Genomic DNA, 288,358 nt, shown 5'->3' with positions numbered 1-288,358 from the left:
GGAGAGAAAGATGGCTTCCACGGGAGTGTTCATGGAAGAAGACCCAAACATGGAGTCCAAAAAGTAACTTTTTAAAATTATTTTTTCCATAGGTTATTGGGGGTACAAGTGGTATTTGGTTACATGAGTAAGTTCTTTACTGGTGACTTGTGAGATTTCATTGCACCCATCACCCGAGCAGTATACACTGCACGTCATTTGTAGTCTTTTATCCCTCACCTCCTCCCACCCCTCCCCACAAATCTTCAAAGTCCATTGTACAATTCTTATGCCTTTGTGTCCTCACACCTTAGCTCGCAAATATCAGTGAGAACATATGATGTTTGGTTTTCAATTCCTGAGTTACTTCACTTAGAATAATAGTCTCCAATCTCATCTAGGTCCCTACAAGTACCATTAATTCATTTGAAAAAGTAAAGTCTTAATAGTGTTTTATGTGATGTCTTATTTATATGTTCTATTTCTTTCTGAAGAGTTTACTATAACACAGTTCTTTTTTAGAATGGCAGAGCTGAAGAGAACTTTAGAAATCATGTGGGCCACTTTCTTCCTTTTATAGGTGAGGAACATGAGGCTCAGAGTAGAGAAATAGCTTTCTCAGGGTCTTAGTTACACTAATGATAGGACAATAACTAAAATATATTGAGTCCTTTCTTATTCTAACACATACCCTTTAAACTGTAACATGCTGAGTAGACAGACATTACTTTTGGTTGAACAAAAGATCAACAAGACTACTGAAACTTCTTCTCTAATCCGACTAAAATGTCTACCACAGAGTGACTATATCCTTATCCTCCTAACACATTTTTAAAACACATCTATTTGTATGTAATGGAAATCTATCTTTTTTCCCTTCTAGTTTAGAAACCTATTAGAGCTGAATAACTGATGAGTTTTTGGTAGGTTATATCATTAAACAACATAAAAATTGCGATGTGGAGTATAAAATGGATAAAAATAACTGTTTCCCCAATGTAAGAATGAGAACTTTTTGATCCACCACCCTCCACTGGTAATAATAATTAATATGTAACTCATTTCTACCGGATAATTACTGAAATGAAAGAACGGTCAGTACATGTGATTAGTAGAAAGTACACTGTTGTTTTTTTTTTTTGTCAGAGATCTGGATTTGAAACCCAAATACACCACAAGCTGCATAAATTTAGACAAGTCATTAAGATGTCCTAAACCTCAGTGTCTTAATATGCAGAAGAAACTTCCAATAATACCAACTTCTTTTTTTTTTTTTTTTTGACAGAGTCTTGCTCTGTCGCCAGGCACCAGGCTGGAGTGCAGTGACGCAATCTCGGCTCACTGCAACCTCCGCCTCCCGGGTTCAAGCAATTCTCCTGCCTCAGCCTCCTGAGTAGCTGGGCCTTAGCCTCCCAAAGTGCTGGGATTACAGGCGTGACCCACTGCGCCTGGCTAGTAATACCAACTTATAAGGGTTGTTGTAGGAATTAAAGTGAGATAATGCCTGCAGAACCCTTAGTACAATGCATGGCTAACAAATGTTTATTTCTAATTGAAAGAAAAGCAATGCCAAGAATTAGTAAATTTCATATTAATTTCTAAAAAAAAAAAAAAAAAGAAGATTTCTTGAGTATGAAGTTCCCTTCAGAAAAAGTGATTGGTACTTGTATGTTTGGAGGGGGGGCAGTGGGGGAAGGTCCTCAGACCTCTGTTAAAATGCAAATGTAGAGGTCCTATTTTGAATATGGGAATCAAGGTAATTGAGGTTGTTTTTAACATACGACTGCATACCATGAATCTCAGAATAGGTTGCTGTGGTTCTCAATCAGGGTGATTTTCTTTCCAGAGGATATTTGGCAATTTTTTGAGACATTTTTGGTTGTCCAACTTAGGTAGGGGTGTGGTACAGACATCTACTGGGAAGCGATCAGAAACGCTGCTAAACATGCTACAGTGTACAAGATAGACCCCACCCAACATACACACACATGCATTAAATTATTTACCCTAAAATGTCAACAGTGACAAGGTTGAGGAACCCCAGATTAATGTATGAAAGTTACAGTTTATCAGAAGCTAATAATAAATATGTGTTTGATAAATATTTAAAGTATTTGCTATGATAGGCACTTGAAAAAAAATAAATGTTTTCATCCATAGTCTTAAAAACCAGAATATATTATGTTCCATTTACTAGAAAATGGGTCTACACCACCTAGCGATATTTGTAAAGAATTTTATTGGCCTAAGACTTTCAACTGCCCATCTTGAATTTTTTTCATTTCTAGTTAATCTAAATAGAAACAGATTTATTATAAAACTTTAGATCACAGCCCCAGGCTTCAAGAAGCTTACAATATAGCTGAAAAGGTAAGACATTCATTCAGGAAAGTGTGCTATATTATTAAGTTCCATTAGTGCCAGAGTCCAGTCTGTCTCATTCACCTTTATATCTCTTGTGCTCAGCACAGCAGCTTGGAATACAAAATACTCAATAAATAGTCTTAAAAGGGAAATAAAACAACTAGGGAACAAGGTCCAAGAGTATAGGACCAAGTGAAACATTAATAAATAATGTTATAGAATTGAGAGAAGGGAAAAATCTGTATAACTTCAGTAGAAAAAATGGGCCAAGAAAGTTTCCTTTAAAGAGGTAGATGTTAAATAAAATTAAAATTGTAGACAATATAAAATATAAAAGTAGGAAATTTAAAGTTCTAACTTCTGCTTGCTTAACTTTAGTTACTCTCCCCTTAAACTCTATGGTCTGGCTAATTTATCTGAAATTATATGCGTGGAACTAATTGAAGTTCTTCCCTAAACATCATGTTCTCTGTAACACTTACGCTTTTATACACACCGTTTCCTCTGTTGAACTGACTTTTCAACCTTATCCACCTCTTCAATCTTCCTTCACTGATTAACTCCTACTCATCATTCAGGTCTCTGCTAGATATCACAGTCTCTGGAAAATCCTCTATGACCTCCACCAAGATTAGATTAGGAGTTTTTGTGTGAGAGAGAGAGAGAGAGAGTGTGTGTGTGTGTGTGTGAGTGTGTGTCTGTGTGTGAGAGTGTGTGTGTGCGTTTTAATATACATTTTATTGCACTTTAGGTTTTGCGGTACATGTGAAGAACATGCAAGATTGTTGCATAGGTACATACATGGCAATATGGTTTGCTGCCTCCATCCCCATCACCTATATCTGGCATTTCTCCCCTTGTTACCCCTCCCCAACTCCCCACTCCCCACAGTCCCCCGCAACAGACCACAGCGTGTGATGCTCCTCTCCCTGTGTCCATGTGTTCCCATTGTTCAACACCTGCCTATGAGCGAGAACATGTGGTGTTTGATTTTCTGTTCTCATGTCAGTTTGCCGAGAATGATGGTTTCCAGGTTCATCCAAGTCCCTACAAAAGACAGGAACTCATCATTTTTTATGGCTGCATAGTATTCCATGGTGTATATGTGCCACATTTTCCCTGTTCAGTCTATCATCAATGGGCATTTGGGTGGATTCCAGGTCTTGCTATTGTAAACAGTGCCACAATGAACATAAAAGTGCATGTGTCTTTATAATAGAACGATTTATAATCCTTTGGATATATACCCAGTAATGGCATTGCTGGGTCAAATGGAATTTCTATTTCTAGGTCCTTGAGGCATCACCACACTGTCTTCCACAATGGTTGAACTAATTTACACTCCCACCAACAGTGTAAAAGTGTTCCTATTTCTCCACATCCTCTCCAGCATCTGTTGTCTCCAGATTTTTTAATGATCACCATTCTAACTGGTGTGAGATGGTATCTCAATGTGGTTTTGATTTGAATTTTTCTAATGACCAGTGATGATGAGCATTTTTTCCACAGTCACATATTTATTTCAAAACATGAGGTTCACTTCCTTTTAATAAATATTTTAACACTGAGGGTAGAAAAACTTGTGCATATTCTATAAAGACAATTTATTAAAAAATCAGAGAAAAAGACAGTTCTTTACCTCTAGGCCATTGATTAAAAAAAATTGGGGAGTAGGAACAGCCTCAGGAATGCTACAGAGGAATTGAGGGAGGGCAAGAGAGGAGTTGATAAAACCAGGAAAAATGTCTACTCTTCGTTCCTTGCTGAGGCCTTAAAATAAAAACTCTGGAATGGAAAAATATATTTACACATACATATCTGCTTCAATGGTTGCTGTCTTTGTCAATTTTGGAAAAGAATCACTAGTTAGTGGTCAGGGTCAAAAATTGCAAACAAGTTCCCAATTTCAGTCTAGGTTAGCTCGCTCTGGTTACTCATAGGGTCATGACACCCTCAGAACTCAAGCAGAAGCTGCTACTGCTTGTGCTTAAAGCTCAGGCACAAACGCAATATCATTAACTGGAGAACTGAAGGTGCTGCGCGATGTTAACAACTCCTCTTAGAAGTTCTGTGCGGCTCTGAGTCCTTTCAGTACAGTTGTGATATTAACCCCTTCCAGCAAGTGGAAGGACTGGTAGTTTAGCGCCTCCACTTCCTGCAGCTGTGGGGAGATACACTCACCAGACAGTTGCCCAGGACCCTCACCCATGGTGGGGAACCCATCTGGCCACTTTTTTTTCTGTAAACCTCAAATGAAACAGAATCTCACAGATGTGGGGTTTCCCTCCTAATTGTAATAAATGTTAGAGAAATGCTCCAGAAAGGAACAAAAGGAGACCCTCTCAGATCATCCTCAAACCAGAGTGGAATAGGGCCCCTCTGGGTGGCTTTAGGGCACAGAAAGGACTCTCAGCTACTCCTGGCCTACCCGGGTCTCTTTCCCAGAAGACACAACTTTCCAGGCCGTGAAAAGTAATAGAAGGTAAAACCCTCAAAGCCGCCACTGCTTTCGGGACATTTTTGAGTAGGACGAAGAAGACAGAGAGAGCTCTCCTTCATTTGGTTACAGGATGTCAAGGCCAAGAGCAAGTAAAAGGTGAATAAAGAGAACAATAGAGGTTTCTTCCTGGTACTATACTACAGATCAGCAACCGTTTCAAACAAGGGAAACATTGGCTCAGGTTCTGGTACATCTGAAGACAGCTGAAAGCCAAGACTTAGCCATAGAAGGACACCAACAGAACAGCTAGATACACTTTCCTTTCTGCATGTGTTAAAATCACAAGGAAGATTTTTTTGTTGTTGTTAATTTTACTTTAGGTTCTGGGGTACATGTGCAGGTCATGCAGGGTTGTTGCATAGGTGCATACATAACCAGGCGGTTTGCTGCCTCTATTCCCCCTTTGACTATATCCAGCATTTCTCCAGATGTTATCCCTCCCCACCCCCTACTGTCCCTCGCCTAACCCTCCCCACAACTGTGCCCAGTGTGTGATACTCCTTTCCCTGAGTCCACGTGTCCTCATTGTTCAACACCTACCTACAGGTGAGAACATGCAGTGTTTGTTTTTCTGTTCTTGTGTTAGTTTACTGAGAATGATGGTTTCCAGATTCATCCAAGTCCCAAAAAAGGACACGAACACATTGTATTTTGTGGCTGCATAGTGTTCCATGGTGTATATGTGCCACATTTTTTTGTCCAGTCTATCATTGACGGGCATTTGGGTTGGTTCCAAGTCTTTGCTATTGTACACAGGGCCATAATGAACATATGTGTTCATGTGTCTTTATAGTACAACATTTTACAGTTATTTGGGTATATACCCAGTAATAGGATTGCTTGGTCAAATGCAATTTTTATTTCTAGATTGTTGAGAAATCATCACACTGTCTTCCACAATAGTTGAACTAATTTACACTCCCATCGACTGTGTAAGATTGTTCCTATTTCTCCACATCCTCTCCAGCATGTTGTCTCCAGATGTCTTTAATGCTTGCCATTCTAACTGGCAAAATACTCTAATTTCAATGTTTTGCCATTCTAATTACAAAAACTTTTTTTCCATGGTATCTCAATGTGGTTTTGATTTGCATTTCTCTAATGACCAGTGATGATGAGCATTTTTTCATATGTTTGTTGATCTCATATATGTCTTCTTTTGAAAAGTGTCTGTTCATACACTTTGCCCACCTTTGAATGGGGTTGTTTTTTTCTTATAAATCTGTTTTAGTTCTTTGTAGATTCTGGATATTAGCCCTTTGTCAGATGGGTAGACTGCAAAAAATTTTTCCCATTCTGTTGGTTGCCAGTTTGCTCTAATGATGGTTTCTTTTGCTGTACAAAGGCTCTGAACTTTAATTAGATCCCATTTGTCTATCTTGGTTTTTGTTGCTGTTGCTTTTGGTGTTTTAGTCATGAAGTCCCTGCCTATGGCTATGTCCTGAAAGGTTTTGCCTATGTTTTCTTCTAGTGTTTTTATGGTGTTAGGTATTATGTTTAAATCTTTCATCCATCTGTAGTTAATTTTAGAGTAAGGTGACAGGAAGGGGTCCAGTTTCTGCTTTCTGCACATTGCTAGCCAGTTTTTGAAACAGCATTTATTAAACATTTTTTCATATGTTTGCTGGCCTCATATATGTCTTCTTTTGAAAAGTGTCTGTTTATATCCTTTGCCCACTTTTGAATGGGTTTATTTTTTTTCTTGTAAATCTGTTTTAGTTCTTTGTAGATTCTGGATATTAGCCCTTTGTCAGATGGGTAGACTGCAAAAATTTCTTCCCATTCTGTTGGTTGCTAGTTTGCTCTAATGATTGTTTCTTTTGCTGTACAGAAGCTCTGGAGTTTAATTAGATCATGTTTGTCTATTTTGGATTTTGTTGCCAATGCTTTTGGTGTTTAGTCATGGAGTCCTTGCCTATTCCTATGTCCCAAATAGTTTTGCCTAGGTTTTCTTCTAGGGTTTTTATGGTGTTAGCTCTTATGTTTAAGTCTTTAATCCATATGGAGTTAATTTTAGTGAAAGGTGTCAGGAAGGGGTCCAGTTTCTGGTTTCTGCACATGGCTAGTCAGTTTTCCCAACACCATTTATTAAACAGGGAATCTTTCTCCATGGCTTGTTTTTTTCAGGTTTGTCAAAGATAAGATGGTTGTAGATGTGTGGTATTGCCTCTGAGAACTCTGTTCTGTTCCATTGGTCTATATCTCTGTTTTGGTACCCACACCATGCTGTTTTGATTATTGTAGTCTTGTAATATAGTTTGAAGTCAAGTAGTGTGATGCCTCCAGCTTTGTTCTTTTTGCTGAGAACTGACTTGGCTATGCAGGCTCTCTTTTGGTTCCATATGAAGTTGAAGGTGGTTTTTTCCAGTTCTGTGAAGAGGATCAAATGTAGCTTGATGGTGATAGTGTTGAATCTATAAATTACTTTGGGCAGTATGGCCATTTTCACAATATTGATTCTTCCTAACCATGAGCATGGAATATTTTTCCATCTGTTTGTGTCCTCTTTTATTTCCTTGAGCATTGGTTTGTATTTCTCCTTGAAGAGGTCCTTTACATCCTTTGTTAGTTATATTCCTAGGTATTTTTTTCTCTTTGTAGCAATTGTGAATGGGAGTTTGCTCATGATTTGGCTTACTGTTAGTCTGTTATTGGTGTATAGGAATGCTGCCTCAGTAATGGCAGATTGCCTTGGTAATGGTGGACTGCCTCAGTAGTGGCGGACTGCCTCAGTAGTGGTGGACTGCCTCGGTTATGTTGGACGCCCTTCCCCCGATAGAGCTGGACTGTCCTGGGTCCAACTGTGCTTGCTGTGAAACTCTCAATCCTGAAAGTTTCAGATTGTTGGTCTTCGTGGGGGGTGGGATCCACTGAGCCAGATCACCTGGATCCCTGTTTTAGCACCCTTGTTTTCAGTTGATTGGGCGACTCTGTCTCCCAGGCATTCCAGGCACCAGTTGAAACGGCTGCCCAGATTTGTGTCAGTTTTTGTGCAGAGACCCACTGCGCCGGCTGAAACAGCCAAGCTGGAGACTTGTGATGCTTTTCTGCTTGGGAATCTCCTCGTCTGTGGGCAGTAAAAATTCATTTGGAAATGTAGTGATCATTCACCCTCTGCGTTCTTGCTGGGAATTGCCCTCCAGAGCTCTTCCTATTCGGCCATCTTGGATCCTCTCCCTAGGAGTTTTTTTAATGGTCCAATAATACTTTCTACTTCAACTGCAGCTCTTGCCACACTGTATGATAATATTTTGTTTACATGTCAGTGTTTACCATTGGTCAGTAAGCTTGCCATGTGCAGGAAATGTGCCTTGTTCACCTTTGTATTTCAAGTATCTACCACATTGCCTAGCACATAGTAAGCATTCATGAAATATGTGTTGAATAAAAAAAATGAATAATATAAAACTAAGATTAGGAGAGATGATAGGACTATAAACATAAGTTTAAGTCATTAAATCAGAGATGGTAGCTAATGCCAAGAGACTATGAATTATCTAGAGAAGAGAGAAAACAGAAATTAGCCAAGGACTAAATATTCACACATTGATAATAATAACTAAGAAATATGAAAAGAAATTAGAGTAAATAAAGAAAACAGAAGGGACAGTTGAAGATTCAGGAAGACAACTGAATAGTATAATATCATAGCCTAAGTTGGAGTTTCAAGAAAATTTTGTCCCAAGCAGCAAAACTACAGGATAGAGAAAGGTGGTTAGATTTCACATTTTTTCTCCAATGGCAAGAGGAGTAGAAACCTGATTAAAGGGATTAAGGAGTAAATTAAGTTAAAAAGACTTAGAGACTTCTGTATGGGTCTTAGTCTAACTAGGAGAGAGAGAGAGAGAGAGAGAGAGAGAAGAGAGACTGAGAGAGAGAGAGAGAGAGAGAAAGAGAGAGAGACCACATAGTAATGTGAATAGAGGAAAGTTTAAGATAAAGAATGTTATATATAACAGCAAATGGGAATAATGAAGAATGGCTAGTAAAAAGTAAGATGACCTTTAAAGAATGTAGGAATAGCAAAAATAAGGAGCAACTACTACCTCCAGGGCTGAAATAGAGCACCCAAGGAAGAGCATTCCCACCCTACTCCAGCCCAGGGCTGAGACCCAGATCTTATTGGCGTGGATACTACAGTGAAAGATAAGTCACTGTGGCATTATGCTGGTGGAACTTGTTAGAAATTAATCCTCCAGGGCTTACTGGAAAATCACCCTCTAAGGAGCCTAGCAAAGCTAATCATGCCAATGTGTCTCATTTGGAAGCTGTCTGCTAGAATAATGGCTGACAGGCAAGGAGTGTCAATGGAAACTCTGGGAGATGAGCACTGAAGAAGCTGCATGCTGCAGAAGCTGGGCAATGGGGAAGCTACCATATGCTTTACGTGTCTGCAGGTAAAATCTCCAGTGAGGAAACGATAGATAAACTGATGTCTCCATATGAGAGCCAGATCTTGTTGGGGTGATAAACACGTTTTAGGATAAAGTGAAATTTGCCTATAGAAAATCAGGGGTTTACAAAGCACCTTACTAAGAAGCAAAAGAGAAAATGTAGGAAAATTGAGAGTAAACTGGAGTCAGGATGTGTTGAATAAGTATTTGTATCTTGAAGGAGGTAACAAAAATAAGAGACTTGCGTCTTCATTGAATGGATATCAAAATTTTAAATGCAAGAACAATAGGATGGAACTAAAAATTACATTCATAGAATTTTACAGCCAGGAGTACACTCATTGTGTAGATTTTTTTAAAAGCTTTCAGAAATTATGTGATTGTTCCACAGTTGTATAATTAATAAAGGAGCCCGGATTAGAAAAAAAAGTTTTCTGACCCTCACAATATTACTCTTTCTACTACATCATGGTGGAAAGAGTTATTTTGAGAGAAGTAAACTACTAATCAGCTTATCAAAATTTCAAAGAACACACATAAAATGCACTTCGATGTTAGCTCAGGTGGGAAGCAAGGTTACTCAAGCTAAGAAATTCACATCAAACACATTTGCAGAAAGATTTTAGTATTGTAATGCACTTTGAAGAAAGAGTAGATACTTGAAGACTAGTAATTTAACTTTAGTTATACCATTTAAAATAGAAAACAATAGGCTGGGCATGGTGACTCACACGTTTGATCCCAACACTTCCAGAGGCCAAAGCAGGAGGATTGCTTGATCCCAGAAGTTCAAGACCAGCCTGAGCAACATAGTGAGACACTGTCTCTACAAAAAAATTTAAAAATCAATGAGGCCTGATAGTGCACACTTATAGTCCCAGCTACTAGTGATGCTGAGGTTGGAGAATAGCTTGAACTTGGGAGATCAAGGCTGCAGTGGACCATGATCACATTGTGCCCTGCCTGAGCATCTCTTAAAGATGAAAAACTGGTGCTGTGGCCAAACTCTCTGCCTGAATGTAGAGAAGCCATCCCAAGATGAATGGGGTTGCCAAGGAGGCTGTCATGGTCCTGAAAAAGAACCTAAAACAGCAGACCTGCTAAGTCTAGGTTTTTGAGCAGCACAGATCCCCATTGGTGTGAGTTCCTGGAATATCATTCCCTAATAGGAGGTGAAACTTGTTAAGAAGATGGATGACCACCTGACCAACCTCTACAGGCTGGCAGGCCCCAGACCTCACTGGTCAAAACTTCTTGTTGACAATTGGGATTCTCCCAAGCCCAGTGACCTATGACACCCAAAACCCTTCCCATGATCTTTCTGAACTGGAGCTTGTGCCAAAGCCGCTTTCTCCAGCATAAGACTGCTTTTTAACCACCCTAGAACTTTCTCCTAGTCAGTACACCAAATGAAAACAATAAAACCTCTTTTTTCTACCATAAATAATTACAGACAGAGAAGCAGATAGGTGACTGAATGAAAGACAGATATTTTAAATAGTTTCCTTAGCACCCAGCAATAACCAATTAAAACAATATAAACTGGTGAGAGAGGAAGGCCTCTTTCAGAAGTCTTAACAGATCCCTGATATTTACCAGCACTGTGGCTTTGAGCAAGTCATTAAATCTCCTGGAGTCTTAATTTCCTTATCTCTAAAATGAGCATAATAAATGCCTACTACACAGAATTCTTGTGAGAACTATAAATAATAAATGCAAATGTGTAGCCCAGTGCTTAGCATATAACGGGTACAAAACAACATCCATCTATCTGAATTCCAGAAGAATTAACATTATGGAGTGAATTACAATTTTAACAAAGAATATGTAGAATCTTTATAAAGAAAATTTCACTGTAACATATAAATGTGTAATTAAGTCAATCAAGAAACGGCAGTAACCACTTAGTGGGATAAATGTTAATAAATAAATAAAGCAAATGAAAAACAGAAAAAAAACAGGAGCTGCAATTCCAGTTTCAGACAAAACAGAGTTTAAACCAACAAAAATCCAAAAAGACAAAGAACTGCATTACCAAATGGCAAAGGGTCCCATTCAACAAGAAGATCCAAGTATCCTAAATCTCTATGCACCCAACACAGGAGCACAGAGATTCATAGAATAAGATTTTAGAGATTTACAAAGAAACTTAGATTCACACAAAATAATAGTGGAAGACTTTAATGCCCCCGCTTACAGTATTAAACAGATCAAGGCAGAAAATTAACAAATATATTCCGAACTGGAACTCAACACTGTATCAAATGAGTCTGATAGAAACCTAAAGAAGTCTCCACCCAAAAAAGCAGAATAAGCATTCTTCTCATCGCCACATGGCACATACTCATAAATTGATCAGATGATTGGATATAAACCACTGAATGACTTTTGAATAAATAATAAAATTAAGTCAGCAATGAAGTTGTTTTTTTTTTTTTTTTTTTTTGAGTTGGAGTTTTGCTCTTATTGCTCAGGCTGGAGTGCAATGGCACAATCTCAGCTCACTGCAACCTCCACCTGCCGAGTTCAAGTGGTTCTTCTGCCTCAGCCTCCCAAATAGCTGAAATTACAGGAATGTGCCACCATGCCTGGCTAATTTTAGGATTTTTAGTTAGAGACAGGGTTTCTCCATGTTGGTCAGGTTGGTCTTGAACACCCGATCTCAGGTGATCAGCCCACCTCGGCCTCTCAAAATGCTGGGATTACATGCATGAGCCACTGCACCCAGCCAAGAAGTTCTTAAGTCATTAATGACACTCTTCGTAGTACTAGAAAAAAAAATTAATTCATATGGAACCAAAAAAGAGCCCAAATAGCCAAGGCAATTCTAACCAAAAAGAACAAAGTGGGAGGCATCATGTTACCAAACTTTATACCACAGGGTTATAGTAATCAAAACAGTATGATACTGGTACAAGAACAGACACATAGATAAATGGAACAGAATAGAGAGCCAGGAAGTAATGACACACACCTACAACCATCTGATCTTTGACAAAGCTAAGAGGAACAGGAAAAACTGAGATAGAACTTCCTATTCAATAAATGATGCCGGGATAACTGGCTAGTCATACGTAGATGATTGAAACTGGACATCTTCCTTGACTTAAATATAAAACCCAAAACTATGAAAACCCCAGAAAACAACCTAGCCAATGCCATGCTGGACATAGGAAAGGACAAAGATTTGGTGATGGTGCCAAAAGCAATTGCAACAAAAGCAAAAATTGACAAATGGGATCTAATTAAACTAAAGAGCTCTGCACAGCAAAAGAAACTGTCAACAGAATAGACAACCTACAGAATAAAAGAAAGTTTTTGCAAATATGCGTCCAATAAAGGTCTAATACCCAGCGTCTACAAGGAACTTAAACAAAATTACAAGAAAAAAAAAAGCACTGAAAACTGAACAAAGGACAAGAATAGGCACTTTTCAAAAGAATACATACATGTGGCCAAAAGGCAAATGAAAAAAGTTCAGGATCACTGATCATTAGAGAAATGCAATCAAAACCACAATACGATACCATCTTACACCAGGCAGAATGGCTATTATTGAAAAATAACTTGTGTGAGAGGGGTTTCAGAGAAAAGTCGATGTTTATACACTGTTGGTGGGAATAAAAATTAGTTCAGCCATTGTGGAAAGCAGTGTGACAATTCCTGAAAGACCTAAATACAGAAATAATATTTCACCCAACAACCCCCTTACTGCAAATATACTGAAAAGAATGTAAATTGTTCTAACATAAAGACACATATACATGTATGTTTATTGAAGCACTAGTCACAATAGCAAAGGCATTGAATCAACCTAAATGCTCATCAGTACTAGACTGGATAAAGAAAATGTGGTACATATATACCATGGAATACTATGCAGCCATAAAAAAAGAACAAGATCATGTCCATTGCAGCAACATGGATGAAACTGGAAGCCATTAACCTTAAGAAACCAATGCAGGAAGAGAAAACCAAATACCACATGTTCTCACTTATAAGTTGGAATTAAATGATGAGAACACATGGACATACAGAGGGAACAACAAACACTAGGGCCTATTGGAGGGTAGAAGATGGGAAGAAGAAGAGGCTCAGAAAAAAAAAAAAAACTAATAGATACTGGGCTTAATACCTGGGTGATAAAATAATCTGTACAATAAACCGCTATGACACAAGTTTACCTATATAACACACCTGCACAGGTACTCCTGAACTTAAAATAAAACGTTTCTTTTAAAAAAGAAACATGACAGTGGTTACTAAGTAGTAGAAAAGTTAAATAAATAAATAAATAAATAAATAGAAACATGGTAGGCTGAGTGCAGTGGCTTATACCTGTAATCTTGGCACTTTGAGAGGCTCAGGTGGGAGGATCACCTGAGGCCAGGAGTTTGAGATCAGCCTGGGCAACATAGCAAGACCCCATCTGTTAAAAAAAAAAAAAAAAAAGAGTAAAAAAGAAACATAACATACATAGTACAACAATTACAGTCAATACCCTCAATGTAAAATGTGAGAGTGGAGAATAAAAACATGACAAAATTTTTCTGAATTTCTTCTGAAACAGCAAATAGAAGATAATGGCTTTAAAATGAAAAAGAAAAACATCTGTGTGTGAAAGCTAGCTTTGTCAGATATTAAAATTTAATGTAACCTATAATGATTAAATCAAAATAATATTGGCACCAGATCAATGGAACAGAACAGACAGTGAAGAAACAGACCTTAGTATAACACTTTAATAGATGGCAAAGAGAGAAAATGCAACAATTGTGAAAAGATATTAAATAATAATGCTGGAACAACTGATTGGCTATTTCATGAATGATCCTCTTACATCATATAAAATAAATTCCAGCTGGATAAAAAGTAAATTTTTAATGCAAAAAAATCAAATTATAAAAATTTAAAATAGTGAAAAGAAAGGTTGATTATACAATAAATTTCAGGATGAGGAGTCTCTAAGTTTAGGAACAATGGTAAATAAACCATAAAATAAAACAATAGATAAGATTGAATTTTATAAACTCTTCATCATTAAAAACAGCATAAATTAAATTTTTAAAAGAACAAAATTGGAAAAATTACTTGCGAGGTGGTTAGAGTCTTAATATAGAAATAGTTCATACAAATTAATAAGAAAAATACAGTAACTCCAGTATATAAATGGATAAAGGACATAAGTGATTCAGATGATTCACAGGAGATAAAATATAAATGGTTAATGAACAAGTAACATGTTAAACTTCACTAAACAAAACAATTTCAACTAAAAATAGTAATGATTTTATCTAATCTATTAGAAACATATGTACCGTGGTTTTTTGATAAAGCACTTTCATACACTGCTGGAAGAAATAATAAAATTAATGGACCCAGTAGCATATCTTGTAGTCCCAGCTACTTGGGCAGGAGGATTACTTGATCCCAGGAGTTCAGGACTGCAGTATGCTATGATCTTGTCTGTGAATAGCCACTTCCCTTCAGCCTGGGCAACATAGTGAGAACTCGTTCCTGACAAAAATTAGTAGGAGTATAAATTAGTATATTTCTGTAAAGTAATTTTTTTGTTTTGTTTTGTTTTTTTTTTTTTTGAGACGGAGTTTCGCCCTTGTTACCCAGGCTGGAGTGCAATGGCGCGATCTCAGCTCACCGCAACCTCCGCCTCCTGGGTTCAGGCAATTCTCCTGCCTCAGCCTCCTGAGTAACTGGGATTACAGGCACGTGCCACCATGCCCAGCTAATTTTTTGCACTTTTAGTAGAGACGGGGTTCACCATGTTGACCAGGATGGTCTCGATCTCTCGACCTCGTGATCCACCCGCCTCGGCCTCCCAAAGTGCTGGGATTACAGGCTTGAGCCACCGCGCCCGGCCTCTGTAAAGTAATTTGATATTATTTTTGGAGAGCTTTTTAAAGTGTTCATATTAGGCCAGGAGGCACTGTGGCTCACACCTGTAATCCCAGCACTTTGGAAGGCCAAGGTGGGTGAATCACTTGAGGTCAGGAGTTCAAGACCAGTGTGCCCAAAATGAAGAAACGCCATCTCTACTAAAAAAAATACAAAAACTAGCTAGGCATGGTGGTGCACCTGTAGTCTCAACTATTTGGGAGGCTGAGGCATGAGAATCACTTGAACCTGGGAGGCAGTGAGCTGAGATCACACCACTGCACTCCAGCCTGGGCAACAGAGCAAGACTCCATCTCAAGAAAAAAAAAACAAAAACAAAAAACTTCATATTATTTAACCCAATAATTTCAGTTTTATGAATCAATCCTAAGACTCTAATCCCAGATACAGACAAATTAATGCATGATTATGTTTAATAACACTTTAGCTATGATAATAAAGGAAAATAAACCAACATCGAATATTAGACTAAAGTAATTATAGTATGGCTTGAGCCACCGCGCCCGGCTAATGAATAGTTTTTAATGACATAAGAAAGCATTTATGCCATACTGTGAAATGGAACAAGAGCAGAAATCAGACATTTTTAAAAACAAATAAGGCATAATGTCAAGTTGGAAAGAAATGTGACAAAATACTAAGAGTGGTTCTTCCTGATTGGTGACATTTTTCTGTTTTGTGATAGTGTCGAAGTACTTATTCTTATATTGAAAGGGCAAACATGCTTACTATTAAAAATGTATTTAAAAGTTTAGAGTATTAAAATTGAAAAGTTAAATTTTCTTTCCTCATCCCTACGATATCTCAAATATTCTTACTCTATAGCTACCTGTGTATGCATTCAAGCATTTAAAATATATTCACAAAAATGTATTATTTTATAATAATAAAAATTTTACAAAACACAGTTCTTATGCAAATGTTTCCCTAAAATGGCTGATAAAATATTACTTTACCAAAAATAATATAATATATTTGAGAAAAACTTGTAACCACCATACGGTCTCCATGAAATATTATTGTGCACCTTTGAGCTATTCTACATGCTTAAAATATTACTATACAGAACAGGTTAGTATTGGTCATAGCTGTTCAGAAGTTTGTAATCTATATTTCTATTGCTTCAGAGTATAGTATCTAATTTTTTTAGAGCAAGACCTATAAAATTGGTAATTACTGACAAAAGTAAAAATGTATTTATTGAATTAACTTTGCACAGCCAAGACACCTAGTTTGTCTAGGTTTTGCCACTGTTAATAATTACATGTGTGATTTTGAGCACTTCACTTAAGAATTTTGACCTCATCTTCATCTGTAAAATGTGAGGAGTTTGGATTAGATCGTTTATTTTTTTATTTGTTCGTTGTTTGTTTTTTTGTCTGTTATCAAGGCAGGAGTGCAGTGGTGCAATCTAGACTGACTGCAACCTCCAACTCCTGGGTTCAAGTGAGTCTCCTGCCTCAGCCTCCTGAGTAGCTGGGACTACAGGCATGTGCTACCATGCTGGGATAGTTTTTGTACGTCTAATAGAGATGGGGATTCACCATGTTGTCCAGGTTGGTCTCAAACTCCTGACTTCAAGTAGTCCACCCATCTTGGCCTCCCAAAAGGTCTAAGATTACAGGTGTGAGCCATTGCTACCCTCCAATTAGATCATTTCTAACATCACATCTAGCTTTACGTTTTCTACTTTTTATGAGTCACACAGCTGAATTATACCAGAGATACAAAGAATAGCTGGTACCATTTCTACTGAAACTATTTCCAAAAATTGAAAAGGAGGGACTTCTCCCTAATTCATTCTATGATGCCAGCAGCATCCTGATACCAAAATCTGGCAGAAATACAACAAAAAAAGAAAACTTCAGGCCAATATCCTTGATAAACATTTATGCAAAAAAAATGTCAATAAAATACTGGCAAATCAAATCCAGCAGTGCATCAAAAAGCTTATAAACCACAATCAAGTTGACTTCATTCCTGGGAAGCAAGGTTGGTACAACATATGCAAATCAATAAATGTGATTCATCACAAAAACAGAACTAAAGACAAAAACCACATAATTATCTCAATAGATGCAGAAAAGGTCTTCGATAAAATTCAACAACCCTTCACGTTAAAACCTTTCAATCAACTACATATTGAAAAAACATACTTAAAAATAATAAGGGCTATATACAGCAAACCTACAGCCAATATCATACTGAATAGGTAAAAACTAGAAGTATTAGCCTTAAAAACTGGCACAAGACAAGAATGTCCTCTCTCATCACTCCTATTCAACATAGGATTGGAAGTTCTGGCCAGGGCAATCAGGCAAGAGAAATAAATAAAGGGTATTCAAATAGTAAAAGAGGAAGTCAAATTATCTTTGTTTGCAGATGACATGATTCTATATCTAGAAAACCTGATTGTCTCAGCCCAAAAGCTTCTTAAGCTAATAAGCAACTTCAGCAGAGTCTCAGGTTACAAAATCAATGTTCAAAATTCACCAGCATTCCTATATACCAACAACAGGAAAGCAGAGAGAGCCAAATCATGAATGAACGTCCATTCCCAATTGCTGCAAAAAAAAATAAAATAAAATATCTAGAAATAAAGAAAGTAAAAGATATCTTCAAGGAGAAACAAAAACTACTGCTCAAAAAAATCAGAGAGGACACAAACAAATGGAAACAAATTTCATGTTCGTGGATAGGATGACTCAATATCATGAAAATGGTAAGACTGCCCAAAGCAATTTATAGATTCAATTCTATTAATTGAATAGTCCCATTAAACTACCATTGACAATCTTCACAAAATTAGGGGGAAAAAACTACTTTAAAATTAATATGGAGGGCTGGGCGCAGTGGCTCAAGCCTGTAATCCCAGCACTTTGGGAGGCCGAGGCAGGTGGATCACGAGGTCAAGAGATCGAGACCATCCTGGTCAACATGGTGAAACCCCGTCTCTACTAAAAATAATTAAGCTTTTTAAAAACAATGTTAGGGTCAGTAATTTACATTTTTTATCTACTTTTTCAGAATTCAAGATTTTTTAGAAATCTAATAAGACGGAAGTATTGGACGTGCTGGAAATATGAACAGACTGGAGTGATTCGAGTGATTCTTAGAATAATAGTGTTTGAAAATGTAGAATTAAGTGTTTTATACTTTCTTTAATAAAAGTAGAAGTATTAAACTTGAAAAAAAAAATTAGCTGGGTATGGTGGCGCGTGCCTGTAATCCCAGCTACTCAGGAGGCTGAGGCAGGAGAATTGCCTGAACCCAGGAGACGGAGGTTGTGGTGAGCTGAGATTGCGCCATTGCACTCCAGCCTAGGCAACAAGAGCGAAACTCCGTCTCAAAATAATAATAATAATAATAATAATAATAATATGGAACCAAAAATAGCCCAAATAGCCAAGACAATCCTAAGAAAAAAAAAAAAGCTTGAGTAATCACACTACCTGACTTCAAACTGTACTACAAGGCTACAGTAATCCAAACAGCATGGTACTGGTACAAAAACACACACATAGTCCAATAGTACAGAATAGAGAACTCAGAAATAATACCACACACCTACAACCATCTGATCTTTGACAAACCTGATATAAACAAGCAATAGGAAAAATAATCTTTATTTAATAAATAGTGCTGGAAGAACTGGCTAGCCATATGCAGAAAACTGAAACTGGACCCCTTTCTTACACCTTATACAAAAATTAACTCAATATAGATTAAAGACTTAAATGTAAAACCTAAAACTATAAAAACCCTAGAAGAAAACCTAGGCAATGCCATTCAGGACCTAGGCACAAATGAAGATATTATAACAAAAATGCCGTAAGCAATAGCAACAATAGCAAAAATTGACAAATGGGATCTAATTAAACTAAATATATTGCACAGTAAAATAAACTATCATTAGAATGAACAGATAATCTACAGAATGGGAGAAAATTTTTGCAACTATCCATCTGTCAAAGGTCTACAAAGAACATAAACAAATTTACAAGAAAAAAACAAATGATCCCATTAAAAAGTGGGAAATGAAATGAACAGACACTTCCCAAAAGCAGTCATTCATGTGACCAACAGGCATATGATAAAAAACTTAACATCAGTGATCGTTAGAGAAATGCAAATCAAAACCACAATGAGATACCATCTATGTCAGTTGGAAGACAGTGTGACAATTCCTCAAAGACCCAGAGGCAGAAATATCATTTGACCCAGCAATCTCATTATTGAGTATATACCCAAAGGAATATAAATAATTATCTTATAAGTATACATGGACATGTATGTTCATTGCAGCACTATTCACAATAGCAAAGACATGGAATCAACTTAAATGCCCATCAATGATAGACTGGATAAAGAAAATGTGGTACATACATACTGTGAAATACTTCTATAAAAAGAAACGAGATCATGTCCTTTGCAGCAACATGGATGCAGTTGGAAGCCATTATCCTCAACAAACTAACAGGGGAACAGAAAACCAAACACCACATGACAACACTGTAACTGTGGTGTGTAAATTGCTCTTACCCTAATTAAAAAGACTAAACAATAAACCAATAGAAAATAATAACTACAGTTTTGAAACCATAGACAGTATAAGATATAAATAGAAATAACAAAAATATTGAAGGGGGGGACAAAGTTAAAGATTCTTTTTATTAATTTTGTTTTTGCTTGTTTGTTTATGTAAATGGTGTCAAGTTGTTATCAGGTTAAAATAATGGGTAACAAGATAGTATTTGCAAACTTCATCACAAGTTCAAACCAAGATACACACAAAAAATACACAAAAAAATTAAAAGCAAGAAACTAAATCATTTCGCCAGAGAGAATCACCTTTACTAAATGAAGATAAGAAGAAAAAAAAATAAGAGACTAGAAAACAGCCAGAGAACAAATAAAATGGCAGGACTAAGTTCTTACTTATTAATAATAACATTGGATGTAAACAAACTAAACTCAAGAATCAAAAGACTCAGACTGGCTGAAGGGATAAAAAAACAAAACTCACTTATCTGTTTCCTGCAAGTAACACACTTTACCTAAAAACATGCACGTAGACTTAAAATAAAGGGATGGAAAAAGATATTATATGTGAAGGGAAACCAAAAAAAAAAAAAGCAGTAGTATCTATACTTGTATCAGACAAAACAGATTTCCAGACAAAAACTATAAGAAGAGAAAAAGGCAGTCACCATATAATGATAAAGGGGTCAATTCATCAAGAGCATAAGACAATTTTAAATATATATGCACCCAACACTGGATCTGCCAGATAAATAAAGCAAATATTAATTTTATTACAGCTAAAAAGAGAGATAGGCCCCAATACAATAAAAGCAGCAGACATCAACACCCCGCTTTCAGCACTGGACAAATCTTCCAAAAAATAAACAAGGAAACATCGGCCCAATCTGCAATATAGACCAAGTGCATCTAACAGATATTTACAGAACATTTCATTCAATTACTACAGAATACACAATTTTTTTTTTTTAGCACATGGCTCATTCTCAAGGATAGGCCATATGTTAAGTCACGAACCAAGTTTAAAACATTCAAAAATGGAAATAATATCACACATCTCTTATCACAATGGAATAAAGCTAGAAATTAATAACAAGAAAAAATTTGGAAACTATCGAAATATATTGAAGTTAAACAACATGCTTCTCAATGACCAGTGGGTCAATGAAAAATTACTGAAGAAAATTAAAAAATTTTTGAAACTACTAATAATGGAAACAGAACAAATCCAAATTTATGGGATACAGCAAAAGCAATACTCAGAAGGATGTTAATAGCTGAAAGTGCCTACATTTAAAAAACACTTCAAATAAACTATGCCACAATTCTCTTTAAAGAGATAGAAAACTAGGAAAAAAAATCCAAATTAGTAAAAGAAAAGGAATAATAAAGGTCATAGCAGAAATAAATAAAGTTGAAATGGAAAAACAATACAGAAGATAAATAAAACACAAGGCTGGTTTTTTGAAAAGTTAAAAGTGACAAATCTTTAGCCAGAGTAAGAACAGAAGATTCACATAAATAAAATCAGAAATGAAAAGGGGGACATTACAACTGACACTGCAGCTATTTAAAAGATCATTAGTGACTACTATGAGCAACTATATTTCAATAAATTGGAAAATCTAGAAGACATAGACAAATTTCTAGACAAATTCCAAGATTTAAACAGGGAGAAATCCAAGATATGGAAAGACCAGTAACAGTTAACAAGATTGAAGCCATAATAACAAGTCTCTCACTAAAGAAAATCTCAGGAGCCAATGGCTTTGTTGCTAAATTCTGCCAAACTTCTAAAGAACTAATGCCAATTCTACTTAAACTATTTTTTAAAAAATAGAATATAAGGGAATACTTTCAAACTCATTCTACAAGGCCAGAGGTACCCTGATACCAAAACCAGACAAAGACACGTCATAAAAAGAAAACTGCAGGCTAATATTTCTGATGAATATTCATGCAAAAATTCTTAACAAAATACTAACAAACTGAATTCAACAATAAATTAGAAAAATAATCTGCAGGCTAATATTTCTGATGAATATTCATGCAAAAATTCTTAACAAAATACTAACAAACTGAATTCAACAATAAATTAGAAAAATAATTGATCATAACCAGTATGATTTATTCCTGGGATGCACGGAGAGTTTAGTACATGCAAATCAATCAGTGTGATACATCATATCAATAGAATGAAGGATAAAAACAATCCAATCGGGGGCTCAAGCCTGTAATCCCAGCACTTTGGGAGGCCGAGGCGGGTGGATCACGAGGTCGAGAGATCGAGACCATCCTGGTCAACAAGGTGAAACCCCGTCTCTACTAAAAATACAAAAAAAGTTAGCTGGGCATGGTGGTGCGTGCCTGTAATCCCAGCTACTTAGGAGGCTGAGGCAGGAGAATTGCCTGAGCCCACGAGGCGGAGGTTGCGGTGAGCCGAGATCGCGCCATTGCACTCCAGCCTGGGTAACAAGAGCGAAACTCCGTCTCAAAAAAAAAAAAAAAAAAAAAAAAAAAAAAAAAAAAATCCAATCGGATCATTTTAATTGATGCTGAAAAATATTTAATAAAATTCAACATCCCTTTATGATAAAAACCCTCAAAAAGTTAGAATAGAAGAAACAAATGTCAACATAATAAAAGCTATATATGACAGACCCATAGCTAGTATCTTCCTGAATAGAGAAAAACCAAAAGGCTTTCCTCTAAGATCTAAACATGACAAAAATGCCTATATTCACCACAATATAGTACTTGAAGTCCTAGTAAGAGCAATCAAACAAGAGAACGATACCAAAACATCTAAATCAGAAAGGAAGAAGATGGATTACTTGAGCTCAGGAGTTTGAGACCAGCCTTGGCAACACAGCAAGACCCCGTCTCAACAAAAAATACAAAAATTAGCCAGGCAGGGTGGCATGCACCTGTACTCCCAGCTACTCAGGAGGCTGAGGTGGGTGGATTACGAGGTCAGGAATTCAAGACTAGCCTGACCAAGATGGTGAAACCCTGTCTCTACTAAAAATACAAAAAGAAAAATTAGCCAGGCACAGTGGCAGGTGCCTGTAATCCCGGCTACTCAGGAGGCTGAGGCAGGAGAATCACTTGAACCTGGGCAGCAGAGGTTTCAGTGAGCTGAGATTCTGAGGTCGCACCACTGCACTCCAGCCTGGGTAACAGTGTGAGACTCCATCTCACAAAAAAAAAAAAAAAGAAAATGTGCTCAATATCATGTACATTTTGGAATGTAAATGTGCAACCACTATGAAGAAGAGTTTGGCGATTCCTCAATAAACTAAAACTTGAGGTACCATATGATCCAACATGCCAACTGCTGGATATATACCCTCCAAAAATGAAATATATACATTGAGGCTGGGCGCGGTGGCTCAAGCCTGTAATCCCAGCACTTTGGGAGGCCGAGGTGGGTGGATCACGAGGTCGAGAGATCGAGACCATCCTGGTCAACATGGTGAAACCCCGTCTCTACTAAAAATACAAAAAATTAGCTGGGCATGGTGGCACATGCCTGTAATCCCAGCTACTGAGGAGGCTGAGGCACGAGAATTGCCTGAACCCGGAGGCAGAGGTTGCGGTGAGCCGAGATCACGCCATTGCACTCCAGCCTGGGTAACAAGAGCGAAACTCCGTCTCAAAAAAAAAAAAAAAAAGAAAAAGAAATATATACATTGAAGAGACATCTGCACTCTTATGTTTGTTGCACTTTATGAAATAGGTAAGATTTGGAAGAAACCTAAGTGTCCATTAGTAGATGAATGGATAAAGAAAATGTGATACATATACACAATGGAGTACTATGTGACCACAAAAAAAATGAGATCCTGTCCTTTGCAACAGCATGGATGAAACTGAACATTATTATGTTAAGTGAAATAAGCCAGGCACATAAAGACAAACATCACATGTTCTTACTTATTTGTGGGGTCTAAAAGTTAAAGAAATGATCTCATGGACATAGAGAGTAGAATAATGGTTACTAGAGGCTGGAAAGTGTAGTGTGGGGCTAGCAGGGTGGTGAGAATTGTTAGTGAGTACCAAAAAATAAAAATAAAATTAATGATCTTTCTGCCCAGGTAGGTCCAGCAGTGTTGGCCACACACATCCCACTAGTGGTTGGGGCCACTGGCATTGGTTCAGTATCACCCCCAGCTTTGGCCATGGCCATGGGTGAGATTTGGCACCCAGAGCCTCCAGGGGCCTCAACTCACTGTGCACTGCCCCATGTGCAACAGTGAAACCCAGGCCCTGATGGACACTGTGGCCTCCACCCCAGTGTGACCACTCACATGATCTAGCCCTTGGGTCTAGCCTCTCACCCCTAACCATTTCTTCTCTCTGCAGAAATCTGGTCCTTCCACAACTGAGCCCGACACTGTCAGGTCTGTGGGAAGGGGGATACCCAGCTGGCTCTGTTTTTCAAATAAAACTGTTTGTCTAAAAAAAAAAAAAAAAATTAGATAAAACTGACTATTTGATAACACAACAGGGTGACTATAGTCAATAACAAGTTAATCGTATGTTTAAAATAACTTAATGAATATAATTGGATTGTTTATATCTCAAAAGGGAAGTGCTTGAGAAAATGAATGCCCCATTCTTCATGCTGTGCTTATTTTACATTTAATGCTTGTGTGAAAACATCTAATGTACCTCATAGATATATATGTATTCCTACTATGTCCCCACACAAATTAAAAAATAAAACAAGAAGCATAAACCAGAAAAATTATAAGCCCTCCAACAATCTAAACAGACCCCTCTTCTTGGTTGAAGGCATTCCAAAGTTAACCTGATAAACTAGTTTTAGTCGTAATGGGAAGTGAGGGAGGTGTGTAAGACATGCCTTACAGCTGACCAGCATTCACATCAACATAGAGACCTTAAGACTGATAGAACAGACTCTTTAAGTCTAATAAAAACCATTTAAAATCTATTGTCTCTGAAGTACGCTGCCTGGAGGCTTCACCTACATGATAAAGCCTTGTTCTCTATAACTCCTTATTGTAATGCAGACATTTCTTTCTGTTAATTCCAGGTCTTTAGATAATAACTCTTTCAACCAATTGCCAATCAGACAATCTTTTAATCCACCTATCACCTGAAAGCCCAGAACTCCAGTTGTCTTACCTTTCCAGACAAAACCAATGTACATTTTACATGTATTGATTAATGTTTTATGTCTCCCTAAAATGTATAAAACCAGTTGTAGCCCAACCACCTTGGGTACATGTCATCAGGACCTCCTGAGGCTGTGTCATGGGCATGTTCTTAACTTTGGCAAAATAAACTTCTAAATCGATGGAGTCTTCTCTCAGATACTCTTTGTTTTACAAATTGGTAAACATGAAGGAACTCTGAGTAGAGGTTCTCCTGATCTTTGTCAAATCTAACCATGCTCGGTAACAGTTTGAGATGTTGTTATTGCTCAAACCAATAGAACAATTTACTGGCCTTGGAGGCCCCTTAAAGAGAATCTCTGATCTCCCAAAAGTTTAGTAAAATCTGAGGTTTATAGTGTTGTATGACTCCTTTTCTGGAGTTGTACTTGTTTCCAACAAAGAAGGTGAATTTTCCTGATTCTGTAACAATGGAAAGCAGGCAAATCCCTCTGGAGTTTCAGCTCACCTCCAAGAGGGAAGACGAGTCTGAGTTTTTTTCTGCTTCTAAAATAGTAGAGAGCAGTCTTGTGCATGGGCCCCATTCCTAGATAAGTAGTTTAGGGTTTCTTGTTGTTGTTGTTGGTGGTGGTTTTTTGTTTTTGTCTTGAAAGTTCTCTTAATGATTAAAAGTTAAAACTGACATCCAGCTGGTTTTAACTTCTTACCATTAGAGTACTCAGTTATCACATTGTTTCTTTTGGTTATTCTCTCATTGAATATGACCAACTCTACCCAACTTGGTCAAATCAGAACGAGAATTCCAAATTGTGGGTAGCAAGCCTTCTGAATTGGGTAAAATTTCTCACAGCTGTAGGAAAAAAAACCAAAATCAAAAAACATGTACTTGGTTTCTCTGTTCACTTCCTTTCTTGAAAAGATAAAATGTTATTTCAATTACTTTTCTTTCGCCCTATTCCCCTTCCAATTTTTCCATCTTCTGTACAAACTCAAAAATCTAGAGTGGGCTTCTAATGACTCAGACACCTTAAAGAACTAAGAATAAAGGTGCCATTTATGCCACTTTTGTGGTGTTTAGCTTTCTTTGTGGAATTGCAAAAGTCATGAGCACATTTTTAAGGCTTAAGCTCTGCTTTGTTGTATTGCATTAACTGATCTCTTTGGGTTTTGGGGATACCAGAAATTATCTTGTTCTGAAAGAGAATTTGACTTTGGCATGTGTAATGGCAGGTGAGAGCTACAAATTTAGGGGATGAGTGAGGATAGTTTTCAGGAAGCATTCTGGGCCGAGTTTTTTTCTCCTGGGAAGTTGTTTAGCATTCTATTTCTAGTTTAAAGGTGCATTCTAAAGGATTTTCTCCATTGGCTTTTTCTAAAGACAAAGAGAGTCATCCCCGCTTTTGGTTTCTAGTTCAGAGGTGCATTTCAAAGGATCTTCTCCATTGTTTTTTCCTCCCGAAATTAAGGTCAGTTGCTTTGTCCGCACATTTGCATGAGGAACTGAACTGTAATGTGCATAGACAAATGAGAGGCTGAGCTTTTTGGCTCCAAAGAGAAAGGGCATTTAGCTCCTCCCAGCCAAATGGCACTCCTGGGTGACTGGGGGCTTAGTGGGAGTATCTGAGAGTTGACCCACCTGATGACATGAAGTGGCCCTACAAGGAACCAACAAAATTGGTTTAAAAAGGCCTTGTCCAGCATACAAGAGCTGATGACTAGCCATTTTTAGCCCTCTTGGAGGTGGTAGACCTCTGGTGAGAGAAACTGAGACATGTAAGAGGGCAGAAATGACTCAGTGGTGAAACACTATGTAGCCCCATTCACAATCAGCACACATTAATACACACACACACACACACACACAAAAAAAAAAAAAAAAAAAAAAAACTCTAGACCACAGCTGAGGTCCTCCTTTTGAGAAAAAGAGGCGAAAAGCAATCTAAGAATGAAGAAAGAGGCTGGGCGTGGTGGCTCACACTTGTAATACCAGCACTTTAGGAGGCTGAGGCAGGAAGATCACTTGAGGTCAGGAGTTCAAGACTTGCCTCGCCAACATAGTGAAACCACATCTCTACTAAATATACAAAAATCAGCCAGGTGTGGTGGTGCATGCCTGTAGTCCCAGCAACTTGGGAGGCTGAGGCAGGAGAACCACTTGAACACAAGAGCCGGAGGTTGCAGTGAGCCAAAATCATGCCACTGCACTCCAGCCTGGGTGACAGAGCAAGACTCCATCTCAAAATAAATGCATAAATACATAAAAATAAAGAAAGAGAAGGAGAATGATCCTCTTTTTGTAACTTATTGGTTTTATGGTGCCTCTACTTGCAAATATGTGGGTAAAATGGAAAAGTTTGAGGGCATTCCAGGTTTTCTAGCACTCCAGCTGGTTACATATTATGGTCTGCTATACACATTTTAAACTGATGAGCAAATTACATCCAGGAAAAATTCAGAGCCTAAAGGTCAACCTGCAGCTATACAGTTACTAAGTTGTCTATTCCTCTATTTTTTTTTCTGCCTGCATTAAATCTGCTGTTACTTTTCTACTGAGGTAAAAACCACTGTTTGGATCCAACTGTTTTCTTTTTGTTTATTTTTAGTTTTTTGTAAACCAATGAGTTTGCATAATATATGGTTGCTAGAGTCCTGAAGTAAAAACTATGAGATCTTTGTATGAGTGTGTATGTGTGTGTTTATATATACATGCACGTATTTTGTTAGGTGTTGCGGCCACAAAGTACCAAATTAAAGTTAAGGAGTATTCCTAAATTAACTAAGCAGTAATTCCAAATGTTTTTCAAGTTCATGTGACTTAAGTAAAATCATCTATAAATAAGCCAAATATAATATTATTGGTAAAGTAATATTAGAAATGTCTTAAGAACTGTCAACATTTTTGTTTGCATTTATTGATCAAGCAGTTTCATACTTATAATGGCAAAATACTATAAAGTATCAAAATTTGGCATAAGAGTTATAAAACCATAAGCATAGCCACTAAGAGAATGATCTTTGCTTGTGTAATTTTTGATAAGTAAGACAATTAATACTGTTGGTCTAATGAAAAGAGCTAACTTCTGAATTATTGGTAAAATACCCATATATTCAACCTCAAGTTTCTTGCATAGGCAAAAACCTACAATGTATAGGCTATAAAAATATGTAACAGAGAAATAACTTTAAATAATGACTATTAGTGTTTTAATAAATAATCCAGGTAAACCATTAAAAATAAATAAATTTGTCAAGGATATGTAATGGAATAAATGCTCATAAATAAACTTGTAATATAATTTATGTTAAATAATAGATATTTACTAAATGTCTGAATAATTTCCAAATTATAAATTTATAGAAAAACATTTTTTAAAAGAATGTGTTCCTGTTAAAAGGTAAATAATCTTTGTCTAATTCAAAAATTATTTAATGGTTATATACAAAACACAGTGAAAAGAACCAGGAAGTAAGAGAGGTTTAAAGAAGGTTATAGGCCAGGTGTGGTAGCTGCCACCTGTAATCTCGGCACTTTGGGAGGTCAAAGCAGGCAGATCGTGAAGTCAGGAGTTTGAGACCAGTATGGCAACCTAGTGAAACCCTGTCTTTACTAAAGATACAAAAAATAAAATAAAATATTAGCTGGGTGTGGTGGTGTGCACCTGTAATCCCAGCTACTCAGGAGACTGAGGCAGGAGAATCAAGTGAACCTGGTAGACGGAGGTTGCAGTGAGCTGAGATCGTGCCATGGCACTCCAGCCTGGGGGGGCAACAGTGACTCTATCTCAAAAAAAAAAAAAAAATCCCTGGTGGTCTAGTGGTTAAGGTTCAACATTCTCACTGCCACGGCACGGGTTCGATTCCTGGTCAGGGAAAAAAAAGAAAAATGTAATTAAAAAAATAATAAAATTTAAAAAAAAAAAAAAAGATACAGACAGTCGGGTGTGGGTGTGCTGGCTCACGCCTGTAATCCTAGCACTTCGTGAGGCCAAGGTGGGTGGATCACCTGAGGTCAGAAGTTCAAGACCAGCCTGGCCAACATGGCAAAACTCCAATTCTACTAAAAATACAAAAATTAGTTGGGCATGGTGGCATGCATCTGTAATCTCAGCTACTTACAAGGCTGAGGTAAGAGAATCACTTGAACCCAGGAGGTAGAGGTTGCAGTGAGCCAAAATTGCACCACTGCACTCCAGCCTGAGAGACAGAGCAAGACTCTAACACAAAAAAATAAATAAATAAAATTTTATATATATATATATATATATGTATATATATATACACACATATACACAAAACTAAATGGATAAAGAGAAAATTAAAAGGTAGGAATTTAGAAATTTTGACTCCTCAGTTATTGTTATCTGTTCAAGATAAAATGAAATTGAAGTATAATGTTGAGGCTGAGCATGATGGTTTGCTCCTGTAATCCCAGCACTTTGAGAGACAGAGGTGAGTGGATCACCTGAGGTAGAGAATTCAAGACCAGCCTGACCAACATGGAGAAACCCCATCTCTAATAAAAATACAAAATTAGCTGTGTGTGGTGGCACATGACTGTAATCCCAGCTACTTGGGAGGCTGAGGTGGGAGAATCACTTGAATCCAGGAGGCTGAGGTTGTGGTGAGTCGAGATCACACCATTGCACTACAGCCTGAGCAACAAGAGCGAAACTCAATCTCAAAAGAAAAAAAAAAAAAAAAAAGAAGAAGAAGAATGCTGAATTGGACCTTGATGCTAGACAGAGGTCAGATTTAAGTCAGTCTGAGCTTATGCCACCAGCCTGAAAGCTGCACCCCAAGCGCACAATTATCCAGGGGCAACAGAAACTACTCAAGGCCCCGTGGTTACCAAGAAGATAGTTAATGTGGGGGAAGAGCAAAACCAAGGAACTGTTAAAACCATAGAGTATAATGTAAAGAAACTGTGCCATTTTGTAGATTGATGTCATCAGCTTCCTGAGAAACCTTTACTATAATAGAATGTAAAAATAACTACTTTAAGGGAAGTATCTTTAATTTTAAATGTTACAGAATGAAAGAGCATGTTTGAGTTGATACAGAACCCATAGCTCACTATTAGACAGTCAATGATGATTATAAGTGATCCAGATGCAGAGCAGGTTATTTGTGAGAGAACAACCAACTCAGTGGACTGGATGAATGCCACTTTATGTCTGTTTGCCCTGAGAAGTGGATTTCCCAACTGTATCTACAAAATACCAAGTGGAGCATCCCAGATGAAGCAGCTGATATTCCTTATATGAAAGCCATGTAGGACTGGCTTTATGATAACCAAGATATGTTTCCACTGAATATGCCTATTACCAAGATCATGGCAAAAGCTGTGGTTAAGGGGCGCCCTTCTATATGGGCACGCTGGATGACATTACTCCTGCAGAATGAACCAACTGTTTGAGAAGCCTTATCAAATTTGCTGTCCTTCATGGGTCTTACAAATGTCAATAGAACATTACGGTCATTAACTACAACAACAAAAAAAAGGGAAAGGCAAAAGGGAGTCAAAAGACTCATCCCAGATTTGTGGAAAGTTTTAGATGGTTATTATGTAATGAAATGAAATGAAAATCGGTGGAGTTACAGCAAAGGTCTTTACAACACTATCAAAGGTTGGCTGAAACAAAGGGAGTCCCTGCTGGTCCCTCTACATTAAAAGGTTTCACATCAGGTTTCTACACTGACCCCAGGTTGGAGGAATTTCAGAAAAAACAAAAGGGAAAAATTATAATGAGGAAGCTAACATTACCGGGGGCAATGTTGAGGTGAGTTAAAGATTGACAAAAGGGCTTGAGTCTTTTGGCTCAACTCCATGCTGAGGACTCAAATCCTTTTTTTTTTTTTTTTTTTTTAATGGTAGGAATGGCCATTATTGGCTGCAGAGGAATGTGGAAGAGGGGATACAGCGTCCGCAGACCAGCTCTCTGCCCTCCAAAAAAAAAAAAAAAAAAAAAAAAAAAAAAAAAAAAGAACGGATTCAAATCCTTTTACACCAGAAACAGTAAAATGATTTGCTGGTAGAGAAGAAAAGTTCCTGGAACCAGAACATAAAAATGTAAAGATTGATAAGATTATGAAATTTGAGATGTTTAAACAGGCTTTCTGTAAGGTAGTTGTGACTCCTTTATCTAAATTTTCTGTGAAAATGGGTATTGTATCTCACTAAGGGATGTTTTCCCTATCTAGTACTATAAAACTGAAGATGTGTAAATCTGCCCTTTGAGAAATGTTCACTGGACACACTAAATGGGAACTAGAAAGATTGCCTGAGCCTACAGAATATAGGGTGGAAGCTAGCGTGCTGGTCAGGACAAATCCTTCATTTGATAGCTCTTTGTGGAATGTTTACCGGGGCTTATGGTGAATGCCTGTGAGCACTTTTCCAGTGACAACTACTGGAAGTTTGGCCTAGAGAATTTCCACTTAAGGGACACTTATTGCCTTTCTATGGAATGCTAACTACAGCTACCCCATGCTAATGAAAACAATAGTGCCCCAAAGAGTTCCATGATAAAATGAATGTGGTTTTTATAGGATCATGCTATCTGGGAATGCAAAGAGAAGATATTCATTAGCAGGGAGCCTCTTTTTCTCCTAGGACTGACTCTAACAATGTGAAGAGCTGCTAGATTTTTCAGTGCCAGATAAACAGCTCTCAGCTGACAAGAGCTGCTTGGCTTGTGAATGGCAGTTTCAAGGTGAACAAACAACACTTTGTTTGAAAGCCTGTTGATTTGGTTAATGAAGGTCATGGAAATCTTTTTATTTATTTATTTGTTAGTTATAGTCTAGAGCAATTGGGCAAAGTATGTTTTTGTTAGCAAATTTACTTTTCTCTCTGAGTTCTCCAAAATTTGGAAATTGTTAATGCATATTCTGATGTTATAACAATAGAGTTATTTGCATAAGTTTACTACTAGTCTTTTTTTAAATAATAATGATAATAATAAGACAATTGGAGACAGTGGTTATTTTTCCAATGCTTTTACTTGAATAACATATTTTTAGGTAAAATTCAGCAAAGCCAACTTGAAAAGAGCCTATAGGGTCAAACAATTCTTGCTGCACTTTATGTAAACAATCAGGCCAAGTATAATAAGCTTAAAACTTATTTCTCACACAAATTGGTCTCACTGTAATTTCTCCTTAGTAGAAAAGGAGGACCAGAGAGAGAGGAATTGTTTCAAAGGAAAACTATAACAGCTTTTACTGGACTATGGCCTTGACTTTTTTTTTTTTGTTTTTTTAATTGCATTTTAGGTTTTGGGATACACGTGAAGAACATGCAAGATTGTTGCATAGGTACACACATGGCAGTGTGATGTGCTGCCTTCCTCCCCACCACCTATATCTGGCATTTCTCCCCATGCTATCTCTCCCCAACTCCCCACCCCTGCTGTCTCTCCCCTATTTCCCCCCCGACAGATCCCAGTGTGTGATGCTCCCCTCCCTGTGCCCATGTATTCTCATTGTTCAACACCCACCTATGAGTGAGAACATGCAGTGTTTGATTTTCTGTTCTTGTGTCAGTTCACTGAGAATGATGGTTTCCAGGTTCATCCATGTCCCTACAAAGGACACAAACTCATTGTTTTTTATGGCTGCATAGTATTCCATGGTGTATATGTGCCATATTTTCCCTGTCCAGTCTATCATCGATGGGCATTTGGGTTGGTTCCAGGTCTTTGCTATTGTAAACAGTGCTGCAATGAACATTTGTGTGCATGTGCCCTTATAGTAGAACGATTGATAATCTTTTGGATATATACCCAGTAATGGGATTGCTGGGTCAAACGGAATTTCTATTTCTAGGTCCGACTTTTGTTTTTGAGTGAAAGTTGAATCATCAATTATTTCTGGGCTACAATAATATTCTAAAGAGCATCAGGTTATAATTTTCTTTATGTTTTTAGTTGGCACGCTAATGGAATAGTTTCTTTTTTCCGTTCTGCAGGCACATTCTCTTTAGATCGTCAAACTATAGTTATTTATCTCTCGTAGCTCTACTTCTTCTGAGAAAATCAGAATCATATATTCTGAAGACTAGAGATGATTTGAAAAAGCCTGCAAATCTTTGTCAATTTGAATCCCACTGGGTCCAGTCAGTTTTTCACTGCAAAGGCGCTGCTGCTATATCTGTACAAGCAACTTCCCTCTAAGCCCGGGGACTATCATAGAAAAGGTGGTCGTGTGAGATTATAAGGGCAAGTTTTGAGGAACAGAATTAGTTCAGACCCCGTAAATCAAGGATGGGAACATGGATTACCTAAACAGCTGGCAAAATAAGGGACTTTGCCTTCTGGATAATTAATTACATGCATGACACCATTTCATCCATCACAACCATAAAGAATTTTCTACTTTATGTAGAATTAAAAGAAAATTATTACTGAGAGGATATAAAGATACCTGTGATGAAGCCTCCTGGGTGTAATAGTCCCAGTTATGAGATTTATGCAGATAGATATATACTTAAAAAAAATTATCAGCCACCTTAGGATAAATTGCTAAAGAGTGCAAAAAGCACGGTGGTACAACAAGTCTCTAAAGTCCTTAGCTAAAAAGGTTTTAACAAGGCTTATGTTTTGTATAGCTAATTGCTATAAGTCTGTAACTAAAACCAAGATTACAGTAGCTCACCATATAGAAGTTAAATGTAGATAAGTCAATTTTGTAAACTCATCTTTGATTTTTTGTTTGGTGGCTTTTATATTACATACAAAATTTTAAGGGTTAATAAATGCCTGGCCATGTCCATTCCTGTTTGGCATAGAACATTGAAATTGGCTCTAAATCTTTTGGATCTAAGTCCCATGGCCCTAGGGGTCCCACTGACGGAGAGAATGGACCTGGGCCAGGCAGCCATGCCACTTAAGTAATGCTATGGAGCAAAATAGAAGTTTGGTGGCCATCAATGTCGCTTCTGGGAAATATTGGCCAAAGGGGGAAAATATCAACCAAAAATAAAATTCTAAGCCCCTCAGCCATCTGAGCAGACCTGCTTCTTGGTTGAAGACATCCCAAAGTTAGCCTGAAAAACTAGTTTTAGCCATAATAAAAAGTGAGAGAGAAGTGTCAGACATCCCTCATAGCTGACTAGCATTCACATAAACACAGAGACCTTAAAACTGATGGGACAAGGCCAGGTTCAGTGACTCATCCCTGTAATCCCAGCACTTTGGAAGGCTAAGGTGGGTGGATCACATGAGGTCAGGAGTTTGAGACCAGCCTGGCCAATATGTTGAAACCCTGTCACTACTAAAAATACAAAAATTAGCTGGGCATGGTGGAGCATTCCAGTAGTCTCAGCTACTTAGGAGGCTGACGCAAGAGAATTACTTGAACCAGGGATGCAGAGCTTGTAGTGAGCCGAGACCATGCCATTGCACTCCAGCCTGGGCAACAAGAGCAAAACTCCATCTAAAAACAAACGAACAAACAAACAAACAAACAAAAAAACCACCTGATAGAACAGACTCTTTAAGACTAATAAGAAATATTTGCTGTCTATTTTCTCTGAAGCCCGCTACCTGGGGGCTTAATCTACATGATAAAAACATTGGTCATCACAATCCTTTATTATAACCAAGACATTCCTTTCTATTGATTTTAGGTCTTTAGATAGTAACTCTTTCAACCAATTGGCAGTCAGAAAATCTTTGAATCTGTGATGACCTGGAAGCCCCTACTTTTAGTTGTCTTGCCTTTTCAGAATGAACCAGTGCACATGTTACATGTATTGACTGATGTTTTATGTCTCCCTAAAATGTATAAAATGAGTCGTAGCTCAACTACGTCGTGCCCATGTTGTCAGGACCTCCTGAGGCTGTATCACGGGCATGTCCTTAATTTTGGCTAAATAACTTCTAAAATGATTGAGACTTGTCTCAGACACTCTTTTGTTTACAAAGAGAATACTTATTTTTAGGCTTTGTACCATAACTTATGTTATTACTGAAGATAAAAAATTATGTTTCCTCAGTGCCCACAAAGATAAACTAAGTCAGCTAACAAATAAAATATTGGCTTTTGCCGGGCACGGTGGCTCAAGCCTGTAATCCCAGCACTTTGAGAGGCCGATGCGGGTGGATCACGAGGTCAAGAGATCGAGACCATCCTGGTCAACACGGTGAAACCTCGTCTCTACTAAAAATACAAAAATTAGCTGGGCGTGGTGGCGCATGCCTGTAGTCCCAGCTACTCGGGAAGCTGAGGCAGAAGAATTGCCTGAACCCAGGAGACGGAGGTTGCGGCCAGCCGAGATCGCACCATTGCACTCCAGCCTGGGTAACAAGAGCGAAATTCCATCTCAAAAAAAAAAAAAATTGGCTTTTATTTAGATTATTTCCTTTTACATCATTCCCTAACAATCCATTACATTTTTCTTGTTAATGTGTTGAATTTCTGTAATTTGTACTGAATCCTCTCAAATGTACTTGAAATATTCAGAAATCCATGGCAAATACTTCTTTTTTTTTTTTTTTTTTTTTTTTGAGACGGAGTTTCGCTCTTGTTACCCAGGCTGGAGTGCAATGGCGCGATCTCGGCTCACCGCAACCTCCGCCTCCTGGGTTCAGGCAATTCTCCTGCCTCAGCCTCCTGAGTAGCTGGGATTACAGGCACACGCCACTATGCCCAGCTAATCTTTTGTATTTTTAGTAGAGACGGGGTTTCACCATGTTGACCATGGTTGGTCTCGATCTCTCGACCTCGTGATCCACCCGTTTTTTTTTTTTTTTTTTTTTTGAGAATGAGTTTCGCTCTTGTTACCCAGGCTGGAGTGCAATGGCGCGATCTCGGCTCACCGCAACCTCCGCCTCCTGGGTTCAGGCAATTCTCCTGCCTCAGCCTCCTGAGTAGCTGGGATTACAGGCACGTGCCACCACGCCCAGCTAATTTTTTGTATTTTTAGTAGAGACAGGGCTTCACCATGTTGACCAGGATGGTCTCGATCTCTTGACCTCGTGATCCACCCGCCTCGGCCTCCCAAAGTGCTGGGATTAATATCTTCTTAAGTTTATGAAGAAAGCAGGACTGGGAGCCGCAGTGGCTCAGGACAGTTGTCCTGGTGCTTCAGGAGGTGAGGCACCTCCTCATGAGAACATTTAGAGGCCAGCCTGGGCAACCTAAGAAATGCTCATTCATTAAAAAAAAAAAAAAAGAAAAAGAAAGTAAAAGAAAAAAGAAGAAGAAGAAGAAGAAAGAAAAAAAGAAACCAGGACTGAGGAACAAACACAAATTCCATACAAACTGATAAAATCTTGGGCTTTTAAGTTAGAGATTAATGTTCTCACAACAGTCACTGCAGACAGGGTTAGTTATAAAGACTGTTAATCACTATTTCGCACAAGCAAATATTGAAGAGAGAACTATAATAATTTTTCCCTTGAGAAGGCTCTGGTATATGACTAGGATTATAAAATACTGCAATGACTACTTTACTCGAGACTTACAATTTTACAGAATTAAGATAGTCGATATTAAGATAGAAAAAGCAAAAAAGAAAAGATAAGAAAAAGCAATGTGCTGGTAAATTTATCATTTTTAATAAGAAAATAAATATTCAGTCATACAATGCAGAGTCTGAAAAGAGGTGCAAAAATTAAAACGTAGAAATTTGATTTGTAAAAGAACATCAGAATCAGATACATCCCCTCCCCATAGAGAGCTCTGCAGTGAGGCCACAGGTAGGGCAACACTATCCTGGCATAAACAACTTACTGGCAGCATCTCTCAAGACTGATGTCTGGCCTCTCCCAGGGCACAGGGAGAGATGAATCGCACTGAAAAAAGAGGGCTCAGCTTCCCAGAATCAGCGTTGCCTCAGGGTGGGCGGTGGTGAAGGCATATATCAGACGGAAGTTTTTCAGGGATAGCAGGATGCAAACTGCAGCCTGGAGCAGCTGGAGGTCCTCAACCATGCAGAGAAACAGACACGTTTACCATTTTAAGCGATTTCCCCTTACTTAAAACACTTTCATCTAGTTCTCAGGAAAACATAAAGAAGGGCTTATAAATTGCTCTTGCTTGATACATAAGACTCAATGTTCTGGGGAGTTAAAAGGAATGTGGTTAACACTGTCCAATGCCTTGACAAGATACATAACAAATAGGGGAAATGAGGCACAGATAAATGCAACTGATTCTTAAATAACAGACTACTTTTACAAAGTAAAATAGCAACTGAGAAATGTTCAGACGATGAAGGCATCTTCAGGTGGCTTCCTTTGTCATTCTCTGTTTTGGTTTGCACTTATATTTCCTTTTAGTAGTTTTCACATTTTTTGTTTTTGTCTTCACAATCATGAAGATATCTGAAGCCTCCAGTAAACAGAGGACTCTCAGCTATTTAGGCTTTTGTGTGTCTGTTTTTCACCTCAGCAGTCTTCACTCTACTTGATTGCTATCCTTAACAAAAAGCAACAGGTAATTATTAAACATTTCCAGGACCTAGCAAGTATTAGTAATAGCTGAGAGGCCACTAGATACCAGGTACTTAGAGAAGTATGTAGAATTCAGTCAAAAAATCCAGTCTCTTCATCAAGGAACTGAGACTTCAGAGTATAATGCTCCTATAGAAAAATGACATTGCCGGGCGCGGTGGCTGAAGCCTGTAATCCCAGCACTTTGGGAGGCTGAGGCGGGTGGATCATGAGGTTAAGAGATCAAGACCATCCTGGTCAACATGGTGAAACCCTGTCTCTACTAAAAATACAAAAAATTAGCTGGGCATGGTGGCACATGCCTGTAATCCCAGCTACTCAGGAGGCTGAGGCAGGAGAATTGCTTGAACCCAGGAGGCGGAGGTTGTGGTGAGCCGAGATCGAGCCATTGCACTCCAGCCTGGGTAACAAGAGTGAAACTTCGTCTCAAAAAAAAAAAAAAAAAAAGAAAAAGAAAGAAAAAATGACGTCAAAAATCAAGTTTTAAATTATGTATATGTCATTACCTTTCGAAGTAGCAATGAAAGACATGTAACAGAGCATAAAGAAGAGTGTGGGCCCATGTAAAAAAAAACCAGAATACTGAATATTCTTCCAACCCCAATATCTTTTTTTTTTTTTTTTGAGACGGAGTTTCACTCTTGTTACCCAGACTGGAGTGCAATGGCGCGATCTCGGCTCACCACAACCTCCACCTCCTGGGTTCAGGCAATTCTCCTGCCTCAGCCTCCTGAGTAGCTGGGATTACAGGCACGCACCACCATGCCCAGCTAATTTTTTGTATTTTTAGTAGAGATGGGGTTTCACCGTGTTGAGCAGGATGGTCTCGATCTCCTGACCTCGTGATCCACCCGCCTCAGCCTCCCAAAGTGCTGGGATTACAGGCTTGAGCCACCGCACCCGGCTCAACCCCAATATCTTATGGATGAAGACAACTGGCATAAATAGCATTACTTTAATCTATTTATGTAAAACTTTCATGTTTAGAGAAGGTAAACATGACAGCATACCTCACTGAGTATTCTAACTTTGAAACTGACTAGTTTTTATCATTGTGAAGTTAATTAGGTAGACATAATCTCTTAGTACACTAGTCTTCTGGTGTACAAAAGAAATTAAGTAAAAGGTAAACATGGCAAAGTCATCTGGGTACAGAACACTCTCTGAGTGAAATTAACCTAGAGTATATCACCGAAGGGTGATCCGTTGGAAGATTTTGTTTAAGAAAATCACTATGTCTTACTTCTTACTTCTGCCAGAGGGAGCAGGGAAAGGAAAGGTCCACTTCATATTTAGGTTTGCTCCAGTTACCTGAAGGATCCTGATGGAACTGAAGCCTCTATCTTACTCATTGAATAAACATGAGAACATAAACATAAATAAAAGGGGGGGGGTCCCATAATCTCAAAAGCATAAGTGTTTGAAATGGCAAAAACAAAAAGAGAATGAGTTTGTGAACTAAACCATAAAGCATACAAATTTCCGTAGACTTTTGCCATGATTGCAGCCTTGCTCCATGTGTTGTACTATGCCAGTAGAAATGCCCTGGAGGCTTTGGGTGGAATCAGAGCCATTTCAGGAACATAACCTAGTTATGAATAATCTCTCTACTCGGGTGCTACTCTGTGCCCATCTGGCATTTGAGTGTCCTCAATCTTTTAATTTGTTAGAGTAGCAGTAATGTCAATGTCTACAAAGCAGTTTACTGATTTTAAAAGATTCTGCTTTATTTATTCTTAGGTTTAATAAATATAACCACAGGTAGTAAATGCCAGAGGGTAACTAAATATGGTGAATCTAAAGAAGGATTATACTACAAAAAGTAGTTAAAATGTTATTTTAAAAAAGGCTTCAGGCTGGGCACAGTGGCTCATGCGTGTAATCCCAGCACTTTGGGAGGCTGAGGCACGTGGATCACCTGAGGTCAGGAGTTCAAGACCAGCCTTGCCAACATGGTGAAACTCTGTCTCTACTAAAAAATATAAAATTAGCTGAGCATGGTGGCTGGCACCTGTAATCCCAGCTATTCAGGAGGCTGAGGCAGGAGAATCATTTGAACCCAGGAGGTGGAGGTTGCAGTGATCTGAGATCACGTCACTGCACTCCTGCCTAGGTGACCGAGCCAGACTCCATCTTAAAAACAACAACAACAAAGCCTTCAACTTAGTACACATTGTTATAAGTCACTACAGCAATAAAAGATTGAAGTAGGGGAGAGAGATCCAAGATGGCCGACTACTTCACTTATTTAAAATACACAACTCGGCCGGGCGCGGTGGCTCAAGCTTGTAATCCCAGTACTTTGGGAGGCCAAGGCGGGTGGATCATGAGGTCGAGAGATCGAGACCATCCTGGTCAACGTGGTGAAACCCCGTCTCTACTAAAAATACAAAACATTAGCTGGGCATGGTGGCTCGTGCCTGTAATCCCAGCTACTCAGGAGGCTGAGGCAGGAGAATTGCCTGAACCCAGGAGGCAGAGGTTGCGGTGAACCGAGATCACTCCATTGCACTCCAGCCTGGGCAACAAGAGCGAAACTCTGTCTCAAAAAAATAAAATAAAATAAAATAAATAAAATAAAATAAAATACACAACTCAATGGTTTTTAGTATATTCACAGAGTTATGGAATCATAACCACAATATATTTTAATGTTTCATTATATATTTAATTGACATAAAATTATATACATTTATTATTTATGACATATTTTAAAGTCTATATACATCTATTATCTCACATAGCATTTTTGTGGTGAAAACACTTACTCACTCTCTTTGCATTTTTCAAGAACACAGTACACCTTATTAACTATAGCAACCATGCTATAAATAGATCTCTTAAGCTTATTCCTCCTAATTGTTATTATGTATTCTTTGACCAACATCCTTCCATTACCTCTCCCCCTTAATTACTCCAGCCTCTGGGAACCACCATTCTACTTACCACACATGAGTGAAAGCATGTGGTATCTGTCTTCCTGTGCCTGGCTTATTTCACTTAACATAATATCCTCCAGGTTCATCTATGTTGTTGCAAATGGCAGGATTTCCTTCTTTTTAATGAATGAATAGTATTCCACTGTGTATATACCGCATTATCTTTGTTTATTTATCAGTTGATGGACACTTGGGTTGATTCCATATCTTGGCTATTGTAAATAATGCTACAATAAACATGGGAGTAGAGATAGCCTTTTGTACATACTGATTTCATTTTGTTTTGATATATAACCAGTAGTAACATCATATAGTAGCTCTATTTTTAACTTTTTTAGGAATCTCTATAAAATTTTCCATAATGGCTGTACTAATTTATATTTCCACTAACAGTGTGCAAGAGTTCCTTTTTCCTTACATGATTGCCAACACTTGTTATCTTTTGTCTTTTTTGTAATAACTTGTCTTCATTTGTTTGATGTTGCTATAACTAAATACATGAGACAGGGTAATTTATAAAAAATAAAGATTTGTTCAGCTCATGATTCTGGCGGCTGGGAAGTCCAAGATTGATGGGCTGCATCTGGTCAGAACATTCTTGCCAGTGGGGACTCTGCAGAGTCCCTGGTGGTTCAGGAAATTACATGACAAGAGGGCTAACCATGCTAGCTCAAGTATCACTTTCTCATCTTATAAAAACACCAAGGCTGTACCCAAACACCATAGTCAGATTTTCCATCCTCTTAATACTGTTAAAATGAGCATTAAGGGCCAAGTGTGGTGGATCACACCTGTAATCCAAGCACTTTGGAGGCCAAGGTGGGTGGATCACCTGAGGTTGGGAGTTCAAGACCAGCCTGACCAACATGGTGAGACCCTGTCTTTAAATAAATAAATAAATATTTTAAAAAATAAAAATAAAATGAGTGTTAAGTTTCAATTTGAGTTTCAGAAAGGACAAACCACCAAATATAGCATAGCCATTCTAACAGGGATAAGGTGACATCTCATTGTGGGTTTGATTTACATTTTACTGATGATTAGTTTCTTGGGTATTTTTTCTTGGCTATTTGTAGGTCTTCTTTTGAGAAATGTCTATTCAATCATTTTACTTTTTTAGTAAGGTTGTTTTCTTGCTACTAAGTTGTTTGAGTTCCTTATATATTTTAAATATTAATCTTTTATCATATGTGTATATTGCAAATATTTTCTCCTATTCTGTAGGTTGTCTCTTTATTCTGTTGATTGTTTCCTTTGCTGTGCTGGAGCTTTTTAGTTTGATGTAATTTCATTTGCCTATTTTTCTTTTTGCTATCTGTGCTTTTGAGATTTTATGTAAAAAAGTCATTCTCCATACCAAGTCATGGAGCTTTTACTCAATGTTAAATTCTAGAAGTTTCATGATTCAGTTAATAGTTTTGGGTCTTACATTTTAGTATTTAATCCATCTTGGATACTTTCTGTATATGGTGAAAGATAAGAATCTAATTGTATTCTCTTGCAGGTGGATATCTGATTTTTACATCACCACACATTAAAAAGTACCCTTTCCCCATTTTGTCTTTCTGGTACCTTTGTGAAAAATTAGTTTGCTCTAAATGCAAAAATATATATTTGTAAAGAAGGTCATAATAGAAATTGCATTGAGTCTAGATATTACCTTATGTAGTATGGACATTTTAACAGTATTACTTCTTCTAGTTCATGAACACAAAATAGCTTTCCACTTATTTGTGTCTTCTCTGATTAATTTTTAAAATTTATTATTATTATTTCACTAATTTTGAGGAAGAGTTGGCATTTATTTACATGGATATGTTCTTTAGGTGAGATTTCTGAGATTTTGGTGCACCCATCACCTGATCAGTGTACACTGCACCCAATGTGTAGTATTTTATTTCTCACTGCCTTCAACTCTTCCCCCCAAGTCTCCACAGTCCATTATGTCATTTGTATGCCTTTGCGTCCTCACAACTTAGCTCCCACATACAAATGAGAACATACGATGTTTGTTTTTCCATTCATAAGTTACTTCACTTAGAATAAGTATCTCGAACTCCATTCAGGTTGTTGTGAATGCCATTATTTCATTTCTTTTTATGGCTGAGTAGTATTCCATGGTATAACACATTTAAGCCAAGTGCAGTAGCTCATGCTTGCAATTCAGCACTTTGGGAGGCCAAGACAGGTGGATTGCTTAAGGTCAGGGGTCAGAGACCAGCTTGGCCAACATGGGGAAACTGTCTCTACTGAAAAATACAAAAATTAGTTGGGCATAGTGGCATGCACCTGTAATCTCAGGTACTCGAACGGCTGAGGCATGAGAATCACTTGAAGTAAGTGGTTTGGATTTGCATTTTCCTGATAATTAGTAATATTGAGCATATTTTATACTTTTGGTGGCCACTTGTATGTATTCTTCAGATAATTGTCTATTCATGTCCTTACCCAACTTTTTGATGGAATTAATTAGGTTTTTATTCTTTCCTGATTTGTTTGAGTTCTTTGTAGATTCTGGGTATTAGCCCTCTGTCAGATGCATAGTTTGTGAATATTTTCTCCAAATCTGTGGGTTATCTATTTACTCTGCTGATTATTTATTTTGCTGTTCAGAAGCTCTTTAGTTTAATTAACTCCCATTGATTTACTTTTGTTTTTGTTGCATTTGCTTTTGGGTTTTTTGTCATGAACTCTGCCTTGGCCAGTAACTAGAAGAATATTTCCAATGTCATCTTCTGGAATTTTTACAGTTTCAGGTCTTGGATTTAAGTCTTTGATCCAACTTGAGTTGATTTTTGTATAAGGTGAGAGATGAGCATATGGTTTCATTCTTCTACATGTGTCTAGCCAATTATCCTAACACCATATGTTGAATAGGATATCCTTCCCCCACTTTATGTTTTTGTTTGCTTTGTCAAAGATCAGTTGACTGTAAATATTTGGCTTTATTTTTTGATTCACTGTTCCATTGGTCTGCATGCCTGTTTTTATACCACTACCACGCTATTTTGGAAACTATAGCCCTGTAATGGAGTTGAAAGTGGGGTAATGTGATTTCTTCAGATTTGTTCTTTTTGCTTCGTCTTCCTTCAGTATTCTTTTGTAGTTTTTCCTTATAGAGATCTTTCACTTCTTTTGTACATACGTTCCCAAGTTTTAACTTTTTTGACAGCTGTTGTAAAAAGGGTTGAGTTCTCGATTTGATACTCAGCTTGGTCAATATTAGTGTATAGCAGTGCTACTGAATTGTGTACATTGATTTTGTATCCTGAAACTTTACTGAATTCATTTATCAGATCTAAGATCTTTTTGGATGAGTCTTCAGGGTTTTCTATGTATAGAATCATACTGGCAAACAGCAACAGGTTGACATCCTCATTACCAATTTGAATGCCTTTTATTTATTTATCCTGTCTGATTGCTCTGGCTAGAAATTCTAGCACTACGTTAAACAGAAGTGATGAAAGTGGGCATCCTTGTCTTAATCCAGTTCTCAGGGAAAATGTTTTGACATTTTATCTGTTCGATATAGTATTGGTGGCACGGTTTTCCATAGATTGCTTTTATTACCTTAAGATATGTCCCATCTATGCCAATTTTGCTGAGAGTTATAATCATAAATGAATGCTGGATTTTGCTAAATGCTTTCTTCTGCATTTATTAAAGTGATCATGATTTTTGTTTTTAAATCTGTTTATATGCTGTATCATATTTATTGACTTGCATATGTTACACTAACCCTACATTCCTGGTATAAAACCCACTTGATCATGGTGTATTATCTCTTTTATATGCATTGAATTTGGTTAGCTAATATTTAGTTGAGAATTTTTGCATCTATGTTCATCATGGATATTGGTCTGTAGTTTTCTTTTTTATTATGTCCTTTCCTAGTTTTTTGTATTATGGTAATCACTGGCTTCATAGAATGATTTAAGTAGGATTTCCTCTTTCTCTATCTTTTGAAATAGTTTCTGTAGGATTGTTACCAATTCTTATTTCAATGTCTGATAGAATTCAGCTGTGAATCCATCTGGTCCTGGACTTTTTTTGTTGTCAATTTTCATTACTGTTTCAATGCTGTGAATTATTATTGGTTGTTCAGAGTTTCTATTTCTTCCTGGTTTTTTTAGGAGGGTTGTATATTTTCAAGAATGTGTCCATCTCCTCTAGGTTTTCTAGTATGTGCATATAAAGGTATTCATAGTAGCTTTGAATAATCTTTTGTATTTCTGTATTATCAGTTGTAATATCTCCCATTAATTTCTAATTGAGGTTATTTAGATCTACTCTCTTCTTTTCTTGGCTGACCTCACTAATTGTCTATCAATTTTGTTTATCATTTCAAAAAACCAGGTTTTTGTCTTATTTATCCTTTTCATAATTATGTTTCAATTTCATTTAGTTCTGCTCTTATCTTTATTATTATTATTTTTCTTCTGCTAAGTTTGGGTTTGGTCTGTTCTTATTTCTCTAGTTCTTTGTGGTGTTAGCTTAGATTGTCTGTTTGTACCTTTTCAGACTTTTTTATGTGGACACTTCATGTTATGAACTTCTCTCTTAGCACAGCTTTTGCTGTATCCCAGAGGGTTTTAACAGGTTTTGTCACTATTATCATTCAGTTCAGAGAATTTTTTAATTCCCATTTTGATTTTTAATTCCCATTCCCAAATTTTATGGGAATTTTAATTCCCATTTTAATTCACATTTTGAATAATCCTTTGACCAAAGGATTATTCAGGAACAGATAATTTAATTTCCACGTATTTGTATAGTTTTGAGGATTCCTTTTGGAGTTAATTTCCAATTTTATTCCACTGTGGTCTGAGAGGATACTTGATATAATTTCAGTTTTCTAGCAGAGCATGGTGGCTCACAGCTGTAATCTCAGCACTTTGGGAGGTCGAGGCAGGTGGATCACTTGAGTTAAGGAATTTGAGAGCAGCCTGGCCAAAGTGGTGAATTTGCATCTCTACTAAAAGTACAAAAATTAGCTGGGTGTGGTGGCATGCACCTGTAATCCCAGCTACACAGGAGGTTGAGGCAGGAAAATTGCTTGAACCCAGGAGGTGGAGGTTGTGGTGAGCTGAGATTGTGCCACTGCACTCCAGCCTGGGCAACATAGAGAGACTTTGTCTCAATAAAAAGAAATAAAACACAATAAAATAAATAATTTTGATTTTCTTAAATGTACTGTCTTTTTTAGTGGCCTACCATATGGTCTATCTTGGAGAAAGTTTCATGTGCTGTTGAAAAGAGTGTATACTTTTCAGTTGTTCGGTAGAATGTTTTGTAAATATTTGTTAATTGGTTTAGGGTATTGTTTAAGTTCATTGTTTCTTTGTCCACTTTCTGTCTTGACCTGTCTAGTACTTTCAGTGGAAAATTAAAGTCCTCCACTATTTTTGTGTTGCTGTTTATCTCATTTCTTTTGTCTACTAGTAATTGTTATACAAATTTGGGAGCTCCCATGTTAGGTGCATAATTCAGGATTGTGATATTTTCCAGTTGTATGGATCCTTTTATCATTATATGGTGACCCTCATTGTCGTTGTTGCTTTAAACTCTGTTTTTTCTAATATAAGAATAGTTACTCCTTTATGATTTTTTTTTCATTTGCGTGGAATGTCTTTTTTCACCCCTTTACCTGAAGTTTATGTGAGTCCTTATGTGTCAGGTAAGTCTCTTAAAGATAGAAGATACTTGGCCGGGCGCGGTGGCTCAAGCCTGTAATCCCAGCACTTTGGGAGGCCGAGGCGGGTGGATCACGAGGTCGAGAGATCGAGACCATACATGGTGAAACCCCGTCTCTACTAAAAATACAAAAAATTAGCTGGGCATGGTGGCACATGCCTGTAATCCCAGCTACTCAGGAGGCTGAGGCAGGAGAATTGCTTGAATCCAGGAGGCGGAGGTTGCGGTGAGCCGAGATCGCGCCATTGCACTCCAGCCTGGGTAACAAGAGCGAAACTCCGTCTCAAAAAAAAAAAAAAAAAAAAAAAAGATAGAAGATACTTGGTGGTGAATTTTGGTTCATTCTGCCGTTCTGTATCTTTTAAGTGGAGCATTTAGGTAATTTATATTCAACATTAGTATTGAGTTATAAGATACTGTTTAATTCATCATGCTAGTTGTTGCCTGAATGTCTTGTGTTTTTTTTTTTCACCATGTTATGGTTTTATACATCTTGTGAGATTTATGCCTTAAGGAGGTTCTATTTTGGTGGAGTTTGAGGTTTTGCTTCAAGATTTAGGACTCCTTTTAGCATTTCTTGTAGTCCTGGCCAATTTTCTCAGCATTTGTTAGTCTGAAAAAGACTTTATCTCACCTTTACTTATAAAGCTTAGTTTTGCTGGATACAAAACTCAAGGCTGATTATTATTTTAAGGAGGTTAAAGATAGGACCCCAATCTTTTCTGGTTTACAGTTTCTGCTGAGAAAATCTCCTCCTAATCTGATAGGTTTTCCTTCATAAGTTACCTGATGCTATTGCATCACAGCTCTTAAGATTTTTTCCTTCATCTTGACTTTAGATAACCTGTTCACTATGTGCATAGGTGATGATCTTTTGCAATGAATTTCCCGGGTGTTCTTTGCGCTTCTTGCATTTGGATGTCTAGATCTCTAGCAACACTAAAGAAGTTTTCCTCAATTATTTTCTCAAACATGTCTTCCTAACTTTTAGATTTATCTTCTTCTTCAGGAACACCAATTATTCTTATGTTTGATTATTTAACATAATATCAAATGTTTTGGAGGCTTTGCTTATTTTTTTAATCTTTTTTGTTTTGGTTTGGTTTGGTTTGGTTTTTTTTTGGATTGGGTTAATTCAAGAGCCTCATCTTTGAGCTCTGAAGTTTTTTTTTTTTCTACTTCTTTGATTCTGTTGTTGACATTTTCCGATGTATTTTGCATTTTTCTGAGTGTGTCTTTCATTTCCTGAGATTGTGATTGGTTTTTTTTTTTTTAATGATATCTATTTCTCTGGAGACTTTTTCATCTATATCCTGTGTAATTTTAAAAATTTCTTTAAATTGGTTTTCATCCTTCTCTGGTGCCTCCTTGGGTAGCTTGATAATCTTCTGGCCGGGCGCGGTGGCTCAAGCCTGTAATCCCAGCACTTTGGGAGGCCGAGGCGGGTGGATCACGAGGTCGAGAGATCGAGACCATCCTGGTCAACATGGTGAAACCCCGTCTCTACTAAAAGTGCAAAAAATTAGCTGGGCATGGTGGCACGTGCCTGTAATCCCAGCTACTCAGGAGGCTGAGGCAGGAGAATTGCCTGACCCCAGGAGGCGGAGGTTGCGGTGAGCCGAGATCGCGCCATTGCACTCCAGCCTGGGTAACAAGGGCGAAACTCCGTCTCAAAAAAAATAAATAAATAAAATAAAATAAAATAAAATAGATAATCTTCTGAATTCTTTATCTGGCAATTCAGAGATTTCTTCTTGATTTGAATCCATTGCAGGAGAGCTAATGTGATTTCGGGGGGGATTTTACAGAAACTTGTTTGGTCATATTACCAGAATTACTTTTCTGGTTCCTTCTCATTTGGGTAGGCTGTTTTGGTGGAAATATTTGGAACTCAAGGGCTGCTGGTCAGATTAGTTTGTACCATGAGGTGATCCCTGGACATAATACTCCCCCCATTCCTTAATGGATAGGGCTTCCTGAGGGCCAGACTGCAGTGATTGTTATTGCTCTTCTGGGTCTAGCCATCTAGTTGGGCTACCAGTCTCCAGACTCTTGTTGGGGAATGTTTGCAAAGAGACCTGTGATGTGATCTATCTTCAGGTCTTCTTGTCACGGATACCAGCACCTGTTCCAGTGAAGGATGCAGTAGAGTGAAGTCAATTCTGTGGGAGTCCTGGGTTGTAGTTTTGTTTAATGTGCTGGTTTTCTCAAATGCTGGTTATGCTAGCAGTGAAGCTGTCATGTGCAACACTCTGTTTGCCCAGGGTGTTGCAGGTGGTGGAATTAGCTGTTGTCTTATTCTTCTTTAGAGCAGGTGTGATCTTTTATGAGTTGCTGTAATGGCTTGAGTTGGTTGCCCGTTAACCAGGAGGTGGTGCTTTCAAGGGAGTACTAGCTACAGAAGTAGAGAGAGATATGATCATGTCCTATGTCGACCTGGATAAATACTTGGGTTTCAGGTGATGAGCAGGGATATAGAGCTCCAAATAGAGCATATCTTTTGTCTTCGGGGTTTTTTTCTGTCTTGCAACATTTTCAGTGGCAAGCCACTTTTTTTTAAAGGGTCTATTAAGTTTTTTGGTTTCCCTGTTACACTCCTGAAGTTGTTCTTAGAGCTAAAGTTCACAATGTGAGTCTCCAGATGCTGTTCTGTCCATCTAAGCAGCAGCTGAAAGTTAGCTCTGTCTCCTATCCACCATTGTTTTCTCTTCTCTTCAATTGCTTATATCAGTGTGTTATAGTTTTCAGCATACAGATATTTTACTCCTTGGTTAAATTTATTCCTAAAGATTTATATATATATATATATATATATATATATATATATATATATATATATCAGCCTCCTGAGTAGCTGGGATTAAAGGTGTGCACAATCACACCCAGCTAATTTTTGTATTTTTAGTGGAGACTGGGTTTCACCATTTTGGCCAAGCTGGTCTCAAACTTCTGACCTCAAGTGAGGTCAGTGAAAATGCTGGGATTACAGGTGTAAGCCACCATGCTTGGCCAAGATACATATTTTCTATACCTAATTAGTTGAGAGTTTTTCTCATGAAAAGATGTTGAATTTTTTTCAAATGCTTTTCCCCCTCTTAGGATCTGTATTTGTTGCATGTATTTATTAATTTATTTATTCTTATTATTATACTTTAAGTTCTGGGGTACATATGCAGAACATGCAGGTTTGTTACATAGTTATACACATGCCATGGTGGTTTGCTGCATCCATCTCCCCATCACCTACATTAGCTATTTCTCCTAATGCTACCCCTCCTTTAGCCCTCCACATCCTGACCTCCCTGTGTCCATGTGTTCTTGGCCGGGCGCGGTGGCTCACGCCTGTAATCCCAGCACTTTGGGAGGCCGGGGTAGGTGGATCACAAGGTCAAGACATCGAGATCATCCTGGTTAACATGGTGAAACCCCATCTCTACTAAAAATACAAAAATATTAGCTGGGCATGGTGGCAAGTGCCTGTAGTCCCAGCTACTCAAGAGGCTGAGGCAGGAGAATTGCTTGAACCCAGGAGGCAGAGATTGCGGTGAGCCGAGATTGCGCCATTGCACTCCAGCCTGGGTAACAAGAGCAAAACTCCATCTCAAAAAAAAAAAAGAAAAAAAAAAAAAAAGGCTGGGTGCGGTGGCTCAAGCCTGTAATCCCAGCACTTTGGGAGGCCGAGACGGGTGGATCACAAGGTCAAGAGATCAAGACCATCCTGGTCAACAGGGTGAAACCCCGTCTCTACTAAAAATACAAAAAATTAGCTGGGCATGGTGGTGCGTGCCTGTAATCCCAGCTACTCAGGAGGCTGAGACAGGAGAATTGCCTGAACCCAGGAGGCGGAGGTTGCAGTGAGCTGAGATCGTGCCATTGCACTCCAGCCTGGGTGACAAGAGCAAAACTCCGTCTCAAAAAAAAAAAAAAAAAATGTTGAATATTGGCCCCCACTCTCTTCTGGCTTCTACAGAGAGATCCACTGTTATTCTGATGGGCCCCTTCCCAACCGAGTTTGATTGTCCCAAGTGGAGCTCACACTGATGTGCTGGCTGCTATAATTTCAAGCCATTCAACTTAGTTCGCTGTTCTTAGTTGGGGTGGAACCCATTAAGCCAGATCACTTGGCTCCCTGGCTTCAGCCCACTTTCCAGGGGAGTGAACAGTTCTGTCTCACAGGCATTCCAGGTGCCACTGAGGTATGACAAAAAACAACAACAACAACAACCTGCTGCGGCTAGCTCACTGTCTTCCCAAAGGCCACCCAATTTTGTGCTGGAAACCTAGGGCTGTGATGTTGTAGGCATCAGAGGGAATCTCCTGGTCTGTGGGTTGTGAAGACCATGGGAAAAGCACAGTATCTGGGCTGGAGTGAAGGGGACAGTCCCTAATGGCTTTCCTTGGCTAGAGAGGGAATTCCCCAGCTTCTTGCACTTCCTGGGTGAGGCAACCCTGCACCCGGCTTTGGCTCACCCTTTTTAGGCTGCACCCACTGCCCAGTCAGTCCTAATGAGATGAACCAGGTATCTCAGTTGGAAGTGTGGAAATCACCTGCCTTCTGCATCAGTCTCTCTGGGAGCTGCACGCTGGAGCTGTTCTTATTTGGCCGTCTTGCCAGCAATCTCAAATGCTTTTTTTTTTTTTTTTTTGCATGTATTGAGATGATCATATACTTTTTATACTTTATTCTGTTACAATGATATAATATGTATATTGATTTGCATATGTTGACCCCACCTTGCATCCCTGGGATGAAATCTTACTTGATCATGATGAATGATCTTTGTAATATGTTATTGAATTCAGTTTGCTCATGTTTTTTTGAGAATATCTGTATCTACATTCACCAATGATATTGGCCTACAGTTTTCTTTTTTGTCGTGTTTTGATATTACAGCAATGCTGACTTCATAGAATGAGTTTGGAAGTATTTCCTCCTCTTTAATGATTTTTGGAAGAGCTTGAGAAGAATTGGTATTAGTTCTTTAAATTTTTGGTAGAAATCAACAATGAAGCAATCAGCCCTGTGTTTTTCCTTAATGGGAGACTTTTCATTACTGACTCAATCTTCTTACTTATTATTAGTCTGTTTAGGTTTCCTATTTTTCTTTTTTTTTTTTTTTTTTTTTTTTTTGAGACGGAGTTTCGCTCTTGTTACCCAGGCTGGAGTGCAATGGCGCGATCTCGGCTCACCGCAACCTCCGCCTCCTGGGTTCAGGCAATTCTCCTGCCTCAGCCTCCTGAGTAGCTGAGATTACAGGCACGCACCACCATGCCCAGCTAATTTTTTGTATTTTTAGTAGAGACGGGGTTTCACCATGTTGACCAGGATGGTCTCGATCTCTTGACCTCGTGATCCACCCGCCTCGGCCTCCCAAAGTGCTGGGATTACAGGCTTGAGCCACCGCGCCCGGCCTAGGTTTCTTATTTTTCATAAATCAACATTGGTAGGGTATGTGCCCAAGAAATTATTCATTTATTGTAGGTTAACCAACTTGTTGACATGTAATTATGCATAATAGTCTCTTATGATCCTTTGTATTTCTGTGATATCAGCTCTAATCTCTCTTTGTTCACCTCTTATTTTATCAATCTGCACCTCCTCTCTTTTTTCTTAGTCTAAAGATTTGTTGATTTTGTCTATCTTTTCAAAAAAACCAACTCTTCGTTTTATTGATCTGTCATACTGTTTTTACAGATTCTATTTTATTTATATCTGCTGCAATCTTTATTAATTTTTCTACTAATTTTAAGTTGAATTTGCTCTTGTTTTTCTTTTTCTCTGTGATGTGAAATTAGGTTGTTTATTTGAGATTCTTCTTCTTCTTTAATATAGATGTTTTCTGCTATTAACTTCCCTCTTAGAATTGCTTTTGTTATATCTCATGGGTTTTAGTACCTTGTGCTTCCATTTTCATGGAATAATGACCTTAAGGGGTAATGCAGGTAATATCTGAAAAATAATTTTTATTTCCTTTTAACTTCTTTATTGACCCATTGGTTATTAAGAGCATGTTGTTTAATATAGATGTATATATGTATTTTCTGCAGTTCCTTCTGTTATTGAATCTAGTTTTATACTACTTTGATCAAAAACTATATTTGAAACCAGGCATTGTAACTCATCCCTGTAATGCCAGCGCTTTGGGAAGCTGAGGGAAGCTTTAGCTCAGGAGGTCAAGATCAGCCTGGGACAACATAGTGAGATCTTGTCTACACACACACACACACACACACACAAATTAAAAAGTTAGGCAGGCATGGTGGCATACACCTCTAGTTCCTGCAGAGGTGAGAGTATCACTTGAGCCTAAGAAGTGGAGTGCGCTGTAAGACATAATCACAACACTCCACCCTTGGCAACAGAGTGAACCCTGTCTCTAAAAAATAAAATAAATACATGATATGGTTTCAATTTTCTTAAATTTTGTTAAGACTTGTTTTGCAGACTAAAATACATTTTTTTCCCCAGAGTTTTTCATGTGCAGTTGAGAAGAATGTGTCTTCTACAGTTGTTGGATGCAATATTCTATGAATGTCTGTTAGGTACATTTATTCTAGAGTGCAGTTTAAATATGATGTTTCTTTGTTGATTTTCTGTCTGAATGATCTGTCAACTGTTGAAAGTGAAGAGTTGCAGTCCCATAATATTATTATATTGCAGTCTATCTCTCCCTTCAGATCAATAAATATTTGCACATGTATGTAGGTGGTTCAATGTTGAGTGCATATATATTTACAATAGTTATATCGTCTTGCTAAACTGATTATTTTATCATTATATAATACTTTTTTGTCTCTTTTTACAGTTGCAGTTGATCATAAGTGATGCAGGTTAAACACTGAGTTCTTTTTTCAGGGGCTAATTGTTTCCTGCTGGCATCAAGGCAAGTCGAACGGACCAGTCTGGAGTCAGGTACCATGGGGTGTGCCCAGTGCTGGGTTCTACTGTGGAAGGCCCAGTACTGGATTCAAGGCAAAGTTTCTCTCTTTTCCCCAAGAGGATGTTATGTATCTCCATTCTGTGTTGCAAGAGGTTGTGGGAGGGTAATGTAGGTAATTTAACACTGTTCTTGCTACCCTCTTCAATGTGTCTTTTTTATTATGCTATAACCAGGTACTGTGATCCCTCATCTGGTTCCCTTAGATTTTGTGAAAGTATTTTCATGTGCGGACAGTTGTTAAAATTGTTGCTTCTGGCCAGGCGCGGTGGCTCACACCTGTAATACTAGCACTCTGGGAGGCCGAGGCCAGCGGTTCACCTGAGGTGGGGAGTTCAAGACCAACCTGACCAACATGGTGAAACCCCATCTTTAAAAATAAATAAATTGCCGGGCGCGGTGGCTCAAGCCTGTAATCCCAGCACTTTGGGAGGCCGAGGCGGGTGGATCACGAGGTCGAGAGATCGAGACCATTCTGGTCAACATGATGAAACCTCGTCTCTACTAAAAATACAAAATCTAGCTGGGCATGGTGACGCGTGCCTGTAATCCCAGCTACTTAGGAGGCTGAGGCAGGAGAATTGCCTGAGCCCAGGAGGCGGAGGTTGCGGTGAGCCGAGATCGCGCCATTGCACTCCAGCCTGGGCAACAAGAGCGAAACTCCGTCTCAAAAAAAAATAAATAAAATAAAAAAATAAAAAAATAAAAATAAATAAATAAATAATAATTTAAAAAAAGAAATTATTGTTTCTGCAGGAAGATGATTGCTGCAAAGTGCTATCTCACTGTCTTGCTCCAGTTTCTCTGTCTTACCACAATCAATTTTACATTTCCTTTCTTCCCCAAAAAAATCCACATCCATTGGCAGTCACCCCCATTTTCCCCAAGTCTTTCAGTTACAGGCAACCAATAATCTGCTTTTTATCTTAACAATTACTCTAATCTGAACATGTCATATGTGGTGTTTTGTGATGAATTCTTTTACTTAGTATCATGTTTTCATCTTCGTACCGTGTATCAGTACTTCTTCTCTTTAAATTCTGAAACAATATTTTATTGTGTGAATATGCTATATTTTGTTTATCTATTCATCAGTCAATGGACATTTAAGTTGCTTCCACGTTTTTGCTATTATAAAAATTCATCTACAATTTTTTTTTTTTTTTTTTTTTTTTTTTTTTTTGAGACAGAGTTTCGCTCTTGTTACCCAGGCTGGAGTGCAATGGCGCGATCTCGGCTCACCGCAACCTCCGCCTCCTGGGTTCAGGCAATTCTCCTGCCTCAGCCTCCCGAGTAGCTGGGATTACAGGCACGTGCCACCATGCCCAGCTAATTTTTTGTATTTTTAGTAGAGACGGGGTTTCACTATGTTGACCGGGATGGTCTCGATCTCTCGACCTCGTGATCCACCCGCCTCGGCCTCCCAAAGTGCTGGGATTACAGGCTTGAGCCACCGCACCCGGCCCATCTACAATTTTTGAGAGGGACATATGCTTTCAATTCTCTTATGTATCCGGAAGTGGAATTGTTGGGTAATTCTGTTTAGATAACAGAGGAACTGCCAAACGGTTTTCCAAAGAAGCATGTAAAGTTTCCAAATTACATTCATATTAGCAGCATATGAAGGTTTCGATTTTGCCACATCCTTGCCAACACTCATTATCTATTTGATAACAGCAATTATACTGGATATGATATATGGTGCAAAGTAGAGCTCCAAATTCACCTTTTTCATGTGGATATCCAGTTGTGTTAGCACCATTTATTGAAAAGACTATACCTTATTCCTTCCCCCATTAAATTCTTCTGACATTCATCATGCTACTCAGAATAATAAAAAAAAAAATTCTTTTGACATTCTTGTCAAAAGTCAATTTACTGGAAATGTGAGGGTGTACTTCTACACCCTCAATTCTTTTCTATTGATCTATGTCTATCCTTACGTCAGTACTTCATTGTCTTAAATACTAAAATTTTATAGTAAGTTTTGATATCAAAAAGTGAATTCCCCAATTTTGTTCTTTTTCAAGTCTGTTTCGACTATTCTAGTACTTTTTATTTCCAAAATAGTTTTACGATCAGTTTGCCAGTTTCCGGGGGAAAAAATTCACGTGGGATTTTTTCCAAGCATTTTATCATTAATACATCTGTAAATTAATGCAATGCCTATAAAAGTATTGCAGTATTAACAATAGTGAGCCTTCTGATACATAAACATAGGCTCTCTTTCCATTTGTTTAGGTCTTCTTTAATTGCTTTTAGCAATGTTTTTGTGGTTTTTAGTATAGAAGCCTTAAATGGCCTTGGTTAAATTTATTCTCAACTATTTGATTCTGTTTTGCTTTCTTAATTTTAGTTTCAGATTGTTCATTGAAAGCATATAAAAATACAACTGATTTTTGTACGTTGATTTTTTTAATCCTGCAGATTTACATAACTCATTTATTTGTTATAATAGATTTTCTTTTCTTTCTTTTTTTTTTTTTTTTTTTTTTGAGACGGAGTTTCGCTCTTGTTACCCAGGCTGGAGTGCAATGGCGCGATCTCGGCTCACCGCAACCTCCGCCTCCCGGGTTCAGGCAATTCTCCTGCCTCAGCCTCCTGAGTAGCTGGGATTGCAGGCACGCGCCACCACGCCCAGCTAATTTTTTGTATTCTTAGTAGAGACAGGGTTTCACCATGTTGACCAGGATGGTCTCGATCTCTTGACCTCGTGATCCACCCACCTCAGCCTCCCAAAGTGCTGGGATTACAGGTTTGAGCCACCGCGCCCGGCTGTTATAATAGATTTTAATGGTATCATTTAGGATGTTCTTCATAAAAAATCATGGCATCTATAAGTAGAGTTTTTATTTTCCCTTTCTAAACAGGATATCTTTTATTTCATTTTCTTGCCTAATTGCCCTAGCTAGAACCTGTCATAAAACGTTGAACAGAAGTGATGATAAAAGATATTATTTTTGGTATTAATCCCTAAGATCAGTTCAGAATAAGTGCAGTCTTTACCCCATGAAGTATTTTTAGCTGTGAGGTATTTTATAGATACCTTTTGTCAAGTTGAAGCAGTTCCATTTTATTCCTAGTTTATTCAGTGTTCTTTGTTTGTTGTGTGTTTGTGTTTGTGTGTGTGTGTGTGTGTGTGTGTGTGTGTGTAATCATGAAGGAGTGTTGGGTTTTGTCAGATGCTTTCTCTGCAACTATTAAGATGGTTGCTCTACTGGCAGGACTTGATGGTGTAATATCTCACAGAAGGTTCTCTGCTCCCAGACATGGGTCCCTCAGCTTCTTGCCTTGGAAGCACAACAGCAGGCATTGTGGGAAGGTGAAGTGCTCCCCTAAAGATGACCCCTCCAAGCAGGTCCAATTCATAGCCTTCCTGTAATGCAAGGCTGGCATGACCCATATCGTGCAGGAAGTCGACAGGCCAGGATACAGGGTGAAAAAGAAGGAAGTGGCAGAGAGTGTGACCACTGTGGAGACACCACCCATGGTAGTTGTAGGCATTGTGGGCTATGTGGAAACCCCTTGAAGCCTCCGGACCTTCAAGATCATCTTCAATGAGCACATCAGCGATGAGTGCAAGAGGGGGTTCTATAAGAACTGGCATGAATCTAAGAACAAGTACTGCAAGAAACGGCAGGATAAGAATGGCAAGAAGCAGCTGGAGAAGGACTTCAGCAGCATGAAGAAGTACTGCCAAGTCATCCGTGTCATTGCCCACGGCCAGATGCACCTGCTTCCTCTGAGCCAGACCTGATGGAGACTCAGGTGAATGGAGGAACCATGGCCCAGAAGCTGGACTGGGTCCATGAGAGGCTAGAGGAGCAGGTACCTGTGAACCAAGTGTTTGAACAGGATGAGATGATTGATGTCATAGGGGTGAACAAAGGCAAAGGCTACAAAGAGGTCACCAGTCATTGGCACACCAAGAAGCTGCCCTGCAAGACCCACCAGGGCCTGCACAAGGTGGCCTGTATTGGGGCATGGCATCCTGCCCATATGACCTTCTCTGCGGCATGTGCTGGGCAGAAAGGCTACCATCACTGCACTGAGATCAACAAGAAGATCTATAAGATTGGCCAGAGCTACCTTATCAAGGATGGCAAACTGATCAAAAACAATGCCTCCACTGACTATGACTTGTCTGACAAGAGCAACAACCTTCCGGGTGGCTTTGTCCACTATGGTAAAGTAACCAATGACTTTGTGATGCTGAAAGGCTGTGGGGTAGGAACCAAGAAGCGAGTACTCAACCTCCGCAAGTCCTTGCTGGTGCAGACCCAACAGCGAGCTTTGGAGAAGATTGACCTTAAGTTCATTGATACCACCTCCAAGTTTGGCCATGGCCATTTCCAGACGATGGAGGAAAAGAAAGCATTCATGTGACCACCCAAGAAAGACCAAATTGCAAAGGAAGAAGGAGCTTAATGCCAGGAAAAAAAAATTACAGTTGGTGGGGCCTCAATAAAAGTTATTTTCCATTGGACAATAACATACTGCCAAGATCATACTGGATGGGGAAAAACTGGAAGCATTCCCTTTGAAATCTGGCACTACCTGCCTGGTGCTGGCCTGAGTTCCCAGGAGCTATCTGGTGGCCCTGGTGATGGCCCCTGAGGCTACAACCCCCATTGCCAGCCCAGCTTGGCTCTCTCCTCTGTCCTGTCACCCCATCCCCACTCCCCTGGTGGCCTGACTCCCACTCCTTGGTGGCCCCATCCCCTGGTTCCTCACGATATGGTTTTTACTTCTGTGGATTTAATAAAAACTTCACCAGTTAAAAAAAAAGAAAGAAAGAAAGAAAGAAATCTAGCACTAGACAAGGATGCCCTGGCTCACCACTCCTATTCAACATAGTATTGGAGGTTCTGGCCAGGGCATTCAGGCAAGAAAAAGAAATAAAGGGTATCCGGTCTTGAAAAGAGGAAGTCAAATTGTATCTATTTGCAGAAGACATGATTGTATATTTAGAAGACCCCATGTCTCAGCCCAAAATCTCCTGAAACTGACCAGCAACTTCAGCAAAGTCTCAGGATACAAAATCAACATGCAAAAATCACAAGCATTTCTATACACCAATAACAGACAAACAGAGAGCCAAATCAAGAGTGAACTCTCATTCACAATTGCTACAAAGAGAATAAAATACCTAGGAATACAACTAACAAGGTATGTGAAGGACCTCTTCAAGGAGAACCACAAACGACTGCTCAAGGAAATAAGAGAGGACACAAACAGATGGAAAAACTTTCCATGCTCATGATTAGGAAGAATTAATATTGTGAAAATGGTCATACTGCCCAAAATAATTTAAAGATTCAATGCTAACCCCATCAAGCTACCAATGACTTTCTTCACAGAATTGGGAAAAAAAACACCTTAAACTTCATATGGAACCAAAAAAGAACCGACATAGCCAAGACAATCCTAAGGAATAAAAAACAAACAAACAAAAAAAAAAACAAAAAACAGAGGGAGGAATCATGCTATCTGACTTCAAATGGTACTACAAGGGTACAGTAATCAAAACAGCATGGTGTTGCCAAAACAGAGATATAGACCAATGAAACAGAACAGAGCCCTCAGAAATAATGCCACACAACTATAACCATCTGATCTTTAACAAACCTGACAAAAATAAGCAATGGGGAAAGGATTCCCTATTTAATAAATGGTGTTGGGAAAACTGGCTAGCCATATGCAGAAAGCTGAAACTGGATTCCTTATATCTTATACAAAAATTAACTCTAGGTGGATGAAAGATTGAAACATGAGGCCTAACACCATAAAAACTCTAGAAGAAAACCTAGGCAATACCATTCAGGACATAGGCATGGGCAAGGATTTCATGACGAAAATACCAAAAGCAAAAACAACAAATCCCAAAATAGACAAATGGGATATAATTAAACTTAAGAGCTTTTGCACAGCAAAAGAATTTATAAATAGAGTGAACCAGCAACCAACAGAATGGGAAAAAATTTTTGCAATCTACCCATCTGACAAAGGGCTAATATCCAGAATCTATGGAGAACTTAAACAAATTTACAAGAAAAAAAAAAAAAAACCAAAACATCAAAAAGTGGGCAAAGGATATGAACAGACATTTTTCAAAAGAAGACATTTATGCAGCCAACAAACATATTTTAAAAAGCTCATCATCACTGGTCATTAGAGAAATGCAAATCAAAACCACATTGACATACCACCTCATGCCAGTTAGAATGGCAATCATTAAAAAATCAGTAGACAGCTGGGCACGGTGGCTCAAGCCTGTAACCCCAGCACTTTTGGAGGCCGAGGCGGGTGGATCACGAGGTCGAGAGATCGAGACCATCCTGGTCAACATGGTGAAACCCCGTCTCTACTAAAAATACAAAAAATTAGCTGGGCATGGTGGCACATGCCTGTAATCCCAGCTACTCAGGAGGCTGAGGCAGGAGAATTGCCTGAACCCAGGAAGCGGAGGTTGCAGTGAGCCGAGATCGCGCCATTGCACTCCAGCCTGGGTAACAAGAGCGAAACTCCGTCTCAAAAAAAAAAAAAAAAAAAAAAAAAAAAAAAATCAGTAGACAACAGATACTGGAGAGGATGTGGAGAAATAGGAATGCTTTTACACTATCGGTGGGAGTGTAAATTAATTCAACCATTGTGGAAGACAGTGTGGTGATTCTTTAAGGATCTAGAAATGGAAATACCATTTGACCCAGCAATCCCATTATTGGGTATGTACCCAAAAGATTATAAATCACTCTATTATAAAGATACATGTGGGGTAGGGGTTGGGATTTTTAAAAAATAGAAAAATATTTAATTTTAAAAAAAGAGAGAAAAGAAGTTTTTTAATTAAAAAAAAAAAGACACATGCCCACATATGTTTATTGCACCACTATTCACAATAGCAAAGACTTGGAACCAACCCAAATGCCCACCAATGATAGACTGGATAAAGAAAATGTGGCACATATACATCTTAGAATATTGTGCAGCCATAAAAAAGAACAAGTTCATGTCCTTTGCAGTGATATGGATGAACCTGGAAACCATCATTCTCAGCAAACTGACACAAGAACAATAAACCAATGTTCTCACTCATAAGTGGGTATTGAACAATCAGAATACATGAACACAGGGAGGGGAACATCATATACCAGGGCCTAGTGGGTGGGAGGCTAGGGGAGGAAGAGCAGTGGGTAGGGGGATTGGGGAGGGATAACATTAGGAGAAATACCTAAGGTAGATGATGCAGCAAACCACCACCATGGCTCATGTATACCTATGTAACAACCCTGCATGATCTACACATGTACCCCAGAACTTAAAGTATAATAAATAAAAGATAAAAATAAAAAAGATGGTCAAGGGGCCAAGATGGTCATATAGGAAGTGCTCCAGTCTGCAGCTCCCAGCGAGACCAACAGAGAAGGTGGGTGATTTCGGCATTTCTAAGTGAGGTACCCACTTCATCTCATTGGGACTGGTTAAGCAGTGGGTCCAACTCACAGAGGGCAAGCAGAAGCAGGATGGGACATCACTTTACCTGAGAAGTGCAAGGAGCCAGGGAACTCCCTCCCCTAACCTGAGGGAAGCCATCAGGATCTGTGCTATCCAGCTGGATTATTATGCTTTTCCCACAGTTTTTGTAATCAGCAATCAAGAGATTCCATCATGGGCCTGTACCACCAGGTCCCTGGTATTCAAGCAAAAAACTGGGCAGCTATTTGGATGGACACTGAGCTAGCTGCCAGAGTTTGTTCTTTGTTGTTGTTGTTGTTGTTGTTGTTGTTTTGTACACCAGTGGCACCTGGAGCCCCAGCGACACAGAACCGGTGACTCCCCTGGAAATGGGGTTGAAGCCAGGGAGCCAAGTGTTCTTACTCAGTGGGTCCTACTCCCACAGAGTCCAGCACAATAAGAACCACTGGCTTGAAATTCTCGCTGCCAGCACAACAGTCCAAAGTTGACCTGAGACGATCGAGCTTGGTGGGGGGAGATGTGTCCATCATTACTGATCCTTTTGTAGGTGGTTTTGCCCTGACAGTGCTAAAGAGGCTGGGAGGTCTGGGCTGGGTGCAGAAAGTGGCTGTGGCCAGACCACTTCTCTAGATTCCTCCCCACTGGACAGGGCATCTTTGAAGGAAAGGTAACAGCCTCAGTCAGGGGCTTACAAACAAAATCCCCGTCTCCCTGGGAGAGAGCACCTGTGAGAAGGGGTGGCTGTGGGTGCAGCTTCAGCAGATTTAATTGTTCCTGCCTGCTGGCTCTGAAGAGAGCAGTTGATCCTGACAAGATCCTTCCAGCACAGCACACCTACTCTGCTAAGGGACATATTGCCTTCTCAAGCGGGGCCCTGACCCCCCAGCCTTCTGATTGGGTGAAACTTCCCAATAGGGGTTGACAGACACTTCATGCAGGAGACCTCTGGCTGGCATCAAGCCAGTACCTCTCTGGGACAAAGCTTCCAGAGGAAGGAGCAAGCAGCAATCTTTGCTGTTCTGCAGCCTCCACTGGTATTAACCAGGTGAACAGAGTCTGCAGTGGACCATCAGCAAACACCTGCAGACCTGCAGAAGAGGGGACTGACTGTGAGAAGGTAAACTAACAAACAGAAAGCAACAACATCAACATAAAGGACACCCCCCCTCCAATAAAAACCCCATCTAAAGGTCATCAGCCTTAAAGAACAAAGGTAGGTAAATCCACAAAAATGAAGAAAAAACAGCACAAAAATGATGAAAATTCCAAAAACTGGAATGGCTCTTATCCAGATTATCCTACTCCTCTCCATCAAGAGGACAAAGTGGATGGAGAATGAGATTGATGAATTGACAGAGGTAAGCTTCAGAAGATGAGTAATAACAAACTCCTCTGAGCTAAAGAAGCACGTTTTAACTCAATGCGAGGAAGCTAAGAACCTTGATAAAAGGTTACAGGAACTGCTAATTACAATAATCACTTTAGAGAGGAACACAAATGACCTGATACAGCTGAAAAACACAGCATGAGAACTTCATGAAGCATACACAAGAATCGATAGCTGAATCGATCAAGTGGAAGAAAAAATATCAGAAATTGAAGATCACCTTAGTGAAATATGGTGTGAAGACAAGATTAAAGACAAAGGAGCCAGGCGTGGTGGCTCACGCCTGTAATCCCAGCACTTCAGGAGGCCGAAGTGGGTGGATCATGAGGTCAGGAGTTCAAGACCAGCCTAACCAACATGGTGAAAATCCGTCTTTTTTAAAAAAAAGAGGCCGGGCTCGGTGGCTCAAGCCTGTAATCCCAGCACTTTGGGAGGCCGAGGTGGGTGGATCACGAGGTCGAGAGATCGAGACCATCCTGGTCAACATGGGGAAACCCCGTCTCTACTAAAAATACAAAAAATTAGCTGGGCATGGTGGCGCTTGCCTGTAATCCCAGCTACTCAGGAGGCTGAGGCAGGAGAATTGCTTGAACCCAGGAGGCGGAGGTTGCGGTGAGCCGAGATCGCGCCATTGCACTCCAGCCTGGGTAACAAAGAGCGAAACTCCGTCTCAAAAAAAAAAGAAAAGAAATAATAAGAAACAAACAAAGCCTCCAAGAAATAGAGAACTATGTGAAAAGACCAAACCTACGATTTATTGGGGTCACTGAAAGCGACAGGGAGAATGGAACCAAGTTGGAACACACACTTCAGAATACTATCCAGGAGAACTTCGCCAACCTAGCAAGACAAGCCAGCATTCAAATTCAGAAAATACAGAGAACATCACTAAGATACTCCCCAAGAAGAGCAACCCCGACATATAATTGTCAGATTCTCCAAGATTAAAATGAAGGAAAAAATGTTAAGAGCAGCCAGAGAGAAAGGTCAGGTTTACCTACAAAGGGAAGCCCATCAGACTAAAAGCAGATCTCTCTGCAGAAAACCTACAAGCTATAAGGGAGTGGGGGCCAATATTCAACATTCTCAAAGAGAAGAATTTTCAACCCAGAATTTCATATCCAGACAAATTAGGCTTCATAAGTGAAGGAGAAATAAAATCCTTTACAGACAAGCAAATGCTGAGGGATTTTGTCATCACCAGGCATGCCTTACCAAGAGCTCCTGAAGGAAGCACTAAATATGGAAAGGAAAAACCAGTACCAGCCACAGAAGAAACACACAGACATATGAAGAAACCACATCAACTAATATGCAAAATAACCAGCTAGCATCATGATGACAGCATCAAATTTACACATAACAATATTAACCTTAAATGTAAATGGCTAAATGCCCAAATTAAAAGACACAGACAGGCAAATTGCATAGACTCAAGACCCATCAGTGTGCTGTATTCAGGAGACCCATATCACATGAAAAGACACACACAGGCTCAAAATAAATGGATGGAGGAAGATTTATCAAGCAGATGGATAGCAAAAAAAAGCATGGGTTGCAATCCTAGTCTCTGATACAACAGACTTCAAAAAAGATCAAGAAAGACAAAGAAGGGCATTATAATAGTAAAAGAATCAATGCAACAAGAAGAGCTAACCATCCTAAATATATATGCACACAATACAAGAGCACCCAGATTCATAAAGCAAGTTCTTAGAGACCTACAAATAGACTTAGACACTCACACAATAACAATGGGAGATTTTAACACTCCACTGTCATTATTAGACAGATAAACAAGACAGAAAATTAATAGGGATATTAAGGACTTGAACTCAGCTCTAGACCAAGTGGACCTAATAGACATCTACAGAACTCTCAACCCCAAATCAACAGAAAATACATTTTTCTCAGTGCCACATAGCATTTATTCTAAAACTGACCACATAATTAAATGTATAACACTCCTCAGCACATGCAAAAGAACAGAAATCATAACAAACATTCTCTCAGACCACAGTGCAATCAAATTAGACTCAGGATTAAGAAACTTACTCAAAATCACACAACTATACAGAAGTTGAACATCCTAATCCTGAGTGATTACTGAGTAAATAACAAAATTAACACAGAAATAAGAAAGTTCTTGGAAACCAATTAGAACAAAGAGATCACGTACCAGAATCTCTGGGACACAGCTAAAGCAGTGTTAAGAGGGAAATTTATAGCACTGGATGTCCACAATGGAAAGCTAGAAAGATCTAAAATTGACACCCTAACAGCACAATTTAAAAAACTAGAGAAGCAAGAGCAAACAAATTCAAAAGCTAGCAGAAGACAAGAAATAACTATGATTAGATTAGAAATAACTAAGATTAGAGCAGAACTGAAGGAGATAGAGACAAAAAAAGCCCTTCAAATAATCAATGAATCCAGGAGGTGGTTTTTCGAAAAGATTAACAAAATAGATGGACCACTAGCTAGACAAATAAGAAAGGAAAGAGAGAAGAATCAAATAAACACAATAATCAGGCAAGAGAATGAAATAAAGGTATTTAAATAGGAAGAGAGGAAGTCAAATTGTCTCTGTTTGCAGATGAGATGACTGCATACTTAGAAAAGCCCATCATCTCAGCCCACAAACTCCTTAAGCTGATTAGCTACTTCAGCACTACAGTCTCAGGATATAAAATAAATGTGCAAAAATCACAAGCATATCTATACACCAACAATAGACAAGCAGAGAGCCAAATCATAAGTGAACTCCCATTCACAATTGCTACAAAGAAAATAAAATATCTAGGAATACAATTTACAAGGGATGTGAAGGACCTTTTCAAGGAAAACTATAAACCACTGCTCAAAGAAATAAGAGAGGATAGAAACAAATGAAAAAACATTCCATACTCGTGGATAGGAAGAATCAATATCATGAAAATTACCATTCTGCCCAAAGCAATTTATAGATTCAATGCTATCCCCATCAAGTTACCACTGACTTTCTTTTTTTTTTTTTTTTTTTTTAGACGGAGTTTCGCTCTTGTTACCCAGGCTGGAGTGCAATGGCGCGATCTCGGCTCACCGCAACCTCTGCCTCCTGGGTTCAGGCAATTCTCCTGTCTCAGCCTCCTGAGTAGCTGGGATTACAGGCACACGCCACCATGCCCAGCTATTTTTTTGTATTTTTTTTAGTAGAGATGGGGTTTCACCTTGTTGACCAGGATGATCTCGATCTCTTGACCTCGTGATCCACCCGCCTCGGCCTCCCAAAGTGCTGGGATTACAAGCTTGAGCCACCGCGCCCGGCCTACCATTGACTTTCTTCACAGAAGTAGAAACAAGTACTTTAAATTTCATATGGACCCAAAACAGAGCTCATAATGCCAAGACAATCCTAAGCAAAAAGAACAATGCTGGAGGCATTCATGCTAACTGACTTCAAACTATACTACAAATCTACAGTAACCAAAACAGCATGGTACTGGTAACAAAACAGACATATAGACCAATGTAACAGAACAGAGGCCTCAGAAATAAGAGCACACATCTACAACCATCTGATCTTTGCCAAACCTGTTAAAAACAAGCAATGGGGAAAGGACTCCTTATTCAGTAAGTAGTGCTGAGAAAACTGGCTAGCCATATGCAGAAAACTGAATCTGGACCCCTTTCTTTTGTTTTATGCAAACATTAACTCAAGATGGATTAATAATTAAATGTAAAACTCAAAACCATAAAAACCCTAGAAGAAAACCTAGGTAATATCATTCAGAACATAGGCATGGGCAAAGACTTCATGACTAAAATACCAAAAGCAATTGCAACAAAAGCCTAAATTGACAAATGTGATTTAACCAAACTAAAGAGCTTCTGCGCATCAAAATAAACTCTCATCAGAGTGAACAGACAACCTACAGAACGGGAGAAAATTTTTGCAAGCTACCCATCTGACAATGGGCTAAAATGCAGAATCTATAAGGAACACAAACAAATTTATGAGAAAAAAACAACCCCATCAAAAAGTGGGTGAAGGATATGAACAGAACCTTCTCAAAAGAAGATAACATTTAGGTAGCTGACAAACATGAAAAAAGCTCATCATCACTGGCCATTAAAGAAATGCAAATCAAAACCACAATAAGATACCATCTCACACCAGTTACAATGGTGATTATTAAAATGTCAGGAAACAACAGATGCTGGTGAGGCTGTGGAGAAATAGGAAGGCAACCATTGTGGAAGACAGTGTGGTGATTTCTCAAGGATCTAAGAATAGAAATTCTATTTGATCCAGCAATCCCGTTACCGGGTATATACCCAAAGGACTATAAATTATTCTACTATAGCTGGGCACGGTGGCTCAAGCCTGTAATCCCAGCACTTTGGGAGGCTGAGGTGGGTGGATCACGAGGTCGAGAGATCGAGACCATACTGGTCAACATGGTGAAACCCCGTCTCTACTAAAAATACAAAAAATTAGCTGGGCGTGGTGGCGCGTGCCTGTAATCCCAGCTACTCAGGAGGCTGAGGCAGGAGAATTGCCCGAACCCGGGAGGCGGAGGTTGCGGTGAGCCGAGATTGCGCCATTGCACTCCAGCCTGGGTAACAAGAGGGAAACTCCATCTCAAAAAAAAAAAAAAAAAAATTATTCTACTATAAAGAATACACATGTATGTTTATTACAGTACTATTTACAATAGCAAAAACCTGGAACCAACCCAAATGCCCATCAATAATAGACCGAATAATGTAAATATGGCACATATTCATTATGGAATACTATGCAGCCATTAAAAAGAGTGAGTTTATATCCTTTCCAGGGATATGGATGAAGCTGGAAGCCATCATTTGCAGCTAAAATAGAAACAAAAAACCAAACACTGCATCTTCTCATTCATAAGTGGGAGTTAAACAGTGAGAACACATGGGCATAGGGAGGGGAACATCACACACTGGGGCCTGTCAGGGGGTGGAGGGCAAGGGGAGAGAGAGCATTAAGACAAATACTTAATGCATATAGGTCTTAAAACCTAGATAATGGGTTGATAGGTGCAGCAAACCACCATGGCACCTGTATACCTATGTAACAATCCTGCATGTTCTGCACATGTATCCCAGAACTTAAAGTAAAATTAGAAAAAAAAAAAAAAAAATGGTCATGTGGGTTTTGTCTTGTATTCTATCAATATTGTGTATTACATTAATTGTTTTCCACATGTTGTACTTACCTTGCATTCCTTAGATAAATCCCATTGATTATAGTTTATAATCCTTTCTATATGTTTGAATGCAGACTACTGGTATTTTGTCAGATTTTTACATCTATATTTATAAGAGATACAATCTACAGGGTTTTTCTTTATTTTACGATTTTTTTTTTTCTGCTTTCAATATCAGGGTAATACTGGCCTTATAAAATGAGTTGGAAAATGTCCCATCCTCTTTCATGTTCTTGAAGAATTTGTAAAGAATTGCCATTAATTCTTATTTATTTATTTATTTATTTATTTATTTATTTATTTATTTCAAGACAGAATCTCACTTTGTCACCCAGGCTGGAGTGCAGTGGTGTGATAATGGCTCACTGCAGCCTTGATCTCTTGAGCTCCAGGGCTCCTCACACCTCAGCCTCCCTAGTAGCTGGGACTGCAGGCATGCACCACCACACCTAGCTAATTTATATACATATACACATTTTGTGTGTGTGTGTGTGTGTGAAGATGAGGTTTAACTATGTTGCCCAGGCTGGTCTCGAACTCCTGGGATAAAGCAATATTCCCGTGTTGGCCTCTCAAAGTGCTGGGATTACAGGCGAGAGCCACTATGCCCAGCCTATTAATTATCCATTAAATGTTTAATTCATCAGTGAAGCCATATACATCTAAACTTTATTTGTTGAAAGGTTTTTTTAATTATTAGTTCAATCTTTTTATTATAAATTTATTTAGAATTTCTATTTTTTTCTTGAGTCCATTTTGATAGATTACGTATTTCCAGAAATTTGTCCATTTAATTTATCTAATTGGTTGACATATAGTTCTTCTCAATATTATGTTATAACCCTTTCTCGTTTCTATGAGTTTAGTAGTATCATCTCTTTTATTCCTGATTTCAGTAATTTGGGCCTTCTTTTTTCTCCTTGGTCAGCCTTTATCGTCTTCATCTCAAAGTAATTTTCTTATTTCTCTTTTGATTTCTTTTTGACTCATTACTTGGGAATGTGCTATTTAATTTTCATACATTTGTGAGTTTGCTTTCTGTTATTTGTTTTTAATTTCTTTCCATTATACACAGAGAACATATTTTGGATTTTTTTTTTTTTTTTTTTTTTTTTTTTTTTTTTTTTTTTGAGACGGAGTTTCGCTCTTGTTACCCAGGCTGGAGTGCAACGGCGCGATCTCGGCTCACCGCAACCTCCGCCTCCTGGGTTCAAGCAATTCCCTGCCTCAGCCTCCAGAGTAGCTGGGATTACAGGCACGTGCCACCATGCCCAGCCAATTTTTTGTATTTTTTTTTTTTTAGTAGAGACGGGGTTTCACCATATTGACCAGGATGGTCTCGATCTCTTGATCTCGTGATCCACCCGCCTCGGCCTCCCAAAGTGCTGGGATTACAGGCTTGAGCCACCGCGCCCGGCTTTTTTTTTTTTTTTTTTTTTTTTTGAGACAGAGTGTCGCTCTGCCGCCAGGTGGAGTGCAGTGGCGCGATCTCAGCTAACTGCAACCTCCGCCTCCGGGGTTCTTGCAATTCTCCTGCCTCAGCTTTCCAACTAGCTGGAAGTACAGGTGCGCATCACCACGCCCAGCTAAGTTTTGTATATTTAGCAGAGATGGGGTTTCACCATGTTGGCCAGGATGGCCTAACTAAGTGCAGTGGCAAGATCATAGCTCACTCAAGCTCAAACTTCTGAGCGTGAGCGATTTTTCAGCCTCACAAGTAGCTAGAATTTAAGGCATGCACCACCACAAACAAGTTGTATTATTTCTTTCTTTATTTCTTTTCATTTATTTATTTATTTATTTATTTATTTAAATACTGTTGCTGCTGGGCGCTGTGGCTCACGCCTGTAATCGTAGCACTTTGGGAGGCCGAGGTGAGTGGATCACCTGAAGTCAAGATTTCAAGACAAGGCCAGGTGCGGTGGCTCACACTTGTAGTCTCAGCACTTTGGGAGGCTGAGGTGGACGGATCACCTGAGGTCAGGAGTTCAAGACCAGCCTAGCCAACATGATGAAACCCCGTCTTTAAAAAATAAATAAGTAAATAAATAAGAGCTCAAGACCAGTCTGGCTATCATGATGAAACCCCATCTTAAAAAAAAAAAAAAAGTAAATACTGTTTTGTTTCACTAGAGATGAAATCTTGCTATGTTGTCAATTGCCCAGGCTGGTCTTGACCTCCTGGACTCAAGTGATTCTCCCACTTCAGCCTCTAAGGTTTGTTTCATGGCCCAGCATATGGTATATCCTACACAATGTTCCATATGCACTTGAGAAAAATATATACTCTGTTCTCATTGGGTGGAGTGTCTCTTGATGTCTATGAGGTTCAGTTGGCTTATAGTATGTTCAGGTATTCTATTTCCTTGTTGATGCTTTGCCTAATTGTTCCATTTATTATTGAAAATAAAGTATTAAAGTCCTCAAATATTACTGCTGATTTGTCTTTTATATCTTCCTTTCTGTCAGTTTTTGGTTTATGTATTTTGGTACTGTGCTGTTAGGTACATGTATGTTTATAATCATTATATTGTCCTGGTAGATTGATCCTTCTATCATAATAAAATGTCCCTCTTTATTTTAAGTAACTTACTTTAAATTTTATTTTTTCTGATACCAGTATAGCCACTCCAGCTTTCATCTGCTTCTTGTTTGCATGGTATTCATTTTTCCATCATTTTAATTTTAACCTATGTGTATCTTTGAATAAAGTGTTTCTTTAGGGCCAGGCATGGTGGCTTATACCTGTAATCCTGGCAATTTGGGAGGCCAAGATGGGAGGATCACTTGAGACCAGGAGTTTGAGACCTGCCTGGTCAACACAGCAAGAGCCCATCTCTATTAAAAAATACAGTGTGAGGCCGGGCGTGGTGGCTCAAGCCTGTAATCCCAGCACTTTGGGAGGCCGAGGTGGGTGGATCACGAGGTCAAGAGACCAAGACCATCCCGGTCAACAAGGTGAAACCCCGTCTCTACTAAAAATACAAAAAATTAGCTGGGCATGGTGGCGCGTGCCTATAATCCCAGCTACTCAGGAGGCTGAGGCAGGAGAATTGCCTGAATCCAGGAGGCGGAGGTTGCGGTGAGCCGAGATCGCGCCATTGCACTCCAGCATGGGTAACAAGAGCGAAACTCCGTCTCAAAAAAAAAAAAAAAAAAATACAGTGTGTTTTCTGTAGGTTGCATATAGTTGAATTATGTTTTTCTTAACCCAGACTGACAATCTGCTTTTGATTGGATTGTGTAATTAATTCTTTTTTTTTTTTTTTTTTTTTTTTTTTTTTTGAGACGGAGTCTCGCTCTTGTTACCCAGGCTGGAGTGCAATGGCGCGATCCCGGCTCACCGCAACCTCCGCCTCCTGGGTTCAGGCAATTCTCCTGCCTCAGCCTCCTGAGTAGCTGGGATTATAGGCATGCACCACCATGCCCAGCTAATTTTTTGTATTTTTAGTAGAGACGGGGTTTCACCATGTTGACCAGGTTGGTCTCGATCTCTCGACCTTGTGATCCACCCGCCTCGGCCTCCCAAAGTGCTGGGATTACAGGCTTGAGCCACCGCGCCCGGCCCATTTTTTTTTTTTTTTTCTAGAAACAGAGTTTCACTCTGTTGCCTAGGTTGGAATGGAGTGTGGCACACTATGATAGCGCATTGTAACCTCAAATTCCTAGGCTCAAGCTATTCTCCCAGTGTAGCCTCCCTAAGTGTTGGGATTACAGGCATGAACCACCACACCCAACATAATTCATTGATGCTGAATGATATTATTAATATATTTGAATTTATATCTGCCATGTCACTTTTTGTTTTCTATATGTGTGATACTTTTTGTTTCTCTGTTCCTTCTTTACCACCTTCTTTTGCATTAAGTGAATCTTTTCTAATGCAACATTTTAATTTCTTTAATGATTTTTCACAATATATTTTTTAGTTATCTCCTTAGCTATTGCTCTAGGACTTACCATATACATCAGAATCAACTTCCAATTTGTACTAATGTAATTCTGTTGGGAGACAAAAATGTTATTTCTGTATTGCTTTACTCCATTTCCTTTTTGCTTTGTTATTATTATACAGGTTACATCTATAAATGTTACAAACCAAACAATATATTGTTATACTCATTTATGTGTGTGTGTGTGTGTGTGTGTGTACTTTTAAAGAAGCTAAGAAAAGCTAGTATATGTCTACAGTGTTTGTTATATTATTCATTTTTTTTTTTTTTAGACAGAGTCTTGCTCTGTTGCCCAGGCTGGAGTACAGTGGCACAATCATGGCTCACTTCAACCTCGGCCTTCTGGGTTCAAGCAATTCTCCTGCATCAGCCTCCCAAGTAGCTGGGACTACAAGCATATGCCACCATGACTGGCAAATTATTTTTTTTTTAATTTTTAGTAGAGATGGGGTTTCACCATGTTGGCCAGGCTGTTCTCAAACTCTTGACCTCAGATGATCCACCCACCTTGGCCTCCCAAAGTGCTGGGATTATAGGTGTGAGCCACAGCACCCAGCCTTGTTACATTAATTTTATTCATTATTTCTGGTTATCTGCATCTGTTCCTGTGGATTTAAGGTGCCATCTGGAATTACTTTCATATCCTAATATGGCTTTGTTCCAATCCATCTTCTTTTTGCTGCTGTTGGCAGGTATATTTCTATATTTTATAGGGTGAACCACACATTACATACACATTGTTTCTTTTTTTTTTTTTTTTTTTTTTTTGAGACGGAGTTTCGCTCTTGTTACCCAGGCTGGAGTGCAATGGCGCAATCTCGGCTCACCACAACCTCCGCCTTCTGGGTTCAGGCAATTCTCCTGCCTCAGCCTCCCGAGTAGCTGGGATTGCAGGCACGCGCCACCATGCCCAGCTAATTTTTTGTATTTTTAGTAGAGACGGGGTTTCATCATGTTGACCAGGACTGTCTCGATCTCTCGACCTCGTGATCCACCGGCCTCGGCCTCCCAAAGTGCTGGGATTACAGGCTTGAGCCACCGCGCCCGGCAAGAAGTCAGCTTTTAATCTTCCTTTGTAAATTTGTAAGTGATGAGTCATTTTTCTCTTGATGCTTTCGAGATTTTCTTTTTATCTTCTAGCACTTTTATTAAGTCAGCTTGTGGATCTCTGCATTTTTCTTACTTGCAGTTCATTGAGATTTCTGTTTCTGTTAATTAATGTTTTTCAATAAATTGGGAGGTTTTAGCCATTATTTCTTTATTTTTTAAATGTTTTTAAATTGTATTTTAAGTTCTGGGGTACATGCACAGATCATGCAGGATTGTTCATAGGTACATACATGGCAAGGTGGTTTGCTGCCTCCATCCCCCTGTCACCTATATCTGGCATTTCTCCCCTATTCCTTTATTTTTTTTCTGCTTCCTTCTCGTTCTTTCTTTCTAATATTCCCCTTACACATATATTGGTGTATATAATGTTGTCTCATAATTTTCTGAGGCCCTCTTTCATTTTAATCGGTTGTCAAGTTTGTTAATTTTTTATTCTCCCAGTTCAAATGGACTCTTGTTCCCTCTAGTGTGTTTTTCATTTCAATTGTTCTTTTGAACCCCAGAATCAATTTTGTTTTTAAAAATACTTTCTCTCTTTTTATTTATATTCTGTTTGATTTGATATTGACATCATACCTCCTCTCATTTCTTTAATAATAGTTTCCTTTAGTTCTTCAAGTATATTTATCATGGTTACTTTGAAGACTGTCTACTAAATTTGACATCTGGTAATTTTCACAGGCAGTTTCTATTGCCCACTCTTTTGGCACTGTACATTTATACTTTCCTATTTATTTGCATGCCTCATAATTTTTGTTAGAAACTAGGTATTTCAGATAATATATTGTACCAACCCTGGGTACTTGTTCTTCCCACTCCATGTCTTGTGTGTGTGTGTATGTGTGCTTATTTACTTCATTGTGTGAAACTCCTGGCCGGGCGTGGTGGCTTACGCCTGTAATCCAAGCACTCTGGAGGTCAAGGTGGGCAGATCACCTGAGGTCGGGAGTTCAAGATCAGCCTGACCAACATGGGGAAACCCCATCTTAAAAAAAAAAAAAAAAGGAAACTCCTGATGTTGTTCCTCAGGGGCTACAGCCTTGAGCAGGCACAGAATCACCCTGGGATAACACTGATTTTGGCCGGACTCTCTTTAACTGCCTCTTTCCCTGAGCACATTCAACTCTTATATCTGCTAATTACCTGCTGATTGCTCTTTTGTTTTCGACAACACCCTATGGCATAAATTGCTTCACAGGCAGATCCAATCAAATTTGGGAACTTAATAAGAATATTTTCTTAGGTTAGTGTTTAAGACTTGCTCTGGCTGGGCGAGGTGGCTCAAGCCTGTAATCCCAGTACTTTGGGAGGCCGAGGTGGGCGGATCACCAGGTCAAGAGATCGAGACCATCCTGGCCAACATGGTGAAACCCCGTCTCTACTAAAAATACAAAAATTAGCTAGGTGTGGTGGCGTGCGCCTTTAGTCCAAGCTACTTGGGAGGCTGAGGCAGGAGAATTGCTTCAACTCGGGAGGAGGAGGTTGCAGTGAGCCGAGATTGTGCCACTACACTCCAGCCTGGCGCCTGGCAACAGAGCGAGACTCTGTCTCAAAAAAATAAAAAAATAAAAAAAAAATAAAAATAAAGACTTGCTCTGACTCTTGGTGGGCTCTTTTTTTGAGACGGAGTTTCGCTCTTGTTACCCAGGCTGGAGTGCAATGGCGAATGGCGCGATCTCGGCTCACCGCAACCTCCGCCTCCTGGGTTCAAGCAATTCTCCTGCCTCAGCCTCCTGAGTAACTGGGATTACAGGCACGCGCCACCATGCCCAGCTAATTTTTTGTATTTTTAGTAGAGACGGGGGTTTCACCATGTTGAGCAGGATGGTCTCGATCTTTCGACCTCGTGATCCACCCGCCTCGGCCTCCCAAAGTTCTGGGATTACAGGCTTGAGCCACCGCGCCCGGCACCTTCTTTGTTCTTGAGAGCACTCTTAGGTTTGAATTTCTCCACGCTCAGTTGCAAATAAAGTCAGTTCTTTTAGGGAGAAATTCAGAGCTCTTTCTTCTGAAGCTTACCTTTCCCTTAGGGCAGAATCTCTGAGCCACAATTCTGGTGCTGGAGACTGGAACAATGGAGCAATTCTCTCTGCTATCTCTGCTTGAGAACATGAGTGCTTGGTGGAGGAAGGGGAAAATAGCCCTAGGTCTCTTTAGCTTGCCTCTCTTAGAATGCATTTACTGCTCCTCAATCCAGGGCCAGGGTGATAGATGTCTCAATATATACACCATGCCCAAGATCTACCTTTGTTTTATGGTTAGGGGCTGGGTGGAAAAAAAGGCCACCACCTCTCGGCCACACTAAACCAGAACTTAGCCTCAGCAACAGGTAATTGGAAGAATCATGAGAAATGGTGAGGTGTTGCTCCTCTTAGGAAGATAGCCCTCTAACTGAAATCTAGGAGGAAGAAGGAGTCTTGTATTTTTGGATATTTCAGTCTAGAATAGAGCTCCCCACTTCACTGGGCTGGGAGGCAGGGTTGGAAGAGTGGGTTTTGGTTCATTTACTACAAACTTACACTGTTCTTAGAATTTTAGTAGCTTTTCTTGAATAAATGATTTTTCATTTGTTTTATGTCATTAGAAACATTTCTAGGGACATTAGATGGTTGTATTTTACAATTTCACTAGCTTCACAGCTGGTTCACAAAAGTTCTTCATGCTATCATGACGGAAGTGGCATGTATTCATTTACATGTGATATTATTATTGATGTAGGTGGAATTATATCTATTTTAATTTGGTTTTGATATCTCATGTCTTTTTTGTTCTATTCCTCCTTTCCTGCTTTCTTTTGTACTAAGTAAATATTTCCTAGTAAAATTTTTGAAATTTTTTTCACTATTTTTTTGAATTTTCTTAGTGGTTGCTCTATGGTTTACCATATACTTCTTAGCTTATCAGAGTATACTTCATTTTTTTTTTAAAAAAAATTCTTTATAGAGACAAGGTCTTGCTCTTTTTCCCAAAGTTGGAGTGCAGTGATGCAATCACAGCTCACTGCAACCTCAAACTCCTGAGCTCAAGTGATCTTCCCAACTTAGCCTCCTGAGTAGCTGGGCCTATAGGCATGTGCCACCACACATGACTACTTTTTTTTTTCTTTGAGTCACCACCATATCAAATTTAATATTCCAATGGCACTAGTACAAGCTGGAGGTGCTCATGGTGATGCCGCACAGGACTTCCTGCCTGCTAGAAATTATCTATCCACTTGTTCCTTTCCCCTTTCTGGGGCAAAAGCCACAACAGGCCAATTATCCAAATAAACCTCTTAATGCGTTTGTTAAATTTGTTTGGACATCTGAGTTTCCCTCTGAAGAAATGGAAAGTGTTGGGTGTCCCATCCCACCTTTCCCTCCCCCACAGGCCCAGTCCCTGCAAAGAGGGTGTGTCTGCTGCCTCTGGGCTCTGGAAATAAATATCGAAAGAAAAGGCATCAAGTGCTGACCTGGAGCGGGTGCGCAGCGGGCCCCAGAAACCTCTCTGGGGAGCATCGCTGTGTCGGGACAGTCTCCAGGTGTCGTCTGAGAATGTGAGGACGTGGTGCTGCAGATGGTGTGAGTCCCCGGGGCGGCAGATGCTGCAGGAAGTGCCACCTACAATTTGTCCAGGAAGTTGTCCAGGGCCGGGATGCCTGCCTTCAGGTCCTTGGGGGTCTCCGCCACCACCTGGCTGGGGCGGCTGGTGTTGTCGAAGGGGTCTCCGGGCAGGATCTGCCAGTGGTCAAACACGCACTGGGGGAAAGCCTGACCGCCCATGTTAGACCTCAGGTCGGCAGTGAAGCCGAAGGACTCATTGACCGGCAGGTATGCCTTCAAGACAAACATGGGGGTACCGGCCACCTGAGACTCCTCGGACACGTGGCCCCGCTTCCCATTCAACACCCCATAGATGCCACCAACCACCTGCTCTGGGCACTGGATCTCCATCAAGTAGATGGGCTCCATAAGGCACGGCTGGGTGGTCAGCACACTGGCATAGAGGCAGAGCCGCACTGTGGGGTGGTCTCTGACCACCCCTGTGGTGGATGGCCTCGGAATGCAGGGTCACGTCATGGATGTCGAAGCGCACATCCCACATGTTCTCCTCACACAGCACGCCCTCCTTGGTGTCCCACTGGAAGCCGGCCACCACACTGTCCTTGATCTCATTGAGGTACTGCACGCCCTTGGTGATGTCGGTGAGGATGTTGGGACCGGTGCCGTCGGGTCCAAAGCACCAGATTTTACGGGCCTTGGCCACATTCCACTAGTACTTCTCGGCCAGGCAGTGCACCTGCTGCTTGAGCTCCTGGCGGGCAGACACCTCGCCTTTGTCGATGTCCTTGGCCAGGCCATTGGGGAAGGGCTGCGCCTTCATGTACAGCCGGTTGTGCTTGTTGGGGGACTTGGAGAGGCAGAGTACATTGGACTCTTCACTGACTGTCTCACGGTACGAGACGACAGGATCAGATTTCTTGATGGGAATGCAGGCATGGTCCTCTCCCAGGTCCTTGAGGCGGATCTCCAGGTGCAGCCCGCCGGCACCCGTGATGATGTGCTTTCCTGACTCCTCAGTGATGCACTGCACCATGGGGTTGGACTTGGCCAGCCTCTTCAGACCCTGCACCAGCTTGGGCAGGTTGGCCGGGTTCTTGGCCTCCACGGCCACCCTGACGACAGGGCTGATGCTGAACTTCATCACACGCATATTGTGGGCATGCTTGAAGGTGGTGATGGTACCCGTCTTCACCAGGAACTGGTCCACACCCACCAGGCCCACAATGTTCCTACAAGGCACATCCTCGAAGGGCTCCACGTAGCGGCCCATCATCAGGATTGTTCTCTGGATTGGCTTTAGATAGAGGTCCTCCTTCTTCCTGGGGGTGTAGTTCGGCCCCATGATCCTGACCTTCAGGCCGGTGGAGACTAGCCCTGAGAAGACCCGTTCAAAGGCATAGAACCGACCTTTGTCAGAGGTTGGCACCATTTTGGAAATATACATCATAAGGGGGCCTTTGGGGTCACAGCTTTTAATGCCCATGGCAGCCTCGTTGTCCAGCGGCCCCTAGTACAGGAGCTCACAACGTACTTCTGGGCTGTCACAGGGGAGGGCAGGGGTATGGTGATCATCTGCAATAAGGCGTCTCCAGCGGGCAGCCAGGGGCGCATCAGAGCCTTCAGCAGAGGTTTGCCTTCCTTGTCCTTGTCCTCACTATCCAGTTTGATTTCCAGATTCTCTATCAGTTTTGCTGTCTCCTCCTTCTTGAAATTCATGATCGCGTCAAACACCTTGCAGACGGGGTCCAGGATCAGCTGGCAGAAAGTGCCAGGCAGCTTCTTCCCATCGGGGCTGCTGGCGGACTTGCTGAACTTGCCGGTGGCGGGGTCAAAGTACCTGTCACCCCACAGCTTCTTCATCATGTCCTCGACTTTCTTGGCCCGCTCAGCAGGCCCCAGCTGGCCCTCCCCCTTGGCAGCAAACTTGGTACATCTCGGCAAACTGCTTCAGGGTGAACGCCCACCCGTGGAGGCCAGACCCGAAGCCTACAGTACCAAGGACAGAATCCATCATGATGTTGCCCATGGAGCCACTCTCGCCCTCACCATAGGTGGAGATGATGATATTCACGTTCTCCACAATGTGCTGGAAGGTCTGGTAGAGCTCCTCAGGCTCCAGCTGTAGCTCTAGCAGGGCGCGATCCATCTTGTTCATCATCAGCACCGGCTTGATACGCTCAGCAATGGCCTGCCGCAGCACGGTCTCAGTCTGCACGCACACACCTGACACACCGTCCACCACCACCCAGGTGCCGTCGGTGACTCGGAGGGCAGCAGACACCTCCGAGGAGAAGTCCACGTGTCTGGGGGAGTCGATGAGGTTGATGAGGAAGCCAGCACCATCCTTGGTCTGCTTGATGAAGTTCAAGTCATTTTCCGAGAGCTCATAGAAGAGGGAGATGGCAGTTGACTTGATGGTGATACAACGCTCCTGCTCGTCCTTCCGGGTGTCAGCGAAGCATGTCTCCCCAGCTTGGACAGAGGCGATGATGCCAGCTTTGCACACCAGTGAGTCTGTCGCGTGGACTTGCTGTAGTCCACGTGGGCGATGACAGACATGTTGCGGATGTTGGCCTTCTTGTCCATGATGCCGCGGATCTGGTCTACCGTGAAGTTCACCATGGTGGCGGATGGATTCTTCCAGGTAGATTCGAATGAAGCGAGCCGTGCCAATATGGCGGCGACGACGGCAGAAGAGCACATGACTACTTTTTAAAAATTTTTCTTGGGCCGGGCGCGGTGGCTCACGCCTATAATCCCAGCACTTTGGGAGGCCTAGGCGGTTGGATCACGAGGTCAAGAGATCGAGACCATCTTGGTCAGCAAGGTGAAACCCCGTCTCTACTAAAAATACAAAAATTAGCCGGGCATGGTGGTGCATGCCTGTACTCCCAGCTACTCGGGAGACTGAGGCAGGAGAATTGCTTGAACCCAGGAGGCGGAGGTTGCGGTGAGCCGAGATTGTGCCATTGCACTCCAGCCTGGGTAACAACAGTGAAACTCCGTCTCAAAAAAAAAAAAAAAAATTTTTTTCTTTGCCGGGCGTGGTGGCTCAAGCCTGTAATCCCAGCACTTTGGGAGGCTGAGGCGGGTGGATCACGAGGTCGAGAGATCGAGACCATCCTGGTCAACATGGTGAAACCCCGTCTCTACTAAAAATACAAAACATTAGCTGGGCATGGTGGCACGTACCTGTAATCCCAGCTACTCAGGAGGCTGAGGCAGGAGAATTGCCTGAACCCAGGAGGCGGAGGTTGCGGTGAGCCGAGATCGCGCCATTGCACTCCAGCCTGGGTAACAAGTGCAAAAACTCCGTCTCAATAATAATAAAAAAAAAAAAAAAAAAAAAAAAATTTATTTGCAGAGACAGGTTTCTCACTATGTTGCTTAGGCTGCTCACACTCTTAGCCTCAAGCGATCCTCCCACCTTGGCCTCCCAAAGCACTGGGACTACAGGTATGAGCCACCATGCCCAGCTATATACTTCATGTTTATATTAATTTATCTCTTTTGAGGTATACAAATGCTACTCTTTCATAGCTCTATTCCTGCTTGTCTCTTTTTTCCCATTATTATTTATATTACATTCATGCAATATGTTAAAATATGTTAATATATTATGGTGTATGTAACGTATTAAACACAAGAATACATTATTTTAATTATTACTCTATATAATGTTTTAAAGAAGCTGAAAGAATAAAAGAAAGCAACTATTTACTTACAGTTTGTTATGTTAATCTTATTGATTTAATACTTCTGTTCTTCCATCTCAGTATTTCCTACCATTTTTCTTTTCTTCTGCCTTCCTAGGGAGAACCATTAAGTTTTTCACTTTTTTTTTTTGAGACTTAGTTTTGCTCTTATTGCCCAGGCTGGAGTGCAATGGTGCGATTTTGGCTCACCGCAACCTCTGCCTCCTGTGTTTAAGCGATTCTCCTGCTTCAGCCTCCTGAGTAGCTGGAATTACAGGCATACGCCACCACACTCAGCTAATTTTGTATTTTTAGTAGAGATGGGGTTTCTCCATGTTGGTCAGGCTGGTCTCGAACTCCCAACCTCAGGTGATCTGCCCACCTCGGACTCCCAAAGTGCTGGGATTATAGGAGTGAGTCACTGCACCCAGCCAAGCTTTTAACATTTATATTCCATTAGAATGTGATTTTTAAAAAAATTTGAGACAGAGTCTTACTTAGTCGCCTAGGCTGGAGTGTAGTGGCGTGACCTTGGCTCACTGCAATCTCTACGTCCTGGGTTTAGGCAATTCTTGATTTTCATACCTCAGCCTCCTGAGTAGCTGGGATTACAGGGGTCCACTACCACATCTGGCTAATTTTTGTATTTTTAGTAAAGATGAGTTTTTGCTATGTTGACCTGGCTGGTCGCGAACCCTGGCTTCAAATGATTTGCTCGTCTTGGCTTCCCAATGTGCTGGGATTATAGGCATGAGCCACTGCACCAGGCCCAAAATCTGATTTTTAAAGAACAGAGTAAAATAAAGAATGTGTTGGTGTACTGAATTGTGTCATCCCAAAAGATGTTCATGTCCTAATCCCAGTACTTGTAAACATGATCTTACTTAGAAACAGGGTCTTCGTGGATGTAATTAAGTTAGGGTTCTAGAGATGAGATCATCCTGGATTTAAGATGGGCCTGAAATCCAGTGACTGGTGTCCTTAGAAGAAAAAGGAGGCCAGGAACGGTGGCTCACGGCTGTAATCTCAGCACTTTGGGAGGCCGAGGCGGGCGGTTCATGAGGTCAGGAGTTTGAGACCAGCCTGGCCAACATGCAGAAACCCTGTCTCTACTAAAAATACAAAAAATTGGCCAGGCATGGTGGCACACTCCTATAATCCCAGCTACTTGAGAGGCTGAGGCAGGAGAATCGCTTGAACCCAGGAGTGGAAGTTGCAGTGAGCTGAGATCACACCACTGCATTCCAGCCTGGGTGACAGAGCAAGACTCTGTCTTGAGGAAAAAAAAAAAGAAAAAGGAGAGTAAGATTTGACATGTCATAAGAAAGGCCACATGAAGGTGGAGGCAGACATTACAATTAGGCTCTCACAAACCAAGGAATGCCAGGAGCCACCAGAAGCTGGAAAAAACAAAGAAGGATTCTCCCTTAGAGCATGGCCTTGGCAAACACCTTGATTTTGAACTTCTGGCCTCCAGAATTGTGAGAGAACAAATTTCTGTTGTTTTAAGTTACCCAGTTTGTAATAACTTGTTATGGCAGTCCTAGGAATCTAGGATACCTACCAAAAAACATTCCAGATTTATTTTCTATGTAAATCAATTTTTGCTTCAGTTTATAAAAATTTTCCTTCCTGGGCCGGGCGCGGTGGCTCAAGCCTGTAATCCCAGCACTTTGGGAGGCCGAGGCGGGTGGATCACGAGGTCAAGAGATCGAGACCATCCTGGTCAACATGGTGAAACCCCGTCTCTACTAAAAATACGAAAAATTAGCTGGGCATGGTGGCGCGTGCCTGTAATCCCAGTTACTCAGGAGGCTGAGGCAGGAGAATTGCCGGAACCCAGGAGGCGGAGGTTGCGGTGAGCCGAGATCGCGCCATTGCACTCCAGCCTGGGTAACAAGAGCGAAACTCCGTCTTAAAAAAAAAAAAAAAAATTTCCTTCCTGTCCAATTAATACTTTGGCTACAGGGTTAAGAATGGTGATTCTAATTGTTACAAAATACTTCAAAGCATTAGTCTTCATTTATTAATATTGATCTTGAACAACAAACAGACACATTTCATGGGAACATACACATTTCAGTAACTTTTCTATTCCCTATCTAGGCATTACAATCAAGAAAGCAGCAGGGAAGTTGTGCCAGTTCATCAATTTGTTGCTTATTATCTCCAAATTCACCATTGTTGACTGCTCTGTGAAAATGGATCTGAGCCATTTAAGTACTTTTCCTTTTGTCCGCTGGCACTGAAGCTTTTCCAGAAGAGGGCATTGGAAAGACGGTACAGAAAGTGAAGGTTTTGCTCCCTGCTTCTGGCCGGCTTACTGGGTTGGGTGTTCCTGCAGCCTGAGCGGCTCTCTCCAGCAGCTGGCTTCTGTGTTGCAATTTCAGTAGCATCAGGCAACTTCCCCTGGCACTTTCCCTCTTGTGGTTTTTGTGGTAAAGTTCCTCTGCTGAAACATTTCCCTATGAACATCCTTCTCAGGCACCCTAGCAGGCCAATTCCAGAGGGTGGGTTTCCAGCAAGTCCTAGAATACAGAGTTCCAGTAATTTCCAGAGGTTGGAGTTTCAGCAAGTTTTGCCTCTAAGGCACTATAGCATCTTTCTTGCCATAGAGTGAGTCTCAACTTGCCGCCTTCTCTCCAAGAAGGTCTGTATCTCAGCTAAGGGTAGAGAGTAAGGGGGTAGTGCCTATCATATCTACTATTATATACCTGCTTTATCTATAGTATTTAGAGTTCTCTTTACTCCTTGCTAGCTAAGCCCTCATTATTCAATCTCTTGTTATCATTAATAATTATTTATCCTAAACTTCCCTTATTTATCCTAAACTTCCCTTATTCAAATGATCATGTGCTTTTTCCCTTCTGTTTGAACTCAGACTGATACAGAGGTGATCACAGAATAACTGCCACATAAATTTTGAAAGAATACCCAAATAAATTTTCTTTCTTTTTTTATTTTTATTTTTATTTTTTGAGATGGAGTTCCGCTCTTGTTACCCAGGCTGGGGTGCAATGGCACGATCTCGGCTCACCGCAACCACAACCTCCGCCTCCTGGGTTCAGGCAATTCTCCTGCCTCAGCCTCCTGAGTAGCTGGGATTACAGGCACGTGCCACCATGCCCAGCTAATGTTTTGTATTTTTAGTAGAGACGGGGTTTCACCATGTTGACCAGGATGGTCTCGATTTCTCGACTTCGTGATCCACCCGCCTCGGCCTCCCAAAGTGCTGGGATTACAGGCTTGAGCCACCGCGCCCGGCCCACAAATACATTTTCACATGACTTTTATTATAATTATTTGAAATAGACTTGGCAAGTACTATTTATTACTTACATTTTACAGGTGAGGAATGAGGTAAAGAATCGAACTTTCCATGCCCAGAGCTGTTTGTATTTAAAAAAAAAAAAAAAAAAAAAAGCTGGGTGCGGTGGCTCAAGTCTGTAATCCCAGCACTTTGGGAGGCCAAGGCGGGTAGATCACGAGGTCAAGAGATCGAGACCATACTGGTCTACATGGTGAAACCCCGTCTCTACTAAAAATACAAAAAAAATTAGCTGGGCATGGTGGCGCGTGCCTGTAATCCCAGCTACTCAGGAGGCTGAGGCAGGAGAATTGCCTGAACCCAGGAGGCGGAGGTTGTGGTGAGCCCAGATAGCGCCATTGCACTCCAGCCTGGGTAACAAGAGTCAAACTCCGTCTGGGGGGAGGGGGGAAACAAAAAACAAAAAAAAATCAAACTTACTGCCTAGGGTCATTGTAAAGATTAAATGAGGTAAGCATGTAAAAGTGCTGAGTACACAATAATGGCTTTTTAAGTGTTAACTGTTATATATAGGTCAAATGTCCCTAATCCAAAATTCAAAATGCTACACAACTCAAATTTTTTGAGTGCCAACATGATGCCACAAATGGAAAATTCCATGTCTGACCTCAAGTGGAGGGCCACAGTCAAAATGCAGTCGAGACTTTGTTTCATGCAGTTATTGAAAATATTATATAAAATTATCTTCAGCCTATTTGTATAAGGTATAAATGAAATGAATGAAATTCACATTTAGACTTGGGTCCAATAGCTGAAATATCTCATTATTTATACACAAATATTCCAAAATCTGAAAAAGTCCAAAATCCAAAACATTTCTGGTCCCAAGCACTTTGGATAAGGAATACTCAACTTGTACATTATACTTTATAAAAATTATTCAGTCTGATATTTTGCTCAACTACTTACAATGAGTTGTCTAGGTCTCATGTATCTTTTCTTTTCTTTTTTTTTAAATATGGAACGCTTCACGAATTTGCATGTCATCCTTGCACAGGGGCCATGCTAATCTTTGTATCATTCCAATTTTAGTATATGTGCTGCCAAAGCGAGCACTCTCATGTATCTTTTCATAGCATTTTATCAATTATTCGTATGTGTTTTGTCAAGTTCCAAAGCAGTAACAACCAAAGATAAGCCTATCACTTCACAGTTACCTCCTGTGGTTATTGCTTTCTGAGGGGAAAAAAAAAAATCACAAGAGATAGCTAATCAACCTAGGCTAAATTTATGTCAGCTTAGAAATTCAAGGCCCACTGTGGTCAATGGCAGAGCTCTGAGTGAGGAAACCCAATGCTCAAGAATATAGTCCTAAATTTAGATGAATCTTCAAATTTAAATATTACAATGTAAATAATACATGCAACTTAAACAGCATTTCTAGTCTCACCAGGTTTAGGTAAGGGAGTGGGGTGGGGACAGGATGTTAAGGGAAAGTAGGGAAGAAAAGGACACGGTTTACTAATCTGTGCTAATTATCATACCAACCCTTTGATCACTGAAGACTGAAGGTCGGTACAGTCCCAAGGGTTGGGGTTATATATTAAACAGTGTAGTTCCAAACCTGTAGAAAACTATTAATACCTTGCATAGAGATATGCAATAACAAAGATTATTCAAAACTCTTGTCTAAAGTACTTTAGTAGTATTTGAAAACACAATAGAAAATTACCCTGTAGGAATGGGATAGCTACGGCACGTGTTAAAACTTTCAGAAGGGGAAACATGCTTCACAGCTGATTGCAGATTTCTCACGCAGTCTATTTGTCAGAAGCCGGGAGCATTTTAAGTAGTTTTCTAACAATATAAGCCCCGCACTTTGGACTGGTAAATACAGCATTTTCATTTGGTAAATAATAATAATAATAATAATAATAATAATAATTTGAAACAGAAAGAAGGCACGACCAAATAGGAACTCTTATCGTCCCTCAGGCATAAAACTGTATAGCTAGCTAGCAGGCTTTCCGTGGGGTAGAATATAAACAAACAAACAAAACCGTTTTGGTGCCCAGAGGAATAAGAGGAAAGCAGCTGGGTCAAAACACCCTCTCTCAAGTTCTTCAAGATCAGCTCAGGGGGACTGGTCCTCCACCGGAAAGGGCCGGATTGCCTTCACAGGAAGGGCAAGTCACTCCGGAGCTCGCAGACGCGAATGCCACCACAGAGTTCCAAGGCGGCTGCCAGAGCGTCGGCCGTCGGTTAGCACCTCCCCCTCCTTGCCGAGCTGTAGCTAGGCAACCACCGGGTTCTGGGAGAGTCTAAGCTCCGCTGTTGCCTTAGTGCCTCTAGCGGCGAACTTCGAGCGCTGCAGAACCCTACCACCACTTCAACCCTCCCCTCTCTCCACCCCCTTTTCGCCCGCCCACTTCTTCGCCACTTCAGCTCCTCCCTCTGCTTCTCTCTCCGTCTATTTCTCTCTCTCTCCGCCCCCCTAACCCCCCGCGTCTCTCTCTCTCTCTCTCTCTCTCTCTCTCTCTCTCTCTCTCTCTCTCTCTCTCTCCTCTCTCTCTCTCTCTGTCTCTCTCACACTCACTCACTCTCTGTCTCTGTCTCTGTCTCTCTCTCTCTCTCTCTCTCTCTCCCCCCCCCACACACACACACTCCTCTCCTTCCTCCTCCGCCTCCTCAGCTCTTGGGCTAGAATATCTATGGGTCGAAACGTGATGCGATGAATTCGAGAGAGAGCGAAACTAGGACGAGGAGTGCGGCGGAAGCGGCGGGACTCCCGGGCATGGGGGCTTCACCACAATAGAGGCAGCGCCCCCACCCGCCCCCGCCAGCCCCTCCAGAGCGAAGCCCCAAACCCCCTCGGGAAAAGGATGGCGGCGGCACCTACCCAGATCGAAGCCGGTGGGTAGCTGTGTCCGGGGGGCGGAGGGGGGGGTGCTAAGGGAATGGGGGCTTAGCGTGAAGGCTGTCAGTTTCTTTTGAAAAAGCTTCTATTTCTCTTCTTTACCTCCCTCTCAACCTCTTTTCCCCCCGTCTTCCCCAGAGCTGTATTACCTGATCGCTAGGTTCTTGCAGTCTGGACCCTGCAACAAATCCGCTCAGGTAAGGGGAAGAAAGAGACCTGGGAGTCGTGGTGAATGGTCCCAGCAGGGAAATTGAGGCAGCGGGACGAGCAGTTCCGCTCAGGGTGACGGAAAGGCCGGCCTTGACTATTCAAACAGCGGCTGGGCTTAAGTGTGGTGGGAGGAATGGGTTGATGGACCGAGCTGCTTCTCATATCTGTGTTTCCCTTTTGCTCAGGTGCTAGTGCAGGAGCTCGAGGAGCATCAGGTACGGAGCCCCTTCGGGAAGGGTGGGGAGGGTTGAGGTGAGACTGGAGGAAGAGGAGGGCAAGTCACGGGCGGAAGACGGGCTAGGATAGAGGCTTCGATCTGGGTACTCGTAGCTGTTGTCACCGGGATGAATTGGCTTCTTTACTCAAAAGGGGCAGACAACGCTGGGGTCTTAACTCGTCTCCGCTTTATGCTTGTGGGAGGCGGTTTTTCAGGATTTCCTTCTCCGCGGCCCTCCTTCCCCCATACACTCGTGTAGCTCTGAGCCAATAGCTATCAGGCCGAGAGAAATAAAGACGCTAAAGGGTCGTGGGCTGGGACACAGGTTGGGTCCAGTTGATGGGGAGCGGAGGCTTTTCCTTCATCATTTGCCACCCCTTCCCCCTTTCTTTTCGTCCGGCACCCAGCTGATTCCGCGCCGCTTAGATTGGGAGGGGAAAGAGCACCGAAGAAGCTTTGAGGATCTGGTGAGTAAAGTTTTCATTTCAACTTAACCTAACTCTTTCTCCACTCCCTCCCCACCTTGTACCCCCAACCCGCCCCCCCCCACCTCTTAGCCGACGAGGTTCTAGAGCTCGGTGCGGAGCCAAAGAACGACTGCCCCTTCCCCCATCCCTGGTAGTCGGAAAAAGGGTACCTTGCCCTCCCCTTGGCCTTGCTTTTTTCCACCTGAAAACTCTGAAGAATGTGAGTTGATTATCAGAGGTGCCGTGTTGTGGATTATGAATATGGTACAAACATTGGGGAAGGCCCATTGTAGGAGGAAAAGGGAGAGAAACCAAGGGGTTATCTTGGGGCACGTACTAAGGTCTGACGCTGGCCAATGACAGCGTTGGTAACAGCCCGGAGTTCCGGATTAGTGGAAGAAAACTGGTTTCTGGTTGGTCCTGGCCTGAAATACGGGAACTAAGGCCAGGCTTGGTGTTTTTTTTGGGGGGGGGGGCGGGGAGGAGGGAGGCGTGGGAGGAAGGGGCTCAGGAGGGGAATTGACGGACCCGGCATTGGGGAAAACGACATAATTAAAAATAATAGGGAGCATCAGGCCAGTTTCAAATTTTGCCGGTTAGGTAATGGTCTACTGAGTAAAAGCATAATCGTTATGTATCTCGGATGTTATACGCTCATTCAATCATCTGTTAAGTCGTATTTGCATAGATCCGTTTTCATGAAATACAAACTGAGTTATGACTTTTTTGAGGATTGGTGAAACATGATTTTGGTTTTACAAGGAGACAACAATGGGCATATTTAAAAATGGAATATAGTTTAGTAAAGGACCAAAGGCATTGGATTGTCTGTGTTGTTTCTCCTGCAAATATAATTCATAGTATAAATGTACCTTCTGTTCAGCATTGACACACAAAAACAGGTGATCCTTATTTTGTGAGGGGGTTCCCTTGTGTTAGCTGCTGCCGCAGTGCATTGGAGGGTAATGAAAGGAGAAAGGAATGATGTTACTAAAATCTAAATTCAGCTATCTTTCCTTCAAATAAGATCCAAGTGGAGGAAAATCAGACAAAGTTAAAGAAAGTTGGAGGTGTATGTTGGACTCTAAATATAAATGATTTAAAATGTGCTTGCAATAAGATATTTAAATTGCTTTAGCGTTCATTTTGTTATTTTTGTTTGTATTATATTACAGCAGTGATGCCACATTATTATTACCAAGTCTACTGACTGTATTGTTTTCTTATATTTTGCAAGTCACAGAAAACAGTATAATTGTGATAAGGGTAAACTTGACCATCTGTACTATTAATAGTAACAATTTCTCAGATGGAGAAAATTATTTTTGAAAAACTTCATGTACGTATTGCCAGGTTAATTTGTAGTCAGTCTTTTTGTTGGATTTAAGTCTTTCTCTCCCCCTAAAAGAGTTAAAAACAGCAGTGCCTATTAATATGCTTTAACACTTAATGACTGATATGAGTTTTTATATGTAGTTTTAATACTGAGGTGTATTGAAAATGCTTTCCTTTACATTTGTCCCTTTCACAGCCTATATGTGTTTTTTTTAAGCAAGTAGCAAAGTAGATTGAAAGGAAAAAGCTTTTATGAATTTTTTTTTTTTTTAAAGACGGGATTTCATGATGTTGGTCAGGTTGGTCTTGAACTCCTGACCTCAGGTGATCCACCAGCCTTGGCCTCCAAAGTGCTTGGATTACAGGCGTGAGCCACTGCACCCAGCCAGCTTTTATGAAATTAACTTTACAGTGATAAAAAGGAAATGAAAATAAAAATAATTAAAAAAAGAGTCACCACACCAAAAAAAAAAACAAACCCAACAACCCAGTTTACCAGACTTTTTCTCATATTGTAAAGGCATATTTTTACATAATTGAGATCAGTGTCCATTTTATGCTTCATTTATTTTAACATTTAAAAATGTACTTGTGTATTTGAATAGTCATTATTTTAATGGTAAAAAAAGAGATTCAGTTGTATTTAAGGTGCTATGTTATTTGAACCAAGCTTCCAGTTGAGCATTTGAGTTACTTCCAGATATTTACTAATATCTTTGCATATTTAGGTGATCTTTTTCTGCTTTTTACTTTCTCCCCTATCCCTTCTGCCCCCAGTTACTTTCCTGGACTTTATTCCCTAAGTTGGAGTTATCAGGTCAAAGGGTCTCTTGAATTTTTTTTTTTTTTTTTTTTTTTTTGAGACGGAGTTTCGCTCTTGTTACCCAGGCTGGAGTGCAATGGTGTGATCTCGGCTCACCGCAACCTCCGCCTCCTGGGTTCAGGCAATTCTGCCTCAGCCTCCTGAGTAGCTGGGATTACAGGCACGTGCCACCATGCCCAGCTAATTTTTTGTATTTTTAGTAGAGACAGGGCTTCACCGTGTTGACCAGGAAGGTCTGTTGACCAGGAAGGTCTCGATCTCTTGAGCTCGTGATCCGCCCGCCTCAACCTCCCAAAGTGCTGGGATTACAGGCTTGAGCCACCGCGCCCAGCTGGGTCTCATGAATTTTATAGCTCTTGTCATATACTGTTTGCCCTCCAGAAGATTGTACTGATTTATAATGTCATTATCTAGGTATTTAGAGTGAGTTTTCTTTATAATTTTAAATCATTTGGTTTATTGAATAGTTAATAGATGTCAATAGCTCCTGGTTGACTTAAGTAGCTCTTTTTTTTTTTTTTTTTTTTTTTTGAGACAGAGTCTCACTGTCACCAGGTGCCAGGCTGAAGTGCAGTGGCACAATCTTGGCTCACTGCAATCTCTGCCTCCTGGGTTCAAGCAGTTCTCCTGCCTCAGCCTCGCGAGTAGCTGGGACTACAGGCACGCGCCACCACACCCAGCTAATTTTTGTATTTTTTAGTAGAGACAGGGTTTCACCATGTTGGTCAGGCTGGTCTCGATCTCTTGAGCTCGTGATCTGCCCGTCTCAGCCTCCCAAAGTGCTGGGATTACAGGCGTGAGCCACTGCGCCCAGCCACTAGTGAGGCTTAACCTTTAAGGAATTTAAAAAAACAAAAGAAAAGTGTTAATCCTTACATATGCTCAATTTTAACCTATCTTTTAAATTTACTTTTATATTTTATTTTTCTTATGTACACAGAGTTTCTTCTGTTGTTTGAACATTATCTAGAGATACTATGGTTTTCTTTTAAATGTCTGTTCTCGGTACCTATGGGCTTCTTTGTAAGAGAAGATGGGGCAGGGTTGAGTGAGAATTTGAACAGAAGTGTAGTGGCTGAGAACTGAACGTGCAGTGTTGGTTTGATTGCTATATTTGTCAGTGATATTGTTGATTAAAACTATTTCACATATGACGTGATTTTGAGTGGCTTCATTGTAGAAGAGATGGTATACTTTTCCTTGGCATTTTTTTTGAGATGGAGTCTTGCTCTGTCACCAGGCTGGAGTACTGTGGCAGGATCTCGGCTCACTGCAACTGCTGCCTCGCAGGTTCAAGGAATTCTCCTGTCTCAGCCTCCCGAGTAGCTGGGACTACAGGTGCACACCACCTCACCGAGCTAATTTTTGTATTTCTTTTTATTTTTTATTTTTTTTAAGACGGGGTTTCACCATGTTGGTCAGGCTGGTCTTGAACTCCTGACCTCAGGTGATCCGCCCGCCTTGGCCTCCAAAGTGCTTGGATTACAGGCGTGAGCCACTGCGCCCAGCCCAATTTTTGTATTTCTTAGTAGAGATGAAATTTCATTCTGTTGGCCATGATGGTCTTGATCTCTTGACCTTGTTATTCACCTGCCTCGGCCTCCCAAAGTGCTGGGATTACTGCCATGAACTACTGCGCCCAGCCTGGGGTAGATATTTTTTTAAAGTGCCATTAGAATGATGGATTGATAAAGTGTGGTCCTTGATTTAGCTGCATGTTTTGGATTGAAATTTAGGTCAAAGTATTAATAAATAGTATCATCTTGATTTACCTGGAATATTACATTTTATAGCAGTACTACAAACTTAAGGTATATTGGAGTATACAAAGGAAATTAACTAGGATATCAACATAGTAGATGGGGGTTGCATGGCCATGTATACTGCATATTTGAAACAAAAATCCTGCCTTTTATTCATATGTATACTTTCATTTGAACAATTGTCACTAATGCTTAATGTTCAGAATAATATTAAGGTAATGATAAATTGGGTTTCTTCAACATTTCATTACTACCGTTAGTAGTGGTAATGAAATCCTTAACTTCTGTTTTCTGAAACAATCATCTGATTCGGTGTTTACACCAGATTACATATTCTAGAAATCCTTGCCTTCTGTTTTCTGAAATGGTCATTTGATCTAGTGTTTAGTGTTTTACTTGTAATTTCGAACACAAGGGAAGGTGCTTTTTTCCTAAAGCTACTGGCAGTTAAATATTGACGAATCTGGCTCTGAAATGTCATTAAAAAAAAGAGGAATCTGTACATGAAGCTTCTTGCTCAGTTTATGTTGAATTGTAAGGTTTTTGAATATGGAATTTAAAATATAGCTCTCAATTTTTCAGGATTTTAAGTAATGATAGAGGAAACATTTTGAAGTTGTGATTGTTTCTGAAGTTTGATCTGGGCACTTTATTTTCTGCTTCCTAGTTGGATGTTACCACATAATAGAATTAGATTTGCTTTTTGCAATTCATCTTAGGGTAGATAATTTAAGTAATACAGACATCCTTTCATTTGTGGTGACCCTATTGAATTGTTGGCTAATTTATTGCTTCCTCCTTGGAGCTTTATTGGAGACAACAGAGTCTATGTTGTGTGTGTTTAAATGTTGTTAATTTATAAGTTTTTTTTTTTTTTTGAGACGGAGTTTCGCTCTTGTTACCCAGGCTGGAGTGCAATGGCGCAGTCTCGGCTCACCGCAACCTCCGCCTCCTGGGTTCAGGCAATTCTCCTGCCTCAGCCTCCTGAGTAGCTGGGATTATAGGCACGCGCCACCATGCCCAGCTAATTTTTTGTATTTTTAGTAGAGACGGGGTTTCACCATGTTGACCAGGTTGGTCTCGATCTCTCGACCTTGTGATCCACCCGCCTCGGCCTCCCAAAGTGCTGGGATTACAGGCTTGAGCCACCGCGCGCCTGGCCAATTTTTAAGTTTTATGTATTGAAATGGTGATTTGGAAACTTTTTAAAAAGCCACATTTTGCCGGGCGCGGTGGCTCAAGCCTGTAATCCCAGCACTTTGGGAGGCCGAGGCGGGTGGATCACGAGGTCGAGAGATCGAGACCATCCTGGTCAACATGGTGAAACCCCGTCTCTACTAAAAATACAAAAAACTAGCTGGGCGTGGTGGCGCGTGCCTGTAATCTCAGCTACTCAGGAGGCTGAGGCAGGAGAATTGCCTGAACCACGGAGGCGGAGGTTGCGGTGAGCCGAGATCGCGCCATTGCACTCCAGCCTGGGTAACAAGAGCGAAACTCTGTCTCAAAAAAAAAAAAAAAAAAAAAAAGCCACATTTTAAGATTTTTAAATCATTTTAAGGAGACTCCTATCGTAAGACTGAACCAGGGCCTGGTGTGGTGTCTTATTGCCTGTAATCCCAGCACTTTGGGAGGCTGAGGAAGGCGGATCACTTGAGGTCAAGAGGTCAAGACCAGCCTAGCCAACATGGTGAAACCAGATTTCTACTAAAAATACAAACATTAGCTGCGTGTGGTAGCTGATACCTACAATTCCAGCTACTCAGGAGGCTGAGGCATGAGAATTGCTTGAGTCCTGGAAATAGAGGTTGCAATCAGCTGGAATCGCACTGCTGCACTCCAGCCTGAGTGACTGAGACTCTGTCTCAAAAAAGACTGAACCAAAGATATAAATATGTTTAGGTGTGGTATATATGGTTTTTACATTTATTTCGCATTTTTTTCTTTCTTTCTTTTTTTTTTTTTTGTAGAGACGGAGTTTCACCATGTTGGCTAGGATAGTCTTGATCTCTTGACCTTGTGATCCGCCTGCCTCGGTCTCTCAAAGTGCTGGGATTACAGGCGTGAGCCGCCGCGCCTGGCCCACATTTTCATCTATAAAACTGAAAGCACCAGTTAGTGCTTATATTTGGAATGGCGTAGATTGTATTACCCTCATTTTGTATGCAAAATACTAGAAGTAATTTTATGCTTTTTATGAAAAACATTTATAGGCCGGGCGCGGTGGCTCAAGCCTGTAATCCCAGCACTTTGGGAGGCCGAGGCGGGTGGATCACGAGGTCGAGAGATCGAGACCATCCTGGTCAACATGGTGAAACCCCGTCTCTACTAAAGGTGCAAAAAATTACCTGGGCATGGTGGCGTGTGCCTGTAATCCCAGCTACTTAGGAGGCTGAGGCAGGAGAATTGCCTGAGCCCAGGAGGCGGAGGTTGCGGTGAGCCGAGATCGCGCCATTGCACTCCAGCCTGGGTAACAAGAGCGAAACTCCGTCTCAAAAAAAAAAAAAAAAAACATTTATAAAGATTATGTTTGTTACTGTCCTTAAAAAAAGCATACATCCATGATTATATGTTGTTAGAAGAACTTGAATCTGCATATAACACATTCAAGTGTTTTCACATTATCTCATTTGATCCTCCCCAACTACTCTAAAACACTGTATTTAAATTCCAGACATACCTGTATTATTTTCTTAACCAGCTGTTCTCCAACTACTAATAATAGCTTAAATTGTCAATTGGAACAGCAGAATGATCTTTTGAGTGTTGGTAGCATAGTTATTGCATCTCTAAGTGTGGAAGCAGTTTAAGCCTGTATGATTTATTAACTGCTATGTGGACACAGCCATAGTTAAGAAGAACAGGATGCATCATGGGATATCAAAAAGCATGATCTGGGCCAGGCGCGGTGGCTCATGCCTGTAATCCTAGCACTCTGGGAGGCCAAGGTAGGTGGATCACCTGGGGTCAGGAGTTCAAGACCAGCCTGGCCATCAGGGTGAAACCCCATCTTTTTTTTTTTTTTTTTTTTTTTTTTATGAGACGGAGTTTTGCTCTTGTTACCCAGGCTGGAGTGCAATGGCACGATCTCGGCTCACCGCAACCTCCGCCTCCTGGGTTCAGGCAATTCTCCAGCCTCAGCCCTCCTGAGTACCTGGGATTACAGGCACGTGCCACCGTGCCCAGCTAATTTTTTGTATTTTTAGTAGAGACGGGGTTTCACCATGTTGACCAGGATGGTCTCGATCTCTCGACCTCGTGATCCACCCGCCTCGGCCTCCCAAAATGCTGGGATTACAGGCTTAAGCCACCGCACTCGGCGAAACCCCATCTTAAAAAAAAAAAAAAAAAAAAAAAAAAGCATGATCTGCTCAACCCCAGTGCAGTGTATTGTGCTTATTATGCTAACTGATAGGTATTATGACAGAGGTAAATATCTGGAAATTAGTATTCCTGACTACTACTGACTACTGACTTGCTTGAGACACCATGTGCTCTCTGAATATGTTGGCTTTAGCTATTTGTCTAGATTGATCCTTAGCACCTTTTTTTCCCCACATGTGGGCTCTAAGGAATGTACTTTCAAGGATTTAAAATCCTTATGGAGATTTATCATTAATCTTAGGGAAACTGGTATCTCAGTACAAATGAGATATTGTAAAAGTGAAGAGAGCTGGTGTTAGGGACTAATAATTTGGATTCAGTGAATTTGCTTTAAAATTTTGTCCTGAGCATCTTTGTCACATTTGAATATTAGTTTTAGTTCCTGTGTTTTGGTTTTTGTTTTACTACTGATGTTGATTACTGATTGATTAATAAACACTTTCCTTTTGGTAGGCTGCAAAATAGTATTCTAAAAAGGCAGTTTACGGTGGCTGACGCCTGTAATCCCAGCACTTTGGGAGGCTGAGGCTGGCGGATCATGAGGTCAAGAGATTGAGACCATCCTGGCCAACATGGTGAAACCCCGTCTCTACTAAAAATACAAAAATTAGCTGGGTGTGGTGGTGTATGCCTGTAGTCCCAGCTACCCGGGAGGCTGAGGCAGGAGAATTGCTTGAACACAGGAGGAGGAGGTTGCAGTGAGCCGAGATCTAGCCACTGCGCTCCAGCCTGGCGCCTGGCGACCAAGTGAGACTCTGTCTCAAAAAAAGAAAACAGACAGTTTAGTGTTTGTCTCTCATAATTTAGAGATGCCCTTCCTTGCTTGACATTATTTACATGGGATTTTGTTGTTAGTAGAAAAGACCCTAATATTTAGTATGGACCATAGCCTTTACTTGAGTGACACGAGCCAAATTATTTAAGCCCTCAGAGATTGAATTTCTTTAATTATAAAATGAAAATTTTCCATTTCAATTAACAAAATACATTCTTTCACATTTAACTCGGTGTTTCACCACAACAAATGGAAAATTTTCATTTTATAATTAAAGAAATTCAATCTCTGAGGGCTTAAATAATTTGGCTCGTGTCACTCAAGTAAAGGCTGGAGTGCAGTGGCATGATCTTGGCTCACTGCAGCCTCTGCCTCCTAGGTTCAAGCAATTCTGCTGCCTCAGCCTCCTGAGTAGCTGGGACTACAGGCGCCCGCAACCACGCCTGGCTAATATTTGTATTTTCAGTAGAGACCAAGTTTCACCATGTTGGCCAAGGCTGGTCTTGAACTCCTGACCTCCAGTGATCCGCTCCCCTTGACCTCCTAAAGTGCTGGGATTGCAGGCGTGAGGCACGTGCCTGGCCCTTAATATTTTTTAACATAAGGGGCATATAATAGAGTACTATGAAAAAAGAATATTTAAAATGTCAGTGTCAGAATTAAACCCAGAATGAGTGAGCTGCGTCTGTTAATTAACACAAAAATTAATGTATGTCAAAAGATATTTAGTGTGATTTGCATTTTTTATGAATGCCAGTATTAATATTGGTGTAGTATTCACTTTTAAACAAATGGGAGGTTTATTGTGAGTCTTTCAGATATCTTATTGCAAGGATTCTCAACGCTTGTGATTGAGCGTATCCTGAATTTATTTTCTCTATATTATCTAGATTTATATATTTAGTTTTTTGAGACAGAGTTTTGCTCTGTGGCCCAGGCTGCAGTGTAGTGGCCCTCACTGCAAACTCCACTTCCTGGGCTCAAGCCATTGTCCTGCCCTAGCCTCCAGAGTAGCTGGGATTACAGGTGTGCACCACCACACCCATATAATTTTTTTTATTTTTAGTAGGCACGGGGTTTCACCATGTTGGCCAAGCTGGTCTTGAACTCCTTACCTCAAGTTATCAACCCGCCTTGGCCTCCCAAAGTGCTGGGATTACATGCATGAGCCACCATGCCTGGCCTGTTTTTTGTATTTTAAGTTACCCTGTTTAAGATGTTTTCTCATGCACTTTAGTATCTGCCATTGTGCCTTATAGTTAGCTTGTTCTTAATGATTTGTTCAGTTTTCTTAACTTTTGTTAGAAGCATGATATCGCTGGGCGCGGTGGCTCAAGCCTGTAATCCCAGCACTTTGGGAAGCTGAGGCGGGTGGATCACGAGGTCGAGAAATGGAGACCATCCTGGTCAACATGGTGAAACCCCATCTCTACTAAAAATACAAAACATTAGCTGGGCATGGTGGCTCGTGGAGGCTGAGGCAGGAGAATTGCCTGAACCCAGGAGGCGGAGGTTGCAGTGAGCCGAGATCGCGCCCATTGCACTCCAGCCTGGGTAACAAGAGCGAAACTCCGCCTCAAAAAAAAAAAAAAAAAAAAAAAGAAGCATGATATCTATATTTTTGGTTTATTTTATCTGCTAGTTGGTACTGAGTTCTTTTGCTGGACATTTTCTCTACAGAGCACCTTCTAGAATGTGGGTGGGTCCCCTGTCCTTGTCTTAATTTCATCTGCCCTCAGGTTATAGTGCTTTTTGTGCTTGCTTTAGGCAATATCAGTCAAGGAATACTTGACCCTAGGAGGGTCACTTCTGGCTGTCTCTTTCTTGAGGAAATCCTAAAACTAGTAAAAAGAAAAAGAAATGCTATGCATAATGATTAGCATTTTCAAAGGAGAGTGATAGAAAGTTTTAACATTTTGTAGGTGCAAGTTGAGAAAGGCCTGCCTGCTGTCTTTTTTTATTCCCTGCCCGGTTTTTCACTTCTCTTTTTTTTTTTTTTTTTTTTTTTTTTTTTTTTTTTTTTGAGATGGAGTTTTGCTCTTGTTATCCAGGCTGGAGTGCAATGGCGTGATCCTGGCTCACCACAATGTCCGCCTCCTGGGTTCAGGCAATTCTCCTGCCTCAGCCTCCTGAGTAGCTGGGATTACAGGCACGCGCCACCATGCCCAGCTAATGTTTTGTATTTTTAGTAGAGACGGGGTTTCACCATGTTGACCAGGATGGTCTCGATCTCTTGACCTCGTGATCCACCCGCCTCAGCCTCCCAAAGTGCTGGGATTACAGGCTTGAGCCACCGCGCCCGGAAGCACTTCTCTTTCAAATACAACCTCCGCCTCCTGGGTTCAGGCAATTCTCCTGCCTCAGCCTCCTGAGTAGCTGGGATTACAGGCACGCGCCACCATGCCCAGCTAATTTTTTGCACCTTTAGTAGAGACGGGGTTTCACCATGTTGACCAGGATGGTCTCGATCTCTTGACCTCGTGATCCACCCGCTTCGGCCTCCCAAAGTGCTGGGATTACAGGCTTGAGCCACCGCGCCCGGCCTTTTTTTTTTTTTTTTTTTTTTTTGAGGCAGAGTCTTGCTTTGTCACTCAGGCTGGAGTGCAGTGGCACGATCTTGGCTCACTGCAACCTCTGTCTACTGGGTTCAAGCGATTCTTCTGCCTTAGCTCCCTGAGTAGCTGGGACTACAGGTGCTCGCCACCACACCCAGCTAATTTTTTTTTTTTTTTTTTTTTTGAGACGGAGTTTTCGCTCCTTACCCAGGCTGGAGTGCAATGGCGCAATCTCAACTCACCACAACCTCCGCCTCCTGGGTTCAGGCAATTCTCCTGCCTCAGCCTCCTGAGTAGCTGGGATTACAGGCACGTGCCACCATGCCCAGCTAATTTTTTGTATTTTTAGTAGAGACGGGGTTTCACCATGTTGACCAGGATGGTCTCGATCTCTCGACCTCATGATCCGCCCGCCTCGGCCTCCCAAAGTGCTGGGATTACAGGCTTGAGCCACCGCGCCCGGCTAATTTTTGTATTTTTAGCAGAGACAGGGTTTCACCATGTTGACCATGCTGGTCTAGAACTCTTGACCTTGTGATTCGCCCACCTTGGCCTCCCAAAGTGCTGGGATTATAGGCTTGAGCCACCGCCGAGTCTTTTTTTTTTTTTTTTTTGTACACGTATTTGTATTTCTTTTATTTGTTTTTTGAGACAGGGTTTCTGTCACCCAGGCTGGAATGCAGTGGCTCCATCATGGCTCACTGCAGCCTTGACCCCCTGGGCTCAATTGATCCTCCCACCTCAGCCTCTGAGTAGCTGGGACTACAGGCATGCACCATCATGCCTCCCTATTCATTTTATTTTTTGTAGAGACCAGAGTCTCACTTTTTTGCCCAGGCTGGTCTTGATCTCTTGGGTTGAGTCGATCCTCCTGGGATTACAGACCTCATCCACTGTACCCTTGGGGTGTTTCATAAAAAAAAAAAAAAGTTTTTTTTTTTTTTTTTTTTTTTTTTTTTTTTTTTAAAGGTGGGTTTTCACCATGATGGCCAGGCTGGTCTTGAACTCCTGACCTCAGGTGATCCACTCATCTGGGCCTCCCAAAGTGTTAGGATTACAGGCGTGAGCCACCCCGCCCAGCAAAAAAAAATAAAATAAAATAATAAAAATCCCTTCTTAATGAGGAGATATTATGCGCTAGTCACCATGCAAAGTGTTTTATTTCGTTGGGGTGCCTTTCTCTTTACTTGGAATGCCCTCCTTTCCCTTTCAGTCTTGTGAACTTTTGATATATGTTTCAAGGGTAAAAATGGACAGGAACTCTTAAACCTCTAGGCAAAATTAGGTGTACTGTACTTCTTTGCTTCCTTAGTTCTCTGTACTGACCTCTGGGCACTTGCAGCTTTAATTCGTTTCTATTTACTATTTTGTTTGCTCCTCTGAGACTATGAGTTCCCTTAGGGTAGCAATTTAATCCTTCCCTTGCTTCCCTATATGTTAAACGGCTGAATGGATGCCAAGTGTGAATGATTGTCTTTGTCCTAAATGAATCTTGGGAGATAGTTATCCTTACTCTTTTACAGATGAGGAAGTTCAGGCTCAAAGAGACTAAGTAACTTTGCCTAATATCACATAAGTAGTAACTGGGGATGCTACAAAATTCAAATCAATCTCTCTACTGGATCATACTACCAAAAAAGAGTAACAGCAAGTACATTTTAGAGCCTGAATAATCCCAGCTCTCATACTTCAAAGTACCCTGCTTATCTTTATCTCTGTAGTACATTTAAATTTATATAAGCCTTTGCTGTGTTTTTCAAAATCCATTTTGTTTTCTGGCCCTAAAGAGCAAAAGATTACATGACTAACTTTTGTATCTGCCTATTCCATCCTCTGCTCAAAAAAAAAAAAAAAAAAAGCCCAGGCAAAATATTACATTTTACTTTTTGAGTATGTAATCCCAGTTTGCTGCTTCATTTAACTTCTGTAGCCATGGTCTTGCAAAATAAGTAGAGTATTCTTTGTGTATTTGTTTTTTAGAGTTACTTGTCTGATACTCTTATTTTTAAAAGCCAGGGTAAACAAATGTTTTTGGAGTCTGAAAATTAGTATTTCGAGTGTAGCTCCTGGTGCAGTCCTGGCCTCCTGAGATTTGCTGTCTTTTACATTTTATTCTGTGCCCAGCTGGATTTCTTTTAACTAAGTACGATGAATAGTATCATCTCAGCGAGTTCTCTGGTCTTCTCTGTTGTCATAATGATTCTGAAATGTGATAATTCAGTTATGAAATTTGCTTTTTAGGTCAGCCAATCTAACTGTCAAGAAGGTTTATAATTTAGGGTTAATTTGATGTCTTTCAGTTTATTCAGATTTACAGTTTTCATTGCTTTGTAGCTTCGTGTTAATGATCTCTATCCTTAAAATGTTTCAACCGCCTTAAGAGGACAGTAGTAGAAAGAGCAGTGGGCAGAAAAATCCAGACTCCTGTTTCATTTTAGCACTTCTGAATCTGTTTTCCCTTCTTTAAGGTGTGAGGTTAGGTTGATTATACATAGGGATCTTTTCATTTCAGACACTCTATAATTTAACTTTTAAAGCTGTTTTATAGAATAATACAGAAGTTTGAATTATACCCTTAAAAAAAAAAACTTTTTGGTAGAGATGGAGGTCTCACTATGTTGCCTAGGCTGGTCTCAAACTCCTGGCCTTAAGCGATCCTCCCACCTCTGTCTCCCAAGTGCTGAGATAATAGGCATGAGCCACCAAACCGGCCTCGAATTACACTCTTTTTTTTTTGTATTATATACTTAAACTTTGTTTATAAATAATGCTTTTCTTCTGCATATCTCAGAGTACTTAACTGTTAGAGTTGGCCATTACATTCCAGAGAGATAAATGAAATTAGAATGTTTGAGCTTTAAACAAAAAGAGTGGTTTATAATATAATACATGAATTTTGTAGACTGTTATATAACAATATAGATTTATTTTAAAATGTAAAAAAAAAATATTCTGGGTAGGCAAGAATTCTTATGTCTGAAAAGATCACCTTTAAAAAGTTCCAGCTTCAATCAAAAGCAAATAGATTAAAGTAAGCAGTTAACTACCCTTGTAAGACTTGAAGTTTGATTTAGAAGAAACTGTTTTTTTTTTTTTTGAGTTCAATGGTGTGATCTCTGCTCACTGCAACCTCCACCTCCCAGGTTTAAGTGATTCTCCTGCCTCTCAGCCTCCCAAGTAGCTGGGATTATAGGCATGCACCACCAGGCCCGGATAATTTTGAATTTTTAGTAGAGATGGGGTTTTTCCATGTTGGTCAGGCTGGACCTCAAAGTGCTGGGATTACGGGTGTGAGTCACCACGCCCGGCCAGAAACTTTAAGAACTACACAGATACAGTTTGGAAGCTTGATAATGTTGTTTGAAGGAGAAGCTAGCATGTTGACACTCAAGATTGTTATTGCCATTATTTTGATAGACTCTGTTTCTCTAGTACTGTTATAATCAAATTTGTATTGATTTTATGAAAAAAGAACTTTTTCAATGTGACTGCTTAGAAATCGAGCAATTTTCTATTATATAGAGTGAAAATCAAACTTGTTTATTGTACAAGTCTTTAAAAGGGGGATGTTAGGAGTAAATTGTATTTGCTGAATATATAGTCCTCATTTATAACCCTAAATGATTCTGTATTTTTGAATTATTACTAACTGATAAAACAATGAGCTGAAAAGCAGACATTATTGTTTCTATAAAATGAAATAGCCGGGGAGCTTAAGATGTCAGTTTAAGATGTAACTCCCAAAAAATTTTCTTTCTATAGGAGGGTAACTCTAAGAATTCTAACTATTGAACCCCCATTTTCTGGATTGTATATGCTAAATATGTTGTATTTCTAGGGTAGTTATTAAAGTTTTTATGTAACAACTGAATAAATCTTGAGTTGGTCCAGAGGATGAAGAAAAGAATTACCAGTAAAGATGTAAACTGCTGGCCGGGAGCTACGGCTCACTGCTGGCCGGGAGCTACAGCTCACTCCTGTAATCCCAGCACTTTGGGAGGCCCAGGCGGGCAGATCACGAGGTCAAGAGATCGAGACCATCCTGGCCAATATGGTGAAACCCCGTCTCTGCTAAAAGTACAAAAATTAGCTGGGCGTGGTGGCATGCGCCTGTAGTCACAGCTACTCGGGAGGCTGAGGCAGGAGTATTGCTTGAACCCGGGAGGCGGAGGTTGCAGTGAGCCGAGATATAGCCACTGCACTCCAGCCTGGCGCCTGGTGACAGAGTGACACTCTGTCTCAAAAAAAAAAAAAAAAAAAAAGATGTAAAACTGCTACTCCGTGTAAATCCCCTCTTACAACATTTACTTGATAAAAAAAATAATGGCTGATAACAGAAACCCAGTTTATCCAAGACAGTTTTGGGAAAGAAGACGTAAGCTGTACCTTAAGACTTTTAAAAAAAAATTAATTTAATTTAATTTTTTTTTTTTTTAAGATGGGGTTTCACCATGATGGCCAGGCTAGTCTTGAACTCCTGACCTCAGGTGATCCACCCACCTAGGCCTTCCAAAGTGCGAGGATTACAGGTGTGAGCCACCGTGCCCTGCCTAATTTTATTATTTATTTATTTATTTGAGACAGAGTCTCGCTCTTTCGCCAGGCGCCAGGCTGGAGTGCAGTGGCGCCGTCTCGGCTTACTGCAACCTCTGCCTCCTGGCTTCAAGCAATTCTCCCGCCTCAGCCTCCCAAGTAGCTGGGACTACAGCCATGTGCCACCACTCACAGCTAATTTTTGTATTTTAGTAGAGAAGTGGTTTCACTATGTTGGCCAGGATAGTCTTCATCTCTTGACCTTGTGATCCGCCCGCCTCGGCCTTCCAAAGTGCTGGGATTTACAGGCGTGAGCCACCGCGCCTGATCTCTTAAGACTTTTTTTTTCTAGATACATATATATATATATATATATATATATATATATATATATATTTATTTATTTTTTTTTTGAGATGGAGTCTCACTCTGTTGCCCAGGCTGGAGTGCAGTGGCACGATTTTGGCTCACTGCAACCTCTGCCTCCTGTGTTCAAGCAGTTCTCTGCCTCCGTCTTCCGAGCAGCTGGGATTACAGGCGCCTGCCACCAGGCCCGGCTGATTTTTTTTTTTTTTTTTTTTTTTTTGAGGCGGAGTTTCACCCTTGTTACCCAGGCTGGAGTGCAATGGCGCGATCTTGGCTCCTCGGCTCACCGCAACCTCCGCCTCCTGGGCTCAGGCAATTCTCCTGCCTCAGCCTCCTGAGTAGCTGGGATTACAGGCACGCGCCACCACGCCCAGCTAGTTTTTTAGTATTTTTAGTAGAGACGGGGTTTCACCATGTTGACCAGGATGGTCTCGATCTCTCGACCTTGTGATCCACCTGCCTCGGCCTCCCAAAGTGCTGGGATTACAGGCTTGAGCCACTGCGCCCGGCCTTGATTTTTGTATTTTTAGTAGAGACGGGGTTTCACCATCTTGGCCAGGCTGGTCTTGAACTACTGACCTCGTGATCCACCCGCCTCTGCCTCCCAAAGTGCTGGGATTACAGGCATGAGCCACCTTGCCTGGCCTCCTAGATACATATTTTTAAGGCTACTAATTATATTTGCATGTAGTCATATTTAGGAAATGCCTAAATGTGAGGAATATGAATTATAAACTAGAATTTTAGGATATCACTCTGTAGATGATAGGAAATGATTTATTCCTATTTTTATTTTTATTTCGTAGAGATGAGGGTCCTGCTGTGTTTACCACGCTGGTCTTGAACTCCTAGCCTTAAGCAATCCTCCTTCCTTGGCCTTCCAAAGTGCTGAGATTACAGGCATGAGCCACCGTGCCCAGCCACAAAGTATTTTTTTAGATTGAATCAGCAGTTGCTTTGACTTTAATATTACCTCCATATTTTACTGAAACATAGCTCTGTATAGTTATTTGCTTGGAAGAAAAACTAAAGATGTGAGAAATAATGGAAAGAATTTACTTAATCCTCTGTCCTGATCAGTAAACTAAACCCTGGAGATGCAAATCTGAAATAATCTGATTACCGTTCTTCTGAGCATCATGACAGTTGAGCAGGCTTCTGTTATTTTATTTCAGTTAGATTCAAATTGTTTTCTGAAGGAACATACCAAAGATATATAGCAGGATATAATTTAAAACAAAAATTAGTCACAGGTGATTTCACTCATATTCCCAGAATTCTGAATACATGTTGAACTGTGGTTCTTTGACCTGTGTTTCCTAGGAAAACAAAAAGGCACCCTGATATGAGAATTTGAGATTTTTCCTCCAAGAATTCTTCCAATAACATTGATTATAGTTAGACTTTACTTTGGTTTTTATTCACTTAATCAACAAATATTTATTTATTCCTGCTTTATGCCCAGCACTTTCTCAGGTGATAAGAATACAGCAGTGAAGAAATCACAGAATATATCTTCTCTCATGATGATCACTGGAGATGATTTACAGAATTATTCTTTTGTGTTTTATTGTTGTTCTTTTATTTTTTTTGAGATAGGGTCACCCAGGGGCTGGAGTGTAGTGACAGCAACACAGCTCACCGCAGCCTTGACCTTTTGGGCTCGAGCAGTCCTCCCACCGCAGCCTCCTGAGTAGCTGGGACTACAGACACATGCGCCACAATGCCCGGCTCATTTTTTATTTTTTGTTCTTTTTTTTTTTTTCACTTGTTTTTATTCAGAGCTGTGTTTTTAAATTTTTTTGTAGGGATGAGATCTCACTATGTTGCCCAGGCTGATCTCAAACTGCAGGGCTCAAGTGATCCTCCTACCTTTGCCCTCCAAAGTGCTGGGATTATAGGCATGAGTCACCTTGCTGAGCCTGTTGTTGTTCTTGATTGACCTGCTGGTAATACTATTGATGTGTGTCCTATTTAATGGCATATATATATTTGTGGCACTTATAAAACTTGACGTTGTAGCCAGAAGAAGATTTTCGGACCTATTTCCAGATGAGGATGTAGATGTTCACTTCATCCAAAGATTTTTAATATTCTGGTTTTCTGTTTATTGTTTTAATAATTGGGTATTTATGAAACACCTCAGAGATGTGTACATTGGCTTATATTAAAAATGCAACACAATTTTTCTTTTATGATTTCATTCTTATATACGGTGTCTAATGTACAGAATTTTGTTTTTTTAAAAACAAGTTTTGTTTCGAGGAATTTTGGCTACATAGCTGACTTATTTAAAGCATAGTATTTATAAAATTGTTAATTTTATACCTTTTTATAAACAAGTTAACTTTTGTAGGAAAGAAACAGTTTTGCTTTACTGGTTGTAGGTTTAGTGCAAGTAATACCTTTCATTTGTGTTCTTATCCTTTGTGTAGAATCTAGGTCTTCTGATTTTGGATCAGTTCATCATCACTACTGAATGAATCAAGTAAAAGAGAGTTTACTCATCACCTGTGTGCTTTTTTGATTTTGGCATGTTTAGTTTAACAGCTAAGCAAATGACTTGATCAAGATATTTAAATATACATTAGTGTTCTATGCCACGTAAATGTTGTTATATCATTTAAATGTGCTTATTTTCTGACTGTCTCTTAAATTTGGTCAAGTATTAAATATTTAAAATTTTCTTTTTCTGATCACACACACACACACATACACACACACACACACACACATATTTATTTTTTGAGTCAAGGTCTCTGTCGCCCAGGCTGGAGTATGGTGGTGCTGTCTTGGCTCACTGCTACATCTGCTTCTTGGGCTCAAGTGATCCTCTTACCTCAGTCTCCCGAATAGCTGGGACTACAGGCAAAGCCACCACATCCAGCTACTATTTGTGCTTTTTGTAGAGACGGGGTTTCGTTGTGTTATCCAGGCTAGTCTCAAACTCCTGGGCTCAAGCCATCTGCCTGCCTCGGCCTCTAAAAGTGCTGAAATTATCTGCTTGAGCTACTGTACCTGGTCCTGATCCCATATTTTATATATTTTTATTTTTATTTTATTTCTTTTTTTGACTCAGTGTCTCGCCCTGTGGCCCAGACGAGAGTGCAATGGCACAGTCTTGGCTCACTACAGCCTCCATCTCCCGGGTTCAAGTGATTCTCCTGCCTCAGTCTCCCAAGTAACTGGTATTACAGGAGCGCAGCACCACGCCTGGTGAATTTTTTATTTTTAGTAGAGACAGCTTTTCACCATGGTGGCCAGCCTGGTCTTGACCTTCTGACCTCAAGTGATCCACCTATCTTGGCCTCCCAAAGTGCTGGGATTACAGGTGTGAGCCACCGCGCCTGGCCCTGATTCCATATTTTAAAACTCTATAATGGAACAGTTTAGTAGTGGAATAGATTGATATTTTTAAACCAAATAAATGTGTTTTTTCCTGTGTTTTATTTATACTTTTTTAGGTGGCAGCCAATGCACACATTCCTCCAGACTACCTCCTTAAAATTTGTGAGAGGATTGGTCCTTTACTAGATAAAGAGATCCCTCAGAGTGTTCCTGGGGTACAGACATTATTAGGTGTCGGTCGGCAGTCTCTGCTACGGGATGCCAAAGGTGAGATTTTCAGAATTTAGAACTGTGATACCAGAGGAAGGAGTGGAGAGTAGCTTATTTTTAGGTTGAGCAAATGTTCCCATGCTTTTCTAAATACTCGTCTTCTGGTTTCTCTTATCTTGCCGATGTTTTTGTTTTTTTAGTGTACACGTAAATTTTTAGAGACCTGAAAAGGAGACCTTTTGTGTAAAAGTGAATATATAGAGGTAACGGATATAAAATACCTTTGTAATCATGGAATAGAGATATCAAAGATTGCTGCTTTGATTAGTACAGTATAAATACTTAAAATACTCTTTCATTATAATGTTCTTACTCTTTATTAGTTTTGATAATATCATCCTAATGATATTGTGCATTTTGTAACACATAAATGAAATATGTACAGTTTTTTTCTTCTCTCTTTTCTGTTTTTTTTTTTTCTTTTTAGTTTTGTGGTTTTATATATGTACAGTTTTTATATTTGAACATATTTAAACAAAAATATCAACCCATCAGTAATTGTTAATTAAGTTTTTCTACTGTGCTGATTTTCAGTGTTTTACAGATTTTTCTCAAGTTTTACATGGAACCTCAATATGTCAAACATATAAAGTGGTATTTGATAAACATAAAAATGTAAAATTAGGCATTAAATTTGTAAAATTAGGCATTAAAGATGCTTCTTGGAGTAATAAATAGTTAATATCTAGCAGCCCATTTATTTCTATGTTTTGTTTTTTTAGCATACTATTTTAAAATATCCTAATTCGGCCAGGTGTGATGGCTCACTCCTGTAATCCCAGCACCTTGGGAGGCCAAGACAGGCAGATCATGAGGTCAGGAGTTTGAAACCAGCCTGGTCAACATGGTGAAACCCCGTCTCTACTAAAAATACAAGAATTAGACGGGCATGGTGGCGCACACCTTTAGTTCCTGCTACTGAGGCTGAGGCATAAGAAACGCTTGAACCCAGGAGGGAGAGGTTATAGTGAGCTGAGATCACACCACTGCACTCCAGCCTGGGCCACAGAGTGAGACTCCATCTCAAAAATAAATACATAAATAAACACATAAATATAAATAACTAACCTAATTCTCCAAGATAAATAGTTGTGTAATGATACCAGATTTTAAGCATCTCATTTTATACCTTATTAATTGAGTTTATTTGGAAGCTTTGAGGAGAGCTTTTGGCTTTTTGTTTTAAAGCCAAGTTATTAGTAGTATTTAATATGTCTTTACATTTTTTGCCTTATGAAAGTCAGAGAAAAAGACACAACTATTTATGATCAGTTACCATCTGATATGCAGTGCTGTTGTCTGTTATGACACAGCTGGCAAGTATTTCATAATATGAGCATGTACCCAATATGCCTGAATTTTCCCTGGTATACTTGGGCTATAGTTATATCCTGGCTTATGCAATTTTATATGAGTAGATGTGTAAGCCTAAAAATCAAGAAAAACTGATGTAAACTTAAAAGCTTATTAATCTGTGACATATTTACGTAAAATTCAAATATGTGCTTAATAAAAGCTTTAGTTCAAGACTAGCTTAGAAATAAAATATCCAGATGATATGTTAAGGTGTTGGTGTTTACCAGTTATAAATTTCATTTGTAACATGTTCAAATATATGCCTATTATTTTCATTTTGGTTTAACAGTTAAAAATGTATTCCAACAAATGAAATTAAAATCAGACATTTACTTCTGAGACATGGTTAACAAAAAAAGCTGCTCTATTTGTTAGCTAACATTTGGTCTTTTTATATAGACTGTAAGAGTACACTATGGAATGGGTCTGCTTTTGCGGCTCTACATAGAGGCAGACCTCCAGAACTACCTGTAAATTATGTGAAACCTCCAAATGTGGGTGAGTAATAGATGTATGTTATAAACAGATTGTTTATTATATTTTTATTATACTTTTAAGTTCTGGGGTACATGTGTAGAATGTGCAGGTTTGTTACATAGGTATACACGTTCCATGGTGGTTTGCTGCACCCATCAACCTGTTATCTACATTAGGTATTTCTCCTAATGCTATCCCTTCCATATCCCCCCCACCCACCGACAGGCCCCTGTGTGTGATGTTCCCCTCCCTGTGCCCATGTGTTTTCATTGTTCATTTAATAAATGGTGTTGGAAACTGACTAGCCATATGCAGAAAACTGAAAGTGGACTCCTTCCTTATATAAAAATTAACTCTAGATGGATTAAAGACTTAAACATAAGACCAAAAACTATAAAAAACCCTAGAAGAAAACCTAGGCAATACCATTCAGGACATAGGCATGGGCAAATAATTCATGACTAGTCCAGATTTTTTAAACATTTTTACTTAAAGCAAATATAATGTTTTATAAAAGGTGATCTTTGTGTTCTTTATTTCATTTCACTTCTTTCTTAGCAGAAACATTTTTTTTTTTTTTGAGATGGAGTTTCACTCTTGTTACCCAGGCTGGAGTGCAATGGCGTGATCTCGGCTCACCGCAACCTCCGCCTCCTGGGTTCAGGCAATTCTCCTGCCTCAGCCTCCTGAGTAGCTGGGATTACAGACACACGCCACCATGCCCAGCTAATTTTCTGTATTTTTAGTAGAGACGGGGTTTCACCTTGTTGACCAGGATGGTCTCGATCTCTTGACCTCGTGATCCACCCGCCTCGGCCTCCCAAAGTGCTGGGATTACAGGCTTGAGCCACCGCGCCCGGCCCAGCAGAAATATTTTTTAATGTAGTACAGATGTTTTTAGCCATATGGTTGTCTATTTACATGTCTATGTGCTGAGTTTCCCAAACAAAAGTACATTCTGCTTATATGTGTTGTTTTCCAAAATTATAATGATGATATACATTTTTATATGTCTGTATTAATATAAAAAGTCACCTTTCTTGGTTCCAGTTTAATGAAATTCACATCTCATTCAAATTATTCTTGGGACATGTCTGGCCAGACCATTAAGAAGAAATACTAGTAGTGGTTCTCAAAGAGATCTAGTTACGAAACTATTTATATTAAAGTTAGCTCTCACAAAGTATGTGCAAAACCAAGGTGCTGCTGGGTGAGTAATTGCTCCTCTGCTCCCTTACTTTCTCACTCTTCTAAAATATATATATATATATATATATATATATATATATATATATATATATTTTTTTTTTTTTTTTTTTTTTTTTTTTTTTTGAGACGGAGTTTTGCTCTTGTTACCCAGGCTGGAGTGCAATGGCGCGATCTCGGCTCACTGCAACCTCCGCCTCCAGGGTTCAAGCAATTCTCCTGCCTCAGCCTCCTGAGTAGCTGGGATTACAGGCACGCGCCACCACGCCCAGCTAATTTTTTGTATTTTTAGTAGAGACGAGGTTTCACCATGTTGACCAGGATGGTCTCGATCTCTTGACCTCGTGATCCACCCGCCTCGGCCTCCCAAAGTGCTGGGATTACAGGCTTGAGCCACCGTGCCCGGCCCTTAAAATATTTTATATACTATATAGTGCCTACAGAATGTGCCTAAAATTTGAAAGGGATGAATTTCAGATAGAAAAATATGAAAATGGCCGGGCGTGGTGGCTCACGCCTATAATCCCAGCACTTTGGAAGGCCAAGACAGGTGGATCACCTGATGTCAGAAGTTCCAGACCAGCGTGGCCAACATGGTGAAACACTGTCTCTATTAAAAAAAAAAAAAAAAAAAAATTTTTAAAAGAATACTTTTTTAAAAGAAATACCTTTTTTTTCTTTTTTTTTTTTGAGACGAGTTTCGCTCTTGTTGCTTGGGCTGGAATGCAATGGCGCGATCTCGGCTCACCACAACCTCCGCCTCCTGGGTTCAAGCAATTCTCCTGCCTCAGCCTCCTGAGTAGCTGGGATTACAGGCATGCGCCACCATGCCCAGCTAATTTTTTCAGTCTCTACTAATTTTTGATAGAGACGGGGTTTCACCATGTTGACCAGGATGGTCTTGATCTCTTGACCTCGTGATCCACCCGCCTCAGCCTCCCAAAGTGCTGGGATTACAGGCTTGAGCCACCGCTCCCGGCAAGGAATACTTTTTATGCAATAAGCTTATATAGTTCATTTACCTTCAGAGGTTACGTAAATTGAAGCTAGAAACAATTCTTAAAATGTATTTAGACAAAATAACTGATTAGACATTCATAGGACTTATTAAGGGAAATTGGATACTCTGAAGTATATTGCTAAAAGTACTCTTCGATAGCCTGGATGTTACTTGGGAAAGTTGAATCTCACTGAACACGGTATTGCTAACTTTTTTTTTACTTTCAAGCGTAGTTTGTTTATCCACCGGAATTTTCCAGTGTTCACTTTCCCTTAAGCTTTAGTCATAATTAATATTTTGAATTGAGATAACTTTTGTTATTCATGCATTTATTTATTTTCAAAGATACAATATTTTTAGCTATGCTGTCAACATTATTTTGTAGTCTTTATACTTCCGTGGTCACATGTGAAATGCTGAAGAGCAACCATTAGAGTATTAGGTTTATAGGCCTTCTTTATCCCTTCTTCTCTTCTCACTTTTTTTTCTTTTAACTAAGCATATGCTTTCAAACTTCTGCTTGTGTTGTAAAATAAACTCTCTACACTGATTTGAATCAGTTTGTTATTCTTTTAGTAATTGCTTAGGAATCATCATGTCCCTGGCATTTATGCTTTTAAATTCATTTTAAATCTGCCATGTAATTTGGGAGGAGCTTTTAGAATAGAGGCAATTCAATCATGATATGTTTTCACGTAATACCTGATACTCAAGATGCTTATTAAGTTTAAGTTATTTAGAATTCAAAGCCTGATAAAAACTCAGTAAGATGGATATGAAATCCAGTTTGTGATTTGAGGTAGTTTTCTCTTCCTGGGTCATAGTTTTCCATAGCTACTTTGAAACCAATCAGTTTTGTATTTTGCCAATCTAAGCAAAAGTTAATCATGAAGGTATATCTTTTTTTTTTTTTTTTGAGACGGAGTTTCGCTATTGTTGCCCAGGCTGGAGTGCAATGGCGTGATCTCGGCTCACCGCAACCTCCACCTCCTGGGTTCAGGCAATTCTCCTGCCTCAGCCTCCTGAGTAGCTGGGATTACAGGCACGTGCCACCATGCCCAGCTAATTTTTTGTATTTTTAGTAGAGACGGGGTTTCACCATGTTGACCAGGATGGTCTTGATCTCTTGACCTCGTGATCCACCCGCCTTGGCCTCCCAAAGTGCTGGGATTACAGGCTTGAGCCACCGCGCCCGGCATGAAGGTATATCTTTATTTATTTATTTATTTATTTTGAGACGGAGCCTCACTCCGTTGGCAAGTTTGGAGCCTCTGCCTCCTAGGTTCAAGCAATTCTCCTACCTCATCCTCCTGAGTAGCTGAGATTACAGGTGTGTGCCACCACACCTAGCTAATTTTTTTTTTTTTTTTTTTTTTTTAATTTTTAGTAGAGACGGGGTTTTACCATGTTGGTCAGGCTGGTCTCAAACTCCTGAACTTGTGATCTGCCAGCCTCTGCCTCCCAAAGTGCTGGGATTACAGGCATGAGCCACTGCACCCACCTTTTTCTTTTCTTTTATTTTTTTGAGATAGAGTCTCACTTTTGTCTTTTGTCATTCAGGCTGGAGTGCGATGGCACAATCTCGGCTCACTGCAACCTCCCCCTCCTGGGTTCAAGTGATTCTTCTGCCTCAGCCTCCTGAGTAGCTGGGATTACAGGCATGCACCACCATACCTGACTAATTTTTGTATTTTGTATTTTTAGTTGAGATGGGGCTTCATCATGATGGCCAGGCTGCTCTTGGACTCCTGGCCTCAAATGATCCACCCGCCTTGGTCTCCCAAAGTGCTGGGATTAGCCTGAGCCACTGCCCCTGTCTGGTTCTGTTGACTCTTAGAACTATAAAAAACTTACACTGTTTTTTGGAAAAAAAAATAGACTATTGGGCCGGGCGCGGTGGCTCAAGCCTGTAATCCCAGCACTTTGGGAGGCCGAGGCAGGTGGATCACAAGGTCGAGAGATCGAGACCATCCTGGTCAACATGGTGAAACCCCGTCTCTACTAAAAATACAAAAAATTAGCTGGGCACGGTGGTGCGTGCCTGTAATCCCAGCTACTCGGGAGGCTGAGGCAGGAGAATTGCCTGAACCCAGGAGGCGGAGGTTGCGGTGAGCCGAGATCGCGCCATTGCACTCCAGCCTGGGTAACAAGAGCGAAACTCCGTCTCAAAAAAAAAAAAAAAAAAGAAAAAAAATAGACTATTTATCTTATCATATTCATGGTCAGATGTGACCATATTTTCTTGGTATGACAGATTTATACTTAGAAAGCTCCAAAATAGAGTATTAGCCATGGTACTTTTTTTTAAAGTCAACTATTTTAGGATATTATTGACATAAAAGGCTGTCTTTTTAAGTTTGCAGTTCAGTAAGTTTTGACAAATTGTATACATTTTTGTGTAACCACCACGACAATAAAAAATATGGAACATTTCTGTCAGCCTCAGTATCACTTGTTCAACCCCTGGAAACCACTAATCTTTCTGTGACTGACCATACTTTACATTGTTTAAAATGTCATCTAAGCCGCGTGCAGTGGTTCACACCTGTAGTCCCAGCACTTAAGGAGGCTGAGGCAGGTAGATCGCCTGAGGTCAGGAGTTTGAGACCAGCCTGGCCAACATAGTGAAATCCTGTCTCTACTAAAAACACAAAAAATTAGCTGGGCATGGTGGCAGGTGCCTGTAATCCCAGCTACTAGGGAGGCCGAAACAGGAGAATCACTAGAACCTGGGAGGCAGAGGTTGCAGTAGACCAAGATCATGCCATTGTACTCCAGCTTGGGCAACAAAAGTGAAACTCTGTCTCAAAAAAAAAAAAAAAAAAAAAAGTCATCTAAATTAAATCATGTAGTAGATAGCCTTCATATCATTTCATGTGTCAGAAGTTTATTTCTTTTTATTACCAAGTAGTATTCCATTCTATGAATTTACCATAATCTGTTAAATCATTTTGCCTGTTATAGATAAAGCTATTATAAATATTTGTGTAAAAGTCTTTGCATTAACATCTTTCTTCATTTCTTTTGGGTAAATAAATACCTAGGTAGTGCAGTTTGGATCATGTGTTAAGTACAGGTTTAACTTTATAAGAAACTGCCAAACTGTTGTGAAAGTAGCTATTATATTTTGTACTCCCACCAGCAATATATGAGATTTCTAGTTGTCCCACATTCTCAACCAGCTTCTGATACCGTCAGTTTTCATGTGCATATTTGCCAGTCTGTAGATCTTTAGTGAAGTATACACCCATTTTTTAAATTGAGTTGTTTGGATTTTTTTTAATTATTGAGTTTTGAGAGAGTTCTTTATATATTTTGGGTAGAAATCCTTCATATTTTGCAAATATACAAAGTGAATATTTTGCATATACTCCCCTTGCCCCTCTTCCCTCCCCCCTCCCCTCCCCTCCTCTCCCCTCCTCTCTACCCTCCCTCCCCTCCCCCTCCTCTTCACTCCTCTCCTCCTCTCCCCTCCCCTTCCCTTCCCCTTCCCTTTCCCTTCCCCTCCCCCCTCCCCTTCCCTCCCTTCCCCTCCCTTCCCCTCTCTTTTTAATTGAGTTGGGGGTCTAGCTTTGTTGCCTAGGTTGATCTGGATCTCCTGAGCTGAAGCAATCCACCCTCTTCGGCCTCCCAAAGTGCTGAGATTACAGGCATGAGCCACTGTCCCTGGCTCTATTTTATTAACAGTGTCTTTCAAAGAACAGAAATTTTTGCTGAAGTCTAATTTATTAGTTTTGTCTTTAAAATTGTTTTTTTTGTGTTCTAAGAAATCTTTGCCTAACTCATGTTCACAAAGATTTTCTCTCATATTCTAGAAGTTTTATAATTTTGTTGTATATTTCGATTTTTGATCATTTTGAGTTAATTTTTATATCAGCTGTGTGGTTTAGATTGAATTCTTTTTTTTTTTTTTTTTTTTTTTGCATATGGATGTCTAATTTTAGTATCATTGGTTGAAAAGGCCATCTTTTGCACTACTGGATTATTGTGGCACATTTGACGAAAATCATTTGACCGTATATGTATAAGTCTTTGTAGACTCTCTGCTATCTGAGTCTTCCAACTTTGCTCTCATTTTCAAAAAATTGTTTTGGCTTTTCTGTTCCTTAGCATTTCCACATAAAATTTAAAATCAGCTTCTCAATTTCTCCAAAAAGAAGATACCGGGTTTTTGTTTGGGATTGCACTGAATCTATAGGTACATTTTAGAAGAACTGACATCTTGACAACATTGAACCTTCTAATCCAGGAACGTAGTATATCTCTCTATTTATTTAGATATTTAATTTCTCATAGCAGCATTTTGTAGTTTTCAGTGTTCAGGTTTTAACACATGTATTGTGAATATTTTCCCTAAGGATTTTATGGTTTTTATACTGTTTTAAATTGTATTTTTTGATTTCCAGTTGTTTGTTGCTAGTAGATGGAGATGGGATTTTTTCCTTTGTTTTTGTTTTGTTTTGTTTTTCTGTATATTGACCCCAGTAAATTTACTTACCAGATTTAATGACTTTTTTTCCTTGAGATTTTTTGGGATTCTTTATATAGATAATCCTGTTGTCTTCAAATAAAGACAGGTTTATTATTTCCTTTCTGATTTTGTGTGCCTTCTATTTCTTTTTCTTACATTATTGAACTCCTAGTGCCTCTACTACAATGGTAAGTTAGGCCAGGCATGGTGGCTTACACCTGTAATTCCAACACTTTGGGAGGCCAAGACAGGCAGATCTTTTGAGGTCAGGAGTTCAAGACCAGGTTTGTAGGGGTGAAGTCCCCACAGGGTCGTGGGGTGTCCCTTATGCTGTGCTGAGACGCAGGATCCGAGAAATAAAGAGACAGGACACAGAAGTACAAGGAAAACGCAGCTGGGCTTAAGGGGCCACGCCACCTATGAGTGGAGTCAGGGGAGGCCCCGAATGTCCAGAAGCATGAGTATTTATTGTGTATAGGTTAGAGGACAGGGCAGTGAGTGAAATCATCTTTAAGGATAGTGATAGGGTCGCAGCAATAAAACAAGGGGTCCAACCCCGTTAGGTCACCTAGGCTAGGAGGTAGACAGTGTGCAATAAAACAAGGGGTCCATTCCTATTAGGTCATTGAGGCAAGGGCCATGTGCAGTAAGGGGCCCACCCCCATTAGGTCACCGAGGCTTGAAGGTGGGTCGTGCACAGTGAAGAGGGTGCAATGTGCAATACCTTCTTTCTATGAGCAAACTGCTTCTAAGAAGATTTATGGGGGGATGCTTTAAGTCACACAGTAGTGACAGAGCTGTCAGGGTTACTGCCACCTATTGGCAGCTTCCAATGAGTTCTGTGGGAAGATGCTTTTCGAGCAGCACAGTAACAAGAGCTGATAAAATTCAGTCACCAAGGTGCAATTGCCGGTCTGAGGGCAGCCTTCCACAAGAACTGGAGCAAGGTCCTACAACTCCTTTATCAGAAGGAGTGGCTCTTGCCCCAAGCCTGCCATACAGTGGGTATCTTTATGATACTGAACGCTGCCGCCTGGGCCATCGATTCTTGTCCTGGTATAACTGTTTTCCCTTAAAGCATGCTCTGCACTGTGTTTACTCTAGGCATTCCTCCGATTATAAGCTGCTTATTTCTTTTTTTTTTTTTTTTTTTTTTTGAGACGGAGTTTCGCTCTTGTTACCCAGGTTGGAGTGCAATGGTGCGATCTCGGCTCACCGCAACCTCCGTCTCCTGGGTTCAGGCAATTCTCCTGTCACAGCCTCCTGAGTAGCTGGGATTACAGGCACGCGCCACCACACCCAGCTAGTTTTTTTTATTTTTAGTAGAGACGGGGTTTCACCATGTTGACCGGGATGGTCTCGATCTCTTGACCTCGTGATCCACCCGCCTCGGCCTCCCAAAGTGCTGGGATTACAGGCTTGAGCCACCGCGCCCGGCCCAGCTGCTTATTTCTTAATTCATGCTCTGTATTGTGTCTACTCTAGGCATTCCTCCGATTATGAACTAAGATATATATATATGTAGGGAAATATTCTTTAGGCACTCATACTATGAACTATTATATGATTATATAGAGAGGATTATATAAAGGGAAATAACTGAGTAGTGACACTATAAACTGAGATATTCTTCAGGCCTTAATTGTGCTAGGGTTCTGCTTAGCTCTCCTTCCTTTTTGCCTATGTAGGGGGTTACCCACACTTTGGGAGGCCAAGAGAGGCAGATCTTTTGAGGTCAGGAATTCAAGACCAGGTTGGTTAACATAGTGAAACCCCATCTCTACTAAAAATATAAAAATTGGCCGGGCGTGGTGGCTCACATCTGTAATCCCAGCACTTTGGGAGGCTGAGGCGGTCGGATCACTAGGTCAGGAGTTAGAGACTGACCTGACCCACCTGGTGAAATCCCATCTCTACTAAAACTACAAAAATTAGTTGGGGCATGGTGGCGCATGACTGTAATTCCAGCTACTCAGGAGGCTTTGGCAGGAGAATTGCTTGAACCCAGGAGGCGGATGTTGCAGTGAGGAGAGATCAGGCCACTGTACTCCAGCCTGGGCTACAGAGCAAGACACCTGTCTCAAAAAAAAAAAAAAAAAAAAAAATTAGCCAGGCTTGTTGGTGCATGCTTGTAATCCTAGCTACTTGGGAGGCTGAGGCAGGAGAATTGCTTGAACCTGAGAACTGGAGGTTGCAGTGAGTCAAAATTGTGTGACTGCACTCCAGCCTGGGTAATGGAGCAAGACATGCACACACACACACACACACACACTCTCTCTCTCTCTCTCTCTCTCAATATATACACACATACATATATGGCAAATTTAAGTGGTGAGAGTGTATAGGCTTGCCTTGTTCTTGATCATAGGGTAGAAGCAGATAATCTTTCACCATTAGGTATGATAATAGATGCCTTCTCTCAGTTTGAGGATGTTCCCTTCTCTTCCTATTATGCATAGAATTTGTGTCATAAATGGACATGTCCCTCTTTATTCTGCCCATTATATTTGGAATTGCATCAGTAATTTTGGGGGGCATATTTTAACTGGCATTTTATGTAAAACAGTGCTACCCAATAGAACCTTCTGTGACATTTGATATTATTGCAACTAAGGAATGACAAACTTAATTTTATTTAATTTTAAGTAGTTTTTACATTTAGCAACCACATGTGTCTAGTGGCTACTATATTGGGTAGTGCAGATCTGGAATAATACGAGAATGGGAAAGCTACTTTGGATAGGTATAATTTTTGGGCATAATTTGATAATATTCTTATTTTACAAATTTGATTTTCTTTTTTTTTTTGAGACAGAGTCTTGCTCTATTGCTCAGGTTGGAGTGCAGTGGGGCCATCTTGGCTCACTGCAGCCCCCAGTTCCGGGGCAGGGAGTGATTAAAGTGATTCTCCTGTCTCAGCCTCCCAAGTAACTGGGATTACAGGCACCCGCCACCATGCCTGGCTAACTTTTTTGTATTTTTAGTAGAGACGGGGTTCTGCCATGTTGGCCAGGCTGGTCTCCAGACCTCAGGTAATCTGCCTGCCTTGACCTCCCAAAAGTGCTGGGATTATAGGTGTGAACCACTGTGCCCAGCCTGATTTTTAAGTTTCGTATTTTTATCCTGAGAAACTACTTTTATCTGTTCATATTTTGATTTTAGTGACTCACTTTAAAGATTGAATTGAGCCAGTTCTTTTCTATGAAAGTTTTACAACAGACTTTGACCAAAACCAATAAAATTCTGACCTTATCTGGACTTCCCACTATGTTGGAGTATTTATTCAAATGTTCTCGTCATTTGTATAGTTAATCAACAAAGTTATTTAGTAATTTAATGAAATGAAGGTAAGGGAGCGTAAGGAAGGAATTTGAGACTTAATTCTCAGATTCTATTCTCTAGACTAACTGCCATAACAATTTAAAATACAGGTGTACTTACATTTACCAAGGGTGAATTTCTTTTTTTTTTTTTTTTTGAGACGGAGTTTCGCTCTTGTTACCCAGGCTGGAGTGCAATGGCGCGATCTCGGCTCACCACAACCTCCGCCTCATGGGTTCAGACGATTCTCCTGCCTCAGCCTCCTGAGTAGCTGGGATTACAGGCACGTGCCACCATGCCCAGCTAATTTTTTGTATTTTTAGTAGAGACAGTATTTCACCATGTTAACCAGGATGGTCTCGATCTCTTACAAAGGGTGAATTTCTAAATCTCTCTATGGCAAGAGCAAAAATATCTTTGATATTTACATTATTATAGGTCTAAAGTGCCAGTCATGCCATTTCATTAGCTGTGTGCCTGACTAATCAAATTGGTTTTGTATTGTACCAAAATTAAATCAGAAGAAGAAAATTGGGCTAAAATCCCAGCACTTTGGGAGGCCGAGGTGGGGAGATTGCCTGAAGTCAGGAGTTCAAGACTAGCCTGACCAACATGGTGAAACCCTGTCTCTATTAAAAAATAAATAAATAAATAAATAAATAAATAAAAGAAAACAAAGGAAAATAGAGCTAAGTTTAAAGTAGTATTAATACTTAATAACACTCAAGGAAATTCTGAGGTGTATGCAATAACACTATTTTAAAACTTTTTTCTTTTTTTTATTTTTAGTACAATTGGCATATAGGAATATCCTGTAATTTACATAATAAGGCTGTAATTTACACTGCATACAGGTCAGGACCCTTGCATTAATTCTAAAGCCAAATTGATATTTACAATTTGCTCTAAGCTTTCATTTAGCATTGATTGACTCTTGACTTAATGGCCATTGTATGGTTATACGTCACACTTTATGTCAGAATTCGCTTGGAGGTGAATCTATCTCTTGTTAATATGTAAATGTAAATGGAAAGAAAGTAGTCTAATTTAAACTTTATCTGGCTGAGGTGACTGGGTTTCTGCCAGGAATATTTGTCACCCTCTCTAATTTTATGTAGTTTCTGTATCTTGCCTATGTATCATACTTTTGCTAGGTTTTGCTTTTTGTGGTCTGCCTCCTGCTACTTACCACCTTCCTCCTCTTTGTACTCTTATAATTGTACACAAAATGAGTTGCTTCTGAAGCCATTAGTTTTTTTATGTACCTGGAGAAGAGCTAGAGATACTTTCATGCCTGCAAGTAATTAAACTGGAATATAAACTCAGTCTTTTGTATTTTCCACATTGTAAATGCTCACTAAATATTAAATAGATGGAAGTCCTATGATTGTTGCCACATGGACACTGAGGTATCCTTTTAAGATGTGTTTATGGTTTTATATAGCTCGTACGTGTTTCTAGCCCCGTATAACCATTTCTGAAATCAGTATTGTAACATTAGGATTAATAATTTTAGTATCTTTATTTAAAACATGTTATTATATGAGGGCTTATATTATTATATAAAATATAATGAAAAAAGTATTTTCTCTGTTTAATCCTAGTATGAACATGTTTTTTCTTTCCTCATTATTATTACTTCTTTAGATTTTTCTTTCAATATATACCAAAGTATTCCAAAATAATCTTTTGATATTTGTTCTACTCAGTACTTTATAGAAATAGAACTTTATGCTTCACAAAGAGAAGCAGTAAAACAGTGTCAGGTTTGTTTAGTTGGCGGAAAAGGCAGTCTAAAACTTCTGTGTATATTAACCAAATCAAGGTAAAAAGTTTAGAAGAGGATTTAAAAAAAATAAACATTTGAGGTGTTTATTATTCCAAATTATGTAAATGAACCTTGCAGAAAGTCTGAAAGGAATTGGAAATAATGTTTCTTTGCCATATTTCACCTAATAATACCCTAGCAAAAAGATATTCAATGGCCATGAATATCAGTAGCCTGTAGAACTTATTAGTGTTATTTAAGTTGTACTGTGGATTGGCGTTATGAGATGTGATTGGCATCAATTTTGAAGACTGTATACTTTTACTATTGTTAGTTAAGGTTTTAGAGACATTATTTGATCTGTAGCATCAAATTCATGAAAGAAGTAGTTCTATACTTTTGTAATTTTACTAGAATTATCACATTTTATTCATATTCATTATTGTATCTTTTGTGGCTTCTTTCAAGATTTTAGTCTGTATTAATCTGTTTCGTTGTTGGAGCTTTTTTGGGAAACCCGCAACGAAGCTTTACAGAAAACTAGCTGGGACTACAGGCATGCACCGCCATGCCTCGCTAAATTTTTGTATTTTTTGTTGTGACGGGGTTTTGCCACGTTCCCCAGACTGCTCTCAAGCTTCTGGCCTCAAGAGATCTGCCTGCCTTTGCTTCCCAAAGTGCTGAGATTACAGGCATGAACCATTGCACCTGGCCACTTTCCAGTGTTTTTGACAGTGTTTTCTTAGTCTGTTATTGTCCTCTCTACTTAATAGAAACTAATATGCTTACTACATTTTGACCAATCAGAGGGGTTGCATACATTCCGTTTTTTTTTTTTTTTCTTTTTTTTTAAAAAAAAGAGTTTTGCTCTTGTTACCCAGGCTGGAGTGTAGTGGTGCCATCTTGGCTCACTGCAACCTCTGCCTTGCAGGTTCAAGCGATTCTTCTGCCTCAGCCTCCTGAGTAGCTGGGATTACAGGCACCCTTGACCATGTCTGGCTAATTTTTTTTTTTTGTATTTTTAGTAGAGATGGGATTTCACCATGTTGGTCAGGCTAGGCTTGAACTCCTGACCTCAAGCAATCCACCCACCTCAGCCTCCCAAAGTGCTGGGATTATAGACATGAGCCACCGTGCCCAACCATTCTATTTTCTAATTAATTTTTTGTTTGTTTGTTTTTGAGGCAGAGTCTTGCTCTGTTGCCCAGGCTGGAGTGCAATGGCACCATCTTGGCTCACTGCAAACTCTACTTCCCAGATTCAAGAAATTCTCATGCCTCAGCCTCCCAAATAGCTGGGATTACAGATGTGCACCAACAAGCCCGGCTAATTTTTGTATATTTAGTAGAGATGGGGTTTCACCATGTTAGTCAGGCTGGTCTCAAACTCCTAACCTCAAATGATCCACCCGCCTTGGCCTCCCAAAGTGCTGGAATTATGGGTGTGAGCCACCGTACCTGGCCAAATTTTTAAAGAGTAAAACAAATGTTGACCAGGTTATTTATTTCTAAAAGAGAAAATGCAAATCCAAGGTTATTTTAGCTCTACTTAATTATGTACAGCTTGTTTTCTGAAAAACTCTTTGTATTTGAAGATGAAGATATTGATCATGGTAGGTATGGTACAAGAAGCCTGATTCATGAACAGTAGTCCTTTCTGCCCGTCTATACAGCTTTAAGACTCTATTTGGGCCGGGCGCGGTGGCTCAAGCCTGTAATCCCAGCACTTTGGGAGGCCGAGGCGGGTGGATCACGAGGTCGAGAGATCGAGACCATCCTGGTCAACATGGTGAAACCCCGTCTCTACTAAAAGTGCACAAAATTAGCTGGGCATGGTGGCGCGTGCCTGTAATCCCAGCTACTCAGGAGGCTGAGGCAGGAGAATTGCCTGAACCCAGGAGGCGGAGGTTGCGGTGAGCCGAGATCGCGCCATTGCACTCCAGCCTGGGTAACAAGGGCGAAACTCCGTCTCAAAAAAAAAAAAAAAGACTCTATTTGGTCAGGAGTTATTGGCTGATTCTTGTACTATTTTTGATTCAGTCTTAAGCTTTTGCTGAAAGCCCTCCTCTCCTTGCTTTATCCCCAACTGTGCCTCTGTATTCCTGACTTAAAATTGAGGTAGATGGTGCAGCTGCTGTTTCTTAGAAGTTTAAAACTTTGTTTTGAAGTTGGTTTACAGGATTTTCTTAATCCTGAAAGCATCATATTTGAACATTATTTTGGTATTAATGTTTTTGTTCTATCCTCCATCAGCCTGGCCTAGTAAATTTGGATTGAGATTATTGTTCTTTCAAATAGCTAGATTTTCTGTTTTCCAATGACTTATTGGTAACAAGACACTTTTTGTTTTTTAAAGCTTAAAACACAATAGAATCTTATTTTTTACCTTGAATAAATGAAATATGGCTTCTGTTTGTGAAGTTAGCTTGACCTATGGCCAAAATAATTTGGTTTTGCTTTCAATTCCATTTATTGAAAAATTGGAAACAATCTATTTTCATATAATTTACATTAAAACTTAAAAATTAGGCTGATGATTCAGCCTAATTTTTAAGTTTTAATGTCTTCTAGCACTTTGGGAGCCCTAGGATGGAGGGTTAATTTAGCCCAGGAATTTAAGACCAGCCTGGGCAACAGAGAGATCCCACCTCTAACCAAAAAATAAACAATTAAAAAGTTAGAAAATTACATAAGAATTTCATATATACCGTGTATAACTTTAATGATTGCAGGTGGCAGATAAAATTGCCCAAGAATTATGTGATTCATTTGTATTAAAAAAAAATCAGAGGCTGGGCATGGTGGCTTGTTCCTGTAATCCCAACAGTTTGAGAGGCCAATGCTGGAGGATCACTTGAGTTTAGGAGTTTGAGACTAGCTTGGGCAGCATGGTGAGACCCCAACCCCATCTCTACAAAAATTAAAAAATAAAAAATTAGCCAGGTGTGGTGGTATGTGCCTATAGTCCCAGCTACTCAGGAATCTGAGGCAGCAGGATCACTTGAGCCCAGGAGGTTGAAGCTGCAGTGAGCCGTGTTCATGCCACTGCCCTATAGTCAAGGTAACAGAGCGAGACCCTGTCTCAAAAAAAAAGATCAGATAATATCACCAATTTATACCCTTCTGGTTTTATCTGGAGCTCGGTGCCAATTTGATGATGAACTCTCTGTCCCAGCAGATGTGGTAGTTACCTGGCTTTGGTTAAGTCCTATATCTTTTAGCATTATTGACCAGAATATTTGCTGTTATAATAAACAGAATTCAGTGAGTTACTCATCTTTCTTGGCAGTAAAAGTCTATTATGGTTAGTGATTTTTTTGGTTTAGGCTCTGGAGTTTTTTTAGCAGGGGGGTCTTAAGAGGGCTTTTGTTGTTAAGAAACTGCTGAATCTGTAGGATAATTCAAAATACATTTTCTTGTTTAACCATAATCAAACCAAGGACAACTAAGAATTAGCCTGTAGTCTCAGAAAATCAGATGTATTGATGTATAGTGAGGGAGTAAACTCCCAAAGACAGGCCTCTGGATAAGAGGGATGAGGCGAGTATTTTGTGAAGTTTGGTTTACATTAAAGGATCCTGAGGAGGGTCTGATGGAAGCCAGGATCAGTTCTAGATTGGTGACTGTTACTGAGGCAAATTGGAACAAGTGGGGATTAACTAGGGATCAGGTACTGTCATGAAGCAAGGACAGTTTAGGAACTGGATATCTCCCTCTGGTAAAAAGTGAAAATAGCAAAGTGGGTCTGGGGACATTGTTGGTAAGAAAGCAGTAATCACTCCAGAGGGAGTTTTCATGATATTTTACAACTGCTGCATGACCTTGGGAAAAACTGTTTCCTGTTAATTTTGCTGGTGGTTTTATCTATGTCTGTCCTCCCAAGCCTGATTAATTGCAGGGTTGTTTTTTTTTCTTTTTTCAGCCCTAGCTGATATTTACTCTTTCAGTCCCAGATAGAATTTGACTGTTTTAACATATAGTCTTATAAATATTTTTAAAGCAGTGGTCAACATATAACAAATTGTTACTAATTTTATTTAAGGACTTTCCTGAATGATCTTAGTCTGTTGACTTGAAAATCCTTTACTTTAGCCTAGAATTAGTTTTCTGACACCAGTTTGAAGTTTCATGCCTGTGTTAAATAGTTGTAGTACAAACAGATTTTTTTTTTCTAATGTAAATAATGACTGGACTAGCTAGTGGTCTAACAACTCTGATGTGATCGTCTTGGAATACTCTTTGGATCTTGATGAGCTTTTCAGTGGAACCCAATTTAGTAGAAGCCAGAGCCTTTGCTGATGGTCGTGTCTTGCAACTGGAGGTAAGATAAAGGGATATTATGTAGAATTTTTGCTGGTAAAGTTATTTGCTATTGCAGGCTCACAGCAGATTACACTTTGTAAAATGTAATTAAATAGACAACAGTAAAAAGTGGGAAGACTGTTAAACTAGAATCAGAAGAACTAGATTGAGCCTTTGCTATTTTTTTACTCTGTGATGGTAGGCAATACACTTAGTTTCTTTGGGCCTTAATTTCCTTATTTACAAAGTGAAGAAACTTGCCTTCAAATCTCACAAGATTACGTGAACTCAAATGAGATGTCTGTGAATACTTTATAAGCTTTAAAATGTTACGAAAATACGATTTGTAATTATGCTATTGGATTACAGATGCTGATAATATTGGTAATGATAATGACTCAGATTAAAAACTCAATGTTTGTTATCTTGATGAAAAGACTATGTAATTCATATGCAACTATACTGGGACTCTAATATCCAAACTTAAGTATTAGACCTAAGTGCTTTGACTTCAAATCTAGTGCTCTTTGCACAAAAGTACCTTGGTGAAGTAAATAATAAGTGTTTTTTAGTTGCCATGATAGAACCTCTTGTCAGCTATTTTAAGTGCTCTGCAATTTTTATAATACACATATTTGCTGTCACTTTCCCAAGTAGTTTCCAGTCTCTGATTTCTGTTTAGAATCATAGATTTGTATGTGTTTTAAATAAGACATGAGATAATATGGTAGGAATTGGTAAAAAGCCATCATTTTATTCAGTATACTCTGGGTCCCAATTGTATCAAGTAAAGCCCTTTGAAAAATAAGTGGTGGTTTTATTAAGAATAGAATGGCCTTTTTGACATAGTAAAGGTCAAGAGTTTGTGATGGGAGTTGAGACTGGAAAGGGAGGTAGGGGCCCAATTATTCTACATCCTCCATGCCAGGAGTCTGCAAACTTTTTGTGTAAAGGGCCAGATGATAAATGTTTTTGGCCTTCTGGAACATTTGGTCTCTGTTGCAACTACTCAATTCTGTTCCTGTGAAAATAGCTATAGATAACACGTATATGTATATGAACGAGCATGGCTGTTTTGTTTTCCAATAAAATTGCATGTACAAAAATGTGGTGGGTTACATTTGGTCCATGGACCTTAGTTTGCCAACCCCTGCTCTACACAAATAATGAGTTTAGATTTTATCCTATAGGTATTGCGGGATCATTGGATGTTTTTGAATAGGAAAATCATATGCTCAGAATTTTATTTTGAAAAGGTAACACTGGAAATAGAGTATAGGATAAACTGGAGAAGAGAAAAACTGGAGGAGGCAGGTAGGGAAGCCAGAGAAGAGATTGTTACTATAGATATAGACAGAAAATGAATGTGGAGACGGTAGTGATAGAAATGGGAGATAATTGGATTGATTCAAGCAAGATTTTGGAGATGGGATTAATCATACAGTTCGGTTGGATACAGGACATAAAAGTGGAAGAGTAAAAAGTTGAGGAAAGGGAGATTATAGAAAACTTGTAATTGAAGGTTAATGAACTTTATTTGGGAAATTTTGATTTATGATACATCCAGGTAAGACAGGATGGTTGTCCATTAGGTAGTTGAAAATGTAGGCCTGGAGCTAACGTGAAAGGTAAAGGTTAAAGATAAAGATTTGGCAGTAATTAGTATGTGAGTAGGTAAGATCACTGAGGGACTGTGTGAGGATGGAGAAGAGAGACCCGATAGAATCTGAAGGAACCTGAATCGGGCATGGTGGCTCACATCTGTAATCCCAGTACTTTGAGTGGCCAACGTGGGAGGATCGCTTGAGCTTAGGAGTTCAAGAGCAGCCTGGGTAACATAGGGAGACACCATCTCTACACAAAAATAAGAAAATTAGCTGGGCGTGGTGGCACACAACTGTAGTCCCAGCTAGAGGCTGAGGTGAGATCTCTTGAGCCCAATATGTTGAGGCTGCAGTGAGCCGACATCGTGCCATTGCACTGCAGCCTGGGTGACAAAGCAAGGCCCTGTCTCAAAAATAAAATAAATTCTGAAGGAAACATCAGCATTTCAATAAAGGTTGGACAGAATAGAAAAAATATATATATGAGAAACTAAGAAGGCGAGATATAGAGAGGCAGCAGGAATCAGAAATGGTATCTTGTAAGTCTGAAGAGAATTGTAGAGTTGATTAACATTCCCTATAAAACTTATTCTATGAAATTTATATTTATCAATGGTGTTAGAAGGTTGAATGATAATCAATATTACTTAACTTTCTGGAAATAAGTTTTATTTGATTCAGCAAATACATGAACACCAAATATATGTAAAGCATTTTCCAAAGTGTTTAGGGCAGTTGTTGGTGTCAAGGAATTTACTTTTAGGAAAAGATTAGGCAGATGCCAGAAAGTGATTGTAGTACAGAACTTAGACTAAGTGATTTAAGGGAAGTACAAAGTGTAATGGGCATTACTAGAAAGAGAGATGAAAGTGGATTAAGAAAAACATGGGAAGACTTCAAGGAATAAATGACCTTTGAGATAACTTTGAAAGATTTATTGTAACTTGGGAAATGGAACATTCCAGGTGAAAGATACCTGCATAGGACAGAGGAGGAGACTTAATCTGATTTCAAGTGGAGAATTTATGCCCTGGAGGAGTAGGAATTATGGTTGGATATTTTGGGAAGGGTGGGACCAGATTAATTAAAATACCTGAGTGCCTTTACAAGGGACTGAGCTAGCTTAGTGCTGATAGGTTACACATTAATCCTTATTCTTAAATGCTTAAAATCTTAAGTCAGAAATATATGACTAGTATAAGATATACCATAGTAAGGGCCAGAATGGAAGCAGGAGAGTTCACATTTAGCTGATGTGATTAAGAAAGATTTCATGAAAAAAGATGCAATTTTAGTCTGCCTCCAAGAATAAGAAGGATATTGACAGGTTGAAATGACAGAGGTGGGCATAAGGCTGAAGGAATAGCAGCAACAAAGGTACTGGGATGGTATACTGGGAGATGTTTGGTTTAAGACTCAGGAAATTGCCTATGGTCATGTCAGATGTCCTCAGTTTTACTTGTACTCATTTATGTATGTATCTATGTTGCATGCTAAGTTCTGTACGGTTTTAGTACTTGTGTATCTACTACCATAGTCAAGATAAAGAAATTTTATATCCACAAGGATTCATCATGTTGTCTTTTAAAAACCACATGTGCTTCCCTCCTGCCTTACCTCCCCACCCCATCATGTCACTCACTTATCTGTATTACGTTTCTATAGTTCCATCATTTCAAGAACGTTCTATCAATGGAATCATATGCTATGTAACTTTCTTTTGTCCAGCATAATTTCTTGGCCATTCATCCTATTGGTTGCATGTGTCAATATTCATTTATTTTTATTGTTGAGAGTGATATTCCATGATATGGATATCCCACAATTTGGCCATTCACCAATTGAAGGACATCTGGGATGATTCCAGCTTTTAGCTATTACAAATAAAACTGCTGTGAACATTTATGTAAGGGATATTTATGAATACAAACTTTCATTTTTCTGAGATAAATGCCCAAGTTCGTAATTGGGGATCATATGGTAATCAAATATTTTGTGTTTTAAGAGTTGCTGTAGCATTTGATGTTCCCACTAGCAGTGCATGAATGATCTAGTTTCTCTACATCCTTGTCAGCATTTGGTGTTGTCAAAGTTTTTTATTTTAGCTTTTCTTGTGCCTATGTAAGGAAATACCTCATTATAGTTTTGATTTGTATTTCTTTGCTGGCTCCTATATAGTCAGGGTTCTTCAGAGAAACAGAATCAGTAGGATTGATAGATACATTTATTATAAGGAATTAGTTTATGCCATTATGGAGGCTGAGAAGTCCCGTAATCTTCCATCTGCAAGATGAAGACCCAGGAGGGCTGGTGGTATAAGATCCTGTCCAAATCCGAAAGCCTGAGAACCAGGAAAGCTGATGATGTAAGTTCCAGTCCAAGTACAGAAGAGACAGATGTCTCAGCTTGAAAATAGAGAGAGAGAATCCTCCCTTAACCTGCCTTTTTGTTCCATTCAGACCTCTAAGGCATTGAATGAAGGCCACCTCATTCATTGGAGAGGGCAATCTGCTTTATTCAGTATACCAATTCAAATGATAATCACATCCAAACACCCAGAATAATGTTTAAAAGCCAAATGTCTGGGTGTCCTGTGACCCAGTCTAGTTTACACATAAAACGATAACAAATTCATCCTTTGTCAACTTGGCAACCATTCACATTACTTTTTTTAAAAAAACATTATTATTATTATTTTAATTTCCCTGCCCCTCCCTCACATTTCCATAAATCATACTTAATCCTCCAAATAAAGACAATAACAAGGTCATAATTTCACTTACCATGTTATACCTGTTTGCATACAACTGAAATACATTAGACCTCTTCCCCAGGAAAGGAAAGAAAGTCCTTGAGTGGTGTTTACATTTCTCTATAGCTTGTAACGTATATATGATGATTTGGGAAGAGATAGTAAGGGGGTGTGGGGGACTAGGGGAGACATAGCATTAGGAGAAATACCTAATGTAGATGACAGGGTAATGGATGCAGCAAACCACCATGGCACATGTATACCTATGTAACAAACCTGCGCATTCTGCACATGTACCCCAGAACTTAAAGCATAGTAATAATAACTTTTAAAAAAGTTTGCACACTAAAAATGTAAATATGAGGTAAAATTAACATCAGTTCATATTGTTATATAATATTTTATTAACATTAAATATGTTAGTACATCTTATATTGCATGATAGAGGAAAGCAAAGAAATTTTTATATACACACAGACACATCATTACAAAATAAGGAGGAATGTTCATAACAATTATAGTACTCAGTTCTATAACTGGTCATGTGGTTGTAGTTGGTATTTATAACTACCCTCATTTACTACTCAGAATAGTAAAGTTGGGTAAAGTGACCAAAACCTTCATTCCTGAAATGTCTGGGCCATTAGTAGTTCTGCCTAGATTGGATTTTCCATTGACCTTAATCACAGGGCATGGTAATACTAAGAGGTGCTATAAAGGATCTCTTGTGTTTCAAACATTCTCTTTCTTATCTCTATTGTGGAGTGACAGTCCCATTTCCTCTCAGTAGTTAGTGTCAATCAATATGGTAACTGCCTTCTTTGCCTGTTGACTCAGAGACATTGGATACTTGCTTAAAGCGGTTGTCTGGGCAGTAGTCTTAACTTCCAGTTTAATAGAATTACTGTTGCATCTCCTGGTGGAAGCATTCCTTCTTTGGGAACTAAGATCTCTAGGCCAGCAGAGCAGAAGGTTATGGGAAAAGGACACGAAAATTTTGCTAGTGGATCAACTAAATAATAGTGGGTGGTGACACTCCTGTTTTTACTGCTTAATTCCTAGACCCATAAATCCTGGCTATAGGAAAAATAGCACCATATATTGTATGCTGATGGCCTAATCAAATTGATATGTAAAATTTGTTATTACAGCTACTAATGTTGAACATCTTTTTGTATGCTTATTTACCATATTATATCCTTTTTGATGAAGTCCGTGTGTCTTTTTCCCATTTTCTAATTAGCTTAATTTTATTGTTGAACTTTTAAGAGTTTTTCATGTATTCTACATACCATTCAGTTTTTTTGTAAGATAAATTCTCTGCAAATATTTTCTCTTAGTATGTCTTTTTATTCTTTTCACATAGGCTTTCAAAGTCTAAAATTAAAAAAAAAAAAATTGATGACTTTTTTTTTTTTTAAAGATGGGATTTCACCATGTTGGTCAGGCTGGTCTTGAACTCCCGACCTCAGGTGATCCGCTCGCCTTGGCCTCCAAGGTGCTTGGATTACAGGTGTGAGCCACCACACCTGGCCGACATCCAATTTACCTATTTTCCCTTTTATGGGTCTTGCTTTTGTTGTCATGTATAAGAATTCCTTGCCTAGCCCCATATTCTGAAGATTTTCTCCTGTGTCTTTTTTCTAAATGTTTGATAGTTTAATGCCTTAATTTAATTCTGTGATTAATTTTGAGTTTAATTCTGTAAGGTGTGAGGTTTAGGTCAGGGTTCATTGTTTTTTTAAAATTCTGGATGTCAGATTGCCTCAGCACCATTTGTTGAAGAGGCTATTCTTCATTGAATTTGAACTGCACCTTTGTTAAAAATCGGTTAAGAAAATGTATGAATATATTTTACATAAAATATATTCACCCTTTATTCTGTTTCATTGATTTGTGTTTATCTCCTCACCAATAGCACACTGTTTTGATACTGTATCTATGTAGTAGGCCTTAACATTGGGAAGAAGAATTCCTCTCACTTTATTTTTATAAAGATTGTTTTCTATATTCTAGGGCCTTTCCCTGTGAATTTTAGAATAAGCTCCTTGATGTCTACAGAAGCCTTTTGATAGGAATTGTGTGTTAAACCTATAAATCATTTGGGGAGAATTGACATGTTACTCTGTCAAACCTTCCAATTCATGAACATAGTATAATATGTCTCTCCATTTCTTGAGGTCTTTTATTTATTTATTTTTTTCACTGTTTTGTAATTTCTAGGATACAGATACTCTGCATATTCTGTTAAATGTATATTTATCATTTTATTTTGTGTGATTGTAAATGGTATTTTGTTTTTAATTTTGATTTCTAAATGTTCCTTTTAGTGTATACAAATGCGATTGAGTTTTGTGTGTTGCTGTTGTTTCTTGTGACCTTGCTGGAACTAATCTCTTATTTCTAGTAGTTTTTAAATGCCTTTTTAGGGCCTATTCTATCCTACTTTTGTTGCTTTGGCAGATTTATGTTCTAGGTAGGTTTGAGCTAGAATTTAAGATATGGGGTAAAATCTGTTATAGTCGTTGGACCATAGTTAGGTACTGGGGTATATGATGGTTTTTTAAAAAATTTTCTCTCATTTTAAGAAAAGCAGCTATAAAAACAGCCATAGCAAAGAGATCAGCCTTTGAAGCCAGATTGACTGGGTTTGAATCTTGACTACTACTTAATAGCTAGGGATTTTGGTAAAGTGAGTTAACTCTTCTATGCCTCAATTTCCACATATTTAAAAAGAAGATAATAATAGTACTCACCTCATGGTGTTAAATAAGTTAAACATGTAAAGTGCTTTGAATAGTGCCTGGCAGCCGGGCGTGGTGGCTCAAGCCTGTAATCCCAGCACTTGGGGAGGCCGAGGCGGGTGGATCACGAGGTCGAGAGATCGAGACCATCCTGGTCAACATGGTGAAACCCCGTCTCTACTAAAAATACAAAAAATTAGCTGGGCATGGTGGCACGTGCCTGTAATCCCAGCTACTGAGGAGGCTGAGGCAGGAGAATTGCTTGAACCCAGGAGGTGGAGGTTGCGGTGAGCCGAGATCGCGCCATTGCACTCCAGCCTGGGTAACAAGAGCGAAACTCCGTCTCAAAAAAAAAGAATAGTGCCTGGCATATAAAAATCATTTAATGTTAACTTCTATAATTTAAAAGGAGATTTTAAAAATATATCATATACTCTGGTCAGCAAAATATAGGTAAAATTTTTGCATATATTTTATTTTCTTTATAGTAGTGATCACTAATCATTAGCGTCACCAGGCTAAAACCAAACTTTTGCCTGATATTCTTCCTACCCTACGCCATTCCGAAATGTGAGACTACTGAGACCCCAGAGAAGAAACGGAAGGGGAAAGGAAGTAAGCTTTAGTGAATAAATGTCTACTGTGCTAGACATTCTACAAAATTCACCTCGTTTAATTCTTAGATAGGGAATATAACCTATTTTTTAGATTTTATGGATAAGGAAGAAACTTAGGCCACTTGTTCTTTTTTCAATACTATATGGCCTTTTTAGTACATCATTCTTCCAAGGTAGTGAGAATTATTAAAGCCAAAGGCAATTCTGCCAGCACTTAATTGAGCTCTTCATCTGGCCTTTTGATTTTCCCACAGGATTGCTATGTATTATGGCCTTTATCCCTCTCCTCCCCTCACTCCGTAACACACATCCGTTTGCTTTATCTCCTGCTATTGAGTAGGCACTTGGCACCCAGAAAAATGAGGAGGAGTTCACTGCTTTAGATCCATTAATACCTTTTATTTCATGGGAGATAAACATTGCTGATGTATTTAAACATGAAGCATTTAGTAGCAGCTGTGGTATATGAAAAAGAGCATTTGACCCAAGTTCATGGCCCTTCTCTATCACTTATCACTTTTAGGACTTAGGAAAACTTCCTTCATCAACATGGTCCTTAGTTTTGTTATATGTAAAATGAGAGATTGCATTAAGAATTTATCTTTCAAGTACCTTCAAGCTTTAGCACAATTCTGTAAGAGATTCTAGTTCAAAGAGAGAAAGGCAAAACATGTTTGCTTGTAAACTACTTCCTAGAGCCTTAGAAATGATGGTTAACCCCTCAATCTTTACTAGAGTTGGTTTGTATCTTTGAGGTTTGCATCTTTTTATTGCCAAAGTCAGCTGTATTTTTCTGTCTCTTGCATTTTTTTAATCTCTAGAATTAAAGAACACAAAGCCCAGTTACATTTTAAATGTAAATCCCAATGAAAGTTTCATAAGGACATAGAAAATGAGTAGAAATATTGTGTCTAATTTTACCTTTGGGAAAAATGTTTCTTCATGTGGTTGAGTCAAATACTTATTTGAACCTATGATTTCTACAAAAATGGGCCTTTCTAATGTACTTTAAATTTGGATTCTGCTATTGGTATCTCTGTCCCAATAAGAAATTATGTGATATGCAATATACATTTTGTAAAACATACTAATTTTATCTCTAGGATGGAACCATTTTCAGATAGACTGACAAATAGACAAGAAAAACTCTTAAATACCTAAGAAATCTAATTCAAATGTATTCTTATTAAATATGTAAAATATTGAACCTTAAGTTTAGTATAAAATGATAATTGCTTTACACCCGATTACCATTTTTGACTTTTCTCAGTACTTAACAATTTTTGACCTCTTTGCCTGTTGTATAATTGCTTCACTGTGTTTCAGCATAGGCTTCCTGAGGTTTTTTGTTGTTGTTGTTGGTTTTTTTTTTTTTTTTTTTTTTGTTTAATAATATTCTATCTTTCATGCATGAAGATAATAGAAGTAAATGTACTTTGAGGGGTTTTATGCAGAAGTTATGCATTTCCAGTGATCTTTTTATTTCTTTATATTACTGACCTAGATGACTTGATATGATTGACTGGATTTAGGAGAACAAACTGGTCTTGAACTGTTACAGGAAGGAATAGGTTGATGTACTGATAAATTGTTAGTATAACAACTCTGTAATAATTTCTTAAATGTGATTAATTGTTATTAAGCATCTTTGTTATTGAGTATTTTTTTCTTTGATTTATCACCAGTTAATTGAGGGTCTAATACTAAGCTAACCAATAGGTTTTAAGAGACCGGGTCTCACTCTGTCACCCAAGCTGGAGTGCAGCGGCAAGATCATAGTTCACTGCAACCTTCAACTGCTGGCCTCAAGGGATCCTCCCACTGCAGCCTCCCTAGTAGCTGGGATTGTAGGTGGGAATTACCACACTCTGGTACTAAGCTTTTAAGTCAGGATAGTAAATTAGTACATCTTGTACCACACTGACCAGAACACTTTTTTCCTAACACTAATATTTTAACAGATTATTGGTAATTTTGTTTATTTTAAAGTAATAGGTTGGATTGCTAATGGGTAGGACAATGAAGAAAGAAATAAAGTAAGAAAAGAATCAGATCCTTATAATAGATTCAAGATGTCACAGAGTAAGGAACGCAAATCCATTATTGAAGACTGTATGAACACCACAGTTTGGTTTGTACTTTGTTAATTTGGGTTACAATATTTCATATTATAATTCTGAAACAAAGCAATTTGAATATGTGAAATGTGTTAATATCCAGTGTACATTAGTCTTTTATACACTTCAAGTGGCATTTTTCTGTGCCTTTTCTCAAAGCCCATTCAGTGTTCTTAATTTCTAAAGGTCGTTCATTAGCATTTAAAGATATTAGTAAAAAAAGAAAAAATTGACCAATTTCAGGAGAAGTTTTATTTGAATCGTATTCAGACCGAGAGTGATGGCTCACGCCTGTAATCCCAGCACTTTGGGAGGCGGAGGTGGGTGGATCACGAGGTCAAGAGATCGAGACCATCCTGGTCAACATGGTGAAACCCCGTCTCTAATAAAAATAATAAAATATTAGCTAGGCATGGTGGCGTGTGCCTGTAATCCCAGCTACTCAGGAGGCTGAGGCAGGAGAATTGCCTGAACCCAGGAGGCGGAGGTTGCGGTGAGCCGACATCGCTCCATTGCACTCCAGCCTAGGTAACAAGAGCGAAAACTCCGTCTCAAAAAAAAAGAAAAAAAAAAGAATCGTATTTTGTTTTAATTAATTCTTTAATATGTTCTTGATATAATTGGAGGCTTTTATGGAATAACTTTATCCCTGTTACTGTTCATTAGCACTTATAATTGATGTTGAGAAAACATAGAAATTTAAGCCTCGATAAGTTTATTTTGCTGTTTGTTAGGGTCAGTGGTAAAAATAGCCAGTTTTTAAAAAATACAATGGATAGCAGGTGTAATAGGAAAGAAATCTACAAAGGAGGAGGTGATCAGTAATTCATAAGAGAAAACATTAAGGGTTAGGCAGAGTAATTACAAATATTAGATATAAAGTAACAAAGTAAACTAGAAGCTTTAATATGAAGAGTTACAGAAACTTGACATGGGATTAGTGTTTTACAGTAAGGGTGGCTATTCTTGGTCTTAAATAGACTTAATTGGAAGATAAGGAGTAGCAGTGTATGTTAAGTGTATTCAGGAATCTGTAGATTAAAGTATTGGTGTACTGTGAAAAACACTGGACAGAGATAAAAGGAGTGAGAAATCTATATGGGATTATACTACAGACTAGACAGTATGGATGATGATTTCCTAATAGGTAAAAAAGCAGGATACCGAGATCAAACTAATGGTGAAACGCCATCTTTACTAAAAATACAAAAAAAAAAAAAAGGCCAGGCGTGCCTGTAATTCCAGCTACTCAAGAGCCTAAGGTGGGAGAATCGCTTGAACCCACGAGGAAGAGGTTGCACTGAGCCGAGATCATGTTACTGCACTAGCACTCCAGCCTGGACAACAGAGGGAGACTCCATCTAAAAAAAAAGAAAAAAAGAAAAACAGAAATCACTGCTTTTATATGTAGAAAATAATTATTAGCCATTTCATATTGTTTTAGCCATGTAGAAATACCCGAAAGGACCTTTAAAGTTCTAATTAGCATATGGGGAGGGAACTCATAGATGTTATAACAATCATAGCTAAGAGCTGGAGAGAATAATATTTTGATTTAATTTTCTCTATCAAAGATTACTGATCTATAAACTGCAGAAGGTAGAGCAAGCATAGTTAGAGGAAAGAAAATGCAAGATAGATTAGTACCTACCTGCTTCAAGAGGCTCAAATTAATTAAAGCCTGCTATGCTGAAATAATTTTAACTGGAAGATATTATTTGTGAAATCAAAGTAGACAGGAAAAATGGAAATGGCCCAGTGGGCAAGTATGCAAAAAAGAACAGAGAAGAGATTCTAGGAACTATAGATGGTGAATTCAGCTTTAACCCCAGACAAAATTTTAGACAGATTTATTCAACAGGTGTTTGTGTACTTTCAGAAGACAGTCAAACTAACTTTGTTTTCTCTTTCATCTGAGCACTAGATAATGTAAGGCAGCATTTTAAGAAACCTAATGTAGTCTTTGCAATTTTTTTTTTTTTTTTTTTTTAATAAAGATGGGATTTCTCCATGTTGGTCTGGCTGGTCTCACACTCCCGACCTCAGGTGGTTTTCCCGCGTCGGCCTCCCAGAGTGTTGAGATTACAGGCATGAGCCGCCACACCCAGCCTAGTCTTTGCAATCTTAAGCTTCATTCATGGAAGTATAGTTTCCTGATGAAGAAAAATAATATGTTGTACTCTATGCTAATAAGACCACTGGAACATTGTGCTTTTACTGTTTTAAAAGGCTCAGACATTGATAAACTAGAGACCTCCCAGAAGAAAGTAATCACAATAATATTTATGATGAAGGAGTGTTTTTCTTGAGGGAATGTTAGGAAAGAGAAATATCTGTAAATTACATCTGTGTGTAATATAGAGGGGACTTAACATGTTGAAAGAAAACTTAAGGTACAAATGATAGCTATCTTTATTTCATAGATTACCATGTAACAAAGGAAATTGACTTTTTTCTTTTTAGTTTGTGTTTTAAAGATGAGATCTCTCTCTATTCCCCAGGCTGGAGTGCAGTAGCTGTTCCCACACAGATCATAGGATATCCTTCTGCCTCAACCTCTGAGTAGCTGAGACTACAGGCACCACCATATTCTTTTCTTTTTTAATGTAGCTCCCAAGGGTAGAACCTGGACAACTCTCTGGAAATTACAGGGAGAGAGATTAAGTTTAATTAAAGGTAGAGTCTCCCCAAAATTAGAGCAGCTCCACATATGAATTGGCCATTCTTGGAAAAGAGTAACATTCTCTTTAGTAGTGTTTAGGTATAGGTTGAATGGCCATCTGGCATTTAGGGTATAGAAGGAATAATTTTGTGAGGAGGTAGTTTCAACTAGAATTGATGATTTCCAAACTTGGCAGAGTATCAACATCACTGCAGAGCTTGTTGAAAAGCATTTTAAGAATTGTATATACTTTTGTAGATCACTTTTTCTCCAACAAAGTATCTTACTCATTCCTGAAACTGGCTAAGTGATACAAGCTTTGCAGAGTAGAATGTAAATTCCATGAAGACAGAGACCTTGTTTGACTTGTCTATTTATTTTTCATTACCTTTTATTTTCTTGAGAAAAAGTTTCACTCTTACTGCCCAGGCTGGAGTGCAATGGCACGATCTTGGCTCTCCGCAATCTCTGCTTCCCGGGTTCAAGCAATTCTCCTGCCTCAGCCTCCCGAGTAGCTGGAATTATAGGCACGCATCACCACGCCCAGCTAATTTTGTATTTATAGTAGAGATGGGGTTTCTCCATGTTGGTCAGGCTGGTCTCAAACTCCCCACCTCAGGTGAACTGCCTGCCTTGGCCTCCCAAAGTGCTGGCATTACAGGCATGAGCCACCGCCCCTGTTTGACTTGTTTATAAGCAATATCTCCAGGAGCTTTCACAGTGCTTTGGCTACTACTAAGATGTAAACCAATGTTATATCTTAAAGAAAGCAGCTAAATCCAGCTAAATCCATTGATGGCTGTTTATTGATCTTATGATTTTATAAATTTGTAAAATATATACAGTAATTCTGTTATCCTATCGTTATTTAAATATTTTTAAAGTATGGTCTATCATTGAGTTAGTTCATTTTGTATTTTGTTAGAGAACAATTTAGGAGCTTATAGTATAAAATTTTAAATACAAATAATTACATAATGGATTCTGAATAGAATATTTTATATTTAAATACATTGTATTCAAATCTGTGTTTGACTAATTTATCTACTAGTGTATTGTTCAACATTGCTAAATTAAGTAAAAAATGATTTTTTTTACTTAATTTAGCAATTTTTTTCCTCAAAAGGAAAGTTCTTCAAATATTTTAATAAAAAATTTACATGTTTACATTACCATTAAAAAAAAAACTCTATAGTTAGTTGATGGATGGAAACTCACTGTAACCATCTCAGCTTTCCAGATATAAAGGAGTCATAAATACTGTGTATTGTTTCTTTATACGTTGCAAGTTCTTAACAGCAGTGGGTGAAGAAGCACACATTATTTTCCTGCCTAAAATTAGGTTGATTGATTGCCCTGTTTTCATGAGTTTTTAGAACTGTATTGCCCTTTTACTTTCGTGACATAATGGAGTTAAGTTTTTTAGTAAGTAAAGCCTGGGATAACATTACTTAACTTTTAAGGTGCTTTTGAAATAATTAAGGTACTAATCAAAGTAACTAATTGTATATGCTAAAACTTACTACATAACCTTGAAGTACTATAGATTTTAAAGGTTTAACAGTGGGAATGTGATGATGCCATTATAGTGAATACATCAGGCTAGGATTATGGGTTTTTTCGGTCATTTATTTGTAGTTGTTTCTTACATTTAATACTTCATTCTACTTATGGTGGAAGTTAAATTGTTCACCTTCAAACTTGCATTATGCTTATAATAAAACTAAAAAGAAATAATTCACTTAATAGCATTTGACAGAGATATTTAGGTAGAACATAGTGATAGCTTTGTGCATGTATGTGTGTGTATGTATGCAAGTGTGTATCTGTCTTCATTTTTTAAATTATTACTTTAGAGAAAAGGAAAAATGGTTTGGAGCATTCTCCTCCCCCAAAGAAAGTGTGTGATATTCATGCTAGAAGAATGAGATCCAGTTCTTCCTAGTAAAATACTCAAGAATTGGTCAAAAGCGAATGCTTTCAATTGTATTTGTAAGGTCAAAAGTGAATGCTTTTCAATTGTATTTGTATAGTCAATTGTCAACCATTAACATTTGGGGAGCATGTTCCTAATAAAGAGTTCTGTAGCTATGTAAGTAAAGCAAGAATCAGTACTGAAAAGAATACATGCATTATTTCTTAATATATAGAGGCTAAGTCCTGTTTATATTACCAATGACTGAATGAGGAATACATACATTATTTCTTAATGTATAGAGACTAAGGCCTGTTTATATTACCAATGACTGAGAAAAATATGTAGATATCATTTCCAGTGCCAGATTAGTACATTTAAAAAACTGCTGAGCTGGGAGAAGGAATATTTAATGACATACATCATACCTTAGGTTAGATTTTTCTTACATAGCTGTTCTTTTTTTTTTTCTTTTCTTTTTCTTTTTTTTAAAGATGGAGTTTCACCATGATGGCCAGGCTGGTCTTGAACTCCTGACCTCAGGTGATCCACCCACCTCAGCCTCCTAAAGTGCTAGGATTACAGGCGTGAGCCACAGCGCCCGGCCATAGCTGTTACTGTTGGGAAGAACCTAACAGAAAGTGTATGTTTAAGATAAAAACGTATTTTTAAGAGTATTAAATGAAATTTTAAAAATTTCTCATTCTTTTTTTTTGAGACGGAGTTTTGCTCTTGTTACCCAGGCTGGAGTGCAATGGCGCGATCTCGGCTCACCGCAACCTCCGCCTCCTGGGTTCAGGCAATTCTCCTGCCTCAGCCTCCTGAGTAGCTGGGATTACAGGCACACGCCACCACGCCCACCTAATTTTTAGTATTTTTAGTAGAGACGGGGTTTCACCATGTTGACCAGGATGGTCTCAATCTCTTGACCTCGTGATCCACCTGCCTCGGCCTCCCAAAGTGCTGGGATTACAGGCTTGAGCCACTGCGCCTGGCCAATTTCTCATTCTTTTAACGCCAAGCAGTTGATTTCATTTCTCTTGTGTCTTTGTAGTCTTTATTCATAAATTTGTGCATATATTTACATAATTTATAGTATACACATAATTTTGTTTTATATTTTTGCTGTGTAATCCCTAATTTTTTTTAACATTGCTTTTTATATTTTAACTATTGATTCCTATGTAATAGTCTATCAAATATTCTATAATTTTATAATTAACCATTCCCTTGATACTGGACTCGTAGGTTGTTTTTAATTCCTTGGCATTATAAATAGTACTACTTTAAATATTTTATATATGTAACTGTTTTTTGCTAATCAATTATGTCCCCAGAATAGATGCCCAGAGGTGCAGTGATGGATGTGCATGTTTTCATGACTCTTTTGAAATATATTGCCAAATTATCTTTCAAAGGGATAATATCACTGTATGGTGCTTTCAGAAATGGAGGTGTACGTTAGTTTTAAGTAGTAATTGGTGGTATTAGGCTTTTAAATTTTTTTAAATGCTAATTTATTAGGTATAAAATTTTGCCTCATTTTCATTTAAATTTCTTTGATAACTGGCAAAATAGTTGTATCTTTTCTGTGATTCAGCATATTATTTCTGTTTCCTATATTGTATCTTATCTGTTAATTTTCTTTACCAAATCATCTTTTGGGTGTTGATGGTGTTCTTATAGCTGACTACTTTTATAATCCACCTGATAAGGGACTAATAACCAAAATATACAAGGAACACAAACAACTCAACAACAACAAAACTCAGAAATAATGTCATTAACAAGTGGCTAAAGACAGCAGTAGATATTTTTGAAAAGAAGACATGCAAATAGCCAAGAGGTATATGAAAAAATGCTTGGCCAGGCACGGTGGCTCATGCCTTTAATCCCAGCACTTTGGGAAGCTGAGGCCAGTAGATCATCTGAGGTCAGGAGTTCAAGACCAACCTGGCCAATATGACGAAACCCCATCTCTACTAAAAGTACAAAAATTAGCTGGGCATGGTGGCAGGCACCTGTAATCCCAGCTACTCAAGAGGCTGAGACAGATAATTGCTTGAACCTGGCGGGCAGAGGTTGCAGTGAGCTGAGATTGTGCCATTGCACTCCAGCCCTGGGTGGCAGAGCAAGACTTTGTCTCAAAAAAAAAAAAAAAAAAGAAAAAGAAAAAGAAAAAATATTCAACATCATTAATCAGAGAAATGTAAATTAAAACAACAGTGAAATATTATCATACCTCAGTCAAATTGGCTATTAATGAAAATATGTATAAAAAAAGGTTGGTGAGGATGTACAAAAAAGAACTCTTACACTCTGTTGGTAGGATTATAAATAAGTACAGCTTCTGTGGTAAATAATATGGAGATTTCTCCAAGAACTAAAAATAGAATGACCATACAATCTAGCAAACCCATTACTGGGTATATACTCCAGAGGTAAATAAATCATTTTATCAAAAAGATACTTGAACTAATATGTTTATAATGGCACTATTCTCAATAGCAAAGATAAGAGACCAACTTAAGTGTCCATCAGTGGGTAAATGGATAAAGAAAATGCTTTGGAAGGCCAACATGAGAGGATCACTTGAGCCCAGAAATTCAAGACCAGATTGGCCACATAAAGAGACCCTATCTCTAAAACAACAGCAAAAAATTTAGCTGGGCATGGTGACACATACCTGTGGTCCCAGCAACTTGGGAGGCTGAGGTGGGAGGATCAATTGAACCCAAGAGGTCTAGGCTGCAGTGAGCTGTGATATCACCACTTCATTCCAGCCTAGGCAACAAAGCAAGATCAGATCTCAAAAATAATAATACTACTACTAAAATAAAAATGAACAAATTAAAAAAACATAAAGGAAAATATGTCATTCATATATATATATATATATATATATATATATATACACATATATGTAAAATCAAGTACTATTGAGTCATAAAAAAAATGAAATCATGTTATTTGCAGCAATATGGATGGAACTGAAGAACATTACCTTAAGTGAAACAAGCCAGGTATATAAAGTCAAATATCACATGTTCTCATAAAGTCATAAGTGGGTACTACAAAATGTGTACACATGGTTATAGAGAGTAGAATGATAGACAATGGAGACTCAGAAGGGTGAGGCTGTGGGAGAGGAATGATGTTGAGAAATTACTTAGTGAGTACAATGTATGTTATTTGAGTGTTATATACCTTAAAAACCCTGCCTTGGCCACTATGCATTCGTTGCATGTAACAAAATTGCACACATACCCCATGAATTTGTATGAATAACAAAATAGTTTTTTAAAAAAGTGTTTTGCTTATGTACTTAGCTGTTATTCTTTGGCCATTAAGGAACTCAAATATTTGTTAGATGAATGAATGGATTTTCTTTCTTATAGTTATTCACTTGAGGTTAGGAGTTTGAGACCAGCCCACCCAACATGGCGAAACCCAGTCTCTTCTAAAAATACAAATAATTAACTGGATGTGGTGATGCATGCCTGGAATGCCAGCCATTTGGGAGGCTGAGGCAGGAGAATCGCTTGAACCCAGGAGGTGGAGGTTGCTGTGAGCTGAGATCATGCCACTGCACCTCAGCCTAAGTGACAGAGTGAGACTTCATCTCAAAAAAAAAAAAAAAAAAAAAAGAAAAAAGAAAAAAGAAAAAATCCTTAACAAAATACTAGCAAACTGAATTCAACAGCACATTAAAAAGACCAATCATTGTGATCAAGTGGGATTCATCCCTGGGATTCAAAGTTGACTCAGCATATGTAATTCAATAAATGTGATGCACGATATTAGCAAAATGAAGGACAAAACCTGAATGATCATTTCAATAGATGCAGAAATAGTATTTGACAAAATTCAACATGTAATCACGATAAAATCTCTCAACATAAGAGGTATAGAAGGAATTTCTCTCTGCCTGATGGGGTAGCTCACTCCCGTAATCCCAGCACTTTGCAAGGCTGAGGCAGGCAGATCATCTGAGGTCAAGAGTTAAAGACTAACCTGACCAACATGGTGAAACCCCATCTCTACTAAAAATACAAATTAGCTGGGTGTGGTGGCAGGCACCTGTAATTCCAGCTACTCTGGAAGCTGAGCCTGTATAATCTTTTGAACCTGGGAGGTGGAGGTTGCAGTGAGCTGAGATGTCACCATTGCACTCAGTCATGATGAAACACTGGAAGGTTTTTCTTTAATATTAGGAACAAGACAAAAATGCCCATTTTTGCCATTTATATTCAACATAGTACAGGCAGTCTAAGCCATTGCAATTAGGCCAGAAAAAGAATCAGAATGCATCCATATAGTAAAAGGAGTGAAATATTCTGTTGTCTGATGATGATGTCTTATATGTAGAAAACCCTAAAAATCCACTGAAAGAACCCTCTTAGAACTGATACACAAATTGAGTAATGGTACAGATTACAAAATCAACTTGACAATCTGCAGTGTTTCTATACTCTAACAATGAAATCAAGAAAATAATTACATTTATAATAGGACCTAAGAAAGTACTTTGGAGTAAATTTAAGTATAGTTGAAAAATTTGTATGGTGAAAACTATAAAATATTGGTGAAAAAAGTTGAAGACACAAGTAAGTGGAAAGATATTCCATGTTCATGGATTTGCTCTTTCTATCTCCCTCTGCTCCCCTTCTCAAAATTGCTTTTCTGTTTTTGTTTTGATTTTCTTCTATTGGTAATAATTTTTTTTTAATACTACAAGAAGTGATTTTAATCTGGGGCAGTTTCTTACCCTAGACAACATCTGGAGATATTTTCGTTTGTCACAACTTAGTGTGGGGGGATTCTGCTAGCATCTAGTTGGGGACAGGCCAGGGATGCTGCAGAAACACCCTACAATGGAAAGTCTCCACAGCAAAGAATCATTCAACCCAGAGTATCAATGGTTTCAAGATTGAGAAGCCCTGCCTTAAAGTAACCTTTCTTCCCTGCATCCACCTGCAAAGTATGAACAGACAAAAGCCAAGCAGAAGTGATCGTTGATTGTTTTAAAGAATTCAGAGCAGTAAGAAATGTTTCATTGGAAAAGGAAGATTTCTGAAGTCCCAAATTAGAGTACTAGCCTTTCCTGTCTTGGAGTCATGGAGTTTTTTTGTGGTTGAGATGGGAACACCCGCCAAAAAGAAATCCTCTTGCCTGATAACTGATGCTTATGCAGTTCCTCTCATTATTTACTCAGCATCTTGCAGTATTACATAACTACTCAGGTCTCTTATGTGTTCTCATTGTTTATATTCAACATGTCACTGATTTTGCTATTCATTATTCATTTTTTGTCATTTTGTCAGTTAAAATGGCCAGTGGATCTGCCTTTGCCTGAAAGAAAGACTTCATTGCTCTTAAATTGTGAGATGTTGAAAGATTTCATATTTTTGATAGTGGCATGGTTCTAATCATACTAATCTAGCTAGAACTCAGTTCTTGCTTTAATCTTGCCCTGCTTGAACATGAAGCTATTTTTATTTTGTACTATATTATTTATGCAGTGTGGTAAAATGTCATTTTGCCTCAAGGTGACCTTTGAAGTTATCGGGAGGCTATGTTTTGACTAAAATATATTGTGTCGGGTGTTAAGCATTTTTAGTGTATAAGGGAAGATGAAGGAGTTCACAGGGTGGCTGTAAATTTTTACATAGAGATCAAGATTAGTTTTTTTAGATATGAGCAGAATCCATGAGGTATTTGGAGGAGAATTGTGTAGACTTACGCTATATTTGGCATTTTTTTAAAGAAAATGGAGAATTAGGCAAAGCAACCAAGAAAAAAAAAAGTAAGATAGGACCTAAAATGACTTCATAGGAGATGAAGCCTGAAAAGTTCCTTGTTAACTAGAGGGAGAGCCTCTAAATTCAGAAACCAAAAGGAAGGAACCCATAGACAAACCTAGGTTGTTTGCAACATAAAATCTTTTTGACATCATAGCTTCCTTATCTTTTCACTGTTTAGGGTTTTTTTATTTGCATTACTCTTGAATTTTTAGGGGCAGTCATCCATATGGTGGATAAGGTGTGAGGAGGTAAGACAGGAATTTATGAAATTCCTGTATAATTTTTTAGAGGCACATACTTAACCAAGTACAGTTCAAAGATTTTCCTATATATTTAAAATGACAGTCTCTCTGACTGTAGCGTACCAAGAAAGGCAAGATGAGAATGTGCTTGAGAAACCACAGTAAACCAAGCAGAACGTCAGATCTTTAAGATTTAATGAGAGTATTCTTGGTGCTTTCTTATAGTAAAGTGGAGTTAATAAAATCATGAGCTATGTAAGGGAATTTAGAATCTTCACAGGGCAGAATTGCTATAATATATGTACTCTGTTTTGCCTCATCTTAATATTTATGATTTAATTTCATGAAATTAGTTTCACTTTTAAGTTTTAAATTAATTTCTTATTTTTTTCAGTGAATATCACCTCTGCCAGGCAATTAACCGGATGTAGTCGCTTCGGTCATATTTTCCCTTCATCTGCTTACCAGCACATTAAGATGCATAAGAGAATTCTGGGACACTTGTCATCTGTCTATTGTGTAGCATTTGACCGAAGTGGGAGAAGAATTTTTACAGTGAGTTTAAAATTTATAATATGGTAGCATATATAGAATTACAACAGTTGAAGCCAGACTGCATGGCATTGCATTGTGCTTTGTAGGCAGTTCACTTTTTTGGGTATATGGGTGCAGAAAAAGATGAGTGGAAATTGAAAAATTTTTCTCTTTTTATCTAAGTAAACATGTCAATACAAATGTTTACTATCTTCTTGGAAGTTTAATTTTAAGAAGTTAATCTTCAGAAGACCTTATATTCTAGAAGTGGTTAATTTATGTGAAACAAGTATAGTCAAAAATTTCATTTCATTTAATTTTAGCAAACATTTATTAAAATGCACTTCCATGTGTCACTGAGTGTAATTGCTGCCAGTTTTGCCTAAATAATGATTCCATCACACTTTTTTGATTGCATAGTAGAACTACACCATAATGAAAATTATAGATATTTTTTCATATCTTTTTGTGGTTTTAGTACTGGTCATTTTTTTTTAAACTGAATTTTTATTAAGCAGATTATACTGTATGCTTTTGAGTACAAAATTGTAGTACAACACTATTGGCAAGAAAAAGCTTAGTCTCATTACTTTAGTATTAACATGGAAGTGTGGATAATAGCTTAATTTTATTTTTATATTTGTATGCTACAACGAATGAAGTAGTTTGTACTTCGGGAAGTTATTACACCTTAGAGTTTAGTATGGACTCTTCCATTGATGACTTAATGACTAAATGCATCACATAAGTATTTGGATGTTAGTGATCATGATGAGGATGATGAATGTTATCTTTTTTTTTTTTTTTTTTTTTTTTTAGGCGGAGTTTTGCTGCCCAGGCTGGAGTGCAATGGCGCGATCTCGGCTCACCGCAACCTCCGCCTCCTGGGTTTAGGCAATTCTCCTGCCTCAGCCTCCTGAGTAGCTGGGATTACAGGCACACGCCACCATGCCCAGCTAATTTTTTGTATTTTTAGTAGAGACGGGGTTTCACTATGTTGACCAGGATGGTCTCGATCTCTTGACCTCGTGATCCACCCGCCTCGGCCTCCCAAAGTGCTGGGATTACAGGCTTGAGCCACCGCACCCGGCCTTGAATGTTATCTTTTAATAAACAGATAATTATTAAATAGCTACCATATTAGAGTAGAATTGCTTTTTGCTGTTCATTCTTCTGAAATTCTCAAAAGGAAGTTTAATATCATATTTTTACCGGAAATTATCATTAACGGCTAGCCTCACGTTTAATTTCACGAGAAATGCTTGTAGACTTTAGGTTAAATTCTGAATAATTTGTGGAAAAAATATTTAAAGAATTTAGAAGAAAGGCTGTCAGCCCTAAAGAAAAAAAATAATGTTAGATATGCTTAATGCCAAATCTCGAAAATGTGACTTTAAAATATTTTGATGAATTGTCAGGATTGGTGGTAATTTTGAAATGTTCTTCATAAATGCTGTTGTCACTTTGGACAATGCTTTGTTAATGCTTTCATTTGGATATCATTTATACTTGCTACTGGATCCCTATCATATATAGAGAAGGGACAAAATAAAGTCTTAGAAGTAATTTAAGAAAATCTTCTTCTTGGCTATTTTTGTGGTGGTGGCGGGGATCGTGGTGAATTTTTGCTTCATTATAAATCTGTTGTCCTTTTGTTACTATAGGGTTCAGATGACTGTTTAGTAAAAATTTGGGCTACAGATGATGGACGCCTTCTTGCTACACTTCGTGGACACTCTGCTGAAATTTCTGATATGGCTGTTAACTATGAAAACACTCTTATTGCCGCAGGCAGCTGTGATAAGGTGGTAAGAGTATGGTGTCTTCGAACTTGTGCACCGGTTGCAGTCCTTCAGGGACATTCAGCTTCTATTACTTCCATACAGGTAAGAAAAGTGATAAAATTTGGCTCAAACATATGTAATAAAGGTGAGAATTCTCTCATTTCATATTACATTATATAGTTAATAGCTCAAAGAAGAGCAAGAGAAAAATGCTTTCTCTGGACTTTGCTCCTGCCCTGCAGAAAGGTATTATTTTTAAGTTCCTTTTTCATAGAATTTTCTTTTTTAAAAAAATAAATAAAAAGATGATTCTATAAATAGAGTGAGACATCTTATTTGTGTTTGTTAAGTAGGGAGAAAACCTGTAAATGCCTTACGAGCACACTATTTCCTGTTAGAATATAAACAGATTCTAACTGGAATATTGGCATACCTTGTATTAATATGTAATGCAAGATGTGTGCCAGTCAGATTTAGTATTTGTCTGCATTTAGGTTAATTGAGAGAAATTTTTATTCTTAGTTTCAATTTGATATTGTTTTTGTTTTGTTTTGTTTTGTTTTGTTATTACCTGTGCTGGAGTGCAGTGGCATGATCTCAGCTTACTGCAGCCTCCACCTCCCAGGTTCAAGTGATCTTCCCACCTCTGCCTCCTGAGTAGCTGGGACTACAGGCATGCGCCACCACATGCAGCTAAATTTTGTAATTTTTGTAGAGACAGGGTTTCTTCATGTTGCCCAGGCTGCTCTCAAAGTCCTGGACTCAGGCGCAATCCTCTGGCTTTGGCTTCCCAAACTGCTGGAATTACAGGTGCATGAGCACTGTGCTCAGCCTCAATTTGATTTTTAACATAGAATACATTGGCTTCTTTTAATCCTTCTCCGCATAGTGGTTTTACCAGATGTTGGTAGTGAAAGTCATGGATACCTTCATATATTTTTTATTTAATAAAACTAACGAAGCTGAACTTTTGTCTTCTTTGTGTTGAAAGCCAAACATAGGAATCTTAAAATTTTTACACTTTGGAAAAAGAGACCACTTTTGGAGGAGATAATTACTCCCAGTACCTTTTGTTTATACTTTAAAAAATAAAAACTATGCCATTTTTTGTGTTATTTAAATAATACATCATCTTTTTTATGGGGAGCTAGCAAGAATTGGTTTTAATGTGTGTTGAATTTGAAAAAAATTGTGTCAAAATTTTGATTATTTGAAATTATTTCATGGATTTTGATTTGGGAGATTGTCAGTTACTTGTGTTCTCACTGTAATATCTGATTGATTATTTCTGGAATTCAGACATACTGTCATATGACATTTAAAAAAATGATCATTTGCCGGGTGCGGTGGCTCAAGCCTGTAATCCCAGCACTTTGGGAGGCCGAGGCAGGTGGATCACGAGGTCAAGAGATCGAGACCACCCTGGTCAACATGGTGAAACCCCGTCTCTACTAAAAATACAAAAAATTAGCTGGGCATGGTGGCGCGTGCCTGTAATCCCAGCTACTCAGGAGGCTGAGGCAGGAGAATTGCCTGAACTCACGAGGCGGAGGTTGTGGTGAGCCGAGATCGTGCCATTGCGCTCCAGCCTGGGTAACAAGAGCGAAACTCCGTCTCAAAAAAAAAAAAATGATCATTTGATTATAGTAGTCCCCTTTATCTGCAGTTTGACTCTCCAAGATTTCAATTACCCACGGTCAGCTGTGGTTTGAAAATAAGTGAGTGCAGTGCAATGACATATTACATGAAAGAGACCACATTCACATAACTTTTATTATAGTACATAATTATAATTGTTCTGTTTTATTATTAGGTATTATTTGTTAATTTCTTACTGTGCCTAATTTATAAATTAAGCTTTATTATACATATATAAATGTAGAAAAAAATTTAGGGCTTGGTACTATCCAAGGTTTCAGGCATCCACTGGAGATCTTGACATGTGTCCGCTGCGGATAAGGAGGGATTACTGAATAATGAAAAATGTGTATGATACTGTTTTGTTTTTTTTTTTTTTTTCGTAGTTTCGTTTGCTAGTTTATTTTCTCACTTCTTTTACATGTTGTAGTGCCTTAGATATCTGTAGACCTCCTCTGAAACATACTCTTTCTCTTAGTCATCTCATGGTTTTGAATTTCATCTGTAGACTGATGACTCTAAATCTTTCATCTCCATCTGGGAACTATCTTTTAGCTCCATACGTGTTTATTCAGCTATCTTCTTGGCATCATCACATGGATGCCTACTAGGTATTTCAAATTCATTATATTCAAAGTTGAACTAATTTTTCTTCCTTAGATCTCCCCAAGCCTTTTTATGCAAACAAATGGGAATACCATGCTTTCAACTGAGTAGTCAACCCTTTTATCTTTTTCTTATACTTTATATCTAACTTGTTAGCAAATCATGTTGGTTCTACCATCAAACTACATCTAGAATCTGGCAAATTTTCATGGTCTCTATTATTGCTATCCTGTTTTAAGTCACTATCATCTGTGGCCTAGATTATTGAAATGGACTTCTAACTGATCTGCCACATCTTCCATTCCCTTTCCCCTGCCCCAGTTTAGCCTCTCAGTTTAACAGACAGAGTTATTTTAAAATTGAAGTTAAATTATGTCGCTGGTGCTCAGGACCATCAATAGCTTCCAATCTCAGAGTTAAAGCTAAAGTCTTCACAATGACCCACAATACCCTATATTCTCAGCCTCCTTGGCGCTCTTCAATCTCGTCTACTGCGTATTTGCCTTTCTCACTGTGCTTTAGCTGCTGGCCTCTTTGCTTTTCTTAAACATTCTAGGTACACGCCTGCCTTTGCTCTTACTGTTTCCAGTCTCTGGAGTGGTCTTCCTTGGATATTCACAGTTTGTTTTCTCACTTTCTATGTGCTTTGTGCACGTCACCTTCTCAGGGAGACCTTCTCTGACCACTTTATCACTCTGCTTAAAATCGTGGCTGGGCTCGGTGGCTCAAGCCTGTAATCCCAGCACTTTGGGAGGCCGAGGTGAGTGGATCACAAGGTCAAGAGATCGAGACCATCCTGGTCAACATAGTGAAACCCCGTCTCTACTAAAAATACAAAAAAATTAGCTGAGCATGGTGGCATGTGCCTGTAATCCCAGCTACTCAGGAGGCTGAGGCAGGAGAATTGCCTGAACCCAGGAGGTGGAGGTTGCAGTGAGCCGAGATCACGCCATTGCACTCCAGCCTGGGTAACAAGAGCGAAACTCCATCTCAAGAAAAAAAAAAAAATCATAAACCATCACATCCCCTACCTCCGCCACTGTGTGCACAGCAACTCTCTATCTTCCCTTCATTTTTAATTTTTATTTTTAATAGAGATGGGATTTCACCATGTTGGCCAGGCTGGTCTCAAACTCCTGACCTCAAGCGATCCACCTGCCTTGGCCTCCCAAAGTGCTGGGATTACAGGCGTGAGCCACCGTGCCCGGCTTGTATCTTCCCTTCTGTTTCATTTTTGTCTATAGTAATAAGCACTATTTGGTATTCTTTATATGTTCTTTATTATTTGTGTGTTGACTGTAACATCAGTGATATATTACCCTCCCATGTTTTGTATCTCTTTTCACAAAATTTAGTTGAAATGGTATGATGCTAACAGTGGTTACCACTGAATGGTAGAGTTATGTGTTACTTTTTTTCTGTTTTTCCATATTTCCTAAATTTTTGCCAATAGCTATGTATTAATTTGTTAGGAATACAAAAATAAATGTTTTATTAAACAATCCATAACATGATTTTTCATTTTAAAACAATTCAATTAAGCCACATTAATGAGTAATGGGCCGGATCCCTTTTTGTGATTGATGAAGCAATTTAAATGCAATGAAGATAAAGGTTTCAATGTTTCTTCACTTTATAAAATTATACTATTTCATATTTAATTGTCTCATTCCTGTAGATCTGAGATCAGCAAAAATACAGACCAGATAGTAAATATTTGGGCTTTGCATGTCATACAAAATCGGTCACAACTGCTCAGCTCTGTTCTCATAGTGCAAAAGTAGCCATAGGCAGTGTAAGGTGACTGTGTTCAATAAAACTATATTTACAGAAACAGGCAACAAGCTGAATTTGATGTGTGGGACATAATTTGTGGACTACTGCTATAGAATTTAGATTAAGCGTGTTTTTTTGTTTGTTTGTTTGTTTGTTTGTTTGTTGAGACAGAGTCTTGCTGTGTAGCCCAGGCTGGAGTGTGGTGGTATGATCTCAGCTCACTTTAACCTCTGCCTCCTGGCTTCAAGTGATTCTCATGTCTTGGCCTCTTGAGTAGCTGGGATTACAGGTGTGTACCACCATCCCCAGCTAATTTTTCTTTATTTTTAATATAGACAGGGTTTTGCCGTATTAACCAGGCTAGTCTCGAACTCCTGACCTTAGGTGATCCACCTGCCTCGGCCTCCCAAAGTGCTGGGATTACAGGCGCGAGCCACCAAGCCCCACCAGATTAAGCTTTTTTTTTTTTTTTTTTTTTTGGAGATGAAGTTTCACTCTTGTTACCCAGGCTGGAGTGCAATGGTGCGATCTCGGCTCACTGCAACCTCCGCCTCCTGGGTTCAGGCAATTCTCCTGCCTCAACCTCCTGAGTAGCTGGGATTACAGGCACGCACCACCATGCCCAGCTAATGTTTTGTATTTTTAGTAGAGACGGGGTTTCACCATGTTGACCAGGATGGTCTCGATCTCTTGACCTCGTGATCTACCTGCCTCGGCCTCCCAAAGTGCTGGGATTACAGGCTTAAGCCACCGCGCCCAGCCCAGATTAAGCTTTTTAGTGCAGATTTATCAATCTCAGAAATGAAAATATAGTTGACCCCTTGTATCCGTAGATTTTGCATCTGTGGCTTCAACCAGCTGAGGAACAAAGGTCATTTCTAAAAATAATAACATTGGTACTGAACAGGGACACATTTTTTCTTTCTTGTCAATATGCCTTAAATAATATATAACAACTAGTTACTCCAGCATTTACATTGTATTAGGTATTATCAGTAATCTAGAGATGATTTAAAGTAGAGGATTTAAAGTGTACAGGAGGATGTACATATGTTATCTGCAAATACCATACCATTTTATATCAGGGACTTGAGCATCTGCTTATTTTAGTATCCATGGGAGGTCCTGGAAACAATGTCTCAATGATACCAACAGAGGACTATATAGACATGAGTCCTGATTTCTTTACTGCACATCAGTTATTAATGGATAATATTAATGAGTAATTTTTGTTTAAATTCAAACTCTATTGTCTTTAGAAGTTCTGTGCCTTCAAACAAGGAAGTGAAGTAAATTACTTCTAATATCATAATGATCATTTTCTTTTGATTTGCATTCAAAATGTATTTAAATCCTGTACATCTTAATCCTTAATCATCATCTCAATGGAAATGTTTCATTATCTTCATTTGGGATTTTAAAAACTCACTGACATGCGGGAAACTCTTGTCTAATTTTCAGGTTTTTCCTGTGTCAGTTACTCTTTTCCCTCTTCTGTGATTCTTTTCTGAGGATATGTAAAATACTGACAGTAAGCCTGAGAAGCCCACGTGATAAAGGCCATGATTCTTCTGACATAGCTGTAGTCCTCTGTATTGACAACTTAAGTATTTTTTTAACTTGATCTACATTTTTCCACAGTGATATGATATGAATAAAGATTTGACCTATTTTACATTATTTATGAGAACAAATGGCTTATATTTAAAAAGGACAAAATTATATATTTCATTGAATGAAACTGGATTTTAAAGTGAAATAAATAATAAAACCCAAATACTTCTTTATTACCTTCCCACGTCTTGTTTTTAGATTTACTTCTAATCCTCTGTGCAACTGAACTATAAAAATTCCACAGTTGTGGCCAGGCACGGTGGCTCAAACCTGTAATCCCAGCACTTTGGGAGGCTGAGGTGATCCGATTACCTGAGGTCGGGTGTTCAAGACCAGCCTGGCCAACATGGTGAAACCCCGTCTCTACTAAAAATACAAAAAATTATCTGGGCATGGTAGCGGGCGCCTGTAATCTCAGTTTCTAGGGAGGCTGAGGCAGGAGAATCGCTTGAATCCGAGATGCGGAGCTTTCGGTGAGCCCAGAATGTCCAATTGTACTCCAGCCTGGGTGACAAAAGTGAACCTCTGTCTCAAAAAAAAATTCACATTTTTTCTATAAGTGTATGTATAGCACAGCACATTTGTAATGTTTTAACTAGTAATGTGCTTGTGAGTCTGTTCTCCACTGAAAGCGATTAAAAAAATCTTATAAGTGTAATGTTAAATTTAAAAATAATTATTTTTTATAACGAAAACATTTTATCCTAGATTCAGTTACTTTTTCTATAGTTTTTGACATTTTAAATTTTTATAAGGTATTTATGAATCCAGGAAAGTTAAATAGTCTCTTGAAACAAAAATTTTTAAGTGAATTTATTACAATTATATTTGTTAAATGATTATAATTTTAAAAGAGCCTGCATTTGACGTTAGGCTGAACATGAAAACTTTTTGTTTGAATCAGAATTTTTTTTTTTTTAAGTTTTGTCCATCAACTAAAGGCATAAACAGATACCTCACTTCTACTGGTGCTGATGGAACAATCTGTTTCTGGCAATGGCATGTAAAAACAATGAAATTTAGGTAAGTTGAGAAATTTTGTGAAAAATTAAGCATGTTATTTTGTCTATTCCCTTGATTCTTAATAGTTCATGTATTTAAATAGGTATATATATTTGTATGTGTATGTATATTTGTATATACATATCCATACCTGCTTCAATAGGTTGTTAAGGGATTTTAGGATAAAATTTTTATGATATTAATGTTGAAGAGATAATTTATATAGAAAATGTTGAGGCCGGGCGCCGTGGCTCAACCCTGTAATCCCAGCACTTTGGGAGGCCGAGGCGGGTGGATCACGAGGTCGAGAGATCGAGACCATCTTGGTCAACATGGTGAAACCCCGTCTCTACTAAAAATAAAAAAATTAGCTGGGCATGGTGATGTGTGCCTGTAATCCCAGCTACTCAGGAGGCTGAGGCAGGAGAATTGCCTGAACTCAGGAGGCGGAGGTTGCGGTGAGCCGAGATCGCGCCATTGCACTCCAGCCTGGGTAGCAAGAGCGAAACTCTGTCTCAAAAAAAAAAAAAAAGAAAATGTTGGTAGATTTTTATTTGTTTTATTTCTTTGTTAAGATTTCTCATAGTAGTAGCAAGTAATATGGCTTATAAAACTATAGTAATAATAGTGATATCATAAAATATATTTGCAAGGTTAAATGCATTTTTAACATGATTGATAGGAATAGTACTTACTGACCACATTCCATTTGTTTTTTCTGTAATATTGATGCTAAATCGATCAGTTTCCAATAGTGTGCTAACATTCTGGCCCATTAGATAAACATGACGAAAAATAAAAACATCTTATTTTTCTCTTTAGAGATCGCCCAGTGAAATTTACTGAGAGATCCAGACCTGGAGTCCAGATATCTTGTTCATCTTTCAGTTCTGGTATGTCACAAACTAGAATGTTTTGAGCATCTCGAATATTAAAATGATCCAGTTGTAAAAATAGATTATGTGATTTATGAAGAAAAAAGATACACATTTGAGTGTTAATTGAAGGATACCAAAAGTGTGAACCATGTGTTATGATAGATAAACTTTTTTGGACTCTTAAGCATTATGTAAGGTTGATTTTTTTTTTTCTTTTCTTATTCATAATTTAACACATTTTTATATAATGGTGATTTTTGCTTGGTAAAAATCAGACCCCCTACTCTAAATACTCACCAACCTAAACGTTTAGTGCTCCCCCTTAGTCAACACAAAAATTCTGCTGAGTTTATTAAGAAAAAAATGTACTATTGCTCCATATTGAAAATACTTCTGCAGTGCTTTTTCTACTGCTAAGAACCCTACATTAGTTAACCTTTTTTATTTCTTTTTTTGATTGTGGTAAAATATACAGGACTTAAAATTTTATCATTTCAGCCATTTTTAAATGTACACTTCTGTGACTTAAGTGTATTCACTTTGTCCTGCGTCTGTCACACCATCCATCTCTAGAACTTTTTCATCATCCCAAAAGCAGTTGAGTTTTTACACTGTTCCTGTTCACATCTTTGATGTACCCTGTTCCTGTTCACATCTCATCCATTCCTTTGCTTAAAGCCATAGTAAAGAGAATTGTAGATAAGTCGTCTTATAAATCACTTTGCAAGGTTACGTTTCTAAGTAAAATCTAAAGAAGTGAATTCCTTAAGGATGTGTTCTTTAATATTTATGATTGTAGGCCTGTATTCAGTGTATAGTTTATAGATTTTGTTGGATGAATGATACAGTTTTACAGTTTCTCTGAATCATTAGCATTAGCATGTCTCCAATAATTAGAAGACAACCTTGTGTTTCTTGAACCCTTTTTACTAATGAAAGGTAGCATACAGCTAAGGAAGTAATGAGAGGGTTTTTAAGATTGCTTCGTACTATGTTTTTTGTTTGTTTGTTTTGTTTTTTGTTTTTTTGACTCTTCCAGGTGGTATGTTCATTACAACTGGTAGTACTGATCATGTGATTAGAATATATTATTTGGGTTCTGAGGTCCCTGAGAAAATTGCTGAATTAGAGTCACATACGGTAAGAGAAAATCAGAAACGATTGCTTTATTTTTGAACACCCTAGGAAAGTTGATTTTATTTCTTCTTTTCTGATGTGTACGATAGTTTAATATATACAAATCTCAAATTTTAGCTTACTCTTTACTCTTGTCATCACTATTATATATACAATATTTGTAAAAGTATGGGATAATTATTCTAAAAGAAGATTTAAATAGCAGTGTCTAAACTATGGTACCTATAAGTTGTCAGATGATTCTATTGTAAAATAAATAAATGATATGGGAAACAGGAAGTGATTGATTTTCAAAAATTAATAAAATCAAGTGGAAAATTTAATGCAACTATTAAACTAACTTTTAAGGTGTTCTCTTACATTAAAGTGCTGTCTTAATACAGAGGACATAATAAACGAATATCTATTCAGAAATATTTGTCTCTTGAGATATGGTTTATAAAGTTTCCTTGTGTGTGGTTTGTTTCCTATTATTGCCAGTAAGTATTCCTCATTAGTTAGTACCTCATTTTGGGCCTCATTAATTTTTTTTTTTTTTAGAAAATTAGAGGTTTTCTAACCTCTAATTTATTAAACAAAAAACTACTTCAGTGATGTTTTTGCCTATGAATTTGAGAGAAAGAGCACTTAGTTCATTTTACATGAGTCCATTTTAACGGAAAATCTGTTGTTTTATGTCTTAGGATAAAGTTGTTGCTGTTCAGTTCTGTAACAATGGAGACAGGTAATTATGTAATACATATTTGTGTAAACAGATATTTGATATATTTTACTAACATTTTTCTCAGATGCAGCTACCTCTATGATAGGTACCTTAATTCTTTCCAGTGATTTAGATTCAAAGCTTTTACTTTTCTTTGATGACATCCTTACCTATCACTTCCACAATCTTATCCAAGTAGTAACCATAGCCTATCAGTTCTTCCTTTCTGGGTGCTTCGTTTTTTCTTTATTTTGCTCTATTTCTGTTAACACCCACGTTAGTCAAGTGTTCCATTATTTGACCTGTCCATCTCTGCCAGATTAACATTTTTTTTTTTTTTTTTTTTTTGAGTTGGAGTCTCACTCTGTCGCCCATGCTGGAGTGCAGTGGGGCGATCTCGGCTCACTGCAACCTCTGCCTTTTGGGTTCAAGTGATTCGGGTTCCGCCTCAGCCTCCCGAGTAGCTGGGATTACAGGCACATGCCATCACACTGGGCTAATTTTTTGTATTTTTAGTAGAGACAGGGTTTCACCGTGTTAGCCAGGATGATCTCGATCTCCTGACCTCATGATCTGCCTGCCTCAGCCTCTCAAAAGTGCTGGGATTACAGGCGTAAGTCACCATGCCCGGCCAACATTGTTCTTTATAGAAATCTTTAGTGTTTCCTCTTCTCTATTTACAGAATAAAATTCAAATGTCTTAGCCTGGCATTCAGAACTCTCTACCACATGACTTAGAGCTACATTCTTTTCTGTTATTCTCCACATGAATCCTTAAATCCAGCCTAATTGATGTACCCTGTTCCTAGTCACATCTCTTCCATTCCTTTGCTTATACTTTTCATCACATCATTTCTACCAAGAAATGGCACTCCCTACCTTCCCCTAATCTCTTCCTCTCTCCTACTTTCTACCTCTCTCCTTTCCTCTCTTCTCTCCCTCCTTCCTTCCCCCACCCACTTCTTAACCAGGTCTTATCTTCCTTTTATGGTTCATGCCCTACCTGAAACCTTTCCTGACTGTTCAGCTTTTAGTTGTCTTGGTTTTGTCTGAACATCTGTATCACTCATTATCCCTGTATCCCCAAAGTCAGAAATTATATGCAGATATCCTTGCACTCTCTAAAATGTCTAATCCCAAAAAGATAATGGCCAAAAAAGGCTCTAGCCTAAAAGTTTACCTTTAAATTTTAAAATTGTAAGCACCTAGCATAAAATTTGTTTCTAATGCAGGTTATTTCCCATCTAAAATGCTTGGTTCCAGAACTGGATATTTTTTCAGATTTTGGAATATTTGCGTATACATAATGAGAGATCCTGGAAGATGAACCCAGTTCTAAACACAATTCATTTATGTTTCATGTACACCTTATACACATAGCCTGAAAGTAATTTTATACAATATTTTAAATAATTTTGTGTATGAAACAAAGTTTTGACTGTTGGTGACCCATCACAAGAGGCCAGATGTGGAATTTTTGACTTGTGATATCATGCTGACACTAAAAAACTTTCAGATTTTAGATTTTTGGATTTGGCTACCTCAACTTATATGTCGATAAGGACTTTATATGGATGATCATGTTTTATTTTTAAATAATTTTTTGACAGCAAATAATTACAATGATGGAGTTCATTTTTGTCAAATTTGAGGGTAGTCAAATTTGGTCTACAAAGAGTGATGTCTATATTAGGAATGAGAAAACCACCAAATAAATTTTAAGGTTGACTTGACAAAATTATACTGAGTTAGATGCTTCAACATTAGTATAGCTACTATTCTTTCATGCTAGAATTTAACTCCGTCTTTTTCCATTTAGGAAAAAATACGTTATTGTGTCTTAATTAATCATGTGACCAATAAACACATGAGGAGATGTCCAATTTTACTAATAATCAAAGAAATAAAAATAACAGTCACTTTTTTTTCTTTCAGAATGACAAGATAATGAAAAATGATAATCCCAATATTGCCAAGGGTTTTGGGAAAATGGACACTTCTACAACTTGTGATGAGATTGTAAATTGTTAAAAAAAAATCTTTTCAGGGAAACAATTTGGCAGTATGTATCAAAAGCTTTAAAAATATGCCTACTCTGACTCAGCAAAGATATGTATAAGGTTGTACAAAGATTATATAGAGATGTTCATCACAGCATTATTTATAATGGTGAAGATTGGAAACAACAATTGATCATTAAAGGATTAAAAAAATAAATTTTGATACATTCATATAGTTGAACACTTACTAAAAGTGATAGTAGTTTTGTACTTGTAAACATAGAAATACATCTACAAAATACAGTTAAGCTAGGGAAAAACATGTTTTTCCTAGTTTTGTTTTTTGTAGTGGAAAATATTGAAGTGTTTATGTCTGTATTTTTTAAATTCTGAAAATAGAAACTGAAGTGTTAACAATGACAGAAGTATGAGTGAATATGTATTCTTTTCTAATGATATCTTTATTGAAATAATAAATTACATAACATAAAATTTGTTGGTTTTTAGTGTATTTATAGAGTTGTACAACCATCACCACAGTCAATTTTAGAACATTTTCATTACCCCTGAGAGAAAGCTCATACCCTATAGCTGTCAACCGCCAATTCTCCTATCCCTTCACTCCCAGCTCTGGGTAACCATTAATCTACTTTTTGTCTTTATAGATTTGCCTATTCAAGATTCATCTGTGTTACCATGTCTATCTATCTATCTTTCTTTCTTTCTTTCTTTCTTTCTTTCTTTCTTTCTTTCTTTTCTTTTTTTTTTCTGAATAATATTTCATTATATGAATATGCTACATTTTATTTATCCATTGATGGGCATTTGGGTTGTTTCCACTTTTTGGCTTATTATGAATAATGCTGCCATGAATACTCATGTACACATTTTTATGTGGACTTATGTTTTCTTTACTCTTGGATATATACCTGGGAGTAGAATTTCTGGGTCATATGATAACTCTACATCTAACATTTTGAAGAACTGCCAAGCTGTTTTCCAAAGTGACTGTACCATTCCCCTCAGTAGTGTGTGAGGGCTAATGTGTTACTTACATTATCGAAAAAAAGTAATTTACATTTTTGAGAAAATTAATAAACCTATTTTAACTCTTTCTAGTTTAAGATTTGTTAGTGGAAGTCGAGATGGAACAGCAAGAATTTGGCAGTATCAACAACAAGAATGGAAGAGTATAGTGCTAGACATGGCGACTAAAATGACTGGGTAAGAATGTATGTTAGATGTTTATGTGGTTCTCATGATTGAGTATTTTAATTGAGTTATATTTAATAATGAATATAAAATATCTTTTTACATTAATAAATCATTTTAAGTTAATTGTAGACAGGAAGTTTCCATCTGTAAAGCCTCTAAGCAAATAATCTTTTGCTGTTAATTGACAGACTGGATGACAAGAACATTGCTGATTCATTTGATATTTTGGTCTGTTGTGACTCAAAGATGTCTGTGCTCTACTGATGCCCAAAGAGCAATTCTCTGCCTTAGTTTCCTAGAGGTCATGAAAAAATATCTATATTACTTTCTACCTTGAGAGTTGTCCCTGTGAAATGTCAGCACATGTTTAACTTTTTCCCTAATTTTCTAAGGATACTTTTATAATATATTATATTGTTACCATTCTTACTCAGCAATATGTATCCACTTAATCAGCATTCAGTTTTATCATCTTCACTGTTGATTAGAAGATACATAATTACCTCTTTGGGACACTACAGTTTCTTTAGGGTGTGGCCCTGAAATCAATTACCTTTCGATTAGTTGAGATATAGAAATGACTTTTTCATCATAGCCACCTATTGATAATGCCATATTCAATTACATAAAAATGTTACTAAATTTTCTGTTTTTTTTTATAAGACCTTATTGGTTTTTTAAAAGAATTATAATTAAGGGAATAAAGTGGCAATTATGTTTTTATATTTTCTGTTAACCAACATAACTTTGAATTTTATTTTACAAGGTATTTATAGATTTCTTAGTAGCTTCATAATTTTTGGTTCTCAAGGAATAATTTACAAAATTTTTGTCATCTTAGGATCTTTTTTTCCTCCCTAAAATAAGCTAATGGATATTGCCTATGCAGATACATGTAATTTTTGTTTCATGAATACTTAACAATATAGTTTAGGGTTTTTAAATCTAAACAATTGTATAATCCTGGAGAAATTTTGTCATAATTTGCTATTTAACAAGCACCTTTGTCAAAAATTTGTAAGATAAGAATACTGCAAATTGTTTTGTTTAGCAATAATTTGCCGTCTGGAGAAGACAAGATCACTAAACTTAAGGTGACTATGGTGGCCTGGGATCGCTATGATACCACAGTTATTACTGCAGTGAACAATTTTCTTTTGAAAGTGTGGAATTCTATCACAGGACAGCTTCTTCATACATTATCTGTAAGTATTTTATTTTTAGAACGATTAAAATGGTCAAAGAACTCATTATTTTAAGACACAGGAAATTTAAGTTCCAGTTTCTTTTCTGTGATATAGTAGACCTTGGACAAATGATTTTCTGAGAGGCCTCTGTCAATATATCTGTAAAATAGGGATGACACATGCTATACCTGCTAAAAGCAAGTATGAAATCTTTCCAAGATATTTTCTAAGTCTAGTAGGTATTCATCTACCGTGTTATAGTATATAATGAGGACGTGTAAGTTATTTTGTTTTTAGCAGGGGTTGACATTTTGTCATTGTTACCATTATAGGGATAGAGCTTAAATTATTTTGACAAGGATATTCTACATAGTCTACCTTTAGTGATTACTTTATGCAAGGAATAGGGATAAGAAGAAGTAGGAAAGAAAAAGGGTTTTTTTCCTTTTCAGAAATGTATTTGTTATTGTAAGAGGCTTCAGTATTTGTGATGTAAAAAGTTGAAAGAATGAATAGCAGAAATCACATGGGTGGTATCGATGTTTTTTAATTTATCATAATACTGGTTGACTTCAGATTTAAGTTTGAAACCTTATTTTTTGTCTGCTTCAACTATCAATTCATGAGCATTTTAAGGAGATAATGCCGAATGATTGCCCTGTGATTACACAGTAATAAGTGATAAGGTTCAGATTAGAAATCAATTCTTTTTTTTTTTTTTCTTTTTTTTTTTGAGATGGAGTTTCGCTCTTGTTACCCAGGCTGGAGTGCAATAGCACGATCTCGGCTCACCACAACCTCCACCTCCTGGGTTCAGGCAATTCTCCTGCCTCAGCCCCCTGAGTAGCTGGGATTACAGGCATGCACCACCATGCCCAGCTAATTTTTTGTATTTTTAGTAGAGACGGGGGTTTCACCATGTTGACCAGGATGGTCTCGATCTCTTGACCTCATGATCCACCTGCCTCGGCCTCCCAAAGTGCTGGGATTACAGGCTTGAGCCACTGCGCCCGGCTAGAAAGCAATTCTTGTGACTCAACTCAGTTGTTTTTGTAGTATATCATGGTGTTTATGTATCAGAGGGATGTAAAGTTCTTTTATTTTGGAAATGCTGTTTGAGCATCAGCTGTATGCCAAAAGTGGGTTAAGTGTTAGGTATAAATGGTAAATTAGACAGAGTCATGTCATGCCAGAATTGATAGCCTATTTAGAGAAATACTTTAAATCAGATAAGTGTTAAGAAAGAAAAATGCAAGATAGAATGCAGACTTCTAACAGGGTGACCAAATTTGATATGGAAGGCTCAGAGAAAACTTCCTAAAGAAGCGTAGTTTGGGTTAAGTTTTGAAAGATAAATAGAAATTACCGAAATCTCAACAAGTGTTACCTCCTTGATTAGGCCTTCCCTGATCAAACAATCCAAGGTACCCTCCTAGTCTTTGTCTTATTATGTCACCTTGCTTTACTTTGATTAATGTTTATCACTATTTGGTATTTTATTATTAAGTTTTCTTGTTTATTTGCTGCCTCTACATGGTAGAGAATCAATAAATATTTGTTAAATATATGAGGAGGCTGGGAGGTGCTTCTAGGAAGAGGGAATGGCATGTGCAAAGGTCCTGAGGTAGATAGGAGCTAAAAGAAAGCCACAGAGAGCAGAAACAGAGTCTCCCCAGATACAACTGGAGAAGTAGACAGGGGCCAGACTATTTAGGATTTTGTAGGCTCTATTGTAAGACCAATAGGAAATCATTAAAGGGTTTAAAGCAAAGGAATGACGTGTGAGTTTTGCCTTTGAAAAATATGTTTTAATTCTGGGCACAGAAGAGAGAATAGATTGGAATGAGCCAAGAGTGACTGCTGGTAGATTGTAGGAGTCTGATAGTAGCCAGGATGAGCCAGGATGATAATTTAGATTTGTGTGATGGTGGTGGAAATAAAAGTGTGCTTACTAAATATAAATATGGCAGATGACAAATTTTAAGACATTACTGACTTTGACTAGATCTTTTTCCCCACAATCTGCTATGCCCTATGCTAAGGCATGTGACCCAAAAAAAAAAAAAAAAAAAAAAGAAAAAAGAAAAATTAAAATCCCCAGCTTCCGCATTTTTGTTTTTGTTTTTCCCTAACTTACATTGAAGTAATCTTGTCGTTATCATTTGAGTTTAACAAGCCAACTATTTTTTTGCTGGTTAGGAACCTGAGAAAATATTGGCTATCTCAAATTGATTGTTTTAGCAAGGGATATTATAGCAAAGAAATAAATTTTTCAGTAGTCACTGGGAAGAGTTTTGTAAACTTTTGAGTTGTGATGATATTTATTGTAAGGGTATTTTTCTTACTAATCTTCACACTATGTTTTGAACCAATTTAAAGTTTTTATTTTTTCTTAAATAAGTTGTATTTTTGTTCATAATTGTATTATGGTAGGATACTCTATTTATTCCATTTATTTAAATAGCCTGATTTGGGATAAAATGCACTTTTGAGGTTTGCAGGATATGATCTTTTTTTAAAGACACTTCTGATATATAATGTGATGGTGTGCTCCTAAGATAAGTGCAGCTTCAGGTTCTTCTCTATCCTTTTCTAAGACTTGGAGCCTGTTACTAATCATATACTCTCAAGACAGGAATTAAGTCCAAGGAAAATCAACAATGATCTTAAAGCAGATGTCTGTAAACTTTTCCTTTATGAGGAATATAAACATATAGCATGTATATACATGAGAACATTGGTTTTCAAGCTTCTTTTTAGCAGCAAATGTATCTTTCAGATAACATCTTAAATGGTACTCCCAAATATGAAGTAGATATAGAGCAGAGCCACTGTGCTTTATCTTTGGAGTGTATCATGGGGCCTACTAAAATACAATTTGCATACCAGTAATAGAGAATAGAGTCCTGGATGAAGAACAATGAAAGTTTGTATTTATCACTGTGTCAGAATTGGGTGTTAATGAAAGATTCTGTTTGTCATATTTTCTGTGACCTTTTAATTAGGCTAGTCCTAAATTCCACTTCAGAGGCCTGGTTAATGAGCTGTAATAGTTTGGACTATCTTTATTTTAAAAACAGTTCTGGGTCTTCTGTTTATTGAATTTTTGATAAAAGCAGTTTATAAGGAACTCTAACTGAACTGTACTCTTCTTGTAGTATACATATAGTAAATGTTGTTAAATTTTTCTGCATGAATTCATTTGAACCAGACAGATAGCACACTGAAGACCTTTCTACCAAATAAACCAGACATTTGTTGTTGATTTTTATTTTTAATACTGATTTTTATTGTAGGGACATGATGATGAAGTATTCGTTCTGGAAGCACATCCATTTGATCAAAGGATCATACTTTCAGCAGGTCATGATGGGAACATTTTTATTTGGGACCTTGACCGGGGGACCAAAATTCGGAATTACTTTAACATGGTAAGAGAAACCTGTATCTAGTTCACATTAAAACCAACTTCTCTTATATAATAACTTGGTAATTAAAGTATACCTAGTGCAGAGGAACCTCTTGTCAGCTGTGTTTAAATTGGTAAAATAATTCAGAGAATAACTCAAGAACTGAGTAAGGCCAGTTGAGCTTTTCAGGATGACTATTCTTAGGTGTTAGCATTTTCCAGATTCTGTTCCCCAGCTCTAAAATACAGATACTCAAATGTATAAGCTTTAGAGTTAATACCTATCCAAAATCACAAAAAGATTGATGTTTAAAATGTAATTCTGATTTATGAATTATAGCAGTGACTGTAATACTTCTATCTATCTCTGGTAAACCTCATTCGATTTAGTAATCAGAAAGTTGTTTGGCAAACATGGACTTGGAGATATGGATACTCTTAAGATACATTTAATACAAGCCATGAAAAATCTGATGAGCTATATCTCTTCTCTCAGAACACCTTTCTATGGTGATGGGAATACTCATAACCTTCTGACTAAACATTTCTAAATTGTTGGTTGGCCTTGGAGCTTACTTTTATAGGCTTTATATAGACTGAAAGCAAAGACAGGTCCTCTCTCTTTTGTTAGTAATATTGATTGTGTACTTTAATTTTAGGATGGTTATTTTAAGGCTTTATTGCATTATAACTTAAAATTTGAAGATAATATCTTGAGTTTGCTGAGGTAGTACCTTTGTCATTTTGGTTGCATTTAGTTCTTTTTTAATCTTTACAGTCACTCATTTAGTATTTCAAGAGGTATGTCATTGCTAGCAATGATTGATTTCATCCATTGCAATTTGACTCTCCCTAATTTCTTTCAGAGATTTACTGTTTCAGTAGGGTTCTGGCTACAGAAGCCAGAGAGTACTTTGGAATGCTGGTGCATCACAGAATGAATCCATGGTATTAGCAAGGAGAAGTTATCACCTATTGATTATTTGAAAATTGCTCTTAAGATTACTTGAGACTCCTCTGAATTTCAGATTGAAGGCCAAGGCCATGGTGCGGTGTTTGATTGTAAGTTTTCACCAGATGGAAACCATTTTGCCTGCACAGATTCTCATGGGCATTTGCTGCTTTTTGGTTTTGGATGCAGTAAATACTATGAAAAGGTTAGCATATTTAAATTTTGCTGTAGAGTGTAATTTAGGAATGTATCATTCACAAATTTTGTTTAAAGCCTTCCAGTTAATAAGGGTTGTTATGTGTTAATAGATATGAAATAAAAGAAAATTGTCTTTCTTAGTAAAGGTTCTCAGTTGTGATCTGCACTGCCGGAACATTAGTCTTGGCAGTGCAGATCACGATTGAGATGAGTTATAGGTTGATGAAGATATAAAAATTTCTTAGAAAATCCTTTTGCTTTGAACATATTCTCTACTGCCTTCCAGGTATAATAGGAGAGTAATTCTAGTACATTGCATTTTCTACTTCTCATGAATTGGGAATAAACCTCTGGTGACTGAATATGTTTATATTCTTAGGTGGCTATTTTACTATTTTGCTTATTATTAATCCTGTTAAAATGCTTTGGGAGCTAACTTATTAGGTTCTTTATATTTTATTAGCTGTGAATTTGAGAAACATTATAGACTCTTAGAGTTGGAAGAGAACTCAAGCATTGAGGCAGCTCTATAATTATATTAATAACAGTTTTGAGTGTCTTTGATGTGATTGATATTTACCTGTTTTACCATGTATATTATACTTCATCTATCTTCATTTGAATAAAAATAAGAATAATATAATTATATAGGTTTGTATAATTTTTACAACTTAAATAGAAATGCACAATTATATCTACTTGGTTGTTGCTTTAGTTCTTCTTATCATAATAGGATAAATATGATATAAGTCTAAAAATTAATACAGATTATAGGACTTTTTGCAGAAAAGAGAGTTACCATCTAGGTAATTCCATTCTATTTTACTTAAAGGGAATATATGGCAGCAAAAACTACAAGAATATGTAATAATTGTCTGATTTTAAAAATGAATGTGCTCTAGGAATAAAAACAAGTATTTACTTATAAATTCCTTGTGGCTATTGACCCACTACAAATCTGTCATAAAGATTCCAGATCAGATGTTCTTCCACACGGACTATCGTCCTCTTATTCGTGATGCCAATAACTACGTATTGGATGAACAAACTCAACAAGCCCCTCACCTCATGCCCCCTCCATTTTTGGTGGATGTTGATGGAAATCCTCATCCTACAAAATTCCAACGGCTGGTACCAGGGCGGGAAAATTGTAAAGATGAACAACTTATACCACAGCTGGGATATGTGGCTAATGGTATGTTTTCTCTAAAAGCAAATTTAAAGCATTTTTCACAATATTATACATTACTACTGTTCTCTATGATGTATGCCTCCTGCTAAACTCTGAAGTCGCTTATTAAAATGTTTCATCTTCTATTGCCGTTAATTTTCAGTTGCATAAAACTTTTTACCTTAGCAGAGTACTTTTTTATCGTTTATCTCACCTGGACACAAATAGTGTGTTAGGACAAACATAAGCATATATAAGCTCAAACAGAGAAGATATTGACCTGTTTCTTTGGAATACTTTATATATGTATGAACCTGTTGGTTTCTATAATATTGAATTGTAGTAAAAGCTTTTATAACTGGTGGTATTCCATTGCTTATAGTATTGGTATTTTAGTTTGAGAGTCCATAGTTAATTGAACTAAGAAGAGGAAACTTTCAAAAACCACAGACTGCCGAGGCACAATGGCTCATGCACTTTTGGAGGCTGAGGCGGGTGGATTACTTGATTAAGGTCAGGCATTCAAGACCAGCCTGGCCAACATGGTGAAACCCCGTCTCTACTAAAAATACAGGCCAGGCGTGGTGGCTCATGCCTATAATCCCAGCATTTTGGGAGGCCGGGGCAGGTGGATCACGAGGTCAAGAGATCGAGACCATCCTGGTCAACGTGGTGAAACCCTGTCTCTACTAAAAATACAATGCTGGGCATGGTGGTGTGTGCCTGTAGTACCAGCTACTCAGGAGGCTAAGGCAGGAGAATTGCTTGAACCCAGGAGGTGGAGGTTGCGGTGAGCCGAGATCGCGCCATCGCACTCCAGCCTGGGTAACGAGCAAAACTCGGTCTCAAACAAACAAACGAACAAACAAACAAAAATTAGCTGGGCATGGTGGTACACACCTGTAATCCCAGCTACTTAGGTGGCTGAGGCACAAGAACCACTTAAACCTGGCAGGCAGAGGTTGCAGTGAGCTGAGATCATGTCACTGAACTTCAGACTGGGGGACAGAGTGGGACTCTGTCTCAGTAAAAACCACCCACACTCCCACCCCTGCCAAACTGGAGGTAGCTATTTAGCTGTCATGTTTAAACTGAAAAGAATCATTGGGTGGGTAAGAGAATGTGACTATTTAAATAGCACTCAGTCTTGGGAGATACTGGAAAAGCACATATGAATGTGATGCATGATGGGAAGATAGTAGAATAAAACATTGGAATAATCTATTTTCTATCAAAGCAACTTGTTCTCTTCTGATTCGCATATTAACATTATTTATACTGCCCTGTACCCCCACATAAAATGCCTTCATATCTTACTTTAGTACTTATAGGTTGTCTTCAGGTATAAGCTAGTAAGGTACTGATTTGCAAGTAGAATTTCATCTTTGCTTAGGGAATTAAGGTTTTAGCTGATCCTTACAGAATGAAATACAGCATATCTTTTTATATTCTTGCTCATAAAGGTTGTAGAGTAGATAAATGATATTATACATGTGCCAGTAATTGCTGTGATGATGTCCTATTTATTAGCCAAGGATAAAAGGTATGCCTATTAATTAAATGGGAGATAAACTTGAAAACATATGAATAAGAAAGTTTAATTTTTCAGACTGTATTTCTTGTAAGATCTGATAACTTGGTTACGCTGTAATCTGACTAGAGGACAAGATGAAAACCAAGACTATGATATACTTAAGAAAGAAAAAGATTTAACATTTTCATTCAGAAATAATCATTAAGTTTCAGTGTATATAAAAAATAATTTTGTATTCATTAAAACCCTAAAATGTTATTAAAAGACAGTATTTGAAAGATCATCATTTTGACTTCTTTCAAAAAGGAACTTTTCACAAAAGAGGAACATAAAGCATTTTAGGTATCTGTGGTTGAACTTGTTTAAACCTTACTCAGAACTCTTATATGGCATAGCTAGTTGCTCTTAGGTAACAAACTTGTACACCCTGCAACTGTACTGAGTACCATAGACAATCATAATACATTTGTACATATTTTTATAGCTGAGCATATATCAAGACAGAAAAGGTACAGTAAAAATATGGTATAAAAGATAAAGAATGGTATACCTGTATAAAGCACTTATCATGGAATGGAGCTTACAGGACTGGAAATTGCTGTGGGTGATTCAATGAATGAGTGGTTGAATGTGAAGGCCTAGAACATTAATGCACACTACTGTACACTTTATTAACACTGTGCACTTAAGCTATACTAAATGTATATACACAATATTTTTCTTTCTTCAGTAACAGATTAACCTTAGCTTGAAACGCTTTTTAGGTTTTTCTTGTTTTTTACCTTTTTGACTCTTTTGTAATAATACTTAGCTTAAAACACAAATATATTTTACAGCTGGATAAAAATATTCTTATATCCTTATTGTATAAGCTTTTTCTATTTTTAAAATTTTTATTGTTTTACATTTTAAACTTTTTAATTAAAAGTTAAGGCACAAACACATTACCCTAGGTCTACACAGAGTCAGGATCACCAATATCTCTGTCTTCTACCTCCACATCTTGCTTGTCCCACTGGAAGGTCTTCAGGGACAATAACACATGGAGCTCTCATCCCTTATAACAATGCCTTTTTCTAGACTACCTCCTGGAGGATGTTCTTGAGGCTGTTTTACAGTGCAACTTTTTTTTAATAATTAGAAGGAGTACATTTCAGAATGATACAAAGTATAGTATAGTGCATACATAAAACGCTAATATAGTCACTTATTGCCAAGTATTATGTACTGTGCGTAATTGTATGTGCTATGCTTTTATATAACTGGCAGTGCAGTAGGTTTGTTTATCCCAACATCATCACAAACATGTGAGGACTGTATTGCCCTATGAAGGCTATGATGTCACTAGGAAATAAGATTTTTTTCAGCTTCATTATGATCTTATGAGCCTACCATTGTATATGTGGTTTATCTTTGACTAAGATGTCATTATGCAGCACATGATTGTATTTTTATAGATGAAAAGGTCTTCATAATAATGTCTAGTTTGGGAGCATTGGTTAAGTCAGACACATAAGCTAGTACATCAAAAATAGTCCAAATTTTTAATAATATGTTTCATTTGATATATACTTTATTTCCAGTTTAATCCTGTTCTTAATCATTTGTGTAGAAATTGAGAGATTGTTTTACTGTGTTTAAGGTATACTAATATGTAAGTAATTTTATGGCTTTGTATCTGGTCTCATTAAGGTGATGGTGAGGTGGTAGAACAGGTAATTGGGCAGCAAACCAATGACCAAGATGAGAGCATTCTTGATGGAATAATCAGGGAGCTACAGAGAGAACAAGACCTGAGACTCATTAATGAAGGAGATGTTCCACATGTTCCAGTTAATAGAGCATACTCTCTTAATGGTGGTAGGTATTTTTATACTTGTAAAGGGGGTAGTGTATGTACTGTAATTACATTACTTTTACCAAATAATTACATGGAAAATATTTTATGTTTATAAATAACATTTTTATTAATTTACAACTGTGACATCAGATACATTGAAGTCTTATAATCTCGTCAGTTGTGGACAAAATGACTTAAGGTCTCCTGAGAAATACAGGTGATGTAGTTTAATACACTATTTTTTTTTTACTCAGTAATTTATCTGTAATCTTTACATTTGTTTTGAGAAGTACTACAGTAAATCTAGCCCTTTTGTAGGAGAACCAACCTATACAGTTTTCAAAATTAAAATTAGTTTAAGTTTAGAAATTACTACCAATTCCTCTTTTGTAGAGGGGAAAGCAGAATGGCATGCTCTTCTCTCGAATTAAAAAAATATATATGCTGGAAAATAAGAAGTCCTCTGAAGACAAGAGGCCCTCTTAGGGAATACAGATGCAGCTTCTGAACTGACTTTTATAACAGTTTGATCGTAATACCAGTACAAGTTATTTATATTTAATTACTCTATCTTAAAATGAATATTATATCCTATTGTATCTCCTCCTTTAAAAAAATTTGTTTTTTTTTATTTTTTTATTTATTTTTATTTTTATTTTTTTGAGATGGAGTTTTGCTCTTGTTGCCCAGGCTGGAGTGCAATGGCGCGATCTGGGCTCACCGCAACCTCCGTCTCCTGGGTTCAGGCAATTCTCCTGCCTCAGCCTCCTGAGTAGCTGGGATTACAGGCACGCGCCACCATGGCCAGCTAATTTTTTTGTATTTTTAGTGGAGGCGGGGTTTCACCATGTTGACCAGGATGGTCTCGATCTGTTGACCTTGTGATCCACCTGCCTTGGCATCCCAAAGTGCTGGGATTACAGGCGTGAGCCACCGCGCCCGGCCTATTTATTTTTAATATTTTCTTTTTATTTATTTTTAAATTTTTTTAGAGACAGGGTTTCACCATGTTGGCCGGGCTGGTCTCTAACTCCTGACCTCAGGTGATCCCCTGCCTCAGCCTCCCAAAGTGCTGGGATTACAAGCATGAGCCACCTCGCCCGGCCTGTATCTCCTCCTTTACATTAAATATGCTGGGGCATCTGAGTTTTATATAAGTCTTAGCTTGCATCAGGAGCTGTTAGTTTTATTTTTAAAGGTAGTCATCTTAGGAGTTTTTTTTTTTTTTTTTTTTTTTTTTCAGATTTGTTTCTTTTTATTTATTTGTAACTAGAGTCATTTATTTCTGTAGCATTGCATTTTAGATTCCATGGAAATGAATAAGGTGATTTAAATTTGTGATGATTCACAGGGTATTTTACTCATTTCCTGATTTCTTCAATATCTCGTAAAATTAAAATTAAAGTAGGTCATTTGGGTCACTTGAACACCTAACTCAGACAAGCTTTTCTGAACCTGGAACAAGATGACAAATGGGCTGATAATCATCTATATTAGGACCTTTATTCCGGAGACTAAAACTTTCTCAGAGCCCTGATTTAAATACCCGTTAATGAAATCAGTATTCTGTTGTACCTTAAATACTAGGTTTTCATGGACAGATTAGAAATTATATTAATCAAGAGACTCTACTGACTCTTTGTAATATTCATTTGTTTTGAAATTTTTCTGATATTTAACAGTTGGATTTTTCAGTTTCCATTTGTGTTTTATTTGTCAGTAAAAGAAAAATAAACTAACATGAACCTTTCTGGACTATTAAAAAGAAAAATAAAAATTCCGTTACTTTGTTTTCTTTTTTCTTTGCTCATCAATCTTAAAAATGAAATTTTGATGTTAAAAAAATATTTACTTACACTTTGAATCTTAACATTTTTGAAAGTTTTATTGATGCTTTATCCAGAAGCATTGTAATGGAGCGAACAAAGATAGAATTTAGATCAAAAAGCTGCTTCCTGAACTAGTACTAATAAACATTTGTGAATTTGCAAATCATGTTGAATACATTTTTTATATTCAGTGAGCATTTGGTAGATGTCAGATGTGAAACCACTTTGAAAAAAATTAGAAGAACTGTAGGCCGGGCACAGTGGCTCAAGCCTGTAATCCCAACACTTTGGGAGGCCAAGTTGCGTGGATCACGAGGTCAGGAGATGGAGACCATCCTGGCTAACACGGTGAAACCCCATCTCTACTAAAAATACAAAAATTAGCTGGGTGTGGTGGCGCACGCTTGTAGTCCCAGCTACTTGGGAGGCTGAGGCAGGAGAATTGCTTGAACCTGGGAGGCAGAGATTACAGTGAGCCGAGATCGTGCCACTGCACTCCAGCCTGGCATCTGGCAACAGAGTGCGACTCTGTCTCAAAAAAGAAAGAAAGAAAAAAAAAAAGGACTATAGAAGTTTTAAACATTTATTGAGTGCCTGCTTTATTTATAACAATATCAGAAACACAAAGGAGGTACAGAAAATGTAGAACAAAGGAATAGCAATTCGTACGGCATTACTATCTTTGAATCTACTGTTTTATTTAGAGCTCTGATCTGGAAAACTATAGTGCCTTTGCTCAGAAAGTGATACTTTTCCTTGTTTTAGCTCTGAGAAGTCCAAACATGGACATATCGTCTTCCCCAAACATCGCGCTTCGCAGACATAGTAGTCAAATTGAAGGTGTTAGACAAATGCATAACAACGCTCCTCGGAGCCAGATGGCCACTGAAAGAGATCTCATGGCATGGAGCAGAAGAGTAGTGGTCAATGAACTAAATAATGGGGTTAGCAGGTGAGTCAATAAGGTAACATTTAGAAGAAAATTTAAAGCTTTAGTCTTAGGAAGTAAATTGAAATGTACTATGTTAGCCTAGTAAATGAGGTATTTTTAAATATAGTTTAGTCATGCATTAGTTTTTCCATATTATTCCAATGAGTTCATTCCATAACAAATAATGATTATCTTCAATTTGCTCAGCTTTGTGCTAAATGCTTTGGGGAATATTGAAAATGCAAAACATTGTCTCCATTCTGAGTTTATAGCCTAGATTAGAAGAAAAGAATACAAATAGTATTAAGGAACAACTCATGAGGTCTTATGCAATTAAATATGTGAGTGATATATGGACCTTAACATTGGAACAGTCTGGGAGTACAATTATTTGCTAGATGCTGGTGTTCAGAATATCTTCAGAAATGTCATTTAGGTAGACTTCATTGGATAAAAGGATTTCATTAGGATTAATTTCAAACTTAGAATCCCTATTCATATTTGTAAACCCTAACATTAACTGTAGTAACAACTTTCAGATACTCCACAGCAACTGGAAAGAAATTTAGAAAAGACATTTATAGAGAATATGTACAATTCATTTTAATCAAGTATCTTCCTAACCAAGCCTTTTACCAGATCATCCAACAAGTAGTGAAATTAATTTGGTTTCTCTTTTTCTTCTGCTTTCTGCTATAAGAAGGCAGCAGTAATAAGACAAAAAAAAAAAGCCATAATTAATTTATGTCTTTGGAGTAAATAATTATTTACTCGAAATATTAGAAGCAGAATTGAAAGCAGAGACTTGAAGATATTTGTATGCCAGTGTTCAATGTGGCATTATTCACAATAACCAAATGGTAGAAACAACTCAATTGTCCACCAACAGATGAATAGATAAATTCTAGTATATGTACAAAATGGCATATCATTCAGCTACAGAGAAGAATGATGTTCTGATACCTGCTACAACATGGATAAACATTATGCTAAGTGAAAGAAGGCAGAGACAAAAGGACAAATAGTATATGATTCCACTTAAATGAAATATTGGGACTAGGCAAATTCATAGAGACATACAATAGATTAGAGGTTATCAGGGGCTAGGAAGAAGTAGAAAATCAGGAATTACTGTGTAATGGTCACAGAGTTTATCTTGGAAGTGATGAAAAAGTTTGGAAATGTCGGTAATGGTTGCACAACTTTCTGAATGTAATTAATGCCACTGAATTATACACCTAAAAGTTCAAGTGACAAATTATATGTTTAAAAGTATTTTTATCTGATTCTTAGATGATTGGTTTTCTTTTTGTTGATTTTCTGTTACTTTGACCTTTAACTTGTAATTAGGGTACAAGAGGAATGTCGAACTACAAAAGGTGACATAGAAATCTGTCTTTATACAGTTGAAAAGAAGAAAAAGCCATCTTATACTACTCAAAGGGTAAGTATAGTTTTACAGTACTTTGGGATACACTTTGCAAATATTTGCAGATAATAGGTTTTTTTAGAGGCAGCAGTTATGTATTAGGAGACTATTTTAATAGGTGTCTGCATATAGGGAACCTACTTTTTGAGCCACAAATTGAGATATATGATTATTACTAATAAGAATAAAGTTACAAGTCAAGCGTGTCCCCGAAAATCTAGGACATGTGGTTTATTTTAGGTATACCATTTTTATATGGTCAGATAGAACCTTAAGTATATTACCAGCTCACTAATTAGAATGTAAAACAAATGATCAGATACCCTAGGCCAGAGGTTGGCTAACTATAGCCCATGGGCCAAACCGGTTCTGCTACCTATTTCTGTTATTTTTTATTGGAACACAGCCACATTTATTTATTTATGTCTTGTACATGGTTGCTTTCAGGCTGTAAGACAGAACTGAATAGTTGTAACAGAGATTGTATGACTTGCAAAGCCAAAAAATGTTTACATTCTTGTCCTTTGCAGAAAAAGTTTGCTGGTCCGTACCCTAGGCCCATTCCTGGCTTATTTAATCATTTAGGAGCAAAATATGATCTGTACATTGTGACATACTAGATAAACTGCTAAGCAGAAGGCAGGATTGCCAGTATCTTAGGTACATCAAATGTGTAGTTTTGTTCCCAAATTTAACCATAATTTCCATAGAGTGTGGTAATTTGAAGAGTCTAGGAAGATTTTGATGTTGTTAAACAAATCTGGGTAATGGACCCTGAATTCTAATTTTTTTCCAGAATTGATAAACAGAAATTTAGATAAATATCAAATGGATATCTGCAAATATTAGATCATTTTGCTTTCTTAACTTTTATTGTTAAGAAATTCACTTTATTGTTTTGTTAGTTTATTTGCTGTTCTCTGATTAGCTTTTTTTTTTAGAGATTTTGTATGACTCAGAACAATGATTTTTTAATTTTTTTCCTACTAAGCTTATGGTAACAAACATCAGACTTGGCTGAGACTAATGGACAGGGTACTTAGGTCTATAGATATTTTTACTTATGTTGAAAATGTGAAACATTTACATATACTTTTAAACTTGTTGGCTCCTAATTACATTCTAGGGTTGCAGCTTAGCTAAAGGGAATATCCATAGTAATGTTATATATTTGCAAAGTTTAGAATAAAATAATTTTCACTTCAAATATTAGTCATTAAAAATTAAATCTCTATTTTGACCTGTTAACTAAATGAGCATACTGCCAATTCTTGTTATAACCACAAGTAAGTTATCCATAGTAACTCAATTTCTTTTCTTCTATTATTGTCCACAAATAGTAGAACTAATCCTTAATGGGATATAAGGAATTAAACATGGGATGAATTTGTGTGTGTGTGGGTGCCTTCAACGAAGAGTCAAACTCTAAAATATTTGAAGAGATTTATTCTGAGCCAAAAATGAGTGACCAGTGGTCCAGGACACAGCCCTTACGAGATCTGAGAATTTATGCCCAAGATAGTTGGGCTACAACGTGGTTTTATACATTTTAGGGAGACATAAGACATAAATTGATACATATAAAATGTACTTTTTTTTGGTGCAGAAAAGCAGGACGACTGGAAGTGAGGTGGGGGGCTTCCAGGTCAATTTCCAATCAAAGATTTTTTTATTGGAATTTGGCTGAAAGTGTTTTTATCTAAAGACCTGGGATGAATACAAAGGAATGTCTGGATTGAGGTAAGGGTTTGTGAAGACCAAGGTTCTTATTATGCAGATGAAGCCTCCAGGTAGCAAACTTCAGAGAAAACAGGTTGTAAATGTTTGTTATTAGACTTAAAATGGTATGGTGCAAGACTCTTAGTTGATTTTCTCTTGAAGGGGATTCTCTGCAGCATGTAGATTTTCTTCCACAAGAGAAAACTTTGCAGGGCTATTTCAAGATACGGCAAGGAACATTTGGGGTTAAAATATTTTGATTTTTTTCCTTTCCTTTTGTCATGTGATGTTATGCCAAAGTCAGGTTGGAAAAGTAAAGCCACATTATATAGAGTTAAATAAAACCTCTCTGATGAGACTATGGTTTCTAAGGCATGACTCTCCAGACCCTTTAGATGGGAATTTGAGCAGGAGAAGAAAAAAGGAGCAGAGTTTAGATTTAAGTTCCAAAAATTAAATTGTTACTTTTTGTATGAAGATTGTTTTGAGTCCTTTCCCTTCTGTTGTTAGAAGTAATCTAAAATTTATTATTTCATTTTTATTTTATACAACTCTCTCCTGGACGTAGTTTTGTATTTCAGAGGTGATGGGGTGGAGAGTGAACTAAATTTATTTTAAAGATCCTTTTCAAATCTTAAGAATCTTAAGAATGCTGTTGATAAAAGAGTCAAACTCTGTAAGATATTTGAAGAGATTTATTCTGAGCCATATATGAGTGACCAGTGACCGGACACACAGTCTCAAGAAGTAGTCCTGAGAACAAATCCAGGCTACAGCTTGGATTTATACAATTTAGGGAGATAAGACATCAATCAGTACATGTAAGACAGTACATTGGTTCAGTCGAGAAAGGCAGGGGGGGTGTGACAGAGGAGTTTCCAAGTCATAAGTGGATTCAAAAATTTTCTAACTAGCATTTAGTTGAAAGAGTTAAGTATTGTCTGAAGACCTAGAATCAATAGAAGGAAATGTCTGGGTTAAGGAGTTTTAGAGACCAAGATTTTCATTATGCAAAAGAAGCCTGTAGGTAGCTTTTTTCACTGAAAGTAGATTGCAAATGTTTCTTATCAGACTTAACTAAAAGTGCCAGACTCTTGGTTGATTCTCTCCTGGATCAGGAAAAAGGCCTGGAAAGAGAAAGGGATCTACAGAATGTTGATTTTCCCAACAAAGACCGCTTTACAGGGCTATTTCAAGATATGGCAAAGAAACGTATTTGCGGTTAAAATATTTTGATTTCCTTCTTTATCTGTTGTACGATATTATGCCAGAGTTAGATTGGAAAGTTAAAGCACGTTATAGAGTGTTAAGTAAAATCCCTCTGATGAGACTTGGTTTGTAAGGCATGGAACATCCCCCCATTCCCTACCCCTGCAAAAGACCTCTTAGATAGAAATTTGGGCAAGAGAAGTAGAAGATCAGAGTTTAGCCCTCAAAAATCACTTATATATCTTAGCACTTTAACAAACTTTTTCTAGATTTTGGAACAGAACTAAATAAATACGCATTATATATACATAAATATGACTGAAATGTCTTGCTTATGTAAATTACGAATGGGTAAATTCTTGCAACCCAGACATTTTTTTCCAGGAGGTGAAACAATTTTATTTTAGTTGTCTTTAAAATCACAAAGACACTTATTTTCTTTATATAAAAACATTAGTGCAGATACATATACTTTCTAGAAAATAATTATATAGACATCTCAGAGAAAAACGTACCCCATTATATGATTTTAGTGAGGTTGCTTAGAAAAAACTCACATCTGGACTGATTCCTAAAACATACCATTCCACCACCATTCTACTGATAATTGGTATCATCAGTGTGTCTTCCAGTGTTATTACTTATTTGATAATACATACATAGTCTGGCTTATCATTTAATGCTCCATTGGTTCATCATCCTTTTCTGCTGGTTCATCAGCAGGTTGAGCAGGTTGTGCCTTTTTCTGTGGCCTTTCCTCAAGACCTTCCAGGAATAGACACATTATCACTGTCATCATCATAGATTGTAATCTCAATTTTTACCAGCAATTCCAATGGAAACATTTTTGTAGTTATGTCCCGTTCTGCGGGAATTGTCTCTCTTAAGGCACACAGACCATGTTTAACCAGTTCATTTAAATTGTATTCTATAAATTTGGACATAATGTGTCTCCTAAGTACGAGCTGATCGAGAACAGGCTCCAATGGACATAGCTCTATAGTCAAAATCATCAGGAAAATGTGAGGGACCATAACATCATAACCAGCAATAAGTAGTCCAATATGGTCTCCAGCCATATTGTTGTGTTGGTATCTGGGTCTTGCTTCCAATTAGAGATACAAGAGAAGACATAGGAAGAGGTCTATCAGATACAAATCTGGAATCAAAACATTCCCAGCACATAAAATTACATAACAGTCTAGCATCGTCAGTAAGCCCTGCAGGTGAGATACCAATACGGTTGTCAACATGGAAAAATTTTTTCTGATGAACTAACTGCAAGCTCCAATGGTGCCTTTTTCAATGCAGCCAATACTGCATGGGTTTTTTTTATTTCAGACCAACTGTAACTGAACCTTGTTTATCAGCTTCCATTGCATATTCAGTTTGATGAATCCTGCTCAAGACAATGATGTCATTGTCATTCTGGTTTCCAAACGTGGTTTCGGCACAGCCCTGGTTGCAGCCTCTAGCAAAACTGAGGATCAAGGAGTTGCTGCCTAAACTATCACTCTGCATTGTACAGAGAAGTCTGTGGGACTTTGCAACCCAGAATTTTTAAGAGTGATCAATATTAGTGGAAAGTGGGTTAAATATTTTAAGTATAGTTATATGTTGGCTTTCTTTTGGAGAATTTATTCTCATCTATTCACCTCTACTCCCCACTTAATTTGCTTTATTGTGTGTTTACTGAGCTTTTCCTTTTTTAAAGTTAATTATTCGTCTCTTTTACAGAATGATTATGAGCCTAGCTGTGGGCGTTCTTTACGAAGGACACAGCGCAAACGTCAGCATACTTACCAGACACGATCCAACATAGAGCATAATTCACAAGCATCGTGTCAAAATTCAGGTGTACAGGAAGACTCAGACAGCTCCTCAGAGGTTAGATATATACTATTATTTATTTGATGTAGTCGTCTTTTTCCCAGTTTGTATCATCCATTTGGGTTTAAGGGTTACTTCTTTAATAGAAAATTATTTTAATGATATTCTTTTTTTTTTTTGAGACGGAGTTTCGCTCTTGTTACCCAGGCTGGAGTGCAATGGCGCAATCTCGGCTCACCGCAACCTCCACCTCCTGGGTTCAAGCAATTCTCCTGCCTCAGCCTCCTGAGTAGCTGGGACTACAGGCGTGGGCCACCATGCCCAGCAAATTTTTGTATTTTTAGTAGAGACGGGGTTTCACCATGTTGACCAGGTTGGTCTCGATCTCTTGACCTCATGATCCACCTGCCTCGGCCTCCCAAAGTGCTGGGATTACAGACGTGAGCCACCGCGCCCGGCCATTTTAATGATATTCTTATAAGAGGTTTTTTCATTAATAATACATTTAGTAGGTATATTTGGACATATTTAATTCCTTTAGGTGTCTTCTTGGATTTTTACCTCAGATGCTGTCTTGGTGAGGGTATCAAATATGCCAGCAATAGTTTAACTTTGAGACAGTGAAAAAAAGAGTAGGGGGAGATCAGCCTAGAAATGGAAAGGGATAGAATATAAACAGCTTTAATAAGTTACACATCTTCAGAACTAGTTGGCTGTCTGATCGACATAATATACACACTTTTTGTTATTATTGACTTCACCATACATGGAGATCATTGGTGTTGATTTTTCGCAGGCCTACCTTTTTCATGGTAATGAATAAAGAGTATAGCAATTCTTTTCATCCTGTTCTTCTGTTCTCCAGTCCTTTTGTTCTCTTAACAGCTTTCATTGTTAAATGCATAATGAAGGTTTAATCATGCATTGACAATATGTGGTATGGTACTCTCATCCTCTTGCCATTCCCGGTTCTTTTTTTTTTGAGACAGAGTCTGGCTCTGTCGCCCAGGCTGGAGAGCTGTGTGGTGCATACTCGGCTCACCGCAAACCCTGCCTTGCGGGGTTCAAGAGATTCTCCTGCCTCCGCCTCCCCAGTGTCTAAGATTACAGGCATGTGCCACCATACCTGGCTAATTTTTGTATCTTTAGCAGAGCCAGGGTTTCACCATGTTGACCAGGCTGGTCTCGAACTCCTGACCTCAGGTGATCTGCCTTCCTCAGCCTCCCAAAATGTTAGGATTACAGGTGTGAGCCACTGTGCTGTTCCTGGCCCCATTCACAATTCTTAAACTAACTCTTATAAAAGATGTCCTCCATTCATGCCCCACCCCCACCCATATGAAAATCATGATCTTAAAAGAATGATCACTATTAAGGAACTGCTGCTCCCCCCACCCTTTTTTTTGTTGTTGTTAAGACAGCCTTGCTCTGTTGCCTAGGCTGGAGTGCAATGGCGCAATCTCAGCTGACTGCAGCCTCTGCCTCCCAGGTTCAAAGAATTATCCTGTCTTGTCCTCCCAAGTAGCTGGGACTACAGGTGCATGCCACCATGCCTGGCTAATTTTTGTATTTTTGGTAGAGACGGATTTTACCGTATTGGTCAGACTGGTCTCAAACTCCTGACCTCAGGTGATCTGTCCTCCTTGGCCTGATCTGTCTGCACCTGGCCCGATGCTCCCTTTAAAATGTAATGTAATAATGGCATTGTGGTTGTGCTTTTAAAACAAATCCTAATCTCAGTAAATATTCATGGTTAAAATGAATTTTTTTGGTCATGATGTGGATCAAACTAATGCTAGAATATAAGACAGTGGGTGAAGGTATAGATAAAATAAGATAGGAAGTGAATTATTATCTAAACTGGAGATTGTATACATGGGTTATCTATTCTCTCTACTGTATTTAAAATTTTACATGAAAAAGATGAAATTTTTTAATGGGGAGTAATTCTATTAACTTGGTAGAGACATATTAGGTATTTTTAAAACAATGTTTCTAATATTGTATTTAAGAGGGTTGTATTTGGACTTAAGAAATCAATTGAGTCTTTGAAATCATAAAAAGATGTTTTACATCAATAAGATAATGAAGCCAGAAATTTAGAAATGCCTTGTAGACTTAGTTGTGAGTTACAGATATACTTAGAACAATACTTATGTGCATTTTAAGGAGAACATTTTTTGAGGGCAGAATTTAAAAAATGCTATAAAACAGTAGTGGTTTTTTAATTAGAAATACATTAGCTGGTAATAACCATATATCTTAATTGTTTGCTCTTTGTTGTAGGAAGATGAAACTGTTGGCACAAGTGATGCTTCGGTAGAGGATCCTGTTGTGGAATGGCAAAGTGAAAGTTCTTCCAGGTAGTTTTAATTTGGCCAAAATTATTGAATAGTTTTATGTTCTTGTAGGAATTTGGCAATACCAGAATTAAAATGGTGTTTTATAGTAGAAAAGGTACCTGCTGGAAACTTAAAGACCTGTTGTGATGCTGGCTCTCCCAATATCTTTCTGATGTCATTGTGAGCCTTTTAGTTTATTAATCTATAAAATAAACTTATTTTTAAATCCAAGATTCTACATCTTGGCAATTATACTTGCCCTCTGCATGATGTTTCAGTCAGTGACGGAGTGCATTATGTTGGTCGTCTCACAAGGTTGTAATGAAGCTGAAAAATTTCTATCACCTGGTGACATCATAGCCATTGTAATACTGTCGCACAAAGCATTATTCATGTGTTTGTAGGGATGCTGGTGTAAATCAACCTGCTGCACTGCCAGTCATAGAAAAGTTTTGCATATACATTTATGTACAGTATATAGTACTTAATAATCAACAACTGTGTTACTAGTTTTTCCATTTACTATGCTGTACTTTTATATTATATTTTTCTTCATTTCATTTTTTATTCTTTTAAAGATGGTGTCTGGCTATGTTGCCCAGGCATGCCTTAAACTCCTGGGCTCAAGCAGTCCTCCCACCTCAGCCTCCTGAGTAGCAGGGTGTACAGGTACACACCAGTATGCTGTTTTTGCTATACTTTTTATTGTTATTTTAGAGTGTACTCGTCCTATTTGTAATAAATTATTAACGTAAAATAGCCTCAGACAGATCCTCCAGGAGATATTCCAAAAGGAGGCATTATTATCATCAGAGATAAAATCTCCGTGTGTTATTGTCTCCAAATACCTTCCAGTGGAAGAGGAAACTATGTGGAAGTCGAAGACAGTAATACCGCTGATCTCAACTCTCTGTAGGCTCAGGCTAATGTTTGTGTCTTAGTTTTTAAACAAAGTTTTAAAATATGAAAAAATGTTTAAACTTTGAAAATAGAAAATACCTTACAGAGTACGGTTATAAAGAAAAAAAAATTGCCCCGCACTATGGCTCATGTCTGTAACCCTAGCACTTTGGGAGGCCGAGGTGGACAGATCACCTAAGATCAGGAGTTCAAGACAAGCCTGGCCAACATGGTAAAACCCCATCTCTATGAAAAAATATAAGAATTAGCCTAGCATGGTAGCGGACACCTGTAATGCCAGCTATTCAGGAGGCTAAGGCAGGAGAATTGCTTGAACCCACGAGGTTGAGGTTGCAGTGAGCCAAGATTGTGCCATTGAACTCCAGCCTGGGCGACGAGAGCAAAATTCTGTCTCACAAAAAAAAATAAAAACAAGAAAGAAAAAAAATTATATGGCTGTACAATGTGTTTGTGTTTTGAGTGTAAAAGTCTCAAAAAAAGCTAAAAGGTATAAAATAAAAATGTTACAGTAAGCTAAGATTAATTTCTTGTTGAAGAAAGAAAAATACTTTTAAAAAATTTTACATAACTTAAGTGTAGTGTTTGTAAAGTCTTCAGTAGTATACAGTAATGTTAGGTCTTCGCATTCACTCACTATCATTCACTGTGATTCACCCATAGCAACATTCAGTCCTATGAACTCCATTCATGTTAAGTGCCCTATGTAGGTATACATTTTTTGAAATCTTTTACACCATATTTTTACTATACCTTTTCTATGTGTAGATATGTTGAGATCCACAAATGTTTAACATTGTGTTAAAATTGCCAACAGTATTCAGTACAGTCACATGCTGTACAAATTTGTAGCCTCGGAGCAATAGGCTCTACTATATAGACTAGGTGTGTAGTAGGCTACACTGTCTAGGTTTGTGTTATTATACTCTATATGATGTTCACACAGTGACAAAATTACCTAATGATGCATTTCTCTGAAAGTATCTCCTTTGTTAAGTGACCTATGACTGTATATGTATTTATTTCAGTTTTAAAATAATTCCATTTAAGCATTTCTAAGAATAAGAATTTCTTTATTAAAAAGATTTGGGATTTTGGACAGGGATTTTAATTCCTGTTATAGGAAACTAAGCATTATAATTATAATATGGTTACGATCCTTGGATAAATCCAAGAAGCATTTCATTATATAATTATATAATTATCAAAATTTTATGTAGATTTTTTTTTTTTTTTGAGACAGAGTCTCACTATATAGATTTTTTTTTTTTCTTTTTTGAGACAGATTCTCACTCTCACCCATGCTGGAGAGCAATGGTGCCATCTCGGCTCACTGCAACTTCCACTTCCCAGGTTCAAACAATTCTCCCACCTCAGTTTCCTGAGTAGTTTGGGACTACAGGCATGTGCCACCACACCCAGCTAATTTTTGTATTTTTAGTAGAGATGGAATTTCACCACATTGACCAGACTAGTCTCTGGTCTTGAACCCCTGACCTTATGATCTGCCTCCCTTGGCCTTCCAAAGTGCTGGGATCGCAGGTGTGAGCCTCCACATCCAGCCGATATTTTTTTCTCTTAAGTTAGAACAGAATCTAGCCATGTCATTTATAATGCTTTTTGATTACAGAATGATCTTTCAATTATTAAGTAAAACTACTCCTTTTCTATACTTAGGTATTCATAATTTTGATTTATTTACAGTGATTCATCAAGTGAATATTCTGATTGGACAGCAGATGCTGGAATAAATTTACAACCCCCAAAAAGACAAACCAGACAAACAACACGAAAAATATGCAGCAGCTCTGATGAAGAGAATTTGAAGTCCTTAGAAGAAAGACAAAAGAAACCTAAGCAGACTAGAAAGAAGGTCTGTAACTTTATAGGTTATTTTGTTTTTGTTATTTATTTGATTTTTTTCTTTGATACTTTAACATTTAATAGTAAAATTGACTTTTCTCTAGAAATAATATTTCATCTGAGAAAGTAAGTAAAAGTAGTTTGACTTCAAAATGTAAAGAACTTTTGAAAATTTTGTTAACAAAGGTAGAGGCTAGAATGTTTCATTATAATTTGTTATTCAAACATAGTCACAATCGTGTTAAAATGTAGCAATGTCCTAAAATAAACTACTGTCTTTTTTTTTTTTTTTTGAGACGGAGTTTCGCTCTTGTTACCCAGGCTGGAGTGCAATGGCGCGATCTCGGCTCACCGCAACCTCCGCCTCCTGGGCTCAGGCAATTCTCCTGCCTCAGCCTCCTGAGTAGCTGGGATTACAGGCATGTGCCACCATGCCCAGCTAATTTTTTGTATTTTTAGTAGAGACGGGGTTTCACCATGTTGACCAGGATGGTCTCGATCTCTCGACCTCGTGATCCACCCGCCTCGGCCTCCAAAAGTGCTGGGGTTACAGGCTTGAGCCACCGCGCCCGGCCATAAACTACTGTCTTAAAAAATGATTATTGTCACCTTTATCAGACAACATTATTATTCTTGTCATGTGATATTTTGAGTCCTCATTTTTACCATTTTTTAACTTGTAACATGGAAGAGTATGATAAATTGTATAGGATTGTCCTTCAATTCCACTATATTTTTTGGTGTTTTTATTAAAGAGGTGGGGTCTTGTTATGTTGCCCAGAGTGGAGTGCAGTGGCTATTCACAGTCATCATTAGAGCACACTGCAGACTCAAACTGAGGCTCAAGCAATCCTCCCACCTCAGCCTCCTGGTTAGCTGGGAGTACTGGTGTGTACCACTGTGCCTGGCTTACCGTTATGTTTTTATTTCATCCTAATGGCAGTTTCTTTTCCTCACTGTAAATTCATTCAGGTGATTTAAAGACTTGATTTACGTAGTTGTTTTAATTTTAGTTTCAAAATTGATTATAGACATATTCTGTAGTCTTTTGCTTTAGTAGACATAATTGTTTTCTTGATTATCACTATTTTATTGGCAAAAACTTATTCTTATTGCATTTGAATTCATGTGGTAGTCAAGAGACATATGTAAAAGTTATGGTTTTTAGGTCGTATATAGTGTCACTTTATTACCTGTCAGTTAAAATTTTGCAACCTAATTTTTTTACTGGCACAAAGTTGTATGTAATAAAGCAAAATTGTTCTAATTTATATACTCTAGGTTCATTGTAACCTGAAATTTTTAATCTTCTCTACCTACTTGTTTTCATGTGTTTTATGTATTGGAGAGCTGTGTTTTATACATAAAATGTTCACATATTTATGTTTTAGAAAGGAGGGCTGGTTTCTATGGCAGGTGAGCCTAATGAAGAATGGTTTGCCCCTCAGTGGATCTTGGATACTATACCCCGACGTTCCCCATTTGTCCCGCAAATGGGAGATGAGGTAATTGCTACCTGTTACAACATTTTTCTGTGGAGCCTCAAGAGCACTAACTTTAATCAGTCTTAGGATATTTATATTCCTAATTGTATTATAATGATACATACAGTGTCTTAGCTGCTCTGCTCAATTATATATTTCTTGCGGAAGGTGACTGAATCGTATTAATCTTTGTATCCTTTGTAGGGCCTGGCACAGTAGCTTCAGTGTATTAGATGCTCATTGAATATTGAGATAAATTGATCACCTTGTGAAGTCATGCAAATAATTGGCTTTATTTTAATCCAAAATACCACTTAGTAGAATTGAGTGGTATTTTGAGTCCTCATTCACATCCGGTATTGTTTTTTAAAATAAAGTTCAACCTGATAGAAAGCATGCAAAAAGGCCGGGCGCGGTGGCTCACGCCACTTTGAGAGGCCGAGGCGGGTGGATCACGAGGTCAAGAGATCAAAACCATACTGGTCAACATGGTGAAACCCCGTCTCTACTAAAAATACGAAAATTTGCTGGGCATGGTGGCCCACGCCTGTAGTCCTAGCTACTCAGGAGGCTGAGGCAGGAGAATTGCTTGAACCCAGGAGGCGGAGGTTGCAGTGAGCCGAGATCGCGCCATTGCACTCCAGCCTGGGTAACAAGTAGTATACAAGAAGTTATTTACTCCTTTAAATGAGTAGGGGAATGTAATTTTGCAAACAGGGCTTTCTTTCTGAGTCTGTGATTGACTAGTATAGCCATATTTATTTTTGGCCAGTCAGCTAACATAGGAACATTAGAACTCTTTTTGGCTTTTATAGTCTCTGATATACTAATTAATTTGTTATTGATTCAGTGTTTTTACACAGTTATTAAGACTGATAGAGACCGGGCGCGGTGGCTCAAGCCTGTAATCCCAGCACTTTGGGAGGCCGAGGCGGGTGGATCACGAGGTCAAGAGATCGAGACCATCCTGGTCAACATGGTGAAACCCCGTCTCTACTAAAAATACAAAACATTAGCTGGGCATGGTGGCACGTGCCTGTAATCCCAGCTACTCAGGAGGCTGAGGCAGGAGAATTGCTGGAACCCAGGAGGTGGAGGTTGTGGTGAGCCGAGATCGCGCCATTGAACTCCAGCCTGGGTAACAAGAGCGAAACTCTGTCTCAAAAAAAAAAAAAAAAAAAAAAAAGACTGATAGTAGAAATGTAATACTGTCACTGCAACATAAGAAGGAGCAAAACCTTGCAAGTAGACTCTAAACATTTTGGGAACAATGAAAATTTCACCAAACTTTTCTGTGATTGCCTGTTGTAGAGATCTTATATCAGAGTAACTATCCAATAGACTAACAAATAAGCTATTACTCGCTGATTATCTTTAGATACTTTTAAATGTTTCTTCTGATGTTTTCTTTTAGGTTTTGGACTTTTGAGTAATACTTGTTTGCCGAGTTATGTTATTAGTAAATATTTTCTGATGAATCCTGTACTTAAAAACAGAGAACTTGTAAAATTTTACTGGCATATCTTAATTAACTATTTCTTATATTATTGCTTATTTTATTTTCTGGAGGCAGAAGAGGAGTAATGTTGAGTTATCTTAGAAAACTATAGAACTAAATAGGGATCTGTACACTCTAAGATCTGATGAGACTCCTTTCTGTAGGAACATTTTCCTCCATTCTTTGGTGGAATTCCTTTTCCTCTATGTTGTTAAACTTACTACATCCTTATATGCTTCAAGACTAATATGTATCAGGTGAAGACAGTTCTTCAGGCTATGAGGAAGATGTTTATAAATCAGACAGTGAATATGTAGAGAATGTTTTTAAAGAAATTATAAAGGCAAACATATACTTTTTATATAATTGATTTCTTTTTTTTTTTTTTTTTTTTTGGGAGACAGAGTTTCTCTCTTGTTACCCAGGCTGGAGTGCAATGGCGCGATCTCGGCTCACCGCAACCTCCGCCTCCCGGGTTCAGGCAATTCTCCTGCCTCAGCCTCCTGAGTAGCTGGGATTACAGGCACGCGCCACCATACCCAGCTAATTTTTTGCACCTTTAGTAGAGACGGGGTTTCACCATGTTGACCAGGATGGTCTCAATCTCTTGACCTTGTGATCCACCCGCCTCGGCCTCCCAAAGTGCTGGGATTATAGGCTTGAGCCACCGCGCCCGGCCCTATATAATTGATTTCTTAATGGCAACATTACTTTTTACTTCATCTTAATATTAAACCTTCATTGTCTTACCTAGATATCCCTACCCACAGATCATTGCTTCTTAAAATTATAATTTTCAAGGTCTAATTCAAATACCAACTTTTCCAGGATGTTATTCTGGTTTTTCATTGGCCAGCTCCTCTGTCCTCATAAGCTTTTCTATCTAAATTACTTTTATCTTCTGATGTATAATATATTCTACCGTGCATTATAGTTACATGTCTACATGTGTGTTCATATCCTAGAGGGAAATATTTTTATGCCTTATCACAGCATCTAGTGCCTATGCATAGATGTTCAATGATCAGTATTTGTTGGGTTCAGGAATGAATATATAATAAAGGATATCTTAATTACATGTGTATTATTGGTTTTTAACCCTTAGAATTATTTGATTTACTAAGTTTAAACCTTTTTCATTTTCTGCTCAAAGTTTTAGCTGTTAGAAATTCTGACTTAGCATTGATTGGTAGAGTATGCTAATGTATTTTAGAAATCTCATAATATGGTATTTTTGTTACTTACTTCTATTTACTTATCTCTATCACTACTTTTTGTTTTTGATGTAGTCTCACTCTGCCCACCAGACTGGAGTGCAGTGGCACTATCTCAGCTCACCAAAACCTCTGCCTCCTTAGTTCAAGCGATTCTCCTGCCTCAGCTTCCTGAGTAGCTGAGATTACAGGCGTGTGCCATCATACCTGACTAATTTTTCTATTTTTAGTAGAGACAGGGTTTCAGCATGTTGGCCAGTCTAATCTCAGGTTATCTGCCCGCCTCAGCCTCCCAAAGTGCTAGGATTACAGGTGTGAGCCACTGCGTCTGGCCTCTATCACTACTTTTAAACTTCAGGAAAAGAAACTTTTTGTAATAAATGCTGAAAATGATAATAAATGGTGGCTTAAAGAGCTGAAGAATTAAGTAATTGAATTCATTTTTCTTCTATGACAGTTATGACATGAACTCTTGTAACAGGCAGCTTTTAATTTGTCTTGAAATTACTCCATTTAGTAACCTGTGATTTGTAGTGTTTATATGAAATGTGTAGGCTGAATATTAAAATGTTGATAGTTAGAATACCAGTTATAATTTGAGATATGGTATAGTTGTCCTTCGGTATCCACACAGAGTTGGCTCCAGGAACCCTTGCAAATAACAGAATCTACAAGAACATTATATAAAAGGCATAGTATTTGCATATAACCTATGTACATCATCCTGTATACTTTAAATTATCTTTAGATTACTTATGATACCAAATTACAATATAAATGCTATATTGATTGTTGTTATACTATATTGGTTTTTTTATTTGTATTTTCATTGTTATTATTTAATTTTTTTATTTTTTGAGATGGAATTTTGCTCTTGTTGCTCAGGCTGGAGTGCAATGGTGCAATCTTGGCTCACTGCAACCTCCACCTCCCAGGTTCAAGTTATTCTCCTGCCTCAGCCTCCGAGTAGCTGGGATTACAGGCATATACCACCACACCTGGCTAGTTTTTGTATTTTTATTAGAGACAGGGTTTTGCCATGCTGGTCAGACTAGTCTTGAACCCCTGGCCTCAGGTGATCCATCCACCTTGACCTCTCAAAGTGCTAGGATTAAAGGCATGGGCCACCATGCCTGGTCTAATTGTATTATTTTTACTACTTTATATATATATAAAAATTATTATCTATAATATATAATAATTCCAATTTTACTACTTTATATATATAATTATATTATTTTTACTACTTGTTCGTATTTTTTTTTTTTTTTTTTTGAGACGGAGTTTCACCCTTGTTACCCAGGCTGGAGTGCAATGGCGCGATCTCGGCTCACCGCAACCTCCGCCTCCTGGGCTCAGGCAATTCTCCTGCCTCAGCCTCCTGAGTAGCTGGGATTACAGGCACGCGCCACCACGCCCAGCTAGTTTTTTTGTATTTTGAGTAGAGACGGGGTTTCACCATGTTGACCAGGATGGTCTCGATCTCTCGACCTCGTGATCCACCCGCCTTGGCCTCCCAAAGTGCTGGGATTACAGGCTTGAGCCACCGTGCCCGGCCTTATTTTTACTACTTTACAAAGTAAAGTAAAATTTTCCTTTGTAAAGTAGTAAAAATAATATAATTATATATATAAAGTAGTAAAATTGGAATTATGTTGCTTACCCATAGTTTTTTTCCTCAGTTTCATGCATATTTCACAGTTGATTATGTATCCAAAATAAAATGATGTACTATACTCTTGTAGAACTGAATATTATGGATCACATTATATATATATATGGATATTTCCAAATATTTTCAACCTGTATTTGATTAGATTTGTTAATGCAGAACCTGTGGATGTGGAGGGCCACTTATACTTTAAAACATGACCAGTTCTGTGTACATTTTCCATGAATCTGCTTCTTCAGCACACTCATAAAACTGATTGAAGGGACAGACTGTGTTTGCTGTGCTTATATGATGTAGTACTGAGCACAGGGCTACATAGGCATGAGTACTGAATTAACATCGTTTGAAACCTTTATTGTATAAAGTCTTTCAATGTTACAATTATTTTTTCTGCAAACAGAAGAGGATGTTTGTAGGAATGTATGTTGAACATACAGAGTTATAGATGCCGCTGTTTAATACCTTATGTTTTCTGTTTTAGCTTATCTATTTTAGGCAAGGACATGAAGCTTATGTTCGGGCTGTAAGGAAATCAAAAATATACAGTGTTAATTTACAAAAACAGCCATGGAACAAAATGGATCTCAGGGTAAGTTTGCCAAATTCATAAGCTATGCAATTGAAGTAGCTTTGGAATTACCTTGCTTACCCATGATTTTTTCCTCAGTTTCATGCATATTTCACTGTTAATTGTGTATCTAAGATAAAATGATGCACTATACTCTTGTAGAACTGAATATTATGGATCGCATTTTATATGTTTCTCAAAATTTGTATGCTATTTTCTATTGTCTAATCTATACAACTTCATAATTAGAGCAAAGCAGGAGTTCCCCTGTGTGGATATTTTCTCTAATCAGCAATTTTGTACATTCTGGTGGCTCTATAAACTGAGTGTGTAAACTGTAAACACTCTCAAGGTTCTTACAGCTTTGGTATATATTAAATATGATAAATCACAAGAAGCCCGGAAACTTGTGTTTTGTAAAATAGCTGTTTCAATATAATACCCATGTAGCTACATATATAATATCCAGGTGGCTCCATTTTTTATGGACAATGATTTTCTGTCAATAAATATATCATTTCATTCATTTCTACTTATATATGTGTGTGTGTGTGTGTGTGTGTGTGTGTGTGTATATATATGCATACACACACATAAACAGACAGTCATAGGTATACCTACACCATCATTTCTGCCTAGGTTTATGTATATTTTATTTTGTTTTTCTGAAAAAGAGAGTAAAGGGCCATTTTACAGTGGTTTCCCAGGTAAGTGAAAGGTTGTGTGATAATTCTTTTTTTTTTCCTTCCTGAGACTGAGTCTTGCTCTATTGCCCAGGCTGGAGTGCAGTAGACCAATCTCGGCTCACTGCAACCTCCACCTCCTGGGTTCAAGTGATTTCCCTGCTTCAGCCTCCCGAATAGCTGGAATTAAAGGTGCACACCACCACGCCTGGCTAGTTTTTGTATTTTTATTAGAGATGGGGATTTGCCATGTTGGCCAGGCTAGTCTTGAACTCTTGACCTCAAAGTAATCCACCAGACTCGGTCTCCCAAATAGCTGGGATTACAGGTGTGAGCCACCACGCCCTGCTGATAATATGTATATTTATTAAAATAAAGATTGGTTTAGATGTTTGTAAAAATGTTTATTAATCATCTCCTGGAAGGGACAGCTACCATCTATTCTGCATCAGGTGAAAGTTGAATCTTTTTTTAAAATCAGAGGATTGAATAAAACATGTGATTTCTTTCTTTCTTTTTTTTTTTTTTTGAGACAGAGTCTTACTCTGTTGCCGAGGCTGGAGTGTGGTGGTGTGATCTTGGCTCACTGCAACCTCCACCTCTCAGGTTCAAGACATTCTCCTGCCTCAGCCTCCTGAGTAGCTGGAATTACAGGTGCCCACCACCACACCTGGCTAATTGTTGTATTTTTAGTAGAGACGAGGTTTTACCATGTTGGCCAGGCTGGTCTCGAACTCCTGACCTTGGGGGATCTGCCCATCTCAGCCTCCCAAAGTGCTGGGATTACAGGCGTGAGCCAATGTGCCTGGCCAAGTTTTTACTTTTTATCCTAACCTTGTGGTTCCAGGAAATTGTAGGAGTAGCTTATATGTGGTCTAAGAGCTTGGGCTTTGGAGTAAGCCCTGGGTTCCAATTCTGGCTCTGCTCTATCCTAGTATATAACTTTAAGCAGGACCCTATACCCATGAAGATCAGTTTTGCCATCTGTTAAATGGGACTAACAATCAGTAAATGTGTGTGATTGTTGTAAGATCATATCCAGAATCTACAAGGAACTTAAGCAAAAAAAAAAAAAAAAAAAATCTTACTAAAAAAATGGGTAAAGGACATTAACAGACACTTATTAAAAGAAAACGCATAAGCGGCCAACAAACATGAAAAAATGCTAAAACATCACTAATCATTAGGGAAATGCAAATCAAAACCATGATGAAATACCATCTCACACCAGTAAGAATGGCCATTATTAAAAAATAAAAACAGATGGTTGTGAGGTGGTGGAGAAAGGGGAATGCTTATATGCTACTGATGGGAATGTGAATTAGTTCAGCCACTGTGGAAAGCAGTCCGGAAATTTCTCAGAAATTTAATAGAACTACCCAAATTCCATTACTGGTTATTTACATAAGGAATATAAATTGTTCTACCATGAAGACACATGCACACATATGTTCATTACAGCACTATTCACAATAACAAAGACATGGAATCAACCTAGATGCCTGTCCGTAGTGGACTGGATAAAGAAAATGTACATATATATCATGAAATACTACATAGGTATAAAAAATGAGATCATGGCTTTTGCAGCAACATAGATGGAGCTGGAGGCCATTATCGTAAGTAAAATGACACAAAAACAGAAAATCAAATACCACATGCCCTCTCTTACAAATGGATGCTAAACAGTTGGTATGAATGGACATTAAGATGGAAATGATAGACAAAGGGGACTCCAAAGGAAGGAAGGTTAAGAGGGGGATAGGAGAGATCCAAGATGGCCGATTACTAGCAGGTCAGGATTGTAGTTCCCAGAGAAAGTGCACAGAAAGAGAGGACTCCACACTTTCAGATGAATTTTTGTTGCCCACCTAGGAGATTCCCAGTGGAGGAGCCCCATGGGTCTCCAGCGGGACCCTTGTGGCCAGTGTGGTGGTTTTGCCGGTGCTTCGTTGCAGTGGTTCTCGGTGCAGAGTAAACAGGACTGGGTCCCCTTTTGATAGAAGTTTGGAGCTCCGGGAAGGCAGAGTCACCCATTTACCTGTTTGAAAAAGGGATTCAAGAGGGAAGCCAGACTGGAGATTCCCAAGCAGAAAAGCACCAGGAATCATAATGCTGCTGTTTTAGCTGGCGCGATGGGTTGCTCAGATTTTGGCGCTGGGACTCAACAAGTTCGATGTCCACTCAGAGGCCTAATTTAAAAGTTGGCAAGCTGAGCCGGGCGCGGTGGCTCAAGCCTGTAATCCCAGCACTTTGGGAGGCCGAGGCGGGTGGATCACGAGGTCAAGAGATCGAGACCATCCTGGTCAACATGGTGAAACCCCGTCTCTACTAAAAATACTAAAAATTAGGTGGGCATGGTGGCGTGTGCCTGTAATCCCAGCTACTCAGGAGGCTGAGGCAGGAGAATTGCCTGAACCCAGGAGGCGGAGGTTGTGGTGAGCCGAGATCGCGCCATTGCACTCTAGACTGGGCAACAAGAGCGAAACTCTGTCTCAAAAAAAAAAAAAAAAAAGAAACCCGCGTGAAAAGGTTGAGAATACCCAGAATCAGAATGTCTCTCCTTCTACAGGGGATCACAGTTCCTCATCATCAAGGGAACAAGGCCTGATGGAGAACAAGTGTATTCCATTAACAGATTTAGGCTTCAGAAGGTGGATAATAAGGAACTTTTGTGAGGTAAAAGAACATGTTCTAGCCCAATGTAAAGAAACTAAGAAACTTGAAAAAAGGTTTGACGAAATGCTAACAAGAATAGACAATTTAGAGAGGAATATAAGTGAATTAATGGAACTGAAGAACACAATACGAGAATGTCACAAAGTATGCACAGGTTTAGCAGTCAAATTGATCAAGCAGAGGAAAGGATATCAGAGGTCGAAGATCAACTTAATGAAATGAAACGAGAAGACAAGATTTGAGAAGAAAGAGTAAAAAGGAATGAGCAAAGCCTCCAAGAAATATGGGACTATGTGAAAAGACCTAAGTTACGATTGATAGGTGTACCTGAATGTCATGAAGAGAATGAATTCAAGTTGGAAAATATTCTTCAGGATGTTATTCAGGAAAACTTTCCTAACTTAGTAAGGCAGGACAATATTCAACTCCAAGTAATCCAGAGAACACCACAAAGATATTCCTCAAGTAGAGCAACTCCAAGACACATAATTGCTAGATTTACTAGGGTTTGAAATAAAGGAGAAAATTCTGAGGGCAGCTAGAGAGAAAGGTCAGGTTACCCATCAAGGGAAGCCTATCAGACTTAGAGCAGACCTCTCAGCAGAAACCCTACAATCTAGAAGAGAGTGGGGGTCAATATTCAATATCCTTAAAGAAAAGAATTTTCAACCCAGAATCTCATATCCAGCCAAACTAAACTTCATAAATGAAGGAAAAATAAAAATTTTCACGAACAAAGAATAACTCAGAGATTTCATCACCACCAGGCCTGCTTTACAAGAGCTTCTGAAAGAAGCACTACAAACAGAAAGGAACAACCAGTATCAGTCATCCCAAAAATTTACCAAAACATAAAGAGTATCTCCATAATGAAGAATTTACATCAACTAATGGGAAAAATAGCCAGCTAGCATTAAATTACAATATTGAACTTACAAATATTAATATTAATCCTAAATTTAAGTGGATTAAATGCCCCAATTAAAGACACAGACAGGTAAATGGAATAAAAAGTCAAAATCTATTGGTACATTGTATTCAGATCTAACTCATAATGACACACAAAGACTCAAAATAAAGGGATGGAGGAAGATTTACCAATTAAATGGAGAGAGAAAAAAAACAGGAGTTGTAACTTTTGTCTCCGACAAAATAGACTTTAATAGAAACAAAGACCAAAAGAAACAAAGAAGGACATATAATGGTAAAAGGATCATGCAACAACAGGAATTAATGATCATAAATAGATATGTACCCAATATAGGAGTACTCAGATACATAAGTTCTTACTGACTTATAAAGAGATTTGGACTCCCACACAGTAATAGTGGGAGATTTTGAGATCGCATTGTTAATATTTGACAGATCAATCAGATAGAAAATTAATAGGGATATCTATGATTTGAATTTAGACCTGGAATAAGTAAACTCAGAGAATATTTATAGAATTCTCCACCCTAGGTCTACAGAACATACATTTTTCTCAGTATCATATTACACCTACTCTGAAAGTGACTACATAATTGGAAGTAAATTACTCTTCAGTATTTGCATAGTATCTCACAGACTTAAATGAAATATTGGTTGGCTGTTTGTTATTTTCTTTACTTATTTTTTCCTGTCTCTGTTGTTAAGTACAATTATTGGCATAAAAGAGGTTTTTAATACCTTTTTAAGATTGCATTGCTAGGGGAGTGATTTTTAACCAGAGCACCATACTGCACTAGGGAGTTTTTTCCAAAACAGATATGTTACTGAGCTATACCCCAAACATAGAACTCGATTCTATATAGGATTTCAGAATATTAAATTTGAAATATTTTCCCAGGTGATGTGGCTGTTCATCCTTGGTTTAGAGCCTTGTACTAACTACAACCTGCTATTACCTTTAACATTTAATGTAGTGCCTGGCATTTAGAGAGCGTTCAGATATTATTGAATTATTGAATAATGAAATATTATGCAAATGTTGAGATTATTTATATTGAAAGTAATAATTTATTGGTATTCTCATGAATAGGAGCAAGAGTTTGTTAAGATTGTAGGAATCAAATATGAAGTTGGCCCACCTACACTATGCTGCTTGAAGCTTGCATTTCTGGACCCAATTTCAGGCAAAATGACTGGAGAATCTTTTTCCATTAAGTGAGTAGTTCTATCTCTGGGTCTCTCTGTTTGAGTGTGTGTATTTTAATACCTGTCTTATATTTTACAGAGTACAGGGCTCAATAGTAGAGAAAACACGGTAGCATTCTTTACTACAGAGTTTAGAATTATAAAGACCAGAGTTTAATTCTTAGTTTCTCCATTTTATTTATACGCATGTGTGCATGTATGTGTGTATGTATGTATTTATGTTATAGATAGTTAGATAGATTCATAAGCAAGTTACTTAACCTCTGCATTTATTTCTTCATTTGTAAAATTGAAATGCTAATCTCTTCCTAAAGATTGTTGGGAGGAATCAAAGACAAACTTTTATAATTCCCTAACAGAACGTTTGAAACATGTCAGTTGCTTTTATTTCTGTTAATAAGAATAATAAGTCAATGGCTCTTTACATGCAGTTGAGTTTTAAATGTAAGGAGATTAAAGAACATTCATACTTCTTAAGATAAAATACCTCATATTAAGCTTTATTAACCTGTATTGGCATCTTTTTATTTTTAAAGTAATGTGACAGTAGGCAGGGTACTCCCAAACAGATCAGAGAAGATGGTGTTTAAGTAAAGGCATTTCTAGGGACTGTGAGGTTTGCAAAATTTTCTTAATGGGTCTACATTAAACATATAGTCTTGGGCATTTAGTAGCATATATTGTTATATCTCTATATTGATTCATATGTGCTTTTTCTTCTGTATAGGTATCATGACATGCCAGATGTCATTGACTTTCTTGTGCTACATCAGTTTTATAATGAAGCCAAAGAGAGGAACTGGCAGATTGGTAAGTATAGAATTGTTGTTTTATTAACTGTTAAGCTTATGTACAGTAAGTAACTTTTAAACTGTGATTTAACAGAAAAAAACTAGCTTACATTTAGCTGAAAAAAGCTGTGAGAGAAACTAGAAAAACTAAGTTAAAATTTCCTTTTAGTTATTTTTTAGGCACATTGTGTGTGGCATATAGTCTCTAAACCTCCTGTAAATACCTACTCTATTAATATACAAAAAGGAATATAAACAAAATTCTCATCAGCTGCCCTAAAATAGAGCACTTTACACTTGTCTTCTAAAACAGATCATTACTGATTGTGATTTGTTTCCTTTTTTTCTTACTCCATCCTTGTTTCCCTCCCTGTCACCCTCCCACCCTCTTTTGTTCTTTTACCCTTCTTTCATTTTTGATTACAAAATGCAGTATAACAATAATGTAAAGGAAAAAAATTTAAGAGTTAAAGAAATTTGCTTATAGCTCTATTGTATAACAATGCAATACAGAACATAAGGATTTTTAAACTGTTGCCTTTTTTGCACACTTAATTACTTGTGCCTGAATTTCAAAAATCTAATTATAGCCATGTATATTAGTTCATTTTCACATGTCTATGAAGATACTACCTCAGACTGAGTAATTTGTAAAGAAAAAACCATTTAATTGATTTCACAGTTTCACATGGCTTGGGACACCTTAGGAAACTTACAATCATGGCAGACGGCAAAGGGGAAGCAAGGATCTTCTTCATATGGCTGTAGGAGTTAGAGAGTTAGAAGGGGAAGAGCCACACTTTTAAACCATCAGATCTTGTGAAAACCCATTCACCATTGCAAGAACAGCATGAGGGAAACTGCCCCCATAATCCGATCCACTCCCACCAGATCCCTCCCTCAGTGTGAGGGGATTAGATTTTGAGATGAGGTTTTGGTGGGGCCACAGAGCCTAGCCATTTCGTTCTGCCCGTGGCCCCTCCCAAATCTCATGTCCTCACATTTCAAAACCAATCATGCCTTCCCAACAGACCCCCAACGTCTTAACTCATTGCAGCATTAAGTCAAAAGTTCGTGTCCAAAGTATCATCTGAGACAAGACAAATCACTTCTGCCTATGAGTCTGTAAAAGCCAAAGTTTGTCACTTGGTAGATAAAATGAGGGGTACAGGTATTGGATAAATACATCCATTCCAAATGGGAGAAATTGTCCAAAACTTAGGGATTGAAGGCTCCACGCAAGTCCAAAATCCAGCAGGGCAGTCAAATTTTAAAGCTCCCAAATGATCTCCTTTAACTCCATGTCTCACATCCAGGTCACACTGATGCAAGAGGTGGTTTCCCATGGTTTTGGGCAGCTCCACCCCTGTAACTTTGCAGAGTATATACCCTTTCCCAGCTGCTTTCACGGGCTGGCGTTGAGTGTCTGCAGCTTTTCCAGACTCACAATGTATGCTGTCTGTGGATCTGCCATTCTGAGGTGTGGAGGATGGTTACCCTCTTCTCACAGTTTCACTAGGCAGTGCCCCAGTGGGGACTCTGACTCTGTATGGGGGCTCTAGCTCAACATTTCCCTTCCCCACTGCCCTAGCAGAGATTCTTCATGAGGGCACTACCCCAGCAGCAGACTTCTTACTTAAATATCCAGGCATTTCCGTATATCCTCCAAAATCTAGGTGGAGGTTCTCAAACTTCAATTCTTGACTTCTGTGGACCTGCAGTTCCAACACCATGTGTAAGCCACCAAAGTTGGGTGCTTGCTCCCTTTGAAACAATGACCTGAGCTGTACCTTGGCCCCTTTTAGTCATGACTGGAGCTGGAGCAGCTGGCAAACAGGGCACCAAGTTCCAAGTGTGCACAGAGTAGCCAGGCAACCCCAAGAAACCATTTTTTCCTTCTAGACACCTGGGCTTGTGATAGAAGGGGCTGCCTCGAAGATCTCTGACATGCCCTGGATACATTTTCTTCATTTCCTTGGCACTTAACATTTGGCTCCTAGTTATGCAAATTTCTGCAGCTGACTTGAATTTCTTCTCAAAAAATGGGTTTTTCTTTTCTGCCATGTCCATCATCAAGCTGCAATTTTTCTGAACTTTAATGCTCTGCTTCCCTTTTAAAGATAAGTTCTAATTCAAAATCATATCTTTGTAAATATATAAAACTGAATACTTTTTGCAGCAGCCAAGTCACCCCTTGAGTGCCTTGCTGCTTATAAGTTCCTGATCTCCATCTGAGACCACCTCAGCCTGGACTTCATTGTCCATATGACTATTAGCGTTTTGGTCAAAACCATTCAACAAATCTCTAAGAAGTTCCAAACTTTCCTACATCTTCCTTGGTTTAGAGGAAGATCTGTAGTATAAAAACTAGTATGAAAAGATTTTTAAAGAAAGCTGAAAGCAAGACAGAAGAATCAACTGCATTTATGTACTACAATAAGGAGTATGCCTAGTGATGATGCTAAGTAATTGAAAAAAGTTAAATTATGCTTGGTAGCATTTATTTAAGAAGATGTTGTCATATGTAATTTATTTCAGAAAAATTTCTACCACTTGGAAATCAAAATACATGAAGAAGTTGAAATGTAAAATAATGATTTATCTCAGAAACCTAGCTGGAAACTTCTGATAATGCTAGATATAATGCTACTTCTGTAGTCAAGAAAGAGTAGTAATTTAGAGTGGTAACAGAGCTAATATTCTCAAGAGCATCTTTTTAATAATTTTAAAACATTATAGGTGATAGATTCCGCAGTATAATAGATGATGCCTGGTGGTTTGGGACTGTGGAGAGTCAGCAGCCTTTTCAACCGGAGTATCCTGATAGTTCTTTCCAGTGTTACAGTGTTCAGTAAGTATGTTTATGATCTTTTGTGCCTAACATAATACTGTAATAGTAGGTGGCATTTTAATAACCTCCACTAAGAGTAATACCTTTTATCTGACTTACCTAGTCTCACAATACCTATACTTGCAAAGAAAAAATTGTATGGTAAAGTGCTCAGTTCTTTCTTTGAGTCAAAGCAAAGTTCTTTTTTTCCTTTGACTAAAACAAATAACTGAGCACTTTATTTCTACCTCTTTTGGTATCTGTGTTTTCTATTAACTATTTCTACTTTGGACAAGAATTGGCAACTATTTTTTAATGGAAAATACGAAAACTAATTTACTAACTAAAGTAATTGTTGTTGCTGGAGTATAGCAATGAATATTAGTACTTAGTCATATGAATTCTATGCAGAAGTGGTTGCATCATGCTTGGAAGTACTATTTGTTTACAATATTTACTTCTTCTTGAAATTCCAGAGTTGTAAGATTGCTAATGAATGAATCCTCTCAAGAGTGATAGAAGAAATGTTTCTTGTATGAGGATTGACTTTTAAGTCTTCATATTGACTAAGAGTAGGCTTTCTGCCCTCTATGTTTCATAGTGATAGACCATGTTTTCTCTGTTAGAGGTTTATTATTATCTTTATGTAACCAGAGTTGTACTTTCAAGACAACCGTGTTGCCCTTTTTCAGATTTCACCTCCAGGAATTCATGTAAAATTATGGTAGTATATGAAAGGAAGTGCTATGTGATTAATTTGATTTGCATGTTGTTATTTTTTAATAGCTGGGACAATAATGAGAGAGAAAAGATGAGCCCCTGGGATATGGAGCCAATTCCAGAAGGAAGTAAGTACCCTTTTAAAAATGAATTATAGGGCCGGGCGCGGTGGCTCAAGCCTGCAATCCCAGCACTTTGGGAGGCCGAGGCGGGTGGATCACGAGGTCAAGAGATCGAGACCATCCTGGTCAACATGGTGAAACCCCGTCTCTACTAAAAATACAAAAAATCAGCTGGGCATGGTGGCGCGTGCCTGTAATCCCAGCTACTTAGGAGGCTGAGGCAGGAGAATTGCCTGAACCCAGGAGGCGGAGGTTGCAGTGAGCCGAGATTGCGCCATTGCACTCCAGCCTGGGTAACAAGAGCGAAACTCCGTCTCAAAAAAAAAAAAAAAAAAAAAAAATTATAATTCTTTAAAAGTAAAGTGGCAATCACATGATATTGGAAACTAATTTTTTCTGATTTTCTTAAAATACTATATCTAGCTGCCTTTCCAGATGAAGTTGGTGCTGGTGTTCCTGTCTCCCAGGAAGAATTGACTGCTTTGCTATACAAACCCCAGGAAGGAGAGTGGGGTGCTCATTCCAGAGATGAAGAATGTGAACGGGTTATTCAGGGCATCAACCACCTTCTTTCCCTGGGTATGACAAATGTCAAAAACATTTAGGAGCATGCAAGGGAGCTAGGAAAATCAGCAGAATTTTTAAGTTCTACAAAAGAATATGCAGTTTCTCACTCTACACTTCACTTTTAACTCAAGAAGCGCAGTGATTCTAGTTTTAATATTAACAGTTTTATATGCTTGGCCAAATTAATAACTGATAATTTTTTCAGCAAAGGATAAGAGTGAATGTAGTAATGTAAGTGTCTTTTTCCTTTTTGAATCACTTTGATTCTCTAGCTATTTCCTGAGGCTTACTTTGGATGGGTTTCTTGGTAAGGACAGTGGATAAGTAATGTATTTTAGCAGCATGAATAGTTAAATTTTCTAAAATATGTCACTTGAGAAGTTTGGCATTTATCTAGGAAAGACAGAAATCTGAAGTTAAACCCAGTGCTCCTCTAATTTTGTTTTACCTGATTTGAACCAGTGTATCATGCATGATTCATAGATATGATGTCCAAATATAAAGAATAACATTCTGTTTGTGTAATGGAATCCTCATGGTTTTAGAAATGTAGTATATCACCCTCCCTTCTTGTTTACATATGAATAAGTGTTTGTTACCATCAGATGTTAATGTCCTTTATAGCCACCGTATTTGATTTTGATAATTTTGTAGATTTTGCCAGCCCTTTTGCTGTTCCAGTGGATCTCAGTGCCTACCCTTTGTATTGTACTGTAGTTGCTTATCCAACTGACCTCAATACCATCAGGCGGAGACTTGAAAATCGCTTTTACAGGTCTGTTTGTTTTTATCACTTGGCTTTTGCTTTCCTTTTTGAGATCTGCATTTTCATATGATCCTGCAGAAGACCCACACCAAAATTTCCTTTAAAAATTTAGAACACTAATTTCCCTTTATTTAGTAGATTCTCACTCTTGCAGAGTAGAAAGGGGATAGAGAAGAAAGGCTGAGAGGAAAATATAGGTAGCGCAAATGGTGTGCAAAACAAATCTACGTTTAACTTCAGTTTATTAAAGGCAATTTAAGTGGTTTGTGGATTCATCATGATTAACGTGCTACAGATTCGGAGCATGTCTAAATCCTCTGTTGGAGAATTTGGTTGCAGTTAATTAAATTTAGTTACCAGTTCTGAAATACATACAGGAAAGGAGCCAAGTAATTTTTTTCCCTTTGTTTTGGTTGGGATGGGAGATGATTATGGGAAGGCTGTAGAGGGCACCTCTTGGTTCCTCTTCCATCCAAGTCTCCTACTGACCACAATATTCCATGACTGGTTAATCTGCCTTTGCAATTGAGAACTGGTTGTATTTTTATTATATATATTATGTTGATTTGATACTATATATTATAAAAGTAATTAGATAAAAATCTTTCATTTTTTAGAATCTGTTTTTTTTTTCCCTTGCTCTTCTTGGCTCTTCCCCTGAAAACTAAACATTCTTTTGACCTTGTCCTTCACCCATAATGTCCTAGGTTAGTTCTATTTGAAGTTTTGTATATACATTCTAGTGGTTCAAAAACCCTGCTTGTGCTTTAAATACTATAACTATATCGTGTCTTTTTAGTGCTCACCAGTCAAATATATTGAGTTATTTACATATTGGAACACTTTGGACACACTCTGATTAAGTACATATTTGTTCTATATTGTATATTCCTAAAATATACTTTAAATATATCAGCTAAGGCTAACAGAGTATTTTTTCCTTTCACAGAAGAATATCAGCATTAATGTGGGAGGTACGCTACATTGAGCATAATGCCAGGACTTTCAATGAGCCAGACAGTCCTATAGTTAAAGCAGCTAAAATTGTAACTGATGTCTTACTTCGATTTATTGGGTAAGAAGCAGTTTAAGCTTCCAGAGAATCTAACTTAAGGTTTTTAAAAAATTATTTTTTTTAAAATTAGTTGTAAAAATTGCTGAAGTTATTGAAATGGCTTATTTTGGTTCTTAGGGATCAGAGCTGTACTGATATACTGGATACTTATAATAAAGTTAAAGCAGAAGAACGAAACAGTACTGATGCAGAGGAGGTAAGAATCACAGCATGATTAGTAGGAATGAATTACTTTTCTCTTATTTGAAGTACAGAATTATGTCTAAATGTTGTAATTGACCATGAACAGCAATACAGAGTTTTGAAAGCTGGTTGAATACTGGCATCTTTTAATATTAAACTATTTAAAGTGTACTTAGATGGCATATAACAAAAAAAAATAATATTACAGGGTTTAGTCAGAGACAGGTGGCCAGTCATCATATTTGACATAGTGGGTTTAAGTGATGAGAAATCAACACTTTATTTTCCGTCATGTTAGAAATAAGACAGGTGCTCAATATTTTAAAAGAATGTTTAGTTGATGGAAATTTCAATACGGATTTTATTTTCTATATGGTGTATAGAAGATATTAAAGTGTTTTAAAGTTTCTGGTTTAAAAGTCTAAATTTTTGGTAGTTTCATGAAATTGTTACTTGATTTCCTTTCTAAAAATTTATAAAAATAAACCAGTCTTTTCTGAATGAAATGGAAGTCGTACTTAGCAGACCTTTGTGTTCTTGATTTCTCTACGCATCTATGTTTCTAATTTACACAAAGCCATATTTGGCTGGAGATTATGATAGAAACAAAAACCAAAATAGATGTTGGAACAATATTAGAAAGTGATAATTCACAAGTCTTTACTAGAAAACAATTCATCCCAGGGATGAGTGACTCACATGTGCTAGATTGTGTTGCAGTGACATGAGATGTTTTGCATGTTTATATTATTTATACTGTTGCTCTCCAGAATGGTAAATCTCTAATGCTGTTTTTATAAAAATTTTTTCATGAAAATGTGTCTAAGAAAAATCATTGCAGTTAAATATTATTTACATAATAAAGGAAACATGATATCCCAATAAGATATAGTTTCTTGAAACCTGAGAAAAATATATCACTAATATTTTTTGTATTTTCTTATATCTTCCTTATATTTTCTCTGACCTTTCATATAAATGTATTTTAGCTAGGGAATTTGATGTAGCAAGAATTTCACCTCAGAGTAGCACTATTAGGGCTAACATAGAAAACTTAAGTAAAAATATAATTCAACAGTTTCATTTTGTTAGAAAGGAGTACCAATATCTCATGAGCTACTTTTTATTTTCTGCTACGTATTACCCAGTGTTTCACTATCACTAGTGGTGCTTGGGTCTTGATTCTTCATATTAAAAAAATATCCCTTAGAGAGATACTTAACTGAAATAGATCGCTTTACTATAGGAAAATGTAAATGCATATTTTATGTGATCTGTTTCTTGAAATGACAATAGATTAATCATGAATAATTAATAATTGTATATTAAATGAGCATATCATGTAGAATAAGATTTTTAAAAAATACTAACACTTATTTAGGTGCAATTTTAGCAAACACCAACCACTACACTGTTTCCCTGTTTTCCCAATTCTTATTTAAAGAGAAACCTTGTTTAATTCTTCTTCTTCCAGTATATTTTCCAGCTTGTATACTGTATATTGGGACTGTTTCACATGAGTCTTCCTCCAGCTTTTGTTCTACTTGATCAAATGAGGAAAAGTTAACTGTGATTATATTTCCCACTTATTTGTAAATGTCCATCTAATTTATATGACTTCGAATGTCACAACATTTTTTTCCACTCTTCCCTTTTAATCTAGGATACAGAAATGGTTGATTTAGATTCAGATGGTCCTGGTACTTCATCTGGAAGAAGGGTGAGTAAATAAATGAAGTGCCGAGGAGATACGTTTTCAGGTTTCCTATGTCAGTGATTCCTAAGACCAACCCCATATTTGAAGAATTGCTAGAAGGATTCTTGTAAGTAAGTATATTAGGTATGCTCATTGATAAGATTTATTACAGTGATACAGTAAGGGTACCCAGTTGAGTCATGGAGAAAAAGACACAGGCAGAGTCTGGAGAAATTTATGTACAGGCTTCCTTATGCTATTAATATCTTCACATATCACACTCTTTCTAGCATATGTGTGATTAGAGATTCAGTTCCCAAAGATTTTATTGGGGGCTGATTATGTAGATACCCTCTGACTAGTGCACACTAAGATTCTGGATTCCCAGAAGGAAATTACATATTCAGCACAAATCACATTGTTTTATACTGTCTAGGTGCAGCAAATTTTCTAAATAATTTAGGAAGCCATTCAAATGCCAAGTTCCCAAATGCCAGCCAACGGCCAACCTTGCAAGCAAGCCCTGGCCTGCTATGTTAACTCTTTTGTGCAGATTTCCCCTCTATAATAATTAGAGTTATTTTATATAAGGAACAACATATTTTGTAATACTGAAAGAGATCATAACAAAAGACATCCAATGGTACAGAACAGAGTTTATCATGACCACAAAGGATTTCCAGGGAAAAAAAATTAAAGTGTTGTTTTGAGAAAAATATGATGCCATTGTCAAGTATACTTAACTACCAGCAAGTAGTAAGGCACTATAGCTTGATCTTGTAGAGGAAAGAAGCATTATTCCTCTGTACTTTATTTGCAGTTCAGATTTGAGTACTAGAATTCTTGCCATTTCCATGAATACAGTGTCTAGGTTTTTTAGCTCATCATTTTTGCCAGGGAAAACAATGTCTAATTTAAACTAAGAAACTAAAATAGCAGCTACCCTATTTTATACAGATAGATATGTTAACATTAGGGATTCTTGAGAAAAATCAATAGAGTTAAAGAAAGATCTTTCAGATATAATTCTATGAAAATCTATAGGTCAAATGCCGAGGTAGAAGACAGTCTTTAAAGTGTAATCCTGATGCTTGGAAAAAACAATGCAAAGAACTGTTGAGCCTCATTTATGAACGTGAAGACTCAGAGCCATTTCGACAACCATCCGATCCTCTTTCTTACCCAGTAAGCATACAGTTGTTTAAATAATTGCCAGTATGATAATTTCCCATAAATGTCCATGTTAAAATCGAGTTAAGAGCAATTTTCTTGCTCCCTGCTTTCCTTTCTTTTTTCTAATCTTTTGGTTGTGAAAGTAGTAGTGTGATTAGTGTGATCTTTTAAAAAAAGATGCCGTTATGTCTTTAGTGTGTAGATTATACATTTGTTTGCTTGTAGGGAGTTTGGGTGAAATCAGTTTAGTCTGTGTTTTTCATAGCAAAGGAGAACGGTGAATGTACAATTTCTTCACCTTAAAGTACAGCCAATAAAAACATAATTCCAGTGTATGGATCTTTGAGACTTAAGTCATAATTGTATTACATGTCATGATATTTTGTTATAGTTGTCTGGAAACCAATATATGCTCTTTATCCTAATAGGGTCATCAGGAGCAAGAGGGAGAATCCTCAGAGTCTGTTGTTCCAGAAAGACAACAAGATTCATCGCTTTCTGAGGTAGGCTTGGTAGTCTCTTAAAAGACATACTGATTGTTTCTACTTTCTAAACTCTCTATACTGTACATCAACCTTTTATAATTTGTTAAAACTCCTTTCTAACTCGATTCCCTTTTTACTTTTGATTTTTTAGTAATTTCTTTTTTGTTGTTCCTCATTTTGAATCAACATGTGTTCTCAAGATTTTTCTTTGTATCCTCCTTGTAAATGTTTACTTTTCTATGTAGATTCGAAACTACTGCAACAGAGTAGAAAACATCCATTACACAATATAATTGTGTCTGTATTGCAGCTGGTTATTCCCACTGAGACTTCATTCAGCAAGTAGGCTGAGTCTTTTAAATTTTGATCATCATACTACTACACAAGTTCTAACATAAGCCTTACTGTGTTAGAATACACTTCTGTTTTTTTATGATTTGAGAAAATATATTTAGAATATTTGTGATTTCTCATACTTTGAAAAATATTTTCTGTCTTTTTATAATACCCTTTTTCTGCCCTTTCTGGCTTTTTGGCTTTTTCCTTGGAGGGAAATGTGGAGATTTTACTTCTTGATGATTCTAGATGCATTAAGGGATCTAATACTGAGTGTGGTTTTCACTCTGAAACTTGTAGCATATATAGGAATAAGTCTTAGATGTAACTTTATCTGATAACCCTTTCGGAATCTTCCCTCTTCCCTAATCAAAATCAAATGAAGTATGGACCTAAAAGATGGAAGACCTTCGATGAAACAAAGGTATCACATTGATTAAAAATCAAAAACGAAAGACACAAACATGACCAATGTGACTTTGACCCTCAACTAATGACACTTAAGTAGAATGTTCTCATAGCAAAAATTGTGGAAATATGTAGCTAATTTGTAGACTGGAACAATTTAATTGCATGTGAATAATCCCGTCTTTTATCATTAAACAGTTTGCTGGGGTTTTGGACTTTGTATCAGCCTTTAAGCAAGAAATAGAATTCCATATTATGGATGCTTTAGAGATGAAGCCAACAATTACAGATTTTCCATTCTGTCCCTTCAGAGTTATTTACGGTTATTACTGTGGTGTGAGGGCTAAGGCTTTCCCACAGACTTCTGCTGTTTTTATGAGCCAACAAAAGATGTTTTGGGGTTGTGGGGAAGTAGTTGGCACATTGAAAAGCAATGTGTTTATTTCGTGGTGGATTGTAGTAGGTGATGCCAATTTTAATTCCATTGTATTTCTTAATATCATTATGCAGTTTTGAGTATTTAATAACATATTCTTCTTTGTAGGATTATCAAGATGTTATAGATACTCCTGTGGACTTCAGCACTGTGAAAGAAACCTTGGAAGCAGGAAACTATGGTAGTCCTCTGGAATTTTATAAGGATGTTCGCCAAATATTCAACAAGTCCAAAGCTTATACCTCTAATAAAAAGTCAAGGGTATGATTTTATTAGTTGGGTTAATTATCAGGCAGTTTTCATTAACAAGTTACTGAAGTTTAATCTGCAGTATCTTTTTTGAATTATGGATTGCTTGTTAGGCATGCATGAAGATACATTTCGCAGTCATTCTGAAATTAACCACCTTTTCCTTTCTCTTACTTGTCTCTTTACTCTTTAGTAGTATTTATAGCTACCAGAGAAAAAAATAAGGAGAGGAGACATAGTAATTTGAGTATACTTTAATATGTCTAATAAGTGACTTAATAGATAGAAAAGTGATTGGCAGTGTTAATTTATGTGAAATAGTTTTATTAGCTCTGAATCTGTATGTTCCATTTCTTCTAACAAATAATGAACCATCTTGGGAGGTTATAACTGCTTATTTATACTCACATTTAATATTTTCCCTATATTTTTTTAGAATTTAAAGTATATTGAGAATAAAAAAGTAGTAATTTTTTTGGTGGGGGGCGGGAATAACTGGTATCTGATTAACTTTTAATCAGTAGATATATACTTGCCTACTTCTCATTTATGGAAAATACATTTCCACCAATTTCTGCAAGCATAATTTGTTCACACTTGCTTTCCCCAACTTAAGCCTGATTGCTAGAGTGACATTTTCTATAGAAAGTTTGGGAAACACAGAAAAGTATAAAGAAGAAAACAAAAATCATCTGTGAAGGCTATCACCTGTTTTTACTTATAGTGACTGTTTATCTACTTCCAGGATTTTCTACATTAACGTATATATCTACATAAGTTTGTATATTCTTTAAAATAATAGATTTCATATTTTGAAGCATTTTTTGTTACTTAAGTATTATGAACATTTTCCTATATCATCATTACTCTTTGAAAACAAGGTTTTTAATTGGTATTCTGTTGTGTAGTTGTTTTATGTTGCACTAACCAGTGTCATTTGGTTAGAGATTTAGGTTGTTTCCAGTTATTCATTTTACATGAATAATGCTATGGGTAATATCTTTAGCATTCTTGAATATAATTCTCTTTAAGTATATAATTCTGTGATATTTCCTTGGGACAAATTCCCAGAAGTAAAATTATCAGCAAAAGGATATGTGTATCTTTAAGGTTTTTTGTACATACTGCATTTTGTCCTTTAGAATGCTGTTTCAATTTACGTTCCCTCTTGCATTGTATAAGTCTTTTTTTTTTTTTTTTTTTTTTTTTTACCCTTTAGAACATTGAACCCTATATTTGAAAAATATTTATTTTTAGGTGAAAGTGGTATCTTTAAAGATATTTGAGAAGAATTTTTCAAGTGAATAAATATTTTGTCTGGAATGATGAGGCTTTATTATTTTAGGCATGTCTATACCTTTTTTAAAAATATAAAACTATTTAGTTAAGACTATGTAATTTCTGCCTTCTCAGATCTATAGCATGATGCTGCGATTATCTGCCTTATTTGAAAGTCATATCAAAAATATCATCTCTGAATATAAGTCAGCAATCCAGAATCAGAAGAGGAGAAGGCCACGGTACAGAAAACGTCTAAGAAGCAGCAGCAGTTCATTGTCTAGTAGTGGAGCACCTAGGTATTACTACATTGATGCAGCATTTTTTGTTCTTAAAGCATTTTGTATGCATTACCTAATTTGTGAAAGTTTATGAATAGTTTGAGGAGATCCTAAGAGGTCTTTTTTTGTTGTTTGGTAACCAAAAGCACTATTTATGTGGGTTTTACCATCCTAGAAACTCTTTTTTTTTTTTATTTTAATGATTGAGGTTTCACTGTCCAATTATCTGTTTCAAGCATTTTACATGAATTTTAAGGCATTTCCTCTTTTGTGCCTCTTGATACCTCTTTGTGTCATACTATCATAATATGTTGCTAACAGAAAAAAAAGTGATTATCGTACGTATTTTTACTTCTAGTCCAAAAGGGAAGCAGAAACAACTGAAGCTGCAGCCTAAAAATGACCAGAATACCTCAGTATCTTATGCCAGGACTAGCTCTCCTTTCTCATCTCCTGGTAAATATGTGTTTTGCTTTCTGGTGTTCTGTATCTCAGTTTAATTCTGATGTTACGGATATAGAAGAGACAGCATGATTTATAGTGCAAAGAACAATGGATTTAGATTTTTTTTAAAGTTGTGTTTTAGTCCCAATTCTACGTGCTAATTGTGTGTCCCAGAGTATGACATTAGGCCATATGATTCAGTTTATTTGATTACGTAAATTTTAAAGTCTGTTAGTTTTAAAATTTTATGATTAAATGATTTTAATGTCTATATTTCAGAGCACTCATCTACAATATATTTGCCAACATAATATTTGAAAATTTATGATGTGCAATTGGACAAGTTTGTCATTCAAGCATTTCTTCTCAAAATATTCTTATCATTTTCTTAGAGAAACTTATGATTTTGATGTTGGAATAAAATAACAGAGATATGGTCTTAAAAAGTAACCTGTTTAACTTTCCTGAAAACATGATAATTATGTTAGTATTAAAATCTTTTAAAATGCAAGTTTCAGATGCTGCTGAAGGGCTTTCACTGTATCTACTTGATGATGAGCCAGATGGGCCATTTTCTTCATCAAGCTTCGGTGGATATAGCCGAAGTGGAAATAGCCATGACCCAGGGAAAGCCAAATCATTTCGGAATAGAGTTTTGCCAGTTAAACAAGGTAGGAAATAAATATGGGACAGGGCTCTTTATGGCAGATGAATCATTTAAAAGCTGATATTTTGGCATAGTGAAAACTAGTATATTCTTAGTTAATGAGAATTTTGTCAAGTATGAGTCAGATAGCATTTCATATTCGTAACTGGGAACAGGCCATTAGCAGATCTCCAATAGCAATTTTCAAATGTATTTTAATCTTAAAATAAAATGTAAAATGGGGGCAGGCATGATGGCTCACGCCTGTAATCCCCACATTTTTGGAAGCCAAGGGAGGAGGAACACTTTAGGCCAGGAGATTGAGACCAGCCTGGACAACAAAGCAAGACCTCGTCTCTGGAAAAAAAATAGCCATGTGTGATGGCGCAGAGCTCCCAGCTCCTTGGGAGGCTGAGATGGGAGGATCACTTGAGCCAGGAGTAGGTGACTACAGTGAACTGATTGTGCCACTGCACTCCAGCCTGTGTGACAGAGTGAGATACTATCTCAAAAATAGTAAATAAGTAAAATAAAATGAATTGGGAGAAAAAACTAAATGTTCTTTCCCCAAGCACATAAAGACACCTTTAGCATTTTTCATATATTAAACCATATTAATGAGAAAGGAAAGAGTTTCCAAAGTCATCTTTAAATAAGTCTCATATTTTTGTGGCCTACTGCAGTGAAAATATGGGTCTGGGCTAAGAAATGAGCCTTCTTTCAGTCAACAACCACTTCTACCACCTTCCCTAAGGTTTTCCATTTATATAACTCGGATATTCTCTTCCCTAGGGGCATGCTATACCACAAAGTCAGTGGCTTTCAGACTGTACTGTGGCCATTTCTGAGGCATCCATAAAAGTACTTCAGGCATTGTCAGAAGAACCTTCTGTATTTAACCTGACTGTTCTATTTGTTATTTCATATAAGGAGCTGCTATTTTACTTTTTACTAGTAGAAAATCTTCACTGCTTAAAAAGAAATCACTGACCTAATTCATTATGTGCGTCTATCTTGGACCATACAAGGGATATCAATTATCATAAATATTTGAAGGTTATTGTTACTCAAGTTTTCTTCTTTTACTTAGTCCTGTATTAGGGACCTTGAACATACTCAAAGAAAGTTCTAACATGTTCAACTATTTGAAATTTCTGAAGAAAAATTAATATGCTTTTACAAATAATTTTATTGGAATATAGATTTTATTTTATATACATTTTAATGCAAGATTAAATAGCTTATCCTTTTTTTTTTGGAGGTGGAGTCTCACTTTGTTGCCCAGGCTGGAGTGCAGTGAGGCAGTTTCAGCTCACTGCAACCTCCGCCTCCCAGGTTCTTGTAATTCTCCCGCCTCAGCCTCCTGAGTAGCTGCCACAAGTGGCTCACACCACCACGCCTGGCTAATTTTTTGTATTTTAGTAGAGACCAAGTTTTCACCGTGTTGCCCAGGGTGGTCTTGAACTCCTGAGCTCAGGCAGTCCACCTGCCTTGGTCTCCCAAAGTGCTGGGATTACAGGCGTGAACCACCACACCACCTCCATTGTTATTTAACTATCAAATAAGTTAAAAATAGGCTTTTGCAAATATATTTTATAGTGGTTATGTAAGAAATATTGAAACATGGCCAGGCATTGTGGCTCACGCCTGTAATCCAAGCACTTTGGAGGCCAAGGTGGGTAGATCACCTGAGGTTGGGAGTTCAAGACCAGCCTGACCAACATGGTAAAACTCCGTCTTTATTTTAAAAAAATTAAATTAAAAAAAAGATATATTGAAACATATTTGATTACTTTAAAATAATTAGTGCCTTTATTTTCCCCAAATTATATCTTTAGTGTCTCCTCTGATCTTGCATACTTATGCCATTGCCGTTTTTCATTTTGCCTTTTCCTCCACTGCTATGTTTAACCCATGCTTCCTGTGTCTATTTTGTTTTTCCCATCCACAGAGTAGTTTATCCTTTGCAGTGTGGTGTCTGTCCTTACTACTCTTCAAAAGCTGTTCTCACACTCATGAGTACTCTTCAGGGGCCAGCTATTGTCTTTTTTTAGTTTTTAACTTCATGGTCTCTGTATGATTGCACGTTGTTGACTACCTCTTCTATGAAGTCTACTCGTAAACTTCTACATGCTATTGATTCTCTTATATCTCTTGTTTCTGTTTCTTCTCTTTGATCTACTGCTATTTGCAGAGTTTGTCACTGTTATTTGCTTGTTTTTGTCTTCCACAAATAAGGAGTCTAATGACTGCATCAGCTTTCTTATAAAATAAAAAAATAAAAATCCTCAGTTGCTTATCTTTGCATCTCAAACTTGCTTCTTTTTCCGTGCTCACTATTTTAGTTAATGGTATTATCATCTTTCTTGCTACTCAACTTAAAATGTCGCAGTGCTTTTTGACTCTTTATTTATACCTAGTCAGTTGCCAAGTTTTGTGAATTCTACAACTCTTTAATACCACTTAAATCTCTTAATGTAGTTTCTACTGCTATCACCTTAGTCTCCAGCCTAGGGTATTATATTAGTCAGCTTGGGTTTCCATAACAAGATACCATAGACTTGAGTGACTTAAACAGCAGACATTCATTTTTCTCACAGAGCTAGAGGCTCAATCCAATGTTAAGGTGCCATATGTGTGAGTATCTGATAAGGGATGTTTCCCTGGTTTCTCTGTGTCCACCTTCTTGCTTTGTCCTCACATGCCCTTGCCTCTGCAGAGAGACAGAGGGAAATACCCCTAATATCTCTTCCTCTTCCTGTAAGAACATCAGTCCTTTTGAGTTATAGTCCCACCCATATAACCCCATTTAACCTTAATTACCTCCTTATATTCCCTAATCTCTAAATTCAGTCACTGCGGGGGTTAGGGCTTCCACATATGAATTTTGAAGGGACACATTTCAGTCCATAACACCCAGACTTATTAATCTTGTAATTATCCACAACCCTAGCCTTACGGATTTTCAATTCTTCCAAGCTGCTCTCTTTCCCTCCTACCTCACTGGCTGGTCCTTCTCCATTTTCTTTGTTGGTTCTTCTTTATCCTCAAACATTTGAATATCTCAGTTCTCTTCGGCCACCTCATCTCTCTTTACTTATTCTCTCAGTGAGCTCTCCTAGTTTTCATTACCCTATTATCTCTTTACTGAAAATTTTCACAATTATATCTCTAGCTCCACCTTCTCCCCTGAGCTCCAGACTGGTATATCTACCTGCTGTTTAATTTTTTTTTTTTTTTAAATGTCTTTCCTTGGATCTCTATTAACATTGGATCTCTATTAACATCTAAAATGGAATCTTGATTTTTCTAGTGCCCTGCTCAAACCTGTTGCTCCTTCACTGTTCTCTACATTAGCAAAATATCTCTACCATTTACCCAGTTGCTTAGGCCATAAAACCTAGGAGTCATCCTTTATTCTGTGCTTGACACTTGATATGTAGTCTGTCCCCAATTCCCATCAGTTCAACCTCTGAAATTAAAGATTTCTCTAGAAGAAAGTATTCCAAATATAAACACTTATCACATCTATTGAAATATCCCTCATCCTGTCTTACCTAGAATACTGCAGTAGATGCCCAACTGGTCTCTCCTTTCACTTTCAGTCTTGCCTCCTCTATATTCTTTTTTATACACAGCAACCATATGATTTTTAAAATGTAAATCAGATTCTGTCTTTCTCCAGCTTAAAACTCTCTGCTGGCACTCATCTCCTCCACTCACTGTTTTCTGTTCCACTCTGGTTATACTGGCTTACTTTCTGTTTACTCTTCTGGAATGTTCTTACCCTACAATGACTTCATTCAGTTATTTCTTCAAACACTACCTCTGTAGAGAAGTCTTCCCTATCTAAAATATACTCCCTTTTACACATACTTTTTAAAAAAATTCTTTATATAGCATGTCTATGTGAAATTTTATTATTAATTTATCACTTTATTATCTTTCAAGGTATTCTCACTAAAATATAAATTCTAAGAGCAAGGACTTTCTTTCATTGCCATATTCAAAGCTTCTAGCAGTGCCTTGCCAATAGTAGGTAATGAATAAAGATCTATTGACCGAATGAATGAAACTTGCTAATTCATGTTCTCAGATAATTCTCCCTGAAGCAAGCCCTTAAAGTTTCTGCCTAAGCCTCATTACCATCATTCCACCCCCATATTCTCCTCCCCTCCCCCCCCCAAAAGCAGACAAAAATAAAAACTTTAATATCTTCTTTTTTGAAGAAATTTAAGTTCTTACCCTGGCACCCTCCATGATTTATTCCATGTTTTTGTTTGTTTGTTTGTTTGTTTGTTTGGTGGAAATTATAGACTGTTTAAGAGCCTAAATAACCATTTTGTCAATGTCAAAGCTTAACTATTAAAAATTATTCATTTTAATTTAGATCACTCCCTTGATGGACCCCTTACAAATGGTGATGGCAGAGAGCCCCGGACAGGAATCAAGAGAAAACTACTTAGTGCATCAGAAGAAGATGAAAACATGGGAGGAGAAGATAAAGAGAAAAAAGAAACAAAAGAGAAATCTCATTTATCCACCTCAGAGAGTGGAGAGTTAGGATCCAGTTTAAGTTCTGAAAGTACCTGTGGTTCTGACTCTGACTCTGAATCAACTTCCAGAACAGATCAAGATTATGTAGATGGAGACCATGATTATAGCAAATTCATACAAACCAGGCCTAAAAGAAAACTCAGAAAGCAACATGGCAATGGAAAAAGAAATTGGAAGACCAGAGGCACAGGTGGAAGAGGCAGATGGGGAAGATGGGGTAGATGGAGTAGAGGAGGCAGAGGAAGAGGAGGCAGGGGACGAGGGAGTCGAGGAAGAGGTGGAGGTGGCACTAGGGGTCGGGGAAGAGGGAGAGGAGGAAGAGGTGCTTCTAGAGGAGCTACCAGAGCCAAAAGAGCACGTATTGCAGATGATGAATTTGATACCATGTTTTCAGGACGTTTCAGTAGACTGCCTCGAATTAAAACAAGAAACCAAGGCAGGAGGACTGTTTTATATAATGATGATTCTGATAATGACAATTTTGTGTCCACTGAGGATCCTCTGAATCTTGGTACATCCAGATCAGGCAGAGTGCGTAAAATGACAGAAAAAGCCAGGGTTAGCCATCTCATGGGATGGAATTATTAACAGTTAATAAATTTAGAATAACTTAAAAAATTCAATGGCCTTCTACTGCAGGGAATTTACCAGGAAATCTACAAAGCAAGTTGTGTGGGGACTTCTGCTTCCTTTCACATTGGTGCTTTTCCATTTATGCCAGTATACATTTGTTTCAAGACTTTTGATCTCCACACTTCATTTGTTCAAATAAGCCTTACTCATTAGGCCTTAAATTAAAAGAAATTCTGCCCACACATACACACACAAACACATACACACACTCGAAACACAACACAGAAACACTACAGATTTACTGCATTAAAGGAGCATTCAGCTTCTTAAGAGTAGCATGACATTTTTATCTCAATAGAATAGCCCTCTTTTGCTTTTGTATCACAGAAGTATAGCACCTTCTTACAGAGTTTTATATAGTTTGTTTTTGCCATTTTGATTCCTATACCCAGTAATAATAACTTTTGCACAATACACCAATCCTAAAGGCAGCTATTAAATGTTTACAGTTTCTATATTGTAAGAGCGATCTGGATTATTTTACTCTTCCCAGGCCAAACTTTCATGACTTGTACTGAACTGAAGTATATATTTATACTACAGTTTTTTGGGGGGTGGGGGGAATCTTGATATGCTTTTCATTGATTTGCGTAATTCACATTAAAGGTGAGAAAGGGTTGGTGCCTTGTAAATATGTAGCAGATCTTCGTGGTGTGTTCTGATGTGTGCATTAACTTTATTAAAAAAGAATACTTGAGGTATTAATCTAGACAAGGTGCCAAATGCAAAAGTTTCCTGCATCCATTTTTTTCCTGTCATATTTTATTGCATTAATAGAACTTGTGTAGCTTAAATAATAACATAAACATCTGAAAAATCCTCATCCACAAAGAACAACTTTGAACAGTAGCTCAGCTACCTCTTATCTACAACTACTGGAAACATTAAGGAAAATAGATGCTGTTCTTCCTTACTAAGGAGAAATAGAACAAGCTTAGGAATGAATACCCGTAAGTTATAAGCTAAGAGGTTGTTAATAATTGTATTGGCTCTCAAATTAATAATTGTAATTAACAAACTTTCATAAGTATGGTATGCTCTACCTTAGGCTTTCGTAGAACATATTTGTGTAAGTGGACTTGGGCTACTGCTTATATATTTCTGTTCTACATACCATTTAACAGCTGTGAGTTACTGGTTTTCATTTGAACCTTAAAATTTAACAAAGCACCTAATTTGAGTTGGAATGTTTTGGCTAGCTAGTATTATGAATCAACTTACAGATTTTGCTCATACCATTCCAAAGGGTTCTTCTGTTAGTCTTTAAGAAAAGAACCTTATTGCACTACACACTGATATTGTGAATCATTATTTTATAGATAAAAGAAAACTCTTTAAAAACCCGTATTGTCTTGTTTTACAGCAGTAGAGTGCATATGGTTCCATAGGTGAGCTTGAGTTCCAAGATCAATTTTGCTCCCCAAATTTAATATTACAAATTTGTTAATTTGTTAGCTACTTACGTTTTTGAGGTAAGAGGGATAATATCAATCTCTGTTTCTGTAACTGCAAATTTGTTGCACTTAGATCAGACTCGTGGGATAAAACAGACTTCTTAGTGTATATCTAGTTATCCCAGGATATTTCTTAAGCTAATGTGTTTGTCTCATGCTTTCAATCATTTCATGCATCTGAAAACCCTTAAGTGCAGAGGAAGGCGTACACACATAAAACTTTGCTTTTTTGGAAGGGTTGGCAGTAGGGTTATTCTTGAACTAACATCTTTAAGCCGTTTTCACTTGCAGTAGAAATGATGTTCAGGCTTTAAGAGAAAGTACTGTTGTTAATTGTTAATGGCACTAACCTCTGTTACTAGACAGCGGACCAAGCTATTTTTTTTGTTGTTGTAGTCTTTTTTTCACTAAACCAAAACTACTTCTGGTTGTAACTCAGCTGCCACTTTTAACCATAGTAGAGATTCGAAACGTTCCTATTTGAAACTACATTTGATTTTTGCTAAAATGTGCTGTTTCAGTTATTTATCTCTTGGGCATTTAGACTAAATCGTGCCTGTATTCCTGAAATCAATAATACTTTGGCCTATCCTGATCTGAGTAACATAGTTACTTAAATTCCTGGATATCCCCAAATATGGATCACATGTATCATTTTAGTGTGAATTTTTTTGTTGACATTCTTCTATGAAGAGCTGACCTCTTGAAATGTAGAAGAATTGACATTTGCGTGATTTTGGCTATCTGGAGCTTTATTTATAATTTATTTTGAAAAATAAAAATGCCACATTTATTTCTGAAATGTCAAGATTTTCTAGGATTAGATAATTAGAATAATAAGGCTGAAGACATTTTAAAGCATATTTTATATGTAGTGAAATACTGTGAAAATATTAGTGAACAGCATTTTGCTGTAATGTTTATTTCAGTTATTAAGATTTAAAGAGTTAGTCATCAGGGTATGATAGATAAACATAGTTATCATTTATCAAACAAACAGATAATTTTCTGTTTGCATGCAAATTATTTTAATAAGTGTGAAAATAAAAGTTTGGAAGACAGTATTTTTACTTTTATATCTGGACTTTTTCCCCCCAATTTACACTTTGCTTTTTTGTAGTACCACCTCCTGTGAATGTGTTGTAATTACTATCACATTGATTACTCTATCATTTTAATTTCTTTGAGGCCATTTAAGCCTACATAAAATCTGGGTTCAGCCATAGCAAAGCAAGTAGGAAATGAACAAATAATTTTGGAGAAAAGCCTAAATCTTAAATTGCTAAGAAAAACCACTGTTATGTTTAGGCCCATGAGAGCATATACATGTATAAACCTAATCCTATGCTAGATATGAATAGTCAGTGAGCTGTAATGTTTCTTATAAATGCTAATAATGTTTAAATTCCAAGCTTTAAGATCTTAGTGTGTGTATATATTTATAAAACCTGAATTTTGTGTTTCTTCTATGGCTTACTGTGTGTTTCTCTTTCAGCAATAGGATGCTCTCCAAAACATTCACTAGCCTACTAGCCTAATTACTAAATTTGTTTTTGTATATGTGTGTTTGTACACTTGTATGTGTGTAGAGTTTTTTTCCCCCAACTTGACACACCTTATCTCAGACATTCAAAAAAGGAGAACATTTGTATGGAGGACAGTCTACCAACTTTTTGCCTCTGTACAGCTCTTAGCCTGTATATTTACTGCTTGATCATTCATTTCATTATGCCTTCTAGATTACCAATCCATGTTTTATTTTATGCCTGTGTCCCTCTATTCTTTTAATTTTCCTTTTTAAAAATTTGTTTCTTTTTTGTTTCCCTCCCCAGATATCAGGCTTGTGTTGGAATTCTTCCCTACAGCACTTTGTTTCACCCATATGCAAAGTAACTGAGTAAAATTACAAATCTCATGCTGCACAACTGTGTGCTCAAATGTTTAACTCAGCCTTCGAATACTTTGAAGTACATTTCAATTATTTATCTTTTTGTTGTTTTAGTTTTATTCCCAAGATTGTCATCAGACAATAATACAGTGATTGAAAGAGAAAGTTGTGAATGCTACTTCTAACTTTCTGATAAAACTTTTTTGAGCATTTTTCCAAAATTTGTATGTTTGTGGTAATGGTGAATTAAACACCTTTTACTTGCTTATATATGTTGGGAATCATTTTTTGTACATTTACCAACTGGTACTTATCTTCAAGTTGGAATTTTCACATCCATAAAAGAGAGACTTGGATCATGTATAATTTTCAATATACTTCGCTGTCCAGCCTTTTAAACAATTAACAGTAACATTTTGAGTTCTGAGATGAATAATTCTAGGGGAACTTTCGACATGTAAAGTCTGTTGTTTTAAATGCTAACCCTATCCCCAATATTTTTGTGGAACGTGAGGCTTTATGAAATGTTTATCAGGAATAGAGTATTCTAAAGTCACTTTTAAGGCTTGTTTCAAAAATTAGTTGAAAGGATTTTCCTGCTTTTTTGCTTCTTATCTCTTAGCAAAGCTTCTTTACCAAGTCTTGATTAAATTCCAATATAAAATTAAGTTTTTTTATGGTGCTATATTTTGTGGAATATGGGTAGCACTCAGGATTCTGTCTTTTATCTTTTCTTTTCTCCTTCCTTTCTTCTTTCCTCCTTCCCTCCCTCCCTTCCTCCTCCCCTTCTGCCTCCCAAAGTGTTGGGGTTACAGGCACCAGCCACCACACCCAGCCTATATACCCTTATTCTTAATTATTTCTTTTTTTTATCTTTTCAATCCTGCTTACTTTTATCCTCATTTTCCTTTCTGCCATGAAAAATGCACTTCATTTAGCACACTTAAGAAGATTGGCAATTTTTGATTCATTGATGGGAGAAGTAAAGTAGAAAGGCCCTGCAGTTTAGAATTAAGGTGTGTTTGTTTATTTACATGTATGCCCATTTCTTCTAAATTAAATCTAGAATATGAAACTTTGACATATAAAAGCATGATAAGTATCTTCTTAAAAAGTTGTTGATACATAATGAAACCACCTTGGTAATTGAATTTTAAACTAATAATCAAAAATATTTAGAAATCCAGTTGGGAAATGTGTTTTTGCATATGTCACCAGATACACATTAGGCAGTACTACAAATGTTAATTCTTAAACAATACTGTGGTGATGGCAATCAGTAATTTATTTCTTTGTCCTGTAACTTATCATTCTTGTCTTTTGTAATCTCTTACGCAGTATTAACACAACTGTACCTATTTTTTTGTTCTTGGTATCCATATATTTTAAGATGGAAAATCAGTTCATAGTTGATATGATATTGTATATGGGCAAAGTGTCCGTTAAACTAAAATTCAGTAAAAAAGGTAAACTAAACTGGCTTGATTTATAAAAGATGTTTTCTTTGGCAGTTATCAATCATTATAAGCAATTATCTTCAAAGACAAAAAAACTGGACTAATTTGTTGCCATTCTTTATGGGATGTTTACAATAAAATTCCAAGTTGTTTGGAATCAATTGCACTCTTGCTGCTTTATGCCTTAATTTATGTGCCAGAGAAAAATTAACCAGAAGAAAGAAATGTGGAGTTACCTATTCAGCTTTAGAGATTGTAACATGTAACTCTTAGGTCTTTCTTGTTTCTTTGTCATAGAATATTTTATTACAATTATTTTTTAATCTGAGAAACTAGGATGCTGCTTCTTATCAAAGAAAAGGTTTTGTTTTTTTGTTTTTGTTTTCACCTTAGACATTGCGAATATTCTTTGGGTCACTTTTAGGATAATAAATGTGATGTTTACACTTTAAATGTGGGCTGCCTGGTGCATTCAATAACAGCCTGCAAAGCATTTGTCAACATTTTGTTTTGCAAAGCTTTTCAAAATGAATAGATCTCTAATATATTTAGGACTTACAACTTTTAAAAGCTGAGCTATAAATTCTTGATATTTTAAAATATGTAATCAGATTACCTATACTGTAAATGGTGCTTTAATTAAATATAAGTGTAGGAGAGAGAGAGGTGAAGTGAGAGGATCTGAATGCTCTAACAGGAACATTCGTTCGTTTTAGGTATGAACCTATATAGTTACCCAGAATTTGTCTCCCAATGGCAAAAATTTCACTAGGTTCAAGATAAATAAGCTGGCCAAAGAATAGACTATCATATATATATATATGTGTGTGTGTGTGTGTGTGTGTGTGTGTGTGTGTGTGTGTTTAGAATTAAAAGGCATTTAGGAAAAAAGCTTGATTTTTTACAATATTCAAAGATTGAAGTGGAGATAAGTTGTTTGGTATTTTTGTTTAGTTGCTTAATTGGTTAGAGATAGCCCTCTTTAAGGATATAAAAATTTTACATTAAAAATTTTCGGTTAAGGCCAGGCACAGTGACTCATGCTTAAAATCTCGGCATTTTGGGAGGCCAAGGTGGGAGTATCTTGAGCCCAGAAGTTCAAGACCAGCCTAGGCAGCATAGTGAGATTCTGTATCTACAAAACAACAACAATAAAAATTTAATTAGCTGGGAGTGGTTATGTGTACCTGTAGTCCCAGGTACTTGGGAGACAAGTGGGAGGATCACATTATTTGAGATAATTCACTTGAGCCTGGGAGGTCAAGGCTGCAGTGAGCTGTAATCATGCCTCTGCACTCCAGCCTAGGGATCCATTTTTTTTTTTCCAAGTTGAGAAGGTCAAGAAAAAGGTGCTCTCCATCCTCTCTCAAGTATATGTTCTTGACAATTTAAAGCTACTTTACAAAAACGTGCAACATAAAACGAATATATAGAGCTCTTGAGTTGATCTTTTAAATGGGATTTTTGGTGGGATATTTAAGCCTATATACTTACAGTTGCTTTCTCGGGTCATTTATATAAATACTTAAGGGCTTTTTAATGCTACAAAATGCAGGTAGATCAAACAATACTATTAAATGAAGTAAACTTTTTACAGTATCAATTTTTTCCCCAAAATTTTAGGGAAACATTTTTCTTTCCTTTTTATGTAACTTTAATAGATTTTCCTTTGCCAGCTGTGACAATTGCCTTAATAGAGTTACTTCTTATCTACAGATTATAAACATCTAATTATAAATTATGATATGATTTTAATTATAAATCATAATTATAAACACCTAATTTTAATAGTTATTAACAAATTAATTTTTTATATTGGAGACTTAAAAGTCTCTGATTTTAGTATTAATTTTGAATTGCCAGCTTGCCTGGTCAGCAACTTTGCAGTTCTCTTCAATTTCATAAGTTTTGTAAGTAAATATATGAAGAAATAAAAATATTTTAAATTCTTTAATTTAGATTACTAATATTCATTGGTGGGGCTTATTCATTTTTAAGGATTTTTGTGGTTGATTTTTGTCATGTTGCAATTCTAGTTAGAATTTGTATAACAACATGTTAATTTGTATTGGCAATTTTTTATAGTCTGTTAAAGTAATTTAAGTCAGGGAAACTGCTAACATGTTCCCTCCTCCCTTGGCTTTTTAAAAAAGCTTGAAATATGTTTAAATGAAATTTGCATATGAAATTGTATAATAGATCATTTGAAAAGGACTATGTTGTTGCCCTTGAGTATTATTCATCTACAATATTAATAATGGAGTGCTGGTAATTCTGAATTATTTCCATATGTTACATTTTAATTCAGAAATTAGATTCAGTATTGTTTAAAAAAACAAGTGTTTTTGTCCAGTCTGACCCTGTAGAGCAAAAAATATGCCCATGATATCCTCATATTCATGAAATTACCAGGTAATCCTTTTATTTGTGTTCGTTTTTGTTCTAAATGTGGTTAGTCATTTTCATGATAAGAAAAAGAAGTTATTAAAGCAGTAGTTGAAAGTCGTGGTAGATACCTTTTTGCTTGCCAGTTTCCTCAACAGTTTAAGACTGGTGAATATGACAAGTTTTTAACACTGAATACACCTTTTTTGAACTTGACAGCATGGTAGAATGTGGCAGAAAACAAACAAAAAATACTTTTTATAACTTTGCTTATAATTATTCAAGCAGAAATTTTGAGAGAATTATCTGAGATAATGAGTCACATTCTTCCTCTAAACATGTGTTGGCATCTCCTTCAAAAAAGATATTTACCAGCAGGAAGTTGTAACCTCTTCTATTCATATTAGTGATAAGAAATGGCTAAAAGAAAAAAAAAAAAAAAAACTAGACCATTACTACCTAGATTTGTTCATTTTTATTCATTCATTCAGCATTTACTGAGTGTCTTCTATGTGCCAAGCGCTGTAGTTTTATGAAGAGCTTTACAGTTCACAAAGTCCATCATCTCAATCATCAGAATGATGCTATCAGTTAATTTCATTTTTCAGATAAGAAAGATGAATTTTAGTGAAATCAAGTAATTTGCCTAAGCCCATGTGGTTAGTAACTAGAAAAGCCTTGATTCATCCAGCATATCTGCTTCTAGGTTTCTAGTCTTAGCTTTTATCTTATTAATGATGTTTTGTTCTGTTTTCTTTCTTCCCAATCTCTGAAATGGAAACTTCTAAGTCATGCATGTGTATCTCGAAGATAACATTTCTTTTTGCTTCTGGCTCAGATCATTTAATAAAGAGGACCTTGAGATATGGATCTTCAAACCTCTTAGGGCTTTGGAATTTTTCAAACTACCAGGTTTGGAAGTAGAAAAATGATTGAAGCTCAAATGACTGAATTGTACATCTTTCACACTCTTAACGAAAAGGTAAATGCCCAAGAAAAGTGTAGAGAATTTGCTATCTTATTTTGAAGATTAATTGTGCTAATATACACAGCTGTGCTTTGAAGTTTGTGACTTTAAAAAATGATCCGTTACTGCAGTCTTCCTTCCTCCATGATTCCTTGCCAGTGCAAAACCTTGAACTTTGGAGTTCAAACGGGTCACAAGTACGGTTCTCAGAGAATGCAACAGGGTTCCTGACTTAATCCCTGGGTTTAATTTAGGGTTTTTGTTTTGGGGTGTGTTTTTACTTTACATCCTTTGAACTATCTTTCAGTTTTACTAATTATTTAATATGTCACTTTTTTTTTTTTTTTTTTTTTTTGAGACGGAGTTTCGCTCGTTACCCGGGCTGGAGTGCAATGGCGCGATCTCGGCTCACCGCAACCTCCGCCTCCTGGGTTCAGGCAACTCTCCTGCCTCAGCCTCCTGAGTAGCTGGGATTACAGGCATGCGCCACCATGCCCAGCTAATTTTTTGTATTTTTAGTAGACACGGGGTTTCACCATGTTGACCTGGATGGTCTCGATCTGTTGACCTCGTGATCCACCCGTCTCGGCCTCCCAAAGTGCTGGGATTACAGGCTTGAGCCACCGCGCCGGCCACTGTTTTTTTTTTTTTTTTTTTTTTTTTGAGGTGGCGTTTCGCTCTTGTCACCCAGGCTGGAGTTCAATGGCGCAATCTCAGCTCACTGCAACATATGCCTCCAGTGTTCAAGTGATTCTCCTGCCTCAGCCTCCCGAGTGGCTGAGATTACAAGCATGCACCACCATTCCTGGCTAATTTTTGTGTTTTTAGTAGAGACGGGATTTCACCACATTGGCCAGGCTGGTTGGTCTCAAACTCCTGACCTCAGGTGATCCACCCACCTCATCTCCCCAAAGTGCTGGAATTACAGGTGTGAGCCACCGCGCCCGGACGATGTCATTCTTTCTTTACATCAATCCATATACCAGTCCTTTGGAATAATTTAAAGGTTATGTGTTTTTATTTTTTCTAATTAAGACTTTGGGGCAGGAGTGGTGGTTGGTAAAGGCTGAATGTCCCTATAAATACAGTAAAGTCAACTTGAACCACTACTGATTTTTTTTTTTTTTTTTTTTTACTATTTTGTCACAGTATATGGTTATTGGGGGAAACCATATTTCAAGTCATTTAACTCAAGACTCCTGCGTTTGCTGTCTATTCTCAGGAAATGGGACTTTTGCAATGGTCCTTGGGAAGACATTAGGCCTGCTCAAGTTACATTTGGTTCATAGCATTTATGTCAGTCTCATTCATATTTCACAATGCCATCTTTTCTCCTGAACAACTTCCACTTGGTCTAATCATCCAAGGAACAGAAGTGTTGGCTTTCAGCAGATAGACTATTGAAGTCTGTCAACAAAGATCTCTGTAAAAATCAAACAGGGAATAGGAAATAAAGTATATTAATTGGATTTATTTTTCTAGATAGATAAAATAAAGCACAGCAGGTTTGACTAGCTGATTATACCGACACTAATCTTGGCTTGTATTAGAAGAATATAAGCTAGAAATCAAGGTCAGAGCTTTGTTTGTGGTTAGATACTATCTTGCAGCCTTGCTTATATTCCTGACAATGTGTATTTAGATGGAAGTAGCCTGACCTGGAGTCAGGTACTGTGGTTATTATGAGGGTTAAGGGGATAAGGGAAACCTTTGAGATCTTTCTATAATCCATGTTAACTAGAGGAGAGAAGATAATGGAGTTCAAAGGATTAATAAGGAATGAAATTCAATAGTGTTTAGGGTTTGGATTCCAATGCCTTCAAGCACAACAGCCTCATCACTGGAAACAGGTTTGGGGAAGTCCCCACGTGAGTTTTGGGGTTTTGTGTTGTTTTCTTTTGTCTTTTGGTAGAGGGTTAGGTGCATGAATGAGGAGTTTGCAGAAGGATTCTTGGTGGAGATAGGGGCATTTTAGTTTCATAATTATTGCATTAATAATAATTATGTTTCTTGAGGTCTCAAACCTATTAGGTATTATTGTTAACACTAGTTTACAGATGAGGAAACAGGTTTAGAAAGTCAAAGGAATTTGACAGAGATCACATTGCTGTGAAATGGCAGGATTTATACTCAGATACATGTTTCCAAAACCTGTTTGCTTAACCATTATTCATGCCACTTCTCACTGGGCTCTTTGTAGTGCTAGCTGTTGGAGATTTGCCAAGTGGCTTTACCCAAGTTCCTGTTCTCCTTGGTTTCAGTTATCTTTAGTGGTATAAGACTAAAGTTGATCACTAAATGATTTCCAAGGTCTTTATGTTTCTACTCTGTAAAATTTCTAGCTTATCCTTTCTTTATACACCTTCTTAGTCCAACATACTTCCATTGGAGGTTCGATTTTCTTAGACTCTTTGTAAGCTCTGTATCCTACTTGTTGAAGTTATTTATTTGAAGGCAAATATTCAATCTGAACTGCTTTAGGGTTCTGTTTCCATAAGAAAGCCTCATCAAATTCAGTTTAGGAAGTATAAAAGTCATTGGAAAGATTGACTTCTGTCATGACCATGAAGAACTCCAGTTACTCACTCCTCACTGAAACTTGTGGAAACTATGTTTTAAAAAACACAAGCCTCTAGAGATGGTCCACAGGGCAAGCAACAATAGAATCTATGAAAATTTAGTAAGAAAGGTGAGAATCTGTGGTATTTGAACCAAGACTACTCTCTTTATTTTCATCACATCCCAGACTTCAGCCAAGAATACCAGGCACGCTCCATCCCCAACTTGCCATTGTCCCAGTAACCAGCTCCAGAACGATTTTGCCTGGGGGAAGAACCAGACCATAAAACAGATAGCTTCTACTCTCTTTCCAAAGGAATTGACTTTAGTTACAACAAGCCTTGAGAGTCCTCTTTAAGAACAACGGATATTGTAGGGAAAGGTGAGTGAGGAGATTCAACCTACAGGGTAAACTGTAGGCAAGCTAGTTTGCCTGAAAGAACCAAGAAATAAGACAGTGGGGAGGAGCCCTCCTAAGATCAGAACAAATATCAAACACTGACCGAAAACTATTCCTTCAAAAGAACAAGCATTTAATTGGGTTTGTTTAGAGCAATTTATGCCACAGGGCATTATTGAAAACAATTGAGTAATCAGTTTTTAACTAGTAGATTCTAAAAGCTGGGTGTGGGCATAGAAAGACAAGAGACCCCTGCCCAAGCCACTGTCATCCTAGGTGGGCATACCAGATGAGCCTCCCTGAGGAGCAGCATTAGACTCTTAACACCTGGGAGGAGAAACAGATCAATAAAATAATCCAGCCTTTTACTAAACACATAACCAAATAACAATACCAAGCATGGAGTGTTAGGGGTGTCAGTACCAAGAGTTACTATAATACATTATCTAAAAATCCAGTTTCCAACAAAATAGACATAAGATGTAGAAAATGAAAAGTGAAAATGGCAGAAGTAAATCCAGTTATATAGATAATGAAATGTGAATGGATTAAGTGATCTAATCAAAAATACTGATTTTTAAAAATATATTTTTTTAAAAAAATATGTATCTTATTTACAGGAGGCATTTCAGATTTAAGTATACAAATAGGTGAAAAGTAAAAGAATGGCAAAGAAACATACAATGCAAGCAGCAATCACAAGAAAGGTGGAGAGAATATGGTAAATATAAGCAGTATAAGACTTTAAGACAAAAACTTAGAGATAAAGAGTTGCATTTATAATAAAAGGTTCAGTCCCTAAGGGAGGAAAAAGCTATTATGAATATAAGCACCTAACAGCAGAGCTCCCAATACATGTAGCAAAAGGTGGACAGAATTGAAGGAGAAATTGATAGTTCAGCAATAATATTTGGAAACTAAATACCCCAATTGTAATAATGTATAGAATAGGAAGAAAAATATAGAAAGGATAATGTATAGAAAGGATATAAAGGGCTTTAATGTATAGAAAGGATATAAAAAGCTTTAATGACGCTATAATCCAACTAGACCTAACAGAACACTCCATCCAAGAACAGCAGAATAAACATTCTGAAGTGCATGTGGTATGTTTTCTGGAATATACTGTAGGCAAGGCCACAAAACAAGCTTTGATAGATTTAAAAGGATCAAAATTATACCAAGCAAATTACACAAAGCATATTCTTCCACCACAGTGCAATAAAATTAGAAACTAAGAGGAACTTGGGAAATTTACAAATATATGGAAGTTAAACAACACATTACTAAATAACCAACAGATCAAAGAAAACCATAAGGTAAATCAGCAAATACCATGGTTCACCTTTATCTGTGATTTTGCTTTCCTCAGTTTATTACCCATAGTCAACTAAGGTCTGAAAATATTAAATGGAAGATTCCAAAAATAAATCCTACGTTTTACATTACATACCCTTCTACGTAGTGTGATGAAATCTCACACATCTCACTCTGTCCTTCCCAGGACGTGAATCCTTCCTTTGTCCAGCATATCCATGCTGTATATGCTACCTACCCATAGTCAGTAGCTGTTACAAATATGGTTTGTTACTATCTTATTTCAGGCGTCCACTTGGGGTTCTGGAATGTATCTCCTGTGGATAAGAGTACTACTGTACATTGAGATAAACAAAAATACATATACCAAGACTTATGGGATCAGCAAAAACAGGGCTGAGAGGGAAATTTACAGCTGCAAGTACCCATATATGAAAGGAAGAAAGTTCTCAAATCAATAACCTAACATTCCAGCTTAGCAAGTTAGAAACAAAAAAGAAAACTAAACCCAAAGCAAGCAGAAAGAAGGAAATAATAAAAAGAACAGAAATAAAAGAATGATATAGAGAACAGAAAGCAGTAAGGAATGTTAAAAAAAGACTAAAATTATTAAAATTGGAAATGTAATAACATCACCACTTACCTCATAGAAACAAAAAGGATTATTAGAGAATACTGAGGACAATGGAATATTAGTCTGGTAGGGCTGACATAATAAAATACTACAGACAGGGTGGCTTAAACAGCAGGCATTTATTCCGTCATATCCTGGAGCTTGAAGTCCAAGATCAAAGTGATGACAGGGTTGGTTTCTCCTGAGACCTCTCCGCTTGACTTGCAAATGACCACTTTCTTACTGTATTCTTACATGGTGTTTTCTCTGTGTGCAGGTGCACACACACACAAATCTGGTCTCTTCTTATAAAGACACTAGTCATTGGAGTAGGACTACACTCTTATGATCTCATTTAACCTTAATTACCTCAAAACCTTAATTACTTCAAACACAGTCACATTGAGGGTTAGGACTTCAACATGTGAATTTAGGGTAGAACACAATTCAGTCTATAACAGCATGCCAACAAATTAGATAACCTACAAAAACATGGATAAATTCCTAGAAAGTCACAAACTATTAAAACTGACCAAAAATAAGCCGGGCGTGGTGGCTCACACCCATAATCTCAGCACTTTGGGAGGCTGAGGCGGGTGGATCACAAGGTCAAGAGATCGAGACCATCCTGGCCAACATGGTGGAACCCTGTCTCTACTAAAAATACAAAAAAATTAGCTGGGCATGGTGGTGCACGCCTGTAGTCCCAGCTACTTGGGAGGCTGAGGCAGGAGAATTGCTCGAACCCGGGAGGTGGTTGCAGTGAGCCGAGGTCGCACCACTGCACTCCAGCCTGGTGCCTGGTGACTGAGTGAGACTCGGTCTCGGGGAAAAAAAAAAAAAAAGGACTAAAAATAAAATAGAAAATCTGAATAAATCTTTAACAAGTAAAGAGATTGAATTAATCATTTTAAAACTCCCACAAAAACCCCAGTCCTAGATGACTTTGTTGGCGAATTCTACCAATTTTTTTTCTTTTTCAAACACACCAATTCTTCAAAAACTATTGCAGAAAATATAAGCGAAAGGAATATTTTCTAACTAATTACATGACCCCAGTATTATGCTGATACCAAATCTGACAGACATTACAAGAAAACTACAGACCAGTATTCTTTGAGTATAGACACAAAAGTCATCAAATATACTAGCAAACCAAATCTAGTAACATGATCAAGTGGGATTATCCTAGAAAAACAGGTTGGTATAAAATATGAAAATCAATCAATGTAATATACCAAACTAAAATAATAAAATCAAAATCACATAATCATATCATTAGAATCAAGCATTTGATAAAATTCAACACTTCATGATAAAAACTTGCAGCAAGCTGGAATAGAAGGAAACTTCCTCAAAAGATAAAGAGCACCTATGAAAAATTCATAGCTAGTAACATACATAATAGTGAAATACTGAATACTTTCCATTTAAGATAGGGGATCTCCTTAAGACAGGACTTCTGGTCTCACTACTTCTATTCAATAGCTCCTGAGGTCCTAACATTAGCAATGAAAAAAAAAAAAAAAAAAAAAAAAAGAATAAGCAGAATGTAAAGGAAGTAAAACTATTTGCAGGTGACATGATCTTACATAGTGAAAATCTTAAGGAATGCATCAAAAAAGCATTAGAACAAGTTAACAAGTATGGCAAGCTTGCATGATACATGAGCAAAACAGAAAAATCAGTTATTTTTACCTTAGCAGTGAAGAATCCAAAAATGAAATCAAGAAAGCCATTCCACTTGCAATAACATCAAAAAGGGTACAATAATAAGAAATAAGTTTAGCAAAATAAGTGCAAGACCTGTAGACTGAGAACTACAAAACATTAATGAATGAAATTTAAGAGTATCTAAATAAATGGAAAGTTATTCCATGTTCATGGTTTGGAAGACATGATATTGTTAAGATGGTAATATACCCCATATTGACCTACAGATTTAACACAACATCTAGCCAAATTCTAGCTGGATGTTTTTGCAAAATCTGCAGAAATTGACATGGAAATGCAAGGAACTCAGAATAGCCAAAACAATCTTGAAAAGAAAAACAAATTTGGAAGACTCACACTCCCCTAGTTCAATCCTTAGTAAAAGCCACTGTAAGGATCACAATGTAGTAGTGAAATAAAGATGGACATATAGATCAATGGGACAAAACTGAGAATCCAGAAAATAGCCCATACATCTATGATTAGTTGATTTTTGACAGTGGCACTGACAATTCAATGGAGAAAATGAATAGTCCTTTTAACAAATGTTGTTTTGACAACTGGATAACCAGATGCAAAAAAATTAAGTTGGACCACTACATCACACCACATGTAAAAACTAACTCAAAATAGATCAAAGGCCTAAAGGTAAGAGCGAAAACTATAAAACTCTTTGAAGAAAACCCAGGCATAAATATTTGTTGTCTTAGATTAGGCAGTGGTTTCATAGTTATGACACGTAAGGCACAAACAGCCAAAGGAAAAAAAGATAAATTGGACTCCATCAAAATTAACAACTTTTGTACACCAAAGAACATTATCAGGAAAGTGAAAACATAACCCAAAAATGGGAGAAAATGTTTGCAAATTATATATCTGATAAGGGTCTAGTTTCCAGACTATATGTGAATAACTTCAATCTCGACCACAGAAAGATAACCTAATTTACAAATGGGCAAATAATTCGAATCACTATTTTTTCCAAAGAACATAAACAAATGGCCAATAGTTACATGAAAAGTTGTTTAGCGTTATTAATCATTAGGAAAACACAAATCAAAACCACAATGAGATAACACTTTTCATCCAGTAGGATGGCTATAATAAAAAAGACAATGACAAATATTGATGAGGATGTTGAGTAATTGGAACCCTCATACCTTGCTGATGAGAAGGTAAAATTGTGCAGCCACTTTGGAAAATAGTTTGGCAGCTTCTCAAACAAACAGAGTTACCATATACCCAAGAGAACTAGAAACGTAAGTCCACACCAAAATCTGTATGCAAGATGAACATTGTGGTGCATGCTTGTAGTCCCAGTTTCTCGGGAGGCTGAGGTGGAAGGATCGCTTAAGCCCAGGAGATTGAGGCTGCAGTAAGCCACAGTCATGCCACTGCATTCCAGCTTGGGCAACAGAGCAAGACCCTGTCTCTCTCACACACTCTCTCTCTCTCACACACACAAACACACACGTAGCTGTACACAAAAGTTCATAGACATATTATTCATAATAACGAAAAAGTACAAACAACTCAATGCCTATCAACTGGTGCATGAATAAACAAAATGTTGTATGCTCATACAAGGGAATATTGTTTATCCTAAAAAAGAATGGAGTAGTGATACATGCTACAACATGGATAAACCTTGAAAATACTATGCTAAGTAAAATAAGCCAGTCACAAAAGGCCACATACTGTATGATTTCACTTACAGTTGTCCCTTGGTATGCATGGGGGATTGGTTCCAGAACTCCCTGAGTATACCCAAATCCACACATAATCAAGTCTCATAGTTGGCCCTCAGTAATCTGCATATATGAAAATTTTCCCTTCATATATATGGGTTTCACATCCTGTGAATACTGCATTTGTTATTCTTGTTTTGTTGAAAATAATCCACATATAAGTGGAACCAAGCAATTCAAACCTGTGTTGTTCAAGGGTCAACTGTATAGTAAATGTACAGAATAGACAAATCTATAGAGACAGAAAGTAAATTAGTGGTTGCCTAGAGCTAGGGTAGAGGGGTGGGTGTGTGCTAATAGGCTTTGTCTTTCTTTTGGGGGGTCATTAAAATGTTCTATAATTAGATTATGGTAATGGTTGTACAACCCTGTAAAGATAATGAAAACCATTGAATTATATATATTAAAACAGTTAACTTTATGTTATATAAATTATATCTCAATAAAGATGTTAAAAATGTAAAGAGCCGCCGGGCGCGGTGGCTCACGCCTGTAATCCCAGCACTTTGGGAGGCCGAGGCGGGTGGATCACGAGGTCAAGAGATCGAGACCATCCTGGTCAACATGGTGAAACCCCGTCTCTACTAAAAATACAAAAATTAGCTGGGCATGGTGGTGCACGCTTGTAGTCCCAGCTACACGGGAGGCTGAGGCAGGAGAATTGTTTGAACCCAGGAGGCGGAGGTTGCGGTGAGCCAAGATTGTGCCATTGCACTCCAGCCTGGGTAACAAGAGCGAAACTCCGTCTCAAAAAAAAAAAAAAAAAAAAAAAAAAAAAAAGTAAAGAGCCTTGAATAATAGCAGACTAATCAGATTTTCTTTAAAATTAAATAAAAAGATTTTTTATTAAGTTTAAATCATGATTCTGGCATCTTTTAAAATATTTTTCCTCTCCCACATGTAATTGAAATACTCAAAAGTGACAGCTTAGAGGACTGCCTTTTTCTGCTGATAATTTGTCACCATTACGCCTCTTCTACACCTTCCACTTGATGTTAGTCAACCACCAGTAACAGTGAGAAAGAAATATGAATGGTATTCTGAAATGGGTGTGTGGAAAATAGTAGTAGGTATCTGGCTACTGCAAATAATTTACTGAAAGATACTCACCCCTGCATATTCCAATTGTTTAGTTGCAAGATTGAGGCTATTCTAGTCTGTTTTCTGTTGCTCTTAACAGAATACCTGAAGCTAAGTGATTTATAAAGAAAAGAAATTTATTTTTCACACTCAAGAGGCTGAGAAATCTAAGGTCAAGGAGTTACATCTGATGAGAGCCTTCTTGCTGATAGGGACTCCAGAGAGTCCCAAGATGACATAGAATATCACTTGATGAGGGAGCTGCTAATATGCTACTGAAGGGTTCTCTTCCTCTTCTTAAAAAGCCAAAAGTTCTGCTCCCATGATAACCCATTAAGTCATTAACTCATTAATCCATGAATAGAGCCCTAATGACCCAATCACCTCTTAAAGGCCCTATCTCTCAATACTGCTGTATCGTGGATTCAGTTTCAACATGAGTTTTGGAGCCGACAATAAAACCATAGATAACAGAGGTCTAGTCCCATGACTGGAAGGCTACTCAGAGCTGTGACAAGAACTGAGCAGTTTTCATCTCTAGCTTCCTGGCAAGTACAGCAGGGTAGTCACCAGCAGCAACACCAAAGCCCTTTTAGATGAGTTACTCCCACAGCCCAAACTTTGAAAATATTGGGGAAGAGGGTGTTCCTTATTCATTATGTAATATGGCGAAGCGAGATTGTTAATGAGCCTTATCAAACAGATGAAATGGCAGTTTTCAAGGTCTGTACACCTCCATTATTCCTCTATTAGATATTAGAATCTAGCCCTTTTCTAAGGTCATGTTCTGCTCTCACAATACTCATTGTTCCTTCCTCCTAAAGCAGAACAGAAAGGAGACTCGGGTAGAGGAGTAAGGAAGTGGCCATACAAATGGTGACACCCCAATGGCTATACAAATTCCTTTCTCTGACTCCAATTTTTATTTGTTTCAAAGAATTAGGATCAACTGCAAGATGGTGAGGCCTTTAGGCTTTGTATTGCAATTCATAAATGGTTCACAACCTCTGCCTGGCTCAAAGTTTCTAAGGCTTGACCACTAAATCCATAAAACTATGTGGTTTTAATTTTTTAAATCAAATTCCCTATTTTCTCCAATTGTAAGACACCTTATTTGGAAAGATTAGAAGCCAGTTTCTTTCCTTTACATCAACAGTGTCTGAGGTTATTAGTCCAACCACACGTTTGTAGAAAAACAGTTGCAGAGATACGATCACTTACTTGGCTATAATTAGATTTACTTCCAATAGCTTGTTCTCCATCACAGGGGTGAGGAAATTGTCACTTAATCCTGTAAACTTCTGAACTGAAATGTAGAATCATTCATAGTTTAACTCTTGATATAGTGAACTAAGGATAAAAATCTAAACTCTTTACCATGGCTCACAAGACCGTAAATATTTTGGGATCTCCCTGCCTTTACTGTTTTGCTTCATTGCCTTTGGACTTGCTGTTCCTCTGTCTGGATTATATTTTGCATGGCTGTTTCCTACTTCTTATTTATGTGTCAGCTCAAATATCCTATCTTTAGAAAGGTCTTCTCTGGCAATCCTATCTAATAAAGCAGCCCTCCCCACCTAGTTCTCATCATTATTTAAAATTATCTTTGCTTATTTGTATATTGTCTGTCTCCCTGTATTAGACATGAAGCTCCATGAAGACGTTGTTTCTCTTATTAATCTAAAAGATTAGTTGACATAAAGTAGGTTTGCAAAAAAAAAAAATTGGTTAATGAATTTCTTGAAGCTGTCAGTATGTTGGCAGGATTGTCTTTTAGTAACCAGTACATCTAAAGATACTTTTTTCAAGCAAATTTTTTTTGTCATACTCACTGATACTAGCAATAATAATAGAAGAATTGCAGAAATGTCTTGATATATTATGCATCTGCTTGACGAATTCTTTTCATATTCTGTGCTTGAGGTGAAAATAAAGGGGACATTTCATCTGTACCACAGAGGCACATCAGGTAAAAGACACAATGTGATATGATAGGCTTCAGGGAACTTGAGAACCTAATACTAAGGAGGGGACTTTAATTTTTCAAAAATAACTCCAAGAAAATAGTGTGCTAAACAAATTTTATTCTTTTACCTTTTGGAAGAAAATATGCTTAAATAAATGCCAGGAGTGCTATTAGATTAAAGCTTTGTCTGAATAAGTTGCAGAAGGTGGACAAAAAGAAAACGATTCCCAAGAAGAATGCCTTCATAGTCCAAATGGGACTTCTAAGCTCAGCATCAACTGTCTCCAAGAACTTCAACACCTTGTAACTTTAGATGAAGAGCAAAATAATCTTCAATATAAGCAAGAATAAGACGTCATAAGGTGTTCTTGATTAAAGACAACAAAGCTATGTGAAAAAACATTTTAATGTAGATGGAAAATATTTTTGGTAGTTGTAAATGCATTATATGCTAATATATTGTACAAATTTATAATATCTTTTTAAAAAGACTTCTTCACCTAGAAAGCAGTTTGGTATTTTCTCAAAAAGTTAAATATAAAAGTATCATATGATCCAGCAATTCCATTCTGAGATATAAAAGAATTGAAAGCAGGAACACAAATGAATATTTGCACACCAATTTTCATAGCAGAATTATTCACGATAAGGAAAAGCTGTAACAACCTAAATGTCCATGAATGGATAAACAATACATGGTATATGTTCCATACAACGGAATATTATTCAACCTTAAAAGGGAAGGAAATTCTGATGCATGTTACAATATGGATGAACCTCAAAGACATTATTTTAGTGAAATAAACCAGGCACAAAAGGCCAAATATTTTATGATTCCACTTATATGAGGTAACTAGAGTATTCAAATTCATAGAGAGTATTTGGTGGTTGTCAGGGCATAGTAGAAAGGAGAATAGGGAATTGTTATTTTTAATTATTATTTTTCTATTTCAATAGTTTTTGGTGGCACAGGTTGTTTTTGGTTACATGGATGAATTATTTAGCAGTGAATTCTGAGATTTTAATATGCCCATCACCTGAGCAGTGTGCATTGTACACAATAATAGTCTTTTATCCCTTACTTACCTCCCAGCCTTTCCCCCACATAAATTCCCAAAGTCCATTATATCACTGTATATGTCTTGTGTCTCCATAGTTTAGCCCCCACTTATAAGTGAAAACATACAATATTTGGTTTTCCATTCCTGAGTTACTTCACTTGGAACAATGGCCTGCAAATCCATCCAAGTTGCTGCCAAAGACATTATTTTGTTCCTTTTTATGACTGTATAGTACTCCATGGTATATACATACCACATTTTGTTTATCTGCTCATTGGCTGATGGGCACTTAGGTTTGTTTCATATCTTTGCAGTTGCAAATTGTGCTGCCATAAATATGTGTGTGTATGTGTCTTTTGCATATAACGACTTCATTTCCTCTGAGTAGACCCCTAGAAGTGTAGTTGCTGGATTGAAGGGTAAACTTACTTTTAGCTCTGTAAAGAATCTCCATATTGTTTCCATAGTGTTTGTACTAATAATTTACATTCTCTCTAGCAGTGTAGAAGTGTTCCCTTTTAACCACATTCTCACCAACATCTATTGTTTTTTGACTTTTGTATTATGGCCAAAAAGAATTATTGTTTAATGAGTATGTAATTTCTGTTTGTGATAATGAAAAAGTTCTGGAAATACGTAGTGGTGATGGTTACACAACACTGTAAATGTACTTAATGACACTAAGTTGTATACTTTAATTTGTTAAAATGGTAAATTTAATGTTATGTCTATTTCACCACAGTTTTTAAAAAGAACTTTTTTTCTTGTCTCTTTATTTAACTATTTGGATTTAATTTCTTTTGTTATAACTAACTCCATTGTCTGAGAAGCCAGCTTGAACCTTGGAATTCGGCAGACCTGTGTTCCAGTCCTTGCTCTGCTACTTAATAACTGTGTGACCTTTTACTCATGACATAACCTTTCTGAACTTCAATTTTCTCTGCTGTAAAATGAATTTTCAACTTTTAAGGAGAATCTTTGCTCTGGACAAAACTTTATGCAGAAAAAAATTATATAGAACCCAAAAAGATAGAACATATAAAAGCAATAAAACAATGCTCTTAGATACAGGAGATGTGTGTCTATTCTGAGGTGGCAACAGGGGTGCTGCTGAAGAAATATTATTACCACTATCCCTCCTCACCTCCCTGGAATCCTCCAGGACAGAAAATAGCACTGTTTAAAGATGATTTCTCATCTAAGCCTACTTGTTAGGAAGGCAATGAACATTTCTTTCTTTCTTTCTTTTTTTTTTTTGAGACGGAGTTTCACTCTTGTTGCCCAGGCTGGAGTGCAATGGCACGATCTCGGCTCACCGCAACCTCCGCCTCCTGGGTTCAGGCAATTCTCCTGCCTCAGCCTCCTGAGTACCTGGGATTACAGGCACGCACCACCATGCTCAGCTAATTTTTAGTATTTTTAGTAGAGACGGGGTTTCACCATGTTGACCAGGATGGTCTCGATCTCTTGACCTCGTGATCCACCCGCCTCGGCTTCCCAAAGTGCTGGGATTACAGGCTTGAGCCACCGCGCCCGGCCTGAACATTTCTGAAATACCAATACATTTATTTAAATATTTTCAAAGATTGCTGACACGTATACTCGAGACCAAGATTGAACAAAAACTTATTGACAAAGCAGAGTATTTATCAAAGGGAAATGTTTTTATTGACTTAAAGTTTTAATTCATGCTTAACATACGGGATTAATTTACCCAACAACTTTAATAGATATTAGCTATATACAAACACATACGCTAAATAAAAAAATAAAAACCATTTGGCTATCTGTGTTCTAATAGCTTTTCCACCTTTGACATGCTATGATTATTTTTCTTAGAGAATTTGTAGTTGTTGAATCATTGAAAAGCCACTGTTAGGAACAATCTTCTGGGATGACAAGACTGTAAAAGCACTTAGTAAACTGCAAAGACCTTCACAACTGGAAGCTACAGTTGTTAATATTATGGGATATTTGATCCTCATGAAACAGAAGGAACATTGATTAGAAAAATCAGAATATCCGGATCCCTTCCTGCAGTGGCATTTAGGAATACAGCCTTAATGCTGAAAAGCAAATGCAGATAGCACAGGAAGAACACTAGATGGCAGCAGCAGAAATAGGTTAAAAAGTAGAAACAAGAACGTTGGATTCTTTGGCCCACTCTTCCTCACTCCTTCGTTAAGGTACAAATTCTCGTCTTGTTTTCATAAAAAAAAAAAAAATTATTATTGAAAATTAATTAGGTTAACTTTTAGATCTAAAAATGTTAATATATAAGCAACACTAATCTAATAACCTCTCTTCATTTTGTAATCAGAAGAAATAAAAGTAAAAATTTAAAGATAGGTCCAGAACTCCTTAAGTAACTCCATATCAGATATGGACCGATTAGTGCTGAAAAAGGCTTCATAAAGGTATGGTCCATATCACCATACCTTTAGTATTCTTGGCACTAGAGAATGAAGTTAACTGAACACCCGGCAACTAATTGAAGAGCAGCAATGGGCTGAGATGAGCATATACTACACTCATACATGCATTAAGGTTCGATGTGGAATTGATAGTTGACCAGAGGCCTTAATGCACTGGCACATTCATTTTGCCCTTTCTCAGTACAGTTTGCGACAGTATGTTACAGATAAAGCTAAGGTAGCAGGCTGGTTTTATTTCATTTTCTTGCTGCAAACATTTGTTGAATATCTCGTATGTTTAGGTGCTGTGATAAATTAGGCATAGACCATCCTTAAGACTCTCACAGTCTAACGAAGAAGGCAGAAGGTATTTGCAGGGCAATAAGACATACACAAATTAAAGGTAAATGCAAGATATTATGAGAGCACCTCATCCAAGTATGAAAGACAATAACGGGATTAGAGAAAGAGGGAAGAGTAAGTATGGAGGCATTTCTGTTTGAGAAAGCATACTTGGGGAACAAGAAGTAACTCAATATTCCTTCAAGTATTGTGACAGCCATAGAAGGGGGATGTAGTATGAGAGAGAGATGAGGCTGGATTATAGACAGAGGCCAGATCGCAAAGGATCTTGGGAAAAGAATTTAAATTTTATCCTGTAATCAATCACTCTTTTTGTAAGCAAAATATTAACACAATTATATTTTAGAAAAATTATTTCACTATAGTATGGAGGCAGGTTTGGGTGATGGGAAGGAGAGGGTTTAAGAGGACAGGCAGAGAAATCAGTTAAGAAGCTGTCACTATAATCTAAGCAAGAGATGGAAGTGACTTATCTCTACTAGGGCAAGGTCAGTGAAGCTGGAGAAAAGTAGATGACTCCAGAGATGTAGAATCGTCAGACTTGGTGGTTTATTGAATGTGAAAACCTTAAGAGAAGAAAATGTTATGAATGATGGCCTGGTTTCTGGCTTGTGCAGCATGAATAGAGAACTCAGGAGAAGGAAGGAGTTGGGGGTATGACAACAAGATGATAAATTTAGTTTTGAACATGTTGAATATAAAGGAACTATGGAACATTCATGTACAGCAGGCAGATGAATAGATAAGTTTGTTTGGGATGAAGACAGTGTTGGGAGTTACCAATATACAGATGGTAGCCAGAACCGGAAGAATAAGTCAGATTGATCATAGAAAGTGTGTGGGTTTAAAAGGAAAGGGTTAAGATTAAATTGACTAATGGGCATTTCACTAATGGGCATTTGAGCTGGTTCCATATTTATGCATTTGCAAATCGTGTTACTGCAAACATGTGTGTGCAAGTATCTTTTTCATACAATGACTTATTTTCTTCTGGGTAGATACCTAGTAGTGGGATTGCTGGATTACATGGTAGATCTACTTTTAGTTCTTTAAGGAATTTCCACACTGTTTTCTGCAGTGGTTATATTAGTTTACATTCCCATCAACAGTGTAAAACTGTTCCCTTTTCACTGCATCCACACCAACATTTATTATTTTTTGATTTCTGATTATGGCTATACTTGCAGGAGTGAGGCGGTATTGCATTTTGGTTTTGATTTTCATTTCCCTGATCTTTAGTGATGTTTAGCACTTTTATAGATGCTTGTTGGCCATTTGTATAGCTTATTTTGAGAATTGTCTATTCATGTCCTTAGCTCCCTTTTTGATGAGATTGTTTGTTCTCTTCTTGCTTATTTGTTTGGGTTCTTTGTAGATTTTGGATACTAGGCCTTTGTTGGATGTATAGATTATGAAGATTTTCTCCTACTCTGTGGGTTTTCTGATACTTCTGTGGATTATTTCTTTTGCTGTGCAGAAGCTCTTGTTTAATTAAGTCCCATTTATTTATCTCTGTTATTATTATTATTATTATTATTATTATTGTTATTCATTTGCTTTTGGGTTCCTGGTCATAAAATCTTAGCCTAAGCCAATGACTAGAAGTATTTTTTCCAATGTTATTTTCTAGAATCTTTATGGTTTCAGGTCTTAGATTTAAGTCTGATTAAACTTGAGATGATTTTTGCATAAGGTGAGAGATGAGGATTGTTTCCTTCTCCTATATGTGGCTTGCCAATTATTTCAGTACCATTTGTTGAATAGGGTGTCCTTTCCCTATTTGCATTGTGGAAGGTCAGTTGTCTGCAAGTATTTGGCTTTGTTTCTGGGTTCTTCATTCTGTTCCATTGGTCTACATGCCTGTTTTTACAGCAGTACCATGCTCTTTTGGTGACTATGGCCTTATAATATAATTTGAAGTAGGGTAATGTAATACCACCAGATTTGTTTTTATTGCTTAGACTTTCTTTGGCTATCTAGGCTCCTTTTTGGTTTCATATAAATTTTAGGATAATTTTTTCTAGTTCCGTGAAGAATGATGGCAGTATTTTTATGGGAATTGCATTGAATTTATAGATTGCTTTTGGCAGTATGGCTATTTTTACAATACTGATTCTACCCATCCATGAGCATTAGGTTTGTTTCAATTTGTTTGTGTTCTCTATTATTTCTTTCAGCAGGGTTTTGTCATTTTCCTTGTAGAGGTCTGTCATAGCCTTGGTTAGGTATGTTCCTGAGTATTTTATGTTTTTGCAGTTCTTGTGAAAGAAGTTGAGTTCTTGATTTGATTCTCAGCTTGGTTGCTGTTAGTGGATAGCAGAGCTACTGATTTCTGTACATTAATTTTGTATCCTGAAATTTTGCTGAATTCATTTACCAGTTCTAGGAGCTTTTTGGATGAGTCTTGGGGTTTTCTAGGTATACAATCAAATCGTCAGTGAACGTGATGGTTTTACTTCCTCTTTATCTATTAGGATGTCCTTCACTTCTTTCTCTTGTCTGATTGCTCTGGCTAGGACTTCCATTACAATATTGAATAGAAGTGGTGAAAGTGGACATCCTTTTCTTGTTCCAGTTCTCAGCAGGAATACTTTCAACGTTTCCCTGTTCAATATAATGTTGGCTGTAGGTTTGTCATAGATGGCTTTTATTACCTTAAGGTATATCCCTTCTATGCCAATTTTGCTGAAGGTTTTAATTATAAAGAGATGTTGGATTTTGACAAATGTTTTTTCCGAGTCTATTGAGATGATCACATGATTTTTGTTTTAAATTTCATTGAGATTTTTGCATCTATGTTCATCAGGGATATTGGTCTGTAGTTTTTTTGTTTTTGTTGTTGGCGTTATCTCCTTTCCTTGATATTAGGGTGATACTGGCTTCATAGAATGATGTAAGAAGGAATCCTTTTTTCTCTATCTTTTGGAATAGTGTTGATAGGATTGGTACCAATTCTTCTTTAAATGTCTGATGAACTTGAGCTGTGAATCGGTTTGGTCCTGAACATTTTTCATTGGCAATTTTTATACTACTATTTTAGTCTCTCTGATTGTTATTGGCCTGTTCAGAGATTCTATATCTTTCTGGTTTAATCTAGAAGGGTTGTATATTTCCAGGAATTTATCCATTCTGTGGTATAGTTGTAATATCTCTTGTTTCGTTTCTAATTGAGTTTATTTGAATCTTCTTTTCCTGGTTAATGCCACTAATGATTTATCAATTTTATTTATTTCTTTCAAGAACCAGCTTTTTGATTTATTTGTCTTTTCTATTGTTTTTGTTTGTGTGTTTCAATTTCATTTAGTTCTTCTCTGATCTTCGTTTCTTCTTTTCTTCTGCTGAGTTTGGGTTTGGATTGTTCTTGTTTTTTCAGTTTTGTGAGGTGCAACCTTAAATTGTCTATTTGTGCTCTTTCATACTTTTTGATGTGGACATTTAATGCTATGAGCCTTCTTAGCACCACTTTGCTATATCCTAGCAAAGGATATAGAAACCTAGAGGTTTTGATAGGTTGCATCACTATTATTGCTCAGTTTAAATAATTTTAAAATTTCCATCTTGTTTTCATTGTTGACCCAAATGATCATACAGGAACAGGTTATTTAGTTTTCATGCATCTGCATGGTTTTCAGGGGTCCTTTTGGAGTTGATTTCCAATTTTATTTCACAGTAGTCTGAAAGAGTACTTGATATAATTTTGATTTCCACAAATTTACTGAGGTTTTTATAGTGGCCTTTTATATGGTCTATCTTGGAGAATGTTTCATATGCTGATGAACAGAATGTATATTTTGCAGTTGTTGGGCACAGTGTCCTATAAATATATGTTAAGTCCATTTGTTGCAAGGTATAGTTAAATTCCATTTTTTAAATGTTGTTGTTGACTTCTTGTCTTGATGACCTGTTTAGTGTTTTCAGTGGAGTATTGAAGTGCCCCATTATTACTGTGTTGCCATTTATCTCATTTCTTAGGTCTAGTAGTAATTGTTTTATGAACTTGTGAGTGCCAGTATTAGATGCATATAAATTATAACTGATATTTATCTGTTTGACGAGTCGAGTTCTCTTCTCATTATATGATGTCCCTCTTTGTCTTTTTTAACTGCTGTTGTTTTAAAGTTTGTTTTGTCTAAAAATAGCTACTCCTGCTTGCTTTGGTGTCCATTTGCATGGAATATCTTCTTCCACCACTTTACCTTAAGTTTGTGTATGTCCTTATGCATTAGAGGTGTCTCCTGAAAACAGCAGAAACTTGGTTGGTGAATACTTATCCATTCTTCCATTCTGTATCTTTTAAGTGGAATATTTAAGCCATTTACATTCAATGTTAGTATTGAGATGTGAGATCCTATTCGACTCATTATGCTATTTGTTGCCTGAATACCTCATTGTTGTTGTTTTACATTGTGTTATTGTTATATAGATCCTGTAATATTTATGCTTTAAAGAGGTGCTATTTTGGTGTATTTTGAGGATTTGTTTCAAGACTCAGAGCTCCTTTTAACAGTTATTGTAGTGCTGGCTGGGTAGTGACAAGTTCTGCATTTGTTTGTCTGGAAAAGACTGTATCTTTCCTTCATTTATGAGGCTTAGTTTGGCTGGACACACAATTCTTGGATGATGATTGCTTTGTTTAAGGAGGCTAAAAATAGGACTCCAATCCTTTCTAGCTTGTTGGGTTTCTGCTGAGAAATCTGCTGTTAATCTGGTAGGTTTTCCTTTATAGGTTACATGATCCTTTTGCTTTACAGCTCTTAAGATTCTTTTCTTCTACGCCTGTAATCCAAGCACTTTGGAGGCCAAGGCAGGCAGATCACCTGACGTAGGGAGTTCAAGGCCAGCCTGACCAACATAGTGAAACCCTGTCTTAAACAAACAAAAAAGATTCTTTTCTTCTGAGCACGATGGTTTATGCCTGTAATTCCAGCACTCTGGGAGGCTGAGGTGGGTGGATCACTTTAGGGAATGAATTTGAGATCAGCCTGGCCAACATGGTGAAACCCTCTCTCTACTAAAAACACAAAAATTAGCTTGATGTGGTGGCATGCACTTGTAATTTCAGCTACTTGAGAGGCTGAAGCATAAGAATTGCTTGAACTCTGGTGGTGAAGATTGCAGTGAGCCAATATTGCATACTGCACTCCAGTCTGGTTGATGAAGTACGACTCTGTCAAAAAAAAAAAAAAAAAAACCAAAAAAAAAACAGCAAAGATACTTTTCTTTTCTTTGTCTTAACTTTAGATAACCTGATGACTATGTGCCTAGGCAATGACCTTTTTGTGATGAACTTCCTTTCAAAGGTGTCATCCACCTTTCAAAAGTGTTTTTTTGTTTTGTTTTGTTTTTCATTTTTTTGAGACAGAGTCTCACTCTGTTGCCCAGACTGGAGTGCAGTGGTGTGATCTCAGCTCACCATAACCTCTGACTCCCCAAGTTCAAGCAATTCTTCTGCCTCAGCCTCCTGTGTAGCTGGAATGTATTTTTAGTAGAGACAGAGTTTCACCATGTTGGTCAGGCTGGTCTCAAACTCCTGACCTCATAATTTGCCTTTGAACTTCTTATATTTAGATGTCTAAATCTCTAGCAAGCGCAGGGAATTTTTCCTTGATTATTTCCTCAAAAATGTTTGCCAAACTTTTGGATTGTTCTTTTTCCCTGGGGACAGCAATTATTCTTAGGTTTTGACATTTAACATAGTGCAAAGCTTCTTAGAGGCTTTGTTCATTTTTTAAAAATTATTTCTTTATCTTTGACATATAGGGCTAATTTGAAAGCCTTGCTTGTGGGCTCTGAAGTTCTTTCTTCTGCTTGTTCTCTTCTATTGCTGAGACTTTCCAGTGCATTTTGTATTTCTCTAAGTGTGTCCTTGATTTCCAGAAGTTGCTATTGTTTTGTATTTCTGTTATCTGTTTCACTGAATAATTTTCCTTTCATATTCTGTATGATGTTTTTGATTTTTTTAAGTTGGACTTCACCTTTCTCTGGTGCCTCCTTGACTAGCTTAATCATTGCCCTTCTGAATTGTTTTTCTGGCATTTCAGAGATTTTTGTCTTGGTTTGGATCCACTGTTGATGAACTAGTATGTTCTTTGGGGGGTGTTAAATAACCTAGTTTTGTTGTATTACCATAATTGTTTCTCTGGTTCCTTCTTATTTGGGTACACTATGCCAGGGCAAAGATCTGGGACTCAAGGACTGCTGTTCAGATTATTTTGTCCCATGGTGTGCTCCCTCAATGTGGTGTTCTCCCACTTTCTCTAGGTATGGGGCTACCTGGGAGCCAAACTGTAGTAATTGTTATTTTTCTTTTGGGTCTAGCTACCCAGCAGAGCTACTGGGCTCTGGGCTGGTACTGGGGAGTGTCTGCAAAGAGTCCTGTGATGTGATACACCTTCAGGTTGTGCAGTTGTGAATACTAGCACCTGCTCTAGTGGAGGTAGCAGGAGAGTGAAGTGGATTTTTGATGAGCCTTGTTGTGTTTTTGTTTAGTGCACTGGTTTTGTGTTGGTTGGCCTCCAGCCAGGAGGTGGCACTTTCAAGAGTGCACCAGTTGTGGTCAGTTTTGCGGGGTCTCTGGGAGCCTGCAGCAGTGATCCAGTTCCTTTAAAGGGTCCTTGGATTCTCTCGACTTTTCTGGTATTTCTTGCAGTAGTTCTTGAAGCAAAAGCTCATGATGTGAATCTCTACATGCTGCTCTGTGCATTCTAGTGGGAGCTGCAAGCTAGTCCTAGCTCCTGTTCACCACCTTCCACCGTAAAGAGGACTTTTTCTTGCAAATTGCATAGCAGCTCAGCCACAGTAGGATAAGGTACCAGGCAGATCCCTGAGACTCACATTCTAGGCTCTAGCTCCCAGATGACATTTACTGACATGCCCTGGGCCAGAAGAAAACCTGCTGCCTTGAAAGAATTACTCACTCCTGGCACGATTCATCACCTGCTGACTAAATAATTAGCAGTGGTACCCAGGCAGTACTTGCTGTAGGCTTTGAGTGAGAATCAGAGACATGCTGGCCCCAGATGTGACCTAGCACAATTCCAGCTCTAGTGGCTATGGAAGCAGCGGTGACTTCTGCTTGAGGAAAGGACAAGGATGAGTATAAGCAGACTTTGTCTTGTAGCTTAGGTACTAGTTCAGCCACAGTGGGGAAGAGTACCAAGCAGCCATTTGGGGTCCCCAATTCCAGGTGTTGGCCCTTGGACAACATTTATCAGCTTCCCTGGGCCAGAAGGGAGCCCAATGCCCTGAAGGTAGAGTCACAGGCCTGGCAGCATTCACCAGAAGCTGACTGAAGAGACCTTGGTCCTTGAATGAACATCAGTGGTACCCAGGCAGTATTTGCCATGGGCCTGGGTTGGTGGTAGGCATGGTGAGAGACTCTTCTGCTTGTGGAAAGGACCAGAAAGAGTGTGAAGGTCCTTGTCTTGTGGCTTAGGTGCCAGCTCAGCTGCAGTAGAATGCAACACCAGGGAGATTTCAAAAGTTTTAAACTCTAAGCCTTAGGTCCTGAACAGCAACTCTGGAGTCACCCTAGACCAGCGGGCACTCACCACCCTAAAGGGAAGGACACAAGCCTGGTTGGCTTTGCTGCTTGCTAAATGTAGAGCCCTAGGGCCTAGAGCAAACGTTTTCTGTAGCCAGGCAGGGATTACCACAGAACTTGGATAAGACATAGTCCTCTGCTAGCTTCATGTCTGACTCAGCACAATCCCAGTGGTGGTGGCCACAAGAGTGCTGTGTCACTTTTCTCCCAGCTCTGGGCAGATTAGCACAGAAAGAGGGACTCCAATCATTTGAAAGAAACTAAAGGAAGAGAACAAGAGTCTCTTTCTGGTAATTTTCTGGAAGAATCCAGAAAATTCTTCTGGATCTTATTCAAGATCACCAATGTGGTACATCTATAAGCCCCTAAGAGCCACAGAATTACTGAGCTGGGGGTTCCTCTTAATGGAGATATGGCTGCAGTGACCAAAAACTTAGATCACAACACTCAATCCTCAGCCTGTTTTTTGAAACAGGGTCTCCCTCTGTCACCCAGGCTGGAGTGCAGTGGTGTGATCTCAGTTTATTGTAACCTCCACCTCCTGGGCTCAAGCAATCCTCCCAACTCAGCCTCCCAAGTAGCTGGGGCTATAGGCATGAACCACTATGCCTGGTTACTTTTTTTGTTTTTGTTTTTGTAGAGACAGGGTTTCACTATGTTGCCTATGCTAGATTTGAACTACTGGATTCAAGCAATCCACTCACCTCTGCCTCCTAAAGTGCTGGGATTACAGGTGTGAGCCACCACTCATGGCCTTAAGGCCCTCTGCATCAAGACCATTCAGGAAAACATGCCCTCACTAAATGAACTAAATAAGGCACCAGGAACAAATCCTGGGGAGACAAAGATTTGTGACCTTTCAGATAGATCAAAATAGCTGTATTGAGAAAATGCAAATAAATTCAAGATAACACAGAGGAGGAATTTTGAATTCTATCTGATACATTTAACAAAAATTATAATAATTAAAAAGAATCAAGAATAAATTACGGAGCTGAAAAATGTAAATGCCACACTGAAGAATGCATCAGCATCTTTTAATAGCAGACTGGATCAAGCAGAAGAAAGAATTTGTGAGCTTAAAGGCAGACTATTTGAAAACACACAGAGAAAACAAGAGAAAAATAATAAAAACAATGAAGCACACCTACCGGATCTAGAAAATAGCTTCAAAAAGTCAAATCTAAGAATTATTGGCCTTAAAGAGAAGATAGAGAAAGGGATAGGGGTAGCAAGTTTATTCAAAGGGATAGTAACAGATAACTTCTTAAATCTAGAGAAATATATCAATATCCAAGTACAAGAAGGCTATAGAACACCAAACATATTTAACACTAAGAAGACTACTTCAAGGCATTTAATAATCAAACTTCTAAAGGTCAAAGATAAAGAAAGAATTCTAGGCCGGGCGCGGTGGCTCAAGCCTGTAATCCCAGCACTTTGGGAGGCCGAGGCGGGTGGATCACGAGGTCGAGAGATCGAGACCATCCTCGTCAACATGGTGAAACCCCGTCTCTACTAATAAGACAAAAAATTAGCTGGGCATGGTGGCACGTGCCTGTAATCCCAGCTACTCAGGAGGCTGAGGCAGGAGAATTGCCTGAACCCAGAAGGCGGAGGTTGCGGTGAGCCGAGATCGTGCCATTGCACTCCAGCCTGGGTAACAAGAGCGAAACTCCGTCTCAAAAAAAAAAAAAAAAAAAAAAAAAAGAAAGAATTCTAAAAGCAAGATAAAAGAAACAACATGCAAATAAACTTCAATAAGACTGGCATCAGACTTCTTAGTGCAAACTTTACAGGCCAAAAAAGAGGGATGTGACTTTTTAAAAATGATACTAATGAATTTATTTTACATAGTACAATTATAAATTTTATAAATTATAAATTTTTCCACTTAACCGTAACAGCTTCCCATGATCTTAAACCACTTTATAAATATAATTTTCTTACATTTTCTCTACTATTTAGATAATTTTAGGACATGACATTATTTAAATGCTGGAAGAAAAAAAACTGTTAGTCTAGAATAGTAAATTCAACAAAATTATTCTTCAGACATAAACAAGAAATATTTTCAAGGCAAAAGCTGAGGAATTTCATCAACACCAGACCTGTGCCACAAGCAATACTAAAGAAAGGAAATAATGTTAATGAGCAAAAATAAATCACCTGAAATTACAAAATTCACTGTTAATACTAAATACACAGAAAAACACAGAGTATTGTAACACTGTAATTGTGTTGTATGAACTAATCATATGTTGAGTAGAAAGACTAAAAGATAAACTTACTAAATATATAAACTACAATATCATTTAAAGTCCTAGACAGTACAATAAGTTATAAACAGGAACAACAAAAAGTTAAAATTGTGAGTACTAAGATAAAGTGTAGAGTTTTTATTAGTTTTCTCTTTGCTTGTTTGTTTATGCAGTCTTTGTTAAGTTGTCATCAGCTTAATTTAATCACTTATAAGGTATTTGCAAGACTCATGGTAACCTCAAATCTAAAAACATACAACAGATACACAAAAAATAAAAAGTAAGAACTTTAAAGCATACCATCAGAGAAAATTACCTCCACTAAAAGTAAGTCAAGAAGGAAAAGAAGAAAGCGAAGACCACAAAACAACCACTAAACAAATAACAAAATAGCAGGAGTAAGTCCTTACTTATTAATAATAACATTGAATGTAAATGGACTACATTTTTCAATCCAAAGATATATCATGGCTGAATAGTTTTTTTTAAAAAGACCCAATGATCTTATGCCTATAAGAAACATATGTCATGTATAAAGAAACACAGGCTGGAAAGAAGAGATGGAAAAAGACATTTTATGCAAAGGGAAACCAAAAACAAGCAGATGTTGGTATACTTATATCAGACAAAATAGATTTTGAAACTAAAACTACAAAAAGAGACAAAAGAGGTCATTATATCATAAGGTGGTCAATCCAGCAATAGGATATCATAATTGAAAATATATATGCATCCAACATTGGAGAACCCAAATACGTAAAGCAGATTTTATTTGACTGAAGGAAAGAGACAGATTCTGATACAATAATAGCTGGAGACTTTAACACCCCACTTTCTGCATTAGACAGATCAACTAGATAGAAAGTCATCAAAGAATCATCAGGCTTAATCTGTATTATAGACCAAAGGGACCTAATAAATATTTAAGTAATATTTTATCCAATGGCTGCAAAATACACACTATTCTCCTCAGCACATGGATTATTCTCAAAGATACAGCACATTTTAGGCCACAAAACAAGTGTTAAAATATTCAAGAGAATTAAAATTATACCAGTCTTCTTTTCTGAACATAATGAAATACAACTAAAAATCAATAATAAGAAGACTATTGGAAACTATACAAATACATGCAAATTAAACAATATGCTATGAATGGCTAGTGAGTCAATGAAGTAATTAAGAATGAAATCAAAACACTTTTTAAAACAAATAATAATAGAAATGAAACATACCAAAGGCTATGGAATACAGCAAAGGCAGCAGTACTAAGAGGAAAGTGTATAGCTATAAGTGCCTACAAGAAAAAAAAAATAGAAAAACTTAAAATAAATATAAAGATCTACTTTAAAAAACTAGAAAAGCAAGAACAAAACAAACCCGGGGGAGGATCCAAGATGGCCAAATAGGAACAGCTCCGGAGTGCAGTTCCCAGCAAGAACAACACAAAGGGTGAGTGCTCACTGCATTTCCAAACAAGTTTTAACTGCCCACAGACCAGGAGATTCCCCGACTGAAAAGCATCAGGAGTTTTCAGCATGGCTGGTGCTGCAAGTTGGCACACAGAAACTCACACAAATCTGGGTGGCCATTTCAACTGGTACCTGGAATGCCTGGGAGACAGAGCCACCTATTTAACTGAAAGAGAGGGGCTGAGACAGGGAGCTAGGCGATTTGGCTCAGCGGGTACCACCCCCACAAAACAAGCAATCTGAAATGCTCTGGGGTGAGAGTTCCGCAGCAAGAGCAGATGGACCCAGGACAGTCCAGCTCAGTGGGGGGAAGGGTGTCTGCTGCTACCGAGGCAGTCTGCCAATACCGAGGCAGTTCACACAGCAGCTGGGCAGAGCCTGCAGCAGTAGTCTAGCCACACAGCAACACCTCTGCTGGCAGACTGTGACTAGACTACTCTGTGCAGGGCAGGGAGTCTTTGAAAAAAGGCAGCAGCATGTCACAAACTTACAAATAAAGCTGACCTTCCTAGGTCAGAGCACCTGGGAAAAGAGGCAGTTATGAGTTCCACTGCAGCAGACTTAAATGTACCTGCCCAGCAGCTGTAGCAATGGAGCTCACAGCTCAGCATTTGAGCCCCTGTAAGGGACAGACTGTCTCCTCAAGCAGCTCCCCAAACCCCCCACACCCAAAGAGACACCTCATAAAGGAGAACGCAGGCTGACATCTGGCTGGTACCCTTCACGGACAAAGATAACAGAAGAAGAAACCAGCAGCAATGCTTACTGTTCTGCAGCACCCGCGGGTCATCCCCAGGCAAGCAGGGTCAGGAGTGGAACTCCAGCAGTCATGCAACAGATGGGCCTGACTGTTAGAAGGAAAACTAAGAAACAGAAAGAAAAAGCTTCAACATCAACAAAAAGGACATCCACTCAGAGACACCATCCGAAAGTCACCAACTACAAAGACCACAGGTGGATAAAGCCACTAAGATGGGAAGAAACCAGAGCAAAAAGGATGAAAATATCAAAAACAAGAATGCCTCTCCTCCTCCAAGGCCTCACAACTCCTCACTGGCTAGGGATCAAAGATGGATGGAGAATGAATCTGATGAATTGACAGAAACAGGCTTCAGAAGGTGGGTAATAACAAACTTCTCAGAGCTAAAAGAACATATACTAACCCAATGCAAAGAAACAAAGAACCTAGAAAAAAGGTTCGATGATATGTTAACTAGAATAAACAGCTTAGAGAAGATACAGAATGGAAGAATGGATAAGTATTCACCAACCAAGTTTCTGCTGTTTTCAGGAGACACATCTAATGCATAAGGACATACACAAACTTAAGGTAAAGTGGTGGAAGTAGATATTCCATGCAAATGGACACCAAAAGCAAGCAGGAGTAGCTATTTTTAGACAAAACAAACTTTAAAACAACAGCAGTTAAAAAAGACAAAGAGGGACATCATATAATGAGAAGAGGACTCGTCAAACAGATAAATATCAGTTATAATTTATATGCATCTAATACTGGCACTCACAAGTTCATAAAACAATTACTACTAGACCTAAGAAATGAGATAAATGGCAACACAGTAATAATGGGGCACTTCAATACTCCACTGAAAACACTAAACAGGTCATCAAGACAAGAAGTCAACAACAACGTTTAAAAAATGGAATTTAACTATACCTTGCAACAAATGGACTTAACATATATTTATAGAACACTGTGCCCAACAACTGCAAAATATACATTCTGTTCATCAGCATATGAAACATTCTCCAAGATAGACCATATAAAAGGCCACTATAAAAACCTCAGTAAATTTGTGGAAATCAAAATTATATCAAGTACTCTTTCAGACTACTGTGAAATAAAATTGGAAATCAACTCCAAAAGGACCCCTGAAAACCATGCAGATGCATGAAAACTAAATAACCTGTTCCTGTATGATCATTTGGGTCAACAATGAAGACAAGATGGAAATTTTAAAATTATTTAAACTGAGCAATAATAGTGATGCAACCTACTGTTTTTTATTTTTTATTTTTTGAGACAGGACCTTGCTTTGTTTCCCAGGCTGAAGTGTGGTGATATGAACATGGCTCATCGCAGCATCGACCTCCTGGCCTCAAGAAATCTTTCTGCCTCAGCTTCGAGGGTAGCTGGAACTACAGGCACATGACATCACACCTAGCTAATTTTTGCATTTTTTGTAGCGATGGGGTTTCACCATGTTATTTGGGCTGATACCAGACAACTGAACTCAAGTGATCTACCTGCCTTGGCCTCCCAAAATCCAACTTTTCTTTATACATCTTGGCTGTCAATCTATCTGTGCAAGGATTTTTTGTTTGTTTGTTTTTGTTTTTGGACTTTTTTTTTTTTATTATTGATTCAATTTCAGGACTTGTTTTGTTCGAGGTTTCAATTTCTTTCTGGTTCAGTCTTGAGAGTTTGTATGTTTCTAGGAATTTTTCCACTTCTTGTAGATTTTACCATTTGTGTGAATAGAGGTGTTTATAATTATCTCTGGCATTATTTTGTATTTCTGTTGGGTTGGCAGTAATGTGCCCTTTGTCATTTATGATTGTGTTTATTTTGATCTTCTTTCTTTATTACTTTAGATAGCGGTATAATCAGCCTTATTTATTCTTTCAAAGAACCAGCTTGGCTGGGCACGACGACTCATGCCTGTAATCCCAGCACTTTGGGAGGCTAAGATGGGCAGATCATGAGGTCCATAGATCGAGACCATCCTGACCAACATGGTGAAACCATGTCTCAACAAAAATACAAAAATTAGCTGGGTGTGGTGGCGCGTACCTGTAGTCCCAGCTACTCAGAAGGCTGAGGCAGGAGAATGGCTTGAACCCGAGAGGCAGAGGTTGCAGTGAGCTCAGATCATGCCACTGCATTCCAGCCTGGTGACAGAGCAAGACTCCGTCTAAAAAAAAAAAAAAAAAAAAAAAAAATGGAAAAAAAAAAAAAAAAAAGAAACCGCTTTCAGTTTTGTTTATCTTCTGTATGGGTTTTCTCATCTCCATTTTAATTATTTCAGCTCGGATTTTTGTTATTTTCATCTTCTAGCTTTCTAGCTGATTTGTTCTTGTTTTTTCAGTTCCTCTAGGTGTGATGTTAGGTTAATTTGAGAACATTATTACTTTTTTTTGATGTGGAAATTTAGTGCTGTGAACTTTCCTCTTAACACTGCTGTAGCAGTGTCCCAGAGATTCTAGTACATTGTATCTTTGTTTTTATTAGTTTCAAAGAATTTTTTGATTTCTGCCTTAATTTTATTTTTTTACCCAAAAGTTGTTCAGTAGCAGATTGTTTAATTTTCATGTAATTGTGTATGGTTTTGAGAGATCTTCTTGGTATTGATTTCTATTTTTACTGCACTGTGGTTGAGAATGGAGTTTGTATGATTTTGTTTTTTTAAAAAATGTTGACAATTGAGTTGTGGCAGGGTGCTTTGATTTTAGACTATGTGTTACGTGGGATGAGAAGAATGTGTATTTTGTTTTTGCCAGGTGGAGTATTCTGTAGATGTGTCTTACGTCTGTTTAGTCAAATGTAGAGTTTAGTTCCCATATATTTTTATTAGTTTTCTGCCTCAGTAATCTGTCTAATACTGTCAGAGTATTGAAGTTAGTCACTGTTATTGTGTGGTCACTTAAGTCTCTCAAAGATCTCTAAAAACTTGTTCTGTGAATCTGGGTGCTCCAGTGTTGGATATATATATATTTAGGATAATTAAGTCTTCTTGTTGCATTGAACCCTTTATCATAATATAATGTTCTTTTTTACCCCATTCATTCATTGTTGATATAAAGTCTGTTTCATATAAAATAAGAATAGCATCCCTTGCTTTTTTTTGTTGTTTTCCGTTTGCTTGATAGCAAATTCCTATACTTTGAGTCCATGGGTGTCCTTGCAGGTGATATTGGTTTCCTGAAGACACCATGCAATTGAGTCTTTATTCTTTTTCCAACTACCAGTGTGTGCCTTTTAAGTGGGGCTTTTAACCTATTTATGTTCAATGTTATGATGATGTGTTTAGATTTGATCCTATTATTATCTTGTTAATTGGTTGTTACATAGACTTGACTGTGTAGTTGTTTTTTTTGTTTTGTTTTGTTTTGTTTTTGTGTGTGTGTGTGACCAGTAATAATTTTTTGTTTTCATGTTTAGCACTCCCTTAAGAACCTCTTGCAAAGGTAAAGAAGGTTGGTGATAATACATTCCCTTAACATTTGCTTGTCTGAAAAGAATTTTATTTCCTCTTTGTTTATGAAGCTTAGTTTGCCTGAATATAAAATTGTAGGCTGAAATTTCTTTTATTTAAGAATGCTGAATATAGGCCCTAAATATTTTCTGACTTGTAAGGTTTATGCTGTTAGCCTGATGGAGTTCCCTTTGCCTGTGACCTTCCCCTTTTCTCTAGCTGCCTTTATTTATTTACTTATTTTCATATTGACTTTGGAGAATCTGATGAATATGTGTCTTGGGGATGGTCGTCTTCTATAGTATCTTGCAGGGGTTCTCTGAATTTTCTGAATTTGCATATGAACTTTTCTAGTGAGGTTGTGAAAATTTTCGTTGATAATATCCCCAAACATGTTTTCTAAGTTGCTTGCTTTTCCTCCCTCTCTTTTAGGAACATGGATGAGTCATAGGATTGGTCTCTTTACACAATCTCATATTTCTTGAAGGTTTTGTTTATTTAAAATTTTTATTTTTAAATTTTTTTCTGATTTAGTTTATTTGAAGAACTGATCTTCAAGCTCTGAGATTCTTTCCTCAGCCTGGTCTATTCTGTCGTAAACAATTGCAATTTTATTATGAAATTCTATTCTGAAATTCTTTTTTTTTTTTTTTTTTTTTTTTTGAGACGGAGTTTTGCTCTTGTTACCCAGGCTGGAGTGCAATGGCGCGATCTCGGCTCACCGCAACCTCCGCCTCCTGGGTTCAAGCAATTCTCCTGCCCCAGCCTCCTGAGTAGCTGGGATTACAGGCACGCACCACCATGCCCAGCTAATTTTTTGTATTTTTAGTAGAGACGGGGTTTCACCATGTTGACCAGGATGGTCTCGATCTCTCGACCTTGTGATCCACCCGCCTCGGCCTCCCAAAGTGCTGGGATTACAGGCTTGAGCCACCGCGCCCGGCCTATTCTGAAATTCTTGTAGTTGAGTTTTTCAACTCTATCAGATCAGTGTGTTTCCTAAAATGTATATTTTATTTTTCATCTATTCAATTATTTTGCTGCACTTCTTATATTTTTTGAATTGAGTTTCAACTTTCCCCTTAATTGTAATGATGTTTGTTGCCATTCGGATTCTGAATTCTGTATCTGTAATTTCAGCCATTATATTCTAGTTAAAAACCATTACTGGGGAACTAGTGTGATTCTTTAGAGAAAAGAAGACATCCTAGCTTTGAGACTTGTGAGAGTCCTTGCACTGCTTTTTTCTCACCTGTGTGGGTTCATGTTCCTTTAACTCTGGTGTCGTTTGAGTATAGTCAGTTTGCTTAATTTTGGGATGTTTTCAGAGGGCTTAGTCTCTGTTTACAGCGGGGTATATTAGCAAAGTGAAATTGGCCTTTTAGTTTGGGCTGTAATCCAGTAGATGGCGCTAAAGTGTAATGGCTGATAGATAAGCCCTTCCAGCGTCTGTATTTTCTTGAGTTTGCAGTCATGCTCCCTCTCACTGCTCTGAAAGTGTAGACCCCTTTCCCACTCAAATGCTGTCTACAGATTTTGGCTTGGCACTCCCAGACAAGTTCAGGCTTTTGGTTTTCTCCCCAGGTTGGGGGAAGCATGAGTGGAAACCTTGGCAGTAGCAATGGCAGAGAGTGCATCACTTTTCTCTGGGAACTCTACCCTTTCTCCTCTTCTCTGTAGGGCACCTGTGGTGCTCTAGATACGCAAGTAACACACTCAGCCTGCTTTTTCTTCCCCAGCTTGATGTCAGCAAGGGCAGGTACCCCTTAAGTGGCAGTGGCAGAGGGGCTGTCAGTTGCCTCTGTGAAGTCCATGTCAGAGAAACAAAGCTGCAGCCAATGGGAATGTTTAGCTGGAGGAGGGATGTCTGCACTGCAGGCCCAAGCTGGCAGCCTTGCCTGGTGAAAATCAGGAGTAAGGGGCTCACAAGGAAGAGAGACTGATCTCTTTGCATGCTGACTGTGGTGTGCTGAAGTTGTGGGCAAAGTAATCATGGTCTTTGTTCATTCTCCAGTTCAAAGGCAGCAAAGGCAAGCACTGCTTCAAGTACCACTTAACAGAGAGCCTGTTGGTTGTCTCTGAGAATTTCACCCCATATAAATACAGTGCTGCCACTGACTGAAGTGTTCAGGTATGAGTAGTGTGGCTCTCCTGGGAGTTCAGGTCAGGAGGACTTGCTCAGTGAAGAGTAGATGGGGCAGGGACCCACATGGAAAACTGCCTAGTTGATTTTCTGTATGGAAGCTTCAGTGTGCTGGAGGCCCATGACAGTTCTTGGGCTCTTTGCTCCCTCCCCAAAGTTTGCATACATTAAAACATCAGGAAAGTGAGATGCACAGCTAGCCGTATGGACAATCTGTGGTTGTTGGCATTACCATTATTCCTGGCTTTGAATATATATGCTGCCAATACGTAGTCATTTTCTTACAATTATTCACAAATAAGTACTCAACAATAAAAAATATGACTGTGGTCTCTCACATGAGGTCAGGTGTGGAATTTTCCACTTGTGGCCTTATACTCATACTCAAAAGGTTTCACATTTTGGAACATTTAAAATTTTGGATTTTTAGATTAGGGCTGTTCAGCTTGTACATTTTTTAGACCCAGAGTGCCAAGATTTAAATCCTAGATGTTTTACTTTTCAGCTGTGCACTCTTTAGCAAGTGACTCTTTGTGTTTCGATTTCTTCATCAATTGAATAGAGAATAGAATAAACCTACTTCAAAGTTGTGATATTAAAATTAAATAAAACAATATCTATAAATTACTTCTAGAATTATGTGCCTGACACATAGTAAATGCTTAAAAATGTAAACTATTATATTATTCATATATACTTCCTACTTAATACTTTCAGATATGGAATAAAGTTTATGCTCTAAAGATGGTTTTAAAATAAAATAAGATAAATAGATAACATTTGTGACTTGAACTCTTTAGAGTATTCTGAATACACTATTTTGACCTAGGGAGCATAGAAGATGAGGAAATGGAAGTCAGAGGGAATTTGAGCGAAGTTTCAGTATTGGTAGGGTTGGTGGTTGTGAGTGAAAGTTGAAGAATGGAAGTTTTTAGGATCAGACAACCTTCATAAAAATTTGGTTTTAGGTTAAAATTCTAAAGATGACAAGCAATTGTTTGTCATTGGTCTTCTTCTGTCTATTTCCAAAATCTTGTTTCTAAATTGTTGGCTTTTTCTCTCAACAGACATTCATTAAACTCCAGTTAAATTGTTTACGTTGTAGCTGATATTTGACATTTTATCAGCATTGCAAGTTTGGTTACTGTGAACAACAGGTACACAGTAGAACTGAGCTGAATTTAACTTTCACTAATTTAGAATATACTGGAAAAAACCAGTGCCACTTTATAGCTAAGAACTTACTCATTTGGCATCCTTAGAAGCTGGGAAAGGACCTTCTCTTGCTTGCAGAAGAGAAAATAGTTGAATGCTGGGTGCTCTCGTTCAATCAGCCTAAGACTACTGGGGACAAGCTTGTAATCTGACAAAATCAGGTTTATTGACCTATTGCAATGAAGGAAATCCTTACACCAGAAGAATCATGGGACATTTTACAAAACAAAGGAAAAAAAAATAAAATTACTATAGGATTTGAGAGAAGGGTGGATTTTATGTGAAATTTAAATGAAGCAGTGTTTTCATAGACAAAACAGGGCTGTTTGTAAAGGGATCAACATCTGTTCAGAACTTCAAAGTGGACTCATAATCCCTTTTTTTTCTTTTTAATAATTTTAATGTAGATGTGGAATATATCCAGAAATGCCTTATCTGAATCTCTTGTACCTTGGTTGAAACTCAAGGCTGCCTCTCTGCGTCAAAGTGATTTGGTTATCCAGGCAGAATAGGGATATTGTGTTCTTTCAGATAGAGTTTCAAACACAATGTTTGTGACAGTCTATGATTTTAGAGAAAGGAGTAGTCATTCAAAACAAGGGATTGTTATGACACTTTACAGCTACAATGTGTCTTTGGAAAATACATTATTTTCTGTTAACATTTAAATGGCTTTATCTTTGTCTATTATTTTAGTCAGATGAATAGCAACTGAAGACTTTTATAGTTCAAACTAAATTTTACTTTCTTTTTTTCCCTTTTTTAAAAAATTATACTTTAAGTTCTGGGGTATATGTGCAGAATATGCAGGGTTTTTATATAGGTATACACGTGCCATGGTGGTTTGCTGCATCCATCACCCCATCATGTACATTAGGTACTTCTCCTCTGCAATCCTTCCCCTAGCCCCCCACCTCCTGCTATCCCTCCTGTAGCCTCCCACCTTCTGACAGGCTCCGGTGTGTGATATTTCCCTCCCTGTGTCCATGTGCTCTCATTGTTCAACACCAACTTAATGAGAGAAAATGCAGTGTTTGGTTTTCTGTTCTTGTGTCAGTTTGCTGAGAATGATGGTTTCCAGCTTCATCCATGTCCCTGCAAAGAACATGAACTTATCCTTTTTAATGGCTGCAATAGTGTTGCATTGTGTGTCTGTTCCACATTTTCTTTACCAGTCTATCATTGATGGGCATTTGGGTTGGTTCCAAGTCTTTGCTATTGTGAACAGTGCCAAAATAACATATGTGTGTATGTTTCTTTATAATAGAGTGATTTATATTCCTTTGGGTATATACCCAGTAGTGAGATTGCTGGGTCAAATGGTATTTCTAGTTTTAGATCCTCGAGGAATCACAACACTGTCTTCCACAATGGTTGAACTAATTTACACTCCCACCAACAGTGTACAAGCGTTCCTATTTCTCCACAACCTCTCTAGCATCTGTTGTCTCCTGATTTTTTATTGATTACCATTCTAAGTGGCATGAGTTGGTATCTCAATGTGTATTTAATTTGCATTTCTCTAATAACCAGTGATGACAAGCTTTTTTTCATATGTTTGTTGGCTACATAAATGTATTCTTTAGAGAAGTGTCTATTCATATCCTTTGCCCACTTTTTGATGAGGTTAAGTTTAATTCGATCCAGTTTCAGCTTTCTACATATGGCTATTTTCTTGTACTTTTGTTTAAGTTCTTTGTAGGTTCTGGATATTAGCCCTTTGTCAGATGGGTGGATTGCAAAAATTTTTCTGTTGCTTGTCAGCTCACTCTAATGATAGTTTCTTTTGTTGTTCAGAAGCTGTTTAGTTTAATTAGATCCCATTTGTCTATTTTGGCTTTCGTTGCCATTGCTTTTGGTGTTTTAGTCATGAAGTCCTTGCCCATGCCTATGTCCTTAATGGTATTGCCTAGGTTATCATCTAGGGTTTTTATGGTGTTAGGTCTTACATTTAAATCTTTAATCCATCTTGAGTTAATTTTTGCATAAAGTGTAAGGAAGGGATCCAGTTTCAGCATTCTACATATGGCTAGCCAGTTTTCCTAACACCAGTTATTAAATAGGGAATCCTTTCCCCATTGCTTGTATTTGTCAGATTTGTCAAAGATCAGGTGGTTGTGGATGTGTGGTATTATTTCTGAAGCCTCTGTTCTGAACCAGTGATCGATAGCTTGGTTTTGATATCAGTACCATGTCCTTTTGATTACTGCAGCCTTGTAGTATAGTTTGAAGTAAGGTAGTGTGATGCCTCCAGATTTTTTTTTTTCCTTAGGATTGTCTTGGCTATGTGGGCTCTTTCAGTTCCATATGAAATTTAAGTTGCTTTTTTTTTTTTTTTTTCAATTTTGTGATGAAAGCCATTGGTAGCTTGATGGGGATAGCATTGAGTCTATAAATTACTTTGGGCAGTATGGCCATTTTCACTATATTGATTCTTCCTAACCATGAACATGGAATGTTTTTTCATCTGTTTGTGTACTCTTTTATTTCCTTGAGCAGCGGTTTGTAGTTCTTGAAGAGGTCCTTCACATCTCTTATTAGTTGTATTCCTGGGTATTTTATTCTCTTTATAGCAATTGTGAGTGACAGTTCACTCATGATTTGGCTCTCTGTTTGTCTATTATTGGTGTATTGAAATGGTTGTAATTTTCGCTCATCGATTTTGTATCCTGAGACTTTGCTGAAGTTGCTTATCAGTTTAAGGAGATTTTGGGCTGAGATGATGGGGTCTTCTAAATATACAATGATGTTGTCTGCAAATAGAGACAATTTGACTTCCTCTTTTCCTAATTGAATAAGGTTTATTATTTTTTTTTTCTTGCTTGATTGCCTTGGCCACAACTTCCAATACTATGTTGAATAGGAGTGGTGAGAGAGGGCATCTTCATCTTGTGCCAGTTTTTAAAGGGAATGCTTCCAGTTTTTGCCTATTCAGTATGATATTGGCTGTGGGTTTGTCATAAATACCTCTTATTATTTTGAGATACATTCTATTAATACTTAGCTTATTGAGAGTTTTTAGCATAAAGGGCTGTTGAATTTTGTCAAAGGCCTTTGCTGCATCTACTGAGAAAATCTTGTGGTTTTTGTCATTGGTTCTGTTTATGTTATGGATTACATTTATTGATTTGTGTATGTTGAACCAGCCTTGAATCCCAGAGATGAAACCAACTTTATTGTGGTGGATAAGCTTTTTGATTTGCTGTTGGATTTGGTTTGACAGTCCTTTATTGAGAATTTTTGCATTGATGTGCATAATAGATATTGGCCTGAAATTTTCTTTTTTAATTGTGTCTCTGCCAGGTTTAGGTATCAGGATGATCTTGGTGTCATAAAGTGAGTTAGGGAGGATTCCCTCTTTTTCTATTGTTTGGAATAATTTCAGAAGGAATGATATAAGCTCCTATTTGTATCTCTGGTAGAATTCAGCTGTGAACCCATCTGGTCCTGGACTTTTTTTGGTTGGTAGGCTTTTAATTGCTGCCTCTATTTCAGACCTTATTATTGGTCTATTTAGGAATTCAACTTCTTCCTGGTTTAGTCTTGGGAGGGTGTAAGTGTCCAGGAATTTATCCATTTCTTCTAGGTTCTCTGGTTTATTTTTATAGAGGTGTTTATAGTATTCCCTGATGATAATTTGTATTTCTGTGGGATCAGTGTTGATATCCCCTTTGTCACTTTTTATTGCATCTATTTGATTCTTCTGTCTTTTCTTCTATATTATTCTGGCTAGTGGTCTATATATTTTGTTAATCTTTAAAAAAAAACCAGATCTTGTATTCATTGATGTTTTTGAAGGGGTTTTCATTTCTCTATCTCTTTCAATTCTGCTCTGATTTTAGTTATTTCTTGTCTTCTTCTAGATTTTGAATTTGTTTGGTCTTGCTTCTCTAGTTCTTTTAATTGTGACATTAGAGTGTCAATATTAGATTTTTCCTGCTTTCTCTTGTGGGCATTTAGTGCTATAAATTTTTCTCTACTCACCACTTTAAATGTGTCCGGGTGTTGAACAATGAGAACACATGGACACAGGGAGGGGAGCACTACACACTGGGGTCCGTTGGGGGGAAATGGGGGAGGGGTGGGGGTGTGGGGAGGTGGGAGGAGATAGCATGGGGAGAAATGACAGATACAGGTGAGGGGACGGAAGGCAGCAAAGCACACTGCCATGTGTGTACCTATGCAACAATCTTGCATGTTCATCACATGTACCCCAAAACCTAAAATGCAATAAAAAAAAAATGTGTCCCAGTGATTCTGGTACAATGTGTCTTCATTCTCATTGGTTTCAAAGAACATCTTTATTTCTGCCTTTATTTCATTACTTATCCAATAATCATTCAGAAGCAGGTTACTCAGTTTCCATTTAGTTGTGTGGTTTTGAGTCAGTTTCTTAATTTTAAGTTCTAATTTGATTGCACTGTGGTCTGAGAGACTGTTGTGATTTCCATTCTTTTGCGTTTGTTGAGGAGTGATTTACTTCCAATTATGTGGTCAATTTTAGAATAGGTATGATGTGGTGCTGAGAAAAATGTATATTCTGCAGATGTGGCATGGAGAGTACTATAGATGTCTATTAGGTCCACTTGGTCCAGATCTGAGTTCAAGTCCTGGATATCCCTGTTAATTTTCTGTTTCATTAATCTGTCTAATATTGACAGTTGGATGTTAAAGTCTCCTACTATTATTGTGTGGGAGTCTAAGGCACTTTGTAGGTCACTGAGAAGTTGCTTTATGCATCTGGGTGCTCCTGTATTGAGTGCATATATATTTAGCATAGTTAGCTATTCTTGTTGCATTAATCCCCTTGCCATTACATAATGTCCTTCTTTGTCTCTTTTGATCTTTGTTGGTTTAAAGTCTGTTTTATCAGAGACTAGGATTGCAAGCCCTGCTGCTTTTTTTTTTTTTCTTTTCATTTGCTTGAAAAATCTTCCTCCATCCCTTTATTTTGAGCGTATGTATGTCTTTGCACGTGAGATGCATCGCCTGAGTATAGCACACTGATGGATCTTGATTCTTTATACAATTTGTTTGTATGTGTCTTTTAATTGGGGCATTTAGCCCATTCATATTAAGGTCAATATTGTTATGTGTGAATTTGATCCTGCCATTATGATGCTAGCTGGTTGTTTTGCCCATTAGTTAATGCTGTTTTTTCATAAGATGGTCTTTACAATTTGGTACATTTTTACAGTGGCTGGTACTGGTTGTTCCTCTCCAGGTTTAGTGCTTCTTTCAGGAGCTGTTGTAAGGCAGGCCTGGGGGTGACAAAATCTTTCAGCATTGGCTTGTCTGTAAAGGATTTTATTTCCCCTTTGCTTATGAAGCTTAGTTTGGCTGGATGTGGAATTCTGGGTTGAAAATTATTTTCTTTAAAGATATTGAATATTGGCCCCCACTCTCTTCTGGGTTGTAGGGTTTCTGCAGAGAGATCTACTGTTAATCTCATGGGCTTTTCTTTGTGGGTAACCTGATCTTTCTCTCTGGCTGCCCTTAGCATTTTTTTTTTCTTCATTTCAACCCTGGTGAATCTGACAATTATGTGTCTTGGGGTGCTTTCCTTGAGGAGTATATTTGTGGTGTTCTCTGTATTTTCTGAATTTGAATGGTGGCCTGCCTTGCTCAGTTGGGGAAATTCTCCTGGATAATATCCTGAAGAGTGTTTTCCAACTTGGGTTCATTCTCCCAGTCACTTTCAGGAACACTGATCAAAGATAGATTTGGTCTTTTCAAATAATCCCATATTTTTTGGAGGTTTTGTTCATTTATTTTCATTATTTTTTCTCTAATCTTGTCTTTTCACTTTATTTCTTTGAGTTGATCTTCAATCTCTGGTATCCTTTCTTCTGCTTGATTGATTTGACTATTGAAACTTGTATGTGCTTTATGAAGCTCTTGTGCTGTGTTTTTCAGCTACATCAGGTCGTTTGTGTTCTTCTCTTCACTGGTTATTCTAATTAGTATTTTGTCTAACCTTTGTTCAACGGTCTTAGTTTTCTTGCATTGGGTTAGAACATGCTCCTTTAGCTCAGAGAAGCTTGGTATTACCCACCTTCTGAAGCCTTCTTCTGTCAATCTGTCAAACTCATTCTCCATCCAGTTTTGTTCCCTTGCTGGTGAGCCGTTGTGTTTGTTTTCCTTCTAACAGTCAGGCGCCTCTGCTGCAGGTCTGCTGTTTGCTGGAGGTCCACTCCAGACCTTGTTTGCCTGGGAATCACCAGCAGGGGCTGCAGAACCGTAAAGATTGCTGCCTGCTCTTTCTTCTGGTAGCTTTGTCCCAGAAGGGTACCTGCCAGATGCCAGTCAGAACTGTCCTGCATGAGGTGTCTGTCAGACCCTGCTGGGAGGTGTTTCCCAGTCAGGATGCATGGGGGTCAGGGAACCACTTGAGGAGGCAGTCTGTCCCTTATCAGAGCTCGAGCACTGTGCTGGGAGATCTGATGCTCCCTTCAGAGCTGCTGGGCAGGGATGTTTAAGTCTGCTGAAGCTGTACCCACAACCACCCCTTTTCCCAGATGCTCTGTCCCAGGAAGGTGAGGGCTTTATTTATAAGTCCCTGATGAGCTGCTGCCTTTTTTAGAGATGCCCTGCCAAGTGAGGAGGGAGTATAGAGACACAATCTGCTTGCAGTGGCCTTGATGAACTGCTGTGTGCTCTACTCAGTAGCCATGTAAACTTCCCAGTGACTTTGTTTACACAGGTAAGGTTAAAACCACCTATCTGAGCCTCAGCAATGGCAGACGTCCCTCCGCTCACTGAGTTCAACTGTCCCAGATTGAGCTCAGACTGCTGTGCTGGGTGGGAGAATTTCAAGCTAGTGGATCTTAACTTGCTATTCTTTGTGGGTGTGAGACCCGCTGAAGCAGATCACTTGGCTCCCTGGCTTCAGCTCAGTTTCCAGTGGAGTGAACAGTTCTGTCCCACTGGTGTTCCAGGTGCCCCTGGGGTATTAACAAAAAACTGCTGCAGCTAGCTTGGTGTCTTCCCAAAGGCAATCCAGTTTTGTGCTGAAAACCTAGGGCCTTGGTGTTGTGGGCATCGGAGGGAATTCCTGGTCTGTGGGTTGTGAAGACTGTGGGAAAAGCACTGTATCTGGGCCAGAGTCCTGGGAACAGTCCCTAATGACTTTCCTTGGCTCGCAGAGGGAGTTCCCCATCCCTTGTGCTTCCCAGGTGAGACGACACCTTACATGCTTTGGCTCACTCTCTTTGGGCTGCACCCACTGTCTAACCAGTCCCCATTAGAGGAACCAGTTACCTCAGTTGGAAATGCAGAGATCATCCACCTTCTGCATCATTCTCACTGGGAACTGTGCACCAGAGCTGTTCTTGTTCAGTCATCTTGCCAGAAATCCACTATTTTTTTTTTTACTTTCTTAAAAACCATTTGGACAGTTCCATTCCACAGGTTGGATACTTAATGTTCAAGGAGTGCTTGATTTTCTAAGGTTCCTTTAGTCAACTGAATTTTCCAATTTTTATTGTAGTCTCTATCCCCTTCCCCTCTCTCCATTATAATAAACTCTTGTAATTTTGTCTGGATTGGTATCTAGAGTATAGAGCTCTCAAACAAATATATATATATGCATGAATTTTAAGAGGAGACCAATATGCTGAGGAATAGCGAGAATGGGTCAGACTTGTTTATGAGGTAAGTGGGGCCCATAGTAGTAACTAGGAATAGATGTGGTAAGTAAAAGGAAGGGAGAGGTTGTACTTACATGTCTTCCCTGAGGTTTGCAATAGATAAGGTTGTTCACTAGGAAACTGCTTTTGGGGGTCATGGCTGTGTACACTTTGAGAGATGGTGCAAATTTATAGCAGAAAACAAATATTTACAACAGTAATTAGTAGAAGACCACTGGATCAGAATCACCTGGAGAACTTTTTTTTACCTACCTACCATTGCCCATTTCTCATATATCTTTTCTGCCTCTGGTTGAGAAAAACAGATTGAGAGAAAATAATGAATAACTTCATATATGCAAATGTGACTAAAATAGTTTCATTTTCTGTGTGCTTGATTATAAATTTCAGAATACTGCAGTATTGAATTTATAAACCCATTGTACTGTCCAAAATGTTAGTTTCAATTAACGTTTTAAAAGTGTTCGGAATGCATTTTTATAGAAATAGTTTTCTAAGTGATTGTGAGGGGTTTTTTTTTGTTAGCACATGAAGCTGATTTATCACATAAAGTACCTGAAATAATGTGTATTTATGATGAAAAATAATATAAATCAAAATTTCAAAACTGTGCACATGAAATAAAAGACGCTCCCTCCACAGAAAAATTCAAGTTCTTTATTTTGAGCTCTGGTGCCTGAGAAAAAGCAGATTTAATTAAAGAAGCACAAATAAGGCCTGAAATACTATTGTAGAAGTTTTGTAGGGGTTCCTTTGTTATCTGTGGAGGCTGTTCACGTTCTTGGCGTCTTGAACAAAGAATTATTCAAGACGTACCAACAAATCAAGGAAAGAATAAAGCAACAAAACCAAATATTTATTGAAAACAAAATACACTTCACAGTGTGGAAGGATAACCAAGCATAGGGGTCCAACAGACCCATTACAGAATTTGTTTTGAGTTTAAATACTCTCTGGATATTTCCACTGGTAACTTGGTATACACCCTACGTAAATAAAGAAGATGAAATAAAGTTACAAATTCATTTACTTGGGGTATGCCCTATGTAAATAGGGAGGATATTTCCTGTTGTAGCTAAAGTGTCTTCATTTGGTTTAGTTCTAGGCAGTTCTTAGGTTTCCTGCCTTCGGATTCTATTGTTTTGCCTCATTTCTTCCCTGAGAGATGTGATCTCCATAAATTTTTATGGAAGGTGGAAGGACAGATGGTATTTCTTCTGTAACTGCTTCACACTGGCTTGGGGCACAGTTCCTATCTATTGGGGATAACAGAACTCTCACCCTGCTTCAACTAGTGGTGGCAGGGTAGCTCCTTAATGGCCAGGGTGGTGTCTTTACCTGGAAATGGCTGGAACCTTTGTTGCATAATCATCTGAAACTTGATGGTCTCTAAGAGAGAGGAAATACGTTTGGTTAAAAGATTTAGTGGAAAGTTTATGGAGTGAATACCTATGCTGTCAGGAATGTTTGTTATAGACATTTCTAGGAGAAAAACAAATGTGGTCTGTTCTAGGACCTATGTGTTTCCTTAAAGTCTTAACATGAGCAACTCCATTTTGATTTTGTTTGGTCTGTTGGGGCCTAGCACATGGGCTCATTCCAAAACAAAGCTCTCCCATAATTTTGTTTAAAAACATTCCCCCCCCTGCTTTATTTTTGTCAGGTTCTCACTTGTATGAGAGTTTGGCCAAAACACAGGGCCTTAGTGCAACTCTCAGTTACCACTACTTTGGGTTTCTGGTCTCAGCACATCATTCATAGGTTACAGTGTACTCATGGTTGTACATTACTTTCAACTCTCATCATTCCAGTTGAAGAGAGACCATTTGATATTCTAGAGATAGCTATATGCAAATATTTAAAACATTTGAGACAATACAGTGCACTAAGGAGACTATTATGACTATCAGGAGGATAATACCAACAGTTTGGAGTATGATCTTTACCCATGGTTCTCATAAACTAAACTTTCTAAAATCAAATAGATCAAATAATGAGCTAGATAAAGAGTCTACTCATTTAATCAATATCTTTGTTAATCTACCACAATTGAATATAATACTTGATGTTTCTTCCATAGGCCATGAGTGCCATCAGCTGCACAGATACTTCTCTGTTCAGTCAATATTTTTTTTTTTTTTTTGACAGAGTCTTGATCTGTTGCTCAGGCTGGAGTGCAGTGGCATAATCTAGGCTCATTGCAACTTCCACCTCCTGGATTCAAGCAATTCTCCTGCCTCAGCCTCCCAAGTAACTAGAATTACAGGTGCATGCCACTATGCCCAGCTAATTTTGCATTTTTAGTAGAGACAGAATTTCACCATGTTGACCAGGCTGGTCTTGAACTCCTCAAGTGATCCACACTCACCTCAGTCTCCCAAAGTTCTGGGATTACAGACATGAGCCACTGCACCTGGCCTGTTCAGCCAATGCTATTATGACCTTCATAAGATAATTTAAGTTCTGTTGTGTAACTGTACCCTTAACAGTAGAATTTGCTATAGAACCTGTCATGATGGATACATTCTTTAATCATTGCTTCATTTACTCCAAACCATGGAAAAAAGACCTAACAAGTGATGCCTTTCTAGAAGAGTAAAGACCTCCTGGTAATCTTCTCTTTAACCCATGATGTGGATTAAGAGAAGTTAACCAATGTTCTGTCTCTGACTGATAATGGGAAAATATATGTATCAGTAAAGTTTCTCACCTACATTGTACCTTAATCTTTTATCTATCAAAGTGTAAAGTTATCCATGTATAAGGCTGGCTGCAAAATTTTTCACAAATAAAAATATAACCCATAAGTACAAATAACAGGCCCCCTTTTCATTTCTATTATATATAGAGGCCTAACCAAGAAAAAATATTCAAAGACAGGAGTCTCATGATAGTAGAATTTTTACCTGTGATCTTGAGAAAAGCTGTTCACATCAAGAATGCTGTCTTCTTCTGGGAAGAAATTTTCTTGGTTAGCTTTACCTTAAGGGTTCCAATAGGTGAACACTTCCAAGAGTGTGAAGGGCCTTCCCCTAAAAACTAAAAAAATTCATGGTTTTATATATAAGCATAGACAAGCAAGACCTAGATGAGGATTCACAGCAAATGAATAAAAATTAGAAGCAAAAACAAATAAACAGAAAACCAACCCTAAATTTTCTTATGCAATCTACCCTGGAGGCTAGAGTGTTACCCAGAGCCTCCCAAAAAATCACATAATTAATATTTTATTCCTGATCCACAGTTCAATCTCCTTAAGTCCACCAATATTACTATACATTCTGTGCAATCAAGAAATTCACTGTAGGTACATGACTAATAAGTACTTTAAAGCCAACAATATCCATGCAAAACAATAAACATAGTGTCAAACAGTGCAAACATGTGTGTGATATTTAGCTTCACACTAAATCTGGCTTCATGCTTAACTATATTAAAAATAATAATTGCCAAACAGCCAATGCATTTCATTACAGTATTTCTTATTCAATTTTAATCAAGATTAAGAGCTTTAACTATGAAAATGTTAATTAGTCAAATGTCTCCAATTCTCTATCAGGTCATAAAGAATATTTTATTATGTAAACTTTTTTCACATCTTTCTCCCTTACTTATTGGTCCCCACTACATTGTTTCACAAACAACCTTTTCAAATCTGTAATTTCAACCAACTTTTAGATAACTTCGAAATTAGATGAGATTATTCTTTTCCTCACTAATACCACAACCCTTTCTAGCACATTTTGTCTACAGAATTATGTGTTAACTAGAACTCTTATCCTTAGCAACCTAAAACTTTAGTGAAATCCTAAAAAGCAAGAAATCCTGAACCATCAGATATGGGCATTTTTATATAAATATAATTCTACAATTTTTAGAGACATATTTACCCATATCACAACCTTTTAAAGTTGGAAATGACCCAGATATTCAATGAGCATCAAAAATAATTTTAAGATTTTGATTTGCACAGAAAGTTTACCTAAAACATTTATCCCATTCACTGTACAGGTACTCAATTCTTTCACTTTTTTTTTTTTTTGTTTTCTTGAGATGAAGTCTCACTTTGTCATTCAACCTGGAGTGCAGTGGTGTGATCTCAGCTCACTGCAACATCTACCTCCCAGGTTTGAGCAACTGTCTTTCCTGAGCCTCCAGAAAGCTGGGATTATAGGCACACACCACTATGCCTGGCTAATTTTTGTCTTTTTAGTAGAGATGGGGTTTCACCATGTTGGTCAGACTGGTCTCCATATGCTGACCTCAAGTAATCTTCCCACTTCAACATCCCATAGTGCTGAGATTATAGGAATTATAATCAACCAATTATTTCACTTTTAAGAGTTTATCTAGATTACTTTTGTAAACAAATATTACACATTATCATTTAAAATTAGTTATTTCCTTGTTAACCATGTTTTTAATAGCCACTGAACATCAGGTGTTCACCTAAACCTAAGTAAGAGCCTTAAATTTAAATACGTAGGTATTTTTGTCAATAACTCAAAAAATTCAGCTAACATTAAATTACTCTCATTTGTCATGAAAAAAATGCACACAAACTAAGATTATTTTGTTTTGTTCATGTTCAGCATTTCTAGGCCAAACACTGACACCTCAAAATATCTAGCAAAGATAAACATAAAAGCCAGACAAATACATGCTGACAATTCTGAAGGCATTTCTACTTTTATTTTACCAATAATTTTAAAGTCAATACTTAAGTCACATGAACTAGAAAATTGCCTAGACTTATTTACTTAATTTATGAGCCCTGTTTTACTTATGAAAATATGCATGGAGTTTGGAGGTATGACTGAAAGTTTACCAAGTGAAAATGTCTTCAGTTTTCTTTGGAGTGAATCACATTTTTAAGATGTTAAGAGGTATTGGCTGTTTGACAGAACATAGTTTAATAGTTTTAATTGAGAGAAATATAATGATAGATTTCATGCACTTGCTTGGAGGACATAGAGTTACCAGTGGATTCCCTAGAAAATGAGGAAGCAGTAGTGAGTAAATACCTGTCAAGTTTCATTTTGATTATGTTTACATTTACTCCAGGTTATTCAGTAATTCTGGAAGTTTCTGGATAAAGAACTACTAATAACACATTTTGAACAATTGGACTAGCTCTATTTCTTTCTCTGATACTGCTGGGTGTCTAAGAAATTCATCTTTACATCTCCTTTTTTTTAATGCCCTGTTAGATTGAGCTTTCTTCCCCACCCCCCTATCCCCGCCAACCTGAGAAGGAGAAAGATAGTGTGTCATGTGACAATTTAGAACTTTATTAGAGCCCTGTGCTCCTGGAAAGCAGGGACAGTTGAGAATCCCTCACCCCTAAACACCTTTCTGTGCTCTAAACAGCCAACCACAAAGGACCACCTTGCCATGGTGTATTTGGAGAACTAATTGCCTCTGCCCTTCAGATAAGATTCACTGTGCACATTTTCTCATGGCAGGTGAATGGATAAACAAACTGTGGTATACATACAATGGATTATTATTCAGAATTAAGAAGGAATAAAATTCTGATACATGCTACAACAAGGATACGCCTCAAAAAATTATGCTAAGTGAAGTCTTACAAAAAAAGATAAATATTGTGTGGTTCCACTTGTACAAAGTACCTAGGATAAGCTAATTCTTAGAGACGAAAAGAATAGAGTTACCAGGGGCTGAAGGGGATAGAATGGGGAGTTCTTGTTTAATAGGTACAGAGATTCTATTTGGGATGATGAAAATGGATAGTGGTAATGGTTAGACAATGTGAATGTCACTTAATTATATGCTTAATATTACTAAAACTGTAGATTTCATGTTACATATATTTTGCCACAATAAAAATTAAAAGTTTAATATGAAATTATTTATAAACATTTCCAGCAAAGCAAACATTTAAAAAGCCTACATGGTAAATTATCATTCTTTTTCCATCTATCTAAATACTCAGTTCAAATTATTTCATGATAAAAATAATTTTTCTTTGAGATTCACAAAAGATCAAAAATCGAGTGACTACAGAAAAAAATGCTGTGTCTCAACAGAAAACTAACCATAACCTATAGCACACCATTTGGGGTTATCAGATTCTAGTGTTCTTATTTTATCTTTGAGTTATTTGCACAGTTTTACAATTGAGGGTTACTAATGGATATGTAAACTCTGACTTGCCTGGTAAAGATTTAATTGACTTCCTAAAACCTCCCTGTTAGCCCGCCCCTCCAAAATACTTTTTGTACCTAACAGTAAATTAGACTAGATTTTAGGTATTCCTTTTTCAGAGATGCCTAGGCTTTGGGACTGTAAAACAACTGACCTTTGCTACATCCTTTCAATAGATGATTCAACAGGTTTTACAGGAAAAATGCCAACAAAAGTCATTGAGAGACTATTTCATGAACCCTGGTAAAGCAGGCTTTAAATTACTTCTGAGTTGTTCAGTCACAAATTTAATTTGTCTCACACAAAAGGGGAATTGACAATGTTAAAGTTTATCTGAGTCCTGTGCTCTGGGAAATCAACTCAAAACTTTTCTCAAACATTTTTTTTTCCTTTGCCTTGTATATTTTGAGAACTTACTGAGGAAGAAGAATGTGGAGAATGAGGCAGGAAAATAGCAAGGGAATTAAAATTTGGATAAAGCATGAAACTAGTGAAAGCATTAAGTAGAAGCCAGGTAAAGGGGCAGGTAATCAAGAAGCAAGACAGAAGACAGAAATTAAATTATTCAAAACAAAAAGTAAGATGAAAAAGCAAGCAAGAACCCCATAGCTGGCAGGATCTGGACCAAACTAGTAAGGGGCATCTCTTCAGGAATAGGCATGCACATTAAAGAGAAGAAGTATCCTTAACATGAGCCTGTATGATAATCAGCTCATTAAAGCTCATGCATATGGACTGCATATCTTTCATGTAGTTAAAATTATGGGACAGAGGCAGCATAAAAGTGCACAGGGCCAAAGTAACTAAGCAACACACCTATCAGTCAAAAAGGGAGACACTGGCTAGAGATTAAGCAGCCTTGGGAAGAGAATTAAAAAAACACATAAAAAGACACAAAGTACATCAAAGCAATGCTGATTACATTGCAGAGGTCAGTTCACTCTCCTTCTCTGAGAGTGCAATAATGTGCTTAATAAACTTTGGCTGCTTGCTTTGCTATCTCTGTGTGTCTCATTCAGTTCTTTGTTTGGGACATCAAGAGCCTAGAACTGCACGTCGCCATCCAGTAACAACCACCTCCACCCTTTAAATAAGACTTGTCTACCCTTCTTCAAGACTCCTCTGTCTAACCATCTGTTTTTGTTTTTTTTTTCTTTCAGAGACTGAGTCTTGCTCTGTCGCCCAGAATGGAGTGCAGTGGCGAGATCTCAGCTCACTGCAATCTCCATCTCCCGGGTTCTAGCAATCCTCCTGCCTCAGCCTCCCAAGTAGCTGGGACTACAGGTGCATGCAGCCATGCCTGGGTAATATATATGTGTATGTATATATACACACACACACACACACACACATATCTTTTTAGTAGAGACGGGGTTTCACATTATTGCCCAAGGTGGTCTCAAACTCCTGAGCTCAGGCAATCCACCTGCTTCAGCCTCCCAAAGTGTTAGGATTACAGGTGTGAGCCACCATGCCCAGCCTGTCTAACCATCTATATAAAACTTCAGGTCGCTTTCTTTTTCTTAATAAATACGTTCATTCTTTGTTAATAAACTTTGTATGTATGGTATATCACTCTAATGCCAAAACCCAGAAAAGGATGAAATAAAATAAAACTACAGATCAATATCCCTAATGAACATAGATGCAAAAATCCTCAATAAAATACTAGCTAACTACATCCAACAGTACAGCAAAAAAAAAAAAAAAAAAAAAAAAAAAAAAAAAAAAAAAAAAAAATTACCATGATCATGCCAGTTTTAAAATGAGGATGCAGGGATACTTTAACATAGACACAGCAGATAAACAGAATTAAAAACAAAAATCATATGATTACCTCTATAGATGCAGAAAAAGCATTAGACAAAATTCATCATTTTTTATGATTAAAACCCTCAGCAAAATTGACATGGAACGGTCATATCTTTCCCGTTTTTTTCTTTTGTTTTCTTTTTCTTTTCTTTTCTTTTCTTTCTTTCTTTCTTTCTTTCTTTTTTTTTTTTTTTTTTTTTTTTTGAGACAGTTTCACTCTTGTTGCCCAGGCTGGCATGCAATGGCATGTTCTTGGCTCAATAGAACCTCTGCCTTCTGGGTTCAAGTGATTCTCCTGCTTCAGTCTCCCATGTAGCTGGGATTATAGGCATGCACCACCACACTCACTTAATTTTGTATTTTTGTTAGAGACAGGGTTTCTCCATGTTGGTCAGGCCGGTCTCAAACTCCTGACTTCAAGTGATCTGCCTGCCTCGGCCTCCCAAAGTGCTGGGATTACAGGCATGAACTACTGTGCCTGGCCAGAAGGAACATATCTTACAGTAATAAAAGCCATCTATGACAAAACCACAGACAACATTATACCAAATGAAGAAAAGTTAAAAGCATTCCCCTGAGATCTGCAAGAAGACAAAGATGCCTACTTTCACCATTTCTATTCAACATAGTACTAGAAGTCCTGGCCAGAGCAATCAGACATGAGAAAAAAATAAAGGGTACCCAAATCAATAAAGAGGAGGTCAACTGTCACTATTCATGGATTATATCATTCTATACCTAAAAAATCCTAAAGACTCATCCAAAGAGGTCCTAAATTTAATAAATAAATTCAGTGAAGATTCAGGATACAAAATCAATGCATGCGAATTAGTAGCACTGCTATACACCAACAATGACCAAGATGAGAAACAAATAAAAAAATTCAACTCTTTTTATAATAGTTACAATTAGGAATATACCTAACCAAGGATGTAAAAAACCTCTACAACAAAAACTACAAAACACTGCTGAATGAAATGATAGATGACACAAACTAATGGAAAAGCATCCCATGCTCAGAGATGTGTAGAATTAATTTTGTGAAAACAACCATATTGCCAAAAGCAATCTACAAATTAAATGCAATCTTGATCAAAATACCATTATCATTCTTAACAGAACTAGAAAGAGACATGCCTAAAATTCATATAGAACCAAAAAAGATCCTATATATACAAAGCAAGACTAGAAAAAAAAAAAAAAGAAAGAAGGAAATAAAAAATTCTGGAGGCATTACTTTACCTGACTTTATGCTATACTGCAAGCTATAGTCACCAAAACAGCATGGTACTGGTATAAAAATATGCACATAGACAAATGGAATAGAAAAGAGAACCCAGAAATAAAGCCAAATATAGCCAACTGATCTTCGACAAAGTAAACAAAAACATAAAGTGAAGGAAATGATACCCTATTAAACAAATGTTGCTGAGATAATTGACAAGGCACATCTAGAAGAACTAAAATGGATTCTCATCTCTCACCTTATACAAAAATCAATGCAAGATGGATCAAAGACTTAAATCTAAAACCTGAAACCATAACAATTATATAACACCAAAAATTGGTTTTAGACATTGGCCTAGGCAAAGAGTTAATGACCAACAACCCAAAAGCAAATGCAATACAAAGATAAATAGATGGGACTCAATTAAGCTAAAAAGTTTCTGCACAGCAAAAGAAATAATCAGCAGAGTAAACAGATGACTCACAGAATGGGAAAAAATATTCGCAAACTATGCATCTGACAAAGGACTAGTATTCTGTGTACAAGAAACTAAAAAAATCAGCAAGGGAAAAACACAAACCATCCTATCAAAAAGTACGCTAAGGACATGCATAGAAAATTCTCAAAAGAAGTTATACAAATGGCCAACAAACATATAAAAAAACGCTCAACATCATTGTTGGGGAAATGCAAATCAAAACCACAATGCAATACCACCTTACTCCTGAAAGAATGGACATAATCTAAAAATCAACAAATAATAGATGTTGACATGAATGTAGTGAAAATGGAACAGTTTTACACTTTGGTGGGAATGTAAACTAGTACAACCACTATGGAAAGCAATATGAATTCTTTAAAGAATTAAAAGTAGATCTCCCATTTGATCCACTAATTTCATTATTGGGTATCTGCCCAGACAAAAAGAAATCATTATATGCAAAAGACAGTTGCACATGCATGTTTATAGCGGCATAATTCACAATTACAAATACTTGGAACCAGACGAAATGCCCATCAATCAAGTGGATAAAGGAAATGTGGTATACATATATATACCAGGAAATACTACTCAGCCATAAAAAAATGAAATGATAGCATTCTCAGCAATCTGCATGGAGTTGGAGACCATTATTCTAAGTGAAGTAACTCAGGAATGGAAAACCAAACATATGTTCTCACTTATGAGTGGGAGCTAAGCTAAGAGGACTCAAAGGCATGTGAATAATACAATGGACTTTGGGGACTTGGGGAGGAATGGTGGGATTAGGGTGACAGATAAAATACTACACATTGGGTACAGTGTACACTGCCTGGGTGATGGGTGCACCAAAATCTCAGAAATCACCAGTAAAGAAGTTATTCATGTAACCAAACACCACCTGTTCCTCCCAAACTGTTGAAATAATAACTAGAAAAAAAATGACTTCAGTGGAGGAAGTTACTGCAGATGTGAAAGTAGCAAGAGAACTAGAATTAGAATTGGAACCTGAAGATATGATTGAATTTCTGCAATCTCCTGATCAAACTCTAGAAGATGAGGAATTGCTTCTTATATAAGATAAAAGAAGTGTTATTTGAATAGAATCTATTCTTGGTGAAAATGCCAGGGAAATTGTTGAAATGAAAATAAAGTATTTAGAATATTACATAAGCTTAATTGATAAAGTAGCAGAAGGGTTGGAGAAAATTAACTCCCAATTTTGAGAGAATTTCGCTATGGGGACAATGCTATCAAACAGCATCACATGCTACAGAGAAATCTTTTATGAAAGGAAGAGTCAATGTATATGGCAAACTTCATTGTTATCTTAAGAAATTTTCACACTGACTCCAATTCTTATAGTGACGCCAATCTTTAGCAGTCACCACCCTGATCACTCAGCAGCAGCCATTAACATCAAGGCAAGATTCTCCACCAACAAAAAGATTACAACTTGCTGAAGGCTCAGATAATCATTAGTATTTTTAACAAGAAAATAATAATTTTGAATTAAGGTATTGTTTTTTTAAGACATAATGCTATTGCACACTTCATAGACTACAGAATAGTTTAAACATAGTTTTTATATGCAGTGGGAAAAAAGTGTGTGTGACTTAACTTATTGTGATATTCATTTTATTCTGGTGGTCTGGATGTGTAATCACAATCTCTCTGAGGTATGCCTGTGTATGCCTGATCTAATGTTGAACAAGATGAATTCCTCATGGTGCTTATAGCCCTGGAGGAAGACAGTCACTAAGCCATGTAATTAAGATTGGCACGAATATTCTAAAATAGTTAGTAGAGAGTGGTGGGAGGCATCTAACAAGCACAAGTTAGTAAATCCGTACATGCAAACAGGAGCAGAAGGCATCCCAGATTACATGTATGGCATGGGTAAAGTTTCAGGAAGGCACTTTAAAATATATGGATAAAAGCAATAAATAGCCACCAGGACAGTTAGGCTGGACCCAAAAATGAATGGTGGTGAGAAACATAGCCTAAACTATCGGTGGGGGCTAGGTGGTAAAGGGCCTACAATATTAGGCTAACAGTTTGGACTTTATCCTTCAAACAATGGGAAGATTTTGAAAGTTTTAAAGCAGGTAGTAGGGCATGGTCAGATTTGTATTTTATAGAGATTCCTCTAGAACAAGCTACACTAGGATAGGGGCCAAATTTGTTTTTGCTCACCAGTATAGTCATCTGTATCAACCAGAAGAGACTAGGTTATGCTGTGGTAACCAGCAACCCCCAAAGTCTCAGTGCTTCAAAACAAAGAATTGTATCTCTTTCTCATGGTATATATTACTCATGGGTCAATACACTGGCTCTTCTCTTCTCAGCCATTCAAGGATGCAGGATGATGAGGCTTATCATCATTTCAAAGGTTTTCTGCTGCCAGGCAAGGCAAAAAGAAAAGAGAGCTCTGGAGTTCTTCAAAGTGGCAACTAAATGCTGTGTCTGAAAGTAAGAGTTAGGTTGATAGGGGTGGGTCACCTCCACTCAAACACCACAATGCTCAGGGGCCAGGAAGTATACTCCCATGTGTCCTGGAAAAGGGTAAAATTGAAAATATTTGGTGAAGTAAATGATTATTATTAGTGCTTACTAATAGATATTTATTAATTGAGCAGTAGGCAAAAATAATGTCAAATAGCTAACAAATATATAAAAAGATGTTCAGCATAATAATTATCAAGGAAATATAAACAATAACCATCAGGTATCATCTCACATTCTTTAGGATAACTATTTTCAAGAAGACAAATGATAAATAGTATTGGTGAGTGTGTGGGAAAAAGGAAATCTATATGAACTGTTGGTATAAATGTAGATTAGTGTAGCCATCATGAAAAACAGTACAAAATTTCCTAAAGAAGTGAAGAAATACAACTACCATATGACCCAGCAATCCTTCTTCTGAGTATATTCCCCCCACCAAAAAAATGAAATAATCACCTCACAAAGATTATCTGCACTTTCATGTTTATTGCAGCATTATTCATGATACCCAAGAAATGAAAACAATGTAAGCAACTCTCAATGGACAAATGAATAAACTGTGGAAGATTATGAATACAAGAATATGTTTTATATATATTGAAATGCTATTCAGTCTTTAAAAATAGGACATGCTGACATTTGCCACAACATGAATGTACCTGGAGAATATTATGCTATGTGACATTAATCAGATACAAAAATAAAATTATTGAATAATTTCACATATATGAGGAATCTAAAAAATAAATAAATATACCAGAGAGAGAATTAAATGTAAGTCACCATAGATCTGAGGACAGGAGATAGAGAAATGCAGATAAAATGATAGAAAGTGGCAGATATGTAGAATTAAAGTGTCTAGAGATCTAATATGCAACATGAGAATTACTTAATAATGTTGTATAATGTTCACAACTTTTGCTAAATAAGAAGACTTTAGCTGCCTTTACCACAAAAATATAGGTAACTATGTGAGATAATGGACATGTTAATTTGTTTTGCTATATTAGCATTTTTTACTATCTATATGTATATAATAATTTCATGTTGTATACCATAAGTATATGCAATAAAATTTTCTTAAAATAACTATAGCTACTATAATTGTTAATAAATACACAATTTAAGTGATTTAAATTGACATTAAGAACATCAAATGTAAGGGGGAAAAGTGTAGTTTTGATATGCTATCAGTGCTAAGTTGTTATCACTTTAAAATAATCTAATATCACTGCAAATTTTTATATGTAAGCATCATCATAACAACAAATGAAAAAAAAAAAAAAAGCAGGGAATGCTGGGAAGATGGCCGCCTAAGAACAGCTCAGAACTTCAGCTCCCAGTGAAAGTGCAGAGGGTGAGTGGACGCCGCACTTCCAGACGAACTCTTATTGCCCACAGACCAGGAGATACCCAGGCAGAGGGGTCACCAGCGTCGCAGTCCCAGCCAGTGCGGCTGTTTTGGCTCCCATGGGGCTGATTCCGCCCGCGCGGCTGCTGTGACCACGCCCTGTTGCTGCAGTTCTCTGTACAAAAGCCACTGGTCTGGGAGCCCTCTTAGCTGGCGATCAGAGCCCTGAGACTGCAGAGTTGCCCATTCATCTGAAATAGCGAGCCAGGCCAGGAGATTCCTAGGCAAAAAGTCCGCCAGGAGCCGGCGCCGCAGTTCGAGCCGACTCAGTGAGTCGCAGCACGGGAGATCCCGGCGCCTTTTCAACAAGCGACTGGAACGCGGGGTCGTTCAACTTAAAAGAAAAGACTCTGAGTCAGGGAGCCAGGTGATCAGGCTCGGTTGGTCCCAGCCCCCCACCCCCAACAACAATGAAAACAAAAACAGAAATTGGAAACCCCCTGGGTTGAGCCCTTCAAACCAAGCACAGCTGAACCGGGACGGTCTGGCTCGGTGGGGGAGGGGCTTCCGCCATTACTGAGACTCTCCACCTCTACGGAGGCAGGCTGCCCTTGCCGAGGCAACTCGCCATTGCCGAGGCAACCTGCAACAACAGAGAGAGTCCGCCATAACAGAGGCAGGGCCACCATTGCCGAGACAGTTCTAACTAGGCCCATATAAACAGGACTGCAGGGAAGAGCTCAGGGCAGCTGGGCGGAGCCCACAGCAGCTCAGCAAAGCCCCTGCGGGCAGGCAGTGGCTAGGCGTGCTGCTAGCTGGGCGGGTCAGACCTGAAAGAAAAATCAAAAAAGGCAGTAGTGCAATGGAAACTCATAAAGCTCCAACTCCCTGGGACAGAGCACCTGGGAACAAAAAGTGCTTTATGAGTTCAGCTGCAGCAGACCTAAACATACCTGCCCAGCAGCTCTGAACAAACAATGGAGTTCAGAACTCAGGACTTAAGCCCCCAAAAAAGATAGACTGTCTCCTCAAGTAGCTCCCTGACCCCCATAGATCCAAAGACTCACCTCATAAAGGAGAGAATGGACTGACAGTAGGCGAGCATCCTTCTGGGACAAAGATAGCAGAAGAGGAAACTGGCAGCAACCCTTACTGTTCTGCAGCTGCTGCAGGTGACCCCCAGGCAAGCAGGGCCTGGAGAGGACCTCAGCAGTCCTACAGCAGAGGGACCAGACTGTTAGAAGGAAAGCTTAAAAAAAAAAAAAAAAAAAAAAGTAACTTCAGCATCCACGAACTACAAGCTCACTCAGAGACCCAATCTGAAAGACAGTAATTACAAAGACAACAGGTGGATAAACCCACAAAGATGGTAAGAAACCAGCACAAAAAGGATGAAAACTCCCGAAACCAGAACACCTCTCCTCCTAAAAGGGATCACAACTCCTCACCAGCAAGGGAACCAGACCAGATGGAGAAGGAGGATGATGAAATGACAGAATCAGACTTCAGAAGGTGGGTAGTAAGAAACTACAGTGAGCTAAAAGAACATGTTATAACCCAATGCAAAGAAAATAGGAACCTTGAAAAAATATTGGACAAAATGCTAACGAGAATGGACAGCATAGAGAGGAATATAAGTGAATTGATGGAGCTGAAAAATGCAACACGAGAACTTCGCGAAGCATGCACAAGCTTCAACAGCCGAATTGACCAAGCAGAAGAAAGGATATCAGAGGTCGAAGATCAACTCAATGAAATAAAAAGATAAGGCAAGAACAGAGAAAAAAGCGCAAAAAGGAATGAACAAAATCTTCAAGAAATGTGGGACTATGTGAAAAGACCCAATCTATGTCTGATAGGTGTACCTGAATGTGATGAAGAGAATGAATCCAAGCTGGAAAATACTCTTCAGGATATTATCCAGGAAAACTTCCCCAACCTAGCAAGGCAGACCAATATTCAAATCCAGGAAATACAGAGAACACTACAAAGATATTCCTCAAGAAGAGCAACTCCAAGGCACATAATCATCAGATTCACCAGGGTTGAAATGAAAGAGAAAGTGCTAAGGGCAGCCAGAGAGAAAGGTCGGGTTACCCACAAAGGGAAGCCCATTAGACTCACAGCAGATCTCTCAGCAGAAACCCTACAAGCCAGAAGAGATTGGGGGCCAATATTCAACATCCTTAAAGAAAAGAACTTTCAACCCAGAATCTCCTATCCAGCCAAACTAAGCTTCATAAGTGAAGGAAAAATAAAATCCTTTCTGAACAATCAAGCACTCAGAGATTTCATCACCACCAAACCTGCTCTACAAGAACTCCTGAAAGAGCCTCTACACAAATAAAGGAACAACCAGTACCAGCCACTCCAAAAACACACCAAATGGTAAAAGAGCATCAACACAATCAAGAATCTGCATCAACTAACCAACAAAACAGCCAGGTAGCATCAAAATGACAGTATCAAATTCACACATAACATTACTATCCCTAAATGTCAATGGACTAAATGCCCCAATCAAAAGACACAGACTGTCAAATTGGATAAAAAGCTAAAACCCATCAGTGTGCTGTATCCAGGAAACCCATCTTACATGCAAGGATACACAAAGGCTCAAAATAAAGGGATGGAGGAAGATCTACCAAGCAAATGGAGAGCAAAAAAAAGCAGGAGTTGCAATTCTCATCTCTGATAAAATAGACTTTAAAGCAACAAAGATCAAAAGAGACAAAGAAGGACATTACATAATGGTAAAAGGATCACTGCAACAAGAAGAGCTAACGATCCTAAATATATGCGCACCCAATACAGGAGCACCCAGATACATAAGGCAAGTTCTTAATGACTTACAAAGAGACTTAGACTCCCACACAATAATAGTGGGAGACTTTAACACCCCATTGTCAATATTAGACAGATCAACCAGACAGAAAATCAACAAGGCTATCCAGGACCTGAACTCAGACCTGGAACAAGCAAACCTAATAGACATTTACAGAACTCTCCACCCCAAATCCACAGAATATACATTCTTCTCAGCACCACATCACACCTACTCTAAAATTGACCATATAATTGGCAATAAATCACTCCTCAGCAAATGCAAAAGAACAGAAATCATAACAAACAGTCTCTCAGACCACAGTGCAATCGAGTTAGAACTCAGAATGCAGAAACTAACTCAGAACCGCACAGCTTCATGGAAACTGAACAACTTGCTCTTGAATGTTGACTGGATAAACAATGAAACAAAGGCAGAAATAAAGATGTTCTTCGAAACCAATGAGAACAAAGACACAACATACCAGAATCTCTGGGACACATTTAAAGCAGTCTCTAGAGGAAAATATATAGCAATGAGTGCCCACATGAGAAGAAAGGAGAGATCTAAAATTGACACCCTATCATCAAAATTGAAAGAGCTAGAGGAGCAAGATCAAGAAAACTCAAAACCTAGCAGAAGACAGGAAATAACCAAGATCAGAGCAGAACTGAAGGAAATAGAGACACAAAAAACTCTTCAAAAAATCAATAAATCCAGGAGTTGGTTTTTTGAAAAGATCAACAAAATAGACAGACCACTAGCCAGATTAATAAAAAAGAAAAGAGAGAATAACCAAATTGATGCAATAAAAAATGATAAAGGGGATATCACCACAGATTCCACAGAAATCCAAACCATCATCAGAGATTATTACAAACATCTCTATGCATATAAACTAGTAAACCTGGAAGAAATGGATAAATTCCTGGACACCTGCATCCTCCCAAGCCTAAACCTGGAAGAAGCCGAAACCCTGAATAGACCAATAACATGGTCTAAAGTCGAGGCAGCAATAAAGAGCCTACCACCCAAAAAAAGCCCAGGTTCAGATGGGTTCACAGCTGAATTCTACCAGACATACAAAGAGGAGCTGATACCATTCCTTCTGAAACTATTCCAGACAATCCAAAAAGAGGGAATCCTTCCCAAATCATTTTAGGAGACCAACATCATCCTGATACCAAAACCTGGCAGAGACTCAACAAGAAAAGAAAATTTCAGGCCAATATCCATGATGAACATAGATGCAAAAATCTTCAATAAAATACTGGCAAACCGATTGCAACAGCATATCAAAAAGCTCATCCACCATGATCAAGTAGGATTCATCCCGGGGATGCAAGGCTGGTTCAACATACGCAAGTCCATAAACGTAATTCACCACACAAACAGAACCAAAGACAAAAACTACATGATTATCTCGATTGATGCAGAGAAGGCTTTTGACAATATTCAACAACCCTTTATGCTAAAAACCCTCAATAAACTAGGTATTGACGGAACATATCTCAAAACAATAAAAGCTATTTACGACAAACCAACAGCCAATATCATACTGAATGGGCAAAAACTGGAAGCATTCCCTTTGAAATCTGGCACTAGACAAGGAAGCCCTCTCTCACCACTCCTATTCAATATAGTACTGGAAGTTCTAGCCAGAGCAATCAGGCAAGAAAAAGAAATAAAGGGTATCCAAATTGGAAAGGAGGAAATCAAATTGTCTCTATTTGCAGATGACATGATTGTATATCTGGAAGACCCCATCATCTCAGCCCAAAATCTCCTGAAACTGATAAACAACTTCAGCAAAGTCTCAGGATACAAAATCAACGTGCAAAAATCACAAGCATTCCTATACACCAGTAATAGACTTCAAGAGAGCCAAATCAAGAACGAACTGCCATTCACAATTGCTACAAAGAGAATAAAATACCTAGGAATACAACTAACAAGGAACGTAAAGGACCTCTTCAAGGAGAACTACAAGCCATTGCTCAACGAAATAAGAGAGGATACAAACAGATGGAGAAACATTCCATGTTCATGGTTAGGAAGAATCAACATCGTGAAAATGGCCATACTGCCCAAAGTAATTTACAGATTCAACGCTATTCCCATCAAGCTACCAGTGACCTTCTTCACAGAACTGGAAAAAAACACCTTAAACTTCATATGGAACCAAAAGAGAGCCCGCATAGCCAAGTCAATCCTAAGCAAAAAGAACAAAGCAGGAGGCATCACACTACCGGACTTCAAACTATACTACAAGGCTACAGTAATCAAAACAGCATGGTACTGGTACCAAAACAGAGATATAGACCAATGGAACAGAACAGAGGCCTCAGAGGAAATACAACATACCCACAACCATCTGATCTTCGACAAACCTGACAAAAACAAGCAATGGGGAAAGGACTCCCTGTTTAATAAATGGTGTTGGGAAAACTGGCTAGCCATGTGCAGAAAGCAGAAACAGGACCCCTTCCTGACACCTTACACCAAAATTAACTCCAGATGGATTAAAGACTTAAACATCAGACCTAACACCATAAAAACCCTAGAAGAAAATCTAGGCAAAACCATTCAGGACATAGGTGTAGGCAAAGACTTCATGACCAAAACGCCAAAAGCAATGGCAGCAAAAGCCAAAATAGACAAATGGGACCTAATCAAACTCCACAGCTTCTGCATGGCAAAAGAAACAGTCAGTAGAGTGAATCGGCAACCAACAGAATGGGAAAAAATTTTTGCAGTCTACCCATCTGACAAGGGGCTGATATCCAGTATTTACAAAGAACTAAAGCAGATCTACAAGAAAAAAACAAACAAGCCCATTCAAAAATGGGCGAAGGATATGAACAGATACTTTACAAAAGAAGACATACAGGAAGCCAACAAACATATGAAAAAAATGCTCATCATCACTGGTCATCAGAGAAATGCAAATCAAAACCACATTGAGATACCATCTCACACCAGTTAGAATGGCGATCATTAAAAAATCTGGAAACAACAGATGCTGGAGAGGATGTGGAGAAACAGGAACACTTTTACACTGTTGGTGGGAATATAAATTACTTCAACCATTGTGGAAGACAGTGTGGCGATTCCTCAAGGACCTAAAAATAGAAATCCCATTTGACCCAGCAATCCCATTACTGGGTATATATCCAAAGGATTATAAATCATTCTACTACAAGGACACGTGCACACGAATGTTCATTGCAGCACTGTTTACAATAGCAAAGACCTGGAACCAACCCAAATGCCCAACGATGATAGACTGGATAGGGAAAATGTGGTACATATACACCATGGAATATTACGCAGCCATCAAAAACGATGAGTTCACGTCCTTTGTAGGGACATGGATGAACCTGGAAACCATCATTCTCAGCAAACTGACACAAGAGCAGAAAATCAAACACCGTATATTCTCACTCATAGGCGGGTGTTGAACAATGAGAACACATGGACACAGGGAGGGGAGCACTACACACTGGGGTCCGTTGGGGGGAAATGGGGGAGGGATGGGGGGGTGGGGAGGCGGGAAGAGATAGCATGGGGAGAAATGACAGATACAGGTGAGGGGACGGAAGGCAGCAAACCACACTGCCATGTGTGTACCTATGCAACAATCTTGCATGTTCTTCACATGTACCCCAAAACCTAAATTGCAATAATAAAAAAAAAGCAATAGTAGATACATAAAAGATTCAGGGAAAAGTACTAAAGTATGCCATTCCAGCAAATCATCAAATCTCAATGAAGACACCAAGAGAGAAAATAACCAAAAGAGAAAAGGATCTACAAAACACCCAGAAAATAATCAACAAAATTGTATTAGTAACACCTACATACAATACTCGCCTTATATGTAAATGAATTAAATTATCCAACCGGAAAACAGACTATCTAAATAATTTTCAAAAACAAGACCAAACTATGTACTGCCCATAAGAGACTTATTTCAGCTTTAAGGATATATCTAGACTAAAAGTGAGGGAATTGAAAAAGACATAACATGCGAATTGAAACTATCAGAAAACAGGTATAGCTATACCTAGACAAAACTGACTTTAAATCCAAAAATTTTTTAAAAATGAAGTTTAAACTATGAGAGATTTAGTTCATCAGAAAGATATAGTGATTATAAATATATATTGTCAATGACTGAGCACCTAAATATATACAGTAAATATTAATAGAACTGAAGGGAGAAATAGATAGCAATAAAATAATTGTAAGAGATTTCAGTACTCCATTTTCTTTAAATGGATAGATCATTGAGACAGAATATCAATAAGTAAGCATTAGTCTTAAATGACACTATATACTAAATGAACCTAACAGACCTATGCAGAACATTCTATTGAACAGTGAAGGAATACATATTCTTCTCAAATGCATATAGAACATTATCCAGAATAAAGCATAGGTTAGGCCACAAAACAAGTCTTATAAAATATAAGAAAATAAAATAATATTAAGTATCTTTTCAGAATGCAATGTTATAAAACTAGAAATTAACAACAGGAAAAATTTGGGAAAATTCATGAATATGTAGAAATGAGACAGCATGCTTCTGAACAATCAATAGGTCAAAAAGATCAAAAGTGAAATTAAAAAATACTTTAGACAGAAACTAAAAACATCACATATCGAAACTTAGGGAATAGAGCAAAGTTTATATCAATAAGTGTTTAAATACCAAAAGAAAAACTATCAATTGAACAACCTAACATTACAGCTAAAGAAACTAGAAAATAACAAACTAAGCCCAAATTAAGTAGAAGGAAGGGAATGAATAAATAAATGGGCTTGAGATTTGAAAAAATAAAAGAAAACATCAAAAAACTGAGTTGCTTTTTTTCTTAAGATAAATAAAATTGACAAATCATTATTTAAATGAAAAAATGATAGAAGACACAAGTAAATAAAATAAAAAATGAAAGAGGAGACATTACAGCTATGACACAGGAAAAGAAATGATTAAAAGATACTGCAATTAACAATTATACACCAACAAAATGGATAACATAGATGAACAAATTCCTAAAAAACATACAATCTATAAATAGAAAATCTGAACAGAATAGAAACAAGTAGAAGACTGAATCTGCAATTAAAAATCTTCCATCAAAGAAATGTCCAGGACTTAACGGCTTCATGGTTTAATTCTACCAAACATTTAAAGAACTTATACCAAATTCATCTCAAACTCTTCTTTAAAAAAGGAAGAGAAGGAAATACTTCCAAATTCATTTTATAAGGGCAGCATTATCTTGATAAATGAAGCCAGACATGATATTAAAGAATAAAAAGAAAGGCCAATATTCCCAATGAATTGTGAAGGCTTAGTTAAGGTAATAGGAAGAATTGTAAGATAAATTATAAAAGAAGTTATAGAAAATAGTCACAGACCTTGTTGGAAGGCCAGAAGGTTTTGTAACTGCCTCAGAATAGAATCATGGCTGAAGGCAGCCTAATCTTCTTTGAGCTAATCGCAAGAGTAAATAACAAAGGAATGTAATGGAGTTTATTTAATTAAGTTGCTTACTCACATGATCTTAAGACTAACTTTTGACTATTCGCAGGTGCATGATTGCTTTCTACTTGGAAGGAAGGTGACCAGATTTATCACTCATAAATGGTGTTGGCTTTAGGCCTCCGGACTTGGCCTTTAGTCTTTACTCTGTAATGGTGTTGACTCAAAGCCTTTGTCATTTAATGTGTGCTGGAAAAAAGGCCAGGAAAGCCAGGGAGTTGAGGCCAGCAGGCAATAACACCTTCAGGTGAATGGCCTAGACACCCCAGCCTGCTCTTTCACTAAAAATCTGTGTCTGATTGAATTTATTCATCTGTTGTTTGATCAGGGTAAAATACTAGCAAACCAATTCAGCTACCCATTAAAGGTTCATTCAGCATGATCAGATGGAATTTAGCCCTGAGATGCAAGGATGGTTGAACATACACAAATCAGTAAATGTGATAACTGTACTAGCAGAACAAGGAACGAAAAGCATATGATAATCTCAATAGATACAGAAAAATCATTGGTCAAAATTTAAGATCACTTCATGGCAAAAATTCTTATCCAATTATACATGGAAGAAATGTGCCTCAACACAATACAGGCCATAAAACAGAAGCTTGCAACTATTCAATGATAAAAAGGTTAAAGCTTTTCTCTAAGTTTGGGAACAAGATATGAATACACATTCTCACCCCTATTCAAAATAGTACTGGAAGTCCTTGCCAGAATAATCAGGCAAGATAAGAAAAAGGCATCCAACCCAGAAAGCAAGAAATAACAATTATCTCTATTTGCAGATGACATAATTTTATATTTGAAAAAAAACCTTAAGTCCTCCAGAAAAAAATTTTAGAACTAATCAGTGTATTCAGTAAGGTTATAGGATACAAAATCAGCACACAAAAATCAGTAGTGTTTTTATACACTAACAATAAACTATTTGAAGTAAAGAAAATAATTTCGTTAATAATGTCATCAAAAAATGAAATAGGAATAATTTTAACCAAGGAGGTAAATGATCTGTACACTAAATTAATTTATAAAGCATTGATAAAGAAACTGAAGAAGACGTAAATAAATGGAAAGATGTCTTGTATTCTTAAACTGTTAACGAACTTCCAGGAGTCCTTGCGTCAGGCGGCGCAAAGTAACTTAGGTTCCTGCCGCCAGCCTCTGACGCGCACTCCTAGGACCCCGGGGTGGGGGGGGACTTGGCGGCGCAGCGGAGCGCCGGGTGGGGTGGCGGGGGCGGGGGTGGCCTGACACCCAGTGGTCCCCTCCCGGCAGCATCAGCCGGGCCCAGGAGGGAGTCATGTGAGAAGCCAGCGCGCCTCACCGCTTCCGTTCCCGCGGTACAGTGGCCTGCGCCCCTCTGCCCAGCCGACACCTGCCGGTGCGCACCTGGAGCTGGGCTCGCCGGCCTAACCCTGGGCAAGGCTGGCGGCACCTCCCCGTTAGCGTTCTTTCTCTACCTTTGCCCTGAGCTCAGCGCCTTGGGCTAAGGAACTCCTAAGCAGGAGAGGAAATGCTTTTAATACCCAATAGTTCACAGCAAGGCCCAGAGGTTCCCAAACTTTGCTTAGAATCACCTGGGAATCTTCAGAGTCCTGATGCCCAGGTCTTATCCCATACCAGTTAGTTAACCAGAGTGCTTGGAGGCGGCGTTTTAAAGATCTCAGGGGATTTTAATGGGCACTAACGCCTGGGAACCACAGGCCCAGACTTAGGTGCCAGATTGCCTTGGTACTCATCCTGACTCTACTAAACAAACGTTCTCTCTCTCTCTCTCTCTCTCTCTCTCTCTCTCTCTCTCTATATATATATATATATATATATATATATATATATATATATATAAAGATTACACTATCAAAAGTG

General features: G+C 37.9%; 1 protein-coding gene, 2 non-coding genes and 3 pseudogenes across 4 annotated transcripts; 3 read left to right on the top strand and 3 right to left on the bottom strand.

Moving 5' to 3' along the window:
* The first annotated feature begins 23,843 nt into the window (after positions 1-23,843).
* On the top strand, positions 23,844-23,970 carry LOC120366714 (small nucleolar RNA ACA64). Its single transcript, XR_005581289.1, has one exon. It is a non-coding gene; the product is annotated as a small nucleolar RNA ACA64 (small nucleolar RNA).
* Positions 23,971-56,241: 32,271 nt separating this feature from the next.
* LOC101036574 (large ribosomal subunit protein uL3 pseudogene) lies at positions 56,242-57,290 on the top strand (annotated as a pseudogene).
* Positions 57,291-75,541: 18,251 nt separating this feature from the next.
* LOC101040711 (elongation factor 2-like) lies at positions 75,542-78,178 on the bottom strand (annotated as a pseudogene).
* Positions 78,179-83,524: 5,346 nt separating this feature from the next.
* Positions 83,525-83,628, bottom strand: LOC120366658 (U6 spliceosomal RNA). Its single transcript, XR_005581243.1, has one exon. It is a non-coding gene; the product is annotated as a U6 spliceosomal RNA (small nuclear RNA).
* A 1,386-nt stretch (positions 83,629-85,014) lies between these two features.
* BRWD3 (bromodomain and WD repeat domain containing 3) lies at positions 85,015-219,939 on the top strand. Of its 2 annotated transcripts, XM_003936828.4 has the most exons (41): positions 85,015-85,425; positions 85,568-85,626; positions 85,825-85,854; positions 86,264-86,323; positions 105,319-105,469; positions 107,228-107,326; positions 144,224-144,384; positions 146,028-146,249; positions 152,704-152,804; positions 153,606-153,676; positions 154,701-154,801; positions 155,482-155,522; positions 158,621-158,725; positions 159,768-159,921; positions 163,200-163,334; positions 164,341-164,469; positions 165,432-165,657; positions 168,860-169,027; positions 171,602-171,788; positions 173,118-173,211; positions 177,862-178,011; positions 180,241-180,317; positions 182,919-183,087; positions 184,469-184,582; positions 189,427-189,534; positions 194,896-195,020; positions 195,739-195,821; positions 198,542-198,653; positions 199,419-199,480; positions 199,898-200,053; positions 200,696-200,816; positions 201,757-201,882; positions 202,000-202,078; positions 203,729-203,785; positions 204,806-204,946; positions 205,363-205,437; positions 206,708-206,860; positions 208,262-208,425; positions 208,766-208,863; positions 209,364-209,522; positions 213,888-219,939. In XM_003936828.4, exons 1-41 carry the CDS (start codon positions 85,395-85,397, stop codon positions 214,640-214,642), a joined length of 5,409 nt encoding a protein of 1,802 aa, XP_003936877.2. In that variant the 5' UTR covers positions 85,015-85,394; the 3' UTR covers positions 214,643-219,939. The 2 variants fall into 2 exon arrangements, with proteins under 2 accessions (XP_003936877.2, XP_074247961.1); XM_074391860.1 differs by lacking the exons at positions 85,015-85,425; positions 85,568-85,626; positions 85,825-85,854; positions 105,319-105,469; positions 107,228-107,326 and having other exon boundaries at positions 86,266-86,323.
* Positions 176,801-177,645, bottom strand: LOC101041042 (proteasome subunit alpha type-1 pseudogene; annotated as a pseudogene).
* Positions 219,940-288,358: the final 68,419 nt, after the last annotated feature.

The sequence above is a fragment of the Saimiri boliviensis genome, chromosome X (genome assembly GCF_048565385.1).
Source record: "Saimiri boliviensis isolate mSaiBol1 chromosome X, mSaiBol1.pri, whole genome shotgun sequence".
Taxonomy (NCBI): Eukaryota; Metazoa; Chordata; class Mammalia; order Primates; family Cebidae; genus Saimiri; species Saimiri boliviensis.
This window is presented reverse-complemented; position numbering and strand designations above follow the sequence as displayed.

Bases quoted from the DNA above. Each gene is read 5' to 3' on its own strand.
- BRWD3 (XM_003936828.4), top strand. From the start codon at position 85,395: ATGGCGGCGGCACCTACCCAGATCGAAGCCG. The intron at 183,088-184,468 runs GTCTGTAACTTT...TTTATGTTTTAG, and splicing joins CTAAGCAGACTAGAAAGAAG to AAAGGAGGGCTGGTTTCTAT. The intron at 201,883-201,999 runs GTAAGAAGCAGT...TTTGGTTCTTAG, and splicing joins GTCTTACTTCGATTTATTGG to GGATCAGAGCTGTACTGATA.